We start from the raw sequence: 226,941 nt of genomic DNA on the forward strand, positions 1-226,941 counted from the left end.
TCAGGATCTTGAGATGGAGCCCCGTGTGGGGCTCCTCGCTCAGCGGGGAGTCTAGTTGAGATTCTCTCTCTCTCTCTCCTCTCTGCCCCTCCCCCCACCTTTTCTCTCTCTCAATAAATAAAGCTTCTTAAAAAAAGTTTTTTCCCTGCCATCGCGAAGCAGATTATTGTCGCTGTTATCCTTTACTGTTAATTTTAAGGAGGTAGTGGTGACGTCGCCTCTCTGCCTACACAGACAGGGAGTGCGAATTCAGTTTTACACAGCTGGAGAGAAAGGCCCTGTTGCATCCAAAGACTGAAGAAGGTCTCGACTCTCACCAACCCGCGCTGGCCCGGAGGCCCTCTCTGACGCGGTACCTTTCTCGTCGTGCGTCGGAGTTGCAATCGTGGGGATGTCGAACCACTGAGCTAAGGAGTTGGAATACCACACGGTCAGCTCCTCCCCTGGCTGGACATCTCGCAGAGCTCGGTAGAAAATCTGGGACACAAGGAACAGGACAGCTTGCTGTCATTTCCTGGATAATCGGTCTAAAAACAACTAAAAGGAAAGGTTCGAATGCTCGTTCTGACGCTGTGTGACCCTGGAAAATCTATTGGATCTCTCTGAACCTCATTTCCCTCATTCTGCAAATGGGGAAAATAATAGTATCTACTTAACAGGGTTGTTGGGACATTTAAATGAGACCTCCAGCTAAAGCGCTTTGCTCTTGATATTGGTGGCCACCTCAGGAACCGTTAGGTAGGTAGAATCGGCAGTGGGGGGAAGCCCACAGTACCTGTCCTCCGGGTAAGTCTGCAATAGCTTCGAGAGTCTGTTCCTGGGGGTTCCTGGCTGCCCGGATTAACCCTATCCATTCCAGAGGAGAGCCCCCCGACTCGTCCACCAGCTCCCCTCTCACCATGCGCACCTGCAACACAAGCAGTGGTCGTTCTTCCCCGCGCCACGGCCAGGCCCACAATCCAGAGGGAAAGTTATTCCAACACCCCACCCGACTCAGGAAAATGGTTGTGTTCACTTTGGCCAGACCGCTGTGGGCTGCTGGGAGGAAGGTAATTCCTAGGACCCTTGCTTGAGGGAGGGAGAAGAGGCTGGCTGGTATTAACAGTTCCCCCTCTCGCCGCATCTTGGCAGTACCAAAGGCGAGAGCATCCTCCCTGAGCGCCTGGGGGCGTCCGGTACCTAGACGTTCCCCATCCCCACCCCCACCCCGGTTCTCGCTCCTGCCATTCTGAGAGCAGCCGGCATATCAGGGAGAGCCCTTTCGAAGTCAGCCCCAGAACCCAGAGTTTCCTCCACCTCCCTCTCGGGCCTCCCGACGCTCGCTGCACCGCACCGAGGTGCGGAGGTGCCGGCGAGCCCCGCGGTGAAAGGGTGTGAACAAAGCTGCCACAGGACCGCCGGCCATTTAAAAGCAATTACAGCGCGTTTAAAGAAGAAGGCTCTAGACCGCGGGGGGAAAGGATGATTACGTGAGGAGCCAGATGCGGGTCCCGCTGGCTGGGCGCCTGAGCGCTTTCTTACCAGAAAGCTCTCGGCAGCGACTAGGCAAAGCTAAGGTCCTCCCTCCGCCGCCCACACGGGACTCCTGCCCTCTTCTCGCGGTCGCTGGGGGCCGACCTTTGCCTGCTGGGACGCCTCAGGGCGGGCGGGGGCCTTTAAAACCCCCATGCGGGCCGGGGTCTGTCCGCTGCTCGGCGAGTCAGAGCTGGCGGGTTGGCCCCGACGCCTGCCGGTTGCGACCTGGACTCTCAAAGCCCGGCTGCGGGCGCGCGGACCCGGTGCCCCACGCGGGTGGGCGCTCCTCGCCCTCGAAGCCCTAGTCGGAGCCACCACCTGGCTCTTCACCCTCTCTCCATTTACCCCAAACCCCCAGCAGACATCCGCGGGGGGGGCGGTCTAGGAACTGAGAGTTTCCCAAGGATTGGTTTTTTTTCCCCCCCAAACACATGAAATTAAATTAAGGTAAACGTAAGCCTTAAATTAACGCGTTGAAGGGAAGAAGGGAAGAAAAGTCTTCAACGCCCTGCGCGTTGTGGAACAGAGAAAAGACGCATTTGCAGAGAGGCGAGGGCCCGCCACGCCTCTGCTAACGAAACCGCAGAGGTCCAGGGAAACCGCGGGTTCCGAGTGGTCCCGGCGCGTGGAGTCCCATGCACCCCACCGGGGCGCTGTCCCCTCTCAGCCACATCCTTTCCCCTCAGCTCGGCCCACGTCCAGCTCTCACTTAATGCGACTTGCGGGGATACCGGAGTCTACCCCCCGCCCTGGCCACCCGGCAGAATTGGCAGGTAACGACTCAATCACCCCCTTCCTCCACTTGCCCTATCTACCCCTGTCAGGGCCAGAGCAAAGGCAGGCGAAAGGCTGGGGGCGGAGGTCGGAATGGCTAATACCTTTTTCTTGGGCCCGGGTTCCCTGCGGTCTGACAGGTACTTGCCCAGCTTGAAGGTTCCGGGCACCGGCCCGAGGCGCAGGCCGGCCGGGATGCAGCAGTCGGCGCTCACGCTGGTGGCGGGAGCGCGGGCTGTTCCGTGCATTGCTGCCGCCGCCGCCAGGCAGGCGCTCGGGTGCGCCAGGTCCTCCGCAGGGCGCGAGTGACAGAGACCGAGCCGCGCGCGAGCCAGGCAGCCGCACCCCGACGTGCGTCCTCCGCCCGCGGAGTGACGCGGGCGGGCATGCACTGCGCCTTTTCAATTGGGGCGGGCGCCTTTTGGCACCGCGAGCGCAAGGGCGCGGAGTTTGGTGAGAGAGTTGCTCTGCGGAGCAGCTGCAGAGTCCCACCCGAGAGGGTCACATGGAGTGGTTCCCTCAGCCCTCTGCATAATCGAGGCCTCTGAATGGCTGGCGCACAATGGTCCAGGCGACCTTCCCATTCCTAAAAATCCAATTTGTCAAGGGCGAAGAAAAGGCGCTGGTGAATCAAAGGTCCGGCGGGACCATTAATCCTCAGCATGGGGTATTGTCCTCGAGACAGTTACGATATTTTAAGTGACAAATCCACTGTATAATTTCTCCATAAATTTTACTTCCTTTTATTGTTCGCCGACAAACCAGTTTTGGGAAATAAGTGACTACTTTAAGTCTACTTGGCTGATTCCTTTGAGCCTTGGTCTACTTCAAAGATTTTTAATTCTCTCCCCTTGGCTTTATTGTAAAGGAGATTAAACAAAGAGATGGGGACTGTTTGGAGGACTTGTTAACTTCTATTGATTTCTGGCGTGTGCCATACAGAAATTAGGCAGGTACTTGATGGGAAAACACCAGAAAATACCTACACTTTTTAAATAACGACCATATTACCATTTCAGGGGATTGGGTCCAGGCCAGTCGTCTATTTAGAACCGCTTTTTCGTTCCTTCTGTCCAGTTTCGCTCCGAAATATGAAGCGTCCGGACTAGTTTTGGTAGACGTGGTCCGTTGTGCACCACTGCTCTCGGGTGCACCCCGGGCCCGCACTTTCTTTGGAATGGGAAGTGGACTCAAGGCCGCGGCTTTGCCGGCGAACCTGTGCCCTGTACTCAGCAGAGGGTTGAAGAGGGGTGCTGCTGATTGGGTCTTTTTTTAATCAGGTCTCCCTCACATGCCAACTGACCGACTCAAGCCCTGATTTGCTTTTACGTTTTAAACCGAGAGGAATTCCTTGGAGCTAACTTTAAAAAAGGGAGGGGGGACTCTATCAAAATTTACGGAAAAGAGCTTGAGGTGGGCATTGGCAACCCCTACTTTCAGCCCAGTTCATGAACTGTGAGAATGCGCGTACTTCGGAGTTGAAACCAGAGTGCCAGAGTGCTCCTCGTTTTCTTTTAAGGAGGACTCCGATTTGTGCGGAGACATTTCTTCATAAGATAGCTGAGTAATTGAGTTCATCAGGTATTTGTGACAGTTCTGCCTGCACCTGCCACGCTATGCTTATCGTGGACACCGCTCCCCAAATCCTATGGACCAGGATGAGGGCCCACGCGGTATTCAGGGAGAGGCCTAACAGGCTGTGGGTTTCTGGCCGGTGTTGGAGGCCCAAAGACTGTATACTTGGGCGGAGGACTCCCAGCAGCCACTACACCGAATTCTCCCCCGACTCTGCCAGCGGAAGGTGTGGTTGTTAGGTCACTGGCAGGGGGGGATGTGATTAACCACAGAGGCCGGACGCAAGGTGGCGACACATGCAACTCAGAGGTTGGTGCCACCAAGCCCTCAAAGAAGCTCGATGGAGACCTGCTTTCGCCATACTGGTCACTGTCAGGAGACTCAGCATCATTTCGTCTGCGCCCTGTCATTCAAGACTCGGGGAAACGTCAGTGAATGACTTCAGAGCCTCAATCTTCTAATCCGTAAAATGGGAATGATGATGTAAATTTAGCTTCCATTCCGCGGTTCCCTCGGGTTGTTGCGAAGGTCAGTAGCAACGACCTGTGTGTAGAGTGAATGGCGCTCCCAGACTCAAGGTTTGTGTAATGGTGGAATCCAGGTCAGGTCAAGGATCTCAATCTAATTATCTCCAGTGAAACGGTGCGGTAACGCATGGATGGCGGGTCTCAGTGCTAACTCAAGCCCTGTATAGACACGGCTGCTGAGGTGGAGAAGAGAGACGCTTGGCGGGTCCGGGCGGCCACACGCTTCGGCCCCTCTGCTCTGGCAGCCACGCCATGCCCAGGGCCATTTTCCGAGGGAGCTGCCACCGATTTTTCCTCCAAATCCTCCAACCGCCCCTCTTCGGGCCGCGCGAAGGCTGCGAGCGACGCAGAGGAGGGAGCCTTTGATCCCTCGGCCCATGAATGGCAAAAGCCGGGGGAGGGGGGGCAGGAGAGGAAGCCGCTCCGAAGAGTCGAGGGCAATAAATTTAAGCCATGAACATGTCCCTCTAACCTCTGGCCTGGCGACTCCGGGATGACACCCAGTTTAAATTACCAGCACTTCGAGCGGGAAGGGGCGAGCGCGGGGCCTGGGTTCGGGGCTCCTCCCCGGCCCTCCTTAATGAGTGAAAAAGCGTGAACGACACGCGAACAATTTTATCAATAGGACCATGTAAAGGCCGACTGTGAGGAAAGTTATTTATTAATATAGCCAATTGTGGCTGGTTCCCAGCCCCTCGAGAAGAAAGGGACTGCGCCAGAGGCATTCACACCAGCTCGCCGAGTTTTATTCTGTCCTGTGGCTCAGAGTTGAAGTTCCCCAAGTGAAATAAATTGTCCACAAAGGAGGAAAGGAACACATTTTCTTTTATTTTTTCTCCCCTAAAAAGCAAGGGTGAAACCAATCTAATGTGCCCAGTGGAGCAAGATGGGCCGTGAAAGGCTGGGTGTTAAAAGTAAAAGCGGGCTGTGCAGCAAATGGGATGGAAAATTAAATGAAATTAAATAGCTTGAACGGCCGTATTGTCCCTTATTAAAAAGACACATTAATTACATGGTCTCAGCCTTATTCAAAGACAATGTTGAGACTCAATCAAAACATTCCACCCGGCTTTTTTATGGACTTAAAATGGGCGTCCAGAGGCCCCGTTAAAGCGAAATCCCCTCTGTACCGAGGTGCGGGGCGAGGCGGGTTTGGGGGCGGCCCTGCTCGCTGCCCACCGCGGAACTGCGCGGGCACAACTCCCGCCCCGTTAACAGGTTGCCCCTAATGAGGCATGGATGCTGAGAGCGGCCAGCGGGAGGGGCAGGCTGCAGAGAGCTAGCTCGCCCCACTGCGTCGTTTCCAGACCCGGCTGCGCTAGGGGGGCGGTCCCCGCCCGCGCCGCGAAGCGTCCGCGAGTCCGGCTGGCAATGCTGCCGGCGCCGAGCACGTGTGACCCGGCTGGGCTCCGCCTAGAAAAGAGGCCCTACAGGACTAGAGCCAGCCTGAGTTTAGCTGCTCCCGTCCGAACACCCTTCTACAGAGCTGGGGGTGGCCGGGGCGCAAAGCCCTTGGGCTTCGGGTCCCCGGGGGGCTGAGTTGGCTGCATCCTGAGGCCCTCTGCCTTGAGGACCCGGGTGTTTAGAGAATCACCCCCCCCCCCAACCCTGGCCGGCTCGCAGAGTCTCGAACCCCAGGATGGAGGAAGCTACGCGGGGTCAGGGACCAACGGCGAGGACGCGGGGCAGAGAGAGCCCCGGAGACTCCGCGGAGTTGGGGCCTGAGGTGACCGGGGCCGCGGCCCCCGAGGGTGTCTGCCCCGGCCCGGCCGGCGGGTCAGCGCGGACCAGCTGCGCGGCCCCCGAGGCGCGGGTGGGACATTAAGGCCGGGTCTGAATAGGGCGGCGGCGACGGGCTCTGGGAACGCCACCAGATGACACGCAGGCGACGGGGCCATTTTCCCCTTAATTGCGAGGCCGGTGGGTGCGCCGCGGCCGGTAGGCTCCAAACACACGGCCAGGACGCAGCCCGGACGCCGCTGGTGGGTTTTGTGGTGCCTTTTTTTGTTGTTTTTTAAGTCCTTCATTGGAAGCGGCTCAATAAAAGTATTCAGAGTGCCTCTCAAGTTGCCTTTTAACCGGAGTTCCCCAACTTATTTTTTGGTTCTTTCGGTTGACATGGTGCAAAGAAAAGTCAGCGAGCGTGTTGCTGAATTGCAATGTCTCGGGGCACCTCCACATTCAACGCTCCTCTGCCGGCCGCTGCCGAATGAGCCCGCACTCAATTCGATTTTCCTTGCTGTTGGGCACATTTAGGAGCGCCTCTATTTGTGAAGTTCATTTCTAGGCAAATGTATTCAAGAGCTGATGGGAATGAATAGGACCGTGTGTCAGCCGCCCCTAATTGGGATTAAAGCACTTAGGAGCATATGCAGAGAGTGACAGAAATTCTCAGGTTGCATTGTGTTCAGACTTCCACCCGCTTGGACACTCCTCCTCCAAGGGAGATTTATAAAGCTTGCAGGGAGAAACTGAGGAAAGAAAAGCGAAACGGAACAGAACCGGGCTAATGGCTCACGATGGGGCCGCGGTTCAGCAAGTGGTGGTGACAGCTTCTGAGAAAAGATGCTGGGGGATAATTGAAGGCGGGCGGGGGAGCGGGTCTGAACTCTTTAATCAGAAAGGCGGAGTGTTAAAAGGCGAAATAAAGATGTTCTTGAGATTCCCAGACGGTTTTTTTTTTTTCCTTTCCTTTTTTCCTCTTCCCCTTGCTTGGCTTTCTTTCTTTTTATCTCTGCCTCCCATCCCCACCCCCAAAGAACGTACCATCTCTTGGGGGCAATAACAAGAACAATTTCGTATTTGAATTAGGAAAAGAAAAGTCAAAAGAAACAAAAGTACGGGGTGGGTTGTTTTTTTTTTTGTATGTTAAAGAGAATGTCACACTCAAATCAGTCAATGAAAATATTTCCTGATGTGTGGAAGTGTGTGTAAAATATATACACGCTATGTTAAAACGCAAGCAGAATGATAAGTATTCATATAAATTCAGACTGTGTATGTAGATACATAGTCTGTTTAAATGTTCACCCTGAAGTGGCTGCTAGCTTTCCCAGCTGAAGGTGACAAGACCTTCTAGAAGCTAAAAATCAGCTTGGAGCTGAGGCTGAGACAGTTGTCTAAGCAGAGAGCAATGACCACCTCTTTTAGCCCCTGAGAGCAGAGAAGCCAGAAATGACAGATGAACACCGAACAAAAGAATGGTGAGGGACAGAGCAGATATTTCTAAAATTTTCTAGATTTCCTTGTTTGTTTCTTAATTTGTTTTAATCCACTTGGAAACATTGGTTCCCTGGAGGGGTTGGAGGCTCTGGGTGTCTAGCCTTGAGGACAGGAGGGAGACTTCTCACTGTATCCCTTTTGGTGTCATTTTGGATTTGGAACCATAAGAATGTATTTCCAATTAAAAGTTACTTTTGAAATTTAAATTCTTTTTTAAAATATGCATGAGGCAAAGGAAAAAGAGGGAAAAAAGAAAAGGAAGGTGATGTGTGGCTCTGAAGAAAGGATAATAGCCAGTAGTTTTTATAATAAATCTCTACTCAGAGTTAGACTCCCAAACCCGGTATCTCTAGAGACACCTGTTGATACCACCCAATCCAGGGCCCCGCCCCTCTGCTTTAGACCTGGTGGGAAGATGGGTTCTCCAACTTCTACAAAGAGTATTCTGAAGAGAATATGATCAATTGACAGAGGGACAGTGATGAGCCAAAATTTTTTCTTTCAATTCCTCAAAAGACCTGAAAACCTCCCTTCTCTTTAGCCTGTTCCACCTCATGAAAGAACTTTTAAACCTGTCTTTAGGAGGCACAGAATTTTCCTTTAACCCATGACCCAGTTTTCAACTCTTTAGAAAGTGGTGCATCATGGGCGGAAGCTGTCCTGGCAGGTACTTTTATGGCCCCTAAGACAACCTGTGAGTGAAGGAAGTTCATTATATGGTTATTATGATAACAATAGGAAATAATAAAAATACCCAGCTATGTCATAACTAAAACCAATTTCAGGTTCATAACCAGCATCTCTGAATAACAATTAGTTAAGTTCACTAGTAGTATCCTGTGTATTCACCTGATGTCACCACTAATTATGTATGTGCCTGAGTTAAATGCAATGCCATCACTTGTGTTATTCATTTTCATGTCATTCATGTCCATGACCAAATGATGACACATTTTAGTTTTCTGAAAGTATGTTTGGATTTTATATATCCTTAATTTATAGTAGGGGTTCACATTCGGATAGCTTTTCAAATACGACATGACCACAACATAAAATTAGATTACAAAAAATGAATTTTTATGCACATACACACTATTTTTCTTTGCTAAACAACTTTATTGAAATATTAGTCATGTACAATTTACTCATTTAAGATGTACAGGGGTGCCTGGGTGGTTAAACGTGCTCAGTTGGTTAAACCTCAACTCTTGATCTCAGCTACTTTAAAAGGATAGATAGATAGATAGATAGATAGATAGATAGATAGATAGATAGATAGAGATACATAGATAGATATAGGTAAAATATACAATTCAATTTCTTTAAGTATATTCACAGGGTTGTACAACCATCACCACGATCTAATCTTAGAACATTTTCATCCCTCTCCCCAAAAGAAAGCCCACACCCACTAGCTATCATTCCCCATTTGTTCCCAAACTTCCCAGTTTTAGGCATCCACCAATGTATTTTCTGTCTGCAAAGATGTGCTTTTGGGGTGGGAGGCAGAAGGAGAGGGTGAGAGAGAATCAAACAGGCGACACAGCCAGTGTGGAGCTGGCACAGGGCTCAATCTCACAACCCTGAGACCATGACCTGAGCCTAAATCAAGAGGCAGATGCTTAACCAACTAAGCCACCCAGGCACTCCAAGATTTGCTTATTTTGCACTTTTCATATAAATGGAATTACACAATATGCGGTCTTTTGTGACTGGATTCTTAGCATAATTTTCCAAGGTTCGTGCACATATCAGTATGTTGTTCCTTTTCATGGATGAATAATATTCCGTTGTATAGCTCTATCATATTTTACTTATCCATTCATCAGTTGATAAGCCTTTGGATTGTTTCTACTTCTTTGCTATTATGGATAATGCTGACATGAACATTTGCATATAAATTTTTGTATGTATATGTCTTAGTTCTTTTGGATTTTGTATGTATATGTGTTCGTTCTTTTGGATATATAACCATGAGTGGAATTGCTTGGTCACATCATAACTCTTACGTTTAATTTTTTAAATAATTATCAAACTGTTTCCAGTTTTACAGTCCCATAGCAGTCCATGGGTGTTTTAGTTTCTCCATATCCTCTAACATGTTTTATTATCTGTCTTTTTAAATTATACCAGCTTGGTAGGGGTGAAGTGGTTCCTCACTGTAGGTTTGATCTGCGTTTCCCTACTGACTGACTGGTGCTCAAGCATCCTTTTTATGTGCTTCTTGCCATTTGTATGTCTCCTATAGAGAAGTGTTTATTCAAATTCCTTGCCCATTTTTTAATTGGGTGACTTGTCTTCTATTACTGAGAACCATACAATTTTTTAAATCATTTTTTAAATGAGCAACACAAAACAGATTGTTAGGTTTAACCATTAATGACACTAACAAGTAGATTTTATTTTTTTAAAAAAGATTTTATTTATTTGAGAGAGAGTGACAAATACAGCTGGAGAGTACAAGCAGGGAGCCCAAAGCGGGGTTTGATCCCAGAACCCTGGGATCATGATCTGAGCTGGAGGCAGACGCTTCACCAACTGTGCCACCCAGGCACCCCAACTAACAAGTAGATTTTATATTTATCTTTTACCAATGAGGAAAGTTCAGAGAGGTTAAGAAGCTTGCTTGGGGTCACTTGGTAAATAATAGTTACAGAATTCTTCTCACATCCTTCTGAGCTCAAAGCGCAAGCCATTTTCACTTGACCACACTGCATTCAGAAGGTTTAACTGACTTCATACATCTGCTGTCCTCTATGAGGATCATTAAGTTATCATGGAATGTCCCAGTGGTTGACAGAAGCGGGCCCTGGAGTCAGACTGCCTGGATTCAAATCCTGCCTCTGAGACTTATTAGCCATATGACCTTGAGCAGATGTAACCTTTCTATTCTTCAATATCTTCATCTGTAAAAATGAGCAATAAGAAGACCTACTTCGGGGTGCCTGGGTGGCTTAGTCGGTTAAGTGTGGGACTCTTGATTTTGGCTCAGGTCATGATCTCAGGGTTGTGAGATTGGGCCCCACATCCAGCTCCATGCTGGATGAGGAGCCTGCTTGAGATTCTCTCTCTCCCTCTCCCTCTGCCCCTCTCTCCCACTGATCTCTCTCTTTCCCTCTAAAAAAAAGAAAAAAAAGAAAAAAAAGACCTACATCACAGAGTTGTTGAGAAAATTATGAGATGTTGATACAAAGTGCTTGACATAGCACTCAGGACATGGGATATACTCACAAAGTTCTCAGTAATAATGTTAGTGATTTATATTTTTATGATAATACTTATGCCTACCACTTTCTGAGCCCTATAAGGTACTGTACTCATTGGGTGGAAATTGTACATAATAAATCAAATGCAGCAGGACTTCTTCACACCAGAAGGCACCTAGTAGACGGTCACGTAAGATACAGGGGTGTGTACCTCAGGGCAAAAATAATTGATGAGGCAAACCTTGCTTTATAGACATACTCCAGCTAATAAATGAAGAAGGAGTTAAAAAATGCAAATACTATTGTTCTGCAATACTTCATAATATAATGGAGGAAAGCACTGATCATCAATGACGACTAGAATCACAAAGAGCAAGTAAACTACATATTGCATGCCTCTGAGTGGAAGTATGCAACACGGCCTATGAGATAGTCATGCCAAAACAAGCAAGCAAACAAGCAAACAAACAAAATTAAACCTGAATCTGATTGTTTTGATAACAGGAAATAGAGAGGCAGATGAACTTGATAAACAAATCCAGAGGCATACGATCAGAAAACAAATAAATAACAGACTGTGGAAACCTCTACTGAACAAATGACCTGTTTTTATACTTAACAAATAGGTTGAGGGGAGGGGGGAGAAGGAGAGGAACCAAAAGATTTAAAGACGCTTAAGGGATGTGATGGTTTTCAAGTATGTTCCCAGATGCTTTAACAATCCTCTCTTCCAAAGGCGGAGCCTCAGTGTGGGTCAGGTTTAGGGATTTGTTTGTAACAAATAGAATATGGCAGAAGTGACAGTGCATGATTTTTGACACTAGGCCATAAAATGCATTGCAGATTCCTCCTTGATAGCTCAAAACTGACTAGATACTTAATATTAGGAATTAGTATTAATTTTTAGTGGAATAATTGTAGTATGTTTATTTTTATCCTTATTTTTCAAAGATACACACTAAAATAGTAACAGATTAAATGTAGTGTCTAGAATTTGCTTCAAATAATTCTAAGGTGGGGTGTGGTGGGTACAGGTATAGATCAGGATTTTTTAACTTCAGCAGTATTGACATTTCGGACTGGATGATTATTTGTTGGAGGAGGTGTCCTGTGCATTGCAAGATATTTTGCAGCATCCCTGAGCTCTATCCACTAGATGCCAGGAGCATCCCTCCTCTAATTATGACGCCAGACATTGCCAAATGTTTCAGGGGGGCAAAATCATCCCCAGTTGAGAACCACTGGATATAGATGAAGCAAAATTGGTATTTGTTTAAGTGAGAGGGACATGGGGGTTCATTATACTCTCCTCTCTACTTTTGTATGTGTTGGAAATTTTCCAAAATAAAAAATCATTTAAAAATAAGATTTTTAAAAAAATTCCGGTAGTCAAGAAGAGATCTGGAGCAGGTGGTGGGTGTGAATACATTGTCAATATTCCACTGAAATCCGTGGGGAAAAAACAGGTCCTTCGGTTCTGTGATCTTTTAAGAAGCTGCAGCAGAGATGAGCCAGAGAGAACGTGCTGAGTTGTAGAGTCTTCAATCTGAAAGGCCATTGGGAATTCTCAAAGCTACAGGGGTGCCCCACCAGGCCTAAGGAACCCACAGGCACAGTGTCCAAAGCTGTCAAATCAAAAATGTTAGTCCTATGGCATTGAATAAAACTCCTCCTCCTCTTCTTAATTGGAACAGAGCCCACCAAATGTGATCTGTGCTTAAGCCAATTGCACACAGACTAAATTCATTTTATTTGTACAAATACCGTTCTTTAAAAAAATCAGTGAAGTTATTCTACATTCATCCTTGACCTCTGTAGTCTTGCATTTCTGTTTTTGAAACCAATAGGAAGGACGGAAGGCAGTGCGGAGGGGGTGAGTCCTCTGTATTACTACAGAGTTTGGGGATACGGTGCCCCTAATTTGATGCCCCAAGACATGTGTGCATCATTGGGAATTCTTATGTATTATGGGTTGAATTGTGCCCCTCCCCCAATTCATATGTTGAAATCCTAACACCCGGTACCTCAGAATGTGACCTTATTTGGAGATAGAGACTTCCCTACCATAGAGGTAATCAAGTTAAAATTAGGTCATTAGGATGGGCCCTAACCCAACATGACTGGTGTTCTTACACGAAGGGGAAATTTAGACATAGATATGAATGTAGGGAGAACATATGAACATGGGGATGGCCATCTACAAGCCAAAGCCATCTACAAGTCCTAGAATGGATCCTTCCTTAGATCCAAGATTGTTCAGAAGAAATCAACTCTGCCATCACTTTGACTTTGACCTCCAGAACTGTGAGACGATACATTTCTGTTGCTTAACCCACTCAGTTTGCGGTGCTTTGTTATGGCACCCTAGCAAACTAATCCAGGTACAAACATCAGAAACCCCTCTTTTAAACATTGAATCAGAAAAAGATATTAGGTTCTGATTCGAAGCAAATGGCGGAAAGACTGATTTGGAGGCTACCGCCCCACCCCCCAGGAAAATCACCAAAATTAGACCACAGGTGGCTCCACTGGAGAGAGCCACTGCACAGGACACAGACCCCATAAACTGCATTGCCAACTCTGAGCCTGGACCTCTGCCTCTACTGCCTCAGGGAATTTGGTATCTCTGCTACTGCCCTCACAAAAATGGATTCCACACAAGTACTTGCTTTTTTACATTACTTAATTCCAAATCAAAGTCCTGGATAGTAGCATCTGACTTAGAGCATAAGCCACATTGCTCTGCCCTAGATGCAAAAAGAAACATGAGAAAGTGAGCTTCTGACTTACAAACGGGAAGGATGAAGCCACAAGGTAGGTCGTCAATAGTTGAAGGTACAAGGCAGTTATAGTTGAAGGGTCTTCATTGATTCTGGTGGCCAAACAAAAAGCATGATATAATTTCTCCACATTGCCTTAATAACTGTAGCAAAGTCTTCTGTTTGCTTCCAATGTATCCATTCTCCCCATCTTTTTTTTTTTTTAAGATTTTATTTATTTATTTGACACAGAGAGAAAGAGAGAGAGAGAAAGAGCATAAGCAGGGGGAGCAGGAGAGTGAGAAGTGGGCTCCCTGCTAAGCAGGGAGCCTGACGCGGAACTCGATCCCAGGACTCTGGAATCGTGACCTGAGCTGAAGGCAGACACTTAACTGACTGAACCACCTGGGCGCCCCATTCTCCCCTTCTTCTAACAGAACCCTGACTACATTACATTACAGCTGGTTACATTACTGTCTGGAACAAAGATTGTGTTCCAGACTCTTTGTAACTAGATGTGGTTGGGTAAGTTCTGGTTAATGTGATATAAGCAGAATGTTTTCCAAGGCGATGGAGATAACTTAGCCCCCTTTTGCTTTTTCTCATGTCTGAATGCAGACACAATGGCTGGTGCTACAGAAGCCATCTTGGTCCATGAAATGCTTCCTGTGCATGGAAACCATGTGCTAAGGATGAACAAACAGAAAGATACAAGGAGGCAAGATACCAGGTCACTTAATGGAATCACCACACCAACCCTGGATTACCTATATCTGGACTTCTTTAGGTGAAAATAAACCTGGTGCCTTTGGACCATTTCTTTGAGTATGTAGGCAGAATGAGGAGGAAAGGAGTCTTACTACTCACAGCTAAAAACAATGCCTAAGTGGCACTGCCAACAAATGAAATATGTTAGTTTCCTTTTGGGCTTTGACTTTGTTAGCACGTTACCAATAAATTGACTCTTTAGATTTCCTTGTAAGTTGTTAATTTTTATATTTGGGGGGTTTATAAATAAATAAACCTTTGAAATTGAGATACCACTGATTTTATTTTACCCAAAATACTTGGAGAATTCAAACAAAATTATAAGTTATTACTAAAACAGGAACCAGTCTCCTGAAAACCGGTAATTAATTTTTTTTAAATAAAGACATCCTTTGAATCCAGTACAACACTGTTGTGCATTCACAGATTTGTGGTCTACGGTCTAAATTGTAGACATTATCAGTTGCTGGACCCAAGGTTTAAGTGTATTTTAGTAGTGTAGCTCTTAATAAGAGACATTTGCATAGCATTTATCTTCTTCAGTTTCTTATTTTTCATGACCGATTAACTTAGTCATTCCCAATATTAAACAGCTATGTGACATATTTTATTCTTCCCAGGAAAAAGTAACAAATGCAAAACTGTGTTAAGTGCAGGAAGAAAAAGCAGGTTCCCATCACTGAACATGACGGAGGTACTCTACTGGTTTCCAAGGTCAAACCAAAGACCATAACAATGTGATCTTTAATTTTAGCACTGGTGATGACAACAGTGGACTTTATTTAATTTCAGCTGCTTAATTTTAAGTCATGTAAAGAGTTCAGTTGATTTGAGAGAAAAGGATAATAAAAAAAAAGAACTGGGGAGAGAGAAGGAGGTGATAGAGGGGCCCGAGAGACGAAAAGGAAGAGAAGGGATGAAAAGGAAGAAGCTGTTAGAATTCTTTACAATTGAACAACAGAGAAAGACGGAATGATTTGTAGATTAGTATGATTGCAAGCATGGGGAGAAATGGATTCTGCAGGGACAGTATCTGGATTCAAGATTTCGTAAGGAAAAGTATAATTCAGCAAGATATTTTCTCTTCTCTGATGACTTAACAGATATTTCAGTGCCTACTAGACACAAAAAGAGTGGTATAAGAGAAGAACAGCTATCAGAAGCTACTTACTCCTTCTTACCCCAGAGCAGGAGGACGTGTGTTTTTAGGATATGTAATCAAGTAATTAATTAAGTTGACAGGCTAAAGACAAGTTTCTGGTTCTTTTTAAATAACAACTTGACTTTTGTTATTACAACCCAACGATGTTGGGTAACATAAGACCAATAGACAAATAATAAATCAGGACAAAGCTTTGTTGCTTTGTACAAGAAAAACAGTTAGGGGGCACCTAGGGTGGCTCAGTCAGTTAAGCATCTGACCTGTGGTTTCAGCTCGGGTCATGATCTCGGGGTTCTGAGAGCATCCCAGCATTGGACGCGCACTCAGGAGGGAGTCTGCTTGAGATTCTGCTTGAGATTCCCTCTGCCCCTCCCCCCAGTCACAGGTTCACACACGCACTCTCTCCTCTCAAATAAATAAACTAAATCTTTTTTAAAAATAAAAATTAGGGGTGCCTGGGTGGCTCAGTAGTTGAGCATCTGCCTTCAGCTCAGGGCATGATCCCAGGGTCCTGGGATCGAGCCCCACATCAGGCTCCTCCGCTGGGAGCCTGCTTCTTCCTCTCCCACTCCCCCTGCTTGTGTTCCCTCTCTCACTGGCTGTCTCTTTCTCTCTGTGAAATAAATAAATAAAATCTTTTTTTTAATTAATTAATTAAAGAAAGAAAGAAAAATATTGGGGCACCTGGGTGGCACAGGTGGTTAAGTGTCTGACTCCTGGTTTCAGCTCAGGTCATGATCTCAGACTCCTGGAATTGAGCCCCAAATCTGGCTCCATGCTCAGTGAAGAGTCTGCTTGAGATTCTCTTTCTCCCTCTCCCTCTGCCCCTCCCACTCCTGCTGTCTCTCTCTCTCTCTCAAATAAATAAATAAATCTAAAAAAAAAAAAAGAAAAAGAGAAAAATATTTAGGAAGATGCTTTGTTTTTTAAACTTTTTTTCTTTTTTTAAGATTTCTAATTTATTTATTTGAGAGAGCAGAGTGAGCGAGAATACAAGTGGGGGTAGGGGAGAGGCAGAGGAAGAAGTAGGCTCCGCACTGAGCAGGGAGCCCTATGTGGGACTCAATCCCAGGACCCTGAGATCATGATCTGAGCTGAAGACAGACGCTTAACTGACTGAACCACCCAGGTGCCCCAAAGATGCTTCATTTTTATCCTGTACTGGTTCTATTCCCTTCATCCATACTTGAATTCATTTTTAAATAATTAACTTACTGATTTTTAAAATATATAATAAATTGACATAGTAAAAGTTTTACCATGCTGACTTGGTATTCTCATTTTTGTATCTCAGTCACATCTTAGAGAAGTTGTATCGCATTCCAAAAAGAATGGCTCTTTGATTTTCACAATTCTTCCAGTAATTTTTCTTTTCTTTTCAATAGTTTTCTCCTGTGGTAAACTGTTACGTAATCATCCCCCTCAGATCAAGCCTCCTGGTATCCATGCTCATGTGTAGTGTCTTCTCACATACACTCTGGACTCACCCATGTGATTTGCTCTGCTCAATAGGACATCAGCACATGTGACACCAACAGAAACTTGATAAGTATTTGGACTTTGGGGCTTGCCCTTTCTGATACACAGTTGATTACCATGTGAAGAAGCCTGATCTCATCTCCATAAACATAAAAGATCACATGGAAAGAGAGTGAGGCCCAGACCCCAGCTGCCTACCAAAAAGTTAGAGCTGCTTGAATGAGCCTAGGTGATACCAGCAAAAGATCCATCCAGGTAAGCCCAGACCAAATTGCAGAATAGTGAGCAAATAAATAGTTCTATGCCTCTAAGTTTCAAAGTGGTCCACTATTTGGCAACAGATAACAGATAATACTTCCTATGAGTGAATATGATAAAATACAATAGATATAAATGGGAGGAACTGCCTTGATTCAAATGAGCAGCTGCCTAGAAATGTGAGAACCATCTATTTAGACAAAAGATAGCCAACAAAATGGGAGTTTTGATTCATCACCAGTGTGGAAAACGCTATTAAGATGTCCACCCAACAGCCATTGTCCCCACTTCTTTCTTGCTAATAGAACCTAGATTTTATTGGCTAAGTGCTTTAGGGAATGCTAAAACCCTCCAAATCTCAGGAAGTGAATCCTGATTAGTTTACCTCAACCACAGCAGTTCTTTTCCTCTTGTTTGTGATTGCTTTAGGAATGGGCATGTGAGAAGATACTGACCAAAAAGACATGAGGGTAAGTTTTCTGGTGATAATGGGAAAGGCTTAGCCTGATCTTAAAAAGAAGTGTCCAAAAGGAATGAGTCCCCCTTATTTCTGTCTTTGAACGTTGTGTGAGGATGAGATTCTTAGAATAGCAATAATCAATCATGAGGGAACAAACCTGAGGGTAGAAATCAACATTCAAAGGAAGCCAGAGACTTGTCCTTTAAATAACCAACCTTAGAACAGTTCTTCCTTTAAATAAATAAACATCTGAAATGATAAATGGTGAAAAAAAAGGCATAAGCAAGTTAAATGGTAAGATGCTGATGGAGGATGGTGCTATTTTATATGGGATGGCTAGGAAAGTTTCTCTGATAAGAGGATGTTTGAGACTCAAAGGGCATGAAGGAAAAGGCCATAGAAGATAATCTGGGGGAGGTGTAAAGGCCCTGAGGTAAAAGTGTGCCTAGTAAATTCCAGGTATAGCAAGAAGACCAATATGACCAGAAAAGATTGTGTGAGAGGAAGAGTGGTAGATGAGATTAGAGAGAAAATAATTGGGCCTATTCACATAGGGCTTTCTGTTAAGAACTGTGGATTTTACTTTAGTGATATGGGAAATCATTATAGAGTTTTGAACATGTGTGTAGTACATTAGAATTTTAATTTAAAAGGATCACATTGGCTACAGTATTGACAATAAAGCGAAAAGGGGCAAAAGTAGAAGCAAAGACTAATTAGGAGACTACAACAATATCCAGGAGAGAGACAATGGTGTTTTGGACCAGAGTGGTGGTGTTGATGAGAGGAGGTAAACTTCTGTGTTTCTATGTTTCTTAGAAACCTAAGGCAGGGGGCGCCTGGGTGGCACAGCGGCTAAGCATCTGCCTTCCGCTCAGGGCGTGATCCTAGCGTTATGGGATCGAGCCCCACATCAGGCTCCTCTGCTATGAGCCTGCTTCTTCCTCTCCCACTCCCCCTGCTTGTGTTCCCTCTCTCGCTGGCTGTCTCTATCTCTGTCAAATAAATAAATAAAATCTTAAAAAAAAAAAAAAAGAAAACTAAGGCAGAGCCACCAATATTTCCTGATGTATTGAATTGGAGTATGAAAGAAAGAAGAATCAAAGATGACACCTCAGTTTTTGGAATAAGCAAATTGTTAGTAAGGATTTGTCATTTGCTAAGATGAAAAGCACCGAAGGAGGAGCAAATCTGGGGAGGAACACAAGAGTTCATGTTAAATTTGAGCTGCCCAATAGACATTCAAGTGAAGCAGAAATTAAGTAGGAAGTTGGAACATATAAATTTAGACTAGAGGAGCAGTCAGGCTGGAGATATAAATTGGGAAGTCATCGGCATAAAGTATGTACTCCAAGTCATGGATGAGATTGTTAAAGGAATGAGGGCAGATAAAGATTAAAAAAAACAAAAACAAAAAACCAAGGACTGAGCCCTGAGGCAATTCTAATTCTAGACGTCAGAGAGGTGAGGAGGAACCAGCAGAGAGTACAGAAGGAACAACCGGTAAAGTAGAAGGAGAACTAGAGGAGTAGTGTCTTTGAAGTGAGATTTCTAGGGAGAAAAGAAATGACAATCTCTGTCAAATGCTGCTGAAAGGTCAAGTAACAGGGAGATTTAAGAGTTGATCATTAGAGGTGGTAATATGGTGGTCAATGCTGATGTTTGCAGAAGTTTCCATTGGACTAATGGAAATGAAAATTAGATAAGTGGAGCTCAAAAGAGAATAGGAAAAGAGGAAGTAGGGACAGTGACCATAAACTACCTTTTAAATGAGTTTTGCTATAAAGGGAACCAGATAATATAGGGTGGTAACTTTAGAGGAATATGAGATCCAAGAGTTTTCAAAGGTTGGTTGATATTACAGCAGGCTTGTCTGATGATGGTAATGATTCACACAAGAGGAAAATATTGATGGCTCAACGGAGAGGAAGGGACAATTGCCAAGTTACTTGAGAGTTCAATCAGTATGGTTGATAGCAACATAGCCCTGAAAACGTCTGGCGTATTGGGAGACAGCCTCAGCAATTCAATCCCTAATCCTATCTGTCCTCATCTCTCATCAAATCACAAAACTGAGAAGGCCTAAACAGCCATCTAGTCCAACCGTCTCCACTTAAATTTTTTTTATTTTATTTAAATTCAATTAATTAACATATAGTGTATTATTAGTTTCAGAGGTAGAGTTCAGTGATTCATCAGTTGCATATGACACCCAGTGCTCATTACATCACGTGCCCTCCTTGATGCCCATCACCCAGTTACCCCATCCCCCCACCCACCTCCCCTCCAGCAACCCTCATTTGTTTCCTATAGTTAAGAGTCTCTTATGGTTTCTCTCCCTCTCTGGTTTTGTCTTATTTTATTTTTCCCTCCCTTCTTCTATGATCTTCTGTTTTGTTTCTTAAATTCCACGTATCAGTGAGATCATATGATAATTGTCTTTCTCTGATTGACTTATTTCGCTTAGCGTTATACCCTCTAGTTCCATCCACATCATTGCAAATGGTAAGACTTCATTTTTTTGGTGGCTGAGTAGTATTCCATTGTGTATATATAATATATAGTGCAGGCAGGAAGGCTGACCTGCAAATGTCACCCGCAGCATGGCCACCAGTTCTCATGTGAGCAGCAGTGGGGTCCCAGTCAATCTGAGTGAGCAGGATCTAAAGGAGCTTTTAGGAACATTCATTTAAAGAGTTTTGATTCTGGGGTCTGAAACCAAGATAGTTTATAGTCTAATTTGAATTGATCACCTCCTCTGGCAACCATTTTTTTTTCTCCCAAACCTGACTGAACTCCCACCTTTTAACACAGACCTACCAAACACCACCATAACCTAGTTACTAGACAACTCTGAAAACTCATTTGTGTTGCATCTCATGAAGCCAAGTATCTCAGAACCAAAGGAACATCAGGAGCCTACAGGTTCTAACCTTCAGATATTTTTAAAACATATACATACACACACACACACACACATAAAATATAAGTCAAATGAAATAAATATGACTCTTTTAAGTTGCTCAATTAAAATAAATTCTACAGGACATCTTGATACTTACTGATACTGGAACAGGTGAACATTTGAGAGGTGTAAGTTTTTATTTCAGGATTTCAGTCTCCTTTTTACTTCTCTACTCTAGTCATATTTGAGCTTCCTTGGCCTCAACATTTTATGGTCCAATAAAGGAGAGATAATTCCTCTCTCATTATAACAAAGAAATTATTCCAAAAAATGGGGGGAAATCCCACAAAATCACTTTAAAGTCATCAAAAAACAGGCATAAATTCAGGGCAAGTTATTATTTCCAACAATAGCCCTCTGTAGACATAGCCTATGGGTAAGCTTGGTGTGCTTCAGGACAAAACAATTTAAAGGCAACTGAGGAGTCCCTGGGTGGTGTGGTCAATTAAGTGCCCGACTCTTGGTTTCAGCCCAGGTCATGATCTCAGGGTCGTGAGATAGAGCCCCAAGTGGAGCCCCAAGTGGAGCATCCCCCTCCCACCTCTGGCTCTGCACTCAGCATGGAGTCTGCTTGAGATGCTCTCTCCCTCTTCCTCTGCCCCTCCCGCTCATGCTCCCCCCCCAAACAAAAAGATAAATCTTAAAGGCAACTGAAATATTTAAAGAGGTGTAAAAAGTGACAAAATGTTTACATAATAATGAGAATACTAAGGACACAGGCTACACTTTATTGAAATTTATTCCATTTTAAGGAATCATACCTATGCAGTCAAGGGTAAAGCTCCCACATAGCCAATAAAACAATTTTTAAAATTATTGATATTGGGGCATCTGCATGGCTCAGTCAGTGAAGTGTCTGCCTTTGGATCGGGTCACGATTCCAGGGTCCCGGGATCGAGCCCCACATTGGGCTCCCTGCTCTGCAGGGAGCCTGCTTCTCCTTCTCCCTCTGCCTAACACTCAGCCAACTTGTGCCCTCTCTGTCAAAAAAAGAAATGAAATATTTTTAAAAATTATTGATATTGTTTAAATGCTGGATAGCATTACTGACAAAGTTCTAATTTTGATTATTTTATATGATAAAGATAATGACAGTGGAGAATTAACTAGACTCCACACAATATTTACAAGGACAATAAAGTAAGTTCAGTGTGTGTGTTGACCAAGAAAAACCACTTCTACTTGTTTTCATACTGTCTATATAATGGAGAACTAATTCTCAAGCCTTTCTTTTATTAGCATGGGAGACTGGGGAATAACACATGGAAAAGAAAAGTAAATATTGCTTGATCTCAGGAAGAAAGTTATATGCTCTTCTAAGTTGGAAAGAATTTGTGAAATAAGGATGATTGTAATTTCTTCAAAGCCCTAAACTATGGTGTTTCATTCTGGGCACCCAAGGCAATAAACATGGGAGAAAGTTAAAACTAAGAATCTGTCCCTTTTTCATATTACCAAATAAATCTAAGACTAAGGATATAGAGATCTGGTAAGCTGAAATATTCATTTTAAAACAAGATACTTGTATAAAAATGGTATTAGTTGGAAGAGAAAAGAAGACCTTTTACTCTCAGCAAACTTATTCCTTCCAAAACACACTCCAAATTAGTCAGTACTTTCTCCTTTGTTTGGCAGAATTGTTCCATCTGAGAAGATCAAGGAAGATTTAGCTTGCATATACAAATTGAAAGGAACCAGTGCTTAAACGATTGGGAAGCCTTGTCCTGAAGAAAGTTTCTGCCCAACTTTTTAAGCCTAGGTAGTTAGATCTCCACATCAAGGAAAAAAGAAACTTCGGGTGCTCATTTGAATAATTTGACAACAATATCTGTAATCTAAATATAAGATGTGGGCATTTTGCTTTGCTTTTTCCTGTTGCAAAACTGGGGATTGAAACAGGAAGACAATTGCTGGAAGAAAATAAAAAAGAGGAACCAGTTTTCAATAGTTGTTTTCACCAATTTTTGTAACTAGTATTTTCCCTCCTGTACTTACAAATAATTTACTTTTTAGCATTGTTTGGCCTTTTAAAACTGGTTGGCAATTTGTAGTAGCATTAGAACTCTACCTCCTCTTTGGAAAATAAACTTCGACGAACTATTCCACATTCTAGAAATACCAAATATTATTATGAATTCTGGGATCTCAAAAAGATTCCTCTTTCTGGAGCAATGCAATTAGCCGAGTTTTCCAATGATTAAATGGGGTCATCTACAAAAAAGGACTGCTCAGGGCATAAGATTATCCTTCCTTCCATCAAAGTGACAATCTGGTGCAGAAAGTTCCAAACAAAGCTCCCTCTGACAAACACAGAAGTGAGAAAGGAATGAAGTGTGACTCCACCAGTTCCCCCATTTGCTTCTCCAGCCCCCTTGAAAACTGTGTGACGTCTGATGTCAGAAGAAACGCCAATGGATGCCGAGCAAGCCGTAGCACTGAGAAGAACGCAGGGGATCTTTGCGTGTCTGGCCGAGACCTTCCCCTGCCGTCTAAGAGGGACGTCCCAACCCCGGGGCTAACTGGGGCGGCACCACACCCAGCGCGGGGAAGCCCCCTGCTGTGACCAAAGAGGCTCCATCGGACCTCCGGCCTCAAAGCGAGGCCTCGCCTCTGCTCCTACGCCCCACGCGCGGGGTGGAGAAGCGCCCAGGCCTCCTCCGGGGCTTAGAATGGACGGGGCCGGGGATCTCTCTCCCCTCCTTCTGGGGTTCGACCCCTCAGGCGGTCAGGCTGTTTTCCTAAGGAGGCGGAGAGGAAACGCTCGCCCCAGATCTCCGCGCAAGACCTTTGCCTCTTCCCTGTGGACATTTCGGGCCGCTGCAGTATCTTCCTAGTGGTCGGCTTGCGTCTCAGTGACCTTGGGACTACGCACTCATAGATAGCCATGCGCGGCCACAGAAGCCCTCGCTGAAGTGAATGCACCCACGCGCCTGGGGCGGGGGTGGTGGTGGTGGTGGTCCCCGAAGCGGCTGGCAGGAGGCAAGAGCCGCTGGGCGGCTCCTCTGTGGACCCTGTCGACCCTCTGCCTGGCACTACTACCCGGGGTGCCGAAATCAGAGCGAGGCAGGTGCCCTCACGACTGTACCAGGCTGGCGTCAAATTCCCAAGGAAGGAAGCGTTTTAGTGATAAAGACATAAATGATAATAAAAGAGAAGCAGGAACTCAATTGTTAAAGTTTGAGTAACAGACCTCTCAGGGTGAGCACCCTATATTAATTCATGCATCATTCATGCTTTCCAAGAACACGTAATGGGCGCTTATTATGGAGAAGCTGTGCTCATGCTCGACAAGCATCATTCTAGGCCCTTCCAGGCCCTTCACATATGATCTGCCCCCACGTTTTCAGGAGCACTGCAAGGTAACTGTAGACAGTTTTCAAAAGGTCTGCGGAGCTTGGTGACCCTTGCAAAGAAAGACAGGATCACGTGCAGGAGAAGATTGTCCAGTTCACTTTCGCGGTCCCAGGCTCACGTTTGGAATCAGACCCAGGTTTTGATGTTTGGGAGAAAATAGACCAAGGTCAAGGATTTAGCGCATGTCAGTCAGTTCCTGGAGCAAGACCAGGAAGACTCCAAAGACTATTTGTAGCATAATTATTTACTTCTTTTTTTAAAAAGGTTTGAATGTGTAAAATAGTCAAAGAGTTAAAACCACAGCTGAATAAACGGGCTGTCAATTTAAGTATTCAATCCTAAGGATAAATACAGAAAATCGATGACTGTGACTGTAAAAGGTAGTGATTGGTTTCCTGAATCCACGGTGGGCAATATAACTCTGTATATTACGAAACACAAACAAGAAAGCATGCTTATCAAGACGGAAGACTTTTTCATTAGGAAACTTTTGTAGGTGGAAATGTTGCAATTGTCAGTTGAAGTATTTGGTAAAGTCTAACATTATCCTCAAGTAAGAGACAAGCGACAGGAGGGTACAGATGCAATAAACCTAGTAAGAAATTAATTTTTCCTTTGCTAATCCCACCCCCACCCCCCGAATTCGCCACGCAACAATGTTAACGTTGGCAGTGTTTGGAGATGTCAGGCAGAGTATATAACAGGGCTTCAGAACTCTTACGTAAAAGATAGTATGCTCCCTGGGCTTCCGAGGCCGGGCAGGTTGGCAAAAGCTGGCTCAGAGAGGAGGAGACTCACACACCCGCCGGCTAGCGGCGCCGGCTGCTGCTGCTTCCGCGGGCGGCACCCACGCCGCCGCCGCGTCCCCTCCTCGGGGTCTCTCGCAGCCATTCAGGGTGTAAGATACAAGAACTTGAAGTTTTCTTTGGAATTCTGTCCGTGAGACTGGCTCCTGGGCACGGCAGGTTTCTTTGGCTCCAGCTACAACCTGGGGCTTGGAGAGGAAGCACCACAGCCTCTGTTCGCCGCTCCCGACCGAAGTGAAAACACCTCCCGGAAGCCGCTCCAGCATCCTGCGCGGTACCGCGGAAAGCGGCCCCGGGCTGCGCAGTGCCCCAGCTGCCCTCCAGGCTGCGCTTCACGCACTTCCTCGGCCATCAAAAGCGAATCCGCACCTGATCCACAGAGCGAAGTAGGTGAGGTCGCGAGGAAGAACTTTGGGGGTTTTTGCTGTTTTTGTTTTTGTTTTTGTTGGGGGGATTTTTCCTTTGAGGCCCTGCTGCTGTTCTGGCCCGCAGCATGGAGGAGGCGGGGTAAGGGCATCGCTCCCTGGAGTCCTGCAGGACTGAGCGCAGCTGGGCCGAGGCAGTCGACAGGTGTGTGCCGCCGAACCCTGGAGCACCGGGAGGCGTCTGGAAGCGAGAGCGGAACGCCGCAGGCGAGTCGGTCGGGAGGAATCATCTGGCGTTTAAGCCTTCCCGGGTCTGTTACTGGCGCTGCAGATCGGTCCGCGCTGCGGGAGCCGGAGGAGCATGAACCGGCCCAACACAGACCCAGCAGACGCGCACGCCACCCAGCGCCGCTCCGCTCTAGGTTCAGCCGGGAGGGAGTTCCCTCTGTTAGGCAGAGTACTTCGCGTCTGTTTTTGTTCCCTAGTGTCAGCCTCCAAAGAGAGCGCGGTGTAGCCGTAACGTCCCTATTCTCAGCTCTTAGAGCTATAACCGGCATACAGAAACGCTCAGTAAAATAATGGTTCATTCATTTAACAAGTGTTTGTTGAGTGCTCATTATGTGCCAGGCACCCATACTGACTTGAACCACGTAGACCAGGCACCTGGCCTCAGTACGCTTCTATTTACCGTTAGTTGAATGAATGAATGAAGAAAGAATTAGGTATCAAGAGCAGCTGTAGAAAAGATGGCACCTCTGGGCCACCTTTCCATAGGTCACCTCAAAAAGGAGACAGGAAAGGAACACAGGGTCAGGGAGATAAAACTAGAACCACCCCTCCCTCTTTCTTGTGTTTCCAGGGAGAAGGGAATAAGGTAAAGGATGACAGGAGGAATCTCCTACAGTGATCAGCTCTGCATTCTGTGGGCAAATTACCTACTTTCTTATGGTATTAAATGCTCTGGTCTGAATGTTTGTATCCTCCCAAAATTAATATGTTGAAACCTAACGTCCAGTGGGAAGGTATTAAGCGGTGAGGCCCTAAGGAGGTACTTAGGTAGGGAGAGGCCCCTTCATGAATGGAATTAGTGCTCTTATAAGAGACCCCAAAGGGATCCCCTCCCCTTGTGCCATGTGAGGACACAAGGCAAAGACAAGCTGCCTGCTGTGAACCAGGAAGTAGGGTCTCACCAGACAGCTCTCTGTGTCATGATCTTGGACTTCCCAGCCTCCATAGCTAGGAGAAATAAATGTTTACTGCTGTTAAGCCGCCCCGTGTATGGTACTTTGTTATAACATTCTGAATGGACTAAAATGGTCAGTATATTATATATACTAGGGAGAGATCTGTCTTTAAGGTCTAAATGTAAATCTGTCATTCTACACTCGTGACACTAAGACAAAGACAATAAATAAAGTGAAGAAAGGGAATGAAGAGAAAGGAGTTCAGCTCAAAGATGAAAAACAAACAAAAAGAGTGGTGGGGATAACACTATGGCCCATGTTCCCTTCTTACAAAGAAACTGTAAGTTTAAGTCGTATGAGTTCTTCACTGTTTTAACATAGATTAAGGACTGATAGTTAAAGAAATTAGAATCACAAAATAAGTACATCCTCACCCCAACCACCTCATCCTGAAGTGGAAGTCTTGTTAATACTACTTACTCCACTTTCTTTTAAGCTACTTTAGCCTCTGGCTTTGAAAAGATCTGCTGAGCCTGTGTTCTATGCCTACATCTTATTGTAAAGGTGACTAAGTAATGACACAGAGAGCTCAATCCTATTGAAAGAAAATTAATGTTACTCACAGTTCTTGGAAACAAGAGGCACAGCTCACCACACAAGGCCACAGGAGGAACACCAGGTTTTGGTCAGGAAGGAAAGGAGCAAGCAGTGTGTTTAGGCGAGAATCTTTATTTGGGTTCCTGTGGGAAAGATAAGACAGGGCAGGGTGAACAGTTTAAGATTGGCTAGTTTGAATAATTTCCTTGGATTTGAGGCTCTGTGGGTGGTTCCTAGTTGCCTGGCACTTGGTCCTGGATGATGGAGGCAAAGGACTATTGCCTCCTGGGGTCTAATTGCCAGGTAAAGGAGGTCTGGCTCTGGATTGGTTAGTTTGCATAACAAAGACATGCCCTGGGCTGGACCCTTTGCAATCTCTGGGAATTGGCTGACCCTGGGAAGGGCAGTCTCTCCCTAGCCAGAGGATTTTTTTTAAGATGTCAAAACATGGTAATATAGAGAAAATAAGAAATATGATTCATACAGCCTGGGGTAAGAAAAAGGGACAGAAATTTCTTGTGTTCTTTGAACACAATGCCCTGAGAGTCTAAACTCTGGGCATCATACTTTCTTCTCTTCAGCTCCACAAAGTAACTTTGGAAAAGAAGTTGATTAGTTTGGATGGAGAGGTGATGCAATCAAGTGAAAAAGTCAGAAAAACAGGTTCAGAGAAGTAGGATCCAATGAAAGAATGAAGTCATCAGCCAGATTTGTGGTGGGATGTTGAGGTAGGTTTAGACCATAATCAAGTCTGTGTAGTAGGGTTGAGCTGGTTTTTCCAAAGGAGTGGTTCTCTATCTAATGGGCTTCTTTAAATTCAGAATTTGGGACTTCAAAGCCTTTCAGTTATTCAACAAATTACATTTTCCAAAGAACTCTGTATATGGTCCCAACATTAGGAAGTAGGTCCAGCAGGTATTGTTATTCTGATTTTAAAACTGAGTCTTAGGGGCGCCTGGGTGGCTCAGTCATTAAGTGTCTGTCTTCTACTCAGGTCATGATCCCAGAGTCCTGGGATTGAGCCCCGCATCGGGCTCCCTGCTTGGTGGGAAACCTGCTTCTCCCTCTCCCACTCCCCCTGCTTGTGTTCCCTCTCTCACTGTCTCTCTCTGTCAAATAAATAAATAAAATCTTAAAAAAAAAGAAAACAAGAAAACTGAGTCTTAGATAAATTATTTGTCCAAGGCTTTGTGATTAGTTCATAGAAGAACCCTTGTTAGCATCTTAGCCTGATGCTTACTTAGCTCAGTGCTCTGCGTGCCATTCCTAAACCATATATTTATATTTCAACAAGCACATTTTTAAAGAATGTGAATCAATACATATTTATTGAGGGGTTGCTAGTCATTAAGTGTCTAGAGTGGTGTGAGAGCCTTTGGGAGTATGATATTTGCTGGTCCTGAATATATTCAGTGTTGACACATAGCTGATTTGTTCCTTCTTGGCAGTATCAGTATGACAGAGAAGTCATACACACTCCGGGCACACACACTGGTTTTCATCCTCACTCCACCATACTGTACATGTAGACCTGGCTCCTCACTTAACCTTTCAGCCCAAGTATTGTCATCTATAAAAAGAGCATAATATCTACTTAACAGGCTTGTTAATAGGACTAATAAAATAAGTACATGTACATATGATAATGTTTCAGGTGGCTGAATTTGATTTCACATAAATAGAAGGTCAAGAATTGATCCCCCAGAAACTGAATAAGGATTTCTGTAATCAATAAGGTGAATTTTAAGATTTTTTTAAAAAATTTACTTATTTGACAGAGAGAAACAGTGAGAGAAGGAACACAAGCAGGGGGAGTGGGAGAGGGAGAAGCAGGCTTCCCGCAGAGCAGGGCGCCCTCACGCAGGGCTCAGGGCTCGATCCCAGGATCCTGGGATCATGACCTGAGCAGAAGGCAGACGCTTAATGACTGAGCCACCCAGGTGTCCCGGATAAGGCAAATTTAAAAGAGAACTCATAATAAAAGTGTTTCTAATCATTATTATGTTTATCATTTGTAAGGAGAGAGAGCATCAGAGCAATAACTCACCAAAGTCAAGTGTTTTCTCTTACAGTTTGAACCATGGCTTTCAAATTAAACTTTTAAGTTAGCTTATCCAAGGCAATTCCCTTACTGACCATGGGTACCTGATTCTCTTGCCTCCACTATTGCCACTGATCACCTCTAGCTAAATAAATAGTCCCATAAACCATTTGAAGCCTTTCATTACATGCTATATTCCTCGATATCCTTCCTCCTATCACATCGGAAAGAGAGAAAAGAAGAAAAGAAAAATACGATAATGTTTCTCAACCTTGGCACTCTTGGGGCTGGATAATTCACTGATGTGGGGGGATGTCCTGTGCACTGACGAATGTTTAGCAACATCCCCGGCCTCCACCCAAGAAATGCCCAGAGTGCCCACCCCACAGTTGTGACAAGCAAAAATGTCTTCAGTCCCCTTCAATCCCATTCCATGATGGTCAAAATAATCCCCAGTTAAGAACCACTGACACACAGATACAATAATCAGCAGCAACAAAGGGACTGATTTTTTCCCTCCAAATGCTACAGTTTAAGACCAGTAAACACCTTGCCCAGAAGCTCTCGGTGGATATTTCCTCTAATGCATTGGCCATGCCCATGCCTCCACCAAGCACATGCAAGGCAAACAGGAACCAGCACTGCTCTTAGATTCAATCAGGTGAGATACTGCTCTAGCCCATGCCTCAGGGCCCTGTAATTTAGAGTGCATATATAATTTTTACAATAAAGTTTTTAGAATTATTTACAGAAAAATTGCAAAGATAGTACAGAAAGTTTCTGTATATCCTTTACCCAGTTCTCTCTCCCTGATTTTAGCATCTCATATAACCATGATACATTTGTCAAAATTGAGAGGTTAATATTGGTACATTACTATTAATATTGGTACATTACTATTAATATTGGTACATTACTATTAACTAAATTCCACACTTTATTCAGATTTTTCTCACTAATGCTCTTTTTTCTGTTCCAGGATCCCACCCAGGGTACCACATTACATTTAGTTATTGAGTCTCCCTAGTTCGTTCTGGTCGGTGACAATTTATCAGTCTTTCCCTGTTTTCAAAGACCTTGGCAGCTTGAAGAATGCTAGTCAAGTATTCCATAGAAAGTCTCTCAATTTGGGTATGATGCTTTTTCTCATGACTAGTTATAGGGGCTATGGGCCTTTGGAAGGAGGACCACAGAGGTAAAGTGCTCTTCTCATAACATTATGTCAGAAATATATACTATCAACATGACATGTCACTGCTGTTGTTAATTTTTATCATTCAGTTAAAGTAGTGTTTGCCTGTTATCTCCATTGTAGAATTACTATTTTTCTCTTTCCATAATCCAGTCTTTGGAAGCAAGCCTCTAAGTTGAGCTCATACTCAAGGGTAGAGGGATTAAGTTCCATCTTATGGTGGGCAGGTAATATTTACATATATTGTGTGGAATTTTCAGTAAAAAACTTTGATCTCTTTTTATCCATTTATTTATTCAATTATATATCAGTATGGATTCAAATACATGTATTTTGTTATGTACAATAATACTACATTATTTTGTTGTTGTTGCGCACATTGTTTCAGCTTAGGCTATTGGGGTCTTTTTCAGAATGACTCCTGTGTTTTTCTGACATAGTCCCAATCTTTTGGTTTTGGAGCACTTCTTTCTTCCCTCATTGGTACTACGAATCAGGACCACCTTGTATTTTCTCTGCTCAGTCTTAGAATTAGCCATTTCTCCAAGGATCCTAGGTTCCTTTTATTGGAGAGTGGTATTTATAAACCAAGATGTGGATGTGAGTGTGCTCATTACAATTGGGTATCAGTGCTTTCAACTCCTCTCAGCAGATAAAACTAAAAAATATATATGTTATATACATGCATATGAATACTGATGCATGTATACAAACTTATGCATACCTCTTCCATACCTATCTGTCGATATACATGAGCAGAGCGAATTCTGTAATTACTGATTCTAATCCATTAGCATAGAGTTCATTCTATCTTTCTTCCCTCGATGATTTGTAATTTCCTTCTCTGACAATGAAAACCTGGCTCGCATTATGTACTATCCATTTTTACTTATGTGTTCAACCTCAGCATGCACATAAAGCAAGTTCAGAATTATTAATCCATAGTTCTGTGAGAAATCTACAAATCAGAGTACAATGTTTATGTACAGTTCTTTTTGTTTTTAGCCTTACAGATTACAGTGGAGTACATTTTTTAGTCAGAATGTTTATAGAGAAAGAGACCCCACAAAATTTTTTACCCAAAGCCTCACACCCTAGCAGTGGCCCTGTTCTCTTTCCCATCAATTCCATTATTATTTTAATGCCTTGATACATATTCTCCCACATTTTTCTTCTTGATCATATATAAATAAGCACACAAGGATATAAATACTATATAGGTATGTGTATTTGTTCTACAGAAGACATTTGGCCTGAGGTTAGAGTTTGAGAAATGAAATGTTTTAGAAGCAACCCAAGTAATTCTAAGGTACAGTCATGGTTAAGGTTCACCACTCTGGTCATTCTAATCAAGGCTACCTCTAGACAATACTTTGTTTGTGTGACCTTTATCTATGTAGACAAGCAAATAGAAGAAGTAAGTAGAAAATGAAGTAAAGTGAACTGAAGTGGAAAGTTTATGATGTAGACCAAAGCTGGAGCATACAGACTAAAGTTACAGTGAGCCGAGATGATGAAGCAGACACAGAGTGGGGAGACTGTATGGGTTAGTTGGGAACAAGAAAACAGAGAAAACACACACAGAGAAATAAGCCTCAATTCTGGACAGTTTTCTAGGTTTAATGCTAGTGTCAATCATGTTTCTTTATAGTGAACTGTGAATTTCTAGAAGTAACTTTCACAACCAAAAGAGTCTAATTAAAATATGTAGATTTAAAGTAAAAGTGAAGGAAAAGAAGGAAGGGAATTGGCCAGTGTTGCAGGGATAAACAATGTAATGGAAGAAGAGAGCATTTAGTTCATAGCCAGATGGTAAGATCCATTCTGAGTTTGGATTTGAAGAGAAAAGTATATTAAAGTCATATTTCAATCATTTGGGAAGACCACTGAGACAGATGGACTTCCTCAGGGTTTGGAGATCTGACTTTCATTCTTGCAGACCCAGAAACCTGAGCTGCCAGCTTACCATATCTAGATCATCTCCTAAGTGTGGACACACAATAATCAATCCCAGAGAAATTCATATATTAAAAACCCAATATAAATTTATTGGTTTATATGGACAATAATAATTGCCAAATTGATCAGGTATTTTTGTTTGCTGCTGAGAGCATTATATACATATTTTTAAAGATTTTATTTATTTGACAGAGAGAGACACAGCGAGAGAGGGAACACAAGCAGGCAGAGTGGGAGAGGGAGAAGCAGGCTTCCCGCAGAGTAGGGAGCCCGATGCGGGGCTCAATCCCAGGACCCTGGGATCATGACCTGAGCCGAAGGCAGACGCTTAACGACTGAGCCACCCAGGAGCCCCGAGAGCATTATATTTCTATAGGCAAATCCATGTGAAAAGCCAAATTACTATTGGAAGATTGCTTGGTAAGTATACAATTTAGATCAATAGGAGAGATAGTTGTAGTTAGTGCTAGCAAGTAACAACACACAGATGTATCCACTTCTATTCTAAGAACAGACCTGCTGAAGAACCTAGTTATTTAAGTGAGCCAGAGCCAATGAAGGTACTGCTGAAGTCGGAATAACACCCCCCCCATCCAAAGATGTCCAAATCTTATACCCAGAACCTGTGAATATGTTAGTTTAAATGGCAAAAGAGAATTAAGGTTGCAGATGGAATTAAGATTGCTAATTGGTTGAATTTAAAATAAAGAGATTATTCTAGATTATTCAGGTGGGTCCAATGTTATAAGCACAAGCTGTAAGTATGGAAGAGGCAGAGTCAATGTGAGAGTGATGGTTTGTGAGAGTTAATTGGCATTATTAGCTTTGAAAATGAAAGGGGCCATGAGCCAAGGAATGTGGGCAGCCTCTGGAAATTGGAAAAGGCAAGAAAAACAGATTCTCCTCCAGAGCTTTTTGAAAGGAACATAGCCCTGCTGACACCTTGATTTTAGCTCAGTGAGACGCACCCATTTAGGACTTCTGAGCTCTAGAGTTGTAAGATTAAAAAATTGTGTTGTTCTAAGCCACTATTTCGATTTGTTATAGCAGGATTAGGAGACTCATACACTCTGCCAATTTGATCTTTCTGACTTCCATTTATATACTCCATAAATTTTCCTTTCTTACTTTCTTGTTTAAGCAAAATAACATAATTACTTTGTGTTAACTTTTAGTTGCAATCTCAATCCTGACAGGCTTCCCCAGGTGGATCACCTTGACTGGACTGAAGGTGTTTACCAATTATTTGGACTTCTTTTGTTCTGGGGAATCTTCTTAAAAATGGGCCATTTCTTGGTCCTTGGAATCTTCAGACAATAAGAATACTAAGCTCTGGTTCTCAGCTTTCTTAATGATATACATTGTGTTCTCTCAAGGGCCATTCTAGACTACCTGAAACCAGAAAGTGAATTCTGGAATCCCTAAACTCTTTGGGGATTCCAGACCTAGAGGTATACAGGGCAGAACAAATCCCTAATGGTGTAAATAAGGTGGCACATTGTAAATCAACATATTTGATTATTGTTTTCTGTGGAGTGCAGATGGATTAAAGTGTCAAGGACTAGAATTAAGAGGCAGAGTACATCTTTGTATCAAGGTAGCACTATTTTCCTTATCTCTGAAAACAGAGTTCTTTATAGTCCAGATTGTAGAATCTAAACTTGTTTTAAATAATAAAAGCTAAAAATTAAAAAAATAAAAAGTAAAATGTAAGAGTTACGGAGCTCTTACTATGTACTAGGCACTATTCCAATTTCTTTTAAGATTCATTTAAACCTCTCCAGAACTCTTATGGCTTTGGAACAATGATTATCCCTATTTTACAAACGAAGAAACTGAGGTTCAGTGTCATTAAGTAGTTTGACCAAGTTTACTGGCATAGACTGAATGGAATTCATACCTGGAACTTCTGATACCCAATGGTATTTAGAGGTGGGGCCTTTGGGAGTCAATTAGGTTTAGATGAGATCATAAAGGTGAGGCCCTGATGATAGTATTAGTATCCTTATTGTCTATCTCTCTGCCCTTGAAGACTCTATGAGAAGGCACCCATCCACAAGCCAGGAAGACAGTTTTCTCCAGGAATCAAATGTGCTGGCACCTTGATCTTGGACTTCCCAGCTTCCAGAACTGTGAGAAATAAATGTCTGTTGTTTAGGCTACACAGCATGTGGTATTCTGTTACAGCAGTCTGAGCTAAGACAGTTACACAACTAGTAAGTGGCAGAGCTGTTACCTGAACTTGATAAGTATAATTTAGAGACTGAGTTCTTAACTAGTATGTTTTGCCATAAGTTAGAGGTATACTCATCTTCCACAAATAGATGTATCCAGAAATTAAAATAAAGGGATGCACAGTGAATGACTAAATAGAGGAAAGGATATTTTCACAATAAAGATTATTAGTACCAAAGCAAATTACAATAATAATTTAATTAAATCTTTTAATTAATTAAATCTTAATCCTCTTCACTTTTTTAACCCATTCCCCAACTCACCTCCTCTCTGGCAACCACCAATTCTCTATACTTAAGAATCTGGTTTTTTGTCTCTTTTTTTCTTTCTCCGTTTGTTTTGTTTCTCAAATTGCATATGAATGAAATTATATGCTATTTTCTTTCTCTGACTTATTTCACTTAGCTGAAAAATAATGTAGTAAGCTACACTTGGCAGAACATTGATTGGTCTTCTGTGAACAGCTTTCAGGTGTACCCAATTATTTAGAATAATTTTTACAATAAATGCAATGTCACAATGATAATAAAAATGGGAAATACAGATTATTTCATCTTGTAAAATTAAATTATTGCATTTTTGGCTATACGTTCTATTCGGTATTTATATGTGAATACACACACACATACACACACATGTAATAAAGGAAAAATGTTTTTCACTGTTCTGCAAAACGGATAGTCTCTGGCACTGAAAACTGCTGCTCTAAAAGTTTGCATTCCAGTCCAAAAGGACTCCATTAAGAACTTATTCGGCTTGGTGCAGGCAAATTTTGGTAGGTCCTTGAGGACAAAATAAGTTTTGTTCCTCTTTTCACTAGCAGGAGAAGGAACTGAAATCAGGAAACCTTGCACTTTAACGAAGTGCCATACCGGCGGCCTGTAAAATGAAAAAACAAAATTCCAACCGGCCTACATTTCCTTCCGACTCAGTGAATGAACGCAGCTCACAGAAAACCCTCGCGAGTTGTAGGACGCAACCGGTACGAAACTCTCGCGAGAGCCTCCCAACCGCCGGGAGCCTTCTAAGGGCACTAGTTCCCACCCCCTCAGCGCCGCCACAGGCTGCCCGCTCCCCACCGGCTTCCTCTGCTACCGCGGGGCGGGCCGGAACTTTTATCCATAGGAACGGGTTTACACAGTAGAGTGTTGCCGGCCGGCGTCAAGGAGAATAGAGTGCCATCCTCTTCCTCTCACCGTAGCCGCCGCGGAGCGGAGCCGAGCAGATCAGATCCAGGAGCGCGGTTACCGGGCGGGCTGGGTCTATGGTCGCTCCGCGGGCCGCTCCGCCGGCTGGTGCTTTTTTATCAGGGCAAGCTGTGTTCCATGGCAGGGAACTTTTGGCAGAGCTCCCATTAGTAAGTGATCTTCCGTCTTCTCGCCCGGGGCTTGTTCTTGGGAGCCGGTGAGGACGGGGCCTGCGACTCCCTTTGGCCTGGATCCCGGCCCCTGTCCCGAGTACCGCGGGGTCTCCCGGGAGGCGGCAGCGGCCGGAAGCGGGATGCACTTTTCTCTGGCGACTCCCCTCTCCCCGCCCCCTGGCAGCATTTCGGGGGTGGGGGTAAAGATGTGTGAGCGGGGAAGGGCGAGGGGTTAAGGAGGTTCGGTCTCCGGGGAAGGAAGGAGTTTAACTTGATTCCTGGATAAGCTAGGCCTGGAAGCGGGGTGGGTTGGGTGGGATGGGGTGGGATGGGCGCAGGTATGGAAAGTGCGGCACAGCTCGGACTCTGGGCTCTTCAGGACAGTTGTGGTTCGCTTTTGCCTGGGCTCTCTTTAGTTGTCGGCATTGTAGTCTTTTGTCATTGACCTTCTATCTTGAGTGAATTTAGTATTCCGAGGAGAATTTAGTATTCCGAGGAGAGGGTCCAGAATCAGTCTTGTTTTCTGCTCTGTAACCGCTTCCTGCCATTACCTTATGCCTAGATGGAGTTGTATGTTGGTTAGGTATAGGGCAGGTGCTCTCAAAATTTATTCATTTCATTAGTCTGTGCCTTATATTTTGTTTTAAGCAACTATTTTCCAGTGACTGCCGATTTCTTTAACCTATTTCATGAATAAGTTTTTGTTTTTGTTAGTGACCATGGAAGAACTAGAGTCATATTAAAAATATTTTCCCCTAAATACGTTTGTTTAGGCGGAAAGGTGGGTGATGCGACTAATTGAACTTTGACTAGGCTTTCCGCTGTACGGTTGAAAGGTGAACAGAACCTGGTACTATTATATTTTGGTGTAAACATACCTTAATGCCAAGAGAGCATTAGTAGTAGTAATTTAAATTTTGATTCTGTGAAGAAGATGGATTCCTATTCATTCTGTTTTTAGTCCTTTGTAAGAGAAGAAAAAAGAAACAATGGGTTTGGAAACCTATTTTCAGAAAACAGGTTTTCCTCTTGCTGTAAGTGATTCTGTGGTGATGAAATTCTGTAGAAGCCTTACTCATTGTAATATTGCTTGGGCAAAATTAAAATACAGAAAATTTACTGGAGAAGGGATAGTATTTTAATAAACTTTGAAAGAAGGAGAAAGAATTGGCAAGTAGCTAGCTGTTGATTATCAGAAGTTACAGCCATTTTTCAACTTAAAAAAAAAAAGATCCTACCTGCCTTTTGGTAAATGTTCTCATTATGCTTTCACTTATTGTTGGCGTAATAAGAACATATATCAGAGGGGGAGAAGGATCTATAATACTTGTTTTTTCACTTTTGAAATATAAAATTGTTATAATGTTAAATGTGCTTTTTTGAAAGTGTCCTTGCCGCACAATTCAAATAGTCCTGGAGGAAGGGGCCACTGAGATCTCTTGAGAATCATGAAGTGCCTGATCTGCAAAAGGTTACAAGTGAGAAAGACAAGGCGGTCAATTCTGGAAAAACAAACCAACAAAAAGATTACAAAAACCATTGCTTTAGGTGATTTTGGTAAAAGAGGAAAATTGACATGAACTATGTTGTGTATCGTGGCTTGAAGATGCGCATTTTAACATTTCTGAAATGAGCCTGACAATTTTTTTTCTTAGCACATGAAATAATGGTGAATTTTACAGTGTAATCTTAAATTTTTTAAGTGTTCTTGGTTTAACCTCCATACTATGTGCTGTGAGAAAAAACTTAAATATTTATGAAATTTATCTTTTTAAAAACCTGTGACTGTGAGGATGAAATTAATGATAATTCCAGAACATAGTGAATCACAGTATTTTCTAGAAAGTTGAAGTAGAGCACAACACATTCTTTGATCTTACTGCAGTAAAAGTAGGGCACTAAATACTAGGTGGTTGACTGAATGAATTAATGAAGAGGTAACAAATAAAAAAGGACAAAATCAATTCTGGATATTGTATCAAAGAGGAAACTGAAAATACAGTTACATAATATTAAGGAAATAACCTGATGAGATCAATATATATCCATACCTGTGGGATGTAGCCAAAGTTATAAACTAGCATCCAGAATAACTGACAAAGAATAAAAATAGTCAAAATAGTCTGCTTAAGAATATTAAAAAGGAAACAGTGAAATAAGTCCAAGGGGGGAAAAACAAAGACTTAATAAAGGTAACACTTATTAACATATTAAAAGGAAAAATAGCCAGAAATTATAAGAGCTGGTTCTTTGGAAGGGAAGATCAAAACGGTAGACTAAACTGCTAGTTGAATCAAAGAAAAGAGGGTTGATACAGAGATAAAAAATTAGGAATCAGAAAAGTAAATAAATCCAGATGTACCTTTAGGTTACCTCCATGGTAATAAATTTGAAAGCCAAAACAAATTTAGAAAGTTACCAAAGAGCTACCCCTTAAAAAATGCTCTGGCCCACATTATTTCATGGGTAAATGTTTTCCCATTTTCAAGAGAATCTGCTACTGAAATTATTGCAGGTCACACAGAAAGAAAGCTTTCCAGTTCTCTCTTTGAAGCTACAATAACACTGATAAAATCTAGAAAAGGTTGCACAAAAAACAATCTCAGTTTTGAATATTGATACAAGCATCATAAATTACTAACAAGTAGAGTCTAACATTACATTAGAAATACAGAAAATGGTAGTAATTTTATTGAAATATGGTTAGTATTAGGAAATCTGTTAATAAACAGTGAAGGCATCAAAAGACATCTATTAAAATTCAACATCTATTCTTGACTAAAACAGGATGCTTTCTTAACATGGTAAGAACGTCAAAGCATGAATAAGAGATATTTAATGGTGAAACATTGGGAAAATAGGGTGCCTGTTTAACATTGTTCTGAATTACTACTCAATACGATTAATAGAATGAGATATTAAAAATGACAAAATTGTCAGCCTGTAGAGATAAAATTAACTCGAAAATTCAGCTAATTGAAAAATTATTATAAACAGTAAAGGTTTAATGAAGTGACCAGTTACAAAATGTAAAAATGGAAAGCTTTCTTCTAAATGAATGATGGAAAATATAATTACAGTAGCAATATAAAATATGAAATACACAAGAATAAACTAAAGAAATGTGCGGGACCTATAGGAAGAAAATTTTTAAATTCTCTAGTAGAACATAAAGATTTTAATAAATGGAGTTTGAATTCTAGCACTTAAAGATAGCATTTCTCTCTATCGATCTCTAAGTTTAATGCAGTTGGGACTTGACATAATACTTCTAAAGTTCAAGTCTTAGAATAATAATTGTAATAGAATATTGAGAAGTTTTTCTAAAGAACACTAAGTAGCAAGGGGGATATTTTCCATATCAGATTTCAATAATTTAATCTTATGTTTTAAAATAGCATGGCATAGGAATAAGAAAAATTGAAAGAAAAAAGCCTTAAGTATATTAGAAAATGTAGGTGAATTTTTTTCTTTAATCATTTTGTGTCAGGGAAGGTCTTCCCATTTGTGACCAGCATAAAATCAAAGTTAAAATATGGGTTGGGGGGCGCCTGGGTGGCGCAGTCGTTAAAGCGTCTGCCTTCGGCTCAGGGCGTGATCCCGGCGTTCCAGGATCAAGTCCCACGTCGGGCTCCTCCGCTGGGAGCCTGCTTCTTCCTCTCTCACTCCCCTGCTGTGTTCCCTCTCTCGCTGGCTGTCTCTCTGTCACATAAATAAAAATAAAAAATCTTAAATAAATAAATAAATAAATAATAAAATATGAGTTGGTTTTGGGGGCACTTGGGTGGCTCAGTCGTTAAGCGTCTGCCTTCGGCTCAGGGCGTGATCCCAGAGTCCTGGGATCGAGCCCCACATCAGGCTCCCTGCTCCTGCTGGGAAGCCTGCTTCTACCTCTCCCACTCCCCCTGCCTGTGTTCCCTCTCTTGCTGGCTGTCTCTCCCTCTGTCAAATAAATAAATAAAATCTTTAAAAAATAAATAAATAAAAAATAAATAAAATATGGGTTGGTTTTAATAAGTCATATTTCTGTGTTACAAATAATTAAATATTAAGAGATCATGCTAAAGTTGGGGAATGTTTGCAGTTTATGTGACAAATGGTTTATTATCCATAATATGCAGATTATATGAGAAGAATCTCTTAATCGTGAAAAAGACCATTCCATTAGAAAAATTGTCATTGGAATTACAGTGTACAAAAAACTGTATTTGACCAATAAGGCATGGAAAAATGTTTAACCTCAGAAGTAAACTAAAAAACTGGTGTGACATATGGAATACAAACTAACAATGTAAAACAAAGTTATCAGCAAAACCAACCAATCAGTTCTATTTCTAGGTAATTATTTTAAATGTATTATTAATCAGATATGCAAGAGTGAATTAACAAAGCTATTTATTAAGGCATTATTTTTAATAGTCAGAAATTATAAGCTACATTCCTATAATAGGAATTAACTAAACGAGTAACAATCCATTCATAATGCTGTGCAACAATTTAGAGGTATGCTGAGTAACAAATTTGTTGACATCGAAAGACTTCCAGAACATACTGAATGACAAAAGCAAGTTGCAGAATAGTTTTTTGGGTCATTTCAGTTTCATATCTCTGGTTAATTGGCACTTGGCAGGTAGAGGAGGCTATAGTGTAATAAATTCAGAAGCAGCTTTTAACATGATGGGAATTTGTGAATTAGGGAAATTAAATACTGTAGTTACTCGTGAACAACTGAGAAAAGACACTTCAAACCTAAGACACCATCATTTGGTGCCAAATAACTATACCATTATTTTATGTATCATTAGGAAAAAATAAACGTGCTGCCAGTTAAAAGCTTAAGACATCACTTTCTTGATATCATAGTCTTAAAACCAATGAAATAACAATATAAGGTAGTGAGAGAGAGAACAGAAAAGAGAGAAAATTAGACTGGAATTTTTTTTCAGGGCATATTTACATTCATTAGTGAGATAATTCTCAGAGTTTAAAGAAATATGAAAAATCTTCCTAGGTTACTTCTTGCACTTTGTATTTCTCAGAATGTTCATAACTTGTTCAGTCTTAGAATGTTTTTTTTGTGACTTTGTTAGTTGATTTTCTGTAACGTGTCTTAACATCTTCATTCTTCTAGTTTGCAATGGATTTTGGATAAACAAGATCTGTTGAAGGAACGCCAGAAGGACTTAAAGTTTCTCTCAGAAGAAGAGTATTGGAAATTACAGATATTTTTTACAAATGGTAAACTTAAAAAAAAATTAATTGAAATGGTACAGTTGGTTACATCTGAATTAAAACTTCTGTATAGTAATTTGTGATGAGCTGTTTTAGTTCCTACTTGATATTTTTATTTATACATATATTCTTTTATAACTTATATTTATCTTTCTAAGTGCTCTAAATAAAGTCTTTTGTGAATCTTACATTGCAGAGACACTCAAGACAGTTTGAAAGTGTTCATTAATCTCCCTAAGCATTTATAATGTGTTAATAAACCCCATTAAGTTTGGCTAAAGCAAGTATTTTGAGGATAAATGGATTCTTTGGACTGACATCCTATATTGGTCATTCTTATCTTACAAGTTTGCTTTGGAGGAAGGGGATTTAGAGTCAAAAGATCCTTGCTCTGCCACATGGTAGCTTTGTTACGTGATCTTTCTAACCCTCAGTTAACTCTTCTGCAAACCTACTTCTGTGTTGTTTGGAGAATTCACTATGGACTTTTTAATAAACTTTATAAAGTGAAAGTTGTAGTGAGTTTGTTAACTATATAATATTTTCTTTTTATATTTATTCTAAAGATAAAAACATTGAAAATACTTAGAAGGTAGAGGGAAATACCTTTCATTCAACCTTCTTAATACAAGAATAGTGTTTGCTATGGGGCACTTTCTATTTTTTATTGTTATTTATGCATACCTATATTTTTTTTAACAGATTTGCAAATCCTAATACCAGCCCAGTGTGATCCAAGTAGAGCTTTATAGCATATGTAGGTTTTTCTCTTTGTTAAAAATTAATATAGTCATGATTTAACCATGTGAAAGTTACTGTTCAGTGTCAATATTATAATGATACCAGAAGAACATTTAAAACTTTATTATTTTTCTTTTAGTTATTCAGGCATTAGGTGAACATCTTAAATTAAGACAACAAGTTATTGCCACTGCTACGGTCTATTTCAAGAGATTCTATGCCAGGTAGGACTTTTATTTTGGGATTAGGTTACACCTATTTGAAACTCTTATGTAATGTTGATGAACCTTAGTATAAATGAATCACGTGTTTGCCATAGAATTATCTTGGTTTTTTTTCCAGTGTTTTCTATATGAATGACATTTAACTTTGTTTTATCATATTTTAGGTATTCTCTGAAAAGTATAGATCCTGTATTAATGGCTCCTACATGTGTGTTTTTGGCATCCAAAGTAGAGGTATGAAATAGTTTTCTGTTCTTCGTTAAAGTATAGTCAATGTACCTTGGTTAATCTGCCCTAGTTTTCATATTACCTATTTAAAAATAACGACAGATGGTGATTTATGCAAAATAGTGAAATTCATACAAATTCAAAGATATACATGTCTTTATACATTCATTTAACAAACACTTATGTAACATTTACTATATACTAAGTGCTATTCTGAGTCCTTTTACAACTATAACTGACTCATAATTTGACTTATAATCCTTATAAGAAACAGTGGTGTGTATGGTAGTAATATCCTCATTTCATAAAGGACGAAACTGAGGTACATAGAGATTAAGAAGCTTGCCTAAGATCATAGAGCTGGTAAGTGGCAGAGCCTGGGAGTCTGGCTACTAATTCCATGCTTTTAACTGCTTTGTTCTAGGTCCTCTAAGACATTTACTGTTTGGCACTGAGGAGTATTCCATAAGTGCCACACCTTCTCTACTATAACCTGAATTATAACTCCTCCTCCTATGACCCTCCTCCTCCTCCACATGCTTCCTGTGTTCTGTCTTCCCTCCCTGCCTCCTGATAATGGCTGTCTGCCAAGCCATAGGGAAAGCAGGAGGGAAGGCAAGGATTGAGTGTGGATCTAGTCAAATAGATTCCAATGAGGAATTGTTAGGGGAGAGAAATTAGGTGAGGGAGAGAGAAGAGAGATGGGAACTTGGAGCTGAGACTAAATCTCTGCTCACCTTATTTTCCTTTTCAGTATTTTTGAGAGAGCGCAGCTAAAATCCAGACAATAATAGGAGATATTGACTGATTTTCATTATAACATATGCAGTCTTTAAACTTACAGAACCTTTGTATTATGTACCTTAGATGTCCTTAGAATCGTAATTGTATTCTTGAAAATTGAATGTAATTTAAGCCTAATAGGTTTATATTCCTTTTGGTACTCAATTTTGGTTTACTTTTGTTTTAGTCATTATTTAGGATTATTTAAGACATCTTTCCTAATTATTACCTAAAGTAATGAGAGTTCACCCTATTAGAAATAATATTAAGACAGACTTTCTAGAGGTTTGTGGTTTTCTAGTTATAAGTGGTAGCTGAAAGGGACAGCCCGGTTGTTACTAAGTTCTTTATTGGGAAAAGCAGTGTTTATAAAAAGCCCATATTACGGGGTGATTTTTCCAAATATTACCATGTAATTTGATGTATCTGAAGCACAACCAGTATGGAAAATCGAGACAAAATCTTTATAATATAATTTCTACTCTTGAAGATTAATTTGGGGATTTTAATTTGTTTCGTTTAAGTATCTTTTGTTATATGATTTACTGAGTAAAAGTTTTCACTGTAAAGAATTTTGGATAAAGAATAATCCTAGTTTGGGGCGCCCTGGCTGGCTCAGTTGGTAGAGCATATGACTCTTGATCTCAGGGTCGTGAGTTCAAGCCCCACATTGGGTGTAGAAATATTAAAAAAAAAAAAAAAAAAAGAATTAGTCCTGGAAAAAAATGTATCCCTTTATATTTGGTTCTAGCATTATTGTTTTTAGTCTTTAACTGTGACCAAATCTTTCTGTGTTTTGTCCAGTTGTGTGGGAATTATATAGAAATGACTTTTAAGATGTCTGAGGCATTTACTTTTTAGTTTCAGTTACTATGGTTTGAGGTTTAAATATAAATATATATATACCCATACATACCCACCTCACCCCTCAAAATAAGGATGTAGGTTGAAGACTACATTTAGTTTAGTTCCTTTTGTTGAATAAGGAACCGATTGATTTTTCTCTTTTAAAATAAAGTGAAGGCTTTAGTAATCTTATGAGGTTAATCAAATTAAATAAGACAATATAAGACAATATATGTAAGGTGGATCATAAATTTTAGTTATTTTTACAATGGTGGCATATTAAATTCAAAGAGGAAATGGGAACTGACATTAAGAGCCTTGCGTCACCTGGGTGGCTCAGTTGGTTAAGCGTCCAACTCTTGATTTCGGCTCAGGTCATGATCTCCGAGTCGTGGGATGGAGCCCCCCATTGGGCTTCCTGCTAATCACAGATTCTGCTTAAGATTCTGTCCCAATCCCTCTGCCCATTCCCACTCACACTCTCTCAAAAAAAAAAAAAAAAAAAAAAAGGAAGTCTTATGGAGGGTCTGGATGGCTCAGTCAGTTAAGTGTCTGACTCTTGATCTCAGCTCAGGTCTTGATGTCAGGGTTGTTAGTTCAAGCCCCGTGTTGGGCTCCACACTGGGCATGCATGGAGCCTACTTTAAAAAAAAAAGGAAGTTTTATACTATATCATTCTATCATTCTTGTCTTCCTCTTCCAAATAGAATAATAGTTTCTATGGTCTTAAATTCTTTTGGTGATACTAAAGTTTATCTTTTAGAGATTCAGCCATTTTATTACTAAGTAGTATGAAGTATCTGTTCATTAGTCCAGGTTCAGTTGAATAGAAAGCGTACTTAGTATCTTTCTTGCATTAAGTGTAGAATCTAAAAAATCTTTTTGGAAACTATTTGGAGTGCAGAAAACTGGCACTGTTGCTTTAGGGCTTGGTTTCTAATTTGGTATCTGTCAATGATGTTAAATGACAAAATTATTTAAACATTTGTCTTATTGCAGCAATTTTAAGGAAAAGTAATACGTTTGGAGATTTAAGTACTTCGTGCCTGAAGTAGATAGAAGATGAAAAACAAACTATAAACATGGGGGGGACATAGGAAATACTTTGCTTTGAATAGACCCAGATATCCTTAGGTTCATTGGATTACTATGTATCTGATCTCATCCACTTTTATTTCTCTAGGAATTTGGAGTAGTCTCAAATACAAGATTGATTTCTGCTGCTACTTCTGTATGTAAGTGCAAAAAGTATATCCTGCTTTAAGGATGTAATTCTTTAAAAAAGCTCCATAAGACCTTAATGTTTTTCAATTTAATGAGACCTATGAAAGATTCATTCGGTTTATTAAATCTCCTGTGGTCACATTTATGGCTAGTGTATTTGGCTAAAAATAAAGTTAAAATACTAAAATTTTAAAAACCACTTAATAGTATTATGTCCAAGACATTACTTTTAATACTAAAAATGCATAGTAACTATTGTCCAAAAACGTCAACTCAGTGGTTCTTAATTTTAAATAATAAGGGTAAAGAAAAAACTTATTTTCCAGTTTTATTGTATTTTATCTCTTCATAATGACTAGCCATTGTGTTATTATTGTGGGTAAACTGTTTCTTTAGTAACTGTAGTGTATGTATTTGATTTGAATTAACGTATTTTGCCTCCATATTGAAAAACACAGTGCAGGGGAGAAAAATGCTGACTATAGTAGTCAGCCCTGGTTCTAAGTAGCAGCTGTATAACCTTGAGCAAATTGCTTTACCTCTTGGCTTTAGTTCTTTTTCCAAAAAGATGGGGTTTAGCTGCCTTGGAGTCATGACATTAAAGGAAATAACCCTGTAGACTAGTAATTGTATAAAATATTGTATACAGGGTATTAACATTATGCTATGCTCCGTCTTCATAGGTTAAGCACAAAGGCAGCACCTAACAAAAGATGAAAAATAATGCAGAATTTTTTTTTTAACTTATGTGATCTTGCACAGACGAGGCAGAACATTTGTTGTGTTTTTAGGTTTGTGAACCAGACTAATTTTCATATTTTTGGGTCATTCCCTTTTCTGAGAAGACTGTAATAATCTAATTCAGACTTTTCCGTGCCTTATTTTACTCTTCTAAGGATAGCAGAGTAGTAATCAATTTTGCCATAGAATTTAATATAGCGGATACATCACATTGATAAGTATTGAATTGCCCTCTGGAAAATTGAATTATTAAAAATTCAAAAAGAACTGAAGGAAATCCACCAGAATGTTAGAAGTGCTCATCTGCGAGTAGTGAATTCTAAGTGCCTTATTTTCTTCATATGTCATTTTTTGTTTTCCAAATTTTTTAGAAGGTGTATATTTTTAAAAGTGAAAATACCGCGGCACCTGGGTGGCTCAGTCGGTTAAGCATCTGCCTCTTGATTTCAGCTCAGGTCATGATCTCAGGGTCCTGAGATCAAGCCCCACATTGGGCTCTCTGCTGAGTGTGTAGCCTGCTTGAGATTCTCTCTCTTTTTCTCTCCTCCTGCCCCTCCCCCTGTTCACACATGTGTGTGCTCTCTCTTCCTCTCAAAAAAAACCCAAAATGTAAAATACCTATTACTAAGGTTTATTTCTCATGCAAAGCCATAAAGTATATTCATAACAGTATTTGGTTACCAATGAGTAGGAAATTGTTACAGTAGAATAGTTTTGTTTATTTCATAAATGTTGTAGTGTATCATATAGACCCATACAGCTTAGGCTTCAGATTTCAGCTCCTTTGCTTTCTATGTGGCAAATTGAGCAAAATACAATATCCGTGTCTCAGTTTCCTTATCTGCAAGATGAGGATTAATAATACTTACATCAGAGGGTGGTTGTGAGGATCAAATGAGTTAATACCAGTAAAGCTCTTAGATCAGTGTCTTGCTCCGTGTCTTAGTTTGCTAGTCCTGCCATACAAAGTGATAGAGATTAAGTGGTTTAAACAACAAAATTATTTTTTCATGGTCTTAAAGCTGAAGTCCAAGATCAAGATGTCAACAAATTAGTTTCTCCTGAGGCCTCTCTTCCTTGTTTTCAGATGGCCACCTAACGTTATGCTATGTCCTCACATGGCCCTTTCTTTGTGTGTGTGCGCACCCTTAGTGTTTCTTCCATTTTTAAGGACACTAGTCCTATAGAATTTGTGCCCCACTCTTATGACCACATTTAACCATAAGTACCTCTTAATTACCTATCTCCAAATTAGTCACATTGGGGGTTAGGTTTTCAACATTGAAATTTGGCAGGGGCAGGGAGCACAGTTCAGTCCGTAATATTCCGTAAACTTCAGTACCTACTTATCATCATCATCAATAACAGCATTGTCCTCACTGGAAACACCATATTGGATGCAGTGGTGAATACAAAGATAAATACAAGGAATTTCAGGGCAATATGAACATAAGACATGCATATACAAATATTAATACAAAAGAAAAAAATAAGTGTCATAAAGAATTAGAGAATGCAGTGAATGTTTTGAGTGGTAAAAGGTTATTTGTTAGATGAATCTAGAAAGGCTTAAATAGAATTTGGTAAAGAAAGATAGATTTTGAACCTGGGGAAATGTCGGGGAAAGATAGTCTAGGAACCAGTTTGGTCAAAAATAGAGAAAACTAATGAGTTACATTCAGTGAATGGTCAGTAAAGAAATAGCTGGGAAAAGTCCTACCTGGCTAAGGCCAGGTAATAGAGGGCCTTCATTGAAGACTCTGCAATTTGTTCTGTTGACAGTGGTGGTACGTTTGAAGGCTTTATTTCTCAACATGAGGATAATGGCAGAATTGTGTGTTAGGAAGGTGAATCTGGCAGCATAATGTAAGATGAATTGGAGGAGAATGTGAGTTGAGGTAGAGTTTAAAGTTTTTCACATGCTACAACATGGGTGAACCTTGGGGCACCTGGCTGGCTCAGTTGGAGTACATATGACTCTTGATCTCAAGGTTGTAAGTTTGATCCCTACATTGGATGTAGAGATTACTTAAAAATGAAATCTTTTTTTTTTAAGCAAATTTCTTTTCTCAGCATTTTTTTAAAGATTTTTTATTTATTGAGAAAGAGAGAGCATAGAGGGAGAGTGAGAGGGAGAAGCAGATTCCCCGCTGAGCAGAGAGCCTGACATGGGGCTTGATCCCAGGACCCTGAGATCATGACCCGAGCCGAAGGAATACGCTGAACCGACTGAGCCACCCAGGTGCCCTTAAAAATGAACTCTTAAAAAAAAAAAAAAAAAAAAAGGATGAACCTTGAGTACATTAGGGTAAGTGAAATAGGCCAGTCACAAAAAGATAAATACTTAATATTATGAATAATCGAATCAACAGAGATAGAAAGTAGAATAGAGGCTATTAGGGTTGGAGGGAGGGGAAAGTAGGGAATTGTTGAATGAGTATGGAGTTTCAGTTTTGTAAGATGGAAATTCAGGAGGTGGATTGTGGGGATGGTTGCACAATTGTGAATGTACTTAATACTACTGAACTGCATACTTAAAAATGGCTAAAGATGATAAATTTTATATAATGTGTATCTTACCACAATTTTAAAACCACCTAAAAAAATCCCTCTGAAATACATATAAAACTGCAAATTGTAGTCCGTGCTGTCACCATAGGGTGCTGTGAGAAATAAAAGTTAACAAGTTTAAAGTAGAAAAATACTATTTTTAAGTTATTGAAGTGACCCAGGTGAGTACGAATGAAGGCTTAAAATGATGTCTTAGCCCCCAGCAAGGAGAACAAGCAAGCTAGATTTGCATGATAGAGTGAGCTGGACTTTTGTGAAAAGCAAGGGTTTAAGAAAAGCCAAAAATGATTTTTGAAGTGTTTTGCCTGGGCATTGGGAAGGTGAAGGTGGTACCAGAAGAGGAGAATAAGTGGGTTCTGAAAAGAGTTAGATTTAATCTTGGACATTCTAAGTGTAAATATATCAGTAGAACATCTTAGAAACGTGAGGCCAATGATAGAAATATGGGACTTGGTAAATTTTAAGAGATGGAGTTGCCTACTGTCTTGTGCTGCTTAGAAGATTAGTACCAAAAAAAAAAAAAAAAAGAAAGAAAGAAAACCTTTGGGTTTGTGATCTTTGAGAGAGAATGTCACTGTCATTAAACATTATGGGGTAGGGGTTGAAGTCAGATTGCAAAGAACTAAGAAGTGAGTAGGTGCTGAGAAAAGGAGAATCTAACTGTATTACAAATACGTGAAATAACCTCAGTGAAGGGGGTGAGGGGAGGTGCTGACATGAGTAACTTTAGGAAGAAGTACAGTCTGTAAGGCTAAAGGCAAAAGGAACTGCACATAAACACCATACTCTAGTTAATAAATTTGATACTTAATGTAGGTACAAGTTAACAATTCCGGTACTGCTATACTTGTATCTGGAATTGAACAATTCCAGTAAATATATATATCCATGGTAAATGTTGATGTTGAGAGCCAGGTTTCTCACTGCTGGAATGAGAAAAACAAATAAGGAGAGGAGGCCAGAAAGATCCACGTAGTGACCAGAGTTAGAGACATCAGTATGAGCTCATGCTTACCTTGACATAAATATACATAAATATTTATAGATACATGAATGTGTGTGTGTGTGGGTGGGTAGGCGTTGTCAGGTCAGAGGGTCTACAAACAATGACATCCCAGTAGCAATGAGTTCTCCTAGTGTTCAGATCTTTGTTTCTAATACCATTCTCCAATAAAAGGAGCTAAGTCTCCTTGGAGAAATGACTGGGACAGGGAATATACAAGATAGACCTGGAGCATGGTGCCAATAAGTAAAGAAGTGCTAAAAAAAATAAAATAAAAAGCCAAAAAACAAAACACCTGCCTTAATGGGGATATGTCAAAGGGACACATAACCCAACTGAAAGAGCTCTCAATGGCCAAAGATAGAAGAATTTGTACAACAGCAGCAACAACAGTAATACTGGATTATAACCCAAAGTATAAAAAAAATCCGAGTCTTTACTGTTATAAATAATTATTGAATAAATGGGGGAGAAGAGACAAATCTCTAATACAGAAGAATTTCATATAATTTATATAGCTAACTATACCTTCAAATAGGGAAAGCATAAATTTCTACTTCTTAAATGTTTGTTGTGCATAGTGACTTCCTTCTAATGTGTATATTATGCAAAGGGAAGGGGAAATAATTTTATAGTAGAGAAACCCAACAAACAGTACCTCAGCTAGGTGATTAAGGTTATTATCAACAGTGATAAATCACTAGTAGTGTGTACCTTTCATGCGATATGATGAAATGGCACTTCACTTCTCTCATCCTTCCTTCCCAAACCCACAACCCCAGTCTAAACATTAAATAAACATCAGACAAATTCCAGTAGAGGGTCAGGCAACAAAATAATACTTGAGAAAAAAAAAACTTGAAAAAAAATTAGTACTCTTAAAAACTCCCAAAGTCATCAAAGTCTGGAAAACTGTCACAGCCAAGTGAAATCTAAAGGAGACATGACAAGTAAATGGAAAGTGGTTTCCTGGATGAGAGCCTGGAACAGAGAAAGGACATTAGAAAAAAACTAAAGAGATTTGAATAAACTGTGGACTTTAGTTAATATATGTTTATATTGGTTCATTAATTACAACAATGTACCATACTAATATCAGATGTTAATAACAAGGGAAACTGGTGGGGGGTTGTTTTAATCTGTTCCAGCTGCTCTAACAGAATACCATAGACTGGGTGGCTTAAACAGTAGGCATTTATTTTTCACAGTTCTGGAAGCTGGGAAGTCCAAGATCAAAGTGTCTGCCTTGATCAGTTCCATGATTGACCATTTGTTTCCTGGCAAGCAGAAAGCCGCCCTCTCATTGTGCTCTCGCATGGCAGAGAGAGGTTGCTCTTCCTCTTACAAGAACACTAATCCTGTCATGGGGACCCCACCCTTATGACCCCACCTAAACCTAATTAACCCTCTAAATTTGGAGGTGGCTCCAAATCCCATCACACAGGTGTGTGGCTTCAACATGGGAATTTGGGGGGACGTAAACATTTCAGCCCGTAACAGGCAGTATATGGGAACTCTCTATATGTTATCTTTTCAGTTCTGTAAATTTAAAAATGTTCTAAAAAATAGTCTACTTTTAAAAAGCAGAGGAATATAATTTGGTAGAGGTTTTATGTGTTTTTGTTTTTAAGAGAAATTTGAGTGTTTTAGTAAGTGATGGGACAGATTTATTGGAGGAGAAATGGTTAAGGGTGCAAAAAAAAAGTATGAACTGTCGGTTGAGCGGATGAAAAACAAATACACAAGTGATAGAGGTAGCAGTAGAGAGGAGGGGTGTACTTTCCTCCCAAGTTAGAAAAGGACTAGAAGGTAGAAATTCAAAACACAGAGCTATTTTATCTTGGAGTAGGAGAGAGGTTAACAGTATGAGGTAAATCTCAGAAAGTTACGTGTCATGGTTTTGGAGTTAGGGATGCAGATTTGTTTTATGTACAGAGATATGTACCTTGTTGAGTAGTTACCATTATGTAAGTACCTATTTTACTTGTACACTTTACATCTTGTTTATATCACAAGGATTTGTAAAACTCAGAAATCTTAATATTAGGTATGTTTTCAAATAAAAGAGAAAGAAAAGGAAAGCTTTTAGTATAAAAGCTTTAGTATATTTAGTATAAATTTAGTATAAATTTCCTAGTGTCAACTTTAAATAGTTTAGGTTTCAAATCTTGGCAGATGTTACCTATCTAAATTAGTTGTTAGGTTCCTCAGTTTACAAAATAAAACTTTTTGAAAATAAAGTACATAGAATAAATGAAAAAAATTTTAATCTCCGTGTGGTCTTAGGCTTTATGCAAATGGAAGGGATCACAGAACAGATCCTCTAGAACATCACTTGATTTAATGAAATGCTGCATCATAGTGACTTGAGTACAATTTTCTCAAATAGTAGTACTTAAAGGTGTACACTAATCATTTTCAGGAGATAGAGGATTGATAGCTGACAGTTTTTTCATTTGTTCTTAGTGACAAAGAATAGTAACTGTATGTATGTGTTTGTGTTTTGAAAGTCCTAGAGAACTTTGCACATATATTTATGCTTTTATTAAAATATATTTTTGATAAAGAGGTACCTATTTATTATAGAAAGTGCAGATTGGTAAAAAATCCCTAAATCTCAGATGACCACTATTAACATTCTTTGGTTGTATTATCCTTTCAATTTTTATATATATTTAGAAATATATACATCTATATATTTGAACATATACACAACTTGTGTTCCTTCTAAGCTAAATTTACTGGAAAATAAAACCAATATCATTCTAGAGCTGGAAAGATTTTAGAGATGAAAATATCCGGGTGATTTTTTCCCCCGACCCCTTTATTTTTTAAGCAGCAGAATGCTTTTTTAATAAGTATATAATTAAAGCTCTCTAATTGTAATATAGATGGGGGCCTAGGGCTTCCCGCCACTTAGTTCTTTCCCCTTGCCTGAAAAAAAAAAAATCTGGGTTCCCTAAGCATCTCTAAGAGCTCTTACTAAAAGTGATTTAGCCCTTCCTCTAATATTCTACAACTGTGTTAAAGAAATTTTGGTTTAGTTTACTTTTTTCATTTTCTTAGTTTAAGTCATTTTTTGTTTTCTGCAGTAAAAACTAGATTTTCATATGCCTTTCCAAAGGAATTTCCTTACAGGATGAACCATGTAAGTATATTGTATAAAATAAAACTACTTGTCAAAGCTGTATATAAAGTAGCTCCATTTTATGTTAGAATAAACTGAATAGTTTCCTATAAATGGCAGTTTCAAATACTACAAGAATATAAACTTCAATTCTAAATTAAAGCTAAATTGCTTCTACCTTTAAAAAAGTACTTAATAGCAATGGATATCTACCCTTGGTGCCCATTAAATCACTTTGAGAATTTTTTAATAATGCTGATATCAGGGCATCTCCAGATCAACTAAAACAGAATTTTTAGGCTTGAGGCCTGGGGACTGGTATTTTCTAAAAGCTCCCAGGTGATACTAGTGTGTAGCTAGGGCTGAGAACTACTATAATGGAACAATATGAAAACCATATTTGAAACTTGACCTTAATTTAGAAAGTCAGTTTCTATTAACATTTTTAATAGGCATGTCCCTTTTCTACCTTGCAAGGGATTTCATCATCCTGTATAAATTGTGTATGTTTCATTTTCAGTATTCTTTCCTTTTATTGATTTGTAATATAATAAGAGTAACACCTAAGTGGAGATAATTGCATTTTTGCATTTGTTGAGTGAAAAATGTTTTAGAAAATCTGAAGTTTACACAGGATATTTTAAATTAGATTAAATTTAAATTAAATTAAAGAATGCTTATATGAGCTGACTTTTCTATAAGGAGCATAGTCCTTTATAGTCATAATTGCATGCATTGTATAATAGTAAAAAAGTAATTTTTATTGCACATGTTCATTCTGATATAAACTACTGTGTATATTTTCTTGATTTAAAAAAATTTAGCAAAAATTTGTGATACATTACTATGATGTATAAATTGTTATGTAAGACTAAGTAGACTCACTAATTTGTTTCACATTGACATTTATAATCTCTTTTTTTAAAACAGATATTAGAATGTGAATTCTATCTTTTAGAACTAATGGTAAGTATATTACTTCCTTGTGATTAATAGAGTAAAACTTATTTTCAAATTTAGTGAAGTCAGAAATTATTTAAAGAAATTCTTTATAGGGAGGTACATTTTAAAGCCATCTAAATGATACATGATGGTGAAATCAGAGTACCTAGTAGCATCATCCCTATATCCTCTCAGAAGCCTGTAAAATAATTTGTATATCCCACTTAGGATGGGGAAATCCTTCTGTTCTGTAGTAACTATAGTGAAAGGATTGCAAGCAAACGAGTCAGGACATGAAGCCACTGTAAATTATTTGCACAATTTGTGTATGTGTGTGGTGTTATTTAAAGATAGATTATGTCTTTGGCAGAATTCTGCTCCTCCAGTTGGGAATTACGGATTTATAGGCTAATAAGAGGTTTCAGTGTGTTGCAGATGTGACACTTTGAGTCTCTAAGGGAATGGATGCTGACTGACTGCCAACCGATTTACCAAGGTATATTCCAGAGAGAGCACTGCCTTCACTATTACAGTAGAGTTTAGGGCTGCCATACTGCTTGCGTAAGAGAATAAGAGGGAAGCAAGCATGAGTTAGAGAAATAACGTTTTGAAATACACAATTACAAATCAGTTGGGTAATAATAAGTTTCTGTGTTGTAATAAATCTGTTTTTATACATACACATTTTTTAAACTGTTTCTAGGATTGTTGCTTGATAGTGTATCATCCTTATAGACCTTTGCTCCAGTATGTGCAGGACATGGGCCAAGAAGACATGTTGCTTCCCCTTGCATGGTAATTAGAACAGAAGTTATTCATGGTATAAATGTTACTAGCTAGGAAGGTTGACAACTGAATATGAAGTTTAGTATTTTTAGAGTAATTAAACTAGTGTCCCAAGATACTGTATGTTGAGTGAAATATCTGCTTGTTGAATTTTAATTAACTATATTTATAAATGCTAAATTGATAAGGATCTTTATTCGATTAATATTTCCACCAAAATTTGATCCTTACAAAAAAAAAAAAAACCAGACTGTTTACATGAAAATTAAGACAGATTATCTTTCAAATAGAATACTTTTTGTTGGTATTCTGCATATTAATTCATTGGATAATTTCTGGTTTCCTCTGATTTCCTAATTTTTAAAAAATTGGAAAGTTCCTTATTGTAATTTACTATAAGGTTTTAAGTTTTAAAATCTAGTTAGCTGTAATTTTATCCATTAAAATATGCTTATTCGTTGTCATTTTCATGTATCTTTTTCCCTTGATGTTTCCACCTTTGTATCTATCCTTCAGTAACGTAAGAGACATAAATATGTACAAAGATGGGAAATCTGACCCTCTCTGGGGGGTAATGTACAATCATACAAGGTAGTTCTGATTTCAGTAATAATATGATTTACATTTCTATAGGAGGATAGTGAATGATACCTACAGAACGGATCTTTGTCTACTGTATCCTCCTTTCATGATAGCTTTAGGTATGTAAGCATGGTATGCCTTTACTAGTTGAATTGTTATAAGCTTATTTAGGTCATCCCCCGAAAAATTTCACTTTATTATACTTTTACGTTCATATGGTTCATGAAGTAATAGACTAATCTTTGCATGTGAACTTGTAATAATATGAAATGCAACTTACAGAACTCAGAGTTATTGTCCCTCTCACCCCCTTCTTTTAGTAAGTTTTTGGTTTTTGTTTTTTTCCTAAGTCATTTAAAATAATTTTGACCAGTGTGTGAATAGAACGTTTTTGTTCAGGAGGAAAAGTTCAGAATTAAGCCTGCTAATATTACTCGTAAATTATATAGAATAACTGGGCCTGTCTTTTATTCCCTGAGCCTAGTTAAGTCCTCAGAGGTCTAGTAAAGGGGCTTCTAGTCAGGGCCTTGCTGGAGGGAGAAGTTAGCTACCATTTTATTTGTGGGATGTAGCATAATGGGTTAAAAGGCAGTCTTTGGACTCAGATGGTCCTAGGTTTAAACTTTGCTTTCTTTACAATTGTGGGAAAAGTATTTAACCTTTCTGAGTTTGTTTCCTTAATTATAAAATGTTGGGGATACTAACTCCATACAGAATTGTTGCGAATATTAAATGAGATATCTTATAGAACACCAGTAATGCCTCCCGTGTATTAAGCACTTACTAGGTTTTTTCCCATTCTTTTTCCTATTGATGTCTATGATTCTGTCCTCTTGATTTTCCCCCTATTCTTTTACCACCCAATTTCTGTTTAAATACACAACTTCTTTTAACCTGTACGTACCATTCTCTGCTCCCATTCTTACCTTTATTTAAGACTTGTCTCAGATATCACCTCTTTAGTGACACCCTCCCCATCCCCAAACTTCCTGCATCACCTTAGTCCGGGATTAGGATGTCTTTTCTAATTTACTCTGTGTATGCCCTATTACGGCATTTTCCACTGTATTTTAATTACCTGTTACTATAATTTCAGTTCTTTGGCCTCTCAGTCCCTCTCAGGCCTACACCCTACTTTACAGCTTCATTTGACTTGGGTCAACTACTCTGTCAATTCACATTTGAGTTACTATTTACCTGGAATGTCATCCTTCGCAAAATCATATGGGTAACTAAACCAGGGAATATAACTCCTAAGCTGGTGTGGGCTCAAGGTAGCCAAGCTGCTGGTAGGAATTATATTAGGCAAAATTATGATGTAGATTGTTGTCTCTGGGTTCTTTTAACTGTTTTTGTTAGTTTATATTGTGTGTAATGTATATATAGTTGACCCTTGAACGACGTGGATTTGAATTGTGCAGGTCTACCTATTCACAGGTTTTTTATAATACTGTAAATGTATCTTCTCTTCCATATGCTTGTTTTAGTAACATTTTTTCTCAGCTTACTTTATTATAAGAATACAGTGTATAATACATACACAAAATATGTGTTAATAAACTATCAGTCAGGCTTCTAGTCAGGAGTAGGTTATTAGTAGTTAAATTTTTGGGGAGTCAAAAGTTACCTGCAGATTTTTTTAACTGTAGACGGGTTTGGCACCCCTAAGAATCATGTTGTTCAGAGGTCAACTATAATTACTGTATATAGTGCGTTATGCTTTTTTCTAAGCTCCATGTGATTATAACACTGAATTTGGTACTGGGGTGCCCAGTGTTCACTTGACTTGATCATGGGCTAATAAAACAGAAGTAACACACTGCTTTTAATTGAAATACCAAAATATAATCAACGTTGAAATTTATCAGCATATTATTGGCATGTATATGTGTCAAATTGACTTTTGGGTTTATTTTGACCAGTCCTTTGTACCATTGTTCAAGATCATTTCCCTGCTCTAGTTTCCTCCTTGGATTTTTTTCCTAACACGCCCTGACTCTCAGAGCAACTGTACCATCCTTAGTATACAGCAAGGAGCAGGGGATGTCAAGAACCTTAATACAGAATAGTAATTTTTCTGTCTGTATTAAGTTGATGGGATGGTCATTGGTAACTAATAGGTGAATCTATGTAATTTTTAACAAGAATATTGGAAAATGCACATGGAAATTTTAAGTGAAAATTTTGTCTTTAGTTCTAAGCCCCTACATTCCCCATTTGTGGTTAAACATGGGCCTTTTTCTCTCATTTTCTTTCCAGCTTGTCTACATGTAGCCTGTGTTGTACAACAGAAAGATGCCAGACAGTGGTTTGCTGAGCTTTCTGTGGATATGGAGAAGGTATTCTTTAAAATTCCCTTAGTTGAGGGGCACCTGGGTGGCTTAGTCGGTTAAGCATCTGACTCTTGATTTTGGCTGTGGTCATGATCTCAGGGTTGTGAGATTGAGCCCCATGTCGGGCTCTGCCCTGGATGTCGAGCCTGCTTAAGATTCTCTCTCTCCTTCTCGCCTTTATCCCATTTGCACTCTGTTTCTCTCTAAAACAAAAATTTTAAAAATTTAAAAATACATTAAAAAACAAAATAAAAATAAAATTCCCTTAAATATAAACTTGAACATTTTAAAGTTAATATGATGTTTACTTAACATGTCTAAAATCTTATGATGTCCACAAGGCTAAGAAGATTTTTGGTAAAAAATATTAAGAAACATGTTTGGTGAGAAGAGTTGATGTTGACTGTTCAGGTTATATTTCTCTTTTGGATTTAAACAATACATTTAAACAGAATTGTAAACTTCTGGTTTCTGAGTTGCAAAGCTGCCTCTAATTTCCTGGATTATTTTAAAAGCTACTTAGAGACCACTAAATACTACTATAAACTTTTGTAACACAGCCTGTCTCCTGACAAAGTGGGTTTTGCCCTTTTTCTACCTTTTCTGCTGAAATGCTGATAGCATTAGAATCAATCCAGTGTGAGGTCTACTCAGATGAGAAAGAGGGCTGCTTTGGAAACTGGAGACGACATGTAGAACTGCCAGTTTTTGAGCACCTTAACTCATGTGTAGTTAACAGAGAACAAAACAATGTCTTTCATGCACCATCTCGCATTACATTGTCGGAGACAGTTGCCATGAGAGGAGTGTGCTCTGTAGTGGCATACTCCTTCGTGATTTAGGCCTCTGTTCCCGGTACCTTCACTGTTTTGTTTTGGTTTAGGATATTAGCAGATAGAAGGGAACTAACTGCAGAGATGGGTAAGGATGGACGGGGTATACATGTTATAAGGTGAGAGGGCAGAAGGAGAAACCTACAGAGCAGTGCGGTAAAAATACTGCTTTCGAGTTTATCAAGATTATCTAATAGTCTCTGTCCTTGAGTATTCAGATTACATCTTTTCACTGTTTTCTGGAGGATGTGTGTGGTGTATATTCTTTATATACTAAATGTTGCTTGATATTGCCACTGAGAACTTTTCAAATATTTACTTCTAGATTTTGGAAATAATCAGGGTTATTTTAAAACTATATGAGCAGTGGAAGAATTTTGATGAGAGAAAAGAGATGGCAACTATTCTTAGTAAGATGCCGAAACCAAAACCTCCTCCAAACAGGTACTTTGTAGACTTTAATTATTGATTTCACTTAGTTATATATTTCATATACATTATCATATTTTTCCATAGATTATGTTGTATTATTTTCATGAAATTACTTCCAAAACTTCATGATTTATGTAACTTTTAAAAAAATCTGACTTGGCATATTGACAGTGTCTCATTTTAAAAAATACATTAATCTGATTATCTGTTAACTTTTCCTAATGCAGTGGCAGGTCTCTTACAGGTATCCCTCAACATATGGCTGGCAATATACTGTACGTAAATTTAAACAGAACAGAATTAGGCTAGTTCATCTGAAATTCAGGGATAAAGAATTCTGTAGTATCCTGTGTCTGTTTGACTCTGCGACCTACCCCGCTCCACACACACACTGTACTGGCTTTTATCCTGTTTTATAAATTTCAGTAGCTGTTTTCAAAACCTTAGGTTTTTTATCAAGTTTCAAAACTTGATCTGATATTGTAAAAATAAATAATTTTGGCTCTTGAGCGACCTGAAGATCCATGGCACATAGTAACATAATATTGCTACCTATGAATCACTTGTGCTAAAAGGGTTTTCTTTGGTTGTGTTTTATAGGGTCTTTTCATTTAGTTCAGTGGTTCTCAGCTCTTGCTGTATATCAGATCATTTAGAGTAGGAAAAAAGGTCAGAAGGGAAGTAAAGAAATGCTACCCATCTTAATGATCACGAAAAATAGTTAAGTTATATAATGTTAAGATAGATTTGCAGGTCTGATAAGTTAATGTTACCGTTTGGAAAAAATTAATACTTGACTTTTACAAGGAGCTGTTTAAGGCAGTCATTCAAACAGCTACCTTTGGATGCATTTTTTGCAGAAATTCCCTGAGTGATTCTCCACTAGTGGCAGGGCCTGAAGCTGCAAGATGATGATGGACAAGATAAGGCAATAATCCTATTGCTACAGTTACTGGTATTTTCAGTTTTAGTCATTTTTATTTTAAGTATTCAGCATTTTCCAGGAAATTGCCATTTTTCTTTCTGACTTAACAAAAGTTTGCTGTATTTACATGTGATTTTATTTTGACTTTGGACAATAATTTTTTGGGAAGAACACCTCTTGATTTTCATATTTAATAGGAATAAGATTTTATATGTAAAATTTTACAGGAAATTTGTTCAGAAGAAGCTCTAATCTCTATGTTGAGTGATACCTGTAATGACAATGAAATCCCATACCCTTATTTAAATTTTTTGAGTGTATATGGACACTAACTTCCAGAATGCTTGTTATGTGTGAGGGTACCAAGTTACATAAGAATAAAAATATAAAACCAAATGTTAGTCTTCTGTATTTTAATTTTCTACATCTGTGTCTTACAATCAGGAATGCCTTTGTTTTGTAGAGTTGTACCACAGAGTAACTAACTTTAAAAATTAGTTGGCTTATTGGGGTGTTGGAAATGAATCTTTTAATTGGTATAAAATCTCTTTCTTCCCCACTTGAACAGTGAAGGAGAGCAGGGTCCAAATGGAAGTCAGAACTCTAGCTACAGCCAATCTTAAAACATTCCGAAGAATTCCATAGTGGACCAGTTGGAAATAAACCATTGGACAGATTTCAGTTATGTCTTCAATGGAACACAAATGAAAATGAATAGCTTGTTTCTGTCAAGCATATTGGGAAGTGATTTTATTTTTGCAAAATAAGTTTTTCCTTACCTAATTTGATTCTAGTACATAATTGATTACAATCTCTTGATTATAAAAGCATGGAAAGGTTCTAAGGGGACCTACAGACAGACTTACATAGACATTTCAAAATTAATAGCTTTGATTAGTATACTTTTTTCTTAATTTGGATAATAGAAATTGTAGCTTTTTATTAAGCCAGGAAACATGAAGCATAATTTGTTTAAAATTCTCTTTGGTCATTGAAGGGCCAAAAAAGGACATAAAAAGTCAAATATATGAGGGGTTTTTTCCCTCCTTAAGTTAAACTTTAAAACTGTATTTAAGGAATCAAATCTTACAAAATCCTGGAAGATTTTGGTAATGATGTTGATAATTTCAGGGAAATTAATCAAGTACCTATTGATTTAAAAATGTATTTTATTCAATAGTTTTAGTATCTTGCCATGGAAGATACTAGCCCAGCCTAGCAGAAAAGTGCAATATGTATAGCATACTTTGACATTTGAAAAGTTATATTAATTCCGTAACCATTTTGAAATGCTGGGCAAACTTTAAAAAAAAGAATCCTACATGATGTTATTTTTATTTGATTCACAGTTAATCAGGCATTTTCAAAGCTAATTGGATAAAACACCATAATATGGTTGAAATTTGGTAACATTTTAATGTTAATTTTTACTCTACTGTGAAAAGCTTTTTATATGACATACACACCCTAGTTTATTTTTGTGTCTTAGTGTGGATTTACAAATTTACTACAGGTATCCTGAGCCAGGAACACAATCAGGTTTCAGGCCAGTTTGATACTGGCTATTCTTAATTCTCAACAAGTGTAGGAGTTTGGACTAAATGTTATGTCAGTGGGACTGTGCTGTCTGTGGAACTTAAAGTAATCATTTTCTTCAGATTTGAAGGAGAGTGATAAAATTTGGAGTCATAGGATGTTGATGTACAATTTAAGGATTAAATTTTTTTATAAATCAATTGTGAACAATGGATTATTAAATTAAATGTTGACTTCCTAGTATAAAACTGCAAGAATAAAAAGTAAAGTTCTCCAGCTATATTGACTAGTGTCTTGAATTATCTTTTTGAATCTGCTGCCTTATGTTCTCTGAGAGTCCCTTTTCCTTTAGATCAGTATTAAAGTCTTCTATAGTTTGTCAAGTGGGTAATTTCAAATGGCTTATAAACAGACTCTAGAGTTCTGCTTCCTAATGGAGAGGATTAGATACGTTGGAAAGGAAAATTATGTGTAAAGTCAGTACCAATGATATATATAGGTCACGTGGTTTATCGGGCAGGATAAGAGAGGAAAAAAGCTCTCCTTGGGTCTGAAAGAATTAAGGTGGGTTGGAAGAGCAGACTGATTATATATCACAATCATTGACTTGACCCTAATTTTTCATTTAAGCCCACCTTTTATTTTAAAATTTTTATTTTGAAAATTAATACATAAGACTTGCAGATTTGTTTTCAACCTCTTGTTATAGAAAATTTAAAACAACTGATGCAAGAGTAAATAAAATAGTGTAACAAACCTGTGTTGTTACCCAGTTTCAACAATGATCAGTTTATGGCTAATTTCATTTCATCTAAACTCACATCCACTTCCCATATAATATGCATATTATTTTGAAGCAAATCCAAGATACCATATTTCACTATAATTATTTCAGTATGTATTCCTAAAGATAATGGCCCTTAAAAAAACTAAAAGAATATCAAAAAAATAATACCTAAAGAATTACTTAAAATAATGTTGTACTATCAAATATTCATTGCCCAAATTTTCAGTTATAAATATCATGAAAAATAGTTAAATCTAGTCAGATCTAAATAAGGATAAATTATTGCAATTAATTAATAAGTCCTTTAAATCTTTTTAAGTTCATGGATACCTCCTCCATCTTATTTTTTAAATTTCCCTTTTTGGCTTGATTATCTACTAAGAGTATCCCACCATATGGATCTTGCTAATTGTATCCTTGAGGTACCATTTAACACGTTCCTTTTTCTGTATTTTCTATAAATTGGTCATTGAATCTAAAGGCTTGATCAAGTTCAGATTTAAAAAAATTTTTTTTGGAGCAGGTAGACTACCATATAAGGTGTCTTCCATCAGAGGGCATATCATAGCTGGTTGTCTCCTTCTGTGATTTATCAGCCATTGATGACATGTATTGCCTTTAAAAATCAAATAGTGCTAAAAAATAAAAAATAGTGCTGTAGGCTGCACTGTCCAGTGTGATAGCCACTAGCTACATGTGGCTATTGAACACTGAAAATGTGGCTAGTCAGAACTGATGTGCTGTAAATGTGAAAATACGTGTTAGATTTCAATACTTAGTACAAAATGAAAGAATGCAAAATACCTAATGTTTCTAATGATTACACATTCTAAATGATAGGACCAAATAAAACACTATTTAAAGTTAATTTCACCTCTTTTTAAAATGTAAGACAATTAAAGATCACCTAAATGGCTTGCATTATAACTGTTGGACTGTGCTGCCCTTAAGACAAGGAAAATGTTAGACCCTGACCCATTCTCCCTACTGCTCATTCCTGCTCCCCAGAGCAACTTTTAGTTATTTCTTCGCTGTTGTGTTACTTCCACATTTCCCAGTAACAAGCATATAACTATAGCATTTATGGAGCACTTAGGTGACAAGAATTTTCTCAGCTTTCTATATTATAAAGTCATTGAATTCTCAGAACAATTATTGTAGAGAGGAGGAAACTCAGGAACAGAAAGTTAACTTACCCAATCACAGATCAAGTAAGTGACAAGAGCTTGGATTAGGCTCTAATTCTTCAAACCTGGGCAGCTGGGCTCTAGGGCCCATGCTCTTAATGACTTTACCTTACTGCCTCCTCTGTTTACCCTCCAGTTTTTTTTTTTCTTTTTTCAATAGTACAATTATCTAGTCACTTCCTACACTGGGAGATGATTTCACTTTCTCACACACCTCCCTCTATTCTGCTTCCCCACCAGCCCCGTTCTATACTAAGACTTCTATTCCGTTGCCTTCTCAATTTAATTGTATAGTTTTTGTTAAATTCATACTCAATATAAAGTGTACACAGATAACATGTTCTGTAGTGTACCATGGTTACATTTCCTTTCTTTGAGAATATTTTTGTCTTTCTGAAAGGAGTAATTGCCTTGGTTGTAATTTGCTCAATTTACTTTGTATCTTTTATTAATTTATCACCAGAATCATTTATTATTCATTTACTCCCTAAGTCACTCACAAGGAGACATTCTTCCCCGAGTCCTTCATCTTTTTGTTTAGGTATCCAAAATATGGGGAATCCACTTATTTTTCTTTGCCTTTGTTTTAATGGGATACACCCTCTAGTTGCTTCGGAAAAGGTGCTTTTTAAGTAGCACCTTGTTCTTTTTAAGTTCACTTTGAGAATGCAGCGTCTACAGATCCTAATGTAGGTTTTTCGGTCATTTTAAAATTTTCTTTGCTTCCTGCATTAACACTTTTTCCTTGAAGTTCCTTTTCTCTGGTCATAATTTTTCAAGTTAGAATCTTGCTTTAATTGTCTTAAGATCCATATTTAAGAGGCATAGGGAGATAATTGGGAGGTCTGTGTATGTGGGTAGGACTTTATAGTGGTGGGGCTCCTTACACAACAAAACGTCATTATTATCCCTCCCACCGGCAATATCATATTCTGAAGCTTTTTCTCTGCCAGTGGGTCAGTTTTTCTAGAAAGGAAGCTTCTGGCTTTTATTTGTGGTGGTATGAGCTGGACTGTTCAGAGTTCTTGGAGACAAGTGAGGTCAGGGGCCTAGGTATTTCATTATTCAGTATTCGGAGTTTCATTTTATCTTCCTGCCTGCAATAAGGGATCTCACTGCCATTCTTGCCCCCAGATGTTTAGCTGGAAGTTTCACCTCCCTTCTTTACCTATTAATGTTAAGTGAATGCAAATAGAACCCAAAGTACCAGCTGCCTATCAACAAGTACCATCTTGTACGAATCCATAAAGTAACAATAACAGCATACTATGGAATATTTGGCATACATTATCTGATGTAATCTTCAAAACAGTACTGTTATCCCCATGTGAATACACTTTAACCAGATTCTGCCGTTATAATACTTTCGTTAAAATTTCTCTCCCTTTTTGGCGGGGGGGGCGCACCTGGGTGGCTCAGTTGGTTAAGCGTCTGCCTTCATTTCAGGTCATGATCTCAGGGTCTTGAGGTCAAGCCCCACATGCGGCTCCCTGATCAGTGGAGTCTGCTGCTTCTCCCTTTCTCTCTCCCTCTGCCTCTCCCCCTGCTCATGCTCGCTCACTCTCTCTCAAATAAAATCTTTAAAAAAAAAAAAGTTTCTCTCCTTTTTCCTTCCTGTCTTCGCTCCTGGAGATACCTGTAGCACTGAAAAGGTGACAAAATTAGACTTTTCTGTTAATAAATTGCTTCCCTTTTAGATATGAAAAATAACTTTTTCTGAATGGTGGGAGAAGCATTCAGTTTTCCATTTGTCAATAATACCAATTTCTCACAAGTTAGCTACTGATCCTACCTTTATCCAGTATTTCCATGGCAAATACATACTAGATAGCAAAAGGATACATTATCACAGAATGCAAGAGACCTCCCTGGGATCATAAAGCAAGCAAGAAAGAGGGAATGTAAATGAAGGAAACCTGAGACACTTTAATTCAGAGCTCTGAGCCTGTCCACTGTTCCCAACTTTTCTAGGACAGCTTCCTTCTATCTCATTAGAAGAACTATGAACAGTACATACGGTATTTTAAAATGTAATCTAAAACTTTTGATCTACCCTTGCATTATCAGAGTAAAAGTGGTATTCTCCCATGATGGAAATAAAACAGCCACTTCTTAAATGATGTATTAAATCATATGCTATACATATTTTGAGGCATCCAATACAATAGAACTTAGTAATGATTTTACTTTTAAGACTTTCTGTGTAAAGGTCAGTGCACTTCAGATACCTTTGTTAAATTTTTATTTCAGAATAAGAACAAAGCTTGTCTTTATAAATAGTTTCCAACTATATCGTACACATTTCTGTAGTTTACCTTTCTCAGTGTTCATTGTGCGAGTCATGTTAATGTGTCCCTCAGTTTTTTCATTTTTATTAATCCTCATCAGCCGTGTCTGTTAAGCCTATCCGCCATCTACTGAGTTTTTAATTTGTTATTATATTCTTAAATTCTAGAATTTCTATTTGATACTTTTTTGTAGTTTTCATTACTTTAATAATTTTTGTCATCTAAGTTATTGAATATATAAATCACAGTTATTTTAAGGTCTCTGAAAATTCCGGCATGGATGATCTGTAGATGTGTTTCTATTGCGTCTTTTTTTTCTTTTTCTAGCTCATTTTTGTTTTTTTTTCTTATTTTCAATCATGAGGTCTTATGTACTGCTATTTCTAGTAAATTTTATAGAATTCTGAACATTGAATATGACAAACTGTAGGGAGTATTTGTGGCTCTGGCTCAGGGGTCTGTAAACTGTGCCCTATGGGCCAAATCTTACCTGCCATCTAGTTTTGCCTGGCCTTTGAGCTAACATGGTTTGCCATATTTTTAAATGGTTGAAAATAATTAAAAGAATAATATGTGGCAACACACGAAATATAAAATTCAAACCTCAGTGGCTGTAGTTCTGTTGGGGTACAGCCACACTCATTCATTTATGAACTGTCTATGCTCCGCTGCGGTAGCAGAGTGGAGCAGTTGCAACAAAGACCTTATGGCCCACAAACCTAAAATATTTATTGTTGCCAACCCCTTGCTCTAGATGACGACATCTTTCTCTAAGAGAGGATTTGCTGCTGGTAGGCCCTTAGGTTATCAGGAAGATCACCTTAATTCATTTAGGGATTTAGTTGAGTCAAAGTTGGTCTTACAATTTATGAGGGTTGGTCAATTTCTAGTTCCCCTTTACTCTTAGGATATAGTTTCCCAGGGGTTCCAACTAAACGTCTGGTGTTTTTACCCAGGTTCTCCTTCCTTGATGGGCCCAGTGCTTCAACCACAACTTCCCTCTGAGATTGTGGCTCTTCAAATCCCACCTTAGTATATTTCTCCTAGTAACATTTGTTTATATAGATACATAAATAAGATCAATTTAAAGGCATGAAGGAATTACTAAAGCAGCAAGGATTTGAAGAGCTATGCTCCAGAGAGCAGGAAAGCTATCGAGGATGACCCAACATTGAGGAGCGTGCATGCATGCATGTGTGCTTGTGTGTTTACTTTCCAGCTTTTCTAGTTCTTACAGGGAGTTTGCTCTGCTACAAACTAGACATTATCAGAAATAGAAGTTCAAGGTGGTCACATCACTTCCCTACTCCAGATTCCCCAGGGGCTTTATAATACCATTTAGGACAAACCAAGTTATTTCCTAGGCTTTACATGATCTGAATGAGACGAAACACATTTGGGTGTGAAGAGGCACAGAGGGAAGAAAGCACAGAGTTGTATCACCAGTGCACGAAGGCATATACTCATGCTAGTGAGAGTCATTTCTTTTTTTTTATTAAACTTTTTTCCTGTTTTCATTATTTTTAATTGTGATGTAATTACAGAAAATGTATGTTTTCAAGTGTTCAGTGAGTTTTGATAAATGTATTACCTATGTACCAACACTTCAATCAAGATCCAAAGCATTTCCATCACCCTAGAAATTTCCCTCCTTGCTTTTTCCAGTTAATCTTCCCTCTACAGAAGCAATCGCTTTGTTATTTCTATCTTTATAGGTCATAATAATTTTTTAAGTTGCAAATCCTATCACTACCATGCTGGTTACAACACCGCCATAAGCCTTTGGATGGTGTTAATGTGTTCTCATTGTTCATATTTCACCTACTTTTCTGGATCTCAGATTCTTGGTATTTCAAGACAAGAGTCTGCTTTTTTAAATTTAACTTGTATATAGCACTGTTAGAAGTCAAACGTCTTCAGAGAAGAATCACATCTTTTTTATTATCGTTTTAGCATTTGGAATATTTAGCATAGGGTGTAAGCCAAGAAAAGGTGTTCAAGAACTGATTACTAGCTGTTTTTATTTTAGTCAATATTCACTAAATATTCATTATGGGTGAAAGGTATATCCATCAGAAATATCTGTACTGTGTATCATTACAGGAAAATAAATTTTGTGAATTTTCTAAAATGGGAAAATTTACAAATATATCTTAATCATTAAAAAAATAGCTTGTCCAGCTCACAGCCTCTTTAATGAATAGAAGCTATGCTAACACAAATGGTCATACTTCATGGTTAGGTACTCGAAGTAACCTGGGCTAGGAAATACGACCATACTATACCAAAGTATTTAAAAATTAATTTCTAGAATCCCAACCCTTACATTTCCATGACAAGTCACATACATTATTTCAATCCTCAATAGCTTTTAGAAATAGGCAAGGGCGAGTGTAGTCTCAACTTACAGTTAAGGAAAAGATCCAACAAATAGTTGAATTACACAAAATCCCCTTTCCATTAACCAGTGACGCCAGGGCTAGATTGTTATTCTTTTGTTCATTTCACTATCCTAGGCTGCATGTACACACGGAAGGAGCCAACCTGTATCCCAGAATTCAATTTTCCTGTTTCTTCTCTGAAAATTCGTAGGTTGCCCATTCCTTCCATCCTCCAGCATAGTGTTGAGCACTGAAAACATAGAAGCAAAGTTAGTGCTGTGAACATTTTCTCCTGCTTTATAACACAAGGTTGATAGGAATTTTAGAGATTTAGAGATGGAATGACTACTCTGGACTTTAAACCTACTTAAAGGACTGTTACTTTTGAGTAGGATGAAAATACAGAGGCTTTCAGTCTCTATCCTGCTATTACTAACACAGTAATTATAAGAAATTTTTCAATCGAACAGTAAAAATATAATACATATGAAACATTGCTATATACATTCTTGAATCCATTTTTATACTTCATCTTTGCACCTGTTAAAGCCCAGAGACATGGCCATGTCCAGAGCCTTCTTGCTTCTCACTCCGGCTAAACAAGAAAACACTAGACTGTCAGATTTGGATGGTTTGACTTCATTGTACTTCTCTTTGAAATCTTTTGGGTGCATCTGTAGAGCTTCGCGTACTTCATCCACTGAAAGAAAATGTTAAGAATTTCAATTAAATTTTAGATACAGTAAATTACTGAATAGATACTTTTGTGATGAATCAATTCAAGACACGTCACTTACGTGGTATATTGACAGACCCAGGAATTTTTCCATACTCCACAATTTCCCATGTCTCTCTAACATCAATTAACATAATTTTTTTGGAATTCAAGAGGTTTTTAAGTTCTTTATAAGTGACATCTTTAAAAATAGCAGTACAAAAATTGTGCCAGCTTCCTTTTATTGACTTCAAACCTGGAAAGAATAAAATAATTTAGGCACTTTCAAAGCAACATTGCTATTAATATCTGGAAAGCTGGGGCGCCTGGGTGGCACAGCAGTTAAGCGCCTGCCTTCGGCTCAGGGCGTGATCCTGGCGTTATGGGATCGAGCCCCACATCAGGCTCTTCCGCTATGAGCCTGCTTCTTCCTCTCCCACTCCACCTGCTTGTGTTCCCTCTCTCGCTGGCTGTCTCTATCTCTGTCGAATAAATAAATAAAATCTTTAAAAAAATATATCTGGAAAGCAGGTAAAAGGAATTTCTCCCCTGGTTCCAGCCAGCGAGTTATAGTTGATCTTTAGACTTCCCTGACCTGTGTATGTATTTTGTACAGAGCCACGGGACATAGCCCTACCCTCTTGGCCTCGATGCTTAATGGCTGGCCTTGTGCCAGCTCCATATTCTACTCTCTCCGAGCCCTTAATTAGGTGGAACTTGTAAATACACATTCAACATTTGGTAACTGAATTCTGCAAATAATTTGTAAGTCTAACCATAGTCCAAATTACAATATTAAGAAAATTTTAATTTCCCCTTGCAAGTAAAGATAACCCGTATGTTAGATGTGGGAACCTTACATTTGAAACTACACTTGTAAGTACTTAAGGCACTGTTTCTATCTGTTAAGTAATTGGTGGGGCACCTTGCTGGCTCTGTCAGAAGAGCATGCGACTCTTGATCTTGGGGTTGTGAGTTTCAAGCCCCATGTTTGGTGTAGAGATTACTTAAATAAATAAAAACTTAAATAGTTGGTAACATAATATGGTATTGGGTAATAACCTATAAAATAAATCCACGGGTCCACACTGATATAAGGATATAATTGAATAAATGGGGAGAAGGGATTATTTCAATTGATAAATGTTGAATGACGAAAAGAGAAAATCACCGTTAGGTTAACATCTGAGTAATAATTATTTCGGCAAGAGCCATTGACAGATGCTAGAGTTACTGGGTGAAATTTTGATGAGAAATAGGATAGTATCTCCCCAGGAGATACTTACTAATAACAAAAGGAAACACCTGAAAGATACTACTTTAACCAGCTATTCAAAGATCACTAGGAATGAGAAATGTCAACAACATGTACTCTCTGGTATGATACTCCAAGAAGAGCACATCACTTCCTTAGGATTTTTGCCAAAATGCATACCCTGAATCAAATCGGAAGAAAATCTCAAACTCAATCTACAAACTCAATCTACAAAATAACCAGCACTCTTAAAAAAGTGTCAAAGTTATGAAAGACAGAGACCGTGGAACCATCACAGATTGAAGCGGACTAAGGAACCATGAAAATGTAATAACAACATAGAATCCTGGATTGGACCTGGGACTATAAAAGTCCTCAGTGGGAAAACTGGTGACATTCAAGTAAGGCCTGTGGATTAGTTAACAGTATTATGTCAGTATTACTTTCCTGATTTCAATAATTGTACCATGCGAGATGCTTACATTAGGGGAAGTTGAGTAAGAATACAGGGAGCTCCATTTTACTTTTGCAACTTTTCTATGGGTCCAAATTGTTTTTTTAAACATGAAAGAAAACCCAGAGGATTTTTTAAATAAAAATAAAAATTTTAAAAATTTAATAATCATATTTCACAACAAAATGACCACTATAAGGTAAATAATAATGCTTCAAGTGTTGTTAAAAGATTAAATATCTTATAAGGTGAAATTGGTTTAAATAGTATAAACTGGCATAGGAAAAGGTTTAAAGATCTAAGTCCAGAAACAGCACACAATGTACTATCTATGGGAATTCAATATTTGGTAACAATTATATTTCAGAATAATGGGGAAATTTTGTTCAACGAATATGTAGGGCAACTAGCTAGCCATCAGGAAGAAACTTGAAGCAAACTATTGCTTCATTCCTTACATGTAAATAAATTTAAATTTCAATCCCAAAACTAATATTTTAGAAGTACCAATAGAAAACATCAGCAGATAATTTAAACCTTGGGATAAGAAGACCATTCTAAACATGGCAAAATCAGAAGTCATAAAGATTTGACTTCCTTAAAATGCTAAATTTATACATGGGAAAAGAACAATGAATAATTAGAAGACAAGTGGCAGGTAGGAACAAAATATTTGTAACACAGCAAAGACAAAACATTAGTATTAACAGAGTTCATACAAATACGAAAAGGATAAAATTCCCAATAGAAAAAATGGTCAAAACAGGAACAGGGAATTGACTTGAAAAATACCAATGGTGGGGCGCCTGGGTGGCACGGCGGTTAAGCGTCTGCCTTCGGCTCAGGGCGTGATCCCGGTATTACGGGATCGAGCCCCACATCAGGCTCTTCCGCTATGAGCCTGCTTCTTCCTCTCTCACTCCCCCTGCTTGTGTTCCCTCTCTCGCTGGCTCTCTCTATCTCTGTCAAATAAATAAATAAAATCTTTAAAAAAAAAAAAAAAAAAGAAAAATACCAATGGTCAGTAAAAGGTAACTATCTCACTACTTATTAAGGAAATGCAAGATATAAACAAAATTTTTCAGATTTTGTCAGATTTATAAAAATTAAAAGGATTGATAACATCAAATATTGGTGAGGGTATGAGGAAATAGATACTCTTACGTTGTGGGGACTGTGTAATGTTAAAACCTTTTGAAAGGAAAATGTAGCAGGAATAACACTTGATGTATGTGTATCTTTTTTACCTCATGATTTTAGTTTTAGGAATCTGTTACCACAGGAGGATTAGCAGGAATACACACAAATGTATATATGTATAAATATATTCACTGGCAGCATTCTCTGTAATACTGAAAAACGGCAAGAAGCTAGAAGTGTCTCCATGAGGGAACAGTTCTAAGTGGCACATTTATACTGTGGCATGTTATTTCACCTAAGTTGTCCAAAATATAGTATTCAATTTTAAAAACTAGTTGGAGCGCACTAGGTATAAACCAGGGGTTCCCAGACTTTCTTGGGTCATCCTTTAATGTCTTCATACATTTTCTCCAGTGTGCATAGGCCAAAAGAAATGCTTCACAGTTCTATTTGCTAAGTAGTTAAGAAAAGCCAAAAGTGAGTTGTGAAAACCACATTTTCTTGTAAAAACCAAACACTGTTCTATTTTCATTTGTCCTTCTCACTGATAGCAAAAGATGGAAAAATGGACAAATACAATAGTTAAAAAATACAGGTTTCCCAGCAATTCCACTCCAAGGTATGTGCCCAAAAGACTTGAAAACAGGGACTCAAACTCAGACACCAATGCTCATAGCAGCATTATTCACAATTACAATAGCCGAAAGGTGGAAACAGCCCAAGTGTTTTTTCAACAGATGAGTGGATAAACAAAAATGTGGCTTATACATACAGTGGAATATTATTCTGTCCTAAAAAGGAATGAAGTTCTAACACATACGACAGCATGAAACTACAACATCGAAAACACGCTAAGTGAAGTAAGCCAGACACGAAATGATAAATATTTTATGATTCCACTCATATGAAATACCTAGAACAGGTAAATTCATAGAAAGTAGGTTAGAGGTTACCAGAAGTTGGAGGGAGGGGTCTTACTGCTCCATGGGTTTGAGTTTCTGTTTGGGGTGATGAAAATATTTAGAAATACGGTGGTAGGGGCGCCTGGGTGGCACAGCGGTTAAGCGTCTGCCTTCGGCTCAGGGCGTGATCCCAGCGTTATGGGATCGAGCCCCACATCAGGCTCCTCCGCTGTGAGCCTGCTTCTTCCTCTCCCACTCCCCCCTGCTTGTGTTCCCTCTCTCACTGGCTGTCTCTATCTCTGTCGAATAAATAAATAAAATCTTAAAAAAAAAAAAAAAAGAAATACGGTGGTAATGACGCCACAATGTTGTGAATATAATTAATGCCACGGAATTGTACACTCAAAAATGGCTAAAGTGGCAAATTTTTCGTTACATATGTTTTATCACAGTAAATACATTAAAAAAATAAAAATACAGATTTCCCATCCTCTTCAGATTTTGAAAAATTGGCTTACGTTATCTGCAAGATTCGATCTTACAATGCCTAGGATAAAACTATTTCTCACTCAACTTGCTATTTTGTGAATTCCCAGAATACAAAAAGTCAGCAGGTTGAGTTCACACTTGGTACTATTCCTCATTGTTAGGAACTGGGAAACTATGGTAATTTAAAAAATTGTTAAGCTTAAGACTGTGGTACTTTGCCACTAGGAAACAAACATCATCTCAGCATGTAACCTGTGTAATTGAATCAAAGACAGTTATATTTTTCTTATATATTAGAGTCAAACTGACATTTAACTGTCTCTATACTCCTGTTAGGCTGTGGGGGCGGGGTGTGTGTGGAGAACAGGTGTATAACCAGTGAGGACTAGATTTCCTAGCTTTCCACTCTGAGCCAAAGCACAAATATTCCTTTAATGAGTCTCAGTTCCCCCAAGCCTCTCATGGTACGAGCCTCCAGTCCACACTAATTCTTTAATTAAAGCTATTGTGTATTTTTTTGTACAACAGGGCCTCTACTTGTAAATCAACCACTTCATCTATTGCTTGATCAAAGAAGCAGCCATCAGTTCCTCCACTGAAGGAAAACTGGCTGTTTAGGATTTATCGACATGATTTGTGGCTCTCTTGAGGGATTCTCAAGAGTAACACAGTTTATACATGATTCTCACATTTTGAGCCTAATTTTTTAATAAACTCCCATTTTGCTGTTTCTGCAGGTAAATCTAGCCTCAACTGGATATTATCTGCAGCCTACATTATAAAATACAGTCCAAACTCCTTAGTATGTTCTATCATGTCCTTTAGTCTACTTTACCAGCATAATTTACCAGACCTTCTCCTCTTCCCCATTCCTCCTCTGCCTCAATAACCCTACCCTCCAGGATTATGCTAAGGGAAATAAGTCAAGCAGAGAAAGGCAATTATCATATGGTTTCAATCATATGTGGAACATAAGGAATAGCACGGAGGACGTTAGGGGAAGGAAGGGAGAACTGAAGGGGGGCAAATCAGAGGGGGAGATGAACCATGAGAGACTATGGACTCCGGGAACAAACTGAGGGTTTCAGAGGGGAGGGGATGGGGGGATGGGGTAGCCTGGTGATGGGTATTAAGGAGGGCATGTGTTGTAATGAGCACTGGGTGTTATACACAAATAATGAATCACGGAACATCAAGAACTAATGATGTACTGTATGGTGACTAATGTAACATAATAATAAAAAAAATAACCCTACCCTCCAGCTACATTAAAAGTATACATGTGCTCTAACTACATTTTTATCAGTGGAAAGAGCAGATTTTAGAGTCAGATAAACCAGGTTTAAATACTGGCTTGTCCACTTAGCTCTGTAATCCTGGGCAGATTACTTAAACTCTCTGGGACTTAGTTTCTTATTTTTAAAACAGGAATAATATTACTTAATCTTTCTGAGTTGCTGTGAGTTTTAAGTAATCTATACGGTGCAATCTGTAAATACCTATTTTTGCCTTCCTTCATGATTTATGCACACTGTTCTATCTGAAGGGAATACTTCTTCCTTCCTCACCTCTGCCTGGCACACTCCGACTCTCCTTGAAGACTGTTAAATGCCGCTTGTCACCAACCCAACAGTTCCACTTCTAAGTATCTACCTAGTAAACTACTTGTACATATACACAAAGAGGTATGTACAATGGTTAACTATTGAAGAAATTTTTATAACAGCAAAAAAAATGGAAACCAAAATGTCCATCAGGAAGGGACTGGTAAATAAACTGGTAATCCATACTACGGAACATATGCAGTGGTTCAAAGAGTTATATGTACTGCCATGGAAAGCTTCTGACTACCTAAGTGAGCAAAAAAAATGCAGAAAAGTATGCACAATAGATCACATTATACATACGATGTATACTATAGATCTATATACGGTATGCAAGAACATAGTGAGTGGAAGACCTGAATAGACGTTTTTCCAAGGAAGACAGAGAGATGGTCAAAGAACACACGAAAAGATGTCCAACATCATTAATCATCAGGGAAATACAAATTGAAACCAGAATGAGTTATCACTTCACTCCTGTTAGAATGGCCATTATCAAAAAGACAAGAAATAACAAGTGTTGGTGAGGATGTGGAGAAAAGGGAACCTTCCTGCACTGTTGGGAATGTAAATTGGTGCAGCCACTGTGGAAAACAATATGGAGGGTCCCGAAAAAATTAAAAATAGAACTACCATATGATCCAGCAATTCTGTCTCTGGTATTTATCTGAAGAAAATGAAGATGTTACCTTGAAAAGATATATGCACCCCATGTTCACTGCAGCAATATTTATAACAGCCAAGATACGGAAACAAGCTAAGTGTCCATTGATGGATATATGGATAAAGAAATTGTTGGGGCGCCTGGGTGGCACAGCGGTTAAGCGTCTGCCTTCGGCTCAGGGCGTGATCCTGGCGTTACGGGATCGAGCCCCACATCAGGCTCCTCCACTATGAGCCTGCTTCTTCCTCTCCCACTCCCCCTGCTTGTGTTCCCTCTCTTGCTGGCTGTCTTTATCTCTGTCGAATAAATAAATAAAATCTTTAAAAAAAAAAAAAAAAAGAAAAGAAATTGTGGTAAACACACACACACACACACACACACACACACACACACACACATGAATATTCAGCCATAAAAAAGAATGAACTCTTGTCATTTGAGACATGGGCCTCAAGGGCATTACACTAAGTCAGAGAGAGAAAGAAAATACCGTGTGATCTCATATGTGGAACCAAAAACAAATGAAAAAATAAACAAACCCTCAAAACCCAAGTTCACAGATACAGAGAACAAATTTGTGGTTGCTAGAGGCAGGGAGTGGCGGGGCAAGAGAAATGAGTGAAGGTAAAAAAGGTAAAAATTAAAAAAATACATATTTTTTAAATTAAAAAATAAGAATTCTCATCTTAATAAGGAGAGGGAATGTAGGCCTCTTAGGGGAGAGTAAATGATTTTTAGGACAAGTGAATGGGCCCTTAGAAGAAGAGATGGGAGTTATGACAGTTTATAACAAAGTTTGGGTGTGGTGTGGGTTCTAGTCTCCTTTCCTGTGATGAGTCAATCTTCCTTTGTTGATGAAACTCCTGGGGAGGGGATTTATGAAACCGAGTTCCTTCTGGAGGATCTGTCTTTAGGCAGGTAAGAGGAGTTCAGAGAAAACCTCTCTCTGCATTTGCTGTTTTTCAAATGGCTACAGCTAAAAAAAAAAAAAAAAAAAAAAAAAAAAAACAAAACCCAAAACAAAGAACAAAACAACCTACCAACCCAAATTTCAGTGTGAGATAAATATGATGACCTAAAAATAGTTAAAATCACATATTAGACTATGCAAATTGAAGATCTAGTATAATTCATGCTGTATATATGTTTAGAAGTTTGTTTTTCTGCTACAATTGTCAGGTCTTTTTTAGTGAGGAGAAACCTGTAGGAATAAGCATATTTTTGCAAACAAAGGTTAAGAAATTTAGTATTACTTCTATAAATCTCTAAGTTCTAGAGTCAATTATTGTTTGAAAATTTTTTAAAGTTTATTTATTTATTTATTTATTTAGGTAATATCTACACCCAATGTGGGGCTTGAACCCATGGCCCCAAGATCAAGAGTTGCATGCATGCTCTTTCAACTGAGCCAGGCTGGCACCCCTATTCTTTGAATTATTTAATTTCAATTAGCCTAATGTGATTTAATTAATTGTATGTTTAAAGAAACTATATATATAGAAATCATATACATGATTCGGTTTCTGAATTTATTTTTTTCATCAATTTAGCTTCTTTACTATAGTAAAGTTTTGTAGCATAGTTTTGTACTATATGTTGTACTTTAAAAAACTAAACTAAATTTCGCTTAGAGGGACGCCTTTGTAGCTCAGTTGGTTAAGCGTCTGCCTTCAGCTCAGGTCATGATCTCAGGGTCCTGGGATCCAGCCCCGCATTGGGCTCCCTGTTCAACGGGAAGCCTGCTTCTCCCTTTCCCTCTGTCCCTCCTCCTGCTTGTGCTAGCTCTCTCTCTCTCTCTCTCAAATAAACAAAAATCTTTTAAAAAAATTTTCTCTTAGAAATAGTCTACCATTACGCCCTACCAATTCAGTTTGGTATTCTTTTTATGATTTCAAATAAATACGGTATTGATGTGAAAAATACAACTATTTGAAACATAAAAGTGTTTACTTAATAATAATAACAATCATAATAACAGCAACTCACTCTTGCCGCAGCCATAAAATAAATTCTCTGGTTCATCTATACTCTTCTTTTGGATGTTGACACCTTAGAAAATCCACATCAATATCTGTCAAATACTGAAAGTTATTTCTACAGACCATGTAATGGTCAATATAAACAACGCACAACCAAGGAAGACTACATTAGAAATAATGATTGTTACTCCAGAGAGAAAATATTAGGAAGAACATTTGGTGTGCTTCCTTCTCAAATGTGAACATTTTATGACTTCTAATGTAAGCACTTTAATGGATATTTCGATTTTTTGGGACCCACTCACAGTAAAATTTGAAAAGCAAGTGAACAACCATCCTAGCGAATAAAAGGTTAAAATGGAAATTTTAGATAAGGCAATGCATTTATTGCATGAAGTGGTGAGTTTAATATTAAAGGGGAATACCCTATACCATTTTTCAGCTTCTCCAAGTTACTTGTCTTCTCCACCTCCTGCTGCTACTCTATCACAGTACTTTCCCTTAAATAGCCCAGCGAGTCCCCAGGGCCTCTGAGCTGTCACCTTCCCCAACTTCCCTCCTTATTTAAAGCATCTTCTGCTGCTGGCAGCTGATTCATATTGACAAAGCACCTCTGTGTTTTCTGCTGTTCTTTGTAGGACTAGGATCAAGTAAAGGGCTTTACACAACCTGGCGATTACCCAGAAAGCTACTTAGAATCTTACGGAGGTCAGAACTCAGGGGAAAGATAGGATAGGATGCGGCAGATGAAAGTTTACTCACTTTGTGCCACCACAGAAGTGTGTTAGTACAACACTCAGCTGCAGTGTGCATGACTTAGTAGGACCGGTTTGGGATCCTGCTTCAAACCTGCATAAGTCTAAACAGAAGCAAAGAGGAAGCCGAGAACTAGAATAAAACTAGCAGAACAAGACTCGAAGGGAAACCTTCAGAGAATAAAGGTAGACAGCAAGCTTTCGTCCTCATGGAAATGTAGCAGACAAAGGACATTTTCAGAGTTATGGCGGGATCACTGATTAAGTAACAAGCACTCATGTTAGCAACTTCAAGTCATTAAGAACACAAGGACTGACAGTATTCTCTTTGGAAAGTCTTGATTGAAAGATTAGAAATCCATCCTGGCAATTGGAAGCAACCTAAATGTTCATACAGGAAATGGTTAAACTAATTATGAAGCATACCATGCAGCATTTACAAGGAAAGAGGCAGACCTACATTTAGGGACTTGGAGAGATGTCCATATTGCTAAATAAAAAGCTTCCCCTTTGAGATCTATATACACTTAAGATACAACACTTATGTTTTATAAATGTCCAGAAAACCATCTGGAAGGAAATAAGAAACTTTTCCTGGGGAGTGGGATTGCAGGGACAGGAATTCTGGGGCATAAATTAAAAACAGCAACACCTATATATTATATATATAGTATTTTTATGTGTACATTTAACGTATGTTCATAGAAAAGTGTTTAGAAGGATGTGTACCAAACCACGTTTGGAGAGGGAGGTGGAATGTGGGAGGGTGTATAGAGGGGAATGTAAGCTGTTCTTTATTGTCTGTTTGAATATAATGGGAATATAATAATGTATCACCAGAATTTTTTAAAAAGATTTTAAGTACTCTCTACACCCAACCCGGGGCTCCAGCTTACAACTCTGAGGTCAAGTGTTGCATGCTCCACTAACTGAGCCAGCCAGGCACCTCGCTAGTAAAATTTTTTAAATGAAAAGGCACCTTTTCGGGGCGCCTGGGTGGCTTAGTCATTGAGTGTCTGCCTTCGACTCGGGGCGTGATCCCGGGGTCCTGGGATCGAGCCCCGCATCTGGCTCCCTGCTTTGCTGGGAGCCTGCTTCTCCCTCTCTCACTTCCCCTGCTTGTGTTCCCTTTCTGGCTGGCTGTCTCCCTCTCTGTCAAATAAAGAAATAAAATCTTAAAAAAAAAAAAAAAAGGCACCTTTTCTCTAATATTTTCTCCAACTCGGGTAGAGTAATTGCTTTTTCCATTGCAGTCTCACGAGACTGTGTGTGGTGATTGTTTACTTGTCTCTGTCTCCCCAAAATGGTGACGTGAACGGCAGAGGCTGTATCCCCAGCAGGAGGTCTGCATTTCTAGGTGCTCAATAAAGAACAAATTTGCATAGAAAAAGCACATTTTAAATTACAGAGGATGTACCAAGAGTTCAAGCGGAGTAACTGAGAGGGAGAGTTGGGGACACAGGGTTATGCCACAGTCTCTGCAGCTGCATCCACAAATAAAAATTGTGCTAAAGGAGAGGCAGCATGTAAAGCAAAAGAAGGGACTGGAAGCCTGCTGAGTAATACACCCAACGCCTCCACTAACCTTCGTTTCTCTGGCTTGTTTTGCCGTCCGTAATATTAGCAGTGGTACTTTAACAGCTCTAACGTGTTATAATTCTGGGTGACTGTTGCCACCAAGCTCTGAGCGCGGCTCGCCAGTGGGTCACAGGTGTAACTCGCAGAGCCGGGCTCATCCTCAGTTTCTCTCGGGCGGAAACTGGGCGTGTTGCTCGCTCAGTGGCCAACTGACCTTCACTGCCCAGTCAGACACCAGTATCTTCATAAATGGCCCCCACGCGAGCTCCCCGGAGCAACGCTGACCTCTCTCCTGCGTCCCCCAAGAGCACCCTCAGACCCAAGTAGCCCGCAATCTGAAGGAACGAGAACTGAAAGCTGGTGCTACCTTCCCAGGTGCCAAGGGTAATGGGTCTGATTTTTCCCTGGAAGCCCCAAGAAGGGAGCACCCCCACCAATGCCATTCCTTCCCCGGGCCCGCGGTTAGGCACTCTCCCTTTCCCCAGGGACCACCGAGCTCACCCCAGAGCGCAGCCTCCTCCGACCCCGGGATCGCCCGGCGCGCACTCCGGAACAGCAGCAGCGGCAGCACCATCGCCCGCTCGCGCCCACCCGGCTCCTGTCTTCCTCCTCCGGCTCCTCCTCCTTCTCGGCCGCCGGGCCACCCGCGCCGGGCTCTTGAGCGCCCCCCACCAGGCGCTGGCCGAATCGGGGAGTGCTACAAGGAGTCATCGCAGAGGGAACCATGCCCTACACCAAAACTAAATTGGAAAGAAACTCCAGAGTTGGGGCGCGCCTGGGTGGCTCAGTCGATTGGGCGCCTGCTTTTGGCTCGGGTCGTGATCCCAGCGTGGGGTTCGCTGCTCTGCCGGGAGCCTGCTTCTCCCTCTCCCTCTGCCTGCCGCTCCCCCTGCTTGTGCGCGATGACTCTCGCTGTCAAATAAATACATCTTAAAAAAAAGAAACCGAGAGTTAGGCTTGCTTTTTTGTTTTTGACTATTATTTTTAAAGGAGAGACAAACCTTAAAAGTGGAAAATGGAAAATAACCAAAGATGAAATTCAAAGATTCTTTTAAGAGAGTTTTTTTTGAGAGAGAGGGAGAGAGAGAAATGAGGGATTGGAGAAAAATGAGAAATTTATTGTTTACTGTGGGCAGAGAGAGAAGCAGGCTCCCCATGGAGCAGGGAGCCCCAGGCGTTGCTCGGTCCCAAGACTCTGGGATCACGACCTAAACCGAAGGCAGACGCTTAACCGACTGAGCTACCCAGGTGATGAAAATTAAAGATTTAAACTAAATACATTTTCCCAACTACTTTATAACAGGATTCTTGTAGATTAATTTAAAGCCAACTACGTGGATGCTTTTCTAAGAATTGCTCTTAACTCCAATAGCTGGTTCAACTAACGCCAGTATTAAGATAATCTCATGCTGTCATCTTTTCCTCACAACTTAGGTATTTGACTATAATTGACCATAGCTTGTCAGAGTTAGGTCCAACTACTTTATAAAATATGTTAGTTTGCAATTGCTACTGTAACAAATTTCCACAAATTTACTGGCTTCAAACAATATAAATTTATTATGTACAGTTCTGAAGGTGTCAGCAAGCCTGTGTTCCCCCTGAAGCCCCTAGGGAAGAATTTCTTTTCTTGCCTTTTTCACCTACTAGAAGCTTCTGGCATTCCTCAGCTAGTGGTCCCCTTCCCCATCTTCAAAGCCAGCAGTTTGGCATCTTCAGATCTCTAACTCTGGCCTCCGCTTATGTTGTTGCATCCCTTACTCTTCCTCTGACCTCCTGCCTCCCTTTTATAAAGAACTTTGTGATAACTCAAGTTATCATGATCACAAGTTCCAGGAACTAGAACACCTTTGGGGGCAGGGAGTGCTATTCGGCTTACCACATAAAGTTTATTGTTTACTGTGGTTCATTTCCTTGTTTTAAATTTATTCTCAATTTGGTCCCCCAACATGACGAAAGTTCTATTCAACTGCAAATTAATTTACAATGGAAAATTTAAAAATTAATTTCTAAATGGTATTATTAAAATATGTGTCCAAGGAATAATTTCATTAAGCAGTTTAAAATTATTCAGTTTTCAGTAATTACTTAATTAATTCATTTTTAAGATTTTATTTATTTGACAGCACAAGCAGGGGGAGTAGCAGGCAGAGGGCGAGGGAGAAGCAGACTCCCTGCAGAGTAGGGAGCCTGATGTGGGGCTTGATCCCAGGACCCTGGGATCATGACCTGAGCTGAAGGCAAATGCTTAACCGACTGACCCTGGTCCCATTAGTTTTCAATAATTTAATAATTAATAGCACCACCTCAAATTTCTATGCCAGTGCCATCACTTACAACTATGTTTTTCCAAATTATTTGGAGTTTAGCTATAGTTTCTATATGATCTATTTTGTGGATTAACTTTGAATTAAAATGTCATTATATGTTGTAAATTCATGTACTCCCCATGGCATCCCCAAGCTGTCCTGAATACATCAAAACCATAGGTAGTATGAACACAGATATGGAAACAATGAAACAATGTGCTTGGCCTCAATAAATCACATTCGGGGGTGCCTGGGTGGCTCAGCCATTAAGCATCTGCCTTCAGCTCAGTTCATGATCCCAGAATCCTGGGATTGAGCCCCGCATTGGGCTCCCTGCTCTGTGGGAAGCCTGCTTCTCCCTCTCACACTCCCCTTGCTTGTGTTCCCTCTCTTGCTGTCTCTCTCTGTCAAATAAATAAATAAAATCTTAAAAAAAAAAAAAGGAAACATAATAAGTCTTTAAAAAAATTAAAAAATCACATTCAGCTTGATTTATGCCTTTGCAAAAGCACATATTATGATATCATTCTTTTTCCAATGTTCATGACTAAGTATTTGAGAAATATTTTTCTGCAAGATTTTTTTCTCTCAGAAGATAAATAGCTCCTCCTGTACCTAGCAAAGTGCCAGACTCGGTTTATTTAAGAGTTCTTACAGCAAAAAGTCTTGTCAAAAGAGAGTCTTGATTACTGTTCCTTGGACTAGTGTCCAAGTTCTTCTTTCGGAGAGAGTCAGGAAGGCTTCCAGTGAGATGAAAGGGAGAAAAATAGTTTAAGTCTTCTGGGAAAGTTCTACTAGTGCTGAGTTGATATGAATCATTAATTCTCAAACAACTCATTTTATTTATTGGCGTAATGCAAGTGAAAGGCAACTGGAAAGGAGATTTTGCCCATTTCTTTCCAAGTCCGTATCAGGCCTCCAGATATTTGACAAATCAAGTGAAGATTTTTTTTTTTTTTGGAAACAGTTTCTTTTTTTTTTTTTTTTAAATGATTTTTTATTATATTATGTTAGTCACCATACAGTACATCCCCGGTTTCCGATGTAAGGCTCGATGATTCATTAGTTGTGTATAACACCCAGTGCACCATGCAATACGTGCCCTCCTTACTACCCATCACCGGTCTATCCCATTCCCCCACCCTCTTCCCCTCTGAAGTCCTCAGTTTGGAAACAGTTTCTATCAAAACTTGAAATGCGTATCTGTTGACTTAGCATTTCCATTGCTATCTACTAATGATATTTGCACAAGTAGGCAAAGATAAAGTACATCAACAGAAAACTGGGGAAAAAATGATACATCCATTACTGGAGTTTTAAGCAACTAGTCAAAAGAATGAGGCTAATACAGAGTTATGTCCAAGATATCTTGCCAAGTGAAAAAAATCACATTGTAAAATAGAATGTAGACTGCTAGAAATCAAGATAGCTTTGGAATTTTATCATTTCCAAGAAAAATTGTATGGTGTTTGCATAATTCCTAAATTTCTTTTTTTTTAAATAAGATTTTATTTATTTACTTGAGAGAGAGTGAGCATGGATAGGGAGAGGAGCAGAGGGTGAGGGGCAGATGGAGAGGGAGAAGCAGACTCCCCACTGATCAGGGAGCCTGAGGCAGGGCTTGGTCCCAGGACTCCGGGATACTGACCTGAGTGGAAGGCAGAGGCTCAACCTACTGAGCCACCCAGGCACCACTAATTCTTAAATTTCTGTGTTCTAATTCAGTCCCCTCTTTTTTTTTTTTTTACTGTAAATTGGGAGTCCAGTATATGATACGTTTTTAAAAATCCCATTTACAGCATTACAATTTAGTATGGAAATTACTTAGATTTTTTTCAGATTTGCATATCTTTTTTTCTCCACGTTCTGTTTCAAATCTGTTGCTAAAATAAATGAAAACTTTTGATTTGTGATGTAGACAGTTTTGACTTAACAATTACACCACAATAAGACCTATTCTTATTTGGGGAATTTTTTTTTCCTTAAAGAAAAAAATAGGGAAAAAATATTTTTCCCTAAAGAAAAAAATTCCCCTACTCCAAAACATGATTACTTATTCCTATAGGCAGCACAGTAACTGGCATATTTGTACTTAGTTATATTTGTCGGATGAGTGGTTTCCATAAATACAATGTAAACACCTAGTGGCCTCCTTTGCCAAGTTCTGTACATAGAAATAATGCTAACTATTTCGTAGGAAATGATTTTACGGGAAAAATCAGAGTTTTTGGTTTATCTCTGGTATCTTGAACTCTTAATGCAAGGTTCTATCATAAGGCCACCAGTATCCTGGCTGAAGAGTTGTGAAGGATTACAAATCTCGTAGGACTTCCCTAAAACTAGAGTTGATGTTTGCAATATCGTTAAAATAAAACATTTTTTTTTTAAATTTATTTGACAGAGAGACAGCCAGTGAGAGAGGGAACACAAGCAGGGGGAGTGGGAGAGGAAGAGGCAGGCTCGCCGGGGAGGAGCCTGATGTGGGGCTCGATCCCATAACGCCGGGACCCCGCCGTGAGCCGAAGGCAGACGCTTAAGGACTTAGCCACCCAGGCGCCCCTAAAATAAAACATTTTCAAACCAACTATTTTTACTAAACATATGCAGTGTGCAGACCACTTTAACGGATAATCGAGCTTCGAAGAGGTATAGGTGTAGGTCAAGAAATTTCCTGTCTAGTTAAGTAAGCGAGGACAGGTAAGCCGATAATGAAAAAAATGCAAGCTAACGTATGGCCAATGTCAGGTGGGACTTTATTGCACAGAAGAGTGTGACAGAGGGAAGTCGGAAGCTATCCCTTCAGGCCCTCAGCAGCAAGGGGGACTTAAGCCCGACTCCGGGAAGACCTGAGCTGCGTACTCCAGGACACTATTCGGACGCAGCCTGGAGTCCAACACCTTTACTCTAAGATTAGCCAGGCCTACAGGGCTCTGCGGACCTACGGAACGCAGGCGCGACGCGAGCCGGCCCCGCCCTGTCCACGCCCCACTCCGGTGTGCCACCTCGAGGGACGGCCTCAAACCCCACCCCGGCTGTGGGCGGGCACACGAGGCCCCGCCCTGCCCACCGGGTTGTCGGCCGCGCAGGCGCAATCTCTTCTGGTTGTAGACGCGGCGGCTCGGCCCGGCGTGGTGAGTCTGGATTGTGGTGCTGGGGTCGCCGCAGTGTCTCGGTCTTCGCTTCCTCTTCCCCAGGCCCTCGTGGCAGGACGGGCCTGGGAGAGAGGCCTCTTACGCTCCCCCGTCTTTCCGATCCCGGGGGGCTCCAGGCAGTCACCGAGGGCCGCGTGAGTGCGGCCCGGCGGGGCTCCGGCGGCGGAGCCGTGGTGGTTTCCGCAGGAGGGGTCCGCGGGGAGGGGCCCGAGTCTCCGCTTTACCTGGAAGCAGGCGCCCGCTCCCCGATACCCGTCCTGCCTCTCTCCCGCGCTCTCTCCGCACTACCCATTTTCTCTTGAGAAACTTGGGATGCTGTTGTTAGTGACTGGAGGGTAGTATTAGAAGCGCTGGAGAAGGGCTGCTGGGGTCCAAGTCTCCATCCACCACTGACTGGCTCCGGGACCTTTGCAAGTCACTTAACCTCTGTGTGTCTCCGTTTCAAGTGTAAAATGGGGGAAGTAATAGTAACCTGTCTCATAAGGTGGTTGGGAGTATTACGTGAGGTAGTATCTCTGAAGTGCTGAGAGCCGCGTGATGCACAGCAAAAGTACGTAAGTGCTGTTCGTCTTTTTGAGCCTGCTACTAAAAGGAGAGTTGTGTCCTTCTCCTCCCCACGCCGAAAATAATTCCCCGAGAGTCCAAGGGTACGGAAAAAAGATTTTTTTTTCTTTTTTGAGACTATGGGCTTTTGTTTGTATAGCATGTTTTTTAAAAAAAAAATCAAACATTTCTTTTTTTTATTTTTTAAAGATTTTATTTATTTATTTGACAGAGACAGCCAGTGAGAGAGGGAACACAAGCAGGGGGAGTGGGAGAGGAAGAAGCAGGCTCCTAGCAGAGGAGCCTGATGTGGGGCTCGATCCCAGAACGCTGGGATCACGCCCTGAGCCGAAGGCAGACACTCAACGACTGTGCCACCCAGGCGCCCCCCCAAAAATCAAACATTTCTAAACAACTTAGTTGTACATCCTACAGCAGAGAAAAGACAGGTGTTAGAGTAATACTGAAGTTAAACTGAAAAGTTTTGTTTGGGAAACCACATGAATAAAAGGGCCAGAACTTATTTGTCCTGGAAAGACTTAACATATCAATACTGACACTGCTATCCTTAGAAAGGTCTGTTTGCAAGGCTACACCTTGTTTGGCATCTGGAAACGATATAGTTTATGCTCTACCCTGTGGTTTATGCCGCAGTTACCAACCGCCAGAAAAACCCCCGGGCCTGTGAGTCTGTAATGGGCTTCCCTGGTCAGAAACATGGCACAGCCATTTCTGGATTTTCCATAGTGGGGGAAAGAGTGTACTCTGATTGACCCTTTCTGGGAGGAGAGAACAGAAGGAAGCCTGCACATGGATTCCTGCAAACTTCCTTGTGTCTTTTCCTGTTATGCTCAGGTTGTATGTCCATACTACATTGCTGTAATAAAAGTTAGCCATGAGTACGACTACATGCTGAGTCCTGTGAGTCCTTCCAGTGAATCTCCAAATGTGAGGGTGGCCTTGGAACTTCTCAGACACAATATTGGTGATAGAAAGTACTTGAAGGTCTAGTAATTAGATTTTAATTTTGTCTCTTTTTGCCTAAAAAGTGAAAGAAAAAGCTACATACGTAAGTGATTGCTAAATAGTGGGTTACTGTCCAAAATTATTTCTATGTGTAGACATATTGCATGTGTCAGAAAAATCACTGGAAATTGACATTGCCAAGTTAAGTTTGAGTCACCACTGTCTTCTACTCTTTTATGGGTTGTAGGTCAAATACCTGGTTCCTTTTGTTATTCTGCAAGCACTATCTATGTGTTGATGTCTATCTTTTTCAAGAAGTTATCTGTGAAGCGGGGGAAAGGTACGGCTGGTTTCTCATGAGCCACTTTTCCTTGATTCTTTTAGTTCTACCTGTATTTTCAGGATATCAAGTTGAAATAGTTGGAGGTAAGTCCATAAGTTTGGGGGTGGAAAGATCAGATTTGCCTTCTGATTATATCTTTTTCCCTCAGTAAAGTAGAAGACTAGATACTATTTTGAGAAGTAGGGAGATGGAGGAGTTAGAGGTTTAAAAGAGTGAGAAAGGTTTCACATGGCTGTGTGAGAAGTAGGTAAGTAGGTTTTCCAGAAAGTGTAGTAGGTAACGGCATGTCTTGATCCATTTGAGACTGAGATTGTGATTATGAATTTAGTGGACCCAGTCAGCTTTCTTAGAAGATTTTCTCCAGCCTGTTTGGATTCAGACATAGAGAAAGTGGTTATTTGGGTTCATTTAGGTTCAGGGTTCTGCTAGGGGGGTGATGTGGTGGTAGTTAAGGCTATGTACACATATTTTGTTCTTTCTGTGTATGTGGTAAGGTTGCACTCTTTGTACACATCCCACATCCCGCCCCTTTACCCCCATGTCTACTTGAAGTTAAAAGTCCTGCTTGGACTGGGAAAATATGAGCGGATATGACATAACATTATTTCCAAGTGAAGCTTTAAGAACCAGCACTCCATTTGCTGCTTCCCCACCCCCCTGCCTTGCTATAGTGATCATGGACACACTTGGTGAGATGCAGCCTCTTGCCAGCCTGGGCACTAAAGGTGAATAGGAGCGGCTGAAGAGGCAAAGCTGGAAGAACTCGAATTTGTGGTCAGGGAATGGAATACCTAAATTAGTGTTTTTGCAGGGTAGAACTATAGGGGTAAGTGGATGAGAAAGTTCGGAGGGAAAAGTCAGTCAGAAATGAAGTGGTCCAGTGACGCTTGGGTGGCTCAGTCTGTAAAGCATCTGCCTGTGGCTCAGGTCATGATCCTGGGGTCCTGGGATTGAGTCCCATGTCGGGTTCCTTGCTCAGCGGGGAGCCTGCTTCTCCCTCTGCCGGCCTGTACCCCCGTGCTTGTGTTCTCTCTCTGTCTCTAATAAATAAATTTTTAAAAAAACTTAAAAAAAAGAAATGAGGTAGTCAAGGAACTCCAAACCCTCGTGCATCTCTAACATGGAAGGCCATAGTTTGCAGCTCCGTTCAAGAGTGATGACCCCTGGAGTTAAAGAAATGGCTCTTGAAATGGTAAACTAAAAAGCTCCCTTATGTGGAATATAGTATAACTGAATATAGTATAACTGAATCAAGATTCAGAATTTATTCACTTTTAAAGATTTATTTATTTTAGAGAGAGTGTGTGCATGAGCACAGGGAGGGGCAGAGGAAGAGGGAGAGAACCTCAGACTTCCTGCTCATTGTGGAGCCCAACAATTGGCCGCTTAACCAACTGAGCCACCCAGGCGCCCCAAGATTCAGAATTTATTATTGAGTTGAAAGATTCTTCCACCTTGATCAATAAAAGCAAATAAACAAATAGCCATGGAAATTAAGTGTAGCTTAGCCATAGAAGAGATGATACTAGGTGAGATTTAGGCTGAGCTTTAAGAGAGACTCCAAGTACAGTGATTTTTAAAAAATGCTTAATTTCTTATCTAAAATCTTAGCAATTAACTTTGGGTTTTTAAAAAATAGAAAGGACCGAGGTAAGTAACACGTTGAAGAAAGAAGTGTGGGCCATTATACAATGTTGCTGTTGAAAGTAGGGTCGATGGGGGCACCTGGGTGGCTCCGTTGGTTGAGCATCTGACTCTTGGTTTCGGCTTGGGTCATAATCTCAGGGTCCTGAGATAAAACCCCCTGTTGGGCTCCACACTCAGCAGGGATTCTGCTTGAGATTCTCTCTCTCCTTCTCCCTCTGCTCTTCCCTCTGCTTGTATGTGTGCTCTCTTTCTAAAATAAGTAAATCTTAAAACAAAACAAAACAAAATAAAAAGCACATGTGGTCTGTGGATCGCCAGCTTCCCTTTGGGAGCTCCTTAGGCAGAACCTCAGGTCCTGTGCCAGACTTGCTGAATCAAAATCCACATTTTAACAAGATCTTTAAGGTGACTCATATGCACTGTCCTGATCTCTTAAAAGAGCCAGTGTGTTAGGGAAGTATAAGTTGGGAAGAACTATAAGAAAGTATACGTTGTGGATCAAAAGATGCTAACAGTTAGCCTGACATAACCAATACAAAGTGCAAACCTTGATTGAATCTTGATTTTTATAAAATCAGCATGGAAGACAATTTTGGGTCAGAGGTTAGAATATGATGGAACATCAGAATACGGAATCATTAATTTTCTTACATGTGGTAATGATGTGATTATATAGGAAAATGTTCTTATTCTTAAAAAAGATACAGGTTCTTTGCAACTTTGAAATAGTTCAGCAAAAACAAACACACTCATACGTGTAGGTATGTCTTGTACACACTGGTTATTTAGATAAAACAAATAGGGCAAAATGTTCTAGATGTGGAATCTAGGTAGTAAGTATATGGATGTTTATTATATTGTTCTTTGCACTTTTGTGGAAGCTTAAATTTTTTCATAACGAAAAAGTGGGGAAAAAAACACCACAAAAAATGCAGTATCTTAAAACAATATATTTCTCCCAGTAGTTCAGTGCTAGGTCATATGGTACAGGTAGGCTGGCTCTGCTGTGCTCGGCATATGCTCCCATCCCTGGTCCGTTGTGGCCTGTTTCCAGCTTCTACTATTTCCTAGCTAGTGGGACAGGAGAAAGGGCAAAGGGAGCACATGACCCAGAAGCAGCACTTCTTCCCTTGATCAAACCTTTGGTTTTTTTCATCCACCTGGACATCATGTGTCTAGGGAATAGTTGGTAAACGTCAAATGTAATGTGCATTTGTATATTGGTTTAATAAAGATTTCTTTGGCTTCACCTGTTGTTCTCCTTTTGTTGATGTACTAGACCCAACTAAAATTGAAGTCGTTTTTATGTTAATATACATTAAGTCAAATACCTACAATTTTCATTCTGAGGATTAAAGTGTATTCATTTTCCCCTACCCCCAAACTTTTCAGTAAATAACAGATGCGGGTGAAAGAGCCTTCCAAAGCTTTGCCTGAGAAAGCCAAAAGAAGTAAAAGGCCTGCTGTACCTCGTGATGAAGACTCTTCAGACGACATTGCTGGTAAATGGTGATACCTGGCATCCTAAATAGTGTTGCGGAAAATAGCCATATATGTTTTTAATCAAAAAATCCTTTGCTCTTTATTTTCACTGTTTTCTGCATGAACTTTAAAATCAGCTAGTCTAGGGGCGCCTGGGTGGCACAGCGGTTAAAGCGTCTGCCTTCGGCTCAGGGAGTGATCCAGGCGTTATGGGATCGAGCCCCACATCAGGCTCCTCCGCTATGAGCCTGCTTCTTCCTCTCCCACTCCCCCTGCTTGTGTTCCCTCTCTCGCTGGCTGTCTCTATCTCTGTCAAATAAATAAATAAAATCTTTAAAAAAAAAAATAAATAAAATCAGCTAGTCTAGTTCCAAAACAATGATTGAGATTTTGTTTAGTTTATGAAGCCACTTAGCATTGACATCTTTTTGTTGATTTCCATTTCTCACGACCCGTTAAAGCCAGGCCTGCAAGCCTGGGAGGTGACTGGGGAGCTGCTGGCCTCAGGCATGCTTTCTTGAGTCTCATACCTTCTGTTTAGGCTTTTCTGAGGATTTTCCCTACTTTCTCACCAGTTTAGCTCTTCATTGAAAAACACATCTTTAATTTTCATTTCCATTTTTAAGTGTTTTTAACTTGGATAGTGTTTCAGCATAGCTAGATTGCTGTATTGAGGGAAGTCTGAATTATATCTTTAAACATTTGTTCTGATCTGTGAATATGATTTTTTTCAGGGATTCTGATGATTCTTAGGTTAGCTCTTCCTCAGCTGTCTTCTAGTTATTTTTTCCCAAATCCTCTAAAACTCCTGCTTCCTTTTCATTTCGCTTGCTCTTTTCATTTTTTATCTTTTACAGTGTTTTCTGCAGTGTCTTCTTCACCTTATGCCCTTTTTAGTTTTGTTATCCTTTTTGTGGTTTTATTTTTTCTTCCATTTCTTTCCCGAGCGATGCCAGTCACTTCTTCCTGTTTTGCCACCTTGTATTGGACCATTTGCTTCTTTTTTTTTTTTTTTTTTAAGATTTTATTTATTTATTCGACAGGATAGAGACAGCCAGCGAGAGAGGGAACACAAGCAGGGGGAGTGGGAGAGGAAGAAGCAGGCTCATAGCGGAGGAGCCTGATGTGGGGCTCGATCCCATAACGCCGGGATCACGCCCTGAGCCGAAGGCAGACGCTTAACCACTGTGCCACCCAGGCGCCCCGGACCATTTGCTTCTGTTTTGTATTTTTATCCCGTGGCAGCGATTTCTGTGCCGTTTGTTTTTCCTTTTTCTTATATTGGTATAGATTTGTGGCTTTGATTTTTCCTTAATTTCTCATTCTTTGATGGAGGGTCACCTTCCTTGGACCAGTTAGTTTTAGAATATTTGTGTAAGAAGGAGGGCCAGAGCGCTGTCCAGACCAATTGGACTTTTAAGTGTGAACTCAGCCTTAAACTTCTTTCCACCCAACAGGGTTATGCAGCCCTGGGTTTTTTTTTCAGAATCTGAACGGTCTCTTCTCCCTGCCTGTCTCGGAGACAAGACTGTTTTGGGCGAATTTGGCTTGTTTTCTTGTTTCCCGCTTAGTGAATTAGAAATTGCCTTCTTTTGCTTCTTAAAACAAAACTGAATATAGGGGAGCTCCTGCCAGGGGTGTTGTGCAGAGATTTAGGTTTCGTTCTGTGTCTGTGAAGCATGTGGAGTTCTCTGTGAGATCTACAGCTGCAGTATGCTCTCTGCTTCCTTCTGGATGCACCCCTGTTTGATCTCTGCTGCGTTGAGCTGGGACCCTTCCACTGGATTTATGACTTGGGGCTCCAGTTGTCTCTGGGTTTTCCTGAAAATAAACTTGGTGTTTTTGTTTTTTATTCTTGTTGCCCTTGGACAATTTCTGGGAGGAGAATGGGGAAGTGTTGATTTTAGACCATCATTTGCAAACTGGAAGACCTCCTTGTAAAGTTTTTTAATATTTAAAGTGAAAAATATGGAGCTTTTAATTATTGTTTTTGATTTGTTAATGTGAAACAACTATAGACTTTAATACATTTATATATTTTATTCAGGAATCCCTAGAGGACTTATGTGGCAGATGAAATTTAGACAATTGTATGTTTAACCAAATTACAGAAAATTGAGGAAATCCTAATAGCACAGAATTTTTTTTTTTTTTACATTTTCCCCCCTCCTCCCAAAGATTGTGAATACTATTAAACACTGGTTAACTCTTGTAAGAAAACATCAAACTTTCAAATTTACTTATAAGAAGTATTTAAAAGCTGATAGGGTTAATATAGACGCTTGGAACATTTTATCATAAATATTCACATATTTATCATGAATATCTCTGAATTCATTAATAATTTCAGTTTTATAAGTCTGAATTGTGGAAACAGAGAATAGTTAAGTTGTACCCTGGCCAGATCCCATCCCAGAGATGATACAGAAGGTGTATGGAATGATTTTTCCCCTTAGAATTTTAAAATATGGAGGACATTAGGAGAAGGAACGGAAGAATGAAGGTGGGAAATCAGAGGGGGAAATGAACCACAAGAGACTGTGGAGTCCGGGAAACCAACTGAGGGTTTCAGAGGGGAAGGGGGCGGGGGGATGGGTTAGCCCAGTGATGCGTATTAAGGAGGGCATGTATTGCATGGAGCATTGGATGTTATACGCAAACAATGAATCATGGAACACTACATCAAAAACTAATGATATACTATATGGTGACTAACATAACATCATAATATAAAAGAATTTTAAAATATAAAAACTCAAAGCATTGATATCTAGTAACTCACTTCTAGGTCCTGTATTGGTGTGGTCATCTATCAGTCTTCCCCAGAACACCCCTTTCTTTAATGGCATGTGTCCTTTCTTTTCAAATATAGGACTTTGGAATTACTCCGTTTGTGTCTATTCTTATAACTTGCTCTTGGTGTAAAATTAGAAGTTCTAATCTTTCACCAGATTGCACGTTATTTTTGTTGAAATTATATTTTGCAATAAGTCACTTGTTAGGAGTCACATACTTAGGCTTCAGGATGAAAAGGAACTAATGATTAACCTCTCTCTAGTTAACTAGTAGGTGAAAAGGGAAGGGAAGTGGAGAAAGTTGAACTGCACGTACTCCTATTTCCCTTTTCATGTTACTCAGTCTATCCTTTGTTGTTTAATTTTGGTGGACAGTTGTAGTTTTGGTGTTTGAGATAGTTAACAGGGAGAAATGGAAATGTCATTGTGTCCTTGGGAGAAGAACACGGTTATCTGAAGAAATAAAAACATATTAGCTGATTTTGGCCCGTTGCCTCCACACAGTGCACCCAGTGGGACTCTGTTATAAGGGATAATTAAGGACCATGAAGAGTCATTTGTTATTTGGAAATACTCATTAAGGAGGACTCTTGTTCCTGTAAATTATGCCATTGTTTGTTCCTTTCTCCTTTCTCTCAATAGTGATGAGAATAGCATCAGAGCAGAGGTAGGCTCCGTGGAAAGATTTTTATATGCGTATCTAAATGAGAAGAAAATATATTCAAAATGCTTGACACAGTAGCTGCTCAGTACATAATTATTTATTTATTAAACTTGTTATTTTTGAAGTAATTTTGAATTAATAGGAAGGTTCAAAGAGGTATACAGGGGGGTCCCTTTCACTCTTCACCCAACCTCTCCTGATTCAACCTCTTGTATTTCTGTAGTACGATATCAAACCCAGGAAAATGACATCAGTACAGTCCTTAGAGCTTATTCTGCTTTCTCCAGATGTGCAAAGCCTTGTGTATGTGTGTCTATGTGTCTGTGTGAGTGGGTATAACTCTATGCACTTTCATTACATGTGTAGTTTTGTATAACCACCACAACTGAGATACCCGACTGTCCCATCACCACCCCAAGAGTTACCTGTTTATAGCCACACTCCCTGTTCTCTGTCCATAGTCCCTGGCAGCCACAAATCTGCTCTCCATCTCTCTTGTTATTTCACTAATGCTTTATACATGGAACCATACAGTATGTATCCTTTTGAGTTATTTTGTTTTTAGAATCTCTTGGCTTTCTAGTTACAGCATTTTAATGCTATTGACTTTTGCTTATTGATGGTAACACTTTGGTTTAGCAAAGAAAATGTTCACGTTTTGTTTTGTCTCATTCAGTAGGTTTCACTTGCCAGCATGTAAGTCATGCTATCAGTGTGAGTCATGTGAAGAAAGCGATAGCTGAGAATGTGTGGTCAGTTTGCTCAGAATGTTTAAAAGAAAGAAGATTCTGTGATGGGCGACCAGTACTTCCCTCTGACATTTGGTTGTGCCTCAAGTGTGGTTTTCAGGTGAGAAAAGTGATTTTTATCTGTGAGTTTGTCTTAAATATTTTTCTTAAATGCTTATTGTGAGTTGGACTGGTTTTAATGTTTAGAACCTAAAATAAATTTATCCATGTTTAGACAGAACACTCCAAGGCTGAACTTAGAAACATTTGTTAAGGTAAAATAAAAGGTATGTTATCTTCAGAAAGTAATCACGTGTGGTTTAGAAATACTTGAAAAGGGAATCCAGCCTACTTACAGTAGTTTTCATGTCTGCACCTGCCTTTACCTGTTTGTATTTACTTAAGAAATGGATCCCAGTTTTTTTTTACATCTTACTAGATTAATTTTTTTTCTATGAAATGATTCTTTTTCCCAAAACAATTTTTGTTAACAGCTTAGAAGCTATTAATATCTAATATTTTTTGAATAACATGTAAGATGTCTATAATTTTTCCAAAATAAGAAGAATCCTTATTATCTTGCACAGTTCATAAGTAGGACCACTTCAGGATTAGTTAATTCAATGAAAAGAACATTGAAAACTGAGATTTCTTCCATTTTTCTTTTGTCCACCCTCAATTTCATGGCTTTTTATGGCCAGAGATGTTTCATGCATTATATATCATACAGCCATCCCCAAAGGCCAGAAAGAGGTCAAAAAGGTCATCCCTTTCCTGTTTTTGTTTTTGTTTTTAAACATATGAAACTTAACCAGAAACATCCAGCAAACTGCCCCTGATGTCTCATTGACCAGAACTGCATCTTATTTCTTTACTTACCTGGTGAGGGAAATTGCTGTGATTGGTCTGAGTCTCATTAGTTGCCAGTGGGTTTGGGTGGAGGTGTGGACATTATTAGAAAATGTGTGTGTAGGAGGGGGGCACTGGTCTGCAAAGATGCTCAGTGCCCCACAATGTGCAAGACAGTATATACGTTTTTAAGTAATAGGGAAATGAACTTGGCTCATGATTGTTTTAGGTAAATACTATATAACAAAAAGCAAGTTAGCCTCTTTGCAAGAAATTAAATTTAATGAGAATCTATATTATTTTCTGAAACTTTTCCCTCCTGCTTCAAATTAAAAACCAAAACCTTTTCAGTATAAGTTTGAGTATGATTTAAGTTTCGATTAATTTGAAACAAACTTATATGTAAATCGTACAAATAGCATTCTGTTCATCTTTAGGGCTGTGGTAGAAACTCAGAAAGCCATCATTCACTGAAGCACTACAAGAGCTGGAGAACAGAATCTCATTGTATTACAATTAGTCTGAGCACATGGATTATATGGTAAGTTAGATTTTCTTACTACTTGTGTCCACTACAAAAAAATATCATTTTCTTTGAGCTTTACAAGGTAAGATATTTAAAGATGTTATACCCCCTTATGTTTTTTAGCCTGAACACAACCTATAGAATACTCTAAGAAAATTAACATAAGTTTAAAATTTAAATAAGGAAAAATTTAGTCATCCCTCTACTTTTTTTTTTTTTTTAACATTTTCTTCATAGGATAAAGAAACATTCTTCCTAATTGATTTTCCATAATGAACTTGATAAAACAGAATTCCACAGTTCTAGAGAAAGGTACTTCAGGCAGTCAGGTGGTTTGGTGATTCCCTGGAGGGGAAAGGGTAAGCCTGGTGATTCTACTACTTAATCCTGGATGGGAACCAAGTCCAGTTCCCTCATTTTACCTGTAAGGACACTGAGTATCATTTACTTTTTTATGGTTACAAAGTAAACGTCCGGGCACTAAAACAAGTCTTTTGATTCCCTTTTGATTCTTACTAGCATAGCACACCGCTTCAGTGGCGTAAATGGATATTGTATCAAAAAGCTTTCCATATGTTTCACAACGAAATTTTTCTTTTTTAATATGTGTATGTATTTTTTCACCAAAAAAATTTCTAAATGGAATCTATAGACTCCTATAGATTCCTTGAATGAATTTTCAGAAGCTTTCAAGTTTTCCTTGAATGAATTTCCAGAGGTCTTCAAATTTTCTTTAAGACAAAAATATTTTAACTCTGTGTTTTCGCTTCCGGGATCTAAAATTAATATAACAATATTTAGGCTTATAGAAGAAATCATCTTATGATTTAAATTCATGGCACGGGTCCGGTGCTTGCTGCATTTGTGGTTTTGTTGTTCCAAATAATCATATTGGGGAGAATGAGGAAAGTACAGAGACAGCTTACTATGTAAATGAGACGCTGGAGCTAGGGGAGAGGAGGAGGAAGCCACAGTGTGGCAGCTCAATGCATATTTCTCGGTAGCCTGAATAGAGCAGTGGTCTCAAACAATGGGGCCCATCACAGTCACCAGGAAGGCTTGTTAAAATAGATTGCTGGGCCTTGGCCTGGAGATTCTGATTTAGTAGTTCTTTGGTAGGGCCTAAGAATTTGTATTTCTAACAAGTTCCTAGGTATTGCCAGTGCTGCCAGTCTGGGGACCACAGTTTGAGGACCACAGGAATAGAGGAAGGTGGAGGGAGAGTTGAGTGGCAACTGGTAGAATAGGCTCATTTCAAGTGAGTCTGTGTCAGAACTTCTGTTGTAGCTCTTAGGACCTTAATTATGGTGTGAATCATGATGTAATTTCAGCAAAAAACAAACCAACCAACCCAAAAAACACATAAAAAACAAGAAAAGCTAATGTTGTTAGTTTTAACTATTGATTTTGTAATTTTATTTTTATGCTTAATTGTATAATTTTGCTTTCATAGATATATAGAGCTATAAGGGTGATCAATTTATTGATTATTTGGTGAGTAGAATGTTAGATTTATATTATAAGGAAAATAATTTAAGTCACATTTGGGATTCTGTAAAATTTCATTCCTTTCTAAGGAAGAAATTCAAGCTGGTCAGATGCATTTACAGAAACTTAAAGGTTGGGACTATTTTCTTTTTCCCATCTAATTCTTAAACCTTAAAAAGTTTAACAATTTCTGGGGAGCCTAGGTGGCTCAGTCACTTAAGCGTCTGCCTTCGGCTCAGGTCATGATCTCAGGGTCCTGAGTCTAGGATCCAGGTTTGGGGTCCTGAAATCAAGCCCTGCACCGGGCTCCCTGCTCCATCAGCAGTCTGTTTCTCCCTCTCCCTCTGCCCCGCCCTCCACTCCTGTGTGCGCTCATATTCTCTCTCTCTCTCTCTCTCAAATAAATAAATAAAATCTTTAAAAAAAAGTTGAACAATTTCAGTAGAAAACTTTACTAATTTGGATTAAAAAAAAAGGCCAACTTGAACTAGATAAAAAACTTGGAAACCCTAAAAAAGAAAGAAATATGGTAGATTTGGTTTAATTATGGCTAACAAAGTCTTGCTCGATAGTGGATTTAATGCTGCTTTAACAGATAATAATTATTAGCACAGTGGTTTCTTACCTCTGACTTTCTTCAGAGGTGGAATTTGAAAAATCCATAGGTACTATTCATTGGCCCTCTGTTAAATCAGGGCTTTTGTGTTGTTAAGTTCCATACCTGATTCTCATGCCTGACCAGTGTTAAGAGGCACTCACTTAACTCTTAAAGTTAACATACAGATGAGTGCTTTTATTTATCTTTTTACTTTTTCAAAAGGTGAGTGCTTTCAAAGTACTCAAAAGTTTGTTGGAAGGTGTAGCATTTCCCCTGTACTTTTATTACCTTACTGATTTGTGAGCCCTCCTATGTCCCAGTTTCTAATCTGTAAAAAAGGAAGTATTGTACTTCTAGAGAGCTATTTATTTTTAAAATGATAATACTCTTTTGGTTGTTCTGAGGAATTAAACCAGAAAATGCATGTAAAGCATTTACAACAGTGCCTGGCACAAGTAGATGCACAATTAATTTTTTTTTTTTTGGTTATTTCTAATGGAAACAAGTAGAATTAATTTATCTTGCACTGTCCTCTTTTCTCCAAATTCACTGCCATTGTGTGGTTTTTATTTGGATTTTCTTTTTGTACTCTTAAAGTGACAATATATTTTATACCAAGTAAAGATTAAATTGCAGCATGAGTAAAAATTTCTTGACATTTCAATATTTTGCAAATGAGCAATTTTTATTATTTTTGGCAGTAGTCACATCAGTACATTTTGAGGGTTTATGATAGCGTAAACCTGGTAATTCTACATTGTTTGAATTCTATCATGGTTTATTAGAAAATATGTTTTGGGGGGCGCCTGGGTGGCGCAGTCATTAGGCGTCTGCCTTTGGCTCAGGGCGTGATCCCGGCATTCTGGGATGGAGCCCCACGTCAGGCTTCTCCGCTAGGAGCCTGCTTCTTCCTCTCCCACTCCCCCTGCCTGTGTTCCCTCTCTCGCTGGCTGTCTCTCTCTGTCGAATAAATAAATAAAATCTTAAAAAAAAAAAAAAAAAGTATGTTTTGGGAATGTTTTCTGTGACTTGTTTCACAGATTTATCTATGTACCTATGTATTTCTGTGTGCAAGAGATAGAGTAATATTTGTATTTTGAGTATGAGTAAATATTTGACTGAATTTTGAGTGCTGTTTAGAAAAGGAACCGAAACCTAGTTTATAGCCATTGATCTCAGGACCACTAGTAAATTATAAGATTGTGAATACGTAAGGTGGTGTTAGTCTAACACATTATACTTTCAATATGTTCAAATATATGTTCCTATTTGACCATTGGATCTTATGAAGATAAAGGAAGCAGGCAATGATAATACATAGAAGAAATCTTTATTAATACTATATGCTCTAATGAGTAAACTTGGAGGGCAGTTTTCGAAAAAATAATGTGCTTTTGAAAATCTCTTTGGGAGCCCTCTCTTCCCAACTAAGCCCCAAATAAAACAAAACACCCAGTCCTCCCGTCTCTGTAAGTGGCACCTCCATCACTTAAGTATTCAGGCCAGAAGCCTAGCATTTTGTTTCTTTCCCTTTTTATCTTATTTTTTTAATCCTTTAACAAAAGTAGGCAAAATGGTGTAATGAAATCCTCCGCACCCATCACTCAACTTTAAACATTCCTAATTTGCAGCAAGTCTTTCCTCTAGAGTAGAGTTTCTCAATCTCAGTCCTGCTGTCACTGGAGCTGATAATTCTTCGTTGTGAGAGGATTATCCCGTACATCAAAGGAGGTTTCCAGTCTCTACCCAGTGGATTCCGGTCGCAGCTTCCCCACTTGTGACAACCAAAAATGTCTCAAAACATTACCAAACATTTGGCAGGGGGCAAAATTGCTCCTGTTTGAGAATCACTGACTTACCCTCATCCACTTCCCCCTTTCCATGGCAGTTATTTTTGTACAGAGAAGTACTACCTGAAATGTCTGTAAAATAAATCTTTCTCCAGATCTCCTGCTTCTACCCTGACCTTCTATTCCTTTTTTTTTTTTTTTTAAGATTTTATTTATTTATTTGACAGACAGAGAGACAGCCAACGAGAGAGGGAACACAAACAGGGGGAATGGGAGAGGAAGAAGCAGGCTCCCAGCAGAGGAGCCTGATATGGGGCTCGATTTCAGGACTCTGGGATCATGCCCTGAGCTGAAGGCAGACACTTAACGACTGAGCCACCCAGGTGCCCCGGACCTTCTATTCCTGATTCCGTCCATCTGACATTAGTCAGAGTGATGTTTTTAAAATATAAATTGGATCACATCACTCCCCTGCTTAAAAAACTCCTCATGGCTTTCCATTACACTTAGGATAAAGTACCAGAACTTTAATTTAAATGATAGGGCTAAGGCTCTTTGTGAACTCTTTCCTGTTTATTTCTCTAGATTTACCTAATGCCTCACTCAGTGTATACTTTTTGCCCCCCCCCCCCCATTTAAAGACAAGACCGGATAAATATCAACTTTATTACCTGGTGTACAACATTATTGAAGATGCTTTCATAATATTTACATACATATTTGTGTTTTTTCAGGTGTTATGAATGTGATGAAAAATTATCAACACAGTGTAATAAGAAGGTTTTGGCTCAAACAGTTGATTTTCTCCAGAAACATGTTTCTAAAACACAAACAAGTAAGTTAAGCAGTTGCTAAAGAAATTCGTATTAAAGTGTGATATTTTATATCTCTTACAGAGAGTTCATAAATTCATAAAGAGTACCTTAGATTTTAGTGACCTCAGCACAAGTGCCATGCGTTCTCAGGTAGTAACCTTGCGATATTCTCTGGTGTTGTATTTATGTAACTAACATGAGAAGCTAGACAGGCAGTGACTAGGTCATGGGCTTCTGAGTCAAACAGTGCTGAGTTTGAATTCAGGCTGCACTTAAATTACTTATTATGTGTGTGTCTTTTACTTCTTAGTTTACTTTAAAACTTAGGGTGGTAATTCCAATGTGTGGGGTTATTGTGAGGCTTAGAGATAATGTTTTCTAAAAATTTAGAAATAATTTATGTAAAAATGCTTGCATGGTGCCCAACACATATTTATGAAGTGGTATCTGTTATTTGTTACGTAATTGTAGTTCAGTTCTGACACTCCCTGGAGTTAGGCTAACCTTACAGATTGAGGGCTTGCTTAGTCCCACACAAGATTGCCCTCGCTTCAGACAGCATCCTCAAGCACGCGGGTTTTCAGCTACCCACACTTCTGAAAAATTGGCTATAAATTTAGGGGTTCCCACTACCCTTCTTAGGCTCAATAATTTGCTAGAATGACTCTGAGAACTCAGGAAAGTCCTATAGTTAAAATTATAGTTTTATTATAACAGAAAAAATATACAAATCAGGACCAGCCAAAAGAATAGACACATAGAGGAAGGACTAGAAAAGTCCCAAACATGAATCTCCTGTATTTTCTTCCTGTGGAGTCAGGACACATCACCTTCCCAGCACATTGATGGTTATCAGACACACACAGTATTGTCAGCCAGGAAAGCTACTTAGAGCTGTGGTGTCTGGAGTTTTTAATTGGTATTTCATTGAATAGGCACCACTGATTGAATCATTGGCCACATGATTGAACTCAGTCTCTGGTACATCAACCCTCTAATCACACATTGGTCTTTCTGGCATGGCTAGCTGCCATCCTGAGTAATCTTATTAGCGTAAACTGTCTAGGGGCCCACCAAGAATAAGAAAGACACTCCTGTCCCTCTGGAAATCCCAGGATTTAGGGGTTACATCTCAGGAACCTGGTACAAAAGGCAGCCAAATCCTTTATTATTCAATAGTAATGTATTATATATTATATACTTTGTTAATTATGTGTTTTGTTATCTAACATAAACAATATAATACATGTTAACTAAATGAAGAGTATATAGGGAAGCAGTTTCTTCATTCAGAAATATTAAGTGCCTACCACATGCTGGGTTTTATACTTTATTCAGTATTAGTGATAAAACAGTTTTATATTGCTCTCTTGAGGTGTACAGTATAGTGGGAGAGACAGACCAAGAAAAAATATATATATTATAAACTTCTGGTAAGTGCAAAGGAGAAGAAGAGATTGCAGGGATAGGTAATAATTTAGTGGTCACAGTGACCAAAAAAGGCCAGTATAGCTGGAGTGTGGTTTGCTAGGAGAGAGTAGTGAGTGGGGAAAAAAAAAAATAAGTGAGTGGGAGTTCATGGAAGATACTGTAAGGAATTCCATGATAAAGAATTTTTATTTTATTGGAAGTGTAATGGAAGCTATTAAAGTGTTTTAAGCAGGGAAGTAATGTCATTTCATCTTTTTAAAATAACATTACTCTGATTGCTGCTTGGACGGTTGGAGTTAAGAGTGGAGGTGAGGTTGGGCACCTGGGTGGCTCAGTCATTAAGCGGCTGCGTTCGGCTCAGGGCGTGATCCTGGAGTTCTGGGATCGAGCCCCACGTCGGGCTCTTCCACTGGGAGCCTGGTTCTTACTCTCCCACTCCCCTTGCTTGTGTTCCCTCTCTCTCTGGCTGTCTCTCTCTCTGTCAAATGAATAAATAAAATCTTAAAAAAAAAAAAAGAGTGAAGGTGAGGAAATTATTAAGAAGGTCAGAGGAGGTTGTTGTCGTAGGGCAATTGAGAAACTAGTAGAGGCACTGGCGGAAAGTGGGTGGATTAGATGTAGTGAGTGAGGGAGAGTGGAAAGAATCCAAACTCACTTCAGGGTTTTGGTACTAGGTGAATGGGTGAATGGACGTGATAATTTTGGTGCTCGCTTTGGCAGCACATATACTAAAATTGGACATGATAATTTTGAAGTGCCTTCGGTGCAGAATTGAACTGCTTAGTAGGTGGCATTCAGAAACCGAAAAATTATATTAAAAAACAGTAGTCGTCAGCTGTATTTTCTATAGCCCAACATACAGGTGTTTTTGTTAGCTATTGCTCGAGACAATAATGACGAACAAATTGGCAAAGGAACTGGAGGAGGTAAACACGGGTTCCAGACAGCAGAAGAAATGATTAACTTTTTTCACTCATTTATTTATTCAACAAACATGTATTGAAACCTTACTCTGTCCTAGGCATACTAGTCATAGCTCCAATTCTGCTTAACAAAACCAGGAAAATACGGTGATGATAGACATTTAACACTTCAGGAACAGCTGTTGGTCTTAATGCTGCCTCCTGAAAACTGCACATTTAATATGTTTTTTTGGCCACAATAAGATATGTAGGGCTATAATGCAAGGGGTGGCAAAAGTACAATTGTAGGAAATATTTTATCTGGATTTTCTTTTTCCACCTTAGAAGTTCCTTGAGGTTAAGAATAAAGCCATTCAGATTTCATTCCATTTTTACAATTTCTTGAATATTTATTGTCATAAAGGATATAAGGTAGGGAGCATGGAATGATATGGTAGAAAGAACATGGACTTTGTCAGGGTTTGGGGTCTGGCATTCAAATTTGACTCTTTCCATCGCTGACTATTTGACCTGGGGCAGGTTACAGTTCATCTGAGCCTCATTTTCCTCAGCAGTCCCTCCCTCTTTTCCATGGTGTTTCAGGGAGTAGAGATGGATAAGACAGTTCCTATCCTAAAGAATAATGATGAGCAGAATAGAGTTGTATTTTGAGTGATGTTCAAACAAAGTCCTTCAGATATTCAAAAAGGGTTGTAATGTTCAATTGAAAAGAACTGAGAAAGAATCGTGAATGAATTGGCTGTCAAGCTGACCCTTGAAGGAAGAATTTGGGGTAGGTAACAATGAGAAAAGCAATCCTTTCAGGTAGTGGGAAGCACCGGTGGAACCCTTAATTGAGTTCATGGAACCATGGGTAGCACCTGGAATAATGGGAAACAGGTTCTTGAGGGACTTTGGGAGTGTGTCGAGCCTTCAAAGTTAGGGAGAGACGTAGTTCTGAATTCAAGGTTTCCAGAAGTTCCAGGTCAAAATGTCATCGTCTTTGTGTTCCAAGCTACAATATCTCTCAGGCAAGTTTGATTTAAAGTAAGATCCATTGGCATTCTAGAAGTAAGTTTTTTGGGAGAGTAATCTGCAGTATTCTTTCTTGCATGAGGCTTGATTTTTATAAAATACATTAAAAATCAGATGTGAAAGTTGCTGTTGAGGTTTGTAGGAATGCTGGATTATGATTATGCAGCTATTTTAAATGATAATTATGAATACTGTATAAATATAAAAATATCTGAATATGGCAATTCAAAAAGAGTATGAAACTATATTGTGTTTTAGGTGGGAGGATAAGAATAATTTTACAGAATTCTTTTTATACCTTGCTCTAAGAAAAATAACTGCTGAGAAAAGCCTATACCTGGACCTTACACATGTTGTTAAGTTATGCAAAGCCTGGACAGTTTCATGTCTAATACATCTAATATAGCTACTCTGCACAGAGAATCTAGGCCAGTGCCCCATCCATTTGTAAATACCACCAGCTCAGTGAATCTCAGCTTTTGGTCTCAGTAGCCCCTTAGATTCTTAAAAAATTAATGAGGACTTAGAGTTTTGTTTAGGTAGGTTATATCTATCAATATTATCATGTTAGACATTAAAATAAAAAATTACAATATGTATTAAATCATTGAAAAAATAGCAGTAATTTCCATGACATGTTAAAACAAATAATGTTTTCAGGAAAGATAACTATTTTGTAAAACAACACAAACTTGGTAAGTGGCATTGTTTTACATTTTTACAAATCTCTTTAGTGTCTAGCTTAATAAAAACAGTTGGATTCTCCTATCTACTTCTGTATTCAGTCTATGATATCATGGTGTATAGTCTCTGGAAAACTGCATTATATAACTGAGAATGAACAAAAGTTTTTTTTTTTTTTTTTAAAGCAAATAATATCCTAGGCTTATTATTAAAATACTTTTGAGCTTAAGGACCCGGGAAAGGAGGAGGGTGTCTTCAGATCCACTTTTAGAACTGCTCAACTAGCACATTTCTGTCTTTATTTTGTATTCAACCTTATTTGCCCTAAGTTTCAGCTCACATCCTACCTACTTTAAGGACACTTTCCGAGTCTTTTACCTTATCTTTTCTACTTCTGTGCAGCATACTTTAGAATCTAATAACACATGGTTTTGTGGTGTTTAGTTTTCCTGTATATATGTGTCTTTTTTTAAAAAAATATCTTTTAAATTTAAATTCAGTTACTTAACATACAATGTATTATTGGTTTCAGAGGTAAGGTTCAGTGATTCATCAGTCTTATATAACACCCAGTGCTCCTTACATCACGTGCCCTCCTTAATGTTCATCAACCAGTATATGTATCTTTTTATAAAACTGCGCATTCCTTGAGGATTGTACCCTGGCTTACTTATATTCTCTTTGATTCTCAATGTGGCTAAGCAGTAAATACTTGCTGAATTGAACTGAGCTAGCATGTGAGAGTTCTTACTGAAGAAGTAGGAAAAGCTTTGCATTTTCACCAAAAAAGCCCTAAATGTTAATCTCAAAACTATCTTATTTATTCATTCAGCTTTTAATATACTTGAGCTTCTACCTTTTGCCAGATGTTGTGCTGGATATTGGAGACACAGTAGTGAATGAAACAGATCTATTTCTGTTTCTGCCATTATCGATCTTCTGGTCAAGCGAGGGATATTGACAAGTCACACTTAATTGCTTAATAATTGCTTAGGTAGTGCCGTGATGGTGCAAGTGCAGGGCACTATGAGGATACTTTGGAGTAGTATTGAATGTAGACTGGCTATTTTTATTTAGAGCCAGAGCCTTTTTTTAAAACTTAATTTTATTTATTATTTGAGAAATAGCACTCGGGGGCGTATGAGCAGGGGGAGGAGCAGAGGGAGAGGGATAAGCAGACTCCCCACTGAGTGGGGGCGTAATCCCAGGACCTTGAGATCATGACCTGAGCCGAAGTCAGACGCTTAACACACTGAGCCACCCAGGTGCTCCCAGAGCAAGAGCCTTCTAAGCCAAAAGCTGAAGGATATGTAGAATCAGGTAGTCAAAGAGGAAAGGGATGTGTGTTCAGGTGGAGGAAATAGCTCATTGATGAGGGAGTTTGATCTGTTCAGGGAATTCTGTAGAACTAACTGTAGGTTAAGTTTTGTGATGTTGCGGGGGGGTGAGAGGGTGAGCCTACAGGTAAGTAGGTACAGGTATTGAAGGGCCTTGTAAGTTTAGAGTTTATCCTGTGGGCAGTTAGGAACCACTAATGGATTTTAAGTGGAGAAGTGGATAATCAGTTTCGTATTTTAGAAAAATCACTTAACTGTAACATGGAGATAGATAGAAATGCCTTTGTATATATACCTACTCATTCATGTGGCATTATCAATTTATTAGATGACTAAAGATTTTCTTAAAGCTAACGGTTAACTAGGAGTTAGTGGAATTTTGGAATAGACCAAATTATCATTTGGTTCCAAGGTACAGGAGTAGTGGGACACGCAAGTTTTTTCTTTTTACTCTTTAAATATTAAACTTTTCAGCTGTAGAAATGGGCAAATTACATTAATGCTACATGACTGGCTTAGGTAATTGCATTAGGCAGTTGATGAAACCCCAGTGCAGGTTCCCAGAAGAATGCTTACAGCTGTGTAGATTTCACATCTGATGCTAGGATTTGCTTGGGGAAAAAAAAAAATCTGTCCACACCTCCCCCTCAAATACATACCAGAAAACTAAAAACACGTAAATTCCGCATATAATAAGAAGGTCACATATAACACAAGATTTAAAAAAGCAAGAAAACTTTATTGTGAAAACCGAAAAATACGTATTATTAAAAATTGGGCCATTGTTCTCTAAAGTCTCATGAGATATATCACTTTGATAGTCTTGTAAATGTCATGTAAATATTCTACAAATACTTAATATAGGTATTCCTGATGAAATAGTATCATTGAATATTGGTTTTCTTTTTGTGAACTAGATGGATGATTGACAATCCCACATTGTTTTCAGAATAATTTTGGCCAATAATTTTTAATACTGGTGGGATGCCACTTTCAAAGAGCTTAAAGAGGGCATTAAATACGTTCTGTTAAATTCATTAAGCTTATGCTTTTGGTATAAAAAGACACAAGTTATGTTGGTTCTTTTGGTTTTATTAGGAATAAATTTGCTGTATCTTTTTTTGAAAAAAAGTAAAGGGCATGTTTGGGATCTGAAATAATGTATCTGAGGATAAATAATATTGTGCCCTTTTATAGTAACAATTTGAATATAAGGTAATACTTCATAATTATTTTTAAAAAAAGGAATGCATTTTGTTTTGCTATAAGGTGAGTGTCACACACCTAATAAATTTATTTGCATTTTCAAAAACAAGTACTAAAAAATAGTTATTTCCATGTGTAAAAGGTGTTAGGGACAAAAAGATGTTGGGCATTTAAAAAGCAACTTATTGTTATCCATAAGGATATAAATCCACAGTTCTCCATCCAAACTACAGAACACAGGAAATTATCTGAGTGACTATTTTCTCAGTTCTCGCGAAGATGGCACTAACTAGTACCTTTGAAAATACATAGGGAGAAGTTAATTGCATACGGTGAGTGCCTAGGGCATTAGGGCTTAATTCTTTTCAGGAACCCTTTGAGAAGGGCTGCTGTAAACTTTAATAAAGGTATAAATTCACACCAAAGACATCCAGCAATTGATTATATCCAGCTTTTGCTAAAGAGTAGTGGCCTTTTCTTTCATATCACCACTAGCATTTCATTAGTGTCTTCAATTATCATACTTATTAACCTTATAATCCGTTGTTATCCAGACAGATAGTAGATCATAATGGTTAAGTTTGTGGATTCTGAAGCCAGACTGCCTGGGTTTGGATCTCCTATTACTAAAAGCTGTGTGCCTTAATTTCATCATCATCTCTACAGTGGGGACAATTATCAGAGAAAATAATGCTCTCAAACTCTTCTTTAAATAAGCAAACTGCAAAATAAGTTTACTTTCCCTGTGCCCATGGGAAACTCGAGAATCACCAGTATTCCTCTTTTGGTTTAACCAAGGTAATTTACAAATATTTATAACTTTAAGAAAAGGTAGACATTTAATATTGCTTGGCAACAAATTTACTAGTCACTGTTTTCAGTTTTCTCCCATGAAAGTTGAATCTCTTTGTACTTGCTCTTTATATCTGTAGGTTATGTTTTTTTTTTTGAATTTTTGGACAGTTTAGAAACATACTTTATTTTTTTTTAAAGATTTTATTTATTTATTTGACATAGAGGGAGACAGCCAGTGAGAGAGGGAACACAAGCAGGGGGAGTGGGAGAGGAAGAAGCAGGCTCCCAGAGGAGGAGGCTGATGCAGGGCTCCATCCCAGAACGCTGTGATCACGCCCTGAGCCGAAGGCAGAGGCTTAACGACTGAGCCACCCAGGCGCCCCTAGAAACACACTTTAAATTTTGATTACACTTGTTAAACTGCCTTCCAGAAAGAGTATACGGAGGGTATAGTTGACAAGATACCTATTTTTCCATATTTAGCTTTGTTTATAGTTTTTAGGGGTTTTGTTTTTTGGCAGTAATGAAGTTTTTAATGTCATCATTACCAGATCCATCAGTCTTTTCTGTAAAGATGTTTTAGTCTTTTGGGCCATGCTTTGAAAGACTTTTGTACTCTGTGATTATAAAGATATTCACCTATGATTTCTTGTACATTACTTTTTAATATGTCTGATTTGATATTTTAAAATTTGGTTTTAAAAAAAGATAAAAGATTTTTGTATTGGAGTCATTTTTATGGTTGGAAAATTAGAGCTACTTAAGATTACTTTTTAGATAGTCTTAGCCAAGTTGCTGAAAAAAATTTTTTTTTTCTGGTGCTTTATCCAGTTTTGTGTCTTGCAAGACCTGAGGTATGTATAGAACCTATCAGGTTTATTCGGTTAACCAGCAACTCTTTGAGTACTCAGATTCTAGGCTTAAAGGAAACGACAGAAATCTAAAAGAGCTTTAACAATTTTATCTGGAATGCCTGAAGCTTTCTCTCAATGTTCTTTGCATTCTGGGTCTATGTTTATTTTATTAGGAAAGTACAATACCTGATGACAGTGTTGGTAGTAGAAAGAGATAAGGAAGGGGGCGCCTGGGTGGCACAGCGGTTAAGCGTCTGCCTTCGGCTCAGGGCGTGATCCCGGCGTTCTGGGATCGAGCCCCACATCAGGCTCCTCCGCTAGGAGCCTGCTTCTTCCTCTCCCACTCCCCCTGCTTGTGTTCCCTCTCTCGCTGGCTGTCTCTCTCTGTCAAATAAATAAATTTTAAAAATCTTAAAAAAAAAAAAAAGAGATAAGGAAGGTGAGATAGAGTAAATCCCTTTTGATACACTAACCTTGTAACCCTGAAAATCTTTGATTAATCTTTCTAATTATGGGCATTTCATGGGTTCAGGTAAAAGTTGAGAACAAAATAAATAATCGGTAATCAAATTTTGTATAGTTTGTCTTTTTGTTATTGCTGTAGCAGCCTTATCCTTTTAATTATACCGTATTTCAAAACATCTTGAAATTCAGTCCTCAGTGCATTTGGTTCTGTGTTTATAAAGGAAGAGTTCATAAAGGGAATATTATCCAAAATCATTGCCAGATTGAGAAAGCGTTGTTGTCTCTATTAACAAAATGATCAATAATAATTCTTCATTAATAATACATTACTTTTAATTAAAACACACACACTGTTAGTATGTCAAATTATTGAGAGACTGTTTCAGACACCTTGTTTTATTTATTTCTTTTTTTAAGATTTATTTATTTGAGGGGGGAGAGGCAGAGTCAGATGCTTAACAACTGAGCCACCCAGGCACCCCAGATACTCGTGTTTTAAACTAGAATCTTAAATTCTCAGTTGATAGTTTCTTAGTGAGCAAATGTACATGTATACTTAGTTTCTAAAAGTTTTGCTAAGATGTTATGAATGTGAGGTTTAATATCTCTGTGCTGTTTGCTGTATATCAATCTTTATACTCATAAATCATAAGCAATTAAATACAAACATTTACAGATAGTGGTTCATATAGTACCTGACACAACGGAAATTTAATAAATCAATTGAACTTGAATTGTTACATTTTATAAATGTGCTACATAGTAAAAATAAAAAACTTGCACTTTAAAACACATTTAGGGGTGCCTGGGTGGCTCAGTCATTTAAATGTCCGACTCTTGATTTCAGCTCAGGTCATGATCTCAGGGTTGTGGGATCGAGCCCAGTGTCCCGCTCTGCGCTCAGCCCGGAGTCTGATTGAGATTCTCTCCCTCTCCCTCTGCCCCACCCCGCCCCGCCCCAGCACTCACACTCTCTCTCTTTCTCTCAAATAAATAAATAAATCTTAAAAAAAAAAATTAAACACATTTAAGTAGTTCTTAGAAAACAATTTTATTTTCTAGTTCAATTATCTGATCTATCTAATATCTAAGTCTAATAGCATAATTAATTGTGAATATGTTCTCACAGACTTACATGTAAAAGTCCGTAAACAGACCCTTGCCACTTGTGTGAAGTGGCTATTTAACCATGAAATAAACTGTTTTTATTGCCATTGCCCTGTGGCTATGTTCTTCCTGGCTGTGCTGTCCATATTTGGTGGCTCTGCATGGAGAGCCAGGTGGTGCTGAAAAGCATCGCACAGTGAAGCGTGGATATATCTAGCTTCGACATTTGTCATCCCTTACTGCTGAAGGGAAGGGTAAAATCTGTTTTTCCATATGTTTATCCTTTTTTTTTTTTTTTTTTTTTTGCCTGCAGTTTTGTCCAGATGGTCTTATGAACATTGTTCACTTTAGGATGCTATCCCAGATGTTTTGAAAACTGATGGGTAAATGTGGTACAGATACATAATCATTTGCATTTACAGTTTTAAAAATGCTATTTGTTCTTATAAGAATAAAATATAATTTATTTCTGGAAGTATTTTTCAAGTGAATGATAAATGTATTAAAATACAAAAATATGAAAAATGTTTTATAATATATATATGGTTAGTATAATCTTCATAGTTTATTTTCCCCAACATTCTTTCACGTTAATAAAGCAAAAAAATGTTATGGCAGTGTTAACTAAAGGGAATAGTTTTGAGGAGTCATTTGTTCAGGGTTGCATGTACCTAAATATGTAAGACTCTTGCCTTCCTACCTTTTATAATTCTTCTCATTATACATAAATCACCGAAGAGAAATTGGTGGTAAAATGGCAATAGATTTATAATCAAAAGATTGTCATTATGACTTTGGGAGAATCACTTAACCTGTTGGAGACTGAGTTTTGCAAATGTAAAATCAGAGTAACAACCTTGCCCAAAAAGATAGACTAATGCTTGGATTTAGCTACTCTATCTTCTGAAATCTCTTAAAAGTCACTTTGAAGCCATCTAGTGGCAACAGCAATAATGAGAGCTGAAACTGCCAATTCTAGGCTCTAGTTGGCATCTCAGATATAATGAAGAGGTGGACAGCTCTCATTTGTACACCTAGCCAGGATCCAAATGGGGCCTTCTCTTGTTTGTGTAGTGCTTCTTAACCACTGGCTGGCCTTTTAAATTTGCTTTTACACCCACTTGCAGGTTTGAATACTGTCCTGCGTTTTCCTGCTTTTCCTTTTCCTCCATGCCTGGTCTCTGCCCTTGAGTGACCTTTCCATTGATTGTACCAGCCTTCGCCCCCAAGCTCTAGTATGGGGTCTAATTTTTATTAATTGTTTCAATATCTGGAATACAGGAGAAGAGCTCTACCTTGCTAATTCTTTTCTGTGTTAATTCAGAACTTTAGGGTTGGAGTCAAAAAGAACTCTTCAGGGGGCGCCTGGGTGGTGCAGTTGTTAAGCGTCTGCCTTCGGCTCAGGGTGTGATCCCGTTGTTCTGGGATTAAGCCCCACATCAGGATCCTCCGCTGGGAGCCTGCTTCTTCCTCTCCCACTCCCCCTGCTTGTGTTCCCTCTCTCGCTGGCTGTCTCTGTCTCTGGTCTCTGTCAGATAAATAAATAAATTCTTTAAAAAAAAAAAAAGAACTCTTCAGTATCCGGACAACACACATCTAGTAACAACTAATAATGTTTAATGAATAAGCCAACAGGGGCACATGGGTGTTCAGTCAGTTAAGCAATCTGATTCTTGATTTCAGCTCAGGTCATGATCTCAGGGTCCTGGGATCAAGCCCCATGTTGGGCTCCATGCTCAGCGGGAGTCTGCTTGAGGATTCTCTCTTCATCTGCCCCTACCCCTGCTTGAGTGTGCGTGGTCTCTCTCTCTGTCTCTCTGTCTATAATAAATCTTAAAAAAAAAAAAAAATAAGCCAACAGGAATAAAGGGGGAAAAATGGGCAATAGAGTTTATGGGAAAATATTACATCATGGATAAAAGTTGTTAAGATTTGAAAGAAAAATATTTTCCAAGCAATAGATTTACTTAATGAAAAAAACCTTAGAAACCACCAGTTCATTTTTCTCAATGAGGTAAGGTGTTTCCACATGTTAAAAAGAAAAGCCAAGAAAATATGAAAACCACACAGTCAATATAAAAGGCAAAATTCATGTTAGCAATTCTGAAAATCAATTAGAAATAAGAGCCAAACTTGAGGGCAAAAACCCAGGAAGTTACAGGAAATGATTGAAGAGAAGAAAAATGTAAGGGCAGATAAACGATGGGCATGAAGGATCACTTATGAAGATATGGATTTTGGCACAGATAACAATTTTGGGGAGGCTCTCTGGGCTGTTTTCACCCACTTACATAGTGCTTACCTTGCCAGGTGCTTTGCAGGTAGTCGCTCTACATTTAATTCTTATGAAAAGCATATAAGAAAATGTGTTAGCCCCCCTTGATTGATGCCTTTTCTTTGGCAAAAGTCACAGGTGCCACGTCAAGCCTTATTTGAACCAACAGGATGCATATGACATCAGTCTGCCCATACCTGAGATTGTAGTTTCTCTTTATGGTCTTTTCTCTCTGCTTCTGTCCCTGAAAACAGGGCTACCTCCAGCCCTGTTCATCTCCCTCAATGCTGTTGCATAGGAGGGCAGGATGGGGGGGATGTCTTAACTTATTTACTTTTAAGAACACATCAGAAGCATGGAGGGCTAAGGTGCTACTGAATCTGCTGTTTAATCTGTTATGTTTTCATTTATATTGAATTTTTATTATGTATGTTCTCCCCAACATTACACCCCTGTGGAAGAAAGAGCAGTAGTAAGACATTTTCTGATCTCCATCAGTCTGATTGGGGAGACAGCCAAATATTTAAACATTAATTAGCGATGCAAGGCAGTATGTCAGTATTAGATGAATAAAACATATAATTGCAAAGAACTACAAAATCTGAGGGTTGAAAGGAATTTAAAAGAATATTTTGGTTAAAACCAAAAGATTTGAGGGGCTCCTGGGTGGCACAGTGGTTAAGCGTCTGCCTTCGGTTCAGGGCGTGATCCCGGCGTTATGGGATCGAGCCCCACATCAGGCTCCTCCGCTATGAGCCTCCTTCTTCCTCTCCCACTCCCCCTGCTTGTGTTCCCTCTCTCGCTGGCTGTCTCTATCTCTGTCGAATAAATAAATAAAATCTTTAAAAAAAAAAACCAAAAGATTTGAGAACTTGGGAATTTCCTATCAAACTTCAAATTATATATATATAATATATAAATAGATTTTATTTATTTGAGATAGTGAGAAAACATGCATGGGGGTGGGCAGAGGGTGAGGCAGAGAATCTCAAGCAGTCTCATGCTGAGCAGAGAGCCCATCATGGGGCTTGAGCTCATGATCCTGAGATCATGACCTGAGCCAAAATCAGGAGTTGGCTGCTTAACTGACTGAGCCACCCAGGCGCCCCTCAAATTATACTTTGATTCAGAAAGTAATGTGGTGTTGAATAGATACGATCATGTCAGTTTGTCAATATTAGAAATTGTTCTTCATTTTCAAATTGTTTTGAAACATGATGAATTGATTTTCAAGTCTTCATTAATTATATAAACCAGTGAGCCAAAAACATGTACTTATGTACCATACATATAGGCATTTTACTTTTTATATTATAATATAGTTCTAATTTTTTTAAACTTTTTATTTTGAAGTTTTGAACTTACAGAGAAGTTGCAAGAACAATACAAAAAAATTGCCATTATATGGTGATTTTACAATTCCATTATTTCTTCTGTGTATTAGTTGGCATTTTCTTGTAAGGAAGAGTTTTTCCCTTTTCCTCCAATTTAAAAAACCTATTATTGGGGCGCCTGGGTGGCGCAGTCGTTAAGCGTCTGCCTTTGGCTCAGGGCGTGATGCCGGCATTCTGGGATCGAGCCCCATGTCGGGCTCCTCCACTAGGAGCCTGCTTCTTCCTCTCCCACTCCCCCTGCTTGTGTTCCCTCTCTCACTGGCTGTCTCTGTCAAATAAATAAATAAAATCTTAAAAAAAAAACCAACCTATTATTGATTCTGAGCCATTCTCATTTTGTTCAGTGAATAGTTAACTATTCTTTATTTTGATATTCAGAATGTCCCAGAGTGGACTGGTGGGAACCTATTCAGAATGGTGCATGTGTATTTTGACCTACTCATCACTTTTTTTGAGCACTTTCTTATTTTCTGGCACAATAAAAGTGTTATAGGCTTACTTTGTTTCTTTGCTGTCCTAGGTTTAGAATCATCCTTTTCTTCAAGGAGTCTTCATTTCTTTTGGTGGGGAATGGTATTTAGGAACCGAGATCTGGATATTTTCTTCTTGTTTTTTTACTTTATTCTTTTATACTGAACTATGTAATTCATCTGGAATTTATTCCTCAATGTCATATGTGGTATAAATATGTAACAGTAAGATACAAACTGGAGACATTTATTTGTGTTTGTATTCTTGTCCTTCAGGGACACCAGTTCAGGTGAAAATCTTATTTAATTTTAATTAATGTATTTAAATTATTTCAAATTATATGTATGTATTTGATTTTATATCTTATGTCAGTTATGTTTTCTCTAACTTAGGTACATTTTCTAGAATCCTAAAACTTTGTGAGGAAAAATGTGAAACAGGTGAACAAAGGAAGGGAAGAAAAGGCAGCAGTGTACCGTCTGTGAAAGGAATTTCAAATTTAGGAAATACTTGCTTTTTTAATGCAGTCATGCAGGTAAGAGCCATCAGGAATCTTTGTAAAGTGTAAAAGATAACTTTATTTTTTATTTTTTAAATTTTTAAAAAAGATTTTATTTATTTATTTGAGAGAGAGAGAGAGCGAGCGCACAAGTGGGGGAGAAGGAGAAGCAGGCTCCCCGTCACTGGGCTTGATCCCAGGACCCTGGGGTCATGACCTGAGCTAAAGGCCGCTGTTTAACCAACTGAGCCACCCAGGCGCCCTACCTTTAATTAATTTATATTTATTGACACACTAACAATTATTGTAAACTAGCAATTGACTGCCAAACATTCCCCTAGAATTTCTCTGTTTTCTTTTGTTTTAGGCTATCTGTAGCTGTTGCTGTGTGCATACGTACATACATACATACATAAATACGCCTGCTTTTCACACAGTGCTCTCGCAAGGCCTTCTCTGTGTTTTACCATGGTTCTGTCCGTAATCTGACATTTATTAAGTGTGAAATGTGCTTAGTCAAGTTTTTTAAGACTTAAAGCATTTCTTTTGCTCTGCTTGATGCCCTTTGAGAGTTAAAGAGACCATTTATTCCCTAGAATCAGAGGCATATTACAACCCAATCAGAAGACTTTACATTTGCTTTCTTTTAGAACTTGGCACAATCTTACATTCTTATGGAACTGATGAATGAGAACAAAGAAAACGGGACAAAGCTCAAGATTTTTCCTTCCCCAGACTCTCAGCTGGTAAGAAGTATGACTACCTGGGTAATAGCTCTTTTTAGATGCAACAAGTAATAAATCCCTCTTGTTCAACTACCAGTGTGTTCCTGGTGTCTTTTGCTAGCGGGCCCTGACACTAGTAATAATGTTTTCAGTTAGAAATTGATGTGTGTGTGTGTGTGTGTGTGTGTTCTGGGGAAAGAGAATGCATGTATAGCTCATAGCTTTTGAAAATGCTTAAGAAAGGGGAGTTCTAAAAATTCTTAGCCCAATGAGTAATCTTAGATTTTTCTTCCAAGGAGGCAGTGTTGAATGACAGTATTGTTGTATTTCTTTGTTGAAAAGGCAGCCTGTGCACTTATTGCCTGTTCAGCCCCTTAAAATTTTTATGGCAGATCCCAGTGCCCTCTTCTAAAATGTAGTGCGGTAGTGAAAACTACTTAATGGGAGTTAATGCTTAGTCATCTGAAAAGATTTCCTATTAAATGGGATTGAATGTTAAGTACTTCACATGTGGAACTATGTCTTGAGATGACTATATAGCAATTAGATAGTATAGCTGATCACTTTAGATTTGTGTTCTTCTAAGAGGAGAGTTTCAATCTTAGATCTTTGGTCTTTGGGACATAGAGTTGACCTGAGCTGAAGGACTACCCGTGTAGATCACTGCTCTTTCAATCACCAGGTTTACTTTGTCTTTTGTAATCTATACGCCTTTTGTTTCTTTTCCTTACTTTATTCTACTGGCTTGAACCTCTAGTAACATATTGAATAGAAATGATGAGAGCGGACGTCCTTGCCTAAAATCCCCAGAGTAGGGGAAAAATATTCAGTCTTTCATTAACATCAGGAATGAAGTTAACTGTAGGTTTTTCATAGGTGTTTTTTTTTTTCTTTTAATATCTGGAAGTTTGTACCTTTTGACCTCATTTACCCATTTACCCATCCCCTCACCCCCCTGTTCTCTATGTCTATGAGCTGGTTTTGGGGTTTTTTGTTTTTGTTTTAAATTCCACATGTGAAATCATACGGTATTTGTCTTTCTATGTCTGGCTTACTTCACTTAGCAAAATGCCCACAGGGTCCATCCATGTTGTTGCAAATGGTAAGATTGATTCTTTTTTATGGCCGAATAATATTCCATTGTGTATGTATACCACATCTTCTTTATCATTCATCGACTGATGGACACTTGGGCTGCTTCTATAATTTGGCTGTTGTAGATAATGCTGCTATAAACATAGGGGTGCATGTATCCCTTTGAATTAGTGTTTTTGTATTGTTTAGGTAAATACCCAGTAGAGTGATTACTGGATCATATTGTAGTTTTAGTTTTAATTTTTCGAACCTCCATACTGTCTTCCACAGTGGCTGCACCTGTTTGCATTTCCACTAACAGTGCACGAGGGTTCCTTTTATTCCACATCCTCACCAACACTTGTTGTTTCTTATGTTTTTGATTTTAGCTATACTGACAGGCATGAGGTGATATCTCATTGTTTTGATTTGCATTTCCCTGAAGATCAGTAATGTTGAGCATCTTTTCTTGTGTCTGTTGGCCATCTGGATGTTGTCTTTGGAGAAATGTCTGTTCATGTCTTTAACGTGGCAGAGAGCACTTTTGATATTCAGAAGCTATGCAACATTATACCCTGTCCTTTGTGTGGTTTTAGTTAGGTGGTAGATTTTTAAGGATAGTTGGTATGAAATATATATGTAACATGTATTTCAAGAATACATGAATGAGATAACGTATTTGATAGTTGTCTTAGAAAATAATGTTCTGTAATGTCCTAACATTATATTTGGGATCTGCTTTTTACTCATTGTTTGTAAGGAGAGAGGGTTACTGGTAAAGATAACATTTTAGAAAACAAAACTTGGTGGGGAGAAAATTCTAGAATAAAGTGGGTTTCTCCTTAACACAATTTTAGCTGCTCTTGTCATGCTTTATGTCTCTCCCTTGTAAAGGGGGAGAATGGTGTACCAATTTTGTGACATAATTTCCCATTCCTTATTTTATTAGCAAACTACTTGGGGAAAAGAAGGGTATGGAGTTTTGCTAATAAATGTAATTTGTGATCATATGCAAATATGTACGCCTATCAAGTAGGTAAGTAATTTTACTTTTAGGAGAGCACTTTTTTTTTTTAAGACTTTATTTTTTTAAGTAATCTCTACACCCAACGTGGGGCTCAAATTCACAACCCTGAGATGGAATTGCATGCTCTACTGACTGAGCCAGCCAGGTGCCCTAGAGCACATTAAGGGACAGATACAAGCAACTAAAGATTAGTGATTTCATTCCTAAGCTGATAGTTTTATTAAGTAAGGGGCAGAGGATATGAGAATACCTGTGTTTTTCAAGGTAAGGCATTTAATTCCATTTTCCATTTTTAATGTTCTTTTTATATAGATAGGAATAAAGTTTCTTAATACACTTAAGGCAATTAAGTTGTCATCATTTAAGCAAAGTATAACTCTTAGATTTTTAATAATATTTAATTTTAATATTGCATATTTCTGACATAGAGTTGATCATGTTTTTAAAGGACCCATTAATAGTGGAACTTTCAAGCCCTGGACCATTGACCTCAGCCTTGTTGGTGTTTCTTCACAGCATGAAGGAAACTGAAAAAGGACCACTTTCTCCTAAAGTTCTTTTTAATCAGCTTTGTCAGAAGTGGGTGCATCTAAATTCTTGATATAAATACTTATGAGTTGTAAAATTCTAATGTATCACTTAATATGAGTAGTTTCACTCTTAGTGTAACATCGCTATTATTGTCTAGACTCTCAAGAGAAAGGACTGATATTTATTTAGTTGCAGCTCTCTGCTTTATGTAAATTATATTTCATAGTACTCTGAAGAAGTGCTTGTTTATCCCCATTTTATAAATAAGGAAACTGAGACTCACAGAAGTTGAGCAGCGTACCTAGTTTTATAGTGACAAAGCCAGGATTCAAATAGAGGTCTGTCCTGATTCAGAAGCCCATGATGTAATAACAAAAAGTAAGACAATTATATAATTATAAAATCTAAAAGGTGCTATAATAGGCCATCTGTATTTAGTTTTCTTATTTTTACTTTTATGTTATTATTTTTTTAAGTACACTCTCTCCCCCAATGTGGGGCTCAAACTCATGACCCCAAGATCAAGAGTTGCATGCTCTACCAACTGACCCAGCCAGGTGCCTTCCTTTGTTTTAAAGTTGAGCTTCAAGTCAAATAGAATTTAAGTGAATTTCTCAAGATAGTACTGTATGTTCAAAAACAAAATCCTTGTGTGCCCAGAAATAAATACATACCATAAAGGACCTGACTTAACTTTAATTCTTTCATTTATTCTTTCATCTAAAAAATTGAGAGCTTATTTGTGTCAGGTACTTGCTAGAATCTAAGGGTACACAATGTATAATATATTAAAAAATAGACCCTGTCATGGAGCTCGTGAGCTAGTCCCAGTCCACAATTACTAAAAATATGTGAAAACAAAATTCTTTAAATGGGAACTTGCATTTTTAAAAAATATCTCCAGGCTTTAAAATTTCATTTTAATTTAAGCTAGTTATTTGTGCTATGGTGTTATATTGTATTTTATTTCCTAGAACTGTACCAATGTTAATTTTTTTAAAAAATTTTAATTGTGGAAAGGACACTTACCGTGAGCTCTGACTTCTTAAAAATTTTTAAGTGTACAATATATTATTGTTGACTGTAGGTACAAGGCTGAACAGCAGATTTCTAGAGCTTGTCCACCTTGCTTGAGTGAAACTTTATGCCCACTGATTATGCCTGTATGTTCATTTCCTCTTCACTCCAGCCCCTGGTAGACACCATTGCACTCTCTCTGATTCAATGAATTTGCCTATTTTGGATTCCTTATATAAATGACATCATGTTATTTGTCTTTCTGTGACTGGCTTATTTCACTTAGCAAAATGTGCCATGGTATTTTGAATGTAGTACAAAATATAGAGGGTTTATTCTGTGTTTTGTTTGGTTGGCAAATGCTGTTTTTTTCAAAGCCCTCTAGAAGTCTCAGAGACATTGGTGCCTCACAGAGTTAAAATGTTTTTAGGATTCTATGTGCTTTCGAAATTTGTTTTTGGCTCTGCCAAAAATAACTGTTTTGTATCTTTTTTTTGGTTTTATGAAGATTTATAATTTTTAAAAATTGTTAAAATAATAGGGGCTCATGGATAAAAGTTCAGAGTACTATTTGTACCTTATTTATTTTTTTCAAAAGTGATTATGCAGGCACAGACATATATACAAATTGTTTGCAACTTGCTTGTTTAGCTTAATATGTTTTTGTACACTTTTCCGTATTAGTACATGTGGGTATGACTTATTTGATTTAATGTGTGTGTGTATCGCACTTGTGAAAGTGCATCTGTAGGATAAATAGAATTACTGGATCAAACATTATTTGAAAATATTTAAAAATTGCATTTGCTTTATTACGTTTACTTTAAAAGGAGATTTATATTAAGAAAAGTAATTTTTTAAAAATCTGGTGATGATTTAAGCCATATATGTTGAGTCTATTTTTGGACTCTGTTCCATTGATCTATATGTCTCCTTACCCCAGTTCTGCACTGTCTCATTATCATAGCTTCCTAGTAAGTCTTAGAATTGGATAGTATGAGTGCTCAAACTGTCCTTTCCCTTTTTTTTTTTTTTAACTACTCCAGGTCCTTTGCTTTTTTATATGAATTTTAGAATCAGTTTGTTAATTGGGATTGCATTTGGAGATCAATTTGGAGAGGATATCTTAAAAATGTTGAGTCTTCCAATGTATGATTATGAAATATCTTTCCAGTTACTTAGGTATTTGATTTTTCTCATCAATTTTTGTGGTTTTCAGCTTACAAATCCTGCACTGTCTTGTTAGATTTGCCTTAAGAATTTCATATTTTTAAATATTATTTATTGTAAATTGGTACATTAGAAAAATTTCAATATCCAGTTGTACATTCCAAATATACAGAGTTATACTTTATTTTTATATATTGATCTTGTTTCTGTTCCCTTGCTCAATTCACTTTCTGGTTATGGTCGTTTTATATAGATTCTTCAGGATTTCCTGTGTAGACAATAATGCCATTGGTAAATAAAGACCATTTTATTTCTTCCTTTCCAATATATATCCTTTTATACTTTTTTCTTATCTTATATAACTGGCAAGGACCTCCAGTACAATGTTGGAGTGGTAAAGAAGGCATCTTTGCTTTATTTCTGATTTGGGGACAGAACATTCAGTCTTTCACACATAAGTATGATAGCAGCTGTAGGTTTTTCATAGCTGTCTTTTATCAGATTGAGGAAATTCCCATTCCCAGTTTTTTTTTTTTTTTGAGAATTTTCATCAAGAATAAAAGCATTCAATACTCATTTTATTCCTTAAAAAAACCTGACATATTATTTCTTTTATTTATTTTTAAAAATTTTTTATTTATTTGAGAGTGAGAGAAAGTGAGAGAGCATGAGTGAGGTAAGGAACAGAGGGAGAAGCAGACTCCCCGCTGAGAGGAGGGAGCCCACTGCGGGGCTGGATCCCAGGACCCGAGCATCATGACCTGAGCTGAAGGCAGACACTTAACAGACTGAGCCACCCAGGCACCCAACAAATATTTATTATTTAAATAAACATTATTTATTGCCATTGGGACACATTGACTCCTGGCCCAGAGAACCATGAGACAATAAATGTTAGTTGTTTTTTAAGAAAAAAGAATGGATATTGCGTTTTATTAAATGCTTTTTCTGCATCTGTTGAAATACAATATTTTTTTCATCTGTTGATACAAGAATTATATTAATGGATGTTCTGAATAGCTTTAGAAAAGTATATTTGGCATGCAATAAGCTGAACATATTTAAAGTATACCATTGGGTAAGTTTTGACATATAGGTGTATTATATATATAATTTTTTTGTTTCCTGTTTTTATATTTTGTCAATATGCTTGTAGTAGAGAGTGTTTTTGGATTATCAACAGACTGATTCATCTTCATCCACAAGACATCTCCACAAATTCTCTCTTGTTCTGAATATCTTTTTCTTGATAATCTATTCCTGTTTTATGAGTATGCATACATTTTCCTCTTACAACTTGAGATTTTTAAGTTTTCTCCTCTTTCCCACAGTAACACTTTTACTAAGGTACATTTCCTGTGTATATTTCATATTCCCCTCATTTTGCATAGGTGAATCTCTTCGTATGTTTGTTGATTTTCCTCTTTTTCTCTTTAAATTTGAAGGTCCCTTTGTATTGGTAGCTCAGATACGCTCCATTAGAGACTCTAAAAGTCATCATAGGATTTTTTACACAGTTCCAGGTAGAAGAAGAAAGAAAACAATCTCAGTTTATTAAATTTTCTTGAGTGGTTTAGAAGGCGGTACTGCTTTGTGCATAGTTGAGATGGAGCTATAGGCAGAGACATGGTAGAGACAGTTTCTCCTTTGTTGGTCCTTCTCTGCGCCACCTGGGAGATGAGGATCTCTGAAGAATTCCCTGGTTTCCCCTTGCATTCTTCTTCCATTTCACTGACCTTCCTTGATGCGTACAGTACAAGTGTCATGTCATGCAGTTTCAGCCTTATACGGATTCCAGCCATGGAAGCCCAAATAGGGTTGGGATTTGTGTCCATCTTGGTTTCTGTCCTCAACTCTTGAACTAGAAGGTGAACAATATCCACCACGTGTAGAAAGGGAAGCCCACAAGGGAGTATATCAGAGGCTTCTCAACATCATGCTGCTTTTGCTACTTCTTAACAAGAGTGTGTAATTGAAATTATGGCTCCTGTTATAGGCTAGATTCACTGCTATTTCATATAACTTTTTAGCACCAGGAACTCACAGTAGTGCATTATTGGGGTGAATGTTTATTATGAGATGAGGAATTAAAGTACTGGACTTAAGTATCTAAAGACCTGCATTTATGTCGGTGGCACTTGGCTTGTTCTTCAGTTTTCTCAAGTGTAAACAGAGTTCATATTAATTATGAATTTCTTAACAGCACTACTGTGCATATCAAATGAGGTAGGTTGCACATATCTTAATGAGACCATTGTAAACTTGAACTACCATAGCATATTCTTACTTTATGTTATTTAGACAAAATTCTTTCTTCGTCTTAGAGCACTATCTAAATGTAGAACTTATTTTCATTTAATGCAAAATGCTCATTTTAGTATTGGAGTTTATTGCAGAAAATACTACTGTTTAAGGTTACTGAAATCAACTAAATATTTGTTCTGTTGATGTCTCCATGAATAGCACCTGATCCTTTAATTAATATAAGGAAATCTAATTGTTAAATCCTTAAGATAAATACATTCACAGAGATACCAGTTCATAGTTCTTTATTTTGATATAATTAACCTCTTGTTTTTCTTTTGGTTATTCAAGGTAGGAAGATAATAGAGCACGGTGGCTTGGGTTTGAATACTGTTTGTTTTGGGTTTTTTGGCCTGCTCTGTGGCCTTGCAAATTATATAAATAATCCCCCTAAGCCCTTGTATATAAGCCAGAGAAAATAGTGCATCCCAAGCTCGTTTGAGGATTTTATGACTTGACATATGTAAAGCTTACCACATGTACTGTGCTTGCATGTAGTAGTTGCTTGATAAATGATAGCCATATTATTCTCTGTGTACTTAAGGTATTATCCTAATTGGAACAGTGACCACATCTGGTCTTTCTACTTAGTAGAAACAGGACTAAATCAAATCTTTGACCATATGCTATTTAAAAATGATTTTAGATGTTTAGATATATTGTTGATGAAATGATCTTTTTTTCCTTCCCTGTTTTGTTTTTAAATCATAGGGCCCCTCGATTTAAAAGTTTCCAGCAACAGGACAGTCAGGAGCTTCTGCATTATCTGCTGGATGCAGTGAGGACAGAGGAAACAAAGGTCAGGTTTCGTTAAGTTTATCACATATACTCTTTAAGAAGAGGGTACAAAACTGAAGGAATTAATTTCTACCATCATTTTAATGTAAGTTAATAAGTTATCTGATAAGTTAATCAGTAATTTGATTTTTTTCTACCTATTTATTCCTTTATATATTTTTTGCCTCTTCTTCTAAAAGAATATTTTCTTTTACCCTTTTGCAACCCTATTATCCTTTATTAATACCCTTTGGCTATAAATAAAAAATCAATTCAAGTTAGCTTAAATAAAAGAGAATCTAAGAATCTAGGTGAAGGGAGGTATAGGTGGGGATATAGGGACAGGAGGGTTTTCAGGAACCCAGAGAACATTCTCCTTCTTTCCCTGATTTCTCTGGCTCTGTAGATTTTCTTTATTCATCTCCGCACAGACTGAGTTGTTTCTGTGCTTCTCTCTCTGGATGGTAGTACGTGATCTTCGTATTTTGCGTATGTTGCAGTTCCACATATATTGAAACAACGCTGGCTGTTTGTGAATCCCAATTCTGAATTTGCAAGAGAGAAACTTTGTTACCGCATGTTGGATTAGGATCCGCTCAGGGATCCGTCACTTGTAATAAGGGAAGTGGGGTCCCGCCTCCTGGATTGAGGAATGTTTCTGAGAAGAGAAGGAGTGGCTCAGGGCCTGGATAGATTTCCCAGACAGTGTTCATTGTAATCCTATCCCTTAATCGATTAGGTGGTAGTAGATTTTAAATGGGTGAAATGCATCTTTTTTTGGTGGGGTCCTGCAAATGGGATACAGTTTTTCAGAGACAATGCAAGATATTAAAGATGGCAAGCCCTGTCAATCATAATTGTCGTAATAAGTGAAATCCTGTTTTCCATTCAAGGTAAGTACACTTCTTAATCTATACTAATATGTGGTAAAGTAACCATATGAAAATGAAGTACTCATATGCTTGTGGTAGCTATTACCATGTTACTAGGCAAGGTGGACCTTCCTCTTTTTTTACCTTCTGTTGTAATATTGTAGTATTCTAGCTTTCAGTGAAGAGAGAGTTAGGGTTCTGATATTTTCTTGTAAATTATCTTAAAGAATGAGTTAATCACTCCCTCCTCCTACTAAACAGTGTTTATTACGATCCTGTTCTTAATTGGCTGTTTATTGACTTTCATACTAAATTAGTTGAGTTCAACTTTTGAAGGTGTCACTCCTTTTCAACCATCTCCCTACTTTATATGTGTGTGTGTATACACACATGTATGTATATATGTGTTTTATATATACATTATATTTTTAAGTTTTTATTTTAATTCCAGTGAGTTAACATATACAGTGTTATATGAGTTTCAAGTATACAATATAGTGATTCAACAATTCCATACATCACCTGGTGTTCATCCTTAATCCCCATCACCTCTTTCACCCATCCCCCCACCCAACTCCCCTCTGGTCAGCATCAGTTTGTTCTCTATAGTTAACAGTCTGTTTCTTGCTTTGTCTCTCTCTCTCTCCCCTTCCCCCACTTTGCTCATTTGTTTTGTTTCTTAAATTCACATACAAGTAAAGTCATGGTATTTGTCCTTCTCAGACTGACTTACTTCTCTTGGCATTATACTCTAGTTCCATCCATTGTTGTTGCAAATGGCAAGATTTCATCCTTTTTTGGCAGAATAATATTCTATTATATGTGTAGATATAGATACATATATATCACATCTTCTTTATTCATTCTTCAGTGCGTGGACACTTGGGCTGCTTCTGTAATTTGGCTATTGTAAATGATGCTGCAGTAAACATCGGGATGCATGTATCCCTTTGAATTAGTGTTTTTGTATTTTTTGGGTAAATACCCATTAGTGCCATTGCTTTATCATACGATAGTTCTGCTTTTAACTTTTCGAAGAACCTTCATCTATTTTCTACATTGGCTGCACCAGTTTGCATTTCCAACAGCTCAGGAGAATTCCTTTTTTTCCACATCCTCACCAACGGCTGATGTTTCTTGTGGTTTTTTTTTTTTTTTTTTTTTTTTAGTCATTCTGACAGGTGTGAGAATCTCATTGTAGCTTTGATTTGCATTTCCCTGATGATGAGTGATCATGAGCATCTTTTCATGTGTCTGTTGGCCATGTGTATGTCTTCTTTGGAGAAATGTCTTTGCATGTTTACTGCCCATTTGGTAATTGGATTACTTGTTTTTTAGGCGTTGAGTTGTTATCCGTTCTTTATGTATTTTGGATACTACCCCTTTATTGGATTTGTCACTTGCAAGTATCTTCTTCTATTCCGTATGTTGCCTTTTAGTTTTGTTGATGATTTCCTTAACTGTGCAGATTTTATTCTGATGTAGTCCCAGTAGTTTATTTTTGCATTTGTTTCTCTTGCCTCAGGGGGTCTATTTAGAAAGAAATTGCTACGGCCAGTGTCAGTTGTTACCACCTGTATTCTCTTCTAGGATTTTTATGGGGTTTTTTGTTTTGTTTTGTTTTTATGGTTTTATTTTTTTATGGTTTTATTTTTATGTGTGGTGTAACAAAGTGCTCCAATTTCATTCTTTTGCATGTGGCTGTCCAGTTTTCCCACCACCGTTTGTTGAAGAAAGTCTTTTTCCTATTGGATATTCTTTCCTGCTTTGTCAAAGTTTAATTGACCGTATAATTATGGGTTCATTTCTGGGTTTTCTGTTCTGTTCCACTGATCAATGTGTCTGTATTTGTGCCAGTACCATACTGGTTTGACTCCTGCAGCTTTGTGATATAGTTTGAAGTCCGGAATTGTGATGCCTTCAGCTTTGCTTTTCTTTTTTAAGATTTCTTCGACTGTTCAGGGTCTTTTGTGAGTCCATATAAATTTTAGGATTTTTTGTTCTAGTTCTGTGAAAATGCTATTGATATTTTGATAGGGATTGTTTTAAATGTGTAGATTGCTTTGGGTAGTATAGACATTTTAACAATATTTATTCTTCCAATCCATGTGGATGGAATGTCTTTCCATTTCTTTGTGTCATCTTCAATTTCTTTCATCAATATTTTATAGTTTTCAGAGTACAGGTCTTTTACCTCTTTGGTTAGGTTAATTCCTAGGTATCTTATTTTTGATGCAATTATAAATGGGATTGTTTCTTTTCTTTCTTTTTTTTTTTAAAGATTTTATTTATTTATTCGACAGAGAGAGAGACAGCCAGCGAGAGAGGGAACACAAGCAGGGGGAGTGGGAGAGGAAGAAGCAGGCTCATAGCGGAGGAGCCTGATGTGGGGCTCGATCCCAGATCGCCGGGATCACGCCCTGAGCTGAAGGCAGACGCTTAACCGCTGTGCCACCCAGGCACCCCTCTTTCTTTTTTTTTTTTAAGATTTATTTATTTGAGAGGCTGCGAGGGCATATGAGGTGGGGGAAGGGCAGAGGAAGAGAGTGAGGGAGAGAAGCAGACTCCCTGCTGAGCTGTGAGCCTGACATGGAGCTTAATCCTAGGACCCTGATTTCATTACCTGAGCTGAAATCCAGTTGGTCACTTAAGTGACAGCCACCCAGGCGCCCCAGATTGTTTTCTTTATTTCTCTTTCTGCTGGGTCATTATTGGTGTATAGGAATGCAACAGATTTCTGTATATTGATGTTGTGTCCTGCGACTTGACTGAATTCATTTATCAGTTCTGGCAGTTTTTTGGTGGGGTCTTTCAGATTTTCTATATGTAGTATCATGTCGGCTACAAATAGTGAACATTTGACTTCTTCCTTACCAGTTTGGATGCCTTTTATTTCTTTTTGTTGTCTGATTGCTGTGGCTAGGACTTCCAGTACTATGTTGAATAAAAGTGGTGATGGGGCGCCTGGGTAGCGCGGTCCTTAAGCGTCTGCCTTCGGCTCAGGGCGTGATCCCGGCGTTCTGGGATCGAGTCCCACATCGGGCTCCTCCACTGGGAGCCTGCTTCTTCCTCTCCCACTCCCCTGCTGTGTTCCCTCTCTCGCTGGCTGTCTCTCTGTCACATAAATAAATAAAATCTTAAAAAAAAAAAAAAAAAAAAAGTGGTGAGAGTGGACATCCTTGTCTTGTTCCTGACTTTGGGGAAAAGCTCTGTTTTTCCCCATTAAGGATGATATTAGCTGTGGGTTTTTCATATTATGGCCTTTATTATGTTGAAGTATGTTCCCACTAAATCTACTTTTTTGAGAGTTTTTATCATGAATGGATGTTGTGTTTTGTCAGATGCTTTTTCTGCATCTGTTGAAATGACCATATGGTTCTTATCCTTTGCTTAGTGATGTGATGTCTCATGTTGCTTAATTTGCAAATATTGAACCACCCTTGCAATCCAGGAATAAATCCCATTTAATCACAATGAATTTTTTTTAATGTGTTGTTGATTTGGTTTGCTAGTATTTTGTTGAGGATTTTTGCTTCTATGTTCATCAGAGGTATTGGCCTATAGTTCTCATTTTTTGTGGTGTCTTTATCTGGTTTTGGTATCAGGGTCATGCTGGCCTCGTAGAATGTATTTGGAAATTTTCCTTCCTTTTCTATTTTTTTGGAATTGTTTGGAAAGAATAGATATTAATTCTTCTTTAAATGTTTGGTACAGTTTACCTGGGAAGCCATCTGGTCCTGGACTTTTACTTGTTGGGAATTTTTTGATTACTGATTCAGTTTCTTTGCTGGTTATCTATTCAAATTTTCTATTTCTTCTGTTTCAGTTTTGGTAGTTTATATGTTTCTAGGAATTTATCCATTTTTCTAGGTTGTCCAATTTGTGGCCATATAGTTTTACATACTCTTCTTTTATAATTGTATTTTTGTGGTGTTGGTAATTTCTCCTCTATCATTTGTAATTTTATTTATCTGAGTCCCTTCTCTTTTCTTGATAAGTCTGGCTAGAGGTTTATCAATTTTATTGATTTTTTTTTTTCCCCAGAGAACGAGTTCCTGGTTTCACTGAGCTGTTCTATTGTTTTTTTTTTTTTAGTTTCTATATCATTTATATCTTCTCTAATCTTTATTATTTCTTTCCTTCTGCTGGTTTTAGGTTTTTATTTGTTCTTTTTTCTAGCTCCTTTAGGTGTAAGGTTAGGTTATTTGCGACTTTTTTGGCTTCTTGAGGTAAGCATGTACTGCTGTAAACATCCCTCTTAGAACTGCTTATGCTGTATCCCAAAAGTTTTAGACTGTGGTGATTTTATTTTTATTTGTTTCTATGTACTTTTTAAAATTTCTTTCATTTACTGGTTGGCCCATTCATTGTTTAGTAACATGTTATTTGACCTCCATGTATTTGTGGTCTTTCCAGATTTTTCTTGTGGTTAATTTCTAGTTTCATAGTGTTATGGTCAGAAAAGATGCGTGGTATGACTCTGATCTTCTTGGGTTTGTTGCGACTTGCTTTGTGGCCTAATATATGATCTGTGCTGGAGTGTTCCATGTGCACCTGAAAAGAGTGTATGTTCTGCTGATTTAGGATGGAATGTTCTGCATATGTCTGTTAAGTCCATCTGGTCCAGTGTGTCATTCAAAGCCATTGTTGATTTTTTTGTTTAGATAATGTGGCCATTGATGTAAGTGGGGTGTTAAAGTCCCCTACCATTATTGTATTATTATCGATTAGTTCCTTTATGTTTGTTATGAACTCTTTTATGTATGTGGGGCTTCCATGTGGGTGCATAACCATTTACAATTGTTATATCTTCTTGTTGGATTGTCCCCTTTATGATTATATAGTGTTCTTCTTTGTCTCTTGTATTAGTCTGTTTGAGAGTCTATTTTGTCCAGTATAAGTATTGCTACCCTGGTTTTCTTTTGACATCCATTTGCATGATAAATGTTTCTCTGTCCTTCACCTTCAATCTGAACAGTTTCTTAAATAAGTTATATTACCTAGTCTCTTGGGGATTTGCAGTTATTTTGAATACAATTTGAATGAACTGATAAATTGATAGGATAATACTACATTATGTTTTACCTGTAATCTGTTTTAAATCAATAAGGGGTTTACAATTAAGTTTTGAGGACATTAGCACAATCCTCCTGAGCAAATGTTTGATCATATTTTCTTTGATTTAGAAACTGATAACCACGAATGGGAGATTTAAACTTAAATCCTTCTACCAAATGAATTGTACTTTTTAATTCTATATAGGACTGCTTATTAAAGTGTAGTTTTAATGCTTGATCATCAGTGACCAATATAAATAATATGTTTTTAAGCTTGCTGCTTAAAATTTAACCGTAACTATTTCACTATTTGAAGAGGTATTAAATCTGTTTCAGTAACTTTGGTATATTGACATTCTTGTTGAGGGAGTCGATACAAGGCAGCAAGGTGGGGAGAGATACAAACAGAAACTTGTATCTTAAATAATGATAAATGCATATTGATGTCTCTGAGCCTACAGATGATATAGGAGTTAGTTTAAGAGTCAGAATATCAATTTCTAGAACAATTGTTTTTCTACTATGATTTGTAAGAATGTTTTTACTACATGGTCATGAATCATTGTAAATGGAATTAAAAATTACCTCTCTACATTGTTTTTTTTTCTGTTGATATTAAAATAAAGCTATAAAACCCATTCCTGTCATTTTTTCACCTATTTGACTTCTCTTACTTGATCGCATTCTTTGTTACAGTTGAATTATTGCTTTGTCATTATGGTGCATTAGGATTTGCAGTATCTTAAGAGCTCAGTACAGTGGGAAACATGGCTATTTGAAAGCTCTTACCTTCCTCTGTTTGAGGGTTTTAGATGGTGTGGCAGAATTAAAATGTCAGGGCTGTGGATTTATTCAGTCTCGTAAGCAAGGACAGTCGTGCAGTCAGTTACAGTGAGTCCCCAAGCAGGAGCTGCATTGTCTGGCCTGGGAACGCCACAGCTGGTAATCGTGCTGTTGCTGTAGTTTGTCACTGCCATGTGTGTTTTGATTGAAGAAAGGCTACAGCGTTATGTCTGCCACCAGAATCTTGTAGTAATGATTAAAAACTACTGACCTCCTTTCATAATGTTTCATTAAACGCTTTGTCTTACGAGTATAAAGTTGAGGGCTATACCATGCTCTTGCCAAATAGAGTGCTAAAGGGATTATTTGTGCAAAAATTGTAAATTTTTCGTGGACAAAATAAAATCAAATTTGCTGTAAGAACTTCTTTAATAGGCAGTCTTTTCAACTTACAACTATGTGCTTCTTCACTCTTTTTCTTTTAATTTGAGCTATCACCAATTAACGATACTATATTTTTATTTCCAAAGGTATATCACTGATACATTATTGGTTAGGATTATTTTAAAGGCAGACTGACTCAGCTAACTTTTAAACCATGAGTGTTATGCATTCTTATATTTGAAAGAAGTTTATGGTGGAGATTTGAAATAGTTGAACTTTGACACTGCTAATTGATTAATGTGCTGCAGTTGTTAGCAGCTCCCTGGCCAAAGTGTGTGTGTGTGTGTGTGTGTGTGTGTGTGTGTGTGTCTTTTTTTTTTTAAACTTAAATGGTTCAAAGAATGACTCGCAACAACCAGAGGTTGTAGATGGGCCTAAACTCACTTATTTTATTCAACTTGATGAATTACCTGTTAGTTAACTCCTTTAACAGTTTAGAGAATATAAATTTGTGGCTAAGATACAATAAAAAAGCAAATATCTAATAGTTTAAAAGTTAAGAATTTAAACAACTCCATTGTTTTTATTCTTTTTTAAGAGTTTGACATTATAGCTTACCTTTCAGAAAATGGCAAAGGCTCATTAAATCATATTGAAAGTCATGTTTGAGTTAGTAAAATATTCAAATTGTGAAATAAACTTATAAACTTATAATTTGGGTTAGAGTTCTTTATCTTTACTAGCTGGAGAGGCTTTTTACAGTTATACTAAATATTTCCAGGTGAATGTGGTATTTATTGGAATCTTTATTTAAGTCTGTTCTGCATGGAATTCATACCATTCTAAACTTATTTTTGTTCAATAAATTCTTTTTTGAAGGTATAAAAGTCAACTATACCTCAGATAATATCTGAATTATATCAGTTTTCAAATTTATTGCATCTGAATTGGAGATTATTTCAATATTTAATAGCTTTTGGGATACATTTTATGATTTTGGCTTTCACATATATTTCAAGATAGTATGACATGGCATGGATTGCTGTATGTTTACTTTTATACCTTTCTTTGTATATATTTAAGTTTTTGAATCTTGCATCAACTTTCAAAATATACTTGAAGAGAATAGTGAGCAGTTCTAGGAAATATAATGTGCTGATCGTAGGCCAGTTAATAAATGAAACTTAGTTTCACAATTATTGGGGGAAGGTATTAAAAACTTACCATGAAATGTATCTTAACATACAGAAGGATGTATACAGATACATACATAGTTTAAAGCATAATATAAAGTCATTTACCACTAGAAACCTTCTTTACCACACACCCAGAGCTTAAAAAAATAAAATGTTTTTAATGCCATAGAAGCCACATGTTCTTTCTTTTGAAACATGTCTTCCTCATCAGAGGAAACAATTTTTCTTTTACAGTAATCATTTTCATTGTCATATAGTTTTGAGAGCTACCTATGTATGCTTAAACAATGGATTGTTTACTTTTGCATAACTGGTTAGCAAGCACAAACCTATTGCCATTATTAGATGAGGGCTCCCCAAAGAAGAGGGATTGAGAGAATCTCTGGAACATAGTCTGGCTTTGGTGTCCCAGAATTTCTAAGAGTTCTTTCTGGGGAAGTCAGTGGGCAAGATCATGAATGTGTTCTGAGCCATGCTTGTCAAAGTCAAAGCAACTGACAGAGTTGTAGGAGAGACCAGATGCTAGCTCTCTGGTCCGAAAAGATTAAAGACTGCTCTGTATTCTCGGTTTCTGAGTTCGTCATGACCCACTTCTTTGCTCTCAGGAATAGAGCAGAACACCTTTGGGTTAGGTAATGTGTACCCTCCACTGATGCACAGCAGAGCACGGGGAGGAGAGTGACATTAGCAGCTCATTCCCGGATTTAAAGCAGGGTGCAGTAGCAGAGGGGATCTTGGTGTAGACAGTGTGTCTGTCTCCCGGTTTCATTGCTTCAGTTTGCGTTGGTTGCCTCCCACATTTGATATACAAGTGTTGTTCTGGAATTCCCTCTAACTGTGCTCCTGCGAATTCTCTTGTCTCTCTTATGCGTTGGCCCTGCTGTTGTCTGTAAACTATGTTGTCTTTTTTGTTTATGCTCTCATTTGGTGGTAGTGGTAGTGGGTGTGTGTGTGTGTGTGTGTGTGTGTGTGTGTGTGTGTGTATTTTTCTCCTTTTTTTATTCAAAAGGTGGCATATACTGTATGAACACTTTCTGCAATTTTGCAGTTTTGTCTTTTTTCACTTAGTGAAGTGTAGCAGTCTTTCCATATCAGAAGATAGGAAGCTTCTCTCTCTCTCTCTCTCTTTTTTAGCCGAACATATCAAACCAGTGTCTTATTGATTCTCCCTTATATGTATGTTTCCAGTGTTTTTGCTTTTATGAGTAATGCTGTGATGAATAAGGTATCTGTGTTATTTTGCATGTATGTAAGTATATCTATAGATATATACTTTCTATACATATAGAAATGAGATTGTTGGATCAAATGACATATACATTTGTAATTTGGATATCCTCCACAGGCATACAATTTTCACTTCTGTTAGCTACATGCCATGTAAGGGAGTCTCTTTCCCCACAGCCTCACCAAAAGACTGTTTCGTCAAACTTTCTAATTTTTACCAATCTGCTAGGTTGAAAAATGCATCTCAGGGCAGTTTTAGTATACATTTCTCTCTTCTTCAGTGAAGCTGAATATCTTTTCCTCTGTTCTTATTTTTGCCCCTTGTTCTGCTGAGTTGTGTTTCTTTGCTGATTTCTAAAAGCTTTTTGTGTGCTAGGGAGAGAATGTGCCTCCAAGTTTGTCATTTGTGTTTTGATTTTGCCTATAATTTGGCTATATATATATATATATACACACATATATATATACATATATATATATATGTGTGTATATATATATATTTTTTTTTTGGTAAAAAAGTTAAGAAATTTTTTGGTTTTGAATTTAACAGTCTTTTTCATTTTAAAAGGCTTCTGGATATTGAATCATGGTTAAAAAAGGCGTTCCTACTCTAGGGTTATAAAAGAATTTCCCCATGTTTTCTCCTAGTACTTTATAATTCATTTTTAGATTTAAATCTTGATCTGTTGAGGTTTATCCTGTTCCCAGAATATTTTCTTTTTTCCCATTTGACTGTCCTACAGTTATCCACACTGTATAGTATGCTTTTCCCACTAAATTGGTAACACCCTAATTACACTAATTTTTCATATGTATTTGGGTTTATTTCTCAACTTCCCCTTGATTCTGTTTGCTTATCTGTTTGAGTAGTAGGATCATACTTTAAATTATGAAGGTTTTAATGCATTTTTTCTTTATATAATCAACCGCATTTTATTAATTTCAAAATGAAAGTCTAGATCTCCATATTACCTATTTTGCCTTAAGCTCTGTTCTGTCCAGAGTCATGTACTTGATGGGATGAGGATCTTTTGGAATAGTAACTTGCAAAGGAAACTGGCAGATTTTTCTCTCCTTATATACATCATTCACAGACTTTCTCTACATCTGAAATCTCCTCATTAATGGCTGGTGGGACCTGCTTCTTGATACGCTTTCTTCCCTTTGAAAAGGACTAAACAAATCTAAAATCATTGTCGTTATCTTACTCCACTCTATTCTTTCCAAGGGCAAAGAGTCTGTAGAGAGCCCTCTAGAATTGCATCTCTCTTTCCCTCTCTCTTTTTTTATGCTGCAGTCTGTTTATTCATTTTATTGTTTTTTTCCTCAATTTGTAACATTTTGAAGTATAATTGACATATTAGTTTCAGGTGTTCAACATTGATTTGGCTTTTGTATGCATTACTCAGTGCTCACCATAATAAGTGTAGTCACCATCTGTCACCACACAACATTATTACAATATTGTTGACTATATTCCCTACGTTGTACTTCTTATTTCCATGACTTATTTATTTTATAACTGGAAGTTTGTACCTCTTAATCCTCTTTATTTTGTCCATCCTCTTCCTCCCTCCCTTCTGGTAACCACCAGTTTGTTCTCTGTATTTAAGAGTCTGTTGTTTATTTTGTTTTTTTAGATTCCACATATAAGTGAAATTAAAAAAAAAAGAAATATGAAGACACTGAATAATTTTTTTTATTTAAATTCAATTAGCCAACATATAGTACATCATTAGTTTTTGATGTAGTGTTCAATGATTCACCAGATGTGTATGACACTGGTGCTGATCACATCACATGCCCTCCTTAATGCCCGTCTCCCAGTTACCCTATCCCCCCACCTATCTCCCTTATTGCAACCCTCAGTTTGTTTCCTGGGGTCAGGAGACTCTCATGGTTTGTCTGCCTCTCTGATTTCTTCCCATTCAATTTTCCCTCCCTTCCCCTGTGATCCTCTGTGCTATTCCTTATGTTCCACATATGAGTGAAACCATATGATAATTGTCTTTCTCTGATTGACTTATTTCACTTAGCACAATACCCTCCAGTTCCATCCATGTTGATGTAAATGGTAGGTATTCATCCTTTCTGATGGCTGAGTAATATTCCATTGTATATATGAACTACATCTTCTTTATCCATTCTTCTGTTGAAGGACATCTCAGCTCCTTCCAGAGTTTGGCTATTGTGGACATGACTGCTATGAACATTGGGGTGCACGTGTCCCTTCTTTTCACTACATCTGTATCTTTGGGGTAAATACCCAGTAGTGCAATCACCGGGTCATAGGGTAGCCCTATTTTTAACTTCTTGAGGAACTTCCATACTGTTTTCCAGAGTGGCTGTACCAGATTCCCCATATAAGTGAAATCCTATGGTATTTGTTTTTCTCTGTCTGCCTTATTTCACTTAGCATAATACCCTTTAGGTCCCTTCATGTTTTTGCAAAAGATCTCATTCTTTTTTATGGCCAAATAATTATTGCATTGTGTGTGTGTTCCACTAGAACATTTTCCTCATTCATTTATCTATTGATGGACATGTGGTTGCTTCCATATCTTGTCTATTGTAAATAACACTAAAATAAACATAGGGGTGCATATATCTTTTCAAATTAGTGTTTTTGTTTTCTTTGGGTAAATACACTCTAGTGAGGAGCACCTGGGTGGCTCAGTCAATTAAGTGTCTGCCTTCAGCTCTGGTCATGATCCCAGGGTCCTGGGATTGAGCCCCATATTGGGCTCCCTACTTGTGGGGAGCCTGCTTCTCTCTCTTCTCCCCGCTGGTGTTCTCTCTTGCTACCTCTCTCTCTCTCTCTCTCAAATAAGTCAGTCAGTAAATAAATAGGTCTTAAAAAAAAAAAGAAAAAAACCCACTAGTGGAACTACTGGATCATATGGTAGGTCTATGTTTAATTTTTTAAGGAATCTCCATACTGTTTTCTACAGTGGCCGCACCAAACTTACATTTCCACCAACAGTGCACAAGGGTTCCTTTTTCTCCACATCCTCACCAGCACTTGTTATTTCTTGTCTTTTTGATACTAGCCATTCTGACTGGTGTGAGGTGATATTTCATGGCAGGTTTGATTTGTATTTCCCTGATGACTAGTGATGTTGAACATCTTTTTATGTGTCTATCTACCAACTGTATGTCTTCTTTGGAAAAATGTCTGTTCAGGTCCTCTGCCCATTTTTTAATGAATTTTAATAAATCTGGTGGGACTAGTCACCTGTCACTATACTTCCTCCTCTCCCCCCCAATTTTTCATTGCTATTCTTATTTCTTCTTATCTAGTTTAGAAGTAATCTCTCCCTTAAATCTCTCACATTAAAAAAAAAACTTGCTATTTTTACTAGAATTATGTTAAATGCATAAATTTAGTGGGCGAGATTGAAATGTTTATTTAGGACTTGTCAAAGAACATGGTGTGTCTTTCCATTTGATCAGGTTTTCTTTTGTGTATTTCAGTAGCGTTTTAAAGTTTTCCTCATTTAGATCTTACACATTCCTTAAGTTTAATGTTATTTTATCTTTTTAGTTGTTATTCTAAATGGGGCATTTTCTTCCATTGCATCTAACTGGTTTTTGTTTGCGTGTGTGTGAAGGCTATTGACTTCATTATATTTACATACCCCCATATTAAATTCTTTTATTATTTATAGTAGTATTTCATTTCAGTTTGTTTTTTTGGCTTTTCCAAGTAAAAAGTCATATAATCTGCAAATAATTTTATCTCCTTTATAATTTTTATACCTCAGATTTATTGTTCTATCAAATCCATTGACTAGAACATTAATTCAGTGCTAAATAATATTAATAAATCAAGGGATTTAATCTTATAATGTTTTTCTTCTTATATCTGTTAATATGATGGCTTGTATGAATAGATTTCCTAATATCTCTGCATTATTAGAACAAAAGTCTTAATCATACTGTATTCTTTAATGTGCTTCTGAATTTTATTTAGAGTTTTTTTCATACATGATGTTGGTATGTGTTGTATATATTCTCCCTCAGCTTTGGTACCAATATTATGCTTCATGAAAATAATTTGGAGGTTTCACTTTTTTATGCTCTGGAATATATGCTTAGTGGCATTCCTCTGTGAAATTGTTAGGGCTTGGAGCTTTTTGTAAGGAGCACTGTGTAACACCATTCTTCTCTCTCTGTCCATTCACCTACCCCCACAGAAGCTGGAAGGTACTCTGTCTCTTCTAGGACTCATTTCCTGGAAAACTATCCAATTTTTTTTCTGAATTTTCAAATGTAATTACATGAAAGTGGAGCAAAGTAGTGTCTCACGATTACTTAAAATATCTTTAATTTTGTTGGTGGTTTCCTTTTTCTTAGGTGTGATGTTAACGCTTTTCATCCTTACTTTGATTAAGATTGGTTAGTAGGTTTATTTATCCCCCACCCAAAGAATCGGCTTTTGATTCATTTATTAAACTCTTCCATCTGTGTACTTTTTTCTTCATTAACTCTTCTGTTGAGTTTTGTTGCTTACTTTCATTCAGCTTTGGTATCCTTTTTCTAAATTTATGGGTTGGCTGCTTAATTCATTTGTTTTTCTTCTTTTCAATTGATTTAAATATTTAAGGCTGTGAATATTTTTCTAAACAGTGGAAAGTATCTGGAGTCTGATATGTAGTCCTTTTATTATTCTCTGGCAATCTGCAGTTTGAGTTTCATTTTTCTTTGATATAATATTTTTTTAATAACAGTATTAGGTATCATCTTCAGGAAGTCCAGGTCAAACAGTGGTCTCACGTATGAAAACCTGTGATTTAGACTTTACTTTAAAAAAAAAAAAAAACCTTCTGGAGGATAATTAACAAGCATTCCTCTTAGTGCACTGTTAAAATGTGAATTAGAGAAGATTAAATTCATCCACGAAGTAGGGACATAATTAGTATAAAAGATGATAATTTATTAGCTCAAATGTCTTTATTCTTGGAATCTGGTTTTATTTCATTCTGAAAGGTTTCTGTGATATGGGATCTTTCCTGAAACATACAAAGAGCTATGGAAATATAAATCTTGTCACATCCTAAGAGCTGCTCAAGATTTTAATACTGATCATTATTGACAACCGAATTCAAATAAAATGATAATTAATCAAGATTTGGGGTCTTCTTGCTGTGGAAATTATTTGATGTTCTGGACTTTACTCGTATTTGTCTGTAAATAATCTACATGAAGATCGTAGTGACCAGTTTAATAGCTTCTTATAGAGTAGAGTTTCTTCAGTAGATAAGAAATTCCACATGGTCTCTGTGTTACTTTCTGTCCTGAATAAAATGATACATCATTTTATGGACAGAGTGGTGGTGTGGGGGAGAGGAAGGAAAAGAGGGAGAAGTTACTCTAAACCTATAAGAATACATTCAACTATGGGTTCTTACTAATCCTTATTTGTTTTATAGAGAATACAAGCTAGCATTCTAAAAGCATTTAACAACCCAACTACTAAAACTGCTGATGATGATACTAGAAAAAAAGTCAAAGGTATGTCGATTCTTTTCACTGTTAAAACTTTCGCCCAGAAGAAAATTGTAAGTTTCTTTTCAGGGGACAAAGAACCAAGCATTATGTGAACTAATTCTGTAAAGTAGTGGCCTTAAAAGGAGAGAGTGCTTACTCCAGTGGCTGCCAAGATTGTCTAGTGGGCCATAGAAAGAAAACGTTAGAATGTATCCATGTGAACTTTAAAAACTAAAACTAGTATCAAATATACAGACTGATACTGATACCCTAGTGTAAGGTATCCTAAGGGAGACTCGGAAGGTTGTGTAAAGCAGCAGCCTCACTTGGAAGTTCCGTTTCATCATATTGTATCATTTTGCAGTTGGTTCTATGCTTGGATAAGTGGGCTTATGGATATTATACAGTCTTAAGTAGTCAAAATGGTTAAGTGTTTCCAAGATTCCTGCAAGGAAACCAGTTATTGGAGAGAGTACTAAATGAAGCATACCTCGTGTCGACTCTTCATCAGCCAAAGTATGAGGCAAAACCAGTGATTATCTAATCAAAGCTGATTATAATGATCAGTATTTAAGTATGGGCTTATATCTCGTGATAGGAGTGATTTACCCTGTCCTAACTGTATATTCTGTCTTCAGATATTAACTAATGGTAGTACGAAGTCATCATTTTTAGAAGATGTTTAAAAATATTATTTGCATTTTCTTTTCTTTTCTTAATTCTTTTTTTTTGTGGTATTATACATACATATTGTATGTTTATAATTCATAAACAAATCACATTGTGATTGTACATGCCCAAAGTATATGCAGTTAAGGGTTCAGTATTTTTTTTTAAATTAAAGTATAGTTGACACACAGTGTTACATTAGTTTCATGTGAAGGGTTCAAGATTTTTAAAAATGTGGATTCTCAAGTATGCTTTGGGTGTTTTTGTTTGTTTTGAGATAGTGCCATCTAGTGTATGTTCAGAATAACTGCCCAGTTTTTCTTTCCTTCCAGTTTTGCGTAATCTTTTCTATTTTCAATCCCTTCTACAATTTTTAAAAAAGATTTTACTTATTCACTTGAGACAGAAAGGTACAGAGAGAGAGCATGAGCAGGGGGAGTGGCAGAGGCAGAGGAAGAGGGAGAAGCAGACTCCCTGCTGAGCCAGGAGCCCGATGAGGGACTCGATCTTAAGAGGTGGAGATCATGACATGAGCCGAAGGCAGGCGCTTAACCATCTGAGCCATCCAGGCACCCCCCCATGTACAATTTTCTTAATGAAACATCTTAGTTTACCATAACTTCTAAATAGTTATCATTATATTAAAAGGTGTTTATTGATATATCTAGCTATAAATCGGCTGTGACATTCAATGCTTCAAATAATGTTTTAAAATGATTTTAAATGTTGTTTGTATGAAATTCGAAGTTAGAGATCCAAAAAGGATAGGAGTTTGAATGAGGAGTGAGATTTGTTCATATGTATTTGTTGTCATAATTTACTGTGGAAAGTCTTAAACGTCCATTAAAGTAGATAGAATAGTATGATGGAGCCTCATGTACTCCTCACCCCTCTTAAACTACATTGAATTCATGGTGTATTGTGATTTATCTATGTTTTCCTAACCCCTGATTATTTTGAAGCAATTCACAAGCATAATTTTCTTTGATTTATAAATATTTCCCAAACAGAATAATTTTATCATTTTTATACTGAACACACACACACACACACACATACATGTAATATATATATATGTGTGTGTGTGTGTTAATATATAAATGTGTTACTAATTGCCCAAATTAATTCTTTACACTATGCTATGTTTACCTGTCTTTTACTGCTCTGTTGTTTCCATAGTTATGGTCCAGGCATCTGTAGCCCTAAAAGCATCATCTTCTTTGTCATCCCTCTCGCTACCTCTACGTTAGGCACAGAGGCTTGAAAGGGTTTAATGGGAGCAGTTGAGGTATGGTATGAACAGTGGTTATTGGTCTACTTATTTTGCCTCAAGTTCAAGAACAGTTCATTATTTCTTGAAGACTGCTGTAGTTGATAATCAGATTTTCTCTACAGAATTGTAAAGGAGAAAGACATTATAACATACAATAAAATGTCTTATTAAATGTACTGAACATCTGTCTTATCAGATTTATTTTGAATCAACAGAAAAATCACGTTACGTTGTTAGGTTGGTGGCTGACATATTTTTTGCATTAAAAAGTATTATTTTTACAGCGTATGGAAGAGAAGGTGTGAAAATGAACTTCATAGATCGGATCTTTATTGGTGAATTAACTAGCACAGTCATGTGTGAAGAATGTGCAAATGTAGGTGCTTTGGAATTCACTTCAACATGGAATAGATACCAATCATATCATTTTTATTGATTTCTTTCGCATATAATCATCAGCATTTATTTTTATTTGTGACAGATGACTACATAATAGTTTTTGAAAGTAGTTAGAATATATCCTTCACTCCCAGAGGAGAAACATAATTTATAATTTTTTAAAGTGTTACTTTTCCTCTCAACAAACCTGTGGAGTACTTTTAGCTTATTCTAATATGCTGGAATGTGTTAGCTACTTGTTTGGATTGAAATGAAAGAGAAACTTCTGGGAAGGGAGTAACTATGTTACGTAACTATGTGTTGCCCTAAAATGTGATTCTAATATGTAGTAACATAACTTAGGGTGATCTGCCACATTTTATTTAAAGTTTACATTTATATAACTTGTTGCAGTTTTGTTTAAAGTAGACTCATCTTTGAATTTAATGATAATTTTTATTTTGAATGCCATCTATACTTTAACAACAGCTTAAAACACATGAACCTTTTTATAGGATTTCAATTACTTGGTAAAGAATATCTCTGAAAGCATATGGCTTAGAGTATGATAGGTGTAAACTTCTGTTAGATTTTAATCATAAAATGGAGAGTCTTTATGTCCATTTTCCTGTCCCAGATTATGGAGTACCTCTCTTTTCTCTCTAGTCTTATAAACTCAGGATTATATGTTACGTTTCCTTCTGGCCCATCATGTTGAAGCACAGCATTTGTCAACATGATATTACTTAAATTTCTAGTATTTTCAACACAAGTTGATTTCTCTCTCACAAGTTGGAGAGAATCCTTTTAAACAGAGTTCACCTAAAGAATCTACAAAACACAGTCAAGCGCTCTGGCTTTTTCTTTTTCTTTCTTTCTTTTTTTTTTTTTTTTTGATATTTCTATTTGATTTATGTTGTAGCACAGTTTCACCAAAAATATGTTTATATCCTTAGTTAATCAGTTTTATTAAACATAGTTTATTTTGAAGTTACTTGAAATATTACAAGTTAGTCGTATTGGCAATATTATAAAATTCAACCGGGTTGTATTTATTGAGGTTTTGGGATATCTTGTTTTGATTAACAACGTGTACTTCTGTACCCAATTAAAATCACTATTTGTTCCGGGGACGTTTTTTAACTTGAAATTCTAAGTTGCCTGGGAAGTTTGATTTTCTTTAAGACTTTACAAAACTACGTTGTCTATATTAGAATTCTAACTGAATTTCTCAATATGTTTTCTTTTTAAGATCTCCTCAGTGAACGATCCTTTTATCGATATATCACTTCCTATAATAGAAGAAAGGGTAAGGAGAAAAAACTTAATGAGTCCTTTGTGAATAGCATTTATTCATTCATATATTTAGGCCTTTGTTGAGCATATTATCACAATATCTGAGAGTCACTTTTTATGTACGATAATGGAGTTTATATAGTGTATTTGATACTGGGGTTTGAGTATGTATGCATAAATTCTGTAGTTCTTACTCTCAGGGATCTCAGACCACTATGTTTTATAGTTTGAGAATTAATGTTAAGGAAATTATCTAATTTCAAATGAGTTAGAATTTTTAAAAAGTAGATGATATCCAGAATTTATTTCCTAAAGAAGTTTTGTGTTATGTACATGGCATCTCTATAGGTTTCAAAACCTGTACTTTTGGGAAGAATGAGTAAATGTAGAAGTTTGCAAGTGACAGGTAATGGTCAGTACAGTGACACGGTTACTATAGAAAATACTCCTCCACCTGGAGCCACCAAGAACCAGTCTTCGTCTAAAGATAAGGTAAGATTATATGCATTTGTGAGACATCTGTTTCTTAAAACTTTTTAATAAGAAACGTTTCAAAAACATACAAAAGTAGAGAAGGTAGTATAATAAACTCCCATGTACCTATTTCTCAGATTCACAGTTATGGGATCATGGCTAATCATATTTAATCTGTAGCTATCCCACATTCTCCCCCACCCCATCTCAGATTATTTTGAAATAATTCTGATATAAAAGATGAATACTATTTTTAAAGACATAACCACAGTACATTATCATACCTAGAAATATTAATAACTTCTGAATACTGCCAACATCCAGTGATTATTTAAATTTCTGTAGTTGTCTCATAAATACCATTTTTGTTTTTGCTTTTTAAGGTATGCTTGAATTTAAGACCTAAAAAAGATTGCAGTTGATGGCCATCTCTTAATTGCATGTCTCTTAGATCTCTTTTAATCTACAGATTTCCCCCTCCCTTTTCCCCCTGCTTTGCAATGTATTTGTTAAAGAAATCGAGTCCTTTTTTTCCCAGTGATTTCTCACATTCCCACATTCAATAGTAATTTATTTTGCTATTGCATTTCCGTGGTGTTAACAGCTTTCTTCCCTTTATTTCCTCTCTAAGGCAGTTCAATCTAAAGGCCTAATTAGGCTCAAGTTTTATTATCTACTTGACTTTTGGCAAGAAAACATTTATTTAAAATTTTATTTTTTTGAGGAGGGGAGGGACAGAGGGAAAGAGAGGGAGAGAGAAAGAGAATCTTAATGCTTAAGACTCTTAAGTGACGTGGGGCTCCATCTCCCGACCCTGAGATCATGACCTGAGCCGAAATCAAGAGTCAGATGCTCAATCGACTGAGACACCGAGGCGCCCCTTGGCAAGAAAACTTTTAACTGGTGGTGTATACTTCCACCAGGGAGATGCACATAATGTTTGATGTCTAATCTTTGATGTCACCAGTCACTCATGACCATTGGCTAGACCCATTATGTCACTAGGGACATAGCTAGTCGAATTACCCATAAAAATTTAAAGAAGTCAATCAAAATTTGCACTTCATTTTTTAAAAACACTTTTTTTTATGTGATATGATCTGTACTAACTTGGCAAATTGATATATCATCAGATTTAGCTTTTTCTGTTAGAATGCTCTTGAAGTGGCAGGACTACAGAGAGTATGTACAAAGGTGTATAATTAGAAAGGCTCCCTCCCAGCTCTGTTCTACAAAGACCTGCTTCTTTCTCCACAGATAAATAACTGCTATTGTGGGTTTCTTGTATAAAGATTGATTTTAAATTAGAACTATTTGTGATTATATCTTCTGTTGATTGCAGTTTAGGTAGATTTAGGAAATGGATTTCAGAGGGTCTAGGAAAAGTATTTAATAATGGTGGATCGTGTAAATAAGACTTGCATTTATTTTCAGTAAGGTCACAAGATTCTTTTCTCTGAAAACACTGTCAACTTACAGAATCAACTAGTTCATGGCAGAAAATGTGTAAGAAAATTGTCACCTGGAGAAGATAGGGCAGTCGTCATACCCCGGAAACATGAGAACCTTGACATGAACGGGGATTCCTCAGCGTTGGCGAGCATCGTGAATACCGAGTCGGCTCTGACCGAAAGCCCCACCGACGGCAGTGAGAGGGAAGCCGGCCGTTCTGAAAGCAGTGCCGATGCGGACAGCGAGGCGTCAGAATCTGAAAGTGCTTCTGAGCAGGCTGTGCTGTTGCGGTCTAGCAGGGGGTGCTCGGTGCACCTGCTCGCCCCCTCTCCCCAGCCGCCGGTGGCTGGACCACCCACCAGGGAGACTGGCCGTGGTGATGAGGGAGTGGCTGAAGCTCTTTCGGTACTTCATTTGAGCAGCCCTGTACCTGGAGACAGAGATTTTGATAGAGGAAAGAAGCCACTAAATGTTCCAAATCGTTCATGTTCTTCAGAGGAGAAGCATAGGTTGTCTCCTCGCCCCCAAAATGCTTTTCAGACCCTTTCTCAGAGCTACATAACCACTTCTAAAGAATGCTCACTTCAGTCCTGTCTCTACCAGTTTACATCTATGGAATTACTAATGGGGAATAATAAGCTTCTTTGTGAGAATTGTACTGAAAAGAAACAGAGGTCCCAAAAGGAAACTGGTTCTGCAGGTAAATATTTCACTTTTTGTTTTTCTTAGTATTCATGGGGTATTTGATAGTCAATCACTAGTGGGTTATCGATCCCAAATAGAGCAACCTGAGAACATTGTTGCCACATTTAAGATGCTTGGAAGCAGAATTACCTTTTTCATGGTTGTACCTCAGCACTGAAGATAGTAACTGGACTTCTAAATAGATTTTGATGAAGTAAATTGAACAGGAAGTACCCATCTCGGCCTTGAAAAATGAAATCCACAGTCTTAATTCAGGAGACTCGCTATCTGAAATCTTTCCAGAAGAGATTTCCCTAGTGCATCTCTAGCCTTGATATGGAGAGAATACTCTGATTCTTAGCGACTAGTTATTTCAAAATGCAGGCTTTATAATTATTCAGTTATGGTGAGGTGGCCAGGTCAGGAGACAGTTGCAGCTGAAAAGATAGTTTGTTACATACAGTTCTGAAGAGGAGCCATGCAGGGCCACATGGGGAAGCACCAGGGTTGGTCAGGAGGCAGAAGGAGTGAGGAGAAGAGCCCAATAAAGGAGGTGATTGGGTATGGGCTTTGGATTGGTTGGTTTGGATATGAGAGGCATACTTACGTTGTTTATTATATCTAGGAATTTGCTAGTTCTGGCTGAAGCCTTCTCTATAATGTCAGCAAGGCCCTGGGTGTCAAAGTATCAGAATACAGACATGCTTAATACACTAGTAATTAAAGAAATGTCAGTATGGGAGAAGGAAGAAATACCACCTTACCTTAATCCAAGTTAAATATGCTGTTGGCCATATTCAAATCTTATCCCAAATACTTTCTAACACCCTCTTACTGAAATGCCCAGTGGTTCCGACGATACGTGATCTCCTTTCACTACAATGAGTAATGACCCATTTGTTTCAACTACAGGTGTGTTTCTGGTGTTCTTTGGCTCTAGGGCATTGACATAAGTCGCTATAGTCCGTCTCCTTCCCAGCTCCCAAAATTTTGTTGCAAGTGTCACCTCCCCTATTCTTTGTCCTTGTAAGTGTGTGCTTTTTTAAAAAATCCCTTTCATTTCAGTGAAGTTTTGGAAAGGAGTATAGAGGCACCCTTGTCACCAGAGTTTAATTTCTTTTTTATCATTTTTCGAAAATTCAAAAATCTTTATAAATGTTAACTCTGTTATGTGGTATATAATGTATAAAATGGAATTTTACAAATGAATTATTATATTTTATACAGAAAAGAAAGCAGAAGGGGTTTACACTAATGCCAGGAAGCAATTGCTCATTTCTGCTGTTCCAGCTATCCTAATTCTCCATCTTAAAAGATTCCATCAGGTAAAAGTCCCTTTAGTAGCACTGTAGTAATTTTGCCATGTGTTGTGCAGAGCCCTACGTCTTGTAAAATTGTGTCAAGGATTAGACAGTGACTTGTTTAATTAAAAAATTCGTCATAAGGGGTTTACTGCTTTTTTATCCATAATAGTTTACAAGACTTTTCTAATTAAAATGGTTTAATTCATAATACTGTATTCGATGATTTAGGTGGTAGGAACCTAAGTGTGTGTGTGTGTGTGTGTGTTCGTGTGTGTGTTCACGCACATGTGCATGGGAAAGAGAGAGAATGAAAAATAAAGTTTATTTAGAATCCTTAGAAGCAGGGAAATAGCAAAGTGCACATAGCTTTCGGAGCTGTCATGATCCCAGTGGGGTAAGTGGGCTGGGCATGGTTGGCTTGGACTAAAATGCAAAAAGGGGGGGCGCCTGGGTGGCACAGCGGTTAAGCGTCTGCCTTTGGCTCAGGGCGTGATCCTGGCGTTATGGGATCGAGCCCCACATCAGGCTCCTCCGCTATGAGCCTGCTTCTTCCTCTCCCACTCCCCCTGCTTGTGTTCTCTCTCTCGCTGGCTGTCTCTATCTCTGTCGAATAAATAAATAAAATCTTTAAAAAAAAATAAAAAATAAAAATAAAATGCAAAAAGGGCTACAAAATGCAAATGTAGGGACTCTACAGTGAGAGGGAACCTCAATGTTTTTAACATGTCAGGTTTTTCTCTATGCTTGTTTTTTTTTTTTTTTAAAGATTTTATTTATTTGGCAGAGAGAGAGAGTCAGTGAGAGAGGGAACACAGCAGGGGGAGTGGGAGAGGAAGAAGCAGGCTCCCAGCGGAGGAGCCTGATGTGGGGCTCGATTCCAGGACCCTGGGATCACGCCCTGAGCCGAAGGCAGATGGTTAATGACTGAGCCACCCAGGCGCCCCTCTGTGCTTGGTTTTAATCCAATGCCTGTCTACTTTTTTTGTTTTGTTTTTTTGCATTTGATGTAATGATTTTAAAGTTTCTCTGAAAGAATAAATAAGTGAAATACTAAAACATTTTGGAAAAAGTTAGAATGGGTGAATTTTTTGGACACCAGTTTAAAAATAAAACCAAATAATTAAAACAGTATGGTCAAGACTGTCAATAAATAAAACATGAGTATTATTTAAAACTCTTGTTACAGGGGCACCTGGGTGGCACAGCGGTTAAGCGTCTGCCTTCGGCTCAGGGCGTGATCCCGGCGTTATGGGATCGAGCCCCACATCAGGCTCCTCTGCTATGAGCCTGCTTCTTCCTCTCCTACTCCCCTTGCTTGTTCCCTGTCTCGCTGGCTGTCTCTATCTCTGTCAAATAAATAAATAAAATCTTTAAAAAAAAAAAAAACTCTCGTTACAATAAAGGAAGAATCTCAAATCATTTGGGAAGGAGGTGGATTATTTTATTTTTACGTTTATTTCTAAGTAATCCCCACACCCAATGTGGGCTCAAACTCACGACTCCAGGATCAACCCCAAGATCAAGAGTCGCTTGCTCCTCCAACTGAGCCAGCCAGGCACCCCACAGGGTGGATTATTTGATAAAGGATTTAGGAAAAAGAGCTGAAATAAAAAATATAAAGCTTTCCTCAATTCCATGTATCAATACTGTGTTCAGATAAATATTTTAACTGTATGAAACAAATCTTCAAAAGACTAGAAGAAAACTTAAATGAATATTAATCTGACCTCTGGGAGGAAGATTTTCTTTTTTTTTTTTCTTTCTTTCCTTTTCTTTTTTTGAGTGGGCAGCAAAGCAAGGTTTATTTAGTGATAGCAAAGTGATAGATAGTACAAAGCTCCCAAGGAGGGAGGGGACCGGAGGGGGTTGCTTGGGAGGAAGATTTTCTATGTATAAAACCCATGAAAGAAATCTCAAGGAAAAGATTAGGAGTTTTGATTATATATCTGCAACATTTCAGGTGGGCCATAGGTAGGCAGGAAGAGATTTTTCTCTACATACCCCCATCCATATCCACAGAAAAATCAGGCTAAATTCTTGATTTTTGATAGCCAACAATATAGAAACTCAGTGGAAGTGAAATGGCCATGGAGAGCAGAAGCGGATGTCTTGTGTCTCATTACGTGAGAATGCCGAGTGAAGGGTGTGTATGTGCAGTTCCTCTGAACAAGATAGGGTCATGTCAGAGCTGAGACGCCGATTTCATGATGTACCACAGTTATTTTATATTTGGTACTGCATCTCAATTTAGGAACTTAAAGAATTCATGCCCTCAAAAGGAAGTATTTACAGACTAATGAATAATCTAAAACTTACATTATCAGTTTTGGACTGTTCGTTAGTCATGTTTTTATAGCTATTAAAAAAACTAACTTCTAGGATTCTTCTTTTGGTTTTATTAACAATGATTTAGATTAATTGTTTGTTGCATTAAAAGTTATTTTTTGGTCTTTTTAAGGCTGGCTTGAGTCTTCGAAAAGTAAACAGACATGTGGATTTTCCACTTACGCTTGATTTAGCACCATTCTGTTCTGCTACTTGTAAGGTATAGTATGTTATTAAGATGTTTAATTGACTTGTAAATAATATGCTTAAAAGCGTTAGGCCATTCATTCATTCATTCATTCAGCTTCCCTGAAAGGGAATTTTATAGTTAGTGAAGTTAAATCCATAATGTGGAACATTCAACACACTGAATGACTTTTGTCCTTTGGGAGACAGAATAGGGGACATTTGGAAAGCTGTGTAAACCATGAGGCGCAGTGGTCAGGAACATCAGTGCTGCTTGTCAGTGCTCCTAGAAGCAGATAGTTGCAGAGAGGTTGCAGATCTCGTGGCCTCTCCTCTTCCTTGTGAATGATGTGCTTACTCGTCAAGTTTCAGCAGTTGTGGAGTTCATTCTCTTTTGTGAGTCAGTATACTAGTGCATTGTTTTTCATGCTATTTCATGTACACTACTAAAGATAGTGTACTTGTCAGCTGAGTATGATACTTTAAAATTGATAATACTTTCATAATTCAATATAGAACATAGACTGGTTTATAATTGCTTGTATTTATATGTAAGACCTGTGTAGGTGAAACCAATGACTTTGTATTCCTTGAGGGAACCACATGTTATGGGGAAACATTGTTCTGTTCATGATTACTTGTTAGCAGTCTAGGTTTTGTGGTATGTAATGGAATGCTTTTTGAACTTAATATTTCCAATACATTGATTAATCAAAACAAAAATATCTTAAAAGCAGCTATTTGGTAGATCCAATTTATCTGCTGTAAAATACAAGCACTATCAATTGTTAACACTCCGTATTCATAGAATTTGCTACAAGTGGTAAACAAAAGGAAATTTATTTTTTGATTTTTAATTTTTTAAAAGATTTTATTTGACAGAGAGACAGCCAGCGAGAGAGGGAACACAAGCAGGGGGAGTGGGAGAGGAGAAGCAGGCTTCCCGCGGAGCAGGGAGCCCAATGGTGGGCTGGATTCCAGGGCCCTGGGATCCTGACCTGAGCTGAAGGCAGACGCTTAATGGCTGAGCCCCGAGGCGCCCCACAAAAGGAAATTTAACAAGCTTTGTATTAAATTTATAGAAACACATTTTTAAAAGGTACTTTATAAGGAGGATTTCCAACATACACAAAAGTAGAACAGTACAATGAACCTATGTAACACCCATCACCTAGCTCTAAAACCTTGGGTACATGGCCAGTCCTACCACGTCCACATGCTTACCTACTACTTCCTATATTATTTTGAAGCAAATATTAGACATTATTTCATTCATAAATATTTTTCTATGTATCTATAAAAGATAATAATCACTCCCCCCCTTTTTAAGAACATAACCACTATACTGCTTTCACACTTAAAAAAAAAATCAGCACTCATTCCTTCATATCATCTAATGTATATATTTCCAGTTGTCTCACGAATGAACTTTTAAAAATGATTTAGTATCCAAGTAAGGGCTACACATTATGATTGAATAATTCATCTAGTCTCTCTTTTTTTTTTTTTTTTTTAAGATTTTATTTATTTATTTGACAGAGATAGAGACAGCCAGCGAGAGAGGGAACACAAGCAGGGGGAGTGGGAGAGGAAGAAGCAGGCTCATAGCGGAAGAGCCTGATGTGGGGCTCGATCCCATAACACCGGGATCACGCCCTGAGCCGAAGGCAGACACTTAACCGCTATGCCACCCAGGCACCCCTCATCTAGTCTCTTAATGTACAGTTCCCCTCTCCCATCTCTCTCCTCTTCTCTCCCTTGCAATTTATTTTAAGAAACTGAATCATCTTTCTGTTAGTTTCCATAGTTTAGATTTTGATGATTCTTCCCCTGTTCTCTTTATTTCCTCCGAATAGATAGTTGGCTTTTAAGAGGCTTGAACAGATACAGGTTTGATGCTCTTTTGTTCTCCCTGCTAAGGCTATTTTATAGGGCATGTTGATTTTTTTTTTATCAGGTAGCACATAATGCCACTTATCTTTCTTTCTGTGATATTAGCAAGCAGTGATGCTCAAATGCTAGATTGATGAGTTCATTAAGACTTAAAGAATGGTGATGATGATATTTTAAATCTGTCATTCCTTCTTCATTGATTAGCTGGAGCACTTTTATACAGAGAGAAATTCCTTTAATCTATTTAGTTATCTTATAATATAGTTTTTATAGAAAAGCTGGATAAATGTTTGATTCTTTACCTGCTCCCCTTTTGACGTGACCTTAGTGGTTTCTCTCTGAACGATTATGCTGCCAGCTGAAATATATTATTCACCTGTTTAATTTTTAAATTTTCATTTTAGGCATTGCTTTTTAAATTTAAGCTTAAATGTTTAAAATTTTACTAAATACATAAAATATTTACATAGTTCCAAAATCAAATGTATCAAATGTATAAAACAAGGTGAATTCAGATAAATATAGCTTTTCTTCTCCATGTCCATTCCACCTCTTTCTTCCCTCCTTTTATATATAAACCATTTAAAAAATTGTTTATTCCTCTGTAACTTTTAAAAATATAAGCCGATAGATATGTATACATGCATCTTCACTCTTAAATAATCACAGCTTACAATATGTATCCTTTTTTTCTACCGCACTCTTAACATTATATCCTGGAGATTATTTCATAGCAGTATTTTGAGATAGTCTGCACCCTGTTTTTCAAGCAGCATAACACTCAATGCATCATAATTTATGCAACCAGTTCCCAATTTAATGGGGATCTATTTATTTGGGTTTTTTCCAGTTTCTTTTTAATCAAAGTGTAATTGACATGCCATTTTATGATTCAACATTTATATACCTTATAAAGTGATCATGATAAATCTAGCTACCATCTGTCACCATACAAAGTTGTTACAATGTTATTACCTATATTCCATGTACTGTACATTATATCCCCATGTCTCCAGTTTTTTGATATTACAAATATTTCTGCAGTTAATAGTAACTAGTTTGTAATTACAATATTTTATAATTATTATTTGAAATAATAACTAGTAGCATGTCTTTTTACGTTTTGCTCATATACCTGTAAGATAGAATCCTACAAATAGGATTGATAAATCCAGGAGTAATCCAGGAGTAATACCTGTGTAATTTAGCTAGATAACATGAAATACGTCTGCATAGGGGCTATACCCCTTTGTGTTCCTACAGGCAATGTGTGTGAGTACTCTTTTCCCTGCAGCCCAGCCAACAGAGAATGTTGTCAGGCTTTTGCATTTTTGCCAGTCTAATACATGCGGAAACACATCTCAGTGTTGTTTTAACAATGTGTTTTTCTTAGTTTAAGCAGAACATACATTTGACTTATTTTTCCTTATTATAATATTTCACTAAATAATTACTAATTTCAGTTTTTTCTTTGTCTCAAAGAATGTAAGTGTGGGAGATAAAGTTCTCTATGGTCTCTATGGCGTAGTGGAACATAGTGGCTCAATGAGAGGAGGTCACTACACGGCTTATGTGAAAGTGAGACCACCCTCCAGGAAATTATTGGAGTATATCACTGGAAAGACATATGTACCTGGTATGGCATCCTAAGTTTATGTTATTCCTAAAAACGAATGTATTCTTCCTTTTCTGGAAGAGGTAAGCTGTTTCATGGATACCGCAAGTGGATTCACTTTGTTAAGGTTAAGTGAGAAATACTTTTAAGAGTGCTTAAAGAACCTTAAATATCATAAGCCTGTACCCTTCTAGATGATGTGAAGCGACACATTGTTTTTCAGGGTGTTGAGTCATTGCGTATTGCGGTGGACTGGCATTTTGTTTAACAACACCGAAAGTTTTTGAAGATCTACCAGGTCCTCAGAATAGAGTTAGGATTCAAAATTTGCAGACTTTGCCTAGGGATCAGCAAGCTGACTTTGTTTTTTCTTTTTATTTCAGCGGAAATGATTCTTAAATCATTTATTTAAGAAATAAATACTTACAAAGCAAATATTTTACAAGTCTATCTAATATTTCACTAGATATTTAAAGCGAAGTGATACCAATATTAATGCTTTGAAACAGTTAGTTGATTTTGGAAGATGTTTAACACAAGAAGAAATGCACCACTAACATAACATAATAAAAAATTATTACAAAAAAATAAAATAAAGGACCGATTTAAAAAAAAAAAGAAGAAACGCACCAATAAGATCTAGCATTAGATAAAATATAGTTTGTGATGAATGTGTTGTTGTTTATAATGTAGAATAAGAGCATACTTACTGTAAAATTATACTTCTTTTTGTCTTGTTAGATGTGAAAGAACCTGACAGTGAGTCGGCAGGCCAGTGGGTCCACGTTAGTGACACTTGTGTGCAAGTGGTTCCAGAATCAAGAGCGCTTAGTGCACAAGCATACCTTCTTTTTTATGAAAGAATATTATAATTATCTGTTAATAATTCATGGTAATGATTATTTAGATCACTTTTGTTTAAATGCTGCAACGGTAACCATAATATGTAACGTGCCTTTGTAGTCTTTTCTCTTCTGTAGGAATAGCAGGTCCCTCAAATGCCCCTGAAGATTTTTACCATTTTGGTGAATCCTTTTAAAGTAAATTAAATTTGCTCGATGCTTTCAAATTTATATTCTTAAAATAAATGTAAACACATGTTTTTAAGGAATATTTGTCCTGGAAAAAAAAAAGGCAGAATTTGCAGCATAAAGGAAACCGCCCCTTACAACATGGCTTATTACTATGAGCATTCAGAAATGATGCTGGCCAATCAAATTGTTCCTTAAAACAGTGTTTACCAAATGTGAGTTGCATACCACCTTTCTGATTTCATATATATGTATATATATCTCCTGTGCCATTGTTTACTTTTTATTTTTAACCCTAGTTTTTAGCCTTACATTTTTAAACATGGCCTTGTTTTGAGCATATTTACATTTTATGTGCTAGTTATATTAATTCTAATAAACATTTAAATATGTAACTATTGAAGAAAAATTGTTCATCCATGTAGCACTCCACTTAAAATCATCTCAGGGCTGGCCAGTGGTGTCCATATACCACTATGTGGGAAACATCGGTATAACGTACACTTAACACAGTGGGCACAGTGACCTCATCATATTCTGTGTGATTCAACCATATAAAAAGATACCACTGTAGCTTCAGTAGTAGGGTTCTACAAATAATTTATTGATTAGCTTATTGCTTTGAGGTTTTGAGAACTAGAAAAATACTGAAATATGTCATCAATGTATTATTTGCAGCCTATTCATAATGGCGTTGAGGATGATTTGCATGTGATTAGCCAAGGTCAAAATATAATTATTGATAATTGTAATATGCAGAATTGGTAAATAGAAGTTGTTAATCCATATGGGACCATTGGATACTTTGAAATATAAATTGCCGAATTATATTTGTAAATGGTAGAGAATTATATTCTTCTTATACTTGACAGGGAAATATAATTTTCTAGTTCTGTAGGTCAGTAAATATTAATTGTGGTTTTGGGGTTTGAGATCACTTTTTGTCATCAACAAGCATCATTAATAAGTTCAAGTGGGTTTAGCTTGTATTTTAATGGGGTGTAAAGTTGGCATTTCAGATTTTTTTTTTTTAAAGATTTTATTTATTTATTTAACAGAGATAGAGACAGCCAGCGAGAGAGGGAACACAGCAGGGGGAGTGGGAGAGGAAGAAGCAGGCTCACGGTGGAGGAGCCTGATGTGGGGCTCGATCCCATAACGCCCGGATCACGCCCTGAGCCGAAGGCAGACGCTTAACCGCTGTGCCACCAGGTGCCCCTGGCATTTCAGATTTTAAATAAACAATAGCAAAAATATGCTAGTAGTTTACCACCCCCCAAAAATACAAATTATTAAGCTGTCAAAACTTGGCATGAAAATATTACTATTAGGCTTAAATTTTAAAAAAATGATGGCTACTTGGGTCTGACATTACTGAATCAAAACACATACCTGCATGGTTCAAGCATCCTAATCATTAGTGCCAACACATCATACTACAGGCAGCTACTGGCTAAGTGCCTAGTTCCGGTTCATTTTCCTCTTGGGAAGGAAGGATAAGAATAGGGGCTGTAGATAACGTGTGGAAATACTTAACCAAGCCTCTGACCCTTCTTAACATTTACGGTCATATAACATTGTCAAGTTTACCAGTGCTGCTTTTTGATATGTGGCTAAGTGGAATTGTGATTAGTGTTAAAGATGGTAATAATATTATAAAACTCAGAGCTTAAAAATGTCATTGCACAAATTCTATTTTTAAGGTATTGAAATTTGAAATAATAATGTTTTCTTGATTTTTAATGTGAAATGATGGAGAAATATATCTTTATAAATTAATCTGCAAACTCAGGTTGTGTCCTGTAAAAAGTAGTTTAAACTGTTTAAATTAGACCGTGTTTTATATTTATTTGTAATCCATTAACATTGAAGTTTTAGTACCAGAGCAGTGATTTTTTTTTTTTGAAAAATATTAGCTAAATCTCTTGATTCAAGTTAGCCATATCGGTAATGACAATTACCATCCTTTCCCCCAAATGTACATATTAAGTCACCTCATTTTTCTTCTAAGAAAGATACCATTATGAGGCACGTATTTTTCATTGGGTGGTCACTTGCTTCTTGTTTCATTGATAGATGAATAGACAAAAGAAAAAGAGTGAGAGAAAGAAGGAAAGAAAGGGAAAGGAAGAAAAAACGATAGGAAACAAACAAGAGCGTTCTTTTCTGTTGCCTCTTGGCTTTATCCTTACACAGCTAAAGTCAGAGATGGTGAGATAGGTAAGGGCAGGAATCAGGGAAAGTGCCTAGTCCTCTTTTCATTAATAGGATGCCAGGAAATGCACCAGTGCTTTATTTATCAGAGGAGACTTTTTGAGCTTTATTCTGAGTACCAGTAAAGATTGATTTTTTTCATTGAGTGATATATTGTAGCTTTAGAACATTACCTCAGTACTCAAGTACTACAGTAGTTTTTATACTCAACATTTATTCAGTAAATATATATTTTTTGAACACCTGCTATGGGTCAGGCACTGTGCTAACAGTATTTTAACATGTTTTAAAATGGAGAGGCCTATATATGTTTTAGACATTATTCCAGAAGTAACATGCAAAGAGATACTTTATTTTCATTTCATTGTAAAAGAGCAAAGTCTGAAATCTATTTTTTTATGGCCTAGAGTTTATGAATATTTTTCAGGGTCTGCTGGTAATGGAGTAAATTTGATTTTGATACCTAAGAATTTCCTAAAATAGATTTGTAATAGGGAAAGTATGTTAAGTTGCACCTGGGCCTACATTAAAATTTTTGTTTTTATTCTGAACATTGTGAAAGCACATTTGCAGGGGTACTAAATTGTGAAGCTGCTATAATAACAATAGTTTCTAGATGACCTCAGGAAACCATACAAATAAGTGAGATATGTTTACAGATTCTCGAAACAACTACCATAGCATTTGGCCAAATGAGTTTAAGAAGTAAAACAGAAGTGTCACTAGCTGTATTTAGAAACTGGTTTACAGGGTATGTCTAACCCCAGTTTCCTCTGGTTTTTCCTATTTAAAACAATACAATTTTGATTATGTATCAATTATGGGAATATTTTTGGCATAACCAAATATATGTCTGTATTTAAGATTTTGTTATTTAATGTATTTAAAACAGATGTGAAAACCACACATTTTTTGGGTGGCAAGGACAGCTGGTAGTTGCTGTCAGTTCTAAGAGTAGTTGATCTCCGTTTTCTTATTTTAAATGCTCCAACAGAGCTATTTTACTATATATAATAGCTCTTAGCTCGCATGTGTGATGATTTTAGTGATCTTATACAATAGCTGAATAAAATTTCCTCAAGATTAAGTTGTGAAATGTATCACTTTCACCCAATTTTTATAGTACAAAATACCATTCTGCCTACTTTTCCTAAATTCATAATTTATCTGCATGTTACCTGATCAAATAAGCTTAAACCAAATACGTTATGTGCAATAAAATTGAGCCTGTATATATTATCTAGTGCATTAAGAAAGATGATTTTTAGATATTTAAAATGTTTTGGTTCATGGAGAAATCATCAATTCAGATCTGTTTAAAAGATAGAGGACTATATTTTTAATTTTGAGTAATGCTGGTTATATAGCATTCCAACTGTTTTATCTTTAGGTTTTTTTTTTTTTTGTAGTGTTTTTAGAAAATAGCTATGTAACTTATTGAGCATTATTTTGATGTTACTGTATAAAAATGCATAATAAATATTTAATTTTTCTTTGTTTTACAATTGGTCGTGGAGTTTTTGCAATGCACATTATTGATCTTTTATTTATTGACACTGTATTTGCTTACCTAGCTATATTCAAAATACCCTTCGCATTTTAGAAATTCATTATTTCAGAACAAAATATATGTCACTTTCACTCAAATTTCTGTATCTACCAAGGGTGAATCTTCCTCCTTTCAGATGTTTCTCAAAATGTTTGGATTATTTAGACAGAATAATTTATCAGGAAATATTTTGTCTTAGACCATCTTTCATTTGTTCAATAATTTAATAAGTATTCATTGAAGCTATGAACTGGGGGTGGAAGGTTTTAATTCTGGGGCTCTCTCTTCACTTTTGCTAATGACAGTGTAGAGGTTGGCAAGGGATATCTTGACAGTCATATAGTCTCAGAAAAGCATATAACCCAGATTTTTGTATGTAATTTCAGAGGTTCATGGACTCCCCCATGCCCAAAGCCATTTTCATACATTTTTAAAGTTGCACTCAAGCAGAAATACCCAAAATGTTTGCATTCCAATATGTATTAGGACAGCCTAGTTTTTGCTACAGTAACAAATAACTCCCATCCCAATGGTTTAACACAACAAAAGTTTATTTCTTCTTCACTCGAAGTCCCCTCGTCAATCTGGGCAATCTGCATAGCCAACTATCTTCCAATTGATGATTTTGTAACCCAGGTTTTATATTGTGCTTCTATCATTTTAACATCAGGTCTCCCCACTCTAGCAGGGAAGCGAGCCCTAAACAGTCGTGCACCAGCTATTAAATTCGTCTTGGACTTGTCACTCACAACCCATTGGCCAGAAGTAGTTACGTGGCCCTGCCTAATTGTGAAGAGGGATGAGTAGGATGAGTAAGAAAGAGTAAGTCTCCCATGGGCTGTCTTGTTTCATTAGCGTAATCTTTCCAGAGTTCATCTATGTGGCAGCATGTATCAAAATTTCATTCCTTTTTAAGGCTAAGTAATATTCTGTTGTATGTATATACCACAGCTTTAAATAATTTTATTCTTAAATATTAAGATGGATGTTATATGGAACTTAACACTGTAAAGATTCCTATCTTGAGTGGTAGGAATACTTCCAAATTCTCTATCTTTTCCACATCTCATTTAACTTTTTTTTTCCCGTTTAACCTAGAAGCTAACTTGATTCCACAATAATGCAAAGTATTAACTTGAACATACCCTCCCTTTGAATTTTCTACTTCAAACATTGCAAACAGGGAAAAGTTAATAAAAATTTAATTCACATAGTCTGTTAATCTGTTAGTCATAAACAGCAGATTGCCGAGACTGGCAAGATGGTGGCTGCTTCAGCACTTTCTAATCAAGGTGCAGAATGACCAGGCTGTAGCAGATAATGTACTTGATCGCTGTTCAGACACTTTATACAAAAACATTCTGAGAAAGTTTGGTGTTGAAATACATATATTTGTGTGATGTTTCCTTCAGATCCTAACATTACAGGGAAATCCTAGAGGATAGAGATCAGGGAAAGGGAAATGGGACTATAAAACTCATTTTCTGGGGCACCTGGGTGGCTCAGTCGGTTAAGCATCTGCCTTCAGCTCAGGTCATGATCCCTGGGTCCTGGGATCAAGTCCGGAAGGGGGTCGCTGCTCAGCAGAGAGCCTGTTTCTCCCTCTCCTCTGCTGCTCCTCCTGCTTATGCTGTCAAATAAATAAAATCTTTTAAAAAATAAATAAAACATCTTGATTTGGCAAACAGTGATCGCTTAGAGTGTCTTTTTAAATTTTTTTTTTTAAGATTTTATTTATTTATTTGACAGAGACAGCGAGAGAGGAAACACAAGCAGGGGGAGTGGAAGAGGAAGAAGCAGGCTCCTAGAGGAGGAGCCTAATGTGCAGCTCGATCCCAGAACGCCAGGGTCACGCTCTGAGCCGAAGGCAGACGCTTAGCGACTGAGCCACCCAGGTGCCCCTCGCTGAGAGTGTCTTAAGTTGGCACAAGGAACAAAGCATGAGTTATTTAATAATTATCTCCTTTTGGCAATGGGTTTCTAAAATGATTGGCCTATATTGGGTTGTTCAAAATATTCATTCAGACAAAAGGAAAAATTCTTGTATGATAAGCAGTATGCAGACTGGTTGGAGAAGAGTCGATGTGGTGATAAGGGTACCAGAAAATTGCTTCAACTTTACTCGGGAAACCGGCAATTACAATATGATTATAGGATGTAGGAACGTGAAAGTCCCAGTAGGGGGAATCAGGTTTCACAGAGCACTGTCTCTAATTGGAATGTTTCTCAGAGGGGTGACTGGGTGGCTCAGTGAAGTATCTGACTTCGGCTCAGGTCATGATCTTGGGGTCCAGGGATCCAGCCCCTAGCCCTGCTCTGTGCTCAGTATGGAGTCGGCTTGAGATTCTCCCTCTCCCCCTTCTGTCCCTCCCCCCACTCATTAGCAAACACGCTCTCTCTCTCAAATAATCTTTAAAAGAATTTCTCAGAGAAACATACTGGAAAATCAGGCCCTCTCCAAAAAAATCTGGAAAATAAAATTACAGACTAAAATCAGAGATAACCACTGATAAAATGTGATATATGTCCCTTTTTTTTTCCCACAAGTGATTTAAAAAACCGATTATAGACTATTGTGTAGTCTTTTTGTACTAAGTGGAAATTAGTGAAAAGGGCTAAAAGAATGGAACTTTTCTTTTGCATCCGGTAGTAATATTCATGCACTCACATCATGGTGTTGCCAGGTGTAATTTGTAAGCGTTTCTCCCACGATAAAATTTTATTTCGAAGCCCATTTGACTTTGAGGACCAGCACATCTTTAGCTATTTAGGACTTTTTCTAATGCTCATCCAGGAGTATCAAGGTCTCAAGTATCCTATTAAGGAAGACTGAATTTCATGCAAATGGCATCTATATTTTCACAACTGTATTTATCTTCTTTATCCATCTGGATGCACTTAATTCTATTTCTGTTGTAATCTGCCTTCCCCCCCCCCCCCCCACAATTCCCAATGAAATAACTTGGTTCACTCTGGTTACGCAAAAGTTTCATGTTACTCTCTAGAAAGGCACTCTCCAAGATTTAGTTGAGAAATACCGTATCTTCGTAATAATTTGTTTTCCTTGTAACTTGTAGCTCCTAGCCTGGAAACAGATACTTTTGATATTTTAACGTCGTTCATACTAAAACACCGTGCAAATTATTCTATTCGAGGAATTGCATTGCATAAGTCCTTTCGGGAGGCCATCTTGTAGTCGAGAGAAAGGAGTAACAGGACAGAAACTGATTACCCCACTTCTCCCTAAGGGTCACGGGTAAAGAACGAAATATCGGCGCTAACTGGGTGACGTAGAGCTGAGCAAATGTCGCCGGAAGGTGGCGCGATGTTTTGAGGTTAACAAAGAGCAATCGCCGCGGGTTCAGTTAAGGTCTTTGCAGTCGCTACCATCTAGACTGGCCATTTCACTAACGTCCGGTCTCCCCGAGGCGGAACCGTCAGCGACGCTCTGTAACACCCAAGCCTGGAGTACTTTAGAAGTTCCGACAGAAAAATGCCGCCCTGGGCGTACCGAGCAACCCACCGGAGTCGGTTCAGTTTGACTCTGACGTCTTTCCGTAGTCTGAAAGTAGCGCCGCGAATTCAGCCCCCCTTTTCCGAAGCGAAAACGTTCCTGGCGGGGAATATACTTCCCCTTGAAGGAGGATCACGTTGCTAAAGTAAAAAAAAAAAAAAGAAAAAATTGAGGGCGTTCTGTACTGAACACTTAAGCTCCTGGCTTTTTGGCCATTGTAAAAATGAAAATGGGTTCGGCATGACTTAATTAAGAAGTATCCTACAGGAACTTTCAGACACTTGCCCGGTGTTCACTACCAAGTCCCGGTGGCTTTGCCCAAAACAAAAATGGCATCGAGACACGTTTACAGGGTATAGTCACGTGCTCAAAGACCAGGATGGGGGACAATATGGCTTCAGATGACAAGCGGATGTTATTATTATTCACTTCCGGGTGCAACCAATCGGGCGCCATCTTGTCTTTTTCGTGAAGAAGTAGAAGCATCGAAAGGTTTGGAGAGGTATTACAGGAACGGTGGCGGCAACGGTGTTCCGGAACCAGAGTGGGTAAGTGGTGGAGAACAATTACGCGTGGGGGACTTGGCAGACCATTACAGCCTTCTTGGTTTCTGTGGCGAAGCTAGCATAACTTAAACACGTAGGCTGCGTACGCTGCTTGGCGCGACCGCTGGAACCTCATCGCTTTAAAGCGGCGGTGTCCGCCCGACTTGGTGAGTCAGAGCTGTGCTCTTAGTGAAAAGGAAATGTTGTTATTAAAGAGAATGCTCACGACCCCTTCCTCTAACTATGAGAGTTTTCTCTCGGAGGAGAAGGGACTAATTGTTGGGCTTCTGACCGGCCGTTAAGCACTGCGCCTGCGCAATGGGAACCCCCCTTATGGGGAGGGGGTGCAAGGGGGCGGAGGAGGCGGGGGCCCGGACCTGGACCTTTTGCGCTGTGCAGTTCCGACTACGCAGGCGCAGCCAAGGGCAAATGCGTCCGGTTAACTACAATTAGGTTCCCTAGTTTGTATTTTTGTTGTGTTATCATCCAGTGATGGACATTATATGTTAAAGTTCACGAGGGGAAGAGTAGTATCCAATATTTCAGTTGTGTTATCTTGTGAATATTATTGTTATCTGAACATCATGGGCACTCGACAGGTTTTGATTGTTGATGGCTAATTCATAAAAGAGCAAAATAAACTTGGAATTTGTGACTTGAGTGCAGCTAAGCAAAAGTGAGAACAAACTTAACCCTGAAGATTCACCTGTAGGACTATCGTGGGGCTATATAGAAGTAGTAACAGTAAAGCGGTTCTTTGAAGATGTTCATGAGACTGTATTTTTTAAAAATTTATTAATAGACTTTATTTTTAAAAACCGTTTTTGATTTACAGAAAAATTGAGCAGATGGTACAGAGTTCCCATATAAACACCCCTGCCTTACACACGGTTTCGTTATTACTACTATAGGTCAGTATGATATATCTGTTACAATTAATGGATGAATATTGACACATTATTATTAACTAAAGTCTGTAGGTTATTCATATATCCCGAGTTTTAACCTAATGTTTTTTTCTGTCCCAGGATTCCGTTTAGGTTACCATATGATGTTTAGTTGCCATGTGTCCCTAGCCTTCTTTTGGTTGTGACAGTTTTCAGGCTTTCTTAGTTTTTGATGACTGTTACAGGCTGAATTGTGTCCCTCCAAAATTCATATGTTGAAGTCAATAACGCTGAAGTAGCCATATATGGAGATGGGGTCTTTAAAGAAGTAAAATGAAGTCATAAGGGTAGGCCCTAAGCTCTCATGACTGGTGTCCTTTCTTATAAGAAGAGATTAGGACTCAGAGGGAAGACCATATAAAGGACATAGAGGACAGCCATCTGTAAGCCAAAGAGAGAGGCCTTCAGATGCAACCAGCCTTGCTGACGTTTCGATCATGGACTTCTAGCCTCTGGAACTATGAGGAAATAAATCTCTCTTCTTTAAGCTGCCGAGTGTGTGGTACTTTGTTGTGGCAGCCCTAGCAAACTAATACAGTGACCTTGACAGTTTTGAGGACTACTGGTCAGGTATATTGTAGGGTGCCCTCCTACTGGAATTTGATGTTTTTCTCATGGTAAGACTGGCGTTAGGGGTTTTGGAGGGGAAGATCACAGGGGAGCAGTGCCTTTTTCAGTACATCCTATCAAGGGTATGTAATATGAATGTGATTTATCACACTGATAGTGACCTTGATCACTTGCCTAAAGTAATGTTTGTCAAGTTTCTCCGCTGTGAAGTTACTCTTCCACCTCCTCCCTTCCATACTGTACTCACTGGAAGGTAGTCCTTTTGCACAGTCTACATTTGAGGATTAGAGGGTTATGTTCTCCCTCCTTTGGATGGAGTATCTACATAATTTATATGGAATTCTTCTGCATGGGAAGTGTGTCTGTCTCTGCTAGTTTACTTAATCATTTATTTGTATCGGCATGGACACATGAGATATTTGTGTCATAATTTGTGTTGCAATCCAATGTTACTTTATTTTTTTGCTCAAATTGGTCCAGCTTTGTACATTGGGAGCTCTTTCAGTTGTCTACTGTGACATACCCCCATCCTTTTAGTTTTTTAATTTAAAAAAAAATTTTTTTTAGCACTTTCTTCTTGGCATTATAAGATGCATCAGACTCATTTTGTGTATTTTTTTATCTCAGTCTGATGAATCAGTTATTTCTCTAAGAATTCTGATTCCTTTTATTGGAGAATGATATTAGAACCAAGATATGTGTGCTTTCTGCTTCTGGGGTGTTTCCTTTAGGCTTGTTCGCTCTCTGTACGTTTATTTTTTATTTATCACCTTTTTCTGTATCTATTCCTAAACTGTCCAATTCTCCAATATTTTTTGAGTGCCTCTTTTGATCTGCAAGCTGCAAAGTATTTCAATATATACTGAAATGTATGTCTCATCAAGTAGCAGAAGTTTTTTTAACTACATTTCAAATGATTATAAGGTTAGCCTTTACTGGGGCCATTTCCACCTAACCCGAATTGAACAAATGAATTCTTTTGAATTTGAGGTCAGTCACCTGGTATATAGGGCTGAAATGGCAGGGGAGAAGAGGTTTGTTGCATTTTGTAGTTCTTAAACTGTGTATGTGATGTGAGAAACATTTCACCATATGCATCAAAGCATAGATGTGTTTCTCTATCTCTGATTTTGCAGTTGATACGGGCACACACACATACACACACAGGAAGAAGAGGGGCAAAGGGAAAGGGAGAGAATCTTAAGTAGGCTCCATGCCCAGTGTGGATCCTGATGTGGGTATCAATCCTACAATGCTGAGATCATGACCTGAGCTGAGATCAAGAGTTGATGCTAAACTGACCGAGCCACCCAGGCACCCCTTATTTATTTTTTTGATGCTTAAGTGCTTTAAAACAAATACTACATTTTCATCCTCATTCATCTTTGTCAGTCTATGAGAGGACTTTTGCAAATATTAATAATTGTCATTTAAACAAGTAATTTTAAGAATCCTAGAGCGATGAATATTCTAATACAGAGTCATCTAAGAAATGGATAAGATAAATGATGATCATTTCTGGTTGTATTAGTTTCTTAGGGATACTGTAACAAATTACCACAAACTGAGTGGCCTGAAACAACAAATTTATTCTTTCACAGTTCTCTGGGCTAGAAGTCTCAAATAAAGTTGTTTCTGCAGGGCCATGCTTGCTTGCTCCATTCCCAGCTCCCCACCCCTGTTTTAGGGGAAGATCCTTCTTTGTCTCTTCCTAGCTTCTGGTGGTTCCCAGCAATCCTTGGTTTTGCTTGGCTGTTGACACATCACTCCAGTCTCTGCTTCTGTGGTCATAATGGTGTCCTCCCTGTGTGTCTGTGTCTCTGATAAAAACACCAATCATTGGTTTAGAACCTGCATTAATCCAGTATGACCTCAAATCTTGAATACATCTGCAGAGACCCTATTTCCAGATAAGGTCACATTCATAGTTTATGGGAGTGTGGATAGGACTTAAACATATTTTTTTAAGGCGACACTGTTCAATCCATAACACTGGTCATAGTCATAAACTAGATTTTTCCAGCCATATGTGATAACTTGGATGATCTGATGCAAACCATAGTTATTGGTCTTTCTGTTTTTCCTAAATCCCAATTGTTTCCAAGGAAATAGAGGTTAATTAAATACCATAAAGGGAAAGGCTTGCAGTCTGGCTGATCTATAATCAGAATTTCCAAATTTGAGAAGTTGAGCCTAAGATCATTAAAATTAAGGCTAAAGGAAGGACAGATAAATTGGAATTGATTTTTGATGTTATAAAACCAGAGTAGTAGTAACATAATTTTATTTTCTTCATTGAATATTAGTGTACTTAACTTGTTAATAAATTTAAGTGAAGAGTAAAGTATTTCACCACTTAATATGGACAAAACACCATGGAGAATTCAAATAATTATAAGACTCTGCCCTCAAGAAGATCTTATTTGAGGAAAGAAAAAAATGAACATTCATTGTAAGTCTCTGTAACTGTACACTGCATCATCTTTATTATCATTATGGAAATTTTCAAATGGTGCAAAAGAAGAGCGTAGTGAACCCTAATGTACTTATCACTCATCTTTAACAGTTACCAATATTTTCCAAGTCATTATTAAACCAATGTGTAAATGTCATTTTTAAGGCTGCAAGGCTGTTAAGATACAGGGCTATGTCATTTCATTGAAAAATACTGAAATTACAAGATAATTTTTTTATTATTGCCATATGTGCCTTCATATTCCTGTTTTCCAGATTTTGCAGTTGTTTTGTTTATTAGTAAGTAAAGAAGAGTATATGGTGAAGATGAAGAAAGTGGGGTTTCTAAATCCTTGCTATCAAATCACTTATAATCAGTCATGTTCTTTAATCAAGAAATAATTAATGAAATCCTTTTTCAAACATTGTGCTAAGTGCTGAAACACATATAAAAGTTGATGTTAAGTATTTGAGTATACTAAGTCTTTTCTTAAAATCTCTCCCTTTACAAAATTCAGCGTAATTCTACATTTTATTCTCATGACCAGAGATACCCTTTTGGGACTAGATTATAGAAATTTACTCAAAATCCTTCATAAGAAAATGAGACAGCTAATTTGTCCAGAGTTTCATGGTTATATTACTTGTGTGATGTTTATTGCCTATATCAGTCACTTTGAACTGTGCTGATCAGCTTCCTTTGATTCTTTGTCTCTTTAAAAAATCTACAGATTTATTTTTAAAAATACACTTGGGATGCCTGGGTGGTCAGTTAGTTAAGTGTCTGCCTTTGGCTCAGGTCATGATCCCAGGGTCCTGGGATCGAGTCCCACATTGGGCTCCCTGCTCAGTGGGGATCCTGCTTCTCCTTTTGTCTGCCGCTCCCCCTGCTTGTGCACTCCTTCTCTCTCTCCTTGCTCACACTGTCTGACAAATAAACACAAATCTTTCAAGAAATAAATATTAAAAAAATAAAAATACACAGTCATGGGGCATCTGGGTGGTTTAGTCGGTTAAGCATCCAACTCTTGGTTTTGGCTCAAGTCATGGTCTCAGGGGTGTGGGATTGAGCCCCACCTCGGGCTCTGCCCTCAATGCAGAGTCTGCTTGTCCTGCTCCCTCTGCTCCTCCCCCCTGCTCACTCTCACTCTCAAATAAATCTTAAAAAAAAAAATACTCATAGCAAAATCATTCAAAGAACACAGAGATATAAAATAACATTTCCTGATTTCTGTTTGCACTTTCTAGAGCTTACCAGTTTTTAAGAGTTTTTTGTAATTTAGGAATTTTCTATACTAAATTGCATTCTTTTTTTTTTTTTTTAAGATTTATTTATTAGAGAGAGTGAGGGGGCGGGGAGGGGCAAATGGAGAGTGAATCTTAAGCAGACTCTGCACTGAGCGTGGAGCCTCACACTGGGCTCGATCCTAGGACCCCGAGATCATGACCTCAGCAGAAACTAAGAGTCAGACATCTAACTGCACCACCTAGGCACCCCTAAATTGCATTCTTTTTTTTTTTTTTGAAGAATTTATTTATTTATTTATTTATTTATTTATTTTTATTTATTTATTTATTTATTAGAGAACAAGCAGGGCGAGGGAGAGGGAGTCTCTCCGATGAGCAGGGAGCCTGATGTCGGGCTTGATTCCAGGACCTTGAGATCATGATGTGAGCCGAAGGCAGACGCTTAACTGACTGCGCCACCCAAGCACCCCTAAATTGCATTCTTTTTTTTTTTTTTTTTTAAGATTTTATTTATTTATTTGACAGAGCGCGAAAGAGCACAAGCAGGGGGAGCGGCAGAGGGAGAGGGGGAGGGAGAAGCAGGCTCTCCGCTGAGCAGGGAGTCTGATGTGGGGCTCAATGCCAGGGTCCCAGGACCATGACCTGAGCTGAAGGCAGACGCCCAATCCACTGAGCCCCCAGGTTCCCTAGATTGCTTTCTTAATAAGAAAAAACCTCAAGTGGGATCATTATTCATATTGTATCATGCAATTTTTTCACTTCTTAAGAGAGTTTATTTATCAATATATGTCAGCATATAAAAGTCCATCTTATTCATTGTAAGTGGCTGAATAACAATCGACTGTATGATTCACTTTTATCGCTGCCTTTGAGTGACCCTAAAAGGAGATGTTCTTTGTTACAAACATGCTGCAGGTTTTGGGTAACAGAGTGAGTGTACTCCTCTATGGTTCAAGTTCTTTAAGTGAAATTGCTAGGTCAGACGGATGTGCATTTACAGTTTTGATAAAATACTGTACCGCTAAATTGTCTTTCCAAAAGACTTGGGTATTTTACCTACTCCCTCGTTCAACACTCATCCTCTGTAGCCAAGTCAAGTTTCTCAACTACAGACTTAATTGAAGCATTTTATTAAATACGTCCTAACTTCTTTGACTTTTACTGTCACCTTCTTTGCCGTATTTTTATTCTGTTCTGCTTCTCACAATTTCACGTCTGTTTTCATATTTTTCTCAGCCTAAGTGCATTAAACACTGTATATGAATAGTAGCTTTCATAAAAACTTGGGGTAAGAAGCCTTGGAAAACATAGTAAAAGTAGAAGTGACTGTTTTCAACAAACAAAAATGGCTACAAGTAATATATATATCAAACTCTTGAAAATATGCAAGTAAAAATTTTTCGTGCTTAAGAAAACTTTTGAAGTTTTTTTTTTTAAATAATAAAAGTTTTAATTTATGATATTGTGAGATGTAGGGACAGGAAAATATTTTTCCAAAGATAAAATGAAATCTGGTTAAGTTTCAGATTGCCTTTTTTTTTTTTTTTTCCTTCTTTTCAAACAACATTTATTTCCCCTGAGGGGGGTGGACCATTCCTGGAAGTACCGCAATACCAGGTTGATGCGTGGAGTGGATGAAGCAAGCTCCTATTCCATCTCCTAATTCCAAAAATCCATTTAATATATTGTCCTCGGATAGAGGACGAATCAGATATTAAACTGATAAGAACAGATACAACACTTGATCTTAGCCAAAAGGCTGAGAAGCGATTTCAGATTGCTTTTAAAGAAAAAAGAGTTGAGTAGAAATGTCTTGGCTTGATTATCAACCCTACTGCCCCACTACCCCCCAGCCCATTTGTAAACTTGAAGACTGCTATAAAAAACGATACTGAGAAAGTCTTTATAGTGATATTAAGCACTACTTTTTGAAGTCTCTTTTGCTGAGATTTCGTATGTTTCTCATTTAATCCTCACAAGAACTCTATGAAGTAGACATTTACCATGTCCTCCATTTTACAGATGAAAAAACTGATAATTAGAGAATTAGAGAATGGTTAATTTGCCCATGTTCATACAGCTAGTGAATAGGTAGGCATCATGAACCCCAGAGCTTGTGCTCTGATGTCTGGGTTACAAGTGATGGTCACAAACTAAAAAGGAGAACTGCAAAAGTTGTTCATGACCACCATTAAACATGAGTAAGTGAAAGTAACTTTGGAGTGATTTTTAGAGAAGTAAATCTGTATCGGAAATGATGGTAGGGAGTCTGTACACATCATTTTCATCATTAAAGTGGTTTTGCTGAATGCACATCTATTTGCAACTCTAGGACACACTTTATAGAGCTAGTTATAATGCCTACATTGTATGAATTTATAACCTATGACAAAAAAATCCATGCATTGAGTTCTGATATACCATTAGAGCTTTGGAAGACAGAGCAAACCATGGTTACACCAGCTTTTTTGGTTCTCATAAATGCAACAGTTTCCTTATCATTAACCTTCAAAAGTAAATAGAAGGAGCCAGAGACAGTTCATTTATTCAGTTTGGTATTTAGTGACTGCTGTGTGCAAGAAGCTGGAAGATAAAAAGATGAATAGATTTGTCTATCAGCTTTTAAAAGCTGTTGATCTAATGGGAATAAAATGCAAATGTTTGACGGACAAATTTTTACCTTGCTGGTGTTAATTTTTAAACTTAGAATTTTATAGAAAAATCTAAAAGCATTTTATTACTTATTTTTGCCATTTATGTTAATACCAGGTGGATGAGATCTTTTCAAATGTTTGTTGTTCCTTTTTTCTCAGCATATATGACAATGTCTAAATTGTTGGACATTATTTTGTATTAATGAATTGTTCCAGTAAATAAAAAGATAATTCGAGAGGAAAAAAATGTTTAAAAGTTTTGCTTTCTCATTTGTGATATACCTATTTCCCTTAACTTTATAATGGTAAATAGTTTTCATTATAAAGTTAATGAAAGAAGAGACTCCAAATTAATTTGGAGATATCACACTTTTATGTTGCATCTCTAGAATTTATTTTTATTCTAGTAACTCTTCATAATCTAAGAGTAAACATATACTCTTTTTCTTTCCCCCCCTCAGGGCATAAGTAATCTTGCTGCTATGCTTCCAAGCTGTAGTCTGAATCAACCTAAATTTTAAACAGAAGGTGAACCTCTGAGGTCAGTCAAAATAGCAATTGGTATTTCTTTTGGGTGTTCCCTCTTTACTTATTTGTTACCTTTTAATTAAAGTTATAAAGGGTTCTAGTAAGTCGTTTAGCTTTTAAAGTGTTTAAAGGTATAGTTGAAAAAGAAGAGAGGGAAAAAGAGAAGAAAGAAAATCTGAAGAGAGATTAAAAAAAGAAGCATATGTACTTTGGAACTGATTCCCAGTCCAGTTGTTGGTCTTAGATATGGTGCTATTTATTTAGTTTCTGTTTTGCCATATTCCAATGGTGCCCTTACAATAGACTGTATTAGTGTAACTAGAAGTCAAGTGCACTTGACTATAAGAAAGTCAAGGTAACAAAGGAAGGCATCTTAATTTACAGTGTTCTTCAGTTGAAGGGTCAGGATCTGCCAGTGATAGAACTCGTAACGTTCTGTGAATGCTGCAAAGACTAGAGCTGCAAACTCTTGTAACAGCCAATTGTCCTATTTGGGCGGATGTTTCTTACTTCTTGTTAATCTGGCTTTTTTATTTTTTGTGATTCTGCAATGCTAAGGCTTGCTTTTGTCTTGTATTTAGAATAGAGGAAAGGGTCAGTCTAAAAAGATTCGTTTAGTAAAAATTTATTTAATGCCTGCTCTATACTGAGCCTTCGGGTACAAAAATGAAGAAACATATCCTACTTGTCATGTGTGTCATTGGTTCTTGAACAGGGTTGTATATCAGTGTTGGATAAAGTACAAATATACTAGACTTGTAGGAATTTTAAACTTTTTATTAAAGTTTTCAGAGTAGTTTAGAGAAAAGTAGACTCGTGTGATGAAACCCCTCCCCCACACCCATCACCTAGATTGAATAGTTATTAACATATATTCTCTTTCCCTTTGTTGTCCATGCTATTTACATGTTAAGAAACTTGGTCTTGTAGACTGTCTCACCTTCTGGATTTGTCCGATTGTTTCTTTTGTTAGTGTTTGCGTCATTCTTTTGTTCCTTGTAATTTCTTTATCCTGGAAGTGAGATCCAAAAGCTCAAATGGATTCAGTTAAACATTTTTGGTGAAAATATTCATAGTGATTCTGGGGACATAATATTGTATCTCAGGAGGAGACTTCCTGAATCAGTTGTTTCATTAGATTTGGTAATACGTGATTTTCTAATTCTATTCTACTTCTGCATTCGTTAGCTGTAATTATTTATAAGGAAGAGTTTTCCTTCCTCAGAGCTGTTGTTTGGTTACCCTTTTTAGGGAGTCTTGGTTAGGGAGAGATTAAATCACTTTTTTTCTTAAAATCTTTAAAATAACTACATTTCCAGAGATCTGTATTGGAAAAAAATAGATTTTCCCCCATCTTTTTGAGCTAAATTGATTAAAGCTACGTTTGCCATCAAGCTCTGACACCATCATTAACATGAGATTTTATACTCTTGCTTGCCAACCTAAAAATTCCAGTTGCCTCTGGCAACCCGTTGACCAGAATTTTAGAGCTCTGATCACATAACTGTATCATCTGATAATAATTTTTGATGTGTGAGCTTTTAAAATTAAAGAACTCTCATTCATTTTTAAACTGTTTATTTTGTTAAAGGTAGAAAGTCAAATATATTTTAAAAGTCAGGATGTGGGATCAAGGAGGACAGCCTTGGCAGCAATGGCCCTTGAACCAGCAACAGTGGATGCAGTCGTTCCAGCACCAGCAGGATCCAAGTAAGGAAATAAATTGAATTTGGAAGTTGGGGAAGGGGAGATAGGTAGAGATGAGTGGGAGATAGGTAATAGAATTAAGGGAAATGGAATTGGGATTGATTTATTGGAGCATTTTATGAACAAAATTTAATCTTTTCTCGTAAATAATATAGCTATAAGATACATATCAGGGAATGGATTTCTCTTTGGAGGACTTCCCCAAAGAGTAGAAAGCTTTATGAATATTTTACATTTTCAAAACTGATTTAGTTCTTGTTTTTCTAAGGAAAGAGGAAAATCTTCCTTAAATATGTTGCTTAAGTAAAGCATACTTCTGTTGTTAATTCCGAATCTTATGATTCTGTGTAGTTCATATTCAACTGATGGTATGCTATATATATCATTTAAAAATTTCTTTGTATTATGGAATATTTCAAGCATGTATGGATGTAGAATACAAGGAGCCCCCATTTATTACTTAGCTTTAGTAGTTACTAACTCATGGCCAGTTTTGTTTCATTAATGTGACCCTTTCCACTGCCCTGCTTTTTTTGGGTTAATCTGATTCTATTTCTTTTTTTAATACCTACATAGCATTCTGTTATAGGACTATACTGTAATTTAATAAATCACTTTTGGATGACTGGGTGTAGCTTTTTACTTTTTGAAATAATTACCATAATTTTGTATACATGTCATTGCATTGTTACTTGTCCATTATTTGCTGAGGAAAAACAAATCCAAGAACTAGGTTTGTTACATTACTGTTGCACATTTGAAATTTTAGATACACATTGCCTAAATTCAGCTCCACCTGGGTTATGCCAGTTTATGTTTCCACCAAAATGTATGAGAATACCTATTTAATCTTCACTGAGATGTGAAAAAACATCTTATTCTACTTTGTTTCCTTCATTAATACTGTTAGATCTTAAAATGTTATCTATAGGTATTAGAGAAGAAAGAGGACCTTTTAAGATAGCAAAGCAATACATTTTGAGTAAAGAATGACTAAGAAGTTGTTAAGGAGATGTATTTTGACTAGAGAAGGGAGCCTTAGTAAAGAAGGGTGACGGTGAGGAGGAACAGGGATAGATAACTATATTTCTCTGAAGTCTTAGGATCCAGTGTAGGCCTGGGTAGGACCTGTTTGAAGAAGAAGTAAGTGAATTTGATCATTTGTTTTTATAGTAGTTAAAAAAAGGAAAAGACTTTAAAAAGACTAAACTAAGGTACAGGGGATACATTTTCTTATGAGTTAATATTAGAAATCAGTTAAGAGTGTTTTTGTGAAGTTGTTTTCTGAAAGTCTTACAGTTAAATTATTTTGTAGCCTGGATATGGGTTATTTTCTAAGCATCCTTTCAGCTTTAACATTCTGTAATATTTAAAATCTCTAGTAAGGAATAACTGAGATGGTTGTTTTAGATAGAGGCACTGTTCTTCTAACTCTTAAATTCTGAATGCTAAATTCTGGTACGTTAAATTATATTAGGCCAGATTGACTGGGCTGCATTGGCTCAAGCTTGGATTGCCCAAAGAGAAGCTTCAGGGCAGCAAAGTATGGTAGAACAACCACCAGGAATGATGCCAAATGGACAAGATATGTCTGCAATGGAATCTGGTCCAAACAATCATGGGAATTTTCAAGGGGATTCAAACTTTAACAGAATGTGGCAACCAGGTTTGTTGTTTAATGTTATCCAGATTTTAGGACTATTTTTAAAATAAAATGTGGATTAAATTAAACTGTTTAATTTGCTTAGTTTTATGACTTCTTGAAATTAATGCTCCTTAAAGAGTAGGCAGTTTTATTTAGATTTGACCTTGAAATTTTGTGGTTAAACTTATTCTGTACTCAATCTGCTAGCATTGTGGCACTCAGTTTGATTCTTTTCTTGGTTCTTCATTCCTAGGCTGACAGGGGCTGGGAACACTGGAAACCTCACTTGGCATCTAGGGAAGAGAGCATTCTATGTCTCTCTGTTGCAACCTCTGGCCTTTTCAGAAGCAGCACTGGCAGAGCAAAACATGTCTAGCCTCTAATTAAAGAAATATTGTGTCACTATGTGACAAATTAGTCTGTCAAATACACTCTGCCCCTACCATCCACCCATCATTTTCTTCCCTTTTTTTTTTTCAGATAGTGAAGATCTTCCATAAGTTTTTATCTGTTTTATTTTTTTGTTTGTTTGTTTGCTTTTTTGCTTTATAGTATGATTTAGATTTTTTGATGCTAGTTCAGTTTTCCATGTCTTGTGTTATTAATTATTTTTAGTAGTCACTTCAAAATATTTATAGAGGAATCTTACATTTGAGTATGCTGATGGTGAAGTTTTAATCTCCCTTTCCCTATTGATACTTATTATTGTTTCTCAGTGTAAGAGTGGAAAACTCAAGAGGTAATCCTCTTAACATCACTTTAAAAGAATAATGAATATTCTAATCTTTGATACTCTGAGGTAGTTTATTTCTAGTTTTCTTGAAGCTACACCAAATTTCCTCAAGTTTGAAAATGTTTTGGTTCCCAAATGACTCACCCTGGCATTCCCACTCCCCAACTTTATTCTACTGGCTTTCTTTGTGACCTGGGCAAGTGATTTAACCCCTGTGTGCCTCAGTTTCCCCTCCTTAAATTGGCAAAATAAAACCTGATTTCTCCCTACCTCACAGGGATGTTGTGAGGATAAATGTGTTCATGAAAGAAAGAAATTATATATAAAATCTCAAGGTGTTAATTTTTTATGGTGTTGTTATTGAATAGAAATAGAAAAATTCAACAAAAAATTGCTTTGGATTTTGTTATATTTATTAAAAAATTTCGGGCATTTGATTTCTATATGTTTAGGATATGAATTAGCATGGAGTTAGCTCATTTGAGTAATTTATTAGTTTAATTAATTGTTTATTTTTAAGATATACAAGAGGAATTTGACCAAGAAGTCATAGATTTTTAAATCTGTTTCTTTGCTGAAAAATCTTTCTTGAGATCTTAAAAATTTGTGTTGATTTTGTTATAACCCCCTGTTGAATGTTTTTATGCCTAAATCCTAAATAGAATGGGGAATGCATCAGCAGCCCCCACACCCCCCTCCAGATCAGCCATGGATGCCACCAACACCAGGCCCAATGGACATTGTTCCTCCTTCCGAAGACAGCAACAGTCAGGACAGTGGGGAATTTGCCCCTGACAACAGGCATATATTTAACCAGAACAATCACAACTTTGGTGGACCACCCGATAATTTTGCAGTGGGGCCAGTGAACCAGTTTGACTATCAGGTGAAAGATATTTTGTTGCTTTAATATTGTAGATGTGCACGTAATCCATTCTTTGGAAGTGTCTCATCAAGAGTACCTAAGATCTGTGTTTCGCTTTTCAGTCTTGTACAGATAAGGGCATATTATGTCTCAGAAAACGTATCAATTTTTGAGTATTAAAATTACTAGATTCTTATTTTCTGGTTTTTGATTTGCTTAGGAGAATGATATAAAGGATCGTTAGGGAAAAGGTTGGATAAAATGAAAAATGTGTAAGTGCAATAGCTATATGATGTTTTGTTTTCTAATAATTTCAAAATGGTATACTTAATTGTTGAATAAAGTTTAGAAAATGCACAGTAGTTGAATACATTATTTGTCAATAATAGATTATGGATAAGACATGAATAAAACACATGAACAGATCATCTTCCTAAATGCAGTTCTTTCTGCTTTGTAGAATTAATGACTTTTTCTAGTGATGTCATTTTTTTTCCATTCTGACATGACATGTTAATGGAATTGTACATAATTTCCTTTGTAGCATCTAATTCATTCCTAGGGACATAGAACTCTATGGGGAATAGTATCATTATGTGGGGCTTTATTTTCTCTACTCCGCCAAGGGTCCACCCTTAAATGATAGTGCTAGGTGTCATTTTGAAATAACTGATTGCAGTTGTTACCTTATAAACTTATAAACTATCATAATTTAAAATTTTGAAAAAACTCATACATTATTTCACTAATTAGATTAATAATGGACATAAATGTAACCAATATTCATCTTGAGAGTAATCTTTATTCATACATATTCAGATACTTGTGGTATACTCATACTTGGTATACAGATATGACAGTTTTTGGTTTGGTTTTGAAGAAATGTAGTGGCAGGGAGCTTCTACTCATACCCTATTTTCTTGATAGATCCCTGTGCTAACAAGCCAGAGATCTCTGTTGGCAATGGGCTTAGAAAAAGCCTCTGAAAATAGCAAAATTACAAAAAATATTTAATGATTCAATAACTTTTATTTTGTTTAAAATAGATACTTCTTGCAAGTTTATAGAAACAAGTTCCCCTCAGAAATAACTTGAGATTGATTTAAAAATTTTTTTCTTGTATTTTCTAGTTACAGAAAAATTGACATTTGATTTCTTGGTAGTGGAAGGACTAGTTTATAAATGGATTCAAAACGAGAAAGGTCACATATATGTATATATATACATCCTTTTCTATACTTCTTGAAAATAGTGTATTAGCTGAATTTTAGATGGCTCTTTGCATTTATGTAGGCAGAAAATCTTTATCTTTCTTAAGAAGAGTAAGCCTAGGTTCTTGGGGCTACAGAAATATCGGTGGATATTAGAACCATGGAATTCTTGGATTTGCTGCACACATGGATTTCTACTGTCCCAGTTCATAACACACGTGTGTCCCAGAGAGTATATTGTATTAATGTGAAGAAAAATAAACTGCAATACTCTTTCAGCATGGGGCTGCTTTTGGTCCACCGCAAGGTGGATTTCATCCTCCTTATTGGCAACCAGGACCTCCAGGACCTCCAGCACCTCCCCAGAATCGAAGAGAAAGGCCATCATCATTCAGGGATCGGCAGCGATCACCTATTGCACTTCCTGTGAAGCAGGAGCCTCCACAAATTGGTAGCTATTTAAGTTTAGTGAACCACAATTGGCATGATTTCTTGATCATGTAAAAAGGATGTTTTGTTTTCTTAAATTGTTCTGACACTTGTGATATGTTAGGAATTGATAGTTTAAAACCCTATCATTTTATAGTCATAATCCTTAAAATTACAAAAGGAATACTGGTATAAAATACAAAAAGTTCTGAATAATTTTCTTTAAAAGAAATTGTTACCTTAACTCCAGATTTTGTGATGGATTGTAAATTTATCATGGCCATAGTGTCTTGATATTTTTCAGTGTTGACAGTTTGATACATTATACCAGTTTATGAATAGTTTTAAAACCTCTTAGTTGTTCTCTGTCTCTGGTCTCTTTTCACTCTCATTCATCTGATACACCAATGTCAGGTAAATTTTCCTTTTATTATTTCACTTTCCAGAAATATTTTGGCAGAAGATTTAGATTTTTAACCTATTATAACTAACTGAGGTCTAATGACAAGGTATAAACTTACACTACTTTATATCTAGAAATCCAAATTGAACACTTAATAGGCCAGAATGTTCAACTCTTAACTTTTTATTACAAAGTAGACATTTTAAGAAGATTCTAACTTCTTTTTTAATTTACGGAATCATACTCGTTCAGATGAATTCTCAGTGTGAAAATAGACTTGTGCTTTTGTTTGACTCTGTTCTGTTTTTATATTTTAGGAAGCAGTGTAATGTAAGAGTTTGGCTTGGAATTAGCCCACATCACTACTGCTGTCTCTTTAGTTTTGAGCATATCACTTAATCTTTATGAGCCCCAATTTTCTTATTTGTAAAAGAGATTGAGTAATAGTGATTTTTTTTTTTTTTTAAGAATTAAGCGAGGTGGATGGTTTAATGTGCTTTCATAGTGCGTGGCTTCTTATAAGCATTAGCACACTATTTACTGCTGTCTTTAAAAATGATCTTAAAGAGAAGCATAATGGTTAATGGGTTGCTTTACCACTGTCTTACTGGAGAATGATAGTTATAAGCACTCAAGTGGCACCAGAATTCTTTTATTTAATTCACTCACAAAGTTTGTAGAAATTCAAGAATAAGGAACTCATGCATTTATGATTTTTACTTAACTAACTTAGAAATACTTCTTTTCATCTGAAACAGATGCAGTGAAACGCAGGACTCTTCCAGCTTGGATTAGAGAAGGTCTTGAAAAAATGGAACGTGAAAAGCAGAAGAAGTTGGAGAAAGAAAGGATGGAACAACAACGTTCACAGTTGTCCAAAAAAGAAAAGAAGGCCACAGAAGATGCTGAAGGAGGAGATGGCCCTCGTTTACCTCAGAGAAGTAAATTTGTAAGTGTTAGAATCACTTAACATGAAAACATGTCCATGTGTTTTATATGTGAAAAGTATTGAAATAAATAACTAATTTAGCCTATAGAGAAGTATTAGTATAATGTTCTTGAGATTACTTTTAGTAAGTATTTTGAGGATTATGTTTTTATGTATGTTGTTACTGAGGGTAGAGTAAGGAAAAAAGGGGCAGTAAGTTTATGAAACATTTCTTTCCAGAGAAAAATTATTTTTTGGGACGCTAGATAGGTCTAACCTTGAGAAACGAATCTGTTTTTTTGTTTCAGTACAGCTGATTCCCTAGTGGCCAATGATAAAACAAAAGTCAATTAAAATGGCAAAGGAGAAGTAAATCTGCCTTTCTTGAACGTTTAAATATGTGTTTATACCAGAGGATGTAATAACTTTCATAGTTTTTGACATGAGCACCATAAGTAACAGTTAAATCTTTAAAGCTTCATCATTTAGATGGCGTGAGTGCTTAGGAATTTTTTTATTTAGCAATAATGTGCTCTCAGATGACATGATAGCCACAACACTGGCTGGTATGCAGCTTTGGAAATAGCAGCTTCCCTAGGCCATTTTGTGCTTCAGAAATAAATCTCAAGGAGGGTAACTAGCAGGGTAACTAGATTTAAGCAGACATTGGTTTAGGTTAAATTTTACAAATGCCGTGTAAGTTACTTTTATCTTTTGACAAAAGAACCATGCCAAAGATGTGTTTTTGTTGTGGGTGTTAATGAAGATAAGAACCAAAAGACTGCCACTATTAAAATGTGTTGTTATTATTTTTATCATTTATTTATGTATTAGTTTACCTTTTTTTTTTTTTTTTGGTAATTTTTAACTCTTTAGATGAAATAGTGGATTTCCAGATTTAATAGGTTTAAGTGTCAAAAAAATTGTTTGGAGATTAGCTTCCCTCTCCTCCCAAATGACGTTGGACTTGTGTTACATGTAGTCTTCCCCTGGTTCGCATAGTCTTTCCAAACTAGTATTTCAATGATCACCTTCTCTTTTACTTTGTAGAATTTTTAAGGGAACTGTAGGACACTTTTTCCTAAAGAAGAGTCTCCTTTTTAAGGTGTGCTATCTGGATACTGAAAACCTATAGCCAGAAACAAACTGCTGGCATTTTCTCCATCTGAAGTGCATTTCATTTCTTACCTGTCCATTTCATAGCAAAAAAGAAAGAAATTTCACAGAGTTTCAGGGCCAGCTGAGATCTGAAAACTGATTTCAGATTTTTAATTTTAAGTCACGTGATTTTGGGCAAATAGCTTAAATTTATAGTTATAAAAGTCACACTGAATAATATAAATGTGGTCCACTTTTCCAAAGTTTTATAAGCCACTCATTTCGGGACCATCATATATAATGGATATTAATTAAGTCAGTCTAGGCATGATATATTCCTGGTTATTTATAAAATAAAGTCAAAATTGACTAAGGAAAAAAAATTGAAAAGTCATTAAAATAATTGATTCTCATAAGCTATCTTGTAATCTTACATTTCCTTTCAGGTAACACTTTATACTACTAAACGAAATCTGTAGTGTAATTTAGAGAGAAATTTCATTTTTATATATCTGTTTCATAGACTTTTTAATTTGTGGTTTTAAAATAAGAGTGTATAAGATAATGATTTTACATTATAAGCCTGAATTTGGCCTACCCATAGTATTACTTGTTTTTAGGATAGTGATGAGGAAGATGAAGACACTGAAAATGTTGAAGCTGCTAGTAGTGGAAAAGTCACCAGAAGTCCATCTCCAGTTCCTCAGGAAGAACAGAGTGAACCAGAGATGACTGAAGAAGAGAAAGAGTATCAAATGGTAGAATGTTAAATTTCTTACCATGTACAGGATTTTTAAAAATGTGGTGTTATTATTTTTATTCATTATTTATTTATTAAGAATGGGAAAGAGGGGAGGCGGGGGAGAGAATCTTAAGCGTGGTCCACACCCAGCACGAAGCCCAACATGGGGCTTGATCTCGTGACCCTGAGATCACGACCTGAGCTGAAATCAAGAGTCGGATGCTTAACCAACTGAGCTGCCCAGGCACCTAGTTTTAGTATTTTAAAATAATTTTCAAGATACTTAGTTCCTTGGAATGGTTGATAATGATCTCTACTTTAAAAATGTTTTATAAAATGGCTTTGCCCATTAATTTTTTGAAAATATCAAACTTTATTAGTAACTATAATAGTTAAATTAGAAATAATATACATAAATGTATATAAACACATAAAATGCCCTTCCATAGATGTTGCTGACAAAAATGCTTCTGACCGAAATTCTACTAGATGTCACAGATGAAGAAATTTATTACGTAGCCAAAGATGCACACCGGAAGGCAACGAAAGGTATATTGTGGGTGTTCTTGGTTTTGTTTTTCTGGGAGTATTTTGGTTTTGGTGGCTATTTTGGACTTTTTTTGGTTGTCCTTGCTGAATTCTAGCAGATATTTGAATATTTTCTTCTTGCATGTTTTAACTCTCTGGGAAAGGTTAGGTTTGTAGACACCATATTAAAACAATACAAATATTTTTATTTTACCCAACTTGCCTGAGCACAAATGAGCGATTATGCTGTTGTTCTATAAAATGTATAGTGGAAAATTCGTGATGTTCAATTTATTTCACCTGATTTTGTTTTTTTATAGATACCATGGTATTGGTGTATAACTTCTAATGCAGTTTAGTTTCACTAATGAATTGAATTATAAACCCTCAGTTTTCACAATTTACCACTTGTAGTTCTTACAGAAGCAAGAAATTCACCCATCCCCACCCCCCTTATTTTTAGTAACACAAAATATATTGAAAGCAAAATTAAATTATGGACCATACCTCAAAAATAAAATACTGATGTACTGGTCAACATTTTTCATCATTATAAACCAATTTCAGCTCACTTCAGAATTATAATTTCAAGGCCAGACATGCTACTGGTTTAAAGTGAATGTTATGTTTTTAATGTTTCTTCTCTCCCCAAAAAGCAGCAATAGTAGTAGATTTAACAATACCATAGACTCTCATGACTATGAAATCGTGGCTATTTGTGTTAACATGTTGTTCCTGTTGTTGATGTGATACAAAGCTCCTGCAAAACAGCTGGCACAGTCCAGTGCACTGGCTTCCCTCACTGGACTCGGTAAGTGTTTTCCTTATTTGTGAGAGGGCCTTAAAGGGAAAATCACACTTACCTTGTCTCGCTACGTGTTCTGTTTTGAAACTGTACTATTCCTACTCAGTGTATAACCCAGGTCTTAGGGTTATATCAGTCTCTAAAAGGTTTGCCTATTTTTTTGACTAAAGCATTCACAGAGGGATTATTATAAATCATAAATGTAACTAATTCATAGTTTATTGGGGCAAGTTGTAATAGTTCATAATTTAGCCGTGATAATATTTAAGCTCACTTTCAAAATTATTGCATACATGCTTTAGGGAGGAACCTGTCCACTAATGCTTTTAAGCACCTTTATTTAGATTGTGTTATAGTAAGTTGAGTTTTAACATAAAGGAAAAGAGTTGATCTTACAGTATCATAGTATAATGGTAGTGATGTGTTCATAATTTGCTCTTTGCATGATATATTCTCAAGTATATAAAAGCTTGAACGTGCCTTTTCCACATCATACCAAGTTAGTCTTTGTGGGGACCAACAGAAATGGGTAGAACCAAATGCCCATATGATTTTGTGATGATTACTATTTAGGTTATTTCAGGGTGGGGAGTAGTTTTAGGACCATACTGTTTCTGATCAGTGACAATTACAGTATTCTAATTTTTTTAGGGAAAAAATACTTTGCATACAACCTGGGATTTCTGAGCTTTGAACAATGAAAGAATTAATTTTAGAACTATTTTCAGGATCATCAGTAGTTGAATTGACTATGCTTTAGTGAGACTTTGTTATTGCCCTGTTAAATGGTTTGTTGGTTAGTGTGGACAGTAATACAAAACCATTATTGCAATCCTTTGTGGTGAGAAATATATGAAATATTCCAGAAAGAATGAGATTCTGTTAATTTTCAGGAGAGATCTATGAACTCCTTAAGAATTGGAATTTATGCTCCTCCCCACCCCGAATAAGCATATTCTTCCAAGAAAAGGCAATGAAAAAAGAAATTAGCTTTCTTCTCGGACCTTAAAATTTTTTTAGTGTATAGAATAATTTTTCCATATGATAGACTGGGCTTTATGCACACAGGTGGACTGGGTGGTTATGGATCGGGAGACAGTGAAGATGAGAGGAGTGACAGAGGCTCTGAGTCATCTGACACTGATGATGAGGAATTACGGCACCGAATCCGGCAAAAACAGGAAGCTTTCTGGAGAAAAGAAAAAGAACAGCAGCTGTTACATGATAAACAGATGGAAGGTATATCTTTTAGACTCCCTTAATTTTTGTCTAGTTTTGTTTGTGTTTCTTTTTATTTTTTTAACCAACCTAACAATATCAAGGATAGAATTAAGGTTAGAATGTGGATAATATATGATGTAACAGAAACTAAGGGTTTTGGCTTTTTTGCAGTTTTTTTTCAAAATTTATTATAGTATTCAAAATATGTAGTTTATAAAAGGTGAACTTTGTCTTGTTTTGTAAGACATTAATTTCAGTGGCTGTAAGTTAAGATATTTGGTGTATTTTTATTTCTAAAGTTCTCAAAATGGAAAAGAAGGCTTTTGAAATGGTGAAAATATATTTGTAAAATTATTGAAAAATAATTTGTAGCTAGGATATTTAATGTATAGCTAGTATATTTAAGGAAATAGAGGACTTTATAGAAGCTTTTTTATGTAAAATACTATATATGATTGTAGTTCTTTATGGTTTATATAATGATATTAGGAATATGAAAGAATATTTTGAAGTTTTTGGAACAATCATACTTGGACAATTGGGAAGGTAATTAGTAAGATTTAGCCGTTGAAAATTCTCTGTAAGTTAGTTACTTACCTTTAAATTGCCTTATTGGAGAAAAAGGAAATCTTTTCAAATTGCTTCAAATGTGCCTTTACACTTTGGTACTCTGTTGCTTTATTGTCCAGGAGCATGGCTAACTACATGTAGCTATTGAACATTTGAAATGTAGCTAACCCTAAATTGAAATGTGCTGTAAGCATGCATGAAATACATAATAGATTTGAAAGATTTTATGTGCCAAAAAAAGCAGAATATCTTAGTATTCTTCTAGATTTATTACATGTTCAAATGATAATATTTTTGATTTATTGGGTTAACAAACTTGAAATTAAGTTCATCTCTTTTTATTTTTTTAGTGTAGTCACTAGACAATTTTGAACTTACGTGGCTTGTATCCTATTTCTGTTGAAGAATGCTGTTTTACTGTAATCATCTAATAGCTTGAAATTTGGTAGTTTGGAAGTTTTTTTCATTATACATTTGACTTTTCATAGTATTTTTGTCTTTTTCTCTTTCAGAAGAAAAGCAGCAAACAGAAAGGGTTACAAAAGAGATGAATGAATTTATCCATAAAGAGCAAAATAGTTTATCACTACTAGAAGCAAGAGAAGCAGACGGTGATGTGGTTAATGAAAAGAAAAGAACTCCAAATGAAACTACGTCAGTTTTAGAACCAAAAAAAGAGCATAAAGAAAAAGAGAAACAAGGAAGGAGTAGATCAGGAAGTTCTAGTAGTGGTAGTTCCAGTAGCAATAGCAGAACTAGTAGTACTAGTAGTACTGTCTCTAGCTCTTCATACAGTTCTAGCTCAGGTAGTAGTCGTACTTCTTCTCGATCTTCTTCTCCTAAAAGGAAAAAAAGACATAGTAGGAGTAGATCTCCAACAATTAAAGCTAGACGGAGTAGAAGTAGAAGTTACTCTCGCAGAATTAAAATAGAGAGCAATAGGGCTAGAGTAAAGATTAGAGATAGGAGGAGATCTAATAGAAATAGCATTGAAAGAGAAAGACGAAGAAATCGGAGTCCTTCTCGAGAGAGACGTAGAAGTAGAAGTCGCTCAAGGGATAGGCGAACCAATCGGTCCAGTCGCAGTAGGAGTCGAGATAGGCGTAAAATTGATGATCAACGTGGAAATCTTAGTGGGAGCAGTCATAAGCATAAAGGTGAGGCTAAAGAACAAGAGAGAAAAAAGGAGAGGAGCCGAAGTATAGATAAAGATAGGAAAAAGAAAGACAAAGAAAGGGAACGTGAACAGGATAAAAGAAAAGAGAAACAAAAAAGGGAAGAAAAAGATTTTAAGTTCAGTAGTCAGGATGATAGGTTAAAAAGGAAACGAGAAAGTGAAAGAACATTCTCTAGGAGTGGTTCTATATCTGTTAAAATTATCAGACATGATTCTAGACAGGATAGTAAGAAAAGTACTACCAAAGATAGCAAAAAACATTCAGGCTCTGATTCTAGTGGAAGGAGCAGTTCTGAATCTCCAGGAAGTAGCAAAGAAAAGAAGGCTAAGAAGCCTAAACATAGTCGATCGCGATCCATGGAGAAATCTCAAAGGTCTGGTAAGAAGGCAAGCCGCAAACACAAGTCTAAGTCCCGATCAAGGTAGTATACTTTTTAAAGTATTTTGTCTGATTTTTAAAAAAAATTTGACTGAATTTATTCAAAGTTGAAAGTGTCCTTTCTCTCTCTCTCTTTAGTAAAAACTCAGTTTGGTACTTGATAAATGATCATAGTCTTACATAATTTTAGAAATCCTATATAATAATATTTATTTAAAAATTGCAGATTCTTTAGTTTAAAATACATTTTTATTTTTAAATTTGTCTTTTCCCTTTTTTTTTTCAGATCAACAACCCCTCCCCGTCGTAAACGCTGAGGAATGATGTGGCAAGAATGCCATGATGTTTAAAAAATTCCATGAGTTTTAAGGGCTTGTCTCATTATAGAGGCACATTGTGGCTGTGTAGGTGAAACCAGAATCTTTTTTTTTTTTAATCTGTAAATAGGTGTACTTTTTCCAAATGCTGCTCCAAGTTACTTAATAGGATTTCTTTGTATTACATTTTTTTCAAAAAATAGTGCTTAATAAGACTATAAACATGCCATTCTCTTTCAGCTGTAATGTTCTTAAAATTATTCTTGAATGTACTGTGATGTCAATAAAGCTCTTCAGTTCATTTTTGTTAACCTCTTGCACCTTAATTTTATGATTTTAATCTAAGGAACGTACTTTTATAAAAAGGCAGCTGGAATTTTGTATAACAGGTTTTAAAGGTACTTCCTCTCATCTTCCCCAAAGAAAATGGTTTTAACTTAATAGTTTGTCATAGTTTGTAAATTGTACCCATGGATTTTTGTCAAATTCCAACTTTAAGGGTGTGGAAATGGGCCAAAAATAGACCTTTACTTTTCATTTGGAAACATTTGACAGCTTTCTAAACATTTCTTCCTATTTGAGGATTTTTAAGTAATATACTCTGTGTATAAAGTATGGTTTATTTCTGTACAATGAAGTTGCTGGAATCAATCAAGCCAGTGCACCATTAGAGTCATTTATAAGGAACAGTTGCATTTGACACTAATAGTCAAGTCTGGAACTATATTCTGCAGTTATCCACTTCTGTTTTAAAAACATATTTCAAACACTGGGGGTATTACAGAAATAAGACTCACAATTCAGTATATTTATTTATATTTTTTAAGTATAATATGACCTCAACTCAGTGGAGGAATGCTATATTATGCAGGTTTTTGTCAATTTCATGACATTAAAATGGTATGGTTTTGTCACTTTCTTACAATTATGATCAGTGAGTGGTCTAGCTATTTAAGGCAGTCATAACTTACAAGTAAAATGAGGCTCTGTAGGCATATAAATGCTCAACTGCTTTCAGGGTCTGTTTTTATGTGATTATTCACTTATGCCACAATAGTCAGATAAATCTCTGAAAACAAATGCTTTTAAATTTTAATTTAAAAAGGAAAAGAGCAGGTGCAGGTCACGGAAAAGTTTTAAAGTATGCCTTCTTACCAGCAATAGTTCATTTTAAAATAAGCCAGATTTTTGCCAAGATCAGTGTTTCTTCAAAATGAAGGTAGAAATAGATTTGTTAAGTGTGCTCTTGTACCTCTGCATAGGTTCTTAAATAATTTTGAGCAGTTATGCCTTTATCTAGAGGAAATAAATCAACTGTGAATAAATGCATGTTTACCAAAATGGTTGTTTTACAGTGCATTTAGTTCTGATATTTATAAAGTTGATATTCACAGAATAACTTTTAAATAGTTTGGAATTCTATATAGTTTAGACATCAGTCACATGTGGAGACAAAATGAAAATGTGCAATATTTTTTATGTAGGTGAGCTAACACAATGTACCTAATTGCAGAATTATCAGATTAATTTGTAAGAGATAAGTTGTATAACATTTTCATATCTTAAAATGTTTTTTAGATCAATCTTCAGGTGAAATAATATTTTCAAAATAAAATTCTACAGAAAAGTTCTGTTGGCTATGATATGCACATTTTTGGGCAAGACAATGACTAGAGCCAAAAATAATATCTGACAGTTTTATTTACTCTGCCATAATATGCAAGCTTCTTATCATTTAAATCTGTAGATATTTTTTAAAACACAGTCATGATATATGTGATTATTAGTAGATTACATCAGTGTTAGATATTTGGGTTTTTTAGGTTTTATGGATAATTTAGAGAATTCATCATTTTACTGACATGTAATGAAGTATGTTTACCTTAGTGGTGAGATTTTATAAAATAGGGCTTCCATGATTTGGGATGTGAATGCTAACACACATAAGTTAACTACATACATAATTTGGTTATGAAATCTTCTAAAATGACACCACCAGAAAATCAGTAGATTCAATTTTTGAGACAATCATTGGTCTGAATTGGTTAATAAAACTGTCTTGGGTTTCTCTTTTAAAATATTTCTAGTGTATTAATCATAACTTGTTTTTGTGCAATGGGGGTAAACCACACCATTAAGAGAATAAAATGTAATTTGGAAGAGGTATTTCTAAGATTTGTTTCATGAAGGCCCCAAAATACAAATAAAGAGTGGTGTGGAATCTCAGTGTATGTTTTCTGCCATTGTAAAATGTCTTTTTCTAGCCTCTGTTTCTAATGGTATAATACACAATAGGTGAACTTCCCAAACACGGTCTATTTTTTTAGTGTCTAAGTTATTGTTTCTTCAAAGAAACACATGAAGTGTAATTAGTAGGTGAGATTTTTTTATTTTATGTGGGAATTTTTATGTAGGAATTGTATAAGGTTCAAGTTCCTGTAATACTGTCTTATGGAAATCTTTACATTTAAATGGAGTTTTTCTTCTCATATACATTAAAGTCTATTTTCATTTATTGAAGTTTCTAAAATGTACTAATCATGGTTTAATGGAAATATTATTAGATCCATTGGATTGTCCTGACTCTGCTGTGTAATTTATTTTGGGCAAATCACGTAAACACCGTGAGTCTCAATTTCTTCAGCTGTGGAAGGGTGGAATTCAGTTATTTCTAAGGTCTTGAATACTTCTAGCCCTTAAGTTTATCAGTTTTAAGTAAAATTTGGCTGTTATGTCTAACACTAAAGAAAATAGGCTTTTTATTTGCCCTTAACATAACTCGTGTGGTGAGTTACATTATGTACCACAAAGGTTTATCAGGTATCATCTGTAGAGTTTTCTTCTAAATACACAAAAGATTAAATCTGCTACAATCTGATTTATGGTAGTGTAAGTTAAGATGAAATTATCCTAAGTTACCAATTTATGTGGAATTCTGTAAGTATGATCATTTACCAGTTAGACTCTGAGAAGGTGTATATCATTTCAAAGGGATAAAACTGTTAGCTGTAAGGGAGCAGTTTACCCTTAATTTGAATGAAAAAAACTTTTTTATAAATATTGAATTTCACAATACTAAATAGATGTTTAGTTTTATAGTAAAATAAATTGTAGACACTGATTTATAGCACGAGTGTGAGACCATAGCGATGGTTTAGGAAATATCTCCCAACAATGGCCATATAACCACATTACAACTGCTAGTCTTTTTTTTTTTTAAGATTTTATTTATTTATTTGACAGATAGAGACAGCCAGCGAGAGAGGGAACACAAGCAGGGGGAATGGGAGAGGAAGAAGCAGGCTCATAGTGGAGGAGCCTGATGTGGGGCTCGATCCCATAACACTGGGATCACACCCTGAGCCGAAGGCAGACGCTTAACCGCTGTGCCACCCAGGCGCCCCTACAACTGCTAGTCTTAACACAACTCAGGTTTAAGTGTCATTGGGAAAACCTTTGTTGATAATGTAAAGAAGAGTATAATGAGCTAGTTTTGCTTATCTGGGCCAATTCATGGATATTAAGAGGCTTTTGTTTCCTGTCAGTATTAAGGCAAATCACTGATGGCCTTTGTTGAACTGAAAAGGGAATGGGAAGACCCTGAAGCACCGTGAAAGGGGTACATTCACAGAAAGTACATTTAAATAAAGCTTTTAAATCTTTATTTAATCATACTTGCACTCTGCTTTTTCCTTGGATTTGTCTTTCCAACAAATATATAACACATGCTAAATGTTCTTTTGTGCCAGAGCTTTGTGCCTTCATTTGGAGAGATGGTCATGTGTCCTGAGAGACAACTCCGAAGAGGACCTAAAAAAAATCTGCAGCCACTCTTAGGAGGAGGTCAATATTTTACTAAGAAGCCCTAAGTGAAAGACTTACTGAGGATTAAATTTCACTAATTCAAAGAACGCTTTACCAATTTGACCCTGCCTGTTGAAAATGTATAATGATTTTTTGCCTTTAATCTTGGAAATGTATCATTGCTCTTATTCAAGGAAAGGCTTCTGTACATTTAGAAGTAAAGTGTTAACTGATCGCCATTTTAGTTTTCAATGAAGTTTGCCTAGCTTGAGTCGTACTACATAATGCATGTCCTGTCCAAAATATTACCGGGCCACTTGGAGAAACTAAATTTTCAGTTTAGACTTATAGCCCTCTGACATTCGAGTGCCTTGAAAGGGGAAAAAATTCTACCTTTAGGAAAGAAGTGCTTCCATGCATTTGTGATTCTAAGGGTCAGTGGCTTACAGGAGTACAAATGTCTTTGGGAGACCTCCTCTGTTAAATATGAAATAACGAGCTACGCGAGAATAAAAGCTAGTTTAAATAGTACGAAGTAGCAGAATCCATGACAGCTTTGGCCATAAGGTTTGAGGTGGTCATACAGAAATAGGCATAATAGAGACTTTTGAAGTTCTCTTAAACACAGTTGCACGCGCAATTTGACGGATGTTGAGCGTGAAGAGTAACTATAGTGCTACGTCTGTAACATCCATTAATGCAACCATGGTGAGGCTGGTTCCAGACCGTGTGAGAGTGGATCTCGGAACCTTTCTGTTGGGGATCTTTTGCTGGAGGGACCGGAAAGGAGGTGGATCCTTTCACGATGTGGGGAGGCCGCAAGCTGAGCTCCTTTGGGAATCGGTTTTTAGGAGTGCTTAGATCTAGGTGTTGGAGCACACAGGCTGAGGGTGCTCGCTTAACCAGTTCGGCAGGTGAGTGTCGCTTAACTACGTCAGCACCGTTAAGGTCCCTCACGCAGCCCACCGTGCGGGCATCTGTTCTGCGCAGGCGCGGGAGAGGGCGGCGGGCTGTCTCTGAGCTCCGCACTGGGTCAGCGCGAGATTACCTTCGGTCCGGTCCCTCGCTGTACGTTTAACTCCCGGCCTGGGCTCTCGCTCTCCCCTTCCCGGAGACTGGGAAAAATAACTGAGGACTAGTTGTCCTGGCCGAGGAGCGAGCAGCTTCTCGGCCGCCGCCATGCATCCAGCGACCTGTGTCTCTTTTTGGTTGAGCCCTTGCTTCCGGAGCCGGCGACCACTCTGTGCCTGCCGGACTCTCAAGGTCATGTGCTTTCTAACTTTGCCTCAGTGAGAAAAGACACCAGCTTCTGTCTCATAGTTCTTGATAGCGTTATATTTGTGTTTTGTTTGCACATATCTTGCATTTTTTCGGAAAGAATTTAAGGAAGCCATACTAATTTTTTTTGGTTAATTCAACAAACCCTATTGGCAAATAAGAGCAAGAAAATAACGCACTGAACCTGATGCTTGTAGACGACAGTTTGATTATTTAACTCCCAATATTAACCCGAAAGTTAAGTTTACCCTTTATATGAAACTCATTTAACAAATACTGTGTGCCAGATACTGGGAGTTTGTTTGTTTTTAAGATTTATTTATTTTTAGAGAGTGAGAGCCAGCCTGTAAGGCAGGGGTGCAGAAGGAGAGAGAATCTCAAGCGGACTCCCGGCTGAGGCCTTTGGGAGGCCGGGCTTGATCCCAGGACCTGGAGATTATGACCTGAGTCTAAACCAAGAGCTGGACACCCAACCAACTGAGCCACCCAGGTGCTCCAGGCACTGGGAATTTTTAAATGAATGACATCTCAGAGGTCTCTTTAAAAAATGTTAGAACTGAAATTAGGATATAATGGTTCAAACGGGAAACTTATAAGCCTATGAATAGAGTTGATAAGTTGGTGCTCTAATACAATGAAAAATAGTGCAGCCAATAAAAATGATGACTTCGATCAATGTGTGCCTGGAAAAATGATTCGGATATAGCGTTAAGAAAGTAAGTTACAAATCAGTATGTATTATGATCTTAGATATATAAATGGAGCTGTGTAGAGAGAATAGAGATAAATCGAAATTTTAGCAGTGATTGTATGTGGTGGAGGTGGTGATCCATCATTTTATCATTACATATTTTTGGAATTTATTTTTTCAGTAAACATGTCTTTTATAATCAGAAATTTAGAAGAAAATGCAATATAAATATTTTCAGATTTTGGGACTGAGTATAGAAGGAGCATCTAATACATATTTGGGATCAGGGAAGGTTTTTGAACAAGTTATTTAGGAAGCTGTCTTGAGGGAGTTGGGCAGTTTTGGAAGTCGTTGGAGTGGCCAAAGGACTAACGTGAGTATCTGTGAGATTTCTGGGGAAGTGCAAAGTGTTCCTTGAAAAGGAGGGCTGGAGGTGAGGGCGGAGACTGGCAAGGGATGAGACAGACTTTTTAGGCCATGACAAGTCTATGAAAGGCTATGTATACCTCCTGAGATTGACTTTACCTTGAGGACAGTGGGAAGTTACCGAAGGAGCAATATAATCACTCTTGTATTTAAGAATGAACACTTGGCAGCTGTGTAGAAAGGGGATGGTGGCAGGCAAGACTAGGCTCAGGGAGGCCTTAAGAGGAATCCAGACAATATATGATGTTTGTTGGAACTAAGGTATTGGCAGGGTAGAGGTTTTGTTCACTGTCAGCATGGTGCATTATAGGCTCTGGATAAATGATGTTTTGAATGAATTAAAGGAAGTTTTCCTCCATTTCTTTAAAATCTCAAATACCAAAATGATCACACATTCAAAGTAGAGTAGGAATCGGTAGCATTCTATTTACTAATACAGACTCAATTAGTTAATGTTAGTTGTGTGGTGGTTTTTAAAGCTCTCGAGAATTCTGACAATACTGATAACTGAGAGGCTAATTTTACAGAAATAAGGGAGGAGAAGGGGAGGTAGGGGTCATCACTGAGTACAGAGCAGGGACTGTGTTAAACTCTCCGATGTGCAGTTTCACAATAATAACATGTATTTTTATCTGTGTATCACAGTTTACATAATTCTCTAATAACATTTCATTTATCTGCTTAAAGTCACAAAGAAGATAGTAGGTCTTAAAGGTAGTATAGATAGAAATGGTGGAAAAGAGAGAAACATGAGCAAAGGCCTAAAAGCACAAACTTGTGTGTGTGTGTGTGTGTGTGTGTGTGTGTGTGTGAATGTTGAAATGGCCTTGGGCCAGACTGTGAAGATCCTACTAAAAAACAGAATTTAAAAAACATAGGAAGCTCAAGGGAAAAATATTCAGAGACTATGAAAAGACAGGCCATGAAATATAAATGACCATTTGTCCTAGTCCATTTGAATACTATAACAAAATACCACAGACTGGGTGGTTTATTTATTTTTTTTTTATAATGATTTTTTATTATGTTAGTCACCATACAGTACATCCCCGGTTTTCGATGTAAGGCTCGATGATTCATTACAGACTGGGTGGTTTATAAACAACAGAAATTTATTTCTCACAGTTCTAGAGACTGGGAAGTCCAAGATTCGGTGTCTGATAAAAGCCCATTTCCTGGTTCGTAGATGGAGCCTTCTTGCTGTGTCCTCACATGGTAGAAGAGGCAAACTTGCTCTCTGGGGTCTTTTATAAAGGCACTAAACCAGTCATGAGGGCTCTACCCTCATTACCTTATCACCTCCCAAAGGCCCCACCTTCTAATATCATCACTGTAGGGGTTAGGATTTCAACGAATAAATTTGGGGAGGACACAAACATTCAGATCATAGCACCCTCAAGTTAAGAAAGGACACTTAACCTTATTTATGATAAATTGAGATAACATTGGGATACCATGTTCACCTATTGGATTATCAAAGATAAAAAATTTGATAATACATTGCATAAGTGACTATCAGTGATTTATTGGTGTGGGGAGGCCAGCACTAGAAACTGGTTTTACCCATGGGGTTGGGAACTGGTCCAACATCTGTGAGTGGCAATCACAAATTTATAAATGCACATGCCATTTAACATAGTAATTCTTGGGATTTCACCTACAAGGACTCTCTAAAATATGCGAAATTACCTATGGAATTTAATCTTACGTTTTTGGAATAGCACAAACTTGTGAACAACCTAAATAAATGTCCATTAATAGGAGACTGCTTAAATAAACTATGAGATAGCCATATAATGAATTACTATGCAGCTCTAAAAAAAAAAAAAAAAAAAAAAAAAAGGAAGGAAGTTCTTTATGCTTGGTTATACAGAACTCTCCAAGATAGCTTGATAGGTAGAAAAAGCAAGGTAGAAGGGGTACTTTGTAGTGTAACCTTTTGTGTTTTTTAATTTAAAAAAATTAAATAATTTTTAAATTTTGAAATAATTTAAGACTTAAGAGAAGTTGCAAAAATAATACAGAGAATTTCCATGAGCCCTTCATCCTATTCTTCAGCAATAATATCTTACCTAACCCTAATACATTATAAAAGCCAGAAAATTGACATTAGTATGATACTATTACTAAACCACAGAACTTACTTGCATTTTACCACCTTTACATGCACTTAGAGTGTGCGTGTGTGTGTGTGTGTGTGTGTGTGTTACCACATACATAGATTTGTGTAATAACTACTACAATCAGGATATGGAACTATTCATAATCACAAAGAAATTTCCTGGTACTACTCCTTTGTAGTCAGACCCTACCCTGACCTTAACTCTTGGAAATCATTGATCTGTTCTCCATTTCTATAATTTTACTATTGCATGAGTATTATATAAATGGAATTGTACAGTATGTATCTTTCAAAATTGTACCCCCCAGCATAAAATACCCTTGAAATCTATCCAAGTTCTTGTATCAGTAGTCATCCCTTTTGATTTCTGATTAGTATTTCACAGTTTGTTTAACCATTCACCTATTATAGGATATTTTGGTGTTTCCGGTTTTTGGCTATTACGAATAAAGCCACTGTTGACATTTATGTACAGGTTTTTGTGTGGACGTAAGTTTTCACTTCTCCGGGATAAGTGTCCAAGGATGCAATTGTTGTTTTGAATGATGTGTGTGTTTAACTTTAATAGAAACTGCTAAACTGCTTCCCATAGTGTCTGTATCACTTTCATTTTCACTAGTAATGTACAGGAGAGCTAGTTGCTTTCGTATCCCAGTGCACCCTTGGTTATACCAGGTGTGGTTAAATTTTAGCCAGCTTGATAGGCATGCGCTGGCTTTCATTTGCATTCCTCTAATAGTTATTGATACTTCACATCTCTTCATGTGCTTATTTGCATCTGGATATCCTCTTCGATGGATTGTCTGTTCTACCCAGACCCATTGTATAATTGGGTTGCTTGGTTTGTTGTTGGTGGTTTTATGGGAGTTCGGTTTTACTGTTGAGCTTAAAGAATATCCTCATATATTCTAGATATAAGTCCTTTGTGGGGTATGTGTTTTGCAGATATTTCCTCCCCGTCTGTGATTCATCTTTTCTTTTTCTTAACAGGGTCTTTTTCAGGGCAAAAGTTTTCAATTTTAAGTCCAATTTAATCAATGTTTTCTATTTTGGATTGTGCTTTTGGTGTCAGGTGTAAGAAGAACTCTGTGCCTAACACTAAGTCGTGAAGATCTGTGATAGTTTCTTCCAAAAGTGTTGTGGTTTTGCATTTAGATCAGTGATTTATTGTAAGTTCATTTTTGTATAAGATGTGATTTAGGTTTAAGTGTTCTTTTTTGGTCTATGGTATCCAATTGTTTCAACATCATTTATTGAAAAGACTGTTTTTCCTCCATTGAACTGCTTTTCACCAGTGTCAAAAAAATCAGTTGGGTGAACTTTATAATGTCCCTAGTAATTTTCTTTGCTCTAAGGTCTACTTTGTCTAAATGTTTATTGAACAATTGAATGTTGTGCAGCAGAGTAACTAGCTCATAAAGCAGATCTCTATGTTAAGTTTGAACATATAGACTGGATGAGGGATTATTTTAGGATGGTATGTATATATACACACACATATACATACAGGTTTTTCTTTTGTGGAGGGATTTGAGCCTATGTATAAATCCATTCATGTAGCTAACGTGACAGAATTTGAACTAGTTTTGACAAGTAATCTCAGAATTAATATTATCCTAGTTGAAAAGGGCACATAGTTTTATTTTGAATATCATTTTTTTATAATTATGCAGCATAATATTGGTACAGAAACTAATGGTATGAAAAACTTTTACATATATGTTACTTATTTTTGCCAATTTCAGAAATTTCTGATTAGAGTTAGGTGGCAGAATGCAAGACCTTTATTTTATATTTTAGAATAAAATCCAAAAGTAAGGGGAAAACCCTTTTGTTTATCAATTATAATATGAGATTGTCATGTAAAATAGTTACTTGAATTACATGCATATCAGGGATTTACACTGTGTAAAGCTTTCTCTAGACATTTAATTTTTATTTTCAGAGGCGCCTGGCTAGCTCAGTTGGTTAGAGCATGTGACTTTTGATTTTGGGGTCATGAATTTGAACCCTGTGTTGGGCATAGAGATTACTTAATAATTTTGTTTTCAATTTATTCAGAGAATCAGGTCAGTTGGACTCCACAAACTAAACCATGGGTTTTCAGTGAATACAGAATCATGTGGTTCAAATCCTGTAGAATGACTTTTGCCTGCTTGAATAGAATGAAAATTTACAGGTAAGTTTATTTGTTACCGTGGCAAATATTTACATAATTATGTACAATAATAGTTTAGTATGGATTATATTTAATAAACACTGCTAGTATGAAGTAGTTTATGTGGTTTGATTAAGGTATCTTTTATTTATCTAAATGTCTTTATTCTTCCCACGACTTTTACATTTGAAAAGTTTCAAACCTATAGAAAAGTTGTAATACAGTATACATCTCCTGCATACCCTTCATCTATATTCAAAGGTAGCTTTTATTTTTAATGTAAGACTTTATTACCCGGAGAAATACTTTTTACTTCCTCACTTGTGACAAGACACAACTAATGCAGTGCTTAAAATCATATATGATTTGGGTACAACATAAATATGATTAGGTAGATAACTATACAATTCTAGGTGGTAAGATTGAATCAAAGTAACGTCTTTCTGTATTTGTATTTTATGAACCAATTTCTAACCTTGTGAAAAATATTGCGTAGAGTTAAGGTATGAACTCTGTTTTCCAAGTGCACGCTCTACTTCTTGTAAATAAGCTAGCTCCTTTAAAACTTGATGTGTGTGACATTGTTGGTAGTCAGCTGGGCAACCACGTATGGCTACCTGTTGTATGTTAGTCATTGATTATTGAGCGTTTGCCTGAAGCACAGAAAAAGATGGTAATATTCATGAGATAATAGTAAAGAAGAATGATATTTAACTCTTAAAAGGATAATAAGTCATCAATGTAGAATGTACTATCTGTAGCTAAGAAAAACACAGTAAAAATTTGAATGGTATTACCTATTCTAGTGTAACAACCTTATTCTTTTTTTACCCAAGAACTTGTGGAGGATTTTCCTATCATGTACTTTAACATGGAATTTGGTATAGTGTCTGATCTGTTTGGTCCCTGTTTGATCCCATTTGATTTAAAAAAAATTAGGTGAATTATATACTTTTCTGGGCCTTCTTTATTAGGTTATTCATTGACATATGTTTCCTGAGTACTAACTGTGTTCCAGGACCTGTGCTAGTCACTAGGAATAAAATGGTAAATGAGACAGTCCATACCTTGCCCTCATAGTGTTTAGTGGGGAGACATGATCAAATTGTCACATAGCTCCATGAAGAAATACAAAGTTAAATGGGAGTTAAAATAGGGGACTATAACCCAGTCTTTAGAGTCAGGGAAGACTTCTTAGATGGCATTCCATTTAAACTAAGATCTGAAGAATGAAAAGGAATTAATTAGGTACGCAGAGGAGGGAAGGGAATGTGAGAAGAATGGTCCAGGTGGAGGGAACAACCTATACAAAGTATCTGAGAAAGGAGCAAGTGGGGTCAGTGCAAGGAAATGAAAGAAGGCCCAGGAGGCCAGAATGGGGAGGTTGAGGAGAGTAGTAGAAAGTGCATTTGGGGAGGGAAGAAATTGGGGACCAAATAATTCAGAGCATTGTATGTCATGCTAAGGATTTTGGGTTTTTTTCTGAATATCACTGGGAAACCATGGAAGTATTTTAAGTGGGAAAATAGCATGATCATATTTATATTTTGGAAAACCCTGGCTGCATTATAGGGAACAGATTGAAGGGAAATGTGGTAGGAAGCGGGCAGACTAATTAGAAGGCTAGGGCAATAAATAGTTCAAGCAAGAGATGATGGTAGCTTAGATTAGGATGATAGTAGCAGAAATGAAGAGAAGATGGGGGCACTTGGGTTCAAATCCTGGCTCTACCATTTATTTAATCTCTCTAAGCCTCACTTTTCTTACCCGTGTAATAGGGAAAATGATAGAACCTACCTTACAGAGTTGCCAGAATAATTAAATAAGATGACATATGACATATATGGAGTTCTTAAATAGTACCTGCATTTAGTGATAATAATGGTTACTATTACTATTTCTACTTCTACTACTATTCCTATTATTTTGTTATCATCATTACTGTTAGATGTGACCTTGAAGGCTAAGTTTTGTAACATTCCATTTCTGTTGTAATTTACTTTGAAACCAAATTAACTTTGCTAATGGAACTCTGTTCCATCTGTGAATATAAGTTAGAATATCTTTTTTTTATGATTTTTATTTTGTTGTATTAGTCACCATACAGTACATCCCCAGTTTTTGATGTAGTGTTCCCTGATTTATTATTTGCGTACAACACCCAGTGCACCACGCAATACGTGCCCTATAAGTTAGAATATCTTAATTATAATAAAATTATAAGTTAGAATGTCTTTCTACATAAATAGATCCTATGTTATATTTTTTAAAAATATCTGTTTTTGCCTCTTAGGTACCCTTGGAGAAGACTGTACAGTACTTCTCAAACCACTGTAGACAACAGTGAGATAAAAACATTCCTGGCCCTGGCTCACAGGTGGTGGGATGAACAAGGAGTATATGCACCTCTTCATTCTATGAATGACCTGAGGGTACCATTTATTAGGTAACATTTATTAGGTAACATTCCAGAAACTCTAAGTCTTTTAAAATGCAACTCTTTTCAATAATTTATCTCCTTTTGAGTTTATTTTTCTCTTGGTTTATACCTAAGTTCAAAATGCTGCATTTTAAGTTTGCTTTAGAAATTAGAGAGATTCTGGGGCAGCTGGCTGGCTCAGTCAGTAGAGCATGTGACTCTTAATCTCAGGGTCATGAGTTCAAGCCCCATATTGGGTGTGAAGCCTCCTTAAGATAAAAATTAAAAAAAAAAAAAAAAAGAAATTAGATCCTTTTCAATGTCCATTGTTTGAGCCATTAATTTTTAAATAACGTTACCCCAAATCTATGCTGCTTTTATTAATTAACTTGAAGCATTTTTGGACAATTTCAGGTTAATTAGAATTCAATCCTTATGAAAAGGAACTAGGATCCTATGACATCAAGGTCATTTTATACTGACTTTCACCTTTAGGCAGTCTTGATAAAGGGGTACCTGGCTGGTTGAGTCACTAGAGCACTCAACTCTTAATCTCAGGGTCGTAAATTCAAGCTCCACGTTGGGCGTGGAACCTGCTTAAAAAAAAAGATATCCTAAGGTATCCTTATTATATATAACATTCATTTTATTTTATATACATATATATGTATATGTAATATATATGCATATATATGTATATATATATTAAGATTTTATTTATTTGAGAGAGAGTGAGAGAGAGCATGAGCAGGGGGAGAGGGAAAGGGAGAAGCAGACTCCCTGATGCAGGGCTCAATTGCAGGACCCCTGGGATCGTGACCTGAGCCGAAGGCAGTTGCTTAACTGACTGAGCCACCAAGTGCCCCAATATAACATTTATCTTAATATGAGTATAACTAAAATTCATATACAGTCCAACTTGAAAGTTTAGTTTACAGTACTGTTATATATATATATAGGTGTATATGTGTGTGCTTATGTTTGTGTATGTGGTAAAGTATTACTGTGATTATCTTAGAATGAAGTTAACTTGATTTGGATGCCTATTTACATTATCATGAAAACACCACTAACTTAGAAGATCAAAAGAGAATCAATTTAGAAGGGAATCTAGGCAAAATCTGAAAATACAGATCTCCAGTATGCTGTTTCTAAGCCCTATAAAATAACCTATTTGTTGCTGACATGAAATGGGTCTAGCAAGTACTGACAATGTAGCTAATAGATGCTTCAGCTGACATGATCTCTCAAACAAATAAGATTAGGTGAATCTAAACTAGATTGTTTTTAAAGTTTTTCTTTAGATTATACTAAAGTAATAGTTAACTCATAATTATTACTAGTTTATTTCAAGAGCTTTACTTTAAACCTCCTTCCTGCTTTTGATTATTAAAAAGTCTTTTACTACTGAAAATAAAAGGTCTGTTTACCCCCAAATATCAACAATCCATTTAAAATGAGAGCTTAATATATCCTTGAAAATTGTACACATTTAAGATTTTATTGACAAAATTAATAATTTGTTTTTGTATGTTTTGGACTTTTAAAAAAGAGACAATCTTTTAAAAACAGTTGCTCATCACCAGTCAGGAAAACCTTTGTCTGGGATGAAGATTCTTGATGTTGGCTGTGGTGGTGGATTATTAAGTGAAGTAAGTGGTTTACAACTTTCCCGCCATTTTTAACTGGGAAAAAATTTGAGAAAAAGTAGGCTTATGATTCATATCCTTTTAACAAATAGTATTGTTTATTTAAAAAAAAAGAAATGCATAATGTTCTTAATATTTTTACCATCATAAAACTAATATACGCTTTTTGCTTTCTTAAAAAATATATAAAAATTTCAGAAAATTATAGAGAGGATTTTTTTTTTTTGGTGTTTTTTGTTTGTTGTTTGTTTTTGCACAAAATTGGGCAGTGGTCTTCCAAATACTGAAAATTTCGTTGTCTTTTCTAAGAGATTGGGCAATTTCCACTGGTTTAAATGCAATGATAAGCCATTCTTTTGCACTTGCTTCAATATCAAAACCTAGCAGAGTACTACTTCCTGCTTGTGATGCTCTCCCCTTCTTGGGTGCTTTGGGGTACTTGGAAGAATACTCATTCAGCCTGTGTAAAAAATATTTGCCTCAACTTATAGTGTATTTATGCCCTGCAGCTCTATGTTGCAGTCTTCTATCAACACAATAACTTTCATGCACTTTAAATATATTAATACTCTATTATGTGTGTGTAAATGTACCTATAAATTATAGAACTCCTCTCCCCCACTATTCTCAAATAGTTCTTCATAAGTTTTTTGTTGTTGTGATTATTGTTCACTCTTAAGCTTTTTATTATGGGAATTGTCAAATGTGTACAAACTAGAGAAAATGGTATAATGAACTTCCGTGTACCCATACACGATCTCCAATAATTATCCTCTCATGATTAATTTTGTTTCCTTTTTGATAAGCTCTTTATTACTAACAGGTATTCTATTTTCTTCTTGAGGATAACAGTTTTTTTATCCCATTAGCCTCTAGGGCGGCTTGGAGCTTCAGTTATTGGAATCGATCCTGTGGATGAGAACATTAAGATAGCACAGCACCATAAATCATTTGATCCAGTCCTAGATAAGAGGATAGAGTACAGAGCATGTTCCCTGGAAGAGATTGTGGAAGAGACGGCAGAAACATGTGATGCTGTTGTAGCTTCTGAAGTTGTAGAGCATGTGATTGATCTAGAAACATTTATACAGTGCTGCTGTCAAGTGTTAAAAGTAAGACTTACCCAGTTTACTTGTTTGTTTTTTCTTTTGAGTGTGTATATGTACCCATAGTAATAAGTGTTTCATAATACTTGAAACCAGGAAGCTAGGATTAGGGGATAGCATCTCTGCTGGGGATTATTTCTGCTTCTCAGCTTGCACTCAATACTGGGGTTTTCCAGATACGTATTTTGATATACAAGAATTCTGAAAAGTATTGGTGCTGAACATAATTACAAACAATAAATTTAAAGTGGTTTTTTCCCATTGATATAATCTGGATTAAATACCTAATAGATATCGAATGACAATTACTAAGAAATTGACTTGGATTGATACTTAAAAAAACAATAAAAACCATTATTAATTTGTATAAATTGACTTAGATAGCATTTCTTAAGTAACTCTGTATATGATATATATAACAGTTTTCAGCTTATAAAGGAATACTTCATATATATGATCTCATTGATTTTCCCTACAACCAGATGAGGAAGGTAAGCAGGTACTGTTGTGACCAACTTGGACCAAAGATCAGAATTTGAGAGATGTCAAAGGTCACTTGGCCTTTTGTTTTTTGGTGTTTTCTGTTTTTTTGGTTTTTTTTTTTGTTTTGTTTTAAGATTTATTTATTTATTTTAGAGGGGGTGGGTAGAGGGAGAGGGAGAGAAAATCTTAAGCAGACTCCTCGCTGAGCAGGGAGCCCCACATGGGGCTTGATTTCACAACCCTGAGATCACGACCTGAGCTGAAACCAAGAGTTGGACTCTTAACTGACTGTGCCATGCAGGCACCCCTTTTTTGTTTTTTTTTTTAGTTGAGGTATAGTTGACACACAATATTTTATGAGTTTCAGGTGTACAACATAGTAATTTGACAATTACAGAATTATGAAATGCTCACCACAATAAGTGTACTTCCCATCTGTCACCATAAAAAGTTATTACAATATTACTGACTACATTCCCTGTGCTGTATTTTTCATCTTGATGACTTACTTGTTGCATAACTGGAAATTTATACCTTTTAATCCCCTTTACCTATTTTGCCCATCTCCTACCCTCCTCTCTAATAGCAATCCCAGTTTGTTCTCTGTATTTATGAGTATGTTTCTAGTTTTTGTTTGTTCATTTGTTTTATTTTTTAGATTTCATGTGGAAGTGAAAGCAAATGGTATGTGTCTTTTTCTGTCTGACTTATTTCACTTAGCATAATACCCTCTAGGTCCATCCATCTTGTTGCAAATGTCAAGATCTCATTCTTTTTTTTTATAGCTAATAATCCATTGTGTGTGTGTGTGTGTGTGTGTGTATAGCATGTCTTCTTTGTTCATGTATCGATGGACACCTAGGTTACTTGCATGTCTTGGCTATTGTAGATAATGCTGCAGTAAACATAGAGGTGCATATATCTTTTTTTTTTACCCCACCCCTCAGCGAGGTCCATATATCTTTTCAAATTAATGTTTGTTTTCTTCAGGTAGATACCCAGAAGTGGAATTACTGGATTCTGTGGTATTTCTATTTTAATTTTTTGGGGAACCTCCGTACTGTTTTCCATAGTGGCTGCACCAATTAACATTCTCACCAACAGTGCACAAGAGTTCCTTTTCCTGCACATCCTCACCAACACTTGTTATTTCTTTGTCTTTTTGATAGTAGCCATTCTGACAGGTGTGAGGTGGTACCTCATTATGGTTTTGATTTGCATTTCTCTGATGATCAGTGATGTTGAGCACTTTTTCACGTGTCTGGTGGTTATCTGTATGTCTTCTTTGGACAATGTCTATCTGGATCCTGTGTCCATTTTTTAATCAGATTGGGGTTTTTTTGGTGTTGAGTTGTAGGAGTTCCGTATGTATTTTGCAGATTAACTCCTTATCAATTACATCATTTGCAAATATTTTTTCCTATTTAGTATGTTGCCTTTTTGTTTTGTTGATGGTTTCCTTTGCTATACAAAACGTTTTTGGTTTGATGTAGTCATAGTTGTTTATTTTTGCATTCATTTGTCTTATCTGAGGAAACAGATCCAGAGAACTACTGCTAAGGCTGATACCCAAGGGATTGATGCCTATGTTTTCTTTTAGGATTTTTATAGTTTCAGGTCTTAGATTTAGGTCTTTAATCCATTTTGAGTATTTTTATATATGGTGTAAGAAAGTGGTCCAGTTTCATTCTTTTACATGTAGCTGTCTAGTTTTCCCATTTTCCATCGTATATTCTTGCCTCCTTTGTCATAGATTAATTGACCATATAAGTGTGGGTTTATTTTTGGGCTCTCCATTCTGTTCTATTGATCTGTTTTTGTGCAAGTACCATACTGTTTTAATTACTGTAGTTTGTAGTATAATTTGAAATCTTGGATTGTGATATTTCCAACTTGATACTTTCTCACGATTTGGGGTCTTTTGGGGTTTCATACAAATTTTAGAAGTATTTCTTGTAGTTCTGTAACGAATACTATTGCAATTTGGTAGAGATTGCATTGACTCTGTAGGTTGCTTTGGGTAGTGTAGACATTTTAACAATATTCTTCCCATCCATAAGCATGGTTTATCTTGTTTTCAGAGTTTAGATCTTCCACCTCCTTGGTTAGTTTTATTCCTAGGTATTTAATTCTTCTTGTTGATGTGATTGTAAATGCCATTACTTTCTTAATTTCTCTTTCTGCTAGTTCATTATTAATGTATAGAAATGCAACAGATTTCTGGATATTAATTTTTTATTCTGCACCTTTATTGAATTTATTTTGTTCCTGATCTTAGAGGAAAAGCTTTTAGCTTTTCACCATTGAGTATGATGTTAGTTGTGGGTTTTTCATATATGGTCTTTATTCTGTTGAGGTATGTTCCCTCTATACCCACTGTTGAGAGTTTTTATCATGAACAAATGTTGAATTTTGTCAAATGCTTTTCCTGCATCTATTGAGATGGTCATATGATTTTCGTCCTTCGTTTCGTTAATGTCTTGTATCTCATTTGTTCATTTGCAGGTACTGAACTATTCTTGCATCCCTGAAATAAATGCCACTTGATCCTGGTGAATGATCCTTTTAATGTATTATTGAATTTAGTTATTGGGATATTGGTCTGTAATTTTCTTTTCTTGCAGTGTTTTTGTCTGGTTTTGTTATCTAGGTAATGCTGCCCTTTTTCAAGGAATTTGGAAGCATTTAGTCCTCTTTTACTTTTAGAATATTTGAAAACGATAGGTTTTAACTTTTTAAATATTTGGTAGAATTCACCTGTGAAGCCATCTGATCTGGGACTTTTGTTTGTTGAGAGTTTTTTGATTACTAGTTACTAGTAACTAGTAATTGATTCAGTTGTTAATAGTAGTTGGTAACATTCAGATTTTCTATTTTTTCCTGATTCAGTCTTAGAAGATTGTGTGCTTCTAGGTATTTATCCATTTCTACTAGGTTGTATAATTTTTTGGCATTTAATTTTTCATAGTGGTCTCTTGTAATCCTTTGTATTTCTGTGGTGCTGGTTATAACTTTTCCTCTTTCATTTATTTGGGCCTTCTTTTTTTTTTTTTCTTGATGAGTCTGGGTAGAGGTTTACCAATTTTGTTTGTCTTTTCAAAGAACCAGCTGTAAGTTTCATTGATCTTTTCTATTGTTTTTTAGTCTCTGTTCAATTTATTTCTGGTCTGATCTTTATTATTTTCTTCCTTCTATTAACTTTGGGCTTTGTTTACTCTTTGTGTTTCCTTTAGGTATACAGTTAGGTTGTCTTATTGGAAATTGTTCTTGTTTCTTTGAGGTAAGCCATTGTTACAAACTTCCCTCTTAGAACTAGCTTTTGCTGCATCTCAAAGATTTTGAACCATTGTGTTTCCATTTTCATATGTCTCCAGGTATTTTTTAATTTGCTCTGACTTCTTCATTGACCCATTGGTTGTTCAGTTGCATGTTTTTTAGCCTCTACATGTTTGTATTTTTTTCAGTTTTTTTTCTTGTGATTGATTTTTAGTTTCATTCTGTTGTAGTCAGAAAAGATGTTTGCTATGATTTCAATATTCTTAAATTTATTGATTCTTGGGGCACCAGGGTGGCTTAGTCAAGTGTCTACTTTTGGCCAAGGTCATGATCTCAGGGTGCTGGGATCAAGCCCCTTGTGGGGTTCCCCACTCAGTAGGGAGTCTACTTCTCCCTCACCCACTACCCCTTCTCCTCCCCTGCTTTTGCGCTCATGCTCTCTCCCTCTCAGATAAATAAATAGAATCTTAGAAAAAAATTATTGATTCTTGTTTTGTGGCCTAAGGAGGTCCATCCTGGAGAATGTTCCATGTGCACTTGAAAAGAATGTGTATTCTGCTGTTTTTATATAAATGTTCTTTATCTCCCTGTTAAGTATATCTGGTCTAATGTGTCAGTCAAAGCAACTGTTTCCTTATTGATTTCCTGTCTGGATGATCTATCTATTGATGTAAGTGGGATGGGTGTTAAAGTCTCCTACTATTATTGTATTACTGGCAATTTCTCCGTTAATATTTGCTTTATGTGTTTAGGTGCTTTCATGTTTGTTGCATGTAAATTTACAATTGTTATATTTTCTTGTTGGATTGATTCCTTTATCATTATTAATATCCTTCTTTGTCTCTTATTATAGTCTGTTCTGAAGTCTGTTTTGTCCGATGTATTTAAAGCTTTTTTTTTCTTTGCTTCCATTTGCATGGACTAGCTTTTTCCACCCCTTCACTTTCAGCCTGTATGAATCTTTAGGTCTGAAGCCAGTCTCTTACAGGCAACATAAAGATGGGTTTTTTTGTTTTTTGTTTTTTGTTTTTTTTGTTATCCATTGAGTCACTCCATGTCTTTTGACTGGAACATTTAGTCCATTTACATTTGAAGTAATTACTAATAGGTATGGCATCTTGTTGCTTGTTTTCTGGTTGTCTTTGTAGTTCTCTGTTCTTTTCTTCTTCTCTGGCTCTCTTTCCTTGTGATTGATGACTTTCTTTAGTGTTAGGCTTGGATTCCTTTCTCTTTATTTTTTGTGTGTCTATTATAGGGTTTTGGTTTGTGGTTACCATGAGGTTCACATATAATATCCTACTTGTATAGCAGTCTGTTTTAAGTTGATGGTCATTTAAGTTCAAACACATTGTAAAAGCACTATATTTTTACTACCCCCTCTATGTTTTTATCTATTTGACACCATATTTTACATATTTTTATTTTGTGTATCTCTTAACTAATTTTGTGGATATAATTGATTTTACTACTTTTGTCTTTTAACTTTCATACTAGCTTTTATAAATGATTGACATACTACCTTTACTATATGTTTGCTTTTACCAGTGAAATTTTTTCTTTTATACTCTTCTTACTTTTAATTATGGCCTTTTCTGCTTAGACGTCCCCTTAACATTTCTTGTAGGGCTAGTTTAGTGATGATGAACTTCTTTTAACTTTTGTTTTTCTGGGAAACTCTTTATCAGTGCTTCAGTTCTGAATGTTAACCTTTCCAGGTAGAGTATTCTTGGTTGTAGGTTTTTTCTTTTCAGCTCTTTGAATATATCATGCTACTTCTATCTGGCCTGCAAAGTTTCTGCTGAAAAATTAGTTGATAGCCTTATGCCGTTTCCCTTGCATGTAACTACTTGCTTTGCTTTTGATACTTTTAAGATTCCGTATCCTTAATTTTTGACTTTTTATTATGTATCTTGGTGTGTATTTCCAGGGATTTATCTTGTTTGGGGCTGTCTGTGCCTTCTGAACCTGGATGTTTGTTTCCTTCCTCAGATTAGAGATGTTTTCAGCTATAATTTTTTCCAATAAGTTTTCTACCCTTCTCTCCTTCCTCTCCTTCTGAGATCTAATGCAAATGCTATTATGCTTGAGGTTGTCCCAGAGGTCCCTTAACCTAGCCTCAGTTTTTTCTCTCTTCCTTCCTTCCTTCCTTCCTTCCTTCCTTCCTTCCTTCCTTCCGTTCCTGCTTTTGTGCTTTCTACTACCACCCTGTCTTCCAGATTGCTGACCTATTCTTCTGCATCTTCTAATCTGCTGTTGATTCCCTCTTGTGTAGTTTTCATTTCAGTTATTGTATTCTTCATCTCTCATTGGTTCTTTTTTCTATTTTCCATCTCTTTTTTGATTAGAACTCTCACTGAGTTCATCCACTCTTCTCAAATCTGGTGAGCATCTTTATTACCATTACTTGAGCTCTTTATCAGGTAGATTGCTTATCTCCATTTAGTGTAAGTTTTTTTTTTTTTTTCTGAAGTTTTGGGGGCTCATCTTCCCAGTGCAGGTCCCTGGGACCAGGGGTGCCCAAGGTGGGGCTTGATCCCCTGGCTTCTCAGGGTGGACCTCTGCACCTGTGATATCCTTCCCAATTATAGGTTACTGTGCCAGTAACCTGTCACATCTCAGCCCCTCCTACCTTTTTCCATGTGGCTTTTTCTTTATGTCTTTAGCTGTGGAAGAGCTGTTCTGCCAGTCTTCATTCAGCCAACAGTTATATGTAGTTGTTGCCTTGGCGTCCATGGGAGGAGGTGAGCTCCAACTCCACCATCTTCCCCCAAGAATCTGGAGGTCACTTGGTCTTTATGTCAGAGTTGACTAGGCACTTAAGTGGGGCTTAAGGTCATATCTTTGGATTCCAAGTCTGGTTCTTCCCATTATATTATTATGCTTACATAATTTGGCACAGACTTAGTCCTCTAAAAGTGGTTCCAAATTTTTTTTCAATAAATCCCCCAAAAGTAGTGTTGTTGTTGTTGTTGTTGTTATTATTATTATTATTATTACTATATTGACTGTTGTTAATGCAGAGGTAACACCCTAAAGTCAAGAGCTGAAGGAATGAAATGCTTAGTCCTTACCTAAGTGGAGCTTTTTAGAAATACTTTTTCTTTTTACATAAGTTTAGTTTTAGAGAAGATTACAAAGATAGGACAGAATGTTCCCATCTATCCTTCCCCTAGTTTCTCCTATTGTTAATATTTCACATAATAAGGATAGGAACTAGGGTGAGGCAAGTGAGGCATGTAGTGCACAAAACTGAAGGAGACATTTGGGCGTAGGTGCCAACGCTGCATTTGCACACTCCAGAGAGTGAGTGCTTCCTTCAGTTTTGTTCCTTAGGCACCTCACTTAACCTCACCATTGTCCTAGCCCTGTATGTAATCCATTGGACATTTCTCAAAAGTGAGAAATTAATGTTGACATTATACTATTAACTACACTACAGACCCTGTTAAATTTCATTAGTGTTTCCACTAATGCCATTTTTCTGTTCAGGATCCATCCCTGGATTCTACGTTGCATTTAGTTGCCATGTCTCCTTCAGTCTGTAACAGTTTCTTGGTATCCTCTCAAGTGAGTTTTATTAGGCTTATCTTCTATTTTCCAAGCAAAACTCCCTAATTACTGCTTTTGGTGTTGTGTGTCAGAATGTATGAATGGAGGTTCTTTCACACATATTAGGAATGCTGGGATTATGGAATTTAAAACTAATTTTTGCATTAATGGAAAGCCTATTGAGGAAAGGACCATTGCTCACCACTGTTTCCTTTAGAGTAAGATTTTATAGGACGTAGATTAGGTATTTGTAAGTGATTTTTTTCCCCTAGCTCTATTGAGATGTAATTGACATGTAAGTGATTCTTAATAAGATATTTTAGAATACTAGAGTTTTAGAAAAGTTATAGTATGTCACGAAATAATATCTTGTATTTCAGTTTTTAATTTAAGGGCATATTGCAGTATTTCTTTCTGGGTTTGGGGTGGTATTGGAGATATATTCTCTCTGTCCCTACACACATACACACACACAGGTAATTATTAGAAGGAATCTGGCATTTTATCCCCATTAGGCTGATGAGAATATCTAGAAGAGGGAGGAGACATTAATCTTTGGCATTTGTGGGAGTAAATATAGGAAACACCATAAATACAGCCACTAAAAAATGGCAGACTAGGAGCGCCCAGGTGGGTCAGTTGGTTGAGTGTCCGACTCTTGGTTTCGGCTTGGGTCATGATCTCAGGGTCATGAGATCAAGCCCCATGACTGGGTCCTCACTAAGTGGGGAGTCTGCTGGAAAATTCTCTCCCTCTCTCTTCCCCTTTACTCTTCCCCTCACTTGTGCTAGCATTCTTGCATGTGTGCTCTCAAATAAATAAATCTTAGAAAAAGAAATGGCAGACTAAATAGTCCCATAAATGGTTTGTATTCATCTACGTGCTTATCTTGATCTCTTCATATTCTTTATACTAATGAAATCAAAACAAAATAAAAAACATTCAAACCTCAGCCATTAATGTTTTTGTCAGAGAACACTTACTGGCATTACTCACCTATATAAGATGTGGCGCTGGAGGCTGCACGAAACGAGTTAGACAGACTCCGCACCCAAAGAGAAAGCAGTATTGACACAAGTCAGACTGTAAATGTGGACATGTAACAAGGAAGAATAGCTGGATCTCATTTCTATATTTTTATTATTAAAGTATTTGATATGTTCAAAAGCAAGTATATAACATGTCACAGTAGTATGATTTTAAGAGTTTTGAGCACCGTTGCATAAACCCAGTGAGTACATCTGTAGTAGACTGCCTTTAATAATGAATTTCCCAAAAGAAAAAACTATTTTGGTAAATTATACTTTATTTATATTCTTATATCTTAATTGCACTTAAATTATTTGGAAGGAAGGAGGAGGGTGGGGGAAGCCAAGCCTTTACCTAACTGATACTCCTGACATCTAAAATGGTACTTCTGTGTCGCATATTTTTTTTAGCCTGGTGGTTCTTTATTCATTACTACAATCAACAAAACACAGCTGTCTTATGCGTTGGGAATTGTCTTTTCAGAGCAAATTGCAGGTATTGTACCGAAAGGTACTCATACATGGGAGAAATTTGTTTCACCCGAAAAGCTAGAGAGCATTCTGGAGTCAAGTAAGTATTAAGAATGTTTCCAGTTTTCACGGCCTTACTGAACTTGTAATGTACCTGTAATTATTAATCACACAACCTGCGCTTAACTAAATGGGCCCTTATTCTCTGGATGTTGGTTTCAACTAGATAATAAACTCTTGAAGTTAGAAGTAGGTATTAGATACCACTTCTTTCTCACCTGTGGCACCTAACCTAGGGCCAAGCAAATCACAGATGATCAGTGAATACTTTTTGGCTGCTTAGTCCTCATTTGTTAAAGGATGAGGTGCAAATGTCTATTACTTACACATCCTCAGTTCCTGTTGAGGCCCTACGTGTATCAGCTTATCTCACTATTTTTCTGATTCCTCCATATTCAGGTACACTTTGAACTTCCTGTCACTTTTTATGTATTTTATGCTACTTATAGCATGCCTTGTGTTATGGTTCTTTTGGTGTTTTTAAGCCCCTTTCTGGCCTGTCATCTCCGTGGAGGCAAGTCTCCTTTTTGTATTCCCTTTTTGTAATCCCTGCAGTGCCTAGCTGTGCTTTTACACACTGTGAGATCTTGAGTCGTATGGTGAATTCCTGTCAAGTAATAACATTTCGTTGGTGTTTGGTGTTCCTGCTGACTGCTTAACTCATGTATGTCTCAGTCTTCCTGTTCACATAACAGTGTACCAGTAAACTTGATTTGGAATATTGGAATAGTATCAATCCAAGGCAATGGAGGAAGTTCTAAAGATTTCTGCAAGTAATATTGCTGAAAACAGAGTAGGAAAAAGTATTGTAAGATGCTTTATAGGAACAATCACTTATTGACAGATATTTTTTGATAAAAGCTTACATTTATTAAGTACTTACCAAATTCCGAGCATTGTGCTACTTTATTTGCATATCTCATCTAATTCTAAGAACTCTAGGACTATATGTTCTGTATGTGTGAGAATATTGGGATTCAGAAAGGTTAAGTGATTTGGCATTGGTCACCACCTAATAGGTGCCAGGCTGGGATTTGAACCTAAGCAATCTGCTTTAGAGTTCCTGTTCTGTGCTATAGTAAAGAATGATTTGGACTTGGTTACACAGTATTTTTTCCCATCGAGTCAGGAATCCTTTTTTAATATAGAGTAGCATTAGAGTCTTGGCATTTGGAAAGTAATTACTTTTAAATCTACTCTTTTTGATTGTTTTTTTCAGACGGTCTGTCAGTTCAAACTGTGGCAGGAATGCTCTACAACCCCTTATCAGGTTACTGGCATTGGAGTGAAAATACCAGCCTCAACTATGCCGCTCATGCTGTGAAATCCACAGGACAGGAACACCCAGTGCCTGCTGAGTTTGTTTTCAAGGGAGAAACAGAAGAGCTCAGAGATAAAGACTCCACCAACCCAGGTGTGCAGGAAGAGCTGAAGAAATGAATTGTTTCTAAGGACTGTATAATATGGCTTGGAAGTCTGATGTTTACATATGTAAAAAATATACACTTTGTCTTTTGTGAGTGGATCAAGAAGAAAAGAAAGTCAACAAAAGGGGCTAAAACGTTGGATAAAAGTTTTTGTTGTTTCATCTAATAGCCACTTTCAAGGGATTATTCTGTGGATAAAAAGTTTTGGCAAGGTATTGTGTAATCTAGGCATTTAAATTCCTCAGCCTTTGTTTTATAAATAGGGTCTGCATATTTGACTTCACTTTACAGATTATATATATTCCTCCAGCATGTATGCACATACGTATATGCCGAAATGTGTTTTAATTTAAAGGAATCTGCATTATCTATGTTCTTTATTGGGTTTTAGCTAAAGGCAGTTATGCTTCTAACTTATGAAAACCAAATATAGTTTTATGCCACTTATATTTGGGAAGACAAAATGTATTTTTTCCTTTAAATTTTAGTTTGTTGGAAAGCAAATGGATTGTTAAATATATGTCACATTTGGATTCAAACATTAAAATCAAGAAGTTCGGATAATGTTGGACATACTTCTATACAGTTCCATAAATGTTTTATTGTGACTTTTTTTTTTTTTTTTTTTTTAGGTAGAAAGGACTTTTTAAAACTCAATTAAAAATTCAGTATGGAAATTTTCTTCTTTGGCTAACATTTTTATAATTGAGGGGACTGACTTGAAATGTATTTTTATGCTTCTTGAAGTATGTGAGTCTCTGGCTTTTTCTGAAAGTCCAGATGCTCTATATAAAGACATTCACAGAGGCCACTGACCCAGTGTGACAAACATGGATTGAATGCGTTGTGACCCAGGTGGAGGGTCGGCTTTTTACTTCCTATCATTTTTCACTTTTATACTCATGTTTCCTGTATTCCTTTGTCAGTGTCTATTAGAATTAGCTCCTCAGGCCAACAGTTCCCAGCCACCTTAGCTTATCATGTGCTCGTTCTCAGCAGCATTTCAGGGGAGGAACCTGAAATTTAAAGAATTAAAACAGGAATTTTAACTTCAGTTGTTATTGTGTAATTAGGGTACTAAAATTTAGGAGCTTCCATTGGCCTCCATTTAAAAAGTTAGATTCTTAGTCCAAATTCTAGTAGTTTTATTACCAACACAAAGCTTCCTCATTCTATCTGTTAGAAAAAAAAAGTGTCGGTATGAAAGAGTAATCTAAGAACAATGTAATGGAATTGATTAAAAACAAGTGTCCCCCAAACAAGTGTATTTATCTTAGAGAGAAAAACACTAACTTTCAGTTGTTAAAAATATATTCGTTAAGTGCTGAAAATTCAGGGTGATTCAGTAATAGCTACTTCTGTTTCACTTGACTTCCAATGCGATGAAAGATGAAAATTTCATGCTTCCATGTATAATCTAATTTGATCTTTCAGGCCAATTTCAACCAAATTTCGGGAGAAATAGGTTCAAGAAGATAGTACAAAATCTTTTAAGTGTGTATTTGTAGATTGAGGATTGTTCAGCTGAAAATTATTAATTCTGAGCACTACCAACTTTTGAAAAGCAGTAATCTAGCAATTAGGGCTATGCTGGGGAGTTTCACCTGCAAGCCTTCCCTCAGGAACTCTGGGTTCATGAGAGTGCCCTGCAAGAAATGATGATGGAGACTTTATGCCTAATGATCCAGCAAAAGAGACTGTAAACATGACTTAGAACGAAAAAGAACAAGGCTCAGAAAGCAAGAAGGTGAATTTGCAGGCAATATTAATTTGGGGTGAGGGGAACAACCATGGGAAGCTGGGCAATGACCTTGACCACCTTGTGCTCATGAAGGGAGTCAGATTGCTCAATTGGGCTGTAATTATAAAAACTGCTGGACCATTTAAGGTTGGCTCAAAGGGCTAAAAGCACTAGGAGAGCAAAACTTTCAGCCCTTAGAAGTAGCTATGAATGGTGGTAGGAAGGGTCACACAGCAAGGCAGATGGTGACAAGAGAGAGATCAAGGTGTGTAGCTTTTCCCAAAACTTCTGCAAGGAACAGTGGGATCCAGCACCTAGCACGTACATGCAAAACTGCCTGGGAGCCTGGAGGAGCCTTCTGGAAGCAGGATTCTAGAAACTAGCCTGTTTAAGAGACTAGAATAAAAAGCAACTGCAGTTGTTACAAAAGCATCCATTTTTTCCCAAAGTTGCCGTGTTCTGGGGAAAATAAGTGCCATGCAGATACATAAAACATTGTTATATTTGTGTGTTCTATATTTTTCCTGAAGACAAAACATCACAAAAGAATTGTCTTTAAGTCTTTTATTTTATGGGGCACCTGGTCAGTTGGGCATCTGCCTTCAGCTCAGGTCATGATCCCAGGACCCTTGGGATCAAGCCCCGAGTCAGGCTCCCTGCTAGTCGTGGAGCCTGCTTCTCCTTCTCCCTCTGCTGGCTGTTCACCTGCCTGTGCTCTCTCTCTCTCTCTCTGTCAAATCAATAAAATCTTAAAAAAAAAAATTTATTTTATGTCTAGACGTATACTTGAGGCACTAGAAATGCTATCACATTGACTTCCCTGTAAATCATGCCTGAGTGCTCTCAAATGAAAATGTCAATATCATTGCAACTTGTGATCTCAGGAAACTTTCTATTTTTTGATGAACATGTTTGAATTTGGAAAACAGGGGTGTCTTTTGGGTACTAAAGTTGAACATTTTATTTGATTATGATTGTTAACAGTGTCATTCTGTAGATAAGCTTAAGACTCAACAAAGAGCCATTCTTTGTAGTTGTGTTGCTTTGGAGAATTTGTTAAAGGTGTTCCCACTGTTCCAGATGATTTCACAATGGATAATTGGAAAGCTTACAGAACGACATGTGTCCTATGTTTCCCCTCTGCACCACAGCCAAACATATCAAGAGGGTTGTATCTATTTTGTCATTCTCTCACTTCTCCGCTCACTCTCGTGGGCCCTGCTCCATTATTGTTTCATTGAGACCACGTGACTCTACCCAAAGGCTCTTATCTCACTCTGACATTGTTAATTACCTCCCTCCTTTAACCTTTCTCTATTTCCACTTTATCCTTTTTTGACTAACCACTCCTTGTCAGCCTGAGTTCCCTTTTCTTGCTCTACCCACCCACCTGTTGGCTTTAATTGAATGGTTCCCTATACCCATACTTTTATAGTCTCCTGTAAATAATCTTCCTCAAATTATCTTATTTCAAGTGAGCCATATGCTTCCATTGGGGCCCTCACTGATAAACTGACCCACTCCCAACCTCTTCTTAAAACCCTTCAATGGTTTCTCATTACTCTGAAGGTAAAAGACCTAAGTCCCTTAACATGGCTACCAAGTCCTGACATTATCTGGCCTGCCTACTTCTCAAGCCTCATCATGTATTTTTGACAAGTATGCTGGATTATTTTTTAAAGATTTTTATTTATTTATTTTAGAGATATATGTACAGAGAGCACAAGTGGGGTGAGAAACAGAGGGAGAGGGACAAGTAGACTCAGCGATGAGTGCAGAGACTGATGGGGGCCTGGATCCCAGGACCCTGAGATCATGAGCTGAGCAGAAATCAAGAGTCGGATACGTAACTGACTGAGGCACCCAGGTGCTCCAAGTATGCTGGATTTTAATAACAGAAGAGTTCATTAGAGTTCTTTTGCATTATTTTAAACTTTACATTTAAAAATAATTAAAAAATAATTTCAGATTTACAAATAAAGGGCCAAAGGTAACTCAAAGGGTTCCCATATACCCTTCATTCAGCTTCCCAAATGTTATCTTTAACCACAATACAATGATAAAATGCAGAAAATTCACTTTGATACACCACAATTATCTAATGTACAAACCTTACTTAGTTTATTAATTATCCCACTAGTGTCTTTTTTAGGGGGAAACAAGATCTCACATTGCATCAAATTGTCATGTCTTAGCCTCCTTTAATTTGGGACAGTTCCTCACTCTGTCTTTGTCATTCATGACTTTGACAGTGACAGAGCACTGGACATTTGTTTTAAATGTACCTCAACTTGTATTTTTTTTTTCTTATTTTTCTTCACAATTAAATCCAGGTAATGCAATTTTGGCAAGAGCACCACAGAAGTGATGTTGTGCCCTTCTCAGTGCATCCTGTCAGGAGACTCATGATGTCAATACGGCTTGTTACTGGGGTTGCTAAGTTTGATCACGTGCCTAAGGTGGTGTCTACCAGATTTCTTCACTGTAAGTTACTATATTTTTCCCTTTATAATGAATAACTACCATATAGTAAGCTACTGTGAGAATATGTAAATGCTGGTTTTTTTCGTGCTCTTGCCCACTAGTTTTATCATCTGGTGATGGTTATTGCTTGAAACAATTATCACTGTGGTGTTTGTCTAGCAGTAATTCGCATCTTTCTTTCTACACTATTAATGGAATTCTGAAAGGAAGAACTGTCCCTTCTCCCCCATTTATTCCTTTATTTAATTACTTATTTTTATTAGAATGGACTCACGGATGTTATCTTCTATGGGTTATAACCCACTGCTATCATTTTCATTAGTCAGGTTGTCCCAGATTTGGCCATTGGGAACCCTTCCCATGTTCTTTCATGTCCCTATAATTTTTCAGGCACTTTCTTACTTTCTGGCATCACATGGTACTCCAGGCTCAACTTGTATTCATCTTGATCCAGCCCAGGAATTCAAGGAACCCCATTTCCTTTTATTAGAGAATAATATTTAGAAACCAAGAGCTGAGCACTGAGTATCCTTCTCCTGCTGGGCTGACAGTGCTTCTAGGCCCTCTCTGCAGACAGAGCTAGGAGGCATATGAATGCACACACCTGCACACGTCTATACTTGTTTCTCCCCACCCCATGTGTGTGAGTGAATTCATACTGATACCTCTGATTGAGTCCAACATCACAGGGTTTATCCCACCATTCCTGCTTTCTTTATTTTACTTATTTGCTCAATCCTAGAATACTCATAGTTTCACAATTGCTAAGCAAATTTAATTTAACTTTAGTATATATAGTTAAAATACTGTGTTCCGAAGTTATATTAAGTTAATTCTTTTCTTCCTCATCCACGTCAATCTGGTTGTGTTGTTCATTGTAATTAGTTTGTAATTTGTAATTCATTTGTATTCAGTTAGGTTCATATGTTACTGTTTGTATTTCTTTTTGAATTCTCCCTTCCCAACAACCTGGCTGATTTAAATTTATTTACTTTTGGGTATGTACCACTAACAGGGTTCTGAAAGTCAGAAGTATACAAAAAGTTATACTCCGAGACCTGTCACTGCCCCATGTCTCTTCCACTCCCATATCCCTTACATCCTATTCTTTCCACTCCATTCCTCCTTACTTGCTGTAGGTAACCAATCTCATTCTTTTTCTGGTTTCTCACATATGTGTGCGCATGTGCATTTTGCACAAATAAACAGATACATGCGTAGTTTCTTATTTACTGTCTTGCTTACCAGAAAGGTAGCAAACCATAGTACCTTTTCATGCTTTTGTCTCAAGTCTTGTATTGTTATATTCTGCTATTGGAGCTTGCACAGTTCTCCTCCACTCAAGAATATTCAAACCCCCTGTTAGCCAGCATCCTCCCTCCCCCCCACTTAGTTCCCTGTACTTCTCCTTCAGACCTCAGCCCAAGCATCACCTCCTCTGGGAAGGTTTCTTTGACTACCTTGCCTAGGGCAAATACCACTTTTAACTTTATACCATATTTCCCCCATCACTTATCACAATTACAGGTTTAGATTTATTTGTGTGAATAGTTGGTTAGAATCCGTCTCATACAAACACTATGTGGGCTGGACCATTGTTCTGTTTTCACTTTTTTTCACAATTATATCCCCCGACCAAGGTCAGTGCCTGGCACTTGATATTTGTTTGTTGAATGGGAAAATGAGTGAATGAAATGCTGGTAATATATTTCAGTGGCGTTTCAATAAAGTCAAGTAATTTGGATAATCCAATATGTTATTATAGGTTATTTTAAAATGATAGGCCACTTACATATATTTCACTATGGGACTGCTATCTTCATAAAAACCCAAAGAAATAAATTCAGTTTTTCTTGAAGTTCTGTAAAGTATTTAATCTGCTTGTCTTTATTCTCAATTCCCCTTTTTCTAAGAATAGGTCCATTTTCATCTTTTTAAACAGTAAGCCATGCCATTTCCAATGCCTGAAGAGCCTCCATTTTTTTTTGTTCCCCAATAATGACTTCTCAGTGACCCTTTTGACCACCTGCCTGATAATAGACTTGGCCAAGGCTGGTAGATGTCCCCTAATCTCTTCTTCCCTTCTGTAGCAACAGAACCTCTTATTTTAGCTACATTTCTTGACCTTCCTTGAAGCTAGATGTGGCCATATAACTTAATTATGGCCAATGAGATGTGAGTGGAAATGGTCTGTGTACCTTTCAGGAAGTGTCAGTAGGGAGCGTGCCCTTTTCCTTCCCTTTCCTCCCTCCTGCTGGCTGAAAGGGGGACATGATAGCTTGAGTGGGAACAGTCAGCTCAGACTTAGAGCTGGAGCAACAAGACAGGAACCTGATACGTGCTTAGTACGTTACAGGAGGCTGTCTACCTCCAGACTTTGACAGAAAAGAAGGAGAGGGAGAAGGAGAGAGAGAGAGAGATGTAGGGAAGGAGAGAGGGAGAGAGAGAAAGAGAAAGAATGACTATCAGCTTGCTTAAGCTGTTGCTGTTTGGGTTTTCTATCACAGCCAAATCAAATCTTAACTTATTATAGTTTGTCTAACCACAACATCCAGACGTAGAGTCATTATTACCCTTTAGTGGATGGGGATAAATAACCTAAACAAACATGTATTGAATGGAAGATCACACAGAAAGGAAAGCAGTGATGTAGGGACCCTTACAAGGGTGGCCCACTTGAGGTATAGGAGGTCAGGACTCTGGGGGAAAGAGGAACTAGCTAAAAGAAACTTTCTACAAGGGAAAAGTTGGACAAATCTCAAATGTGAGACATACACAAGTTACCTGACCCAAACTGGGATGTGGATCAATGCAATGCAAGAACTTGGATCGGTTTCTGGGTAGAACAGCCACAAAACAGCTGTAAAATATTTTTGAGACCATTGCATAAATTTGAGCATAGACTAGATCTGAGATAACTTTGTGGAATTATTATAAACTTTCTTATGTGTGATAACACTGTGTTTATGAAAGACAATGTCCTTATTCTTAGGAACTGCATAGAGTTGGGAATGTAAGTACTGAAAAACAAGATATCTGCAACTCACGTTCAAAGGGTTTAAAAATGAAAACAGGCCATACTGTTAGAAAAGGATAAGGGGAAAATGAGAACAGTTAGATAAAGGTAGATTAAATACTTTTTAGGGCTTTGGAAACAGCTGTATTTATTTAGGTTTCTGGGAGAGTGTGTGTGCTTGTGTATAAACACAGAGAAAGTATATGCAGTAATGTTACTACTTGGTGAATTTTGGTGAAGGGTGCACATGCTTTCATTGTACTAGTCCATCAATTTTTCTGTTAAGTCTGAAAGTCTCAGACTAAAAAGAGAAAATGTTAGTGATATTGTGATACTGAATTGGCCTAGAAAAGAAGTACTGCATCAGTTAATGTAAATTCTGTCTTATACTGTTTTTTACAAAGATTTTGTAAGTAATATTGGCCACTTACTGTCTAATCTTTTGCCAGACCCTGTGCGAAGGGCTCTGCACGCCTTATCTCATTTAAACCTCACGGCAGCCCCGGGAGGTGGGGACGACTGTCCACTCCACTCCACAGGGCTGCTTAATGTGTTCAGCGTCACACAACTATTAAGACTCAACCAGGATCTGAACCCAGGCAGTCTGATTTGTGAGCCTGTGCAATTCACTGCTTTTTACTTGTACTCGGTGTCTGTGCCATCATATGGTCAGGGTAGTAGCCTGACCACACACATCTTAGCACATCTCTGAATTGTCTGTATGCAAGGGAACGTCTTCAGAGCATTTAAACCCAACAGAGCGTCACAAGGTTTACAGTCTGGGCTGTTCGCCTCCATTCTCTTAGAGTGTCGTTACTTTTCTATGGCTAAAACAACTACATGCTGCTAATTGCAATTTGATTAAATGCTTTAAAGACCCAGAATAAAATGATATCCTTACTTTCTATAGTATAGTCGTAGGTTTTGCTATTGCATTAATGATAAATTGAGGAAAAGAATCAAAATACTACACATCAAAAGTATCTCAGTCAAGCAAAAAAGTCAAAATGTTGGACACTATTTGAAGTGTATTTATGATGTCTACTAGGGACACTCCCGAGGGCTTCTGTGCTGTGGTCGACCAGGACCACACAGCATTGAGACGAATCAAATAGAGATTTAGAGAGATTGCTTGGTACTCAGGCACAGGGGCAAGTTGTGCTTCCTGGAAATATTTTTCAAACTTGGACTGGCGAGGTCCCTGTAATTCCATAAAACGTATTTTTATCATTATAAGCTTACAGAAATAGGCCTGAAAAATCTAAGAATCTTGAGAGAATATCTATGTAAGAATAAAGTTGGAAACAAGACCAAATGCAAGAAAGTGTTAGTATAACCAACGCATAATCGCTTTTATTAACTTACAGTGTGACTTTCTTAGAAGCTTCTTCATTGATTACTACTAATGAGATGCAAATGGCATGCTAGTCTTCTCTGTATCAAAAAAAAAATAAATAAATAAAAAGTCCTGACACTGAAGGTTTGCATAGAAATCAAGCAAAATAATTTATTGTGATTTCAATAAACCTCTTGTATTCCAGCAAGAAAAGGATGAGCACTTATAAATGAGCCACTGTTTAGGAGCTGAAAGGCACCAGTTGGACCCAAAGAAAACAATATGTTCTCAAGATGATGTGGCAGAGCTGAGAATGGGGTGGGGAGGGAGAGTTACAAAGTAAATATGGACACCAAATGTTTCCATTTTGCTCAATCTGAATTTTTGTTTCTTTTTTCTCTTTATTTATTTTTTTAAAGTAGGCTCCGCACCCAATGTGGAGCTTGAACTCATGACCCTGAGACTAAGAGTCCCACACTCTATCAACTGATTCAGCCAGGCACCCCTTGAATTTTTGTTACTTGTTGACAGACGGAATCTAATGGACATAGAACTCACGGACATCATGTGAGATCTCCATTCATTTTCTGGGATCTACAGACAGGCTTCTGAGGTTCCAGAAATCCCTTGAAATAGGGAACAAAATTGTTGGGGCACCTGGCTGGCTTAGTTGGTAGAGCATTCAACTCTTGATCTTGGGGTCATGAGTTCAAGCTCCATTTGGGCATGGAACCTTTTTTCTTTTACCTTAAAAGAAATAAAAGTGTGTGTGCGCATGTATTTTTTTTTGCTGAGAACGTCCCATAGCTCTCATTAGAGTCTCAAAAGGATTTATGACCACACAAAAAGGTTAAAAATTACTGTACTAAAATACTGCAGTGGGAAATATAGTCTTCACTTGGCAGAGTATGTCAGGAAAAGAAAAATATGGTCACTCTATATTTTCCTGTGGTTTGTAAAAGTGAACATGAAGGCTGTCCAAAGTTGTGAAAGGCAAAAATTGGGATATTTAAATTGCCTCTTTTAGGTCATTTTTTTTTTAAGTAGGCTCTACACCCAACATGGGGCTTGAACTCATAATCCCTATATCAAGAGTCACAGGCTCTACTGACTGAACCAGCCAGGTGTCCCATTTTTGGTCATTCTTTTTTATATTGAGTTGGAGAGATGTTCTGGGATTCTGTTCTTAGACTTAGTTTTATCAGGATGGCATGGTGGAAGGCCAGCCTGAATTAATTAATAATCAGATTTATTCAATGTTTAAAGAATTTCAACTCATAGGGGTGCCTGGGTGTCACAGTCAGTTAAGCATCTGGTTTTGATCTCTGGGCCGTGGGATTGAACCCCATGTCAGGCTCTGCACTCAGCTCAGAGTCTGCTTGAGATTCTTTCTCCCTCTCCTTCTGCCCCTCCTCCCTGCTCTTTCTCTCTCTCCCAAATAAATAAATAAAATCTTTAAAAGAAAGAATTTCAACTCATAATGCTACTTTTAAATAGAGATAAATAGATTAATAAGTAGATGGCCTGGTGAATGATGGATGGATGATGGGTGGATGGATGGATAGATGGATGGATGATAAATATTCAACTATGTTATCAAAGAGCTTAAGGGAATGGCTTTAATCTAGTGGGATATCCAAGCAGTTTACCTCCCTGCCCTTAGCTACCCCCTCCCTCACACGTACCATGAGGTGGCCCCCAGACCCACCTCATAGTGACCAGGCCTTTGCCTTTACCGCCTTTGCTTATTTACTTGACCACCTGCAGACCTGGCAGTTTGCACCCAGAACTTTCCCTGAGAACCAGTCAAAGGAGGCTGAAACTTAACTCTTCTACAGGCAGATCTCTCTGTGCTCCTGAGATGACATCTTCCTTTGAAATCGATCAATTCAGGCCAGATGACTGGCACTTCAGGGACCTGCCAGGGCCCAGTGTTTCTGACATTCTTGTAGCCCAGTAAGGATCCCTGCTAACCATAGTCACTGAGCAAGATTTGGACACCCCATGCTGATTCTTTTCTACAATCTCTCCTTGAGACTCCTTCTTGAGTTCTTCTTACATGACTCTACCTCCCACTGCTCCCTTCTTCTACATTTCCTGCTGCAACCTCTAGAAGCCCCATTTCATGATTTACCAATGACACTACTTCTCAAGTCTTCATTGAAATTTTCTTTACCTGCTACCTTAACTGGCTGCTCTCTGAGGATATGATTTCATCTGGAGCCATTTTGAGAGGAAGTTTCAAATTCTCAGAATTGAGAGATGGGGTTTGTGTCCTCTTTACTCATAGGCATACTCTTGTGTAAAAGCTATTGTGTCTCCAAGCCTCAAGTCTGGCTGTCCTGTCCTCTCCTTCTCTATTGCCAACCCTCTATTCTCATCACTCCCCTCAGTCACAGCATCTCTTTTGTTCTTCCCCTTCTCATGTTCTCCCATCTTTCTGAGAAACTCTAATGTCTACGTGGATGGTTTGTGTCCTGCATCGTCAGCAATGGGACCTTGTCTCTAGAGGTTTCTATCTTTATGGACATACCTAGCACTTGAGGTGACCTAAGAAAATCTGAAATGGTGGCTTGAAACACCCTACTCAGAAGAGGAAGGCTCTCTAAAACTATGATAGAAAACCAAGAAACCAGAGAAGGAAAAAATAGAAAAATAACAAGCTGGGGAAAATATTTGCAAATCAATTCACAGACAAAGAGTTGTTTTTCTCAATTAGAAGCTCATATAAATCACTAAAAAGTACTTGTACCCAGTAAAAAATGAACAGTTCACAAAAAAGTCAATACAAATGCATTTTAAAGAAATGCACCCAAGTTCGCACATAACAAGAGAAGCACAAATTTAAAACTATAGTGAGACACTTTTCTCACCAAATTAGGAAAGATTAAACATTTAAGAATATGTGTGGTAAGGGTATGTATGAGGAAACAGACACTTTCAAAACTATTGAGAATGTAAATTGCCCGCTACGAAGGGCAATATATATCATAATATATATACCACAACGCATGGCTCCTTTGACCCAGAAATTCCACTTCAAGAAATATATGTGTGTGTGTGTGTGTGTGTGTGTGTGTAACCACTATTTTCTATGCAGCTATAAAAAAATCAGGAAGCTTAGAAGTTCTATATTTAAGATAAGAAAGAAAAGAAAGTAATGTGCAGGACAGGCAGTTAATGATGCAATTTTGTGTAGAAATAATTTAAAACAATATATACATATGTATATATACAGGTACATGTATATATAGAAAATGATTTTATAATGCATAGAATATCTCTGGGAATAAACACAGAAGCTGATGGCTGTATTTGTCTCTGGGGAGGAGAACTGGGTAACAAGAACAAAGCTAGGAGTCTCTTAGAGTCCCAGAAAGAAATTGAAGGCACACTTACAGTGGGTATTTTGAAGAGGAGCAAAAAAAGACTGTTTGCAAAATGGCAGCAGCAGAAGTCATTGCCACCCCTCCTGCTGAAGGAGGGGTGTATGGCCTTGGTTCCTGAAACCCACGGAAGGTGGCAATGTGGAGAGAGCTGTCTGATGGGAGCCATGGCCCAGGTGACTGGAGGAGAAGACCCTATGGCTTAGTCATCCCTTCCTTATTCTCCTCCTGTCCTCCAACCTCTGTCATGGGGCAAACTGCATGAGGGACGTTCCAGTGCATACAATCAGAAGCCACAGTGCAAGGAAATCACTAATGTCCTTCATGCAGTCCAGCCTCTGGGGCCAGGAGCAGGGTGGAGAGGAGTCAGAGCACATCTGGAGGCAAGGGGAGAGTATCGGGCACAGAGATCTACTTTTCATTGCATTCTTCTTTGTAGCCATTGAATTTTGTACTGTCTTCATATATTTATATTAAAAATAAATTACGCAATCTCTTTTTTAAAGAATGAGCAACTATTTATATTGCCCCCTCCAACTATCTGTCACCTTTGGTTTCCTTTTCACAGCCAAATTCATGGCGGGTGTTATCAACACTTACCATCCTTCCCTTCATTTTTCAAGCCTAGCTTCCGTCCCCTTGACACTTGAATGTGCTCAGCCACCAAGGTCAGTAAGGCCAGCTAAATTTATTTTACTCTGCTTTTTGAGAGCATGTCACACTACTGATCCCACTTCACACTTTCTTGAGACATCTTGGTTTCTGTTACCTCAACACCCATCTGGCTTCCCTCCTGACTCCCTCTCCTTCTCAATTTCCCAGGTGGGCCTCTCTTCCTTTGGCCACCCTCTAGATGTGGTGTTCTCAGGGTTCTGTCCTTGGCCCACTCCCCTCTCACAAAGCACTGACTCTCACATTCTCATGCCTACTCCCTTGTCTTTAATGACCCCCAGCCATCTCAATCCCGGGCCCAAATCTCTTCTTTAAACCTCACACTTGGAGACATCTCCATTTGGGCCTTCTACCAGCTGTCTGATAGGGGATGAATTGTTGTCCCCCTAAAATCCATATATTGAAGTATTTCAAACTGTGACTGTATTTGGCGATAGGCCTTCAAAGAGGCAATTAAAATAAAATGAGATCATTAGGGTGAACCTAATCCAATATGAATGGTGTTCTTATAAGAAAAAGACATATATATATATAGGAAAAAAAAAAGAAGAGGACATTAGGACACAGACATACAGAGGAAAGACCATCTCTGGGTACAGAGAGAAGATGGCCATCAGAAGTAATCAACCCTGCTAAAACCTTGATCATGGACTTCTAGCCTTTGGAACTGTGAAGAAATAAATTTCTGTTGTTTAAGCCATCCAGGCTATGGTACTTTGCTATGGCAGGCCTAGCAAACTCATGCACTGCTCAGGCTCAAAGTCTCCCAAACCCTTCTTATGACCCGCCTTCTCAACTTCCCCTCACTCATCTGAGCCTGATTATTATTTGCATATATTTTCTCAGCACCAACTCCATTTTGCAGGATATGTTTTCTAGTAGTTGGAAAAGGTGCACAACGCCAGCCAATCAGAAAATAGATAGTCAAAGTCACCTTATGGCGATATACTAGCTGCCAGCTCTAATGTTGTGAGGATTCGGGATGCCTGAGTAGGGTAGTATTAGATCTATTCTCCACAAGTCAAGCCAAGAAAGCAGAAGCTTTACAATAAAATCCAGGGTAACATTATCAATTAAATTGTTTATTCTTTGAATAACATTTTAATTTTTAATATTTAGAGATATTTTAATAAAATGGCATCTTAAATTTTATTATATAAAACCAGCAATAGTACCAACATCAAATCCACTTATTATTACCACAGTAGCAAGGCCTTAAATCTTTTAAACTCTATTTTGAAACATGAAGTATAGTATAAATTTTTTCAAATATCAATGAAATTTATAAAAGAATTGTATTCATTTGTTTATGCTCTTTGTGTTGGCACTTGGAAAGTTGCTATGCTAACACTCATCTCCCAGGATCCTCTGTCTTCTCCCCCCCACTCCCCTCCCCCACTCTCCTGCCCCATGGTTTCCTCTGTCAGCTCCTAGCACTTAGACTAGGATCTCTCAAAAGGGACATGCATTCCTGTCTCTTCTAATTGCTCCTCTTGAGTCTTGATTCATTTTCTCTCCATGTCCGATTCTGCTGCACCAACCCATTTATCTGTATGTCTGGTGTTCAAACTCATCAAGAACTGTGACTTGATTGGGCTGGTTAAGAACCATCCAACATGCAGTGTGTGTGTGTGTGTGGGGGGGTCCTTTTGGGCAGAGTCTTTGATCCTTTTCATAAGCTGGTGGTCTAGACCACTTTTTTTTTTTTTTAAGATTATTTATTTATTTATTCTACAGAGATAGAGACAGCCAGCGAGAGAGGGAACACAAGCAGGGGGAGTGGGAGAGGAAGAAGCAAGCTCATAGCGGAGGAGCCTGATGTGGGGCTTCATCCCATAACGCCGGGATCACGCCCTGAGCCAAAGGCAGACGCTTAACCGCTGTGCCACCCAGGCGCCCCGGTCTAGACCACTTTTATTTTTTTATTTTTTATTATTTTATTTAAATTCAATTAATTAACATATAGTGTATCATTAGTTTCAGTTGTAGAGTTCAGTTGGTCTAGACCCCCCCTTTTTTTTAAAGACTTTATTTATTTATCTGACACAGAGATAGAAAGAGCCAGAGAGCACAAGCGGGGAGGGAATGGTAGAGGGAGAGGAAGAAGCAGGTTTCCTGCTGAGCAGGGGGCCCAATGCCCGGCTGGATCCCAGGCCCCCGGGGATCATGACCCGAGCCAAAGGCAGATGCTTAACCAACTGAGCCACCTAGATGCCCCTGTCCAGACCACTTTTAATCAAAGTATGGTTTAATCTTACCAGGAAGCTTGTTAGAAATACAGAATTTCGAACTTCACACCAGAACTACTGAGTTAGAATTTGTGTGTTAGAAAGATCCCAAGTGATTCATACACACACCAATATTTAAGTAGAACTGACCTAATTGTCCCTTATTTGATCATTATGGCAGAGCTGCCGCTGATACATGTACAAGTTTGGGAAGCACCAATTTACTTGTCCCTTGTTATATCATCATAGCCAGGCATAAATAGTCATAGCAGTATTAGCATAAGGAACTGTCTGAATCCACCTTTTTCTAAAGGTGACAGTATAACTGGTAGGTATTTGAGGCTTTATAGTTATGGGAGTTAGACATAGTTCAGAATAGAATGGTGCAAAGGCAGAATACCATGGACAGCGCTCTAGTTTGGGTATAGGAGAGATACTGTATGTAGATGGTGCAAAGCTCAAAGGGCTGCTGGTTTAAGACACAGTGGATTTGAACCCTGGCTATATCATTACTTAGCTCTAGGAATTGAACTTGTTAATTTACCTTCCTTAGCTTCACTTTCCTCATTTGTCAATGGGGATGGCAATACTTATCTATTATGGGTTGTTTTGAAAAGTTACTGAAAAAAAGATCACCAGACAGGCAGGTCTGGTGTACAATAACTGTTAGTCCCTTCCCTTTTCTTGACTTGTAAAACCTCAATTAGAGTTAATAAGACAAAGTCCTTGGAAAAGAAAAATGACAAGATCCCTCTAGGTTGGAGCTAATGTCCATGGGTATGACATCAAGGCTGTCAGAATTGGTGGTGGTGGTCGAAGAGGTGGAGTGAAGATGCCCATCTGGCGTCTGTAGTCTTCATACCATTTCAGTAGCTGAAGGAGCGCTGGGAGGGGAGCTGGAGGGCAGACATACTTAGCTCCCTACACCTTCACCCTGCAGGGCAGGGGTCCCGCACAGCCACTGGGGGCTCAGCCTGGGATCTGCTCTACACAGGGGATTGTGAGGAGGCATTCGTGGAAGACTCAGTTGTTGACCCAGTTCCGTTCAGTTCCCCTCTGGCTGTGAGTTACACCACCACCACTCCTCTGGAGCTGAGCCCCTGCCTCCGAGCCGTACTCTCCTTCTCTTTGTGGCTGGATTGCATCCCTTTGTGCAGCAGCTTGGCCACGTAGGGCTCGCCTAATCTCGCCTGGCTGGTGTGCCTTCACAGCTGTAGCTGTTTCCTTGTTCCCCATAGCTTTGTTCCAACATTCTCATACCAAACTTTTGTCCACCTCTTATGTCTACTGACTCCTCAGAGATTACTCTGCCTCCTTTCACTTTTATACAAGCTGAGTTTTCATAATCTTTCTTCTATGCCACATCATCATAGTCTAAAAGTTAAATTTTAATCCGCATCAGATTAAAATGACATTTTAACTTTTCTCGTGAAATTTTATTTTATTTACATGTGCACCTAAAAGACATTCACTTCAGGGCGTCTCTGAAGATCTAAACCACATTTGAACTAAAGACCAGGTAATGCTTGAAGATGATCTGATAGGACCAGGAAGCAGCAGTTGGCCACGGGAGTGGGTGGGGCAGGGCTGCCTCCCAGAAGAGCTGTGAGCCTAAAATGCAGCAAGTGGCTCTCTGGGATCAAAACATTAAATTCATCTGGTTTCTAACTTGTTTCCTGGACATCGAGTTTGCCAGTATTGATTCTCCCTTTTGTCTTCCATATTGTTTCACTGCAGGTAATTTATGCTTAGCCCCATGACTGAACCTGGGCACTCAGGCAAATAATTCAGTACCAAATAACAGTCACTCTTTAAATATTGTCTCAACATTGAATGAGAGCAAAGGCTTAGTGCTATGTGGGAAGGGCGTAGAAGAAGAAGGAAGAATCGCTGGTGCAGAGCTCCTTGTCTTATCTCTGCACAGAGCATTTCTTTCTTTCTTTCTTTTTTTTTACATTTATTTATTTAAAAAATTTAAAAAATAAAGTTTATTTAAGCAACTGCTACACCCAACGTGGAGATCGAACTCACCATCTGGAGATCAAGAGCCCTATGCTCTGCCCACAGAGCCAGCCAGGCACACTGGCACACAGCATTACTGCTCTGATTCCAAACTTGCCCACTCTGCTTCCTGAGAACAAGGCCCTGAAGCCTTCTGGTCCCTCTCCCTGGAAGAATCTGGTGACCACCTCCGTCACTCCAGCAGGCCCTTGGGTTCCTTGAAACCTGCTCATGAGAATTTCGCTTCCAAGCGCACACACTACTTCTTCCAGGCAGGTCACGCGTCCAGACGCGGTGGTGTATGGGACTCTGCAAGAGCTGGTGCATGGTTAGCACCTTCCGTAGCTCCTTCACACTGGCAAAAAGCCCATATTTTAGGAGCGTGACAGCATTCACTGCTGTTCTAAGGGCCTGGTGTGGTAGAATAGAAAGGGAGTCCCCCGTTACCCCAGTGTCGCCCCCCTCACACAAAAGGCTGGAGGGTTCCTATATCTATCTTTCACCTTTGGAGTGATAGATAAATCCCTTACTTGATTTTTTTTTTCAGTTCCTCCAAACAATTTTAAGCTATTGATGCTCTTGCTAAAATGTGTGTGTGTATCATAAAACTATGAAACATGGCCCTATTGGTTTTTTTTTTTAATTTTTAAATTTTAAATTTTTATTTGAGAGAGAGAGAGAGAGAGAGAGAGAGAGAGAGAGAATGAACGGCGGGGAGGGGCAGAGAGAGAGAGAGAGAGAAGTAGACTCCCTGC

The 226,941-nt window shown here is 37.7% G+C and overlaps 6 protein-coding genes and 1 non-coding gene across 26 annotated transcripts in view; 4 read left to right on the forward strand and 3 right to left on the reverse strand.

Moving 5' to 3' along the window:
- PRDM13 (PR/SET domain 13) overlaps positions 1-2,537 on the reverse strand; it is a 7,575-nt gene extending 5,038 nt beyond the window's left edge. Inside the window, exons 1-3 of the mRNA XM_026511605.3 lie at positions 2,394-2,537; positions 776-907; positions 357-477 (exon numbers count right to left, since the gene is read on the reverse strand). Of these exons, the coding sequence (XP_026367390.1) occupies positions 357-477; positions 776-907; positions 2,394-2,537 (397 nt within the window). The remainder of the gene's footprint in view (positions 1-356; positions 478-775; positions 908-2,393) is intronic.
- A 32,911-nt stretch (positions 2,538-35,448) lies between these two features.
- Positions 35,449-61,132, forward strand: CCNC (cyclin C). Of its 2 annotated transcripts, XM_026511746.4 has the most exons (13): positions 35,468-35,760; positions 40,895-41,001; positions 41,876-41,960; positions 42,125-42,194; positions 45,001-45,052; positions 52,449-52,504; positions 53,414-53,449; positions 54,129-54,220; positions 54,845-54,912; positions 57,053-57,132; positions 58,285-58,403; positions 59,252-59,346; positions 59,885-61,132. In XM_026511746.4, the coding sequence occupies exons 1-12, from the start codon at positions 35,729-35,731 to the stop codon at positions 59,301-59,303; spliced, it is 849 nt and encodes a 282-aa protein (XP_026367531.1). In that variant the 5' UTR covers positions 35,468-35,728; the 3' UTR covers positions 59,304-59,346; positions 59,885-61,132. The 2 variants fall into 2 exon arrangements, with proteins under 2 accessions (XP_026367530.1, XP_026367531.1); XM_026511745.4 differs by lacking the exon at positions 59,252-59,346 and having other exon boundaries at positions 35,449-35,760.
- On the reverse strand, positions 39,119-79,673 carry TSTD3 (thiosulfate sulfurtransferase like domain containing 3). 2 transcript variants are annotated; one of them, XM_057311167.1, is made up of 5 exons: positions 79,532-79,659; positions 68,293-68,466; positions 68,036-68,195; positions 67,659-67,745; positions 39,119-39,465 (listed from the first exon to the last, which is right to left on the reverse strand). In XM_057311167.1, exons 1-4 carry the CDS (start codon positions 79,602-79,604, stop codon positions 67,673-67,675), a joined length of 480 nt encoding a protein of 159 aa, XP_057167150.1. In that variant the 5' UTR covers positions 79,605-79,659; the 3' UTR covers positions 39,119-39,465; positions 67,659-67,672. The 2 variants fall into 2 exon arrangements, with proteins under 2 accessions (XP_057167150.1, XP_026367533.2); XM_026511748.4 differs by lacking the exon at positions 39,119-39,465 and having other exon boundaries at positions 66,588-67,745; positions 79,532-79,673.
- Positions 79,674-84,386: 4,713 nt separating this feature from the next.
- Positions 84,387-156,113, forward strand: USP45 (ubiquitin specific peptidase 45). 8 transcript variants are annotated; one of them, XM_026511749.4, is made up of 18 exons: positions 84,387-84,470; positions 89,383-89,492; positions 93,608-93,780; positions 94,946-95,049; positions 99,645-99,745; positions 114,074-114,216; positions 114,831-114,926; positions 117,455-117,585; positions 122,740-122,827; positions 137,757-137,838; positions 140,041-140,132; positions 141,387-141,443; positions 141,779-141,922; positions 143,384-144,056; positions 145,268-145,365; positions 147,803-147,889; positions 151,231-151,384; positions 152,105-156,113. In XM_026511749.4, exons 2-18 carry the CDS (start codon positions 89,393-89,395, stop codon positions 152,233-152,235), a joined length of 2,454 nt encoding a protein of 817 aa, XP_026367534.2. In that variant the 5' UTR covers positions 84,387-84,470; positions 89,383-89,392; the 3' UTR covers positions 152,236-156,113. The 8 variants fall into 8 exon arrangements, with proteins under 8 accessions (XP_026367534.2, XP_044244791.2, XP_048082108.2 ...); XM_044388856.3 differs by having other exon boundaries at positions 93,611-93,780; XM_048226151.2 differs by lacking the exons at positions 137,757-137,838; positions 140,041-140,132.
- A 4,006-nt stretch (positions 156,114-160,119) lies between these two features.
- Positions 160,120-183,686, forward strand: PNISR (PNN interacting serine and arginine rich protein). Of its 6 annotated transcripts, none has more exons than XM_044388860.3 (14): positions 160,126-160,383; positions 161,052-161,127; positions 168,551-168,630; positions 170,209-170,327; positions 171,802-171,990; positions 173,365-173,588; positions 175,058-175,229; positions 176,369-176,559; positions 178,257-178,394; positions 178,828-178,927; positions 179,664-179,717; positions 180,780-180,950; positions 182,015-183,101; positions 183,345-183,686. In XM_044388860.3, exons 4-14 carry the CDS (start codon positions 170,240-170,242, stop codon positions 183,373-183,375), a joined length of 2,445 nt encoding a protein of 814 aa, XP_044244795.1. In that variant the 5' UTR covers positions 160,126-160,383; positions 161,052-161,127; positions 168,551-168,630; positions 170,209-170,239; the 3' UTR covers positions 183,376-183,686. The 6 variants fall into 6 exon arrangements, with proteins under 6 accessions (XP_026367535.1, XP_057167155.1, XP_048082111.1 ...); XM_048226153.2 differs by having other exon boundaries at positions 160,231-160,383; positions 170,213-170,327; XM_026511750.4 differs by lacking the exons at positions 161,052-161,127; positions 168,551-168,630 and having other exon boundaries at positions 160,120-160,219; positions 170,213-170,327.
- Positions 167,016-167,206, reverse strand: LOC113264871 (U2 spliceosomal RNA). The gene has a single exon (XR_003319859.1). It is a non-coding gene; the product is annotated as a U2 spliceosomal RNA (small nuclear RNA).
- A 3,354-nt stretch (positions 183,687-187,040) lies between the features above and the next one.
- Positions 187,041-218,256, forward strand: COQ3 (coenzyme Q3, methyltransferase). 6 transcript variants are annotated; one of them, XR_006411004.3, is made up of 9 exons: positions 187,041-188,093; positions 193,758-193,875; positions 196,148-196,300; positions 197,826-197,925; positions 198,792-199,034; positions 207,776-207,935; positions 209,115-209,309; positions 213,397-213,547; positions 218,105-218,256. XR_006411004.3 is itself a non-coding variant. In XM_026511760.4 (8 exons), the coding sequence occupies exons 1-8, from the start codon at positions 187,985-187,987 to the stop codon at positions 213,429-213,431; spliced, it is 1,113 nt and encodes a 370-aa protein (XP_026367545.1). In that variant the 5' UTR covers positions 187,041-187,984; the 3' UTR covers positions 213,432-215,416. The 6 variants fall into 6 exon arrangements, 4 of the variants coding, with proteins under 4 accessions (XP_026367545.1, XP_026367548.1, XP_044244801.1 ...); XR_006411005.3 differs by lacking the exon at positions 218,105-218,256 and having other exon boundaries at positions 209,115-209,534; positions 213,397-215,416; XM_026511760.4 differs by lacking the exon at positions 218,105-218,256 and having other exon boundaries at positions 213,397-215,416.
- The last annotated feature ends 8,685 nt before the right edge of the window (positions 218,257-226,941 follow it).

This window comes from Ursus arctos, unplaced genomic scaffold, assembly GCF_023065955.2.
Source record: "Ursus arctos isolate Adak ecotype North America unplaced genomic scaffold, UrsArc2.0 scaffold_13, whole genome shotgun sequence".
Taxonomy (NCBI): Eukaryota; Metazoa; Chordata; class Mammalia; order Carnivora; family Ursidae; genus Ursus; species Ursus arctos.

Bases quoted from the DNA above. Each gene is read 5' to 3' on its own strand.
- TSTD3 (XM_057311167.1), bottom strand. From the start codon at position 79,604: ATGGTGCTGCCGCTGCTGCTGTTCCGGAGTGCGCGCCGGGCGATCCCG. The intron at 68,467-79,531 runs GTGAGCTCGGTG...TATTCTTTCCAG, and splicing joins GGAGGAGGCTGCGCTCTGGG to GTTTGAAGTCAATAAAAGGA. The intron at 67,746-68,035 runs GTGCAAAGATGA...CTATGTTTTCAG, and splicing joins ATGTCTCTGGGCTTTAACAG to TGCTCAACACTATGCTGGAG.
- COQ3 (XM_026511760.4), top strand. From the start codon at position 187,985: ATGTGGGGAGGCCGCAAGCTGAGCTCCTTTGGGAATCGGTTTTTAGGA. The intron at 196,301-197,825 runs GTAACATTTATT...CTTTTAAAAAAG, and splicing joins CTGAGGGTACCATTTATTAG to AGACAATCTTTTAAAAACAG. The intron at 207,936-209,114 runs GTAAGTATTAAG...TGTTTTTTTCAG, and splicing joins AGAGAGCATTCTGGAGTCAA to ACGGTCTGTCAGTTCAAACT.
- PNISR (XM_026511750.4), top strand. From the start codon at position 170,240: ATGTGGGATCAAGGAGGACAGCCTTGGCAGCAATGGCCCTTGAACCAG. The intron at 176,560-178,256 runs GTAAGTGTTAGA...ACTTGTTTTTAG, and splicing joins TACCTCAGAGAAGTAAATTT to GATAGTGATGAGGAAGATGA. The intron at 178,395-178,827 runs GTAGAATGTTAA...GCCCTTCCATAG, and splicing joins AAGAGAAAGAGTATCAAATG to ATGTTGCTGACAAAAATGCT.
- USP45 (XM_026511749.4), top strand. From the start codon at position 89,393: ATGCGGGTGAAAGAGCCTTCCAAAGCTTTGCCTGAGAAAGCCAAAAGA. The intron at 114,217-114,830 runs GTAAGAGCCATC...GCTTTCTTTTAG, and splicing joins TTTTTAATGCAGTCATGCAG to AACTTGGCACAATCTTACAT. The intron at 141,923-143,383 runs GTAAGATTATAT...GTCAACTTACAG, and splicing joins AGTCTTCGTCTAAAGATAAG to AATCAACTAGTTCATGGCAG.
- CCNC (XM_026511745.4), top strand. From the start codon at position 35,729: ATGGCAGGGAACTTTTGGCAGAGCTCCCATTA. The intron at 42,195-45,000 runs GTATGAAATAGT...TTATTTCTCTAG, and splicing joins TTTTGGCATCCAAAGTAGAG to GAATTTGGAGTAGTCTCAAA. The intron at 53,450-54,128 runs GTAAGTATATTA...AACTGTTTCTAG, and splicing joins TCTATCTTTTAGAACTAATG to GATTGTTGCTTGATAGTGTA.